This window comes from Nipponia nippon, unplaced genomic scaffold (genome assembly GCF_047370975.1).
Source record: "Nipponia nippon isolate SJK-2023a ecotype South Korea unplaced genomic scaffold, ASM4737097v1 scaffold_2, whole genome shotgun sequence".
Lineage (NCBI taxonomy): Eukaryota > Metazoa > Chordata > Aves > Pelecaniformes > Threskiornithidae > Nipponia > Nipponia nippon.
The window spans coordinates 127609766-127896900 of NW_028262336.1; the positions used below are offsets into that span (position 1 = coordinate 127609766).

At 46.6% G+C, this 287135-nt stretch overlaps 5 protein-coding genes across 10 annotated transcripts; 1 reads left to right on the forward strand and 4 right to left on the reverse strand.

Moving 5' to 3' along the window:
* Positions 1-1085: 1085 nt before the first annotated feature.
* Positions 1086-40177, forward strand: GDPD4 (glycerophosphodiester phosphodiesterase domain containing 4). 2 transcript variants are annotated; one of them, XM_009476487.2, is made up of 16 exons: positions 1087-1534; positions 15748-15956; positions 16856-16959; positions 18009-18102; positions 24803-24862; positions 26455-26553; positions 29314-29407; positions 30980-31125; positions 31479-31561; positions 32431-32581; positions 33138-33362; positions 34184-34341; positions 35701-35848; positions 36977-37059; positions 38256-38338; positions 39150-40177. In XM_009476487.2, the coding sequence occupies exons 2-16, from the start codon at positions 15774-15776 to the stop codon at positions 39179-39181; spliced, it is 1743 nt and encodes a 580-aa protein (XP_009474762.1). In that variant the 5' UTR covers positions 1087-1534; positions 15748-15773; the 3' UTR covers positions 39182-40177. The 2 variants fall into 2 exon arrangements, with proteins under 2 accessions (XP_087613706.1, XP_009474762.1); XM_087757580.1 differs by lacking the exon at positions 36977-37059 and having other exon boundaries at positions 1086-1534.
* A 3454-nt stretch (positions 40178-43631) lies between these two features.
* On the reverse strand, positions 43632-147143 carry MYO7A (myosin VIIA). 2 transcript variants are annotated; one of them, XM_087757783.1, is made up of 50 exons: positions 147041-147143; positions 128311-128368; positions 106769-106882; positions 105573-105725; positions 103184-103201; positions 99896-100080; positions 98267-98388; positions 96259-96401; positions 96044-96157; positions 94574-94727; positions 93832-93908; positions 92811-92930; positions 91387-91529; positions 90793-91003; positions 90175-90310; positions 89647-89753; positions 81008-81145; positions 77211-77369; positions 76772-76864; positions 75302-75396; positions 74066-74150; positions 72949-73167; positions 72674-72781; positions 71898-72107; positions 71141-71344; positions 70113-70289; positions 68253-68342; positions 66845-66972; positions 64272-64398; positions 60549-60668; positions 59650-59823; positions 58184-58411; positions 56725-56895; positions 55611-55728; positions 55018-55144; positions 54743-54912; positions 54449-54639; positions 53783-53907; positions 52830-52987; positions 52204-52357; positions 51934-52089; positions 51424-51529; positions 49618-49731; positions 48940-49027; positions 48246-48352; positions 47197-47382; positions 46310-46426; positions 45145-45228; positions 44484-44603; positions 43632-43735 (listed from the first exon to the last, which is right to left on the reverse strand). In XM_087757783.1, the coding sequence occupies exons 2-50, from the start codon at positions 128326-128328 to the stop codon at positions 43646-43648; spliced, it is 6552 nt and encodes a 2183-aa protein (XP_087613909.1). In that variant the 5' UTR covers positions 128329-128368; positions 147041-147143; the 3' UTR covers positions 43632-43645. The 2 variants fall into 2 exon arrangements, with proteins under 2 accessions (XP_087613909.1, XP_087613910.1); XM_087757784.1 differs by lacking the exon at positions 103184-103201.
* Positions 147144-150119: 2976 nt separating this feature from the next.
* On the reverse strand, positions 150120-210832 carry CAPN5 (calpain 5). Of its 2 annotated transcripts, none has more exons than XM_087758463.1 (13): positions 210341-210832; positions 191555-191731; positions 173511-173642; positions 162932-163140; positions 161702-161894; positions 160936-161129; positions 160126-160203; positions 159388-159583; positions 158250-158372; positions 157534-157730; positions 157044-157165; positions 153773-153909; positions 150120-153433 (listed from the first exon to the last, which is right to left on the reverse strand). In XM_087758463.1, exons 2-13 carry the CDS (start codon positions 191714-191716, stop codon positions 153251-153253), a joined length of 1926 nt encoding a protein of 641 aa, XP_087614589.1. In that variant the 5' UTR covers positions 191717-191731; positions 210341-210832; the 3' UTR covers positions 150120-153250. The 2 variants fall into 2 exon arrangements, with proteins under 2 accessions (XP_087614589.1, XP_009474760.1); XM_009476485.2 differs by lacking the exon at positions 210341-210832 and adding an exon at positions 207849-209256.
* Positions 168311-168977, reverse strand: OMP (olfactory marker protein). Its single transcript, XM_009476484.2, has one exon. The coding sequence runs from the start codon at positions 168856-168858 to the stop codon at positions 168379-168381; it is 480 nt and encodes a 159-aa protein (XP_009474759.1). The 5' UTR covers positions 168859-168977; the 3' UTR covers positions 168311-168378.
* An 11697-nt stretch (positions 210833-222529) lies between the features above and the next one.
* Positions 222530-286712, reverse strand: ACER3 (alkaline ceramidase 3). Of its 3 annotated transcripts, none has more exons than XM_009476482.2 (11): positions 286512-286712; positions 264473-264583; positions 256324-256376; positions 252049-252101; positions 249797-249878; positions 248620-248655; positions 238781-238839; positions 235378-235479; positions 231520-231624; positions 229247-229292; positions 222530-229018 (listed from the first exon to the last, which is right to left on the reverse strand). In XM_009476482.2, exons 1-11 carry the CDS (start codon positions 286612-286614, stop codon positions 228965-228967), a joined length of 804 nt encoding a protein of 267 aa, XP_009474757.1. In that variant the 5' UTR covers positions 286615-286712; the 3' UTR covers positions 222530-228964. The 3 variants fall into 3 exon arrangements, with proteins under 3 accessions (XP_009474757.1, XP_087614651.1, XP_087614652.1); XM_087758525.1 differs by lacking the exon at positions 286512-286712 and adding an exon at positions 285629-285639; XM_087758526.1 differs by having other exon boundaries at positions 222534-225212.
* Between the last annotated feature and the right edge of the window lie 423 nt (positions 286713-287135).

Below are 287135 nucleotides of genomic sequence, written 5' to 3' on the forward strand. Positions count from 1 at the left end.
GCTCCTTAAACTTGCCAGGCTGCCCCCATGCCATGCCTCCCCTGGCCATGGACCTTCAGGATCTTAGCATGGTCCCGTGATGAAGTTGGGCTCAACATGGCCACAGATATATAAGGAGGAAAATCCAGTGGATCAAGTCAGGAAATTAAAACTGCAAGGTGCCTGGAAAAGCTGCTGGTGCTGCTCCCTACATCTCATCAGTGCCATCAGCCTTTCCTGCCCTATTTATCAGGTTTCCAGGTTTCCATAAAGCAAGTAATATTTCTAGAGGCTCACACATGATCCCATGCCTCTTTACTCCAGCCAGCTGAGCATTAGCTGGAAGATGATCAGCAATAAAAACAGCTGCTTCTGCCTTCATACCTTGAGGTTCCCTAATTTATTTGATATTTCAGTTCCAAAGGGAGATGATGCTATTTTAGGATGTAGTGCTAAGTAAGGATTAGCAATACTGCTTTTAAAGTGGAACTTTCATATGCCTTCTACTTGTCATTAGGTTTCAGAGTGAACCAGGCTGTCATCTCTGTAGTTCATCTTCTAATTAGAAGTTTGTCTTTGTAATGTGAGCTGCCCAAAAACTGCTGGGCCACCATTTCTGTCCTGTTCTTCCCCTCTCTGTTTGCAAGGGCAGTTTGCTGATTTTGCTTTTGAGGGACCCTCTGATCCGTCTTTTCATCCAACAAGAAAAACCCCAACATCAGAGACGACAGGGGTGAAAAAACTATGGCAGTGGTGTTTCAGAGAGCCCTCCGGGGCTGGAGGGGGTGTTTCTTTTGCCCTTCATCCAGCGAAGAGCTTTTTAGGAGCAGGCAGAGCTCCACGAAGCCCGAGAAACTTCACAGATGCCTCTCTGAAAGTCCCGGGCACATGGGAGATTACAAAATACAACTGCACAAACTGCTTTTGCTGTGCTGACCTGCCCCCTCTCCCCCTCCAAAGGAAGTTATGTCTCTAATAGGATTTAGATATTAAAGCCCAAAACTGTGCAAAAAATAAGTAAAGTAAGCAGTTTTTGCATCCAGGGTTGCACAGAAATCTGGTGCAGTGGATTCCTGCCTGGGGCTTACAGCCGTGGGAAACATTTCCCTGGAGGAGGTTCGGGAGTTTTAATTCTGAGTGTCAGCGACAACACGTCTTGCCCAAATCTCCTTTGGGATATTTCCTCGGACCCCATCCTTTGGACACCTAATTCTGCCGAGGCGGGAGTTGAATACCAGCCTCTCCTGTTCTGGGTGGGCAAGGGAGGAATCAAACCCAGGTTCACCTGCGAGTCCCCGGCATCTCCCAGAGCCATGCGGTGAGCAGCTGCCCACGTCCCATGATGAGATTTTAATTTTTCCAGCCTTGGGGACCGAATTCATTAAGCCCCGTGTGGCCCCTCCTACCGTGGGAGGGACAGCTCCAGCAGCCTCGCTAATACTGGGTGTCACACAGCGGTGCCACCATTCAGGTCCTGGAGTGTCACAAGCAAAGGACACAGCAACCCAAGTGCGGCAGAAAGCAAAAATAACCCCTCCATGTGCGTCCCGGCGAGGTAAGTTACCTCCTCTCTCCTAACTCTTAAAGATGCTCCTGCCTGGTGAAATACATCCCTGTCTGCTCTTTCCTGCCTGCTCTAAAAGTTAGCACTGGGGGGGGGGGGGGGGGGGGGGATTTCTTTGACTTTTCCGTTTTTTTCTTCGGACTTTTGAGTTTGTTGGTTGGGATGCGACAGCGGGCGATTGACCCAGCTCCTGCCTGGGTTGCAGCGAGAAACAAAGCCCGAAAAGCCGGAGAATGGGGAGAACCGGTAACAAAAGGGGAGCGAAAGGGGTGATTTGCAAGCAGGGGGAGTCTCTGATGGCTGGTTGGGGAGGCAAAGGTGCTCAGCAGTCCAGCTTTGCTGTCGGGGTCCGTGCTGGATGAGTTGGCTGTGACCTGTTGAGGGGAGAAACAGGAGCTGGGATGAGACGTGAGCGGTGGGTGGCTGGTGGGGTTGCTGGGGTGGCGGTGGGAGGGAAACGGCGGCCGAGCATTTGCAATGCTTGGGATAAAGGGCTGTTTCCATAGTAAAAGGGAGAAAGGAGCCTCTCTCTTTCTTCCCCTGAGCTCGCTGAGCGTGTGAACGGGGAGGTTGACTCGGGAACAAATAACCCGTGAAAGAGTAACATCTGGGAACAGCTGTAAATAATCAGGACCTGGTTGGAAGGGCTGGAAGCAACCCTCTGGTCCAACGTTTGCCCCGCCGCTGCACATCACCCTGGGAGTTTTGATGGGCAACTGTTTGGAGAGCAGCTCGGTTCGCAGCTGAAAGCAGGATTTGACCCTGGCTTTAGTCTGTTACTGATACTTCCACATTATTTGTAGGCATAACCATAATCAGCAGTGAAACAGGGGAATTTTCACTTCTAGAAAAGAGTGAATTTTAATTTAGGGTCGGGCACTCAGCTGATACGAACCTGGGGACCGGCACCTGACCAGCTTTGGGTTGGATAGTGCAAACTTTGATTAGCTGGAGGTCCAGCCCGTGGTGTACATCACCTCCTCTTCACTTCTGTGCTTCCTTTGGGAATCCTGACCTTACAATATAGCGTCTCTCAGGACTTATCCTCCGGCACGTGATACCAGGTGGAAGGGCAAGAGAGAATGGAAATAATTTCCTACAGCTGCTCAAAGCTTTTAAGCTGCATTTAACAACAACCAAAAAAGCATAACGTACCATGGGACCAGCTGGATTTTAATTAAAAAAATGTTCTGAATGTGAAGGGAGCCAAAGCTGTTTCTTCCTTTCCAACTTTGCTATTGAAATGTTTAAAAGGTGTGCAAGATTTCCAGGGCAATTTGAAAACTGCAGAGAAATACAAAGCTGGCTTTCATGACTGGTCCTGTGACTTTCTTATACCATGATGTTGGACCGAGAAGGTGACCGAATGGTGTCTTTTGAGTTTTATGCGTCATTTCTGGGGACGAAAATGCAGTTCTTTAAATGTGGTGGTGGTAGCTTGTTGTGAGACTACCTGCGGCTTACAAAGTGCCTCTGTGCAAGTTGTTACGGTACAGTCGTGCTTAGTGTGACAAAGTATCAGCCAAAATATAAGAGAAAGCTTTTTTTTTTAAGTTTGTGGTCCTTTGACAATGTGCTCTTCATTTCCTTGCTGTGTGAGAGCCCAGAATTTTAATTTGGGCAAACATTTCTCGTTGCGTGCAAATGGCTTCAGAAGTCATCACCCACCAGCTGAGACACGTGTGCTCCTGCCTCCTCGCAGCGTGGAGCAGGTCCTGCCCAGTGGCAAAGTCCCAGCTCGGTGGCTTTGCGTGGGGGACAGGCTGGAGGGAGCTCCGCGATGGTCGCTCCCTGCAGACTACGACGCTGGGCATGCGTGCAGCAAGAGCCTGGCTTCGGTCCAAACCTAACTCCACATCTTGGGATATTTTGAAGGAAGAGGTCTGTACCTCATCTTGGAGTGACCACCTATGGTTTGGCATGTAGGACTGCCCCAGAAACCTCTGTGGGGTGAGATAAATGAGGGTCTTGGGCTACTTTTTAGAAGAGTAGATAGGATAAGAAGTTGGGAAGATCCTTTGGGCTCCAGATCTTACTGGAAGGAAAGGGAGCCGGCGTGGGTAAAGCAGCTTGGAGACACGACCTGTGATGCACCCTGGACTGTGCCTTCATGGCAGGATGAGCCCTGAGGGCAGCACAGGCTTGGCTCCACGTTGCAACCTCTACTCCAGCTACGGACACCTTGTGCAAGAGAGCTGAGCAAGCTGCCTGCAGGTGCTTGTCTCTTCAGCATCTTGTCCTCATCCTGTTCTTCATGTGCTGGATACTGCTCTCCCAGCTGCATTCAAGGAGGAGCCACAGATGGCTGCTTTTTTTGGTGGCTGAGGGGCTGCCATTTCACAAGATCCCAGTAAAAGGAGGGTGGCCTTGGCTCATGTTCCCTGTGACTCCCCACCAGCAGGACATTGGCATCTGCTGCGTTTCTTGTCTGCTCCAGGAAAAAGGAGGGAAGAAGAAGGAGAGATACTTTAGAGGGTTGAATAGGCTGAACATGCCCATGTCCTGATGTCATATTGGTCCTATTCTCCTGGCATTGTTTGCTTTGCAAGTCTTTGTGGTGTCCCCAGGGAAGATGCTGTGTTAAGCATGATGAGGGTCAGGATGGACTCTCCATGCTCCTGGCCCCGGTCCTTTCTGGTGATTGGGCAGCTGTAGTCTATGTGAGCGCACACGATGCTGTAGCAAGAGAGAGATGAGGAACCCTGTCTTGGGACTCATCCTCTGCAGTTCTGGTGCCAAGGGAAGGCTCTTGGGGCCACCACAGTGTGCCAGCTCTTTTCTGTAGTCAGCGCTTGCATGGAAGGGTGAGAGGGGCAAGAAGTTAACTGCGGTGGTGGTGCACTATAGCAGCAGGCAGCACTGTAATAGCAGCAGACAGGGAGATAGGGCAGGGTTGGGTGGGGGGAATGTATACACGTGTGATGAGGTTGTGGCTGCTGCCCATGGGGGCGGTTTTGATGTCAACTCCACTGTTGGGTGCAAGAAGAAGGAAGAACGTATCTGCAAGCAGGGCACAGCACGGGAGCAGGTCGAAGCATCACCGTATGCCTGCACACTCAGGCTGGAGTCTCATTGCTTGTGTAGAGATGCTTTGAAGTCGGTCCCTTCCTTACTCTCCCGCTTCATTTCCTTTGTTCTCCAATGCAACTGTGAGCAATTCCTTGTTTCTCCAGCCGCCACCTGCTCTAGCTAGGCTGGAAGCCCCTGGAAGGTTCTCAATCCCCAAGACGTTTGTACAGCACCGAGCCTCTGTGACAATAATGGGCCCAGTCCTCTCCGCTCCCGTGGCCCCGGCTGCCACCACTGATTCAGTCCGGTCCTTTCGCCAGCTGCTCTTCTTAATCACTGAACTTATTTTGGAAGGTCTCCAGAGCTGGAGAAATAAAAGACATTTTAGAAAAGGGGGAGAGGGGGGAAATTGGCAAGAGCAATTGCTTTTTAGAAGACTACTTATGTCTTAAAATGTACTTGCTACTGATTAACCTTTGCTCTGTGATTGCTTTAATTGATTCATGCCTTAAAGCGGTCAGAAAGGTTCTGTGGGGTCATGGTGGCTCTCTCCTAAGTGCTCTCTTTCCCTGCAAAGCTTTTAAGAATTTTTGGTTGCACAAAACCCAATTCTTGCAAGAAATGCAGGTGTACGACACCAGCCTTTACCTTCTCCATCCCCCAGATTATCCAGCCGCCATCTTAGTGCTTTACCACTGCGACCTCTTCCTTCCCCCCCATCTTAGTGCTTTGCCACTGCGACCTATTCCTTCCCTGCCTGCTGCCAGTTGGCAACCTGCTACCAAGCTGAGCCTGTCCCATATTCCTCTGCAATTCATGGTGAATGCTGCTTTTGGGGATGATTTTTTGGCCCTTCTGTGAGAATGAGGCACTGTAGGGTTGGGAACTACTGCCCTCAATAAGCCTGCTGGTGTCTTCCATGTGGTCCTACCAATGGGACCATCTGCGGTCCCCATGAGTGCTTCATGTAACCCTGCATGGAGAATTTCTGTGGCTGCCCTTTGGATGGCAGCAGGGATAGACCCACAGCCAAGGGGGAGACAACCCACAGGCATTGGGGTGTCCTTGGGCTCTCCATGCTGCTGGTTGGGTGACAACAGGGGGCCCTGTGCACCTCTGTCCCTGAGGAGCTGGGGGTGAGATGCAAATGGCAGAAACTGCTCTTTGGAAAGGGGTGCTTGGGTGGGCTGGAAGGAAGTGAAACATGATTTACAGGTGAGAAGGGCTTTAGCAAAGATCCAGAAAATGTTGTCACCTGGAAGTGCCACCAGGGCCGGTGCCAGGAGAGCCTGTATGGGATGTCAGAGGCTTCCCTGCTGGCTCCTGGCACCGAGCTGGTGCATGCTTGTCACTGCCAGCTGTAACCGCAGAGCCCTTGTGCCTTGACCCAGGCACAGACATCCAGGGCTGGCTCCCAGCACTGGAGGAACTAAACTGAGTACAGAAAAACTGAGCAGGGCAAGGTCCACCGTGTGCTTGGCGGTGCCTGGCTTTCCCAGATCCTGGCAAACACTTTCCTCATCCCAGTAGCTGATATCTGCCTGGTCTGAGCTTTTCTATAGGGGCGTCTTCCAGGAAGCTGTGGGCATTGGTGCTCATACCAAGGCAGCTTGGATGAGTTGAGTTGGATGAGTTGAGTTGTGCCCATTTCTTTTCACTGGCTATACCAGGAGCTCAGGGTGACTGCTCAAACACAGAGGAGATGAGTCCAGCCGCTCTTCGAGGAAGTCCAGGGGAGGAGTGAAAACACCCCCCCAAGCTCTGCAACCAAATAAATTGTTCCCTTCCTCCAGGCTGCTGGGATGTGAGTGCTGCTGGGCGCTGACCCGGCAGAGCTGACTGTGCTGGGTGTCCTGGGCCCTAAGGACGTCCATCAAGAGTCTGCCCACAGGTTGTCTGCATGGGATGATGTCCAGGCAATGAAGCCCACTGATCTTCCTGCCTTGCTAAGCATACTCCGTGGCTCACACCAGCAGATGGATGAAAATCAAATGAGCTGTACAGTCCTCTTCCGCTGCTGTTTGCGCAACCCTAAGTTGGGAAACTGAGGATCTGGGTGATGGCTCCACTGCATCTGTAGGTTGGTCTTAGGTCAGGGGATTTGAGCATGGGTCTTGTGTGTCGGATTATCCTTTTGCTCTGAAGTGTGTTCAAAAGTTTTCCGAGATGACTTATGCAGAAATGTGGTAGTGTTTAATTAGCTAGAAAGAATTTTCCTCTGGCAACAGCAGAAACACATTCTTATGGTGCAAAAGTGGGCCAGCCCTGATGCATTTGGATGCTGTAGATAACTAAACAGAGGAACCTCTGGCCAGTGGCACAGAAAGCATCCTTTCCTCCCTTTTCCTCCCCTCCTTGCAGGGATGTTTTGCTCCAAGGTCTGAACTTTAACACCCGCAGCTTGGGGGAGGGCCAGCGCTGGGGGCTTCGGCGCAGTGGCCGTCCAGGGCCCCCGTCCTTTGTTCGGGCTGAATAGCGCTCTGCAGAGCTGCTGGGCAGAGGTATGTGATCTGCAAACCTCTTTTCTTCCCTCCTCTTGGCCGACGGACAAAGTCTTCCCTCGGAGACGATGCTTGCGGCGGTGTGCTGCCCTCGGTTGGGCTGTGGGGCTGGAGAGGGTCCCCCACGCTGCGTCCCAATCGCCTCATCTCCCCTTAACAGCAGGGCACAAAGAGCCGCTTAGGCCTTCACAGGAGCAGAGAGGGACCCAAGCCAGGGCATGCCGAACTGCACAAAGTAGGATTTATCTTCAAAGAAATATTTTCCCCCCTTTCTGAGCTCCTTTTTTTTTCTTTTCCAAGGGATTTATTCCTCCTCCTCCTCCCCCCCCAGGCAGGCTTTGAGCTGTGGCAGCACTTTTTGCCTCCCCATGGTGGCTTTTCAATGGTGGGAGAGCGACTTCATAGAAAGCCGAAGGCCGCCCAGGGGCAAAGCCCGGGGCTGGGCCCCATGTGCTGCACGGGGATGAGCTGAGCACAGCTGCATCCATCACTGCTGGTGATGTTGCATGGCCACAAGTGCGGTGAGGACAAAACTCTTCCCTTCTCCTGTTGACCACATTGCAGTGTGGGGAGCAGCATTTCACCCCAATTTGGTCATGCTGAGTCTTCATTTTCAGGCTTGACCTGGAGGTATGAGCTCACCGATGCTCCTGATTCCCTCTTTAGGTGAGCAAAATGACACCTAGACATGGCCATCTCGCTGCTGCCAGCTGTGAGCGACATCTGGCTGGGTGGTGGAAGGTCTCCATGTGGTCACAGCTGGAAACTCGCTGTTCTTGACCTCCTTTAAGGCTAATTTTTGATGTATCAGAGTGTTTGGGGCCCTTCCAGGGCCAAACTGGGCCCTATCCACATTTTAGTACAGAGGAGAATATGGAAAACAGACATGAAAGTACAAAATTCTGCTGTGTTTGGGTCAGTATTTGATGCTGGATTTTGGGGCTTCTTTGCTGTCCTCAGCCAGAATCTCCTCTCCCTCATTACCATCAATAAAGCCATCAGCAACTGCTGCCACCTGGGGCTAAGAGAGCACCTTGGGTTGGACACAGGTCACCCTTTCCTCCCCTTGGGGCTGGAGCATCCCTTCCCCGGAGCAGCAAGGGCTGGCACGTCTCCTGCCCACTCATCACCTGGACCCACCATGATGGAGCAGCTGTAGCTTTAGTCCTTGGGACCACAGAGACCCCGGGGCTGGCATGGCCTGATGGCCACCAAGCCTGCTGGGCTGGTGGCTGCAGGTGGCCACCTTTGCTCGAGTGGTGCAGTGGAAGTTTCTAGAAGGACAGTTGGGACTGCTGGAACTTTCTAGAAGGAAGAGGGGGAGGTGCAGCTTTCTACAAGGAGGGTTGGGGTGGGCAAGACCTTCCAGAAGAAAAGCAGAGTGGGCTGGGAGGACCTCTCTAGAAGGTAGGTGCAGTGGACCTCTCTAGAAGGAAGCTCTCAGTCAAAAATAATTTAAACCTAGACCCCACTGAACAGCCGTGCTGGGAATAACCTCCCATTTCCCCTCAAAGGAAAGCTTCCCTAGCTGAAATCGTCCCCATCTATGCCAGACCCACATCTTTGCTCCTTGCAGTGGAGGGATGCCGGTGGCACACAAACCTCTGCAGAACCAAACCCACCAGGCCCTTTTGGGAAGTTTCTGACTGATAATAATGGATGGGAATGTGCTTGAGTCCAGCCAAAGCTGTGTCATTTGTGAAAAGTCTTTCTCCACCCCTTCTTTTTCTTCCCCTTTTTTTTTAAGCTACTATTCATCAGCTTTATTCAAAACACTCATTTTGCTCCTAGCAGGCAAGAGGGAAAATCTATTATAGCGCCGTGAGACCCTTTTACAAACACGATGATTTCCCCTTGCCTGTTTCCACACGAAGCTGAAAGCATTTCTATAAAATCCATTGTAAATGCTCTGAGGCTTAGCCAATAATGTCCTGGGCACGCATTTGTTAACATAGCCTGCAAAGTGCTTTGAAGATGAAGAAAACCAGCTGTAATTTCTAATGAAGATGATTATGATTAAACAAAGTTTCTGCAAGTGGTTGTGGATAATGAGTCATCCCGGGGACGAGACACTGGGGACAAACATGCTCCAAACATGAGAGACTATTGAGAGAGGTACCTTGAAGGAGTAGAGAGACACCAAACAGTTTTGGGGGAGGGTTGGGGGAGAGGAAAAAGTGATCTGTGCAAAAATGGGATTCAGCTTTGGAGCTTTATTTCCTATGATGGTCGCTCTGGAATAAAGCCAGGGATTAAGGTGCCTTTTCTACCCTAAATTCTCACGGCCAACGTCTGGCTTTGTTTTAAGGTGAATAGATCCTACCTTGGAGTGAGGCTTGCATCACCATGCAGGGCTATGTGTACAAGTTTGGGCCTGGTAGCAGCATTACCAAACCCGTATCACTCATCCCCAGCAATGGGAATTCCTCAAGGGCTTGTCAAACTGACCCCACAGAATCGATTGGTTGCCTCAGATCTTGCCTTAAAGCATTTGCATGCGACCACAGACGAGGGATTGCGGGTTGAGCAGGCCACACCACGCATTTCCAGCACAGCTCCTGCTGGGTGCCTGGCCTTTAGACCGCAGCGCAGAGAGTCCTCTGTGATGGGGATAACTCCTTGTGCGATCCTAACAGATGCAAGATTTCGGCTGTATTTGTAGGTTAATTTGTTTGAAATGGGCTTGATTATTTGTGTCTGTTCAGCGTGTGGTGGCATATTACAAAATACAGGGCATTAACCTTGGTGGAAACCTCCCTGTAGCCTTGAAAACCACAGCCATTGCATGTTGGAGGGGTACTACAACAAATGAAATGGAGAAATATTGTCCCTGCAGTCACAGAAGCAGTTATTCCTTGTTAACCCCTTCCACTTCCACATTTGTTCATTATTTCTTGTGTTAAACCCTGTTGTTTCTCTGTGCTAATGGCTGTGATCTTCCACCTCAAAGCCAACAGCTAATCAATTCATGAGACGTACTTTGCACGTGTTTGTCCCAGGCTGCACGTACTCCCTGGGATCCCACACAGAAGTAAGGTATAATTAGCGCCTATAAAGAAACTGTTGAAAGTCTTAGTGATAAATTATAATTATTATCTGCCAGGGAAAGGAAGGGATATAGAGTATATTTCCTATCATAGGGAGATTATGTCTAGCTTTATTTTATTTGATCCTTTTTCCTTTCCTGTGTGAAACCTCATTAATTCCCTGAAAAGAAACTGAAGGCAGATGATGGTGAAATAAAAAGGATCCTAGGCTGTGATCCAGATCCTTGGGCAGACTCCATAAAGTAGAAATGCAGGTTTAAGAGATGCTCTTTGCTGAGCTTTTCTGGCTGGTGGCAAGTTCTGTGTGCAGCTCGTGGTGATGGTGATCAACCAGCAGCTTGCCAGGAGGTTGATTTTACTCCTCTGCATCTGTTGGTGTGATGCTGTGCAAGGTTCCCAGGCGGAAGGGTGGGAAACGATGCTCCAGAGAGCGGTGGGATGGCACCAGAAGTCTCCACACAAGGGAGCTGCAGGTGCCGGGGAGGCTCAGCTCAGGCTCAAGGCACATCTTCTGCCTAGCATGAGGTTCGCTTTCTCTCCAAATCCCTTGGACATGGTGGCATGGACAAAGTGGACATCACTCCTGTATCCTGCCTGCATCATGCTTCATACGCCATCAAGATGCTCAGGGCAAGCTCACCGTGCTGAGAAATAACCATCTCCATGTCCCTCATCAGGCAGCTGGTACCCATATATTTTTCTTTCCAAATCTCTGCCTGCAGCTGAAGTGTGTTTGTAATACCTGGAAAGGGCCCTGCACCCACCTGCCCACACGTTGTAGGATATTGTGTTGGAGAAAGCTGAGTAAACGCAGGAGAAAGAAAGGAAAAGGAGCAAGCATAGACTTAAAAGGTCCGAAGAAAAAGCTATAGGGCAATGCCAGATTTGGCTGCTGTACCTGTTTACCCATTGAAAGATGAATGCCCCAGCTTTACAGCATGAAAAAAAGATGAGGGCACTCTCTCTTGCTCGTGCTCTGGCCTCTCAAGCAAGCTCCGCTTGCAGTACTTGCTGCATTCAGCCCGTGCAGCTGAATATGTTTCCTGCTATTTCTCCCCTGCTCCTTCCTCCATCATCCCCCCGGGGCTATTTCTCATGCTTTTCCTCACTCTCTGTCAAGCAGTGGGAAACGAGCAGCCCTGTCCAACTGCCTGCAGTGACGGGGACTCTTATCCGCGAGCAAACAAAGTCTCTGTTTGCAAGGGAAAGACCTGAGATCTCTTGGGTTTATGGAGCTGAAAAACATATGTTACCGCTTTCACAGCTCACTTGCTAAGGAGTCCTAAACTTCGCTCTCCTCCTGATGCATGTTTTCCTGCTTGCTGTTTGCTCCCATGGCTTTCCCAGTGAATGGATTCAGGTTTGCTCTTTTCCTCCTCTATCCATTTACCTTTGCCTGGCAGAGATGGGCAGGGATTGCAGGCGACCTCTAAATTTTAGGAGCACTCCGTTTCAAATCTAGATGCAAAGCAAGATGTAAGGCCTCTTGCTACTTCATGGCAGTGACTGAACTGCTCCAAACCCTAATGCAGACCTCCTGTCTTTTGGCCTCTGCATCTACGGTATGTTGTGGTGGTGTTTGTCCCTTAAGCGCTTGCTGGGTCCAGATGCTGGGATATTTGTTAGGGCCAGATTTTGTGAATTCAAATGCTTCAATGTTTGATGCAATCTGAGGCACGGCAGATTCAGCCCGACCTTGGGACAGACATTTTTATGGCTTTTGAATGCCTCACCGCAGCTGTAACAGCAGGCTGGTAATTTGTGAGCAAGGAGGAAACTGTGGGATGGAGGGTCAGGGGGGACCTGAAGAGCGGCTGAGGTGTAAGGAGGGAGTTTGCATTAAACTAAACACAATATATGAGCATATGGAGGTGCACCTGAACCTGGGAGAAAGTGTGGAGGTAAAAGGGAAGGAGTGATACTTCTCTGGAAGGACACCGATAAAGAGAAGAAAGGAGTGCCTGGAGATCTGAGTACATTTTAAGCTGAGAAGGACCTTTCTGGCTGCCCTTGTGTTTGCCTTTGCCTTCCTCATCCTCACATGGGACTTGTCACCACTAAGAGGGGTTTCTCCTGGAGTCGCCACTGGAGTGTTTGCTGATACCAGCAACAGCACGGTGTAAATGCATCGCAGATACTTGCATCCCACAGAGCTGCAGAGGGAGATGAGCTCCTGTTAGGAGTCACTGCCTTCAGAGTGAAGTAGCCCAAATATTTGGTGCGTTGGCTCTGGTTTTCCTTGTCCCTGTCAACTCTTTCCTTTGCATCTACACACAAGCATTGCCTTTTGTCTGGGGTCTCAAGCATCTCCCGTGCTTTGTTCCTCAGCAGAGACCCAGCAGGCCCCTACAGCTGCGGGGCAGAGTGGCTCCAAGTGTCCCATTTGGTTTTTCCTATGTGCGTCCCATATGCTCAGAGGGAGCAGGAGCAGCCCTGGGTCAAGTCACGACCTGGGGCTTGGCAGAGCGGTTTCTGCTTTGGATGAGAGCTTGCTGATCCCGCTAGATGTGATAGAACAGGTAGATTGACTTCCTTGGTCTCTAGCCTCTGTCGGTCTCTAGTTCTCTTTCTGGATGGGTCTGGCAGGTGACTGCAAGGTCTTTTGTGCATAGCCATTTCTCTTTTGAGCAGAGGAGGATTTCATCCACAGTAGCTCTCATCCCCTAGTAAGAACAGATGCTGGCAAAAGATGGGAGAGAGTCATGGAGTCCTTCTTATAAACAGTTCCAAATAATTGTTTTCCTGGACACAGAATTTGCAAACGCAAATGCCTAAACTTAAGCCTCATAAGCGCTGCTTCCCAAAATTTGGCAAGGGCTGGGTGCCACCATGCCCTGAGGACCTTGTTTGAGGTGCCCAGGCTCAGCTCTTTAAATCTCTTGATAGTGAAAGGTGTTACTGCTATAGTGGTACTGGTAAACATCTTGGACAACAGGGTCAATGAGGATTGAAGGGACATGAGACACAAAGGTTCTTGTTCTTCTTTGGCCAGCCTGATGTTTTTGGGAGGGCTAGGGACTGATGGAGGTGGTTGTGGAAAGGAGGCTGTGTTCCTCTCTTCCTCCTTCCCCAGCCTCCCCTGCGATGAAGGGGCCCTTCCCCAACAACCCTTGGGCTTGGAGAGGTCACTTACAGGAAAGACTAAGGCAGGAGTTCATTAAATTCTTAATTATAGAGATGTTCTTAAGTGCTCTGGTGCATAAAGCTGAAAACACCTTTCCCTTGCCACTGGGGGTGAGTTCAGGGTGAATTATTTAAGCATTCAGATGACCGAGGCCAGATGATGTGTTTGATATACACAAGAGAAACTGGATGCTGCCAGTGTTGAGTAGCCTGTGCTATGGGCACACAGGTCTGCCCTGGAGGGGCTGTGGGTTGTTCACTACGTCCTATTATGGCTACCATGTGCCAAAAACCATGGGAAATGCAAGAAGAATCCATACGAGGATGCTCTGAGGCAGAGAAAACATGAACTCTGAAGAAAGACTAGAAAACCTGGGGTTGTTCAGTCTAGAGTTGGCTTGGGGGAAGACATCCAAACAGTTGTGAGATGTGTAACAGAGGAAAAGTTTAAACTGTTCTTTATATCCACCATGAACAGGCCATGAAGTAGTGGGCTTAAACTGTACTGCAGGAGACTGGACTTTGGGCAAAAAAATCCGAAATAACCTTTTAATGCCTATCTTGGGAGCTGGTGGGATCTCCATCATTGGCAATTTTTATAAGGGGTAGACTAACACCTGACATGCTGCTGTAGCCAGCCAGATGGAGCTAACAGTGTTTTGAGCTCCCTGTTATCTCTGTTTTTCTGTCAAATCCTATGTGCTCATAGGTAAATATTGATGTATCAGCCTCGAGCCCACACCAGGAATGTGAGTAACAAACCTCATGGCCTCTGCCAGCAAAACTGTGGATTTTGATCCAGTGTCCTGAATTCCTTTTGCTGAAGGAGAAGGGCGGGGGAAGAACTGATGCTGTGGTTCAGCAATAGGGCAACTCATGGTTTAGGGATCCGCATAGGAGGTAACAAATACTGCAATCCCATGGCACGTGACGCCCTTCTGGTAAGAGCTCTGAAGGTTCAAATGTATTTGAAAGATGTGGCTGGGGTAACTTGGTAACTGCTGGGTTTATGCCAGCTGTACCTGAGGGTGGCTGATGAGGAGAGCAGGATCAGCTGTCGTCTGCACCACTCACCAGGGCCGTAACACCCGCACCCCCCCGTCTGTGCTCTGGGTAATTCAAGAGCAGGATCACCATCTTGCCACATGAGATTGGCATCAATTTTTTACTATGGGGTGACCTACTGGTGCCCAGATCTGATACTGCTGATCTTCTAGGGATGGCTTGACCCCACCACATCCACAAGTGTGTGATTCCCTGTGACTGTCCTGGATGGGCATCTGTCTCAGGAAAGCATTCAGGGCACGGCACGCTTGGGCACTGCTCGGTTAGTAGCGGTCCAAACTGAAACCCCTTTTGTTTCATTCCCATCCTCTCTCCTTGCACCCCAGCTGCCAACAGACTGGGACATTTGGAAAGGGTACCAGGGATGCATCATTTCAGTTTTAACTTGCATCTTGTGTCTCCATTTTATTTGTGCCTTCTGCAAACTGATTGGTGTCAATTTGCAAGGATTTATCCACTGATTTCTGCAAAGGCACACTGGGCTCTGAGTTATTTGCAAACAATTTACTTGTGCATTTCATCCATGTGTATAGTGCAGCAAATTGTTCACTCTTGTTATTGCATCAGATAAATCAGGGAAATTGGGGTTCTAGGCTGGGAATCTGCAGCAGACATGCCTGGATTTGGACATGGCACTTTTTAACGCAACAGAAAAACGTCTCTGTCTACCTCTGTATGCTAAGGAAGTGCTGGATAATGGTGCTTCTTTGTATGCCAATGCAAGACTTTTTTTTCTAAATCTTTCCTTGTAGTCTTGATAGTGCCGTGCCGGGTGAACCACTCTTTGCTGGCACAACCCCCGTGCTATCCGTTTCACTGGTAACTACATTGGTTGCAATTTACTGCCAAGTTTTTTGTTTAAAATATTGATTATGAACAGCTCTCCCATGTGTGCACCTTTACAGCTACTCTTTCTACCTTTGAAAAACTGTGCCAAGTAAAGTTATTTCAGTCAAGAAACAACATTTTCTTAAGGGATCAGTCTCTGCAGTGCTGCAGTTTTGCTAGGACAAGAGACCTGCGTACCTGGAGAGTTTTAGTCCCTTTCCTACAAAAGCAGCCAGGTCACGGTGATGTTGAATTAATTCCCATGGCTAAGCCTAGGCTCAGGTTCACCTGACATAAGCTGTGAATCTGCACAGAGTGCTTAAGTTAGTGATTTCATTTCCCAGAGCTCCCTGTGTGGTCAAAAGGAGGCAGAGGTTCCCTCAGAGGTGATTTGGAGCACCTCAGTTCCAACCAGGAGCACCACTGACTGCTGAGGGGACTTGCAATGACCATGCTTTTCTGTTAGACATCTCGCTTAGGTATATAAAATTAGGTGGGGTGTCTTCAGCACCCTTCCCTGCTGGTTGCAGCATCCTCTTGAGAAAACTTTCTCTTTTTTCTGATATGAAAAACTTACCCAGAAAGAAAAGAGAGTTACAGTCGCCCCGTAAAACTTGTGGTTTTGCTTCAGGAGGAAGATGAGATAAAGCCACTCAGATGGAGGCCAGTTCCACCAGCCTCAAGAGGCTCAAGTTTGGGAAGCTGAAGGTGGTACGACGGCACTTGCTACAGCGGTACGAGCATCAGCCCTTCATCTCCTGCCTGGCTGGTTTCTATAGCTGCCGGTGGAAGCGGTACCAGCGTGGAAGGACCGAGCCTGGGAAATGCTGCTGCAAGACGGTAAATTAGCTCAAAATCAGTACAGACATTGCTTTCTGCGTAGGGACAGGTCAGTCCAAGCTGACAAGTGGTTGATGCCATGGGCCAAAGGCATCCCTGCCCAGCATCATTTGGAGCCCACTGAGATCTGTTGGGTTGTTAGATTTTGGCTCTAAGAGATTGATGTATTGCTGTGTTTCCATGGCAGGGTCAGTTTGTCTGTGCCACCACGCAGCTAACCAATGTGTGGTGGTAGGAAAGAACCTTAGAACCTGAGGAAATGGCAGGAAGATCTTCCAGGGGAGGTTTAGGTTGGACATTAGGAAAAGGTTCTTCACCCAGAGGGTGGTGGAGCACTGGAACAGGCTACCAGGATGTAGTCACGGCGCCAAGCCTGACAATATTCAAGAAGCATTTGGACAACGCCCTCAGACATATGGTGTGAATTTTGGGGTTGTCCTATGCAGGGAGAGGAGTTGGACTCGATGATCCTTGTGGGTCCCTTCCAACTCAGGACATTCTATGATTCTAAGAACCTTGCACCAAACCCTCCAGGCCAGTGAAACATCTCAAAGCCATAGGATCAAATTAAAGGAGGAAAATTTGGGCTGGGTGTGCAGTAAATACTGTAGAGGGCTGCAGCATAGTGCAATTCCCTCTCACAGGAGGTGGTTAAAATCCTGTTCATTTGCAAAGTCATGAGATCTGTTTTCTCTGCAAATAAATACTGCAGAATACGCTTTTGAGGCCACCCCCCTGGTCACAGAGGACAGGGGAGGGAAGTCATCTCCATCTCTGCTTCTTGGATGTCCAGCACCAAGCCACATGTTCTATGGACATCCTAAAAGTGTCTGCCGTTTGCTCTGATTGCTTTAGGGTAGATAAGGCTCTGACCACTTGTCCTTCCTCTCCCTCTCCAGCGGGAATGCGTGTTTTTCCCATTGCTTGTTGGAGCTTTCTGCTTTTCTCTGGTCTTTCTGTACATGTGGGGTGAAGCGAAAAATGACTACAATAACTTTGACTGGTAAGTACCATCTTTTTCTCCTCTCCCACTCCTTGGGCAGGTCCCCAGGGTGGCTGGGAAGAGACAAGCATCCTTCCCAGCAGCTGTGCTGCAGCAGGGCACTTCAGCCATGAGCCAAAGATTTGGCTCCTTAAATTCTTGGTTACAGCATCCAAATTGAATGTCCAGTGACTTCAGAGGTGCTGAGACTCCGCACTTTGCTTAGCTACAGTTTTTAAGTGTGAATTTGGGAGAAAGGGGAGAACCAGCATCACAAAAATTGTGAGTGAAGGGGACTACATAGCTCTTCCCTTTCCTTCTCTGAGTCTTTCCCCCCTCCCCGTTCCCTCTGAAGGAATGTAGTGGCTGGCATCAGAGGCATTGCACCAGCTATCTCACTGCAAAGAGAATTGCATGTTCCCAGGCTTGAAAGTAAGAAATAACTGGCAGGGATTTATGCAAATCCTTTCCTTCTGCAGTACGTAGGTAACAGTTATGCAAATCTGGCCCCTAAAATTAAATTAAAACAGCTCAGATATTATGGGGAGGAAAGCTGTAATAATATTACTCATCCTTATTGAGCCTTTGGGTAAAAAGTAAAGCTTCCCCCTCTCTCTCTCTCCTTGGGCAATCCCTCTGCAGCTCCTCCAGCTTTCTGGTGTTTTCTCCTTCAAAACCTGATTCAAATCCCCTTTTTGCTGCAGTGCCCTGCACAACCACAAGCAGACAAGGTGGGCTGTTGGCCTGGGTCATGTCATCTTACTGTTTCCCCAGGCTGCCTTATCTGTTGTGTCTTACAGTCAGGCTAGGAGCTCTCTGGAGCAAGGCCATCAATTTGGTCCTGTATTTTACCACCCCAGCACATTGGGGTATTGGTCTGGTGGGTAATGAAATCATGGATTTGGGGCAGGAGGCTCTGAACCACTTTGCGTGTTACAGGGTAGGTTATTCATCCGTCCCTCTTTGTTTTATTGCTTTGAAAATTTCAAAATTTCAAGGAACAGGGCTGTTTTCGCCTCCAAGCCATGTGCTAAACACAAACAGTACCATAATATTTTATTGCTTTTTAGGTATAACTATGGGAATCTGGGCTTCTGGTTTCTCTGGTCTCTCGTTCTCCTGATTGTGGCTTCAATCTTGTTCATATACATCACGCTGTTATTGGTAAGTAAAGCTCCTTGTAAGCTGGCCATGATTTATAGTCCTAAAAAGTAAACATAGGGATGGCTTTAATGGGTCAGATAAAAACTCAGCCTAGCCTTGCGGATGATCCCTAGACAGTGGATACCAGGGGAAGACTGGGAACACACCAAGTGTTTACGGTACTTTCTCCCCATGTCCACCTGCAGATGACCAATTTCAGCTCTCAGGGTCTCTGAGCCAGATGTAGTTTCTGTGATTTCTCTCGATGATTTCCCTTTGATAAATGTGTTCAGTCTCTCCTTGAACCCAAGGAAAGCCAAGCCAGCAGTGGCTGGATTTAGATGTAGGGGAAGCTAAAGATTGTTGCTTTGACAGCAGGGAAGTATGGGGCTCCAAGTCATGTGGCGGTGGTGATAAGTTGTCAAAGCTGTGTTATTCCTCTAATCCTGAATAAAAATGCTGATTAGAAGAAGGGGAACTTTGTCACTGAAGCTGCCTTGACTCTGTCTGCTTTGCTGGAGGGTTTCTCTCCAGGTAGATACTGCAGACGTGGTCACAAAATGCTCCTGAACTTTATGCCCAAAGAGGTAATCTTCCTGAAATCTTCACTTTTCCAAATCATGTGAAATTTTCTCTAGAATTCTGATCTGTTGTCTGCTTTGGTTACTGGAAACACACCAAAAGCAAGCATTTCCTAAAATTTCTACCTAGTCATCCTTTTTCCCTGTCCTTTCTCTCATAGGGACCCCCCAAATAAAGACAGATCTGCATCTGTGTTTCCACCCTCTGCATCCAGAGCTATAGACTAAGAAATCACTTTAACTCCAGGAACTGGAGTCTGTGATCAGTCTCATGGCTGCTCCAACGTTCATTTTGAAATGCCAGGTGCTGACAATGAGGTTATAGCTTTGACTCACCTCTGTGACCAAGACAACCAGCTTTTATCATCAATTCCTGCTGTTCTTACCCGTTCCCTGATGTGTCATCATATAGTCAGTCTGTAAATTGCTCATGGCAGGGAATCTCTTTTTGCTTTGTTCATGCAGTGCCTAACGCAACAGGTTTCTGGGGTCCTTTGTCCCTGCTGAAGTGCAAATAAATACTGACTTTATTCTAGTGCTAGCAATAAAATACCAAAATGATAAATAGGGCAACTGCTTGGCCATACCCACAGTGATCAATAGCATCATAAATGCTGCGGACTGAGCTCTGAGTAGGACAAATAACAATATTTAATTTCGAGGGTTTTGTGACACCCTGGTGGCTCAAGGCTAAACGTCTGTTATTCAGCAAAGCCTACCTGGCTTCCCCAGTGGTTATGGGACAGTGTGGGTGGTTTGGCATTTGCAATGCTACTTTGGGCAAATCAGAGCTTTGCCAGAGATGCCCGTGTGACATGCATGCCTCTGAGACCATAACTCAGCAGGCTGTGGATCTGGAGTCAAGCTCAGGATCAGACTCACCCATCATAGCACATGCTAGAAATGGACTTTAGATGATTTCCTGGGCTCGAGGAGCCTGAAGACCCCTGGGGCTGGTGTGTCAGCTCAGTCATGCTCTGTCTGGATCCAAACATGAGCCAGTTTCCAAGCAGTGGAGTTTCTTAAAGGAGTTTCATGTCTTTGGCAGCATGGATGTGATGGCTGCAAGCTATCAGGGCAGATGGTGGGCAAAGTGAAGCCAGATATGTAGATGGAAAACAGGAGGCGAAATTGGTGTCCTACATGGTTCAGTTCAGTCTTGGTCAGACTCTTTGTTGTGTAGACACATCCTCCTCCTCTCAGCATCTCAGTTCTATCTAATGAGGCTAACAGCACTTGCCTTCCTCAGGAGGGTGAAACAGATAAACCTGAAAGAATACAAGGCGTTTGGATCAGACAAGTCCTATAAGAGAAACACTTCAGAGGTTCTTCTGCTCTGGGGACAGCCCCTGCAGTGAGGGTCCATTTGCTCATTGCTTTCATGAAGCTGTTAAGCGACCCACCCAAAGCTACTGGGTATTTTTAAGGGCACTTGCCCTGCTTGATTGCATCACCATGTCATCGTGTCTCATTTGGCAAGATTGCTGCACGTATCTATGTTGAGCAGTGAGCGTTGGGAGTCATGAGGCCCCAAACCATCAGAGCTGTTACCTACATAGGATTAGGTCTTGAAGGAGAGGGGAGTGAGGAAAGCAATCACCACCACCATTCATGCTCCCACTATCTCAAAGCATGCAGGGTCATACGATGGTCGCACACCTGCATGCAGGGTCTTGTGATGACAACTGTGGCTTGGCCATGCTCATCCCAGCAGGGCTCCTTTCAGAGAAGGACTCATAGAATCATGGAATCGTTAAGGCTGGAAAAGACCCTTAAGATCATTGAGTCCAACCGTTAACCTATCACTGCCAAGCCCACCACTAAACCATGTCCTCAAGCACCACGTCTACCCATCTTTTAAATACCTCCAGGGATGGAGACTCAACCACTTCCCTGGGCAGCCTGTTCCAATGCCTGACAGCCCTTTTGGTGAAGAAGTTTTTCCTAATATCCAACCTAAACTTCCCCTGGTGCAGCTTGAGGCCATTTCCCCTTGTCCTATCGCTTGTTACTAGGGAGAAGAGACCGACCCCCACCTCGCTACAGCCTCCTTGCAGGGAGTTGTAGAGAGCAATAAGGTCTCCCCTCAGCCTCCTCTTCTCCAGGCTGAGCACCCCCAGCTCCCCCAGCCGCTCCTCCCCAGCCTTGTGCTCCAGCCCCTGCCCCAGCCTCGCTGCCTTGCTCTGGCCATGCTCCAGCCCCTCCATGGCCTTCTTTTGGGGTGAGGGGCCCAGCGCTGAGCACAGCATTCGAGGGGCGGCCTCACCACTGCCCAGCACAGGGGCACTGTCACCTCCCTGCTCCTGCTGGCCACACCATTCCTGATACAAGCCAGGATGCCATTGGCCCTCTTGGCCACCTGGGCACACTGCTGGCTCATGTTCAGGCAGCTGTCGACCAACACCCCCAGGTCCTTTCCCGCTGGGCAGCTCTCCAGCCGCTCCTCCCCCAGCCTGTAGTGTTGCCTGGGGTTGTTATGACCCAAGTGCAGGACCCGGCACTGGGCGTTGTTGAACCTCATACAGTTGGCCTGGGCCCATCGACCCAGCCTGGCCAGGTCCCTCTGTAGGGCCTTCCTGCCCTCCAGCAGATCGACACTTCCACCCCACTTGGTGTCATCTGCAAACTTACTAAGGGTGCACTCAATCCCCTCATCCAGATCATCAATGAAGATATTGAACAGGACCTGCTAGGAATCACCCTTCCGTCTCTTGTTTGCAGAGCTTCCCCATCACAGTGTCTGGCCTTTCACTGTAGCTGTTGATGAACCACCCAGAAAAACACTGACAGCCTCACAGGCTAGTAAGTGCCACTCAGCCCTTCCATAACTAAATAAATCTATCATTGTGGGTATGATATGAGAGCTGGATCGCTCTAATACATTTCAGACAACTGATGGCTGAAAAGGCCCCCACGATGAATTACATTGCATGTTCTGGTTGAACAGTGTTGGATGGAGACTATCCCTGCACGTGTTGCAGGAAGGACTGGAGACCTTCTCCCAGGCAATGCTTCCTTGCGATGTTTTGCATCAACAGCCCATTGCATCAGAAAACTGAGCACACTGATGACCTCGTTGGAGCAGAGAGATTTTATAGCAACCAGTGGCAGATCTGCTTTTGTTTGTGAGCACCATACCTTCTTCCTTAATGCTGGCACCCCACTGGAGCCTGCAAGCCTGCTTCCATGACCTTATTGTGAACCACTGAAGCAAACACTCTTCTGCCCACTGGCCACCAGCAGCTGAATAAAACGCTGCACAACAAAGCGCTTGCTGTCTGTGCAAAGACACTCTCTGTCCGTATGCATCATTGTAATTTTTTTCAGACAATCAGTTTCAATTAATTCAATTGTTATCACTCTGCAAGACAATTTTCTCATCCCCATTAGAGCTAAAAGGTTAAGCTGAGGGGTCTAATTGAAGAACAGTTCATGCTCAGTGGAGAAGAAAGAACTTTTCTTGTTCAGTCTTTCAAACACCAACATAATATTTTCCTCTCTGCAGTTCAACCATGTTTGTTCCAAAGGTTTTGAGGAGGTGACTTGTGACTGTACAATATAAAGAGGTTCAGGTGTGTTGTGGCCTCTGCAGTTGTAGGCTAAGAACTCAAAATGGCACTGAAGTCCAAAAAGTGATCTCAAACCTCCATCCCCAAGAGACTGGGGTAGCAGAGATGTTCTAAGTTGCTGCATTTTTGCCAGAAAGTGAATGTAGGGACCTGAATTCTGCTGCTGTGAACATCTAAGTGAGCAGATGTTTTAGGTGAGCTGAGTGTCTGGGTGCCTGCCTCCATGTCCTTGTGGTGGTAGGTTCAGAGCCTGCCTAAGCCTCACCAGACGTATTGAAATAAACATAAGGTCATTCCCATGCTGAAGTAGAGAGGGGTTAAAGGTCTATTGTCCATCCTTTTGCAGTATAACTTTGTGGTCAATGCACCCACTTAAAAAAAGGGAGACAGAGGTGCAATCCCCCTTGCAGCGAATCCATCTCTCTTGCCACTGGAAAGCATCCCTTAATGACCACTTTGCACATAGATGGTGGAGGGGAGATGCTTCCACACCTCATACTAAAGAAGAGAAGAATGCAAGTGTTGGAGGCAGTAAGATTCAGGGAGATGATGGGGCTGGCAAGAGGGACCTTGGCTCTAGCCTCAGAAGTAATAGTCAGACACATATCGGTCACCTAAACCCACACGTTTGTTTACTTGTATTAGACAATCCCAGGATATGTATGGAAGCAGTTTGGAAAAGCCAGACCTGGTGCTGCTGGTTTTCCCTTTCCCTGAGGAAGTCCTGCTCCAGGTGCAAGCCTGCGGGACATTGCTAAAGGCAGCTGCTCTCCATGGAAGAGCATATTGGACAGGTCCTGAAGCAGCTTTTGAGGAGCAGGATGAAAGTAGGTTATTGTGGCTTGAGATGTTAAGCTTCAGGGGTACATGGAAAGCATAGACAACTCAAGCTGACTGTGCCAGAGGATAAACCTTGTTCACATCACATCAGCTCACTGGTCCATCAAGATGTGTTCTCCTACAGTGACCAGCGGTGCAACTGCAAGAGTTCCTTCTTCACTCTCTGAGCATGAAACCTGGTGATCATTCTTCTTGTAAGCTGATAATGAGATGTTGTTTCCATCCATAAAAATGAGCTCACCCTCTGATGGCATTCCCAGATGTGGTGCATCGTTCATACAGAAATTATACTGCAGTAGCAGGGGAGAGTCCTGTTGCGAATGGCCTGTGAAATAAGTGTTTGGCTGTACCTTAAGGCAAGGACCAGGTCTTTGTAACATGGCTTGCAGAAAAGGGGCAATTTTGAAAGTGTCCTTTTTTCTTCCTTTTTCTGAAATGGCTTATTGAAATGGGGCTGGCTTAAGATCTTTAGCAGTAATTAAATTCTCTCTGAGCTGCTCCCATGGTTACTCATCATGTACTGGGTGTAGGATTCAATTAAAGGAGGCTAACGTGTCAAGAAGTGCTTAAAAGCTGATCTGTATTCTCTGCTGAGTTTATATCTTGCTTCAAATCAGCATGATCCTGGAAAGAGAGCTTGTTTGTAGTTGGATGGGAAACAGCTTACATTCCTTTGTAGTTGTGTTTTGGAAGAGCAGAGACCCTTCCGCTAAATCTGTATGTCCTGCTTTCACACAATCCCACTGTGTTACAGTCTGGAGGGACCTGGATCATAAATGATCCTTCTCAGTGGAGCACTGATGTCTACTAACAGACACTTTTCTTTAAACTCTGATATCTGGTGATACTGGTCCCCAAACTGTCCCTTACAGAGGTCAGGCAGCTTGCCCCAGGTTACTCAGATTCCTGAGCGTAGACCTGTGCGTTTTCATGGCAGCAAGGTACTTCTCCTGGTGAAATTCATCACCAGGTTCATCAGATGCTTAGGTCTGGGTCAACTTGAAAAAGCTCTCCATCAGAGCCATGGACTGGCTTTCCTCATCCTTTGCTTCTTGGCGTTCAAGGCTTCTTGGGTTGTCCCCTGCCCTGGCTGGTGTTTGCGCCATGCCTCACAGGAACCCTCCCCAAGTGCTCCAACTTGCCATCAGAGGGGAGGAACATCCCAGCCACCAAAAACTAGGGTCTTTTCGTCTCCAAGGCAGTTTTCCCTCTTCTGAGATGTGCCTGTCTCTTGTGTTTCCTGTGATTACTGTGGAAGCATTGCCTCCTTTGCTGTCTGCTCTGTATTTTTCTGGTGCTTTGGAGGCATTTTTTAGTCCCTGACCACTCTCCCGTGGTTGATATGGCTCTAATCACAACAAATACACAGAAAATAGGCAAGGTTAGTGCTGTATTGGTTCATACCATAGCAGTTGATCCTGGCCATCATTTCTCTTTCAGAATTTGTACTTACAAAGAAAAGTCATTAAAAGTGTGTACCCCAAAGTGCCCAATTATTTGTTACCCATGAAAGGGCTTTGACCCTGCAGGGCGGCCTTGATATGTGCTTGGCCATTTCAGAAGCATTTTTACTGTAGCAATAAATACTTCTCTCCATACACCTGTCCTAACAGCCTTGACATTGTGCAGGAAGACCTAGTGTAAAGTGCAAGAATAATTCCAGAAATACCTCACTGAACACACTTCACCATCTTCTACCGGGATGCAAACAATCTTTTCTTGATTTCCCAGGTCCTAGCGATGTGTTTGCTTGCAGAAGGTCAGCAGCTGTACCTACACTGGAGTCACAAGGTGGGGAGAATCCGGGCTTTCTGGTAACTCTAATCCATGCTTTAAACCAATCGAGTCTGTGGTGTTTCTCTGCATGAAAAACATCTTAGATTACAGGAGAGAAGGAAGAGAGGGAAGAGGTTAATCTTAGGAGACTTTAGATACCCATAAGAACGATATCTCCACCTGAGCTGATCACCTAAACTCCCCTTCAGTCAGTGGAGGGAAATGAATCCTCTGAGGATGCAATTCATCCAGCTGGTCATAGATATCTAAATTAAGATGAGATGACTCACACCTAAAGTACCTTTTTCTCCCACTGACTCCAAAAGGAGCTCGTGATGACTCATTCAGGTGAAGATGTCTATATTTGACACGTCTACATGTGGTAACATGAATACAAAAGCAAAGTTTCCATGAGAAGCAGTGTAATTTTCTGTAGCAGACTCCATCAGCAGTGAAACAAATGGCTGCTATCTCTGCAGAAGAGAAATCTGGCTTTTCCAAGGCATCTCAGTGCCTTATGCCTTTTGGTCTTTGGGTGGTTTGGGAAATGCCACCTGGAGTTTTGAAGCTGCAGAAACAAATCCTCAGAGAGCTGTTGCTGCGAAAGGATGCATTAGAATCACCCTCCTTAAGAAATCCTTGAGGTTATGTAAGGCATTTAAAAAGGAGCCTCTAGCCATGCAGTCTAGGGAAGAATATAATGTGATTGCAAATCTTGCAGTGGAAGGGAATAGCTGAATGTGCAGATACTTGATCCTGTGTTTCATCATTTAAGTAATAGAAACACAGTCATCTTTGCTATTGAAAATTGGCTTCCAGAAGAACCAGAAAAATGTAGAACAATTGGTAAAAAAAAATGAGACTGCATCCTTGGGTGGAAGAGATTAGGGGTGGATTATTAAGGTGTTGATCTGTGGGATCCCCTTGAAGAATGGTTAGGGCCTTGGTCCAATTTCTACTCGCACTCAGTTCTCAGCAGATAGATGATGTACCGAGAAGATCCTGCCATCACAGCTGTGCTGGGACCAAACTGTGCAAGAAGCCAAAGAATAGACTGAGCTACCTCCTCGCTTTTTTGGTTAAAAAGTGAACTCTCATCTCTTAATTATGGTGGTGTTTGCTGTTGCTGAAGCCTGTTGCAAAGCAGCTCACAGCATAAGGAAGCTGTGTTGCTGTCTCTTTTGGGTGGCATTAATCACTTCTCAATGTAGCCATCTGCAGGTTAGGGATTTAATGTAAGATGATCATATAGGCTCCATCTACACCAACAGAGAGAGAGAGGTATCTCCCATCATAAAGCAGGTGGAAATGGATCACGTCTAGAAACTCCTCTCTTTCTCCAATAATTGTAGAGGCAGTCTTGAGGGCTTGCCTTAGTTGGGTACCCAACTCTTAAGATCAGTCTTGCCATACGGAAAAGCCAATCGATAGCTCTGTTGGTCTGGTTTTAGTCCCATTAGATCTCTCTGTCTCTGAACTGGCATAGTCAAGCTCATGCATCCCAAACCTATCAAGTCCAAGCTGCTGAAATAAGCCTATGAGTCAAATGAATGGCACACCCAGTGCAGAAATGCTGAAACTGATTTATGTCTTCTTTGTCTCCTCAGATTGGGACTTTTCTTGTCCTGGGCTTCTCTATCACAGCCCTCTTCATATTATCCGTACTCTGGGGAGATCAATGGAAAACTGTCCGCCTGTCATTCCAGGTAAGAGGGGCTGAGAGGTCTGTTTGAAAGAACAACTTGTTTATAGAAGTATTTTGTGGTAATTGGTAGAAAGTATTCCATATAGTGAGTGCTTTTCACATGGGTTTTCCTGGCAGGGTATGTGGTTTTCAGTGAACTTTTATTATGACTTAACATTTCCTGTTGGGAGAAAGGAAGCCAAGACCTGAGGTTGAGTTTCAAGCTATCTGATGTAACATGTCTCAATTTGGGAAGTTACATCCTTTTTTTTTTTTTTTTTTGGCAAAAATGTTGTAGGTGTACAGTTAATTTCCAGGTGCCCAGGGCAGGTAAATCAGACCCCGTTGGCTGGCAGGGTGGCTGAAGCAAGAACTTTCTCCCTTATCAGCTTCTGCCAGTTCAGCAGCTTTAGCATTAGCACAATCTCAGTCTTCTGTGACCCAGAAGAGCTTCATGTCCTGAGGGCAGGACAGCACTGAGTTTTTTCGGGAGCAGGTGGGGAACGCTGGTGTCAGGTGGGACAACCTGTGGGATACTGTGTTCAGTTTTGGGCCCCTCACTGCAAGAAAGACATTAAGGTGCTGGAGCATGTCCAAAGAAGGGCAACGAGGCTGGTGAAGGGTCTAGAGCACAAGTCTTATGAGGAGCAGCTGAGGGAGCTGGGGTTGTTTAGTCTGGAGAAGAGGAGGCTGAGGGGAGACCTTATTGCTCTCTACAACTGCCTAAAAGGAGGTTGTAGCGAGGTGGGGGTCGGTCTCTGCTCCCAAGTAACAAGCGATAGGATGAGAGGAAATGGCTCGAGCTGTGCCAGGGGAGGTTTAGACTGGATATTAGGAAAAACTTCCTCACTGAAAGGGTAGTCAGGCATTGGCACAGGCTGCCCAGGGAAGTGGTTGAGTCTCCATCCCTGGAGGTATTTAAAAGACGGATAGATGTGGTGCTTAGGGACATGGTGGACTTGGCAGTGATAGGTTAACGGTTGGACTCAATGATCTTAAAAGTCTTTTCCAACTTAAACGATTCTATGATTCTATGCAGGAGGTCAGAGTGCATGGTCTGCTGGCCCCCTCAACTCTCAGCAGGTCTGAAGATGGAGGCTAGAGCTGCCCAGTGCTGTTTAGTGTCTGAGCATCCAGGTCCCCACATGTATTAGGAAGGAAGTATGAAGCCTTTGACTACATAGCTGCCTTGCAGATGTTATTTGGGCATACCACCTCTCCCCCATGTGGCTTACTGCTTGTGAATATTGGGAGCGCAATGCATATGGATGGGAAGAGGAATCAATTGGTAGCTCCAGAGTTACGGAAGTCTCTTTGAGATGTGGTGTTTCCAGGGGAGGTGGATGAGGAGAAGGAGACACAAGAGCCTTTGGGTTCCCCACAGGTGCTGTTCATTTTAGGTGTTCATGCCCCTTGAGATGCTTCACACGGCCTCCTGCTGCTGTTCCCAAAGGACATGAATCTCTTGTAGATCCTGTGTCATGTCCATTAGCCTTGCAAAGCTATCTCAAATATCCTGGACATCTCAGATGGCACCTCTGTTTACACAACTGAATCCTGCTTCTAATTGAAAGATGTTGGTATCAAGTGTTCGGGGCAGACAGTATCACAGGCAATAACATCTCTCAGTGACTGCTGCTTTCTTCAGCCCTTCCAGCTTAGAGACTCAGGCATGGACTAAGCAATAGGACAGGCTTGCATCTGAATAAATTTTTTCCCTAGCACATGCCTTTATAACTCATTTCTAGCTGGAACAGAAACCACGGGGCACTGATGAGCATGAGAAAACGATGGATTAGTTTCTTTGACAGGTTTGCCTAGTTTTATGAAAGGTGTGTCATATCAACCCTACTTGAGTGAAGAGCATCCATTCAGTGTCAAACTATTTCTGCTTTGTTTTCTGCTCTGCTCATGCATTCATGATAAGCAGAGAAGTGATTCTTAGCTTCTGATCTTCCTGTTTAATCTTTAGGACCAAAGAAATCAAGTCAAATTACTTTATCTGTCCAGCAATAGGTATTATCTAATATAGTATAAGCACTGAATGAATATATTGGTTTGTGTTACTAAATCAACAAAAATATCTACACTTTAAGTTAAAAGTAAAAAAAAAAAAAAAAAAAAGAGAAACAATGCAATTAGCTCTCATGCAAGTGAATTAAATGCTTTGAAATAAATGAAAATGAATTATTTTTCTGGAATATATTGATAATATGTGAAACTAGGTGCTGCATGGAGTCCAATTATGTCCATGATCAGACACATACCAAATTAACTACTTCTCTTATACCACAATAGTTAGTTCCATACAGGTGTAAATACCACATTTTATCACTCAGGCTTGTCAACATCAGTTTAATGATTTAGCTGCAGTGTGGTGTGGAGATGACTATTACCTGGATGGGATTGGATTGGGTTAGATTGAATTAAACTGTCTGCTGTCTGGAAGATGCTCATGAATTATGGCATAGCAGTAATGGTGATTGCGTTCTCATGGATGAGGACAGCCTTGTCCCCTTCAGCTGACTCAGGAGAAAGGAGAGCTGCATGCTGCAGTGAGGAGCACTCCTTAGCCCGAGGAGCTGGCCTGACTGGGGGCACATATCTCTCCCCCAACTGCAGAGGTGTTTGGTGGATCCAAACTGGGTGCAGGGGAGAGGTTGAACTGCTGGTATGTGCAGCAGGAGCCCATCCACATGGAAGGATGTAGTTGTGTTGGGGTTTGTTTCCACATGTCTCCACACTTCATCCTTTGACTAAAATCCTTTTCTCTCCTTGCCAGATCACAGCTCCCTATCTCCACATAGGGGCAATAACCATCATGGTCCTCCTGTCCTGGCCTGTGGCTCTTCATGCCATCAGAGCAGATAAGAAAGGTACAGTAGCTCTGCTTCCTGCTCCTTACATGACAAAAGACATATATTAGTGTGGGAAAACAGGGTTGCAGGAGCCCTTTCCTCCCATACCTGCACTCCAGCTGGAGGTGACTTTTAGCCTCTGTGTATCCCAGGGAAATTAGTGGGGGGCTGAAGCTTGGGCTGCACACTGTCCTGTGGCTGTCCAGATGTGCTACTGGTTTGCATGCTCCCTTGCACAGTTTTGGCCTATACCAAGGCAATGACCTGCCTTGAGATGGAGGAGGTTAGCAGAAGTACCCACGTTCTGAGTCATGCATGGAAATTTGGTCAGCCCTCTGCAGGAGAAAGCAGCCAGTAGCAGCTCTCTTAGCTGACCTTTGCTTGCTGTACTCAGCTTTGCTCTCTCAGAAGGGATCCCCAGTCCAGTCAATCCACTTCAGACTAGTGCATCTCAGAAGAAGCCAGCTGAGATAGGGGAAAGAGCATTTTGATCAGTTCCTAGTGTTATCCCATGGCAAGTTCTGTCTGCTTCTGAGAAGTGTGACCAAGTAGTGGGCCAGATGCCAGGAACAACTGCAGAAGAGCCTGGCTCTGGGACTGGCTGTTTATCTCTGACCTAGTCTCTCCATATAGCCAAAATTATCTACATGACACCCATCTGCAGATGTTGATTTGTAATCAAAATCAAAATCAAAGACAGAATGGGCTGGTGAAAGCATTTTTTTTTCCCTGCCCAGGATTTTTCTTATTAAACTACAGCTGGGGAGGTTGTGTGGGGAATATGCTGGGACCCTAGATGTTACAGTCCACCGTGCCTAGTGGACTCTCAGATCAATACACCAGCTTGGTGTAAGTCCACTGGTACAACGCACAGAGGGGTGGTGGTACCCATTCAAGAAAGAGATGTTGGTGCATAGGTGCTCATTTCTCAGAGGAGCTGTTTTGTTCCCTGAGGTGAAGGCTCACTGGGGCTCTGGGGCAATGTGTCAACAGACTCCAGAGAAAACCCTAGGTAATGAGTTGACAGGTTTCTGAGAGGCAATACCTGTGCAGTCAGAGTCTGTAAGGTTCTGTAGGTCACACACAGAAGGTCACTGACAGCAACCTGAACGAACTAGGGAAGTATTCACCTTAAGGGGATGTAACATAGTTGAAGGAGAAAGGTTCCTCCTCTTCTTCACTGTGAATGAAACTTCAAAATGTTGCTTGTTCTTATCTGAGTAAGAAAAAAATTAGCATCCTCCTGTTGAGGATCGGTTTTGTACACATGGAGGATATTTCATTGCATCACCTCTCAAGAAAAAGAAATTAAGGCCATGTCTTGCTGGGAGGCATAGTGAGATGTAATTAAAGCACAAAACCTGCAGTCCTGACTCAGACAGCCCACATCCTTGCTTTGACCAGCTTGTTTTCCTGGGTTGCATTGTTTGGAGAGAAAGTGAAAATTAGGGGGACAAGGGATGGATAAAGGGATGGGACAAAGCCCAACAGCTACTTAGCTGGAGGGCTGTATTAAAAGTCAAGCCGCAAGGCAAACCCGTACATTACCACATGGATTAACTCTAGCCTTCCTCCTTCAAATTCTTTCAGTTGTTCAGGTGATAATTGTTGGTCCATACCTGGCTATCCTTCTCTTTCTTTTCTTGATACCTCTGGGGATGTACTCTCCTTGCATCAGAGAGATGGGGACACTTGGACCAAAGCCAGCCCTCATTGGACACCGTGGAGCACCAATGGTAGGTCTGGAAAAGTTACTGTACATCATTTCTTCATCCTGTGTCTTGCTACCTTCATCATCATCTTCTGTTTTTTTCCATTAAATCTGTGGAGGGTGGAAGGGGAGACATTTCTGTTTGGGACTGTGTGCCAAAGGCATCACTGCATGGGTTTGCTAACAAGGATAACACTGTTTCTGATGGACAAGATCGGTTTGGTGGCTAAAGTGGAAGAAAACAAACTGTAGACTTTAAGAAGATAATGATGGTCCCTTAATAAAAAACAGAAGTGTTACAAAGAGACAGAAAGTACTTACAGAGTCCCCCAGAGTGTGTTTGAAAATGATCTGCTCATGTGCTTTTTTTTTTTTCAGCTGGCACCAGAAAACACTGAGATGTCATTTCAGAAGACAATTGAACATGGTGGGGATGGTCTTGAAACAGATGTCACCATTAGGTGAGGGGAAAACATCGCATCTCACAGAATATACGCTGCTGCTTCTAAGAGTTGGCTTTGGAGATGTGTCACTCCAGGCAATGAGGTTTTACTGAAGGCTGGGACAGGGTCCCTCAGTTGGTGCGTGATGATAGGGGCTGTAGGGCATGGTTGTTCTCAGGCAAGTCAGTGAGCTGTAGCTATTGATTTAACAATCACTATTTCTACAGTATATTTTAAATGCTTTGCAGAGTATAAAGACAAGTCCCTACCCTAGTCTGACTTCCAGGCCACGGTGCGGGTTGTATCAGGCCTACAAACCAACAGAAGGTTGTGTTCAGACTTGTGACAGCATTGTCCTAATTATTAGATCTTTAATTGCCTTTGTTTGGGGGACCCATTGCCATGAATTGCTAACATGCTGTGCAGGATGAGCAGTTTCCAGGCACTGAATGAGAAAAATTCTAATGCTTAGGTGGTCTGGTAATGTAGACCTTTCTGTAAGAGACCTTTCCATCACTGTGCATTTACACTTCAGTCTTCTGAAAGCCATAGAAACACTTTGGTATCAGAAAAAAGACATTTCAACCATAAGTTACTATCCATTTTGGGGGGGGCTAGCAGGCATAAATGCCACCATCTCCACTTTGCCCCTGAGGAAACTGAGGCACAGACAGGCATGATTTCTCCAAGGTCACCCAGCAGTATTTAAGCTGGAAATAACCTGGTGTCTTGAGCCGCAGCCTTCCTCCCTATCCCACCCTCTTCACTGAGGGAGCCTGTACTGCTGCATTCACGATGGCCCACATATTCTTTTGACCTGCCGTGAGTCTGCTCATGCCATGAATGAACCTGCACCCCAGGTGACCTGAACTCTTGCTCTCCAACAGCTATGATGGGGTTCCTTTCCTCATGCATGACAGTACCTTGAGGAGGACAACTAATATCAAGGAAGTCTACCCCAATGACACTGCTCAAAATGCTGCGTTATTCTCCTGGGATACCCTGCAGGAGTTGAATGCTGGAACATGGTTCCTTAAGGTAAGCGCCGTAAAGGACTATCATCAACTGGATGTAGAAAAGACACCAGCTGGCTGCTACTTAATAGCATGCATGTTAGGAGAGGAACTACCGGTTGAGCCAAAACTCAGAGAAGTCAGTAGAAATCCTTTAGTTGGGGTCTCCTTGCTTTGTCCAGTTGGCTTTTAGGCTTAGGAGACCTATAACAATTGGTGGGTGGGTGTTCTTCTGGCTCCTTGTCATGGCAGCAGCAGAACACATGGTATAGGGGAAGAAGACAACAGCTACTTGTGCAAGGTGCTGTGGGTAACAGTCACAGCTAACACGGTGGGACAGAGAAACACAGCAGAGCTAGCTGTGAACTGCACAATTTAGGTCCCAGAAGCAGTGTCGTCACAGCCTGGGTTAATGTCCCTTGTTTCTCAGGTAGAGGAGCTAAGCAAAATAAAATATCCTCGCCTTACTGAGGGCTGATGTCAAGCTTTTTCCTTTTTAGAGATATGAGGTTTTTGCATGCAGCTGACTCCCAGAGGCAACCGCCTGATTGATTTCCTTTCTTATATCTGTTTATTTCTAGGACAAACCATTTTCATGCATGGGCTCACTGTCAAGGGCAGATCAAAACCAGGCAATGAATCAGTCAATTTACAAGCTAAGTAATTTCTTGCGCCTCGCAGACAGTCAGAATAAAGTTGTGATATTTGATCTCTACCGCCCTCCAGAGAAACATCCTTACAGGAACTCCTGGATCAACAGAACCCTGGAAGTCATCCTCAACGAGTCGGGGATTAGACCCCATCTGGTAGTGTGGCCTCACTCCTCTGTAGCCTTTTTTCTTGCTCTCTGAATTTGGACTTTGGGGTCATACCCTGCATGATTTCACCTGCATAAATTCCAGTCCCTTTCATTTCACTTAAGAGGTAACATGTGGAGTATATTCCTACTATCGGTTCCTCAGCAGGTACAAAATGGTGTAACCCTACAGCAGGTCAGGGAAATAAGCCAGTGTATATACCAGCTGATGCCTTAGCCCCCAGACGGCATCCTTTCGTCACTGTAATGACTGGCAGCCTACTCCCTCCCGCCCATGCTTATTTTATATATTGTATAGAAACTCCTGGCTTAAACTAAAATACAGGGAGCTGGGAGCCTTCATTGCCTTCCTCCTTCCCCAGGGAATTCCTTGCTTGGGATGGATGCTAAATCCATGTGGATCAGGTTATGTATCCATTGATTTCTGGGGAGTTACACTGATTTGTATCTGCTGAAGTTCTCTTCTCCCATGCTGGGAGAATGGGAGAACAGAATATTTTCTGTTGGCTTTCCCATAAACCAAAGCTGTCTTTTCATCCATTTCAAACACCGCATCTTTTGTTGGGCTGTGTGAAATGTACCCGCTGATTTCAAGTTGATAAGCAAGGAACAGTGACTACTTATTTCTTGATGAAAGTGACTTGCAAGTTTTAACCCTGCATCCAGATGTTCTTCGATCATTGAAAGAAATACATCATTTGGCAGGCTGGGTTAAGCTCCTCAAGACCTTATCTTTACTGGGTTTGTGCGAAGGGCAGGGCATATTAGTAAGTCCTCTGGGAATTCACTGGGTCCTCTTGTTGCCTGCAGGTCTTATGGCTGGAGAACGACATGAGGTCCTTTGTTCAGTCTGTTGCTCCTGGGTTTCAGCAGACAATGGGCAGTAAGGCCCCCGTTGAAGACCTATTGATGGACAATATTGTCAAACTCAATCTGGCCTACACTGAAATGTCCAGTGAAGATATCCGGTAGGTTGCAGTTTCAGCCCCAAGTACAGTCGGTGGACTGCGTCTGGTGTACATTTGCCTCATGTGTGTGGCAATGTCTCCCTCCAGTGACCAGCTCCAGCATCTATAGCATTTTAGGAAGAGCTCCTTTAGATCAAGCAGCCATGTCTGTTGCATTTTGGAGGTGAAGAACAGCAGTTCACTCCTACTGTTGACCCTGTGTGTGGCCAAGAGGTGGCATATGTAATTACACTCCCCTGCTTCCAAGTCTGTATTTACTTGACCAGGATCTGAGGATCTTCTGGGCAGAATAACACAGTTGTCTCCTGATTTCTTGTCTTTCTCTTCATGCCGTCCCCAGTCCCACCAACACTGAATCATGGAGAATGAACAACTATTTAACGTCCCGTGGTTCTTCCACAAACACCAGTGTGAGTGTGAAATGCCGTGGTGAGAGACCATCACCCTCTTGTAGCTGGTGTTTTGGAAACTTCATTTCTTGTCTCTGTTGCTACCAGTACTCTGTTGCTTGTGACGCACTGAAAATATCTTTCCAATGAAAGGCTCCACATTCATTGCAGGAGTTTCCAAAATGTTTCTCATATGAAAAAAAAAAGAAAAAAAAAAAAAAGGGGGGGGAAAAAAAGGAAAACAAAAAGGAAAAACAAAAAGGAAAAAAAAAGAAAAAAATGAAAGGAAAAAAACCCGAAGTCTTACCCATCCAGCTCTCCTTTTGTAAATACAATTTTTTTTGCTCTTTCCTGTGTGCAAAAATATTGAACTCTAATTTTTAAAAAGGAAGAAAAAAAAAAGTTTAATTCTTTGGATGAGAGTAATGTTCATGTTTTCTCAATGGTAATTTTCACAGAATTTAAAATCCTAGGTAGATCCATGTGGGTAAATCCTGGGTAGATCCTAGGTAGATTTACAAATGCTGATACTGAGGATACAGTCCTTTAGCATTGTACAGAGAATGGTCTCTCTTCATATTAAGTTTTAATAGCTTATAAGAACTTGACAAGTGACCAGCTGATGCTGCAAACATAACGAACATGAGTAGCCATCTTCAAGGTGGTTTCAAACACACTATTGGGAGATGACAAGCGCATCATTGCATCATTCCATATGGCAGAGGGGCAAGCAAAGTTTTGACCTGTTGGACATTTTAACTGCATTTGTCTCCAGCAGATCAGGTATTCTGTATTGGCCAATTGTGAATGAGTAATTATTGGCTGCTTGGACGCCTTTTCTATTCTTTATTTAGGTCCTAAAGCAAGCCTTTCCTATAGAGAATTGTCATTTCTCCTTGATTCAGCTCAAAGGGAGTACTGTCCTCCTTGCTTTTCTTAAGGAAGTCTATTGCCTTTTGGTCTTTTAAAGGAAATACGCTGAAGCAAACATCACCACCAACCTCTATGTGGTCAATGAGCCATGGCTTTTCTCCCTGGCGTGGTGCTCTGGGGCACATTCTGTGACCACCAATGCCGTCCACACCCTGAAGAATCTCAGCCAGCCACTCTTCCTCATGGTAAGTGAAAACCCTCCCCCTCCCAGGGATAGGAAGTAGGGTTGGGATGTTCATGGTTACCTTTGGAGACCACAGGCCAGTTCATGCATGGATAAGGGAGATGACTCTTTGCGTGAAAAGGACCTGAGTTGAAACCTGGCTTAGCTGGCACCTGTGAGCCACTCCAGGTATCACCATACCCTTCTCCTCTTTTCTCTTGGCCCAGGTAGAAGCAACCTACTTGTTAGGATTTGCAACTTAGACCTTGAGATGAGGGAAAAGAAGTCATATCGAGACCTGTGTGGGGAGAAAGGAAGAGCCTTTGAGAGCACATGTAGCTAATGCAAGAGGATTTCCATTTCTAAGCTTTTGAAGCACCTTATTGATATCAGAAGTCCCTCATTTCCCAGGGCCTCCCACCACCCTTCTCAGACTTGGTCTGGTGCCACAAGCCCAAGGGAAACAACCATAGAAATAACCCTTCCTTGCTGGGAGGAATTTTTTTCCACATAATTTGTCTATTCCCTATTCTGCCTTGGACAACTTGTAGGGCTAAGGAGCACCTGGAGCACTGGTCCCACCAGAGTCCCTGCAGCCTAAAGTTTACTACTTTGAATACCTGGCTTCACACTCTTGAAGCAGATTTTTATGATGCACGCATCCAGAAAACTGCAGTGTTTCAGTCCATTCTGAGGGTGGGTGGAGGTCCAGTCTCAAGATTAATCTTCAGATGCTTTTAGACTTAAAGCAGGAGCCACCCCAGACCCTCTGTGGTGTTCACTAAAGGACAATTTTGCCAGGGAAAATGAGATGCCACCAGTTGACGTTAATTTTGGAGGGGAGCAGAGAGAACTAAAGGGCCTGCCTGTACAAACAATAGGTCCCTCTTAAATTCACTGTGATGTGGTCCAATCTTCTTGGCCACCCAGCAGATCTGCTTTTATGAGAGATGATGATTTGGCACCAACACCTACTAGGGGGTGGCCACTTTGAAATGCCACCAAATGCTTTAAGCACCCGAGAGATGTTACTGCACATGCACACCAGGCTGCAGAATTGCTATAGTCAAGCAGCAAGAAAGTTTGAGGAACTTTCTTGCATAGCTCGGGCTCCTTGGTGGTGGACACATCCTCCGTTGTTCTTTTCCAGACTCCGCAGCAGTACAACATCATGTGGATCCTGACTGATCTGACCTCTGTGCTCCTCATCTCACTCATCTTTGCTCTGCACTGGTAACTACTGAGTTGCTAATGGCCATGCTAACCTGATCTTTTGCACCAGGTGGAGGGAAGGAGGGATGCTTTCAGGTGATCTGAAGGGTTAAAACTACTTTTGAGAACATTTCTTTTCCCTTCAGGAACCAGAAGAAAGCCCTAAAAGTCTCCAAAAACCTCTCTGCTACTCCTTGCTCTCATTTTCCGTTTCCATTTTGGCAGCTCAGGCATCACCTACCCTCAGGATCCAGTGGAGACCTGGTGGATTTACAGTAGCAACACAAACCAGTTACCAAAGCTGATGGGCTGAGAAAGGAACTGATTTTTCTATTCTTACTATTTATATATACAGTGTTGCATTGGATTGACTTAGGAGGAAAGCCCTCAGTGTTAATATTTGAGGACCCTGTGCGGTGTCTGCGTATGCCAGAGCCCCTGAGGAAATCCATCCTCCCAGATGAAAATGTCTGAGTGTGTCTCAGACACCACATGTTGTTTCCTCCCATGCCATCAAAGACATTGCCTCTGTTTAATAATTGAGGAAACTGGGGTTCATGGGACAGGCACAGTTTCCCCTCTTACCCTGCCCTGCTCTCAGCAGTCTTTCCCCAGGTCCTGCTTTAGAAGCTTCCTTTCAAGGCTGCAGGTTGCAGGGTGGTTCGCAATCACCCCTGCAATGCATCACCACCGCGGTCAGACCCTCCCATGCCTGTGTCCTCCAGGCTCCTGTTCATGTTGTGTGTGCATTTCCCAGGGCCCTGCAGCTGCTTCTGATCCAGCCAAATAACAGCCTCTTCTGGGCTGGCATTGCAGCAGGGGCATTCCCAGCCCTGCCATCAGCAGCACCTGAAAGCCCTGCATGGTCTTGTTTGTCAGGTTTATGAATGCACCAAAATTACAATTTTTAATTTCTCTGGCTGCCTAGAAACCAGTGGCTGCAAACATTTCTGGGACTTTTGAGCTCTTAACTATTTCTTAGAAAACAGGGCTTAGTCACAAGGTTGCCTTCAAAATGCTGTTGCACACGTGAAGTGTGGATGCTTAGACATCAATCATGCACTGGAGTCCCTTCTCGGTAAGGAGCTGAGCAAATCCCAAAATACCAGGGCAGTTCCTGCCCTGACAAAGTAGAAAAAAGGTGTCCAGGGCACCAGGGAGCTGTGAGGGGAACCACAGCAAGCGATGGCCTGACCCAGGTGCTTTGCCCCACGCAGGTGGCGAGAGCGGAGTTTCTCCTGCTGTGTCCATGATGGTGGCCCGATGCTGGAGAGCGGCACTTACAACAAATTCAGGACAGGTGAGCAGGGCAAGGAGAGCTGGGAGCATCCTGCTCCGGGTCCTGATGGATGGGTTGGTGATGGATGCCTATGCTGTGGTGAAGGATGGAGGCATCCAGGGTTGTCTCGGTAAGGGTGCAGGTGGGTGTTGAGCACTGGTGAGGCCATGTCTAGGCACTGGGTCCAGTTCAGGCTCCCAGTACCAGATGGTGGCAGATGGGAGTGAGCTCAGTGGGGCCACTAAACTGGAGGACGGGGCATTTGAGATCTGGGTTTGCATAGTGGGAGGGAAGGTTAGGGGGCATCTTATCACTGCCTGCAACCATCTAATGGGAGGGTGTAGGGAAGATGGAGCCAGATATGCAGTGACAACAGCACAAGCTGCAACCTTGGAAATTTTGACTAGGTATAAAGAGGGAAAAAAAGAAACCTTCCCCATGAGGGTGGTCAGATACTGGAACAGGGGCTCAGACAGGTGGGGAATATCCACCCTCAGAGATGTTCAAAGCCCTTAGCAGCCCGATCTAATTGGCACTGCTTCAAGCAGAGGTTGGGGCAGAAACCTCCAGACGTCCCCTCCAACATGCATTACTCTGTGATGCTGTGAAAAGAGAGCCCAGAGGTGCTGAGCGCTCTTGGGTCTGCAAGGCAGGGTGGGATCAGCTGGGGACCCTCCCATGCACCAGGCTTCTGCACCCATGGAGCTCTATCATCCAGACAAAATGACCCCACCTGGGCTGCGCACATTTTCAGCCAGGTTCTGTTTGCTCACAACAGCTGGCAAAACAACTGCAGGCATTTTGGTAACTCAGTGTGTGTCCCCTTTTCCAGAGCTCAGCGACATGCCCGCTGTCATGGCCTGATGGGCAAGGAGGGGATGCAGACCTGCCATCTTGATGAGGACTGGAGAGCAGACCCTCCCCTGTTGCACTTTCCTGCAATGCAAACACCAGCCTGCCAAGGGGGCTGACTGGGGGGGCTCAGATCCACCTGGTGAAGAGGAGCCATTTGCCTCCATGACCCTGCTGGAGATGAGCACTGAGCTTCCTCTCCTACAGTTTTCCTCGCAATCCCATGTCTGGCAGGGATCCCTGGGGTGTAGGGGAGCACGGATGGAGTTGCAGCCATGAAGAAGCTGTGCACCATGATGGGAGCCACCATTTCCCTCTGAGACCACTGGCATCCCACAGGGCAATCATCCTGTGATCCCTCCTGCCGTGTGTAAGCCCTCTGTTTCCACAGCTGTGTTTTACACAGGCTGCAAACATCTGAGCATCCTCCAGTCCTCCTCATTCTCAGCTTTCTCCCATCAGACCAGCCTCTTCTTCACACACTCCCTCCCTCCCTCCCTCCTTGCAGGCCTCCTCCACCCCCGAGAGCACACCAGCCCCACCACGATGGTGAAGTGCTGCTGGCTGGGTCACTAGGGTCTGTACCTTTCTGTAACGCAAGCAGGGGCAGCTTAGGTTTTCCTTTTCTCCGCTCTTGCCCTGCCATAGACCCTAAGAGGACAGTCTTCTCCGCTTGGCTGTGGGCAAGGACATATCTTCCCATGGGTGCTGAAGGACTTTTTGGTGCCTTGGCCATGGAGCTACTGGGACTATGACCAGGAGCACAACACTCTTCTTCAAAAAGATTGAGCTGCATGTGAATTGGTCCCACCAAGTGTACTGCTTGCTTTTCCCTTGGGAAGGTCTGTATACCTGCTCTGCACCCTGGGATTTATTCTGATTTTCATTTCTCCCAGTGGCTGCTGGCACACAGGGGGAAGGGGATCTATGCCTTGCTCTGCAAGGGAGATGTGAGCATCTCCCAGGTTTAAGCCATAAATTTGTACTTGAACACATAATAAGAACACATTTTTTGTAAATTGCAAGTTTTGTTTTAAATACATTTTAGCTCTCCTATCCTGTTTTGTTCTTATTTCGGCAAACTGGGAAAGGGGAAGAAAATAGTCTTTACCTAAATCATGCTATAGACATTTTCTCATACATGAGCCTCATGCAGCTTGATGTTTTTGCTAAATAAAGCTATATCACAAGTGAATTGTGACAGGGAAACATTAAGTTTCAGAGTTAGCTATGCTGAGAGGCACTCAAACCTTTCCAAGTTGCAATTTTGGGGTATTTGGGAGGCTAGAAATGCAAAAAGGCAGCATCCTCCTTTGGAAAAGGGCTAAAGGGCTGGTGGATTGGTGCAGAGCAGCTCCAGGTCTATGAAGCATGGGGGGAGAATGCTACTGATAGTGTTAAACCCTTTCCCCATGCCCCACCTCCAGAGCTCTTTCATAACTTTTTGTGGGTACCACTTGCGTGGAAGTATGAGAGCAGCAAAAATAGGTGGTGGAGAGTATATGGGCTGAGTGGTGGTGTGCACCATGGGGTCCTAGGCCTGTCCCCTGGTGTCCGAGTGAGGGACTTGACTGGGACATGCTGTGGTCCTCCGATAATGGCTTTTAATATGTGTTAGGGAAAAGCCACCTCAATGCACCTTCATCCATGTATCTAGCTGCTGCCTGGCCATTACGCAGTGGTATCTCCCCATAATCACCTTCCTCATCCTCAGGAGCCTTGTCCAGGCAGAGCCTGGCTAATTAGACCTGTGGTCTCCTGCAATGCTTTACGCCCGGTCACATCTCAGCTACTATTTTTGGTGCTTGACAGCTGGCAGGGTCTGACAATGCCGTTAAGCACGTGGCTGGCAGTCTCACTCCCACACACAAACTTTTCACGCTGTACTTCCTACATCCAGTGATTCAGCTCAAAACTGGCCTTTGTGGAGGAATCAGCCCTTGTCTTAGAGGATGAGCGATGGAGACTTGCTGGGCTTCAGTGGTTTTTATGCAAAAAGAAAAAAGATTTCACTCAGTTTCCAGTCCGGGCACACTGGTGATTTGCTCCCTGTTGCTGGGTTGCTGCATACTCTCACCAGGACTCCCACTCTGCAAGGAGAAGTCTTGTCCCCAACGAGGACCTGGGAGCCCTGAGCCCACCCTTCCCCGTGGAGACACCACCATAACCACGCAGTGCAGAACAGCCTCCCACAAACCACTTGATGCTTTTTAATTAGAGTATTTTGCTTGGACATATGCTTTTCATGTTACATCGCTTGGTGTGAATACAAAGAGGCCAGCAGACGCGAATACATATGACACACAGGCACACACAAACAGAGTCCCAGCACCCCCCAAAACCGTGGGGTGCATGGGAGGCTGACAGAGCTGTGAGTGGAGGGACGAGGGTGGTGGCAGGGGAAAGCTGGCCCAGGGCAGCGCTGGAAAACATCATTGCTATGCTGCATCATCTACTGAGCATGCTGTGGGAGGCAGGGATGGCTGGAGACTCACGAAAGCAGTGGTGGTGGGGATGATGGGAATGTGTCTAAGGACAGGCAGGATCCCTGGGACAGCTGGATCATGGCAGCTGGGGAGTGGAGAGAAGCATCAGAGATGGATGGTGAGAAGGCAGCTTGGCTCCCAATGTAGCCTTGGCTGGTGTAACCGTGCTCCCATCACCAGAGTGCCTTGGGTAGGGGGACAGTAGAGGAAGGGGATCTCCTAGCAGCCCTATCTGGCCAGTGGATGTCTCCGTGTAGCATCTCATTCACCTTGGTGGAGCAACCGAGGTCCAAAGTCACTGCTGCATCCCAGTCAGATGTCACAGTCCTTGAGGTCTGGTAGGCAGTGCTGCTGACTCTGCCTGGCACACCATAGTGTTGGGCGACTGAGCCCAGCTGAGCTTAACAGAACAACACACAACACCCTACAATATGGACTTTTATGAAAGCAGCCAAACCCAGCCCAATGCACAGGACCAAGAGAGGTCTCCCACATCTGCTGAGGCCCACTTGGTGTTAGTGACGCGAGCACCAGGTCTTGGTGGACAATTCTCACCCCTCTTGTTGCCACACACCCAGGCACGTGCTCCTTCGAAGCCTGGATTTTGGAAAGGCACCCCAGGCTCCTTCCCTTGCATCCCCCCAGACACAACATGGCTTCAGCCTCCTATCTGCTGGCAGGTTCCCTTTCTGCTCCGAAGAAGGCTGGTTAGCACTATGTGGTGTTGGGTGGAAGATGGGACAACCAGCCAACAGATTAGTACAGCTGAACAAAGACGGAGAAACGCCCACTGAAATCAAGGGCCTGCCCTCATTGTGAGTGGTTCAGGTCCAGCTGGGACTCATAAAGAGCCATTTTATACAGCAACACACACAAAAGCACAATAAAATCATAGCTGTTTCCAACCCTGGTGGCCAAGTCCGTGTTTGAACCACAGCTCAACACAGGCTTGGCCTCAGTCTTCCAAGCATGGGGACTTCAAAACCCCTACATCCATATTGAAGCTTGCAGTAAAGATCCTCCCAGAGTTAATTTGTGTGGACACAAGGGGCAAAAGGAGATAATTCATCTTCCAAGCTTCACTTCCAGCTGAGCCCATAAGTTGGGAAAGCTGTGCCTTACTCTGCCTCCGGCAATCACGTCTCTGGGGAATCCCTGGGCGAAGGATTGTCCTGCAGGTCGCCCTCAGCCCCGAATCAGCGTCCCAATACCGGCACGAAATGCAGGATTTTTTTTTTCCTTTTTAATATTTTAAAAAATAAATAGAAGAAGAAACAAAACTTTAAAATTTGTTCTTTAAATAGTTCCAGCATTGCACAGACAGCACTTTAGTACTCTAGCCTGTTCGATCAGTAGTTTGTTTATTCTGATTCCTAGTTAAAATGTGCTCCTCCCAGCCTGCTTTTTCTTTCTGTCCTTAAGAACACAACGTATTCTTTTGTAATGTCAAAAAAACAAGCACTGCAGTGTTCAGTGGATAGCTTTCCAGCATGGGCCAGGGCTCTGTTACGCCTCTTCAAACCTGAAATGCCCATAACTTCACCAAAAGCTGTTAGCATCCCAATATTCTCTCTTACTTAAGAAAAAACCAAAACAAACCAAAACAAGCCACACGCACACGCACACACACACAATTCCTCTTCCAAGAGCCTTTGCGATGCCAACCATTGGGTTCAGGCAAGCCTCCTGTTGGAATGTCTTTGCTCAGTCACTGTCTGAGAGCGGTGGTGTCCCCTGGAAATCTTTGAGGTGTAAGATGGAGTCGGGGTGCAGGGCGGGGAAGGAGAATGGGAGGTCAGAGATAGTCGTCTTCGCTGGAAGGGGAAGTGGGGTTTGAGCCCTCAAGGTCAGAGTCCAGCGAACTCCCTGATGGTGTTCGGCTCATCTTCCACATCTGGGAGGCAAAGGTTCTCCCCCAGCTGCACGGGTATCCCACAGGCCTCAGCTGGTGAATTAGCCCCATGGCCACCTGCCAGTGGCTTCTTGCAGTTCACTTGCTACCCTTTGCACTCCTCTGTTTGCTCATGGCTGTTAGCATCTGGCTGATGTACGAGGTCAAAAGGTCATCCATCTTGTACCCCTGAGGAGGACAGAGAAGATGTTAACTGCCTTTAGAGCACAGTTTATAGTCTCTGGCTCATGCCTCCTGAACACACTGGCTACTTGTTGTTGACTTCCAAGTTTTCAGGTATATTTTGACCTGTTCCACCATTCTCCTTGGGTGAAATGACACCACCACAAGGAACACAGCCCAAACATAATTTGCAGTGCTGAGATGGAGGAACTCACTGTCCCAGGATGCTGTTGAGGCTAAGGATGTAGGGAGCTTTGGATGGGACCTGGATTTTCAACCGGCCAACAAAATCCTGAATGCCTCAAATTAATAACAATTAATCCAGCAGGAATTTTTATGCTTCATGCTTTGGGTTTAAGATAGTCTAGAAGGAGGTTTGTTGCTGTGACTGTTACTGGGGACAAGCTGGGCAAAGGATCTTGGTAAAAGGGCTCAAGAGTACCCCCTGAGCCCACGTCTGCTTTAATATGCTTTTCAGTCCAGTGACAGGGAGCAGTGCCTCATGCTCCTGAGATGAAAATGTCCCAAGCACCTCAGGCTTGCTCATAAGTTGGATGATGGACCAAGTGAAAGCCCTGATCCATTGAGCAGAGCCATGGGAAATCCAGAAGGGAAAAGCACATCAGGGCCTCTTCTAAGAGACCACTTTCAGCCCAGAGAATCCCTGAGACACAATTTGCTGGAAGCATTCAATTTTGCCTGCCAAAGTCAGGATTTGGTTTAACTGTGCCCAATAATCTTTAACACTCCTTACCAGGGAGGTCTCACAGAGCAGCTTGCTTCCTCTCACCAGGTTGCCAATGGTTATATGGAAGTACGTGTTGCCACTGCTCCAGTTGGAGATCTTGGTGAAGGGGTGAGTGATGAGAATATCCTGGTGGGAACACAAGACTGACACTCAACATGTGAGAGCCTCAACTTTCACGAAGGGCTGCGAGGATCTCATGTTCTTGTTCACTTTCCATCAAAGCAGACCAAGGACATCTACTGAAATGAGAGTGTACCATGGCCTCATGGGAATGGCAGTGAGATGCAAGACTCTGGATCCTCCAGTGCTTGTGGAAGACTGCTGTACTAGAATGACCATGTGGCTGGTGGAAGTAACTAGTAGGAGCTCATTTACTCCAGCTCCTGTCCTAATGTCTGTGAAAGGATTAAGGAAGGAGCATGTGTATCCTCCAGTTACAGGGCCCTAACAATTGATGCTCCCTGTCCAGCTCCTGTTGAAAAAGGCTGGGCTGGCTCTGTGCAACAGTGAGTTTCTGCTTCCAGAAACTTTTCTGGCTATCCGGCCCTTCTAACTAGGTTTAATGAGAACTCCTGAAGTTCTGAACAACACAGTCTTTGGGGTGACCTCTGTGAGGGGTTGGGAGGTGGGCTCAGGAGCATCTGGTGAACACCTCAGTTTTGCTTACCTTGGTTTTGGGATCGATGAGGCTGACTCCATGCTTATTGATGGCTATTAGAAGGATTTCTGGATAATTTGGCTCTGTAGTTTGCTGTTGGAGATGAGATGAACTGGTTAGGGGATGTGTCATGCAAAATCAGACCCCCTTCCTATTTCCTCTCTCCCTGTCTTCTCCTGCCAGCATTTGGTGGCCCATTAACTGCTACCCAGTTATCCTTTAAAGATAAACATAGAGCTCATTAGGGTATCAGCAATAGCCAGGGCTGTCTAGTTAAGTATGCTGACAGCATTGAGTTCCTTGCCATTGGCAAGGAAGAGCTGTGAAAGGCTGGCAACCCCCAGACATCTTCTTTCCCCTCCAGTCCCTCTGCTCCTCCTCCTGCCTGCTGCTTTGGACCTCTAGGCCAAGACTACACTGCTCTGTCTCCTTCTGATATTTACATTCAGTTTTGTTCCTGCTGGTAAACCCTTCTTCCAGCCCTGTGCCATGAAGACCTTCAGTTTGTTCCATTGACGAGGTAGGGCACAGCAGATGGGGGTCATTTCTTGGCCCTGCCACAGATTTCTTGGCTACCAAGTCACTTTTGGTGGTAAAATCACAGGATATAATCACATCCCTCATGCCATCTAAGAAGGACGTGAAAGAAAATGGAGTGCCCAAGTTCAAGGAACTGATGAGTAATTTCAGGAACTTGTTTCCAGCCCAGGCTCACTGTGTGGTCATTCAGAAGATGGAGTTCCAATAAGGTGTCCAGAGTACTTGGACAGACTTCATGACTACTGGCCTCTACTTTCTTTGATGGTGGGTGGTGTGGATTTTGTTCACGGTGCATGTGGACATGTCCCTTGGAAAACTGCACATTCTTCTTTGCCTTGGCAAAACAGAGAATGGCTCTTGGCTCTTCAGCAGCACAGCTAGGAGTATAGAGCCAATGACTGAGATATGCTGAAGCTCTACAACACCTCTGTCTGTGTAAAGATGCAAGGCAGCAATAAACGAGCGTATTGGCCCTTTACTGATGAAGGGTTTCACACTCTTTCCCTGCTTCATCAGGGTTGTCCCAGTCTGGTCCAGACACTGGGACAGCCCTGTGTACCTGGAGCCCCTTTGTGATACAGAGCTCCTGACCTTGGCTCAAATCTGCCAGAGAACCCCCAAGCAGGGCAGGTACCTTCACTTCAAAGAATGCTGATCCAAACGTAGGCCACTTGAAGATAATCTTTAGGAAGGCAAGTTTGGCTTCTTCTCTTGTTTTGCCCGCATGCTTATTGTAGTATGCCACGATGGACTGCAACAGAGAACACAACAGAGACGGAGGGTTTGTACTGCCTAGCACCAGGGATGTTTGCAGGGAAGGAGCATCAGTCCCACAAAGATGGTCAGTTCTCGTCTCTGCTCCAATGAACACTTCACAAAAGTGCTGGCTGGTCACTGGAGCAGGGCCTGGAACCGAGGCAGGTCCTTCTTTCTTAGATGAGCTGTGCTGGTGACTCCATTAAAGGGATTATAAATTTTAATCCTCCAATTTATGCAGCAGAGGAGACTGAGAGACCTTCAACTCAGAGAAGCTGATAGCTCACTGGTGAGGCACATGGCTGAGTTCAAGTCCCAGGAAACAGAAAGGACTTACAAGACTATTTCTTGACAGTGAGGCACCTATGTTATATTATGGCTCTAGACCTGTCTGTACCTGATCCACAGCTCTCCCTGTGTAAAGCAGGGAGAATTACCCCCGCACTCAGTAGCCTGCCTTAAACAACACACCTTTACATGAGACTGTCTCCCAGCATGTGTCCTTATGGCGCTGCACCCACCACTACAGCCACAGCCACGTGCAGCACAAACAAAACCCACTGCAAGGCATGTGTGTATGAACATGCAGGTACAATTCCTCCTCTTGGTGATGCTGGGGAGGCTGCAGCTCTGCTAAGGCTCAAGAAGGACCATGGGTCACTCATTCTGGCAGCCCCACTTCAATGCTGCATGTCAGACAAGTCACCCGAGAGGCTGGGCTTCCCCCAGCCAGGCCTGGCATATGACTCAAGCTGCTGTTTTTACCCTTTTCCAGTCATCTGGAGAGAGCTGCCGGATGAGGTCCTGAGGCACCAGCTCCTTCAGGAGTTTGGGGATGCTGGGGAAATAGGACTTGTCGTCCTCAAACTTCACCCGGTAGATGAGAGCTGCCAGCTGAAGGACCTCTTCCCGTGTGCACTTGTGGTAGCCGCGCAGGTACTTTGGTAACTCCTGCATGGAGGAAAGAATAATTCAGAGATTGAGGGGATGACCACAGACCTTCATCCTCAGATGTTAAATGGTGTCTGTGGAGGTCTCCAGCCCCTGGTTAAGAGGCTGTGCCCTGGTAACACTCGTAGTAGTTGTGTTGAGTGTGGTGGAGAGTCAGTTGCTCAGCTGAGACCACACTAGATGTGTAAAGATCGTCTCTGGTCTAAAACAGTCTCCTGTTACATGGAACAGGGAGGTCCCTATGTTAGCTATCATCAGGTGTGTGAGCCTACAGTCTTGTTCATCCTCCCTCATCCCAGGAAATCCACCCCTAGTAATGGCCACTTGGAATCTCTTTTTTTTTGCAATTTTAAGTCTATTCAGTCATTGTGTCAAGTGACTAACTAACTCAAGCATTAAGGAATACAGTCATATTGGGATAATCACTTTATCCAGGCAAGAAAACACAGACTGTGTGTGTGCATGAGAGCAAGCTTTGGGACATGACGGTGTCTCTTCCATCCCAAAAGAAACAAGAGCAGAAGAACTGTAATTCCTTACCTGACTGCTGGGACCATCACAGCTCATCTCCATGAATAGAGGTGGCTGAAAACCCTCAAGATGCTTCTGAATTCAGCTTCTCCCATTTCTTGCTGCTCACCCAAGAACAGCTGGCCCAAATCCCAGCTGAGCTGGTTACCCTAAAGTGCATGAAGGCTGCTCCTTGCCATGCAACCCAACAGCGCTCTTTGTAGTGCTCTGTTTAAGGCAGGACTTCTTTTCATTTAATGCAAGATTTCGTCTATCTCCAGATGGATGAAGTCTTTCTAACCCATTCCTAATTCCTCCCAAGTGTCCACTGCTATTGCAGGCTCCCGGAGTACCTGGTAATAGTGGAAGATTGAGTCTGCCATCGAGTCCTTTCCAGGTGTTGTGTTGGTCCACAGCTTCTTCATGAAGAACACTTGGTAGGTGAGGGAAGGCACTATACCTGTGCAGAGGAAGCAGGGAGCGGATATTTCAAAGCAATGCCGTGAGCAGCAGCTGGCAACCAGTGTCCCTGCAAGCCAGTGGTGCTCATGTGCCATCACAACCTTCAGGGACAAGGAAAGCGGCAAGGCCAAACGAGCTCTGACCTTGCAGAGAAAACCACATCTTTCCATTGCAAAGCTTTAATAAAATGGAAAGAGTGTCTGGATTCATTTGCACAGCGGTACTTCAATGATAATGCTCATGTCTAATGCGGGACAGAGGAATTGCACCCTGGAGGCACCTGTGTCTTGCAGCCATCGATGCATTCGGCAGCAAGGTGAGATGAATCCCACCACTGAAACCTTCCCACGGGCTGGCCTGGAGAACTGCCCACCAGCAGGTGCCAGGTCTAGCCCTGGAGCAGAGGTCTTGCTGCTCCTGGACAGGTCGCCTCCCAGATGCTGTCCCCAGGGCTGGTGCAGACAGCACAACCACAGCAGTGTGGCCCAACAGACGGGACACAGTGTGTGGTCAATCTTGTTTGAAAGGGCTGGAGAGCTCTAGGAGAGCTCTGTGTGCCCCACAATGGAGAAAAGTCACTGTTACCATCTTTTGCCGGTCTTGCTTTCTTGATCCAGTCTGTCAGGTGTCTCACAAAGTCAAAGAAGAAATCTCCCTCGGGCACACTGATTACCTGGGGGACACAGCATGTGGTTACAAAGGCTGAGCAAGTGGCAGGAGGCCACAGGCAGGGTCGGCCATTGCCCCATCTCCCGTAGTTGTTGCTCACTGCTTTGTCCCGGTGACACTGATGTGTTACAAACTGCTGACGTGAGAAAGCCACTGCCAGCACCTTGCTGCAGGCTCTGTCTCTAATATTTCACCCATTATTCCTTAGTGCAGCTTCCTGTTTCACCAGAGCAATTAATTTCTCTTCATGATGACTATCTCCATAGATTTCTCCCAGTTGCCTGAGGCAGCTCTAAGCTGCACGTTTTTCTTACTTAGTGTTTTCTTAGAAACCTGACTCAGCAACAGGCTAGGAGAGCTTTGCCTGTCTGTGTTTTAAGCCCTTTGGGATGATTGCTCTAAGTCAGGGCTGTGGGACTGCAAATCTCACCCGCAGCAGGCTGGATCTGACTTAGAAACACCACACTGCTTGCAGAGAAATGCATCTCACCTGTGAGGGTACAGATAGTTCTGGCTCCACCAATGTGTAGCCACTGGCAAGTGGGTTACCCCGAGTGCCTCGGGCCTACCCCAGCCTCTGGGTGAGTCACTCACCTTGTCGGAGATTTTGACAAAAAGGCTGAAGCCCTCAGAGGACTTTAGGAGCAGTCTGTTGGAGATGTTCTGGCAGAAGTCCTTGGCTTTCGTGCTGGACTCCACCTCAAATGCCTACAAAGAAAGGAAGATCCTCACCACTGCTACCTCAAGGTTAATTTCCACTTTATGCTCTCTTTGAGGAACTCTAGGCTCAGACACATGAAGGGATTTAGGTGCCCACCACCAACGAAATCAGTGACATTGTGGATTGTGGCTCTGGGCATGGGAAGAGACATTTGCAGAAGCTCAGCCGTGCTACTGCTGTACTGTTATGCTTTGTGATGCTCTACCTATATCCTGTGCTGGCTTACCCAGGGCTCCCCAGGCAATGCAAGAGATTTTTCTGATCAACAGTTCGGTCTCAGAGCTATTTGTCTAGAGGGAGATATATACCTCCAGGCTGACTTGTCCCAGCTGTCACTCCACTGATGATGGGGAAATCAGATGCCTGGCTTAGACCAAATGCCTGACTTCTGGATAGCTGAAGAGAGATGACTCCTGCTTTACGTGTCAATGGGATATCTAAAGGACTGTCCCATCTGCATGCAGGTCCCAGCCCCTATTTTGCCTTTTGAGCTGTGCTCGGCATTTACGTCACCTCAGTTTTGCTCTGCTCACTTAAAGAGATTCAGTTCATAGCAGTTTAAGGAATTTAAGCTTCTGACCACCACATGCCTGACTGTGTTAGCCTGAACCAACAAACCACCAGGACCCATATTCCATATTCCACAAGAGACTGGCCTGGAGCTCAGTGCTGCTGGTGTTCAGCAGCCCTTTGGTGTAGATGCATGTTGTACTGGGGTGATGCTCCTCTGCCAGTCCACCTGTGGGACTGCCATGGCCAAAAGGATCATAGCAGACCCATCCAAGTGCAGAAGTCCCCACTGCCTCCTTCTGCTGGCTTTCACACGGATGCATGTGTATAAAGCAGTGTCATACTTCTTGCTGGTCACATATTAAAAATACTGAAAGTGATGAGAAATCCCAGCAGTTGTCTCAACTCTCCATTACAGATAAACAAGGGCAGGTACAGCTGCAGGAGAGGAAGCATCCTTTTCCTTCCATGGATGTGCACTGCTTTACACAAAAACCCACTTGGAAATACAGGAATTCAGTTGTGCCCAAGGGCATGAGGGACGAGAGGGATGGATGTGAGCCTCACAGGGAGACTAATCAGTAGCATGAGACAGCAGTATCTGCAAGGACATGCATATCTGCTCTGGCATCAATATAACTAGCTGCTTTATTAGCACATAAGATGCTTAATTAGAGGTTCCTGACTGCAGGTATGATTTCTGTGTCATCTCAGGTCAGAAGGTATAATTTCAGTTACCTACTTGCTAGTGCTGCCGTAGCCTGCCCAGTCCCCACGGAGCCCCATCACGGTACCCTGCCGGGTATAGTTGGGTGGACAATATCTGTTGGTCTAGGCTGCAAATAGCTGATATCCAAGGATTGTGAGCCACCGAGAGCGAATGGAGATGAACCCACCCGGTTTCCTTCTTTCTGGTGTTATACGATAAAGCCTTCACTGAATACCAGCACAGCACCCATGTCTTGAAAAAGGTGAATTGCAGTAAATCAACCCCCTGAGCTGGTCGGGGTAGATAAGGATGGGTTTTCCTTACACTGCTCTTGTCCAGAGCCTTCTGCAAAGGCTGAGTTTTTCTGACTCAGAAGCAATATTAGCCTCTTCTGAGATTTTCATAAGAAAATTGACATCCATCCTGACAGAAAAGAAGAATTTCCTTCTCCCCTGTTTACCTCATCGGTGTCATCAGGGAAGTAAACCTTGTGGAAAATTTGGGTGGTTTTGTGTTGAATGGCTTCCACTTCTACCAGATGAGGCGGGTACTTCCTGGATCCATTCCTGCAAGAGAGGAGGTGGCAAGTGCCACAGCATCAAAGCAAGACTCCTTTGTTTAAATCTTCCATTTTTATACATATTCTTTTATGAGTAACTCCGGCTACTTTCTTAATATTAGGTTCCCCCTCACCCCCTAAAAAGAAAAAAGAAAAATTGTAATGGGCAATGTGTATTTGCTTAGGTTGTAGGTGACTTAAATGGAGCTGACAGGACAAAGTTGAGTTAATGAATCTCTATTTTTCCCCAGATATTTTCCATATGATGTCCCTTTCGTTTGGTTGAATGCAGAGACAAGCTGTGAGCTTTCACTGTCCCCTCAACCACCCTAATATCTCCTACTTGTATTTTTTCATGCATATTTGGATGCTGTGGCACGGTCAGGACTAGGAGGTCTTTTGGTGCCATACCTCAGGGCTTTCTGTAGTCTCTGGATGCAGTCTGCCGCCAAGGGGTGATGTTTCCGGGACTGCAGGAACCTCTGGACATGGGGCAGGAGGATGTTACTTGGAGGGAAAAGGCCTGTACACAACCACAACAGCTCCCAGCCTTTCTCTTCACTGTACCTACACAAGAAGAGGCCCAAGAGGAAAAAAATCACTCACGGCATGGACACATCAGATCTGCTTTGCCCAACACAGGCTAGTGCATTTGGGCCAAGGAGAATGAACGATTCTCACTTGATGTGGTTGTCCGTGAGCTGCTTGAGGGTCTGGCAGTAGATTTCATCCTTCAGGGGTTCGGCTTTCAAGGCACCTTCAAATATTTGGTCTGTCAGCTCATTGACTGAGCGAGTCCTTTTGGATGGGTAGTCACCCATATACTTCAGCACTGGTGGGAGGCAGGAGTCAAGGATCAGCTAACCGGGATGTTTGGAGAAGCCCTTCTGTTGATGATGTGATTAAAGACATCCTACATGTCACTACAGAAGTGGCTGCAATTTGGTGAAGTGGGCACAGTGTATGGTAAAGGCTTTAAATTGATTTAGGAGATATCCAGTGAGCTCTCTTCTTTTATAATGCATCATCGCAGGTTGAAAGAATTGCTTTGGGGTCAGGATGTGTAGACGTAAGAAAGCTGCATGTGATCGTGTGTTACATGATCACACATACAGGCAGCACTGTAAAAGACCAGATTTTTAGCTGGTATCAGACACCAGTCAAACTTCAGTGACATAAACCAAATGATAGCCTTCACCATCATGTCATATTGCAACTATTCCACATGAGAACAAGCCACAGTTTTCTGAATTAACATGTATGACACAGCAAAAGGAAAAGGGCTTCCCCAGACAATGAAAGGATATCAATGAAGGCCATGCAGGCTTCCTGGGACAGCTCCTCGCTGCCCAGGATCTTCTTCAGCAATGGCTGTTTGATGGGTTCACGGGTGTAACACCACAGCTTGTCCTTCCCACGGCTCTTGGTGATCATCACCCGGCTCAGGGTGTGCTTGGGAGGTGGCCTGGTGGCAAAGGCAAAGCAAAAGGAAAGGTGGAAAGGTTACAAAGATAAAAGGGACAGCTTGCAGACAATGTTTCACCTGGGAAAGTTGTTCACAGCACCTGGCTAACGAACTCCTACACGAAATGGAAATTCACAGTTTAGCAAGTATCCAGCTCCAGTTCTCCCCAAAGATAACCATTTGTACTTTCCTAGGGCTCAGAAAAGTCCCTTATGAACCCTACCCAAGTACTGACACCAAACCAACTTTCTCTACCCTAAAAAAATCACAAAAAGAAGGATGATGGTGATGGATGGTCAGGGCAGCAACGCTGAAAGAACAAGCCTAGCAGAACAAGCCTACCAGCGTGAAGACATCCCAGAGGAGCTGGTATGCCTGTTTGGATTGCCAGCCCGTCTGAACAGGAGTGAGAGTTTTGGGATCAGTCTGGTCAGCAGTGGTGCACATTTAAATATTTGGAGCTGAGATGAAAATGCCCACACTTAATTAAGTTGCTGCCTATATGGTGTGATGCTGTGTACGGGATCACAGAAAAGGAATATCAGACCACTAAGCACAGCCTCCCACATAATACTGAATTTCATGTTGTTACACCTATGCTGAGCCAGCCTGAAGAAATCCTTCGTAAAACCTACAGCTCAAATGCCATGACCTAAACTGGAAGTTGCAGTTGTACAAGGTCACACAAAGGGACATTCAGAGTCTTTTCCAGTAGCCAAAAAATTCCTGATTCCGAAGCTACCTGGAGATGTATTCCTACTCCTATAATTTTTGTAGATGGTTTAAAAAAATCACCTAAAATAATCATAGGAAAATTCCTCCAAGGTGTATGGCTTCACCCTCTCTTCACTGTCTGAAATTGCCAGCTGAGACGTTCTGATAACATCTTGTCGTTGGTCAGGGGTCATCGTGACCAGTGCCTGTGGGATGAAAAGGTCTCTGTCACCCAATATATTTGATATAATATCTATATGATGTATTCAGAGAGAGGAAGCAGATACAAAATGAATAGAACAGTGAGTGAGTAAGAATAACCCATTAATTCCAGTTAATAGTCAGTAAGAACTGTGCAGTTGTCATTTCTCTGTGCCATTCTCAGTCACTAATGCAAGGATAACAAACGTTTCCACAGTGTGGATCATTTCCTAATGAAGATAACATGCTTTCGGTCCTACAGCTCCATATGTGAATGTGCCCACCAACCCCAAATACACCTACAAGTAACCAGGCCAGCTAGAGAGATGTAGCAGGATTCATGGATATTCCAAGTCACAAGCTTGTGGTGTTCAAAGACCAGAGAAAAGGCAGAGATCACTTCTGCCTTGGACAACTTGTCACCTCTCAGCCACTCTGACATCCACCTTATTGTCACGGAGGCTCTGGCCAGATCTAAGCTTTTCAGAAAGGCTTTGACCTCCTCGGGCTTTATAGCAGGTTGTGCCATTCTGTAAGACAACTTACCACTATTTCCAGTGGAGGCATGGTGACTGTAGGCAAGACGTAGACGGAATCAGTTGGGAAATCCCCTCTCTGCTTGGTCCGTTCATTGAACCCATTGGCCCACCCCGAGTTCATCACATGTTCTCCCGTGTCCTGGTCCAGAACTATGAGGTCTCCTTTGAGGAAGCTGAGGAACCCAGATTCTTCTCCCACTGCAAAAAGAACAACCATTAGTTTGATTTTATTTTTTTCCAAATCCCTTTGGAGTAATTAATCTATCTTTATGTTTGCCACTGGGCTGGGCCATTTACTTACCAGGGTTTGGATTATCTTGGAGAGTGACCACATACTTGGATCTTTTCCTCAGTCCTTCAAGGAAGGTCACCACCAGGTCCCGGATATCCTCTGCATTGTTGGAGGTGAAAGTGTATTCATCGCCTTTGATGGTGGCCAAGGTGAAACTCTGCCCTTGCAGCTTTCCCCCTCTGGGATATATTTTTATAGGAGACATAAACAGGAAAGATAATGCCATCAAGAAGCAAAGCCTGGAAAAAGACTGTTTTAGGGTGACATCACGAGCTAAGTCTTACCTGCTGCTTGACACAGCTGTGATCTCTGGGAAAGAGAGCTCTAAGAGAACCTGTTCCTGTTCATCCACAAAGTACACCCCTGTCCAGTTGACAGCTACAATCACATCATTTTTAGGTAGGCTTGGCCCTGGATTGATGACAAGACATACAATCAGTTCAAGAAGGGTCTTAGGATATAGAAAATGTGTGCATTTCAAAGGAGGATGCAATGACCGAAAAACTCAGTGTTATTTTTAGTAAGACGAATAGTGGCAGACTCATAGCTTAAATCATAGAATCATGGAATCATAGAATCATTAAGGTTGGAAAAGACCCTTAAGATCATCGAGTCCAACCGTTAACCTATCACTGCCAAGTCCACCACTAAACCATGTCCTCAAGCACCATGTCTACCCTTCTTTTAAATACCTCCAGGGACGGAGACTCAACCACAAAGCTATTAAGCCATTGATAATCAGGATGCACCAAAAATAACGTATCTAAAAAAGACCAGCTGGATGGTCCATTGAGTCTTTTTGTCTGTGGAGTCCCTATCTCTCCTTCCTTTTGCTTTGGAGCATCCTGTGCTCTGGGGATGTGCTCTACTGACTCACCTGAGAATTTGAAGGCTTCATAAAAACGAGAAAACAGCAAAGGCCACTTGAAACGTGCAAAATCCACTACCTCTTCCTTGACTTTTTTGGGGTCTGCCCTCTTCTGAGTATAAATTCCCTACAGGCAAAGCAAATTACAACCAACATGAAGCACAAACCCAGTTATAGCCAAGCAGAAAGCAAACAAAACCAATTCATGTCAGCTGAAGATCTTAGAACTGATATTTAGGTCTCAATGAGGCTAAAGGCCAAAGTCCTACAGGAACAAGTGATAGGTTGGACAAAGTCCTGCCAAAATTTTGGTTCCCACTTCAGGGAACAATTCAATTCTGAGAAGGCTGGGCAAGCATCTAGACTGACCAGTTTGGGTGGGATTCAGCTCAGCTAACTTTGGGTTTCCCTAAGGTAGATGTCTACCTTTCAGCTTGACAGTCCTTTAGCTGGAAACAGACACTCAACAGCCCTTAAGCACAGACATCTGGCTTCATTTAGGAAATCCTCAGATACCCGAGACTTCTGTATGTAGCTGACAGGCTGATGGAGGACCTGCAAGATGTAACTGAATTGCATCCCTGCGTCTCTATTGATGGTAATCGGAGGTGAGACTCCTAACACACATGGAGATGCTTACATTTTAGGGGTCTTAATTTGAAGCTGGCTCCTGCTGTGATATGAATGCCAATTCTCATGCCTGGATGAATTATGGTAATGAGTTATGGAAGGTGTTGCTGTGGGAGGGTGTCATAAATGTTTTTATGAAAGTCAGGAAGGTTTTATACAATGCCTGGCACAATAAGGTCCTGACATTGTCTGGAGACATGAACCACCACTGTAATACAACCAATAACACCACAATCCTGTGTACCAGGAATAAGACCCCAGAGGTGGCATTTTGCTTCTCATAGTGAGTCTCTGCAGGTTGTCTTCTTCTGTCAGGTCTTGCCTCAAAACCAGTGGTAAAGCTGAATATGGCTAGTACAAAACCTGCCCTTTCTCTTTGATTTAGCTTCAGGCCAGGCTAAGAGCTGAGCTATGATGCCTCATGTATGTTTAAAGGGAACACGAAGCTGCTGAAGCACACCTTGGTCTTTGCCAGATGATCTACTGTCCTCACCTTTTTATGTGCAGCTATAATGAGCTGAGCCCATTTTTCCACTGTTTTCGAAGCTGTGATCTCTCTGTCCGGGATGTAGGATGGAATTAGATTCAGCAGCCTTTCCAGTACCATCTCTGACCCGTAATCCACATAGTACTGCTGGGAAGCCAGTTCTGCCAGATCTTCTTCCTGTGGGAGCCAAACAAGCCAAGTTAATGCTGTTACCAGGCCATCACCTCAACATCCATCCTCCATCACTCAAGGAGCTCTTTCTGGAAGCTGGATGTGCTGCTGCTTCAGATTGGTGTGGGGATGCTTCCTTTCAGCAGAACTTCACCAGTGCTTTTTGCACATCTAAAGTTCAGGAGATTGACCACTAAAAGCTATGATTAAGCCTTAACATGTTCAGTGACCAGCATTATGCAACCTTGTACTGTGTGTGAACATAGCATCATTTAGGTTGGAAAAGACCTTTAAGATCATTGAGTCCAACTGTAAAAACAAGTTTGTCACAGTCTTTGCTTGCAGTTCAGTCTGCTTCTGTTGCCTGCAGCCAGCAGTAGGTGGTTTTGCTATGGTAGACAGAGTTTAATGACTGAAAACTGCATGTATCCATCATTTCTCATACTTGAGAAACCCAGCAACTGAAGCACCTGTGCATAACACAAAACTGTAAAATGTCCTTTGGTGCAGCTACATTCCAAGTGCTTTGGGGTGAAATAATAGAGCTACTGAGATGATAATAGCACAAGGAGACCAGGAGCAAGAGAAGGGGAGGAAGAAAGGGCAGGACTTCTGATGATAGGATAAAAGAGCTTCAGTTAATGCAATATAGATGGGAAAAGATGATTTAGTTTCCAAGGTGAATGGACTCTGCTGGACCACAGGAAAATGATTAGGTGTTGGGGAAGAGAGATATCTTCAATTTGACACCTGGATGATTTTAAATACAAGCAAAACAAAATGTGATGGACATTGTCAGAGATTTTGCTGTCTCTTGAGATGCTCATTTCAATGGCACTGGAATAATTCTGTAAGCTCACAGAGACTCCAGAGGCATCGGTTTCTGCTGCCAATGTGCCTTCAGCATACGGCAGCATTATTAGGTTTGTATTGCATGGCAGAGGTCTGGGTACCCTGAAAAGCATCTCTAATGTTTAAGGCTTAGCAGGATTCACCAAACAGGATCCTGCTGTATACTCCTGATCTGGTGATCTAGTTACAGTGTGCTTGTGGCCCTCCAAACTGAGGCTGATGGATGAAGTGGCTGTTCACTCTCACATCCAACATTCACCAGGAGAGAATGTTCTTGCAGCACATGGGAGTGGGTGGTCTCTCCCCAGCCAAGAGGATCAGATTCCTGTAGCTCCTGTTTCTGAAGTGAACACCATAATCCCCAGGCTAGCAGGTGTTCAGGAAGATTTCTTATCCCCTTTGATGAAACCTGGTGAGACCACTAGTTGCTGAGGACACTTACCTTGTCGCACCGGTACTCCCCAAACTTCACCCCTCGCACGATCTGTTGGTAAATGAGATTGGTGGCCACATTGTCCTCACTTGGGTTGTGCCAAGGAGTGAAGATCTCCTTCCTGAAGAAGAGCCGCCACGGCGCGTTGCGCTCCTGTGCTCCCTGCTCTTTGGCGTACTGCTCACACTGAGACACAGCATCCATCACATGGTCATTGCCGCTCCCCAGCGAGGAGACCTAGTAAAGGTAGAGACAAATGTGGCATTCACCTTACTAAATGCTGACCTCTCTAGGTAGAGATATCTATCTCTGAGTCACTCATCCAGGCTTTCTTTCTAATCAAAATAAATCAAAATATCTATCTCTACTAGCCAGCCAAGATTGAATAGGTCTACAGCATAGCTGGGTGAGCTATTTTATTTTGAGCCCCAGTTTCCCATCCAGAATGAAAAGAGGGCATCAATGTGAATTAGCCAAGCCAACAGTCCCATTATAAAGTATTGTGCATTCATACTGTGCTTTGAAACATCCTGTTTCAAAGTCATGGACTTGGATCCAACCATGCTAAGCATCAGACAAACCCAGAATAAACAGCCTGTCCTGTTACAGAAGATGTATCACCACCTCTGTCTTCTCACTGTGGTCTGGCACAAGGCCCTAAAGCACTATGTCTCCTCAGAGTGAACATCCCTGTACGAATGTCTCCTCAAAAAAGAGCAAGAAGACAGAGTGTAAACCATTTTTTTCTCCACCCTCAGACAGAGGTTGCTGCATGCAGAGGTGAGAACATACTCCATCTTCTTACACAGCAGCTGTAGGAATAATTCTGTTTCATTGGCTTGCCGCTGTTGTCTCACCTGATGAAGTTTTACCCTATTTTCTCTTCTCATTTACACTTACCTTTATTTGTATGGAATTTCTGAAAAAGGGACGTTTTTAGGTTAAATAAATCAGGTTAAATGCCAATGCAGGTATGGCAGTTCAGATTTTAGCTCATTTTGGAAGCTTAATTTCAATCATCAGCTTTCTAATTAAATGTAGTCGCTCCCTTGCATAAAAATCCAGGCTGTTTTTTTTACTGGAAATTCAGGTCAAAGTGGCTTGACTGAGAGTAAGAGCATAGCATCACAGAATAATGTAGGTGGAAAGGCACTTTGGAGGTTTCTGGTCCAGCCCACTGGTCAGAGCAGATCCATCTTTGATCAGGTTGTGTTTTCTGTGCCTTCTGCTGTTAAATTCTGAATATCTCCAAGGAGGGAGATTTCATAGTGTCTCTGCAACCCCGCTCCGATGTTTGACTACTCTTATTATGAAAATCATGCTGGCATCTGCACATTTCTATGTCCCTTCCTGACCTTGAAGCTGGTTGTTTACTCAGAGCACAGGGTCCTTCTGCCCTCTGGAAGGTATGTGACAGCAAGGAGAACCTCCTTCTTCTTTTATAGTGCTAGTCAGGAACATAATTTAAGACATACCTTGTCAAAAAGTGCAATGTAAAGTGAAAAGCCAAATCGGTCCTTCAGGCTGATTTTGTCGGCCAAAGAATTACAGAGCTCTTTAGCAGTTGTTGCAGAGTCGGTCAATAGGGTTTTTGTTGTCCCATCCATAAATGTGACAGGCAGCATGATCGGTTTCTTGGATTTGGTTGCCTAGTGGATTAAAGTCAAACTTTATAAAGGCATGTGTGTTTCAATCCCGTCAAGACTATTTACCTACATAGTCTTCCACCCAACTGTGGTAACCGTTTTCTAATTCCTGATTCCACTGACTGGCTGCTTTTCAATATTACCATAACATACTTCTCAACAGGATAATGTACAGTCAGCCCCTGGAAGCACCTGGAAGTCCCAGATTTTGTATTTAATACATACAGTCATCAAAGTACCTAATCCAATAAATCCAAGCATGCCTGGGAATGCTCCTGGGCACTGGAGCACAGCTGTCTATGCTAGTAAATGAGCATAGAAAATGAGCAATTATTGCACAAACTGTGCCTGTTCCAGCTATGCCTATCCCCAAACAAGTCCCAGGGACCATTCTCAGCAGGCATTTTGCCTGCAGCCACCTTCATCTGGAAGACAGTTTCCTAGCATACATGGGGGCTTGGTCCGTGCCAGCTGGCCTCAATGCTCGAGACCACTCTCAAGCACATTTAATTTACAAGTATTGATGTAGCCAAAGGGACTGAACTTCACCATACTCTGGAGCAAAGCCAGGATGCACAGGGAGTGCAATGAAATACATGAAAGTTCTTGAGATAAATAGGCATTTTGTCATGTTACTTTCTGTCCTGTCAGAGATGCGGTTCCTGGGATAGTGAAAGGCTCAAACCCTGAGCCCCAGCTGCCTGGGGAGGGGATGGAGGGGCTCATACCTGCAGTTCCAGCCAGCTGGGTGGCTGTGTCCTTGTCCCATTGACAAACGTCCGCCTCAGCCTCTCTTCACAATAGGGAGCATAACCCGGCGGGCCTCCGTTGATAAAGTTCCTTAAATACTGTTGACAGCAGGGAACGCATTGGTTAGACCATCGACTCTAGAGGCCAAGCATTTGCAAAGGTTAAAAAGCAATGTTTTACTGGAGAAAAGCCCTCTGGCAGTAACGACAGTGATACTACTCAGGCTCAGGATGTTCCTACATCACATTGCTGAAAGCTGAGAGAGAGTAGGACAGTCTGCACCCTTGCCTTGTTCTTATACTGTGCATTTCTGGCCTCGGTGGAGATAAGATACCAGCCTAGACAGACCTTTGATCGAAGCCAGCGCAGCAGCTTTTCTGTTCCTGCCACTGATTTCTATCTCTGTATTTTAAAGATGTATTATAAAATGTTATTGAGTGTTGGCCAAAAAGATGGGAGTGAATGAAAAAGACGTATAAGTAATGATCCAGGGGAATTGTAACTCAGAACACTTAGCTGCCATACAAAAGATCTTTCACAATTACATTAAACAGACGTTTCTTTAGTCAGATTTTAAATTGCATTTTAGAAGATCCTAAACCAGAACATGGCACTTCACCATATGTTAAAAATACAACCACATTAATGTAGAGAAAATTAAATCCAGTGACTTCCACAATATGAAAGATAATACACTTAAAAATATTACATAAATATCTTGGCCAAAAAGGTAGCTAAGACTAATAGTTCTGTAAATCATATTTTTCAGAGAGACTTTATAGATAGATAAAGAGTCCTCTGAACGATAACACATTGTTGCTCCTTCAGTAACACAGACTGCTCTATAACGCTGTCAGTCCATAAATAACATGGGTAGAGAGACAGATATCATCTCTGTCAATCGTAACCCATAGAGATACTCTGAAATAACTAGGTAATACAGCTAGGTTATATGGATGGGAGCTGTTGCAAATGATTGCAAGCAGCTGGTGCTGTGTAAAAGTGTAGTTTTAATTATGCTGTTAATAATGCACTATGTAATTACATATTTTTTGTATTTCTCCTTCCTTGTGACTGAACCTTCCCACCAAAGCCCGTTATTAGTTGAAAGAAAGGTACAAAGAACAGGAGTGCTAATGTGCCTTGACCCATGCTTAGCACATGATGTGATAAAGGTGTCTAATGGGATCTAAAGCGTGACCTTCATGTTTGGGAGCCGGAAAACATATTGAAGACTGCCTCTTTATCAGCTAAATCCTTCTCAAAATGTTCAGTTCTAATTGACACATTTGAAGGCTGTGAAACAACTTCCAGGCACAACAGTTTCCTGAAATGCCTCATCTTTTTTCCATAATATTGCTGCTATTAAAGTTAGAGCCTAGAGGTTTCAGGAGAAAAGTAACCAGGAGTCTGATACAACATTCACTGCATGGAAGAGTATAGGAAAGAAATGCTAAGAGATATTTACCCGTATATGCTTTTCCTTTTATTAAAATGGTGGATAACTAATGCTAAATGAGAAGTTAGGACATCAGTTGAAGAAGTCATCTAGCTAACTGGCTGACAGCCAACGTGTGGCTGTCATACACTCAATGGTAGCTATTGCATGGTTAAGGCAGTAGTCAGTGAACTCATAGTAAATCACATTTAGGCTGACTACTAACTCCTGAAAACACGGTGCTACTAGATTACTGAGAGTGAGGTCTGGCACTGACATGGAGTTCGTCTCCCAGCCCAGAACAGACTGGACGAGGTGGCCTGGGTTAACGTAGCTTCGAAACAGAAAAGTTCACTGAATTTCAACAAACTTTGAATATTCCTCTGCTTTTCACAAAACAAAAAAGTGAGTCTGGATGGGAGCGTATGTGGCTCGGGGGCAGAGTTAACACTTCGTCATGAGAATGCTTTACCTCAAAACATAACATTTTAAGCTGGAAGGCGTCAGTGATGTCCCCATGGATAACTACAGTGGCTTCAGAGGAGCTCTGAGACATTGCCCAAGTCACTGCCTATGTGTGGCTGTTTGCAAGACTGGGGCCTTGAAAGGTAACCACAGCGTGGGCTGCTGCAAGTGTTGTTTGCACTCATACTCGAGGAGCTTCAGTCACCACAGGCTGCCTATCATCTCCAACAGCCCAAGGTGCAAAAGGGTGATGAATAAGGGCAGAATTAGTATAAAACCTCTCCAAAGCTGTTGGGAATATTGTGACATATTTCAGCATGGACCAGAACATGTGAAACACTGGCCCAGGCTGCCCAGAGAGCTGGTAGATACCCCATCCCTGGAAACACTCAAGGTCAGGTTGGATGGGGTTCTGAGCAACCTGATCTAGTGGAAGATGCAGGGGGTTAGACTAGGTGACCTTTAAAGTCCCTTCCAACCCAAACTATTCTATGATTCTATGTCTGAGTCCCCAGAGCTACCCATAAATTATTTCTGAGAAGTGCTTCACTCACCTAAAATAATCTTCCACTATTAAAGATTTAAACCCACACAACCTCCTGTGGCATACTTTCTCAGATCTCATTTCCAGGCATAATTTAATTTTCTGCCACTTGGCCAGTGATTTATCTGCTTTATTAGATTTCATACTGGCAAGGCCTAGGGATGAAGGAGGGATTTCTATTCTTGGCTTCAGCCCTTTCAGTGCTGAGGACCCAGTACCTGATCTGATATCTATGGAAATTAATGGTACATCTTTCTCTCCAGCAGGCTTGGGAGCAGTTCCAGGCTCCAACATTCAAAGATCTGAGAGGGACAAAGGAGATCTTATATTATGGCAAAGCAAAGACACAGTGCTTAGCCCTTTGCCCTGAGCCAGCCAAACTCTTAGGCATGGGATTAACTTGAGCAGTTCAGTGGGTGTTAGTCAGACTCTAGGTGTGGAACTCATTTGGAAGGCAGACTGATCAAATCTAGGCAACAAAAACTTTTCCCAGAAAAAAAGAAAATCCTTAAGAATAACCTAATTTTCAAAAGTGTCAGCCACTTAGCATCTCCCGTTGACTTCAGTCCTGCTGATCCACAGTGCTTCTGAAGGTACACTACACGTCATCTCTCGTATGGCTGTTTGGAGTTGGATATTTTCAGTGTGACACATGGTAGGGCAAGTTGTAGCATGCAGAGAGCAACTATGCAAACATACTTCCAGGTAAATTAAACCCTTCCCTTTCTATGTGCAATTTTTTATATTAAGTTATATTTATAGTTAGCTGTGTAGTACTATTCCTTGCCAATTTTGTTAGAGTACATGCCTGAGGTCATAATGTCAAGGCAGTAGATGCTTGAATGAATGCATAGACCTTTGCATGTGAGAAATAGGGGAGAAATGCGGGCTATTCTGTGTGTGCAAATTCCACTTGCAGCCTTCCACAATCAGCTTTCCTGCCAGGAGTCACTTAATCACATCTTCACACCTCTACAGTGCAGGAAGCATCATCTGAACTGGTTGTCTATGCTACCTTTAGAGTCACAGGAAAGAGAGAGTCGCTTCTCAGGAGTGGCTCATCTGATCCACTTTAGACATTGAACTTGGGATCACGCACACTTTTTTTAGGAACTTTATGTCATTTTCATTCCTGGCAAAGATAAAGACCAGAATTCCCTCTACTGTGAAACCCAAGAGAAAAGCTGGTCCCATGGATGGAAAAGAAAATGTATTGGCAGATAATTCATCAGACAAATATCATCTACAATTTACCTTCACAAACTTCTCAGAAGGAGCAAAACATCCCACACATAGGGACATCAGGATCCAGCCCCTGGCGTGGCTGCTTTTGGATGGGTTCTGGGTCAGCTGCTTGCAGATTTGACAATAGATTTCATCCCTGCAATAGGAATGAAAAAAGCATTAGAGTTAACAAGGCGGTGGCTTTCAACATGAACAGAGAGAGAGACAGACCCTGTCTGCATGCGATTGATAGTTAAAAGTTCATTTTAGCATCACAAGGATATTAATTTAGCTGCCCTAATGATGGTCACCCCGATTGTTGCAGTGTCTCTAAAATGCCATCCATCACCAGTCCTGTAACATCTGCTGAGTCTTCCCTGTGATTCAGCTGGGATTTCCCACAGCTGACTGACACAGCTTTGAGAAGGAGGCGAATAAAAGGGAGTCTCAAGGTTCAAGGAAGCTCAATGTCACTTCTGGATGGTGGATTTTATTCTGGCTTCCCAGATTTCCCAGTAATACCAAGAGAGTCTCCTAAACTAACTTTCACAGAGGGCCATCAGCTGGGAGTCTTCATTTGCTGGCTGTTCCTCTTGAGACACCTGAATTTGCTTTGTGGAAGTGTTGGGAACTATCAGCTCCAGAGGAGGTCAAGGTTTGTCCAGCTCTTACATCCAAACAGACATGTACATTGCCAGGTACCTTAATTTGGGATTTAATGTCCACTTTTGACTTTAACCTTAGTTCTCTACATGAAAAATGAGGGATAACAGTACTTCCTCATTGTGCTGGTTTTGGCTGGGATAGAGTTAATTTTCTTCATAGTAGCTAGTATGGGGCTACGTTTTGGATTTGTGCTGGAAACAGTGTTGATAACACAGGGATGTTTTCATTACTGCTGAGCAGTGCTTACACTGAGTCAAGGCCTTTTCTGATGCTCATCCCACCGCACCAGCGAACAGGCTGGGGGTGCGCAAGAAGTTGGGAGGGGACACAGCTGGGACAGCTGACCCTAGCCAACCAAAGGGCTATTCCATGCCATATGATGTCATGCTCAGCCTATAAAGCTGGGGGAAGAAGAAGGAAGGGGGGGACGTTTGGAGTGATGACGTTTGTCTTCCCAAGTAACCGTTATGGGTGATGGAGCCCTGCTTTCCTGGAGATGGCTGAGCACCTGCAGGCCGATGGGAAGTAGTGAATGAATTCCTTGTTCTCCTTTGCTTGTGTGCTTGGCTTTTGCTTTACTTATTAAACTGTCTTTATCTCAACCCATGAGTTTTCTCACTTTTACCCTTCTGATTCTCTCCCCCATCCCACCACGGGGGAGTGAGCAAGCAGCTGTGTGGTGCTTAGTTGCTGGCTGGGGTTAAACCATGACAGTCTTTTTGGTGCCTAATGTGGGGCTCAAAGGGTTCGAGATAATGACAGGTTTGATTGGAATGTGCTAGATCGAATTTATAGCTATTATTGCTGTTTAGCTATTAACTGACAAGCTTCTGTGCTTGCCACGGGGCTTGCTTGCCTTCCTGTATATTAGAGTCTAGTGCTCGTTAGTGGCTGCTTTTTGCTTTCGCTGCTTGCTGTACTGCTGTACTGCTGATCATCTTCCTCTGCTGTGCCTGGGAACGTTTTGAGAACAGCAATGGCCATGCGCCTGGGCTGGCAGGTGGCCAGGGCATCGCTGCTGTTTCTGCGTTGCTGTACTGGACAGGCTGGAACTCCAGCATGAACTCGAATTGAAGGGACTGTGACCTGTGGATGAGTCACATCCACCTGTGGATGAGACACCCTGAAGCGCCTGTGGCCGTGGATAAGTCCATGTCAGAGCAGGTATATCTCGAAGCGTCTCTGGCTGTGGTCATGTCTGGTCTAAAGGGACCAGAGGTGGGGACTGGGAGGCAACAATAACGTTAGCCAGCCTGTTACGCTGACAAACCCCATGGGAAAGCCCATGGGGACACTACCAGGTCTGCCTTCAGAGCAGACTTTGTGCACAAAAATAAGGCTAAGGGTTTAATGGTGAACTGGGAGGATAAAGTGAAAATTAGAGAAGCTGGTCATCAGATGAGGATGCCCACCCTGTTCCTGGAGTGAGCAGATAAGAGTGAGTGAAAAAATCGTGAGATTACATAAACAAGGCCTGTATTTTAACACACACGCACACAAATGAGCTAAACCAAAGACGTGCAGTTGGCCTTAATTTGGCACTTTCCAATTTTTGAATGCTTAATTTAGCAACTGAAATGAGTTTGAGTTTTCCATTAGTATACCGTTAAAAATATTCACACAAACAAGAGATCTAAATGGTCAAACAGAAAACAAAGGGTAGTGAACAACAAGAGTGAGCATTAAAAAAGCAATCCAGTAGCCACTAGCACTTTCAGAAGCATTTGAGTCCCTCTGCATGGTCTTTTCATCAGGCCTGATATGGACAGTAAGGAACATGATCCAGCCCAGCCTATATAATACAACACAACCAGAAAAATGATATAATGAGAGCTTTGTAAAGCTGCACACAATAGCAAAATCGTTTGGACAAGAATAGCTCAAGGAAGAAGGAATGAAAAGAATGGCACGTTTATGCCTTTGTTTTGATTTCTAACCTTAAGGCTGGCCTGAGGATGCCATTACCAATAATGAAATGGAGCTTCTCCAGGTTGGAGGTGGGTCGGTCTTCGAGCATGCTATTACCCTGGAGCGTGGACTCACCATCGTGAAGTCTCTTTGTCACCTGCCAACCAGACACATTGCTCTCTTTCAGTACAGCCAGTTACTGTGTCCCCCCCACCCCCATCCCAAATGTGGGGTGCTCCCCCAGGGGGACTCCTCCGCCAGCCAGGAGGGGTCTCAGAAGTTCCTCAATCTAGCACTTTATCATCGATGGGAGGGTGTGAGTTTCTTGGCTTTAATCACATATGAGTGAAGCTGAAAATGGTCCTGTCTAGTCACACTCCCACCTGCTTGGTCTTTGCCTAGGGTTTCTACAATTGCATCCTTGCATCCCAGCTCTGAGCTGGTCCTGCAGCTGGGAAAGGGCCACCAAGGAACTTTGGAATAACCCCAGCCTATTGCCAAGGGAGGCCTGTCCCTTTAACTCAGTTATATTAAAAAAATTTATTAAAACACTGACGGAATGGACCCGCTGCCCATGCTAATGATGCAGCCAAAAGCACATAAGCATGGTGGTGTTTGTGAAAACAGGGATGGCATTCATCCACCTACCAGCTCTCTGTCTCAGCTAGTCAACCCAGCCTCCATTTAGAGCCACTGGAGAAAGACAGGCATTTCTAGAGTGCATTCAGAGCCACATTAGTGTAAGCTGGATTGGGTCCTATTTCTCCCCACTGACCCTAAAGGGAAAGAGGGCGACTATCTTAGAGAGCAATCTTCATGCTCTCAAGCAGCTACAGCCAGGTGAGATGGTGCCTGCTCTGGAAGTGGACCAGGCAGTGTGTAAAAGATGACTGAATCCACGTCTTTGCATTGCTTTCATCCCCCTCACCCAAAAGATTTATTGCTCCTCACTCTTTTGGGATGGGATGTTCAAAAGCTCTCAGCTTGGGCTAACTGCTCCCATGGGGAGTTTTGCTCCTGGCACTGGAGAGGAGCAGAAGACAGGTGAGTGCTTTTGGAGACCCCACCTCTGCTACCTATGCCACAGTGGAGGGCAGGAAGCTAAAAGCAGGGATAACATTCAGACCATCACAGAGTGGTGGGAGGTATCGGCAGCTGGATGGAGGGCTGTGAAAGAGGGGAGGGAAGATGCTGGATGGATGGAGAACGGGAGCCGAGGGGAGGCCGGCGCGAGGTGCAGAATGACTCAAGGAGACACGGGAAGCCAACCTTTCCCCTTAAACACTCCTTAAATCTTTCAGGCAGAGAGACAGGTAGCGCCAAACCCAGAGGAGGGCTGGTTCTATGTTGTCTAGGGAAAAGCAGAAGAGAGTCAGAGAGGGCTGCAGACAATCCAACGGCACTTGTGCTGCCAGGCGGCCAAGCGTCTCCTCTCACCTCCTCCGTCAATTTGGATTTCTTCTTGAGTGTTAAGGAGACCAGTTTGTGCCGCACACTGTTCTTCTTGTGCCCATCAATGTGAGTACTCTGCAAAGCAAGAGGCGTGGATGCAACGCGGTGAGACACACAGCCCTGCCGAGTACGTGCTCTCCCTGCCTCCCCTGGGCTCCTGCAAAAGACCATTAATCCTGGGCAGAAAGTGAGATATTTCAGAGGCTGGTGGGAACCAGAAGTGAGGACCCATGTTCCCGTGCCCCCCTTATCACCCAGGTCTGGCTCCAGATTTTGCAGATACTCTCTAATAAACAAGCCTCCCTCAGATCAAAATTACACATTGGGGACACCTGAGAAAAGTTATGTTGAATACGTGGCTGACTCCCGGTCAACCTAGGTCCACCCAGTTCTGCTGTATGCCATTCAAGCTTGCTCCTACATTGCAAATGAGATGAGCAAGACCACTCTCTGAGATGAGCCATTTGCACGGCAGGTTTGTGAGCTGGAAGTCATCTAGCCGGGGATTCATGGACAGGTAGTTACCCATTGCGGTTTCATCACCATCAACCAGCTCTGTGCTCTAGCAGATTTCCCAGAAGAATAAATTTGATGTGGGATAGACCCAGGCACTGACTACATTTCATCAATTTACTGTTGGCTTTCTACTTTTGTACCAACTTTATGACAACTGTGGGATTAAAATGACATGGATAATCACTTCACTTTTTGACCCAGTTAACCTCTCCCCATTTAAACAGCTTTGAAAAGGCTGTGATTCTACACCAGACCAACACTTTGAGTCCTGCAGCTGTGGTGGTTTATATCCATTGTAAAGCCAAGTTGGTACTGTAAACCTGGATTTTCATATCATCACGCTCAGGGTCAGCTCAGACATCTCTCTGCACTGTTGTGCACTCTGCAGAGCAGATGTAACCACAGAAAAAAAATGACAGCTTAAATTTTCCCTCTCTTCTGTACTATTTGATGTCTCAATTGCCCCAAATATGCCTTTTTGTAATAAACAAGCAAGAAATGAGAGGTAGAAGGAATGAAAGGTTATTCTTGGTGTATATTTTTACAGAATTACAATCCAGATGAGGCTACTCTCCTTCTCAGGTAATTCCCTGAAAATGCTGAATGATATCATCGTCTCTAAAAACTGGGAAATTTGTTAATTTACATCTGCAAATGATGCAGGGGCTTGTCCAGACAATACCACAGAAAACTTGAAAATGCAACAGTGTCACCTAGAAAATCCCAATACCAGGTAATATTTTGTCCTATTGAATAAGGTGATTGTCAAAGATGAGAGCGTATCAGTGCTATGGACAGCAATTTATCCAGAACAACATCTTATCTGGGAGGGGTCCTAAGACTAAGTCCTCCAGTGACATCCCAGAATGTCCTGAGGATGCAATAGGGATTTTTTTTTTTTATTTCCACAGCTTAATCCCCTGGTAACTCTTTACTTCCTGCTCCAAGATTAAGGGCACATTTTTAATTTAGTCTCTTTTGACCCAGAACAGATCAAAAAGAAATCCCTAAATGAGAGACCGATGACACAGGACATTGCACTCCCCCCATGTACTTCTGCCCTACAAGGTGGAGGAGAGAGATCAAAGCCCCATGAGAGATATCAGGGCACTTCCCTTACTGCATTGCTGGGGGACATTCAGTTATCCCTGTGAAGAAGAAGGGACAGGATCAACACCTGGCACATGGGCAATTCTCCCTTTGTAGCATAATTGCGAATAAAATCAAGAAACTGATTGCCTGCAGCAAACCCCACAAGTCGTTTCTTTCCAACAGATATCAATATCCAACACCTACTAATAGCGTCTCTTTCACAGCCGCAGCAGTTACCTCTCCTTCTCCCTGCAGAGCCTGCAGTTCTTTCTTATAGGTCTTTTTCCCAAGAGTCTCATAGATTTTTGTCATCACTGGTATCTTCTCGCCGCCATCACTCATGGCTGTATGATATTTCGGCTCAGGGAGGTCTCCCATGAAACGGAGGACAGTGATCCACACAGCAAGTGCTGCCTATTTGAAAGGAAAGATTAACTCCATTAGCTCACACCAGGGCAGTGGAGGGGCTGGTCAAGCCATGCTGAATCCATCAGGATCACCACTGTGGTCTCTCTGTACATCTGCAGGAGATAAAACACTTTGCTGCGTCACACATAACAGTTTGCCTGCAGCATACATCCCACCTGAGCAAGCTGGGCAGGCTGGTGGCTGGGACCACAAAGTCAGGCTCTGTGTTCATGCCATCATGAGTGTGTTTGTACACCCTACAAGGGGTTTACTTCTTGGCTAGGAGATGCCAGCCTTATAGAGGGGCAGTGGCTGGCAGCTCCTAACTCACTGCAGAGGGGAAGGAGAACCACAGTGAAGGCAAGTTCATGGCCAATGTAATGTTCGTTACAGCCAAGCAGGTTGAATACAGTTCTGCTCTTGTACTGCTGGCTATAGGACAAGCATCTCTTCTCTGCTAGCTCTGCACTGGTGCATATGACAAGGTAAGAAACAACTTCTCCAGATGCTGAGTAGCAGCTTTACAAGTGGTATTCGCTCAACAATTTCCGTCATCCATGCCCTGAGCCCACAGCACTTCATTAATTGTCTTAACACAAATATCAAAGTACAGAGATGGACTCACCCCTCTAATGCTACATCCCTCTAATGCTCGTTGCCTTGTCAGTGCTCAAAGCATGCTGGTGGGACAGCGTCTACTGAAATGTGTGCAGCAGATGAGGGCTGTGCTCTCCACTGAACCACGAGCACACCAGTGTATCCCAAAGGGAAACTGCTGGTGCCCTTTGGCTGAAGGGTTCCCCAGGCTTGCTCCAACCCTCCCTGCCCTGGTCAAGCTTTTTCATCCCCTGCCTCACCAACTGGTCTCCTTCATCTTCATGGTACAAGAGAGGCTGCTTGAGAGGCCGGCGTATGTAGGTGTGTGTCGTCGTGCCCTGGAAATATGTGGCGGCAAACTTGGCAAATTTGTACTCCGAGAGATCTTCCTCCTCTTCCTCAGGGAGAGGCAATGCTGCGTCCAGGTCCTCTTCCTCCAGCTCCTTCTGCGCTTGCTCAAGATCCTGGTGGGGAAGGACATGTCAGGCACTCAGCATGACTTTGGATACTGAACTACCCTTTCCCTTTGGGCCTGGTTTTTCTGTCCATCTGATTTCCATCTCAAAAGGAAAGGCCAGCTGGGGGGAAACCATGAAATATAACTCTGGAGCCCATGCAAAGCCCAAGTCCTAAAGGACATGCCTGTGCCCAGGAAAGTCCCCAGAGCAGTAGGAGAAGCAACAAGCATAGCCTCACTCCTAACATGGGGAAACGTGTCCAAGAGCTAAATGCCATGAGCTGTGAGGAACCATGAAGGAAAAGACCTCAAAGGCCACCGGTCCTCAATGATCTTATAGTGATAATGTTCTCCTCCATTTGGTAGCTCCAGAGAAAGCCTGCAGACTGCTTGCGTGTCCTCAGCCACAGCATGGTAACCCTCTGGGGCCACACAGAAGAGCCTGGTCTTGAAGAAAGTCTTCAGAGACCCACTTTTGTATTGCCGTACTCTCCCCTGATTCATTAATGTGTTGCTAAAGCCTTTCATGTGATAGCCAGGCTTGTGTATGTCTCCAGTACCTCGAAGCCATTGGGTGCCTGTCCTTCCTGGCCAGGCAGGGAGGAGGTTGTCCCCAGGAATCCAAACATTTTATCCACCATTTCTGAGTCATTCACTGGCTCGTTGCGAGCTTTCTCCATTTTTTCTAAGAGCTCTTTCTTCCGACGTGCTTCCTCCTTCTCCTTTACTTCTCTCTCTGCATCTTCCCGTGCCAGCTGGGCCAGGCGTACCTGCAAGAGGAGAAATACAATAACTCAACTGCTTCCTCCAAAGAGCTGGCACTAAATTCTGCAGGGCCTGGCTTTAGAAAGGCAGACTGTCCAGCGCTTGGGGCACTATACCAGCATCATGACTTGAAGAAAATCACTGACATGTCCGTGCCTCAGCTTCCTAACTGCAGAAGGACAAAGCAAGAGCATTTTTCTCCTTCCTTAGAGCCTGTTTAGGGGGTTTGGTCCATGCACAGAGTATCTCACTGACCTTATTTTTTTCCTCTTATACAACAACCATGTACATGCACACACACACGGAGTGTCCCAGTTCCCCCTTCAGCCTTTATACAATAGCAAAAGCAAGTGAATAACAACAATAATCTCTGGTATTCCTGTGCAGCAGATCAGAAATTCTGGAGCAGCTTCAAACTACTTAGAGCACAGCGTACTTTAGTGAATTAAATACAAACTGCTCAAGCAGGGCAGAAATCCCTTAGATATTTTTGGCATTCCCCTTCAAAAGAGCAAAACCAGTCCCTGGAAAACAGAGACAGAACCCCAGAAAGAGATCAGTCCCCGCGTACTTGGTGCTTCTTTTCTGCTTCCTCTTTGGCTTTCTTGGCACTCATCTCCTTTCGGAGTCGTTCCTCTTCCGCCAGCCGAAGTTTCTCTGCTTCCAGGCGTCGATGATACTGAGGGATTAAACACAAGAGCCCTTCTGAAGAGGCATCTACTTAATTTTTAAATTCTTTTTTGCTCTTTAAAAAACGATCCCACAAGCATGTGATGCAGAAGCATGTTTATTTCCCCTCTCCCCACCTCCTTTTCCCATGACCAACCTCTCCTCCATGGTACTTACTTCCCCCCGGAGGCGTTTATACAGTCTTCGGGCGATCATGCCCCGGGCATATGCCTGGATGGTGAGGACAGCCCAGAGGCGGTGGCGGAAAGCCCTGCGGACCAGGTAGCCCCGGCATCGTGCCTGAAACTCGATGATCCGCCGGCGAGCCATGTGGTACTGCTTGTGGAGCTTGCGGGATCGGTAGAGGGCCTGCAGTCTCAGGAAGCCAATCCGCATCTGCAAGAGGGAGCCGATTGAAACCACCCCACCACCCAGGGGCTCGCCCACCTTAAGCAGATTTCCATTGCTAATCTCTTTCTTGCATGGCTGTAAATAAAAGCCACTGAAATCAGCCCCCACCAGGACAAGCCTTCGGGAGGAGGTTCTCCAAGAGGGTAGAGAAATGAATCCTTCCGGCTGCTGCACTGATTCAAAGCCCAGGAAGGATAAAGGCAGTTTCTTCCCCTCTGAGTCCTACAGAGTTTCTGCCCTTGAGAGGCCTCAGGAGGTCTCATTGGCCATCTCAAGGTAGCCACAAGTCATGAGGGTTGCTCTCATGGAGGTCCAGCATCTGCAGACCTCCTGCCTGACAGCCAAGGTGCTGTTTCACGGCAGGAGGCAGGATCCTGACCATCCTGGAAGTGGCTATTCCTATTAAGTTGCAGGCTTGAAGGATGATATTGAGACACTTTAGACCCCAACACGCTTCCCAAATGGCCTGCTGCCTGCTGTTGGGTCAGAGCCAGCTGGAACAGGGAGAGAAGAGGGCCATGGACTGGGTTGGGGAGAAACTCAGATACCGTCCCATCTGCAAATGGAGTCTGTTTTTCAGAGGAAGCTGCTTTTGAGTTTTCAGTCACCTGGAAACTAGGGGAAGACTTTTAAACCCCCAAGTGACCAGCTGGTGCAATGGACATCTAACTCACAGGGAAAAGGACAGCTAGAAGGTGGTCAGGTGCTGTCTTCAATGAGAAGGCAAAGCAGCAAGAGCAAACCTCCATTCATTGCTCCAACTGATAGAAGCCAACCCCACCCCCTCCAACACTCAGTGGGGCATTTTGAGCCAGGAAACTCTTACGTATGTCCCAGCTGAAAGAGCTAGGAAGGCAGTGTGAGGAAGCACCCCCGTACTTACAGCACCGTAGTTCTTCCTGCAGTTATGTCCACGCCAGTATCTCTGAATCATCAGGACTGAATTTCTCACTTTCAGAAAATTGGACCTGCAAAGTCATTTCAATCATTTGCCTCTGCAGTTTGGCCACAAGTTGTCATCAACCCCTGGGCCTCATTCTTTGGAGATTTGAAACTGAGCAGCCAGGTGGAGTAAACACTGCATTTTTGGCCTGAAAAAGTCTCCTCTCCCAGCTGTCCTTGCTTCGTAAAAAGATCTGTAGGGGCTCTCTCTGATAGGTCTCTGCAGGCAGATTCTGCCAGGTTATGGGAATGGGTAGATCAGGAGATGCTGAGAATGGTTCCCTCTTTCCCCCTGCCCTGCACCCTCCTCTCACATCTGAAATCTCTTCCCTGCCTGCTCTCCCCACTTCAATCCTAGCACCTGAGAATGGATTCAATCTCACCCAAATGATCAAGAGCAAACTTCAGCAACACCACCCTGCTCCCATCTGCTCCTCCAATCCTTCTTAGCCTGACCTGATTCTACTTGTAGACACCTTGGAGACAATTGTGTTGGAAGGTCTTGGGGGTCTCGCTAGGGTTACTGTGGGAAAGATTGCTGAGTTATTTATCATGTGCCATTTCTGCAAAGCCTAAGGCACAACCTGAGTCAGGGCCATGGCTCGGACAGTCAAAGAGCACAAAGCCCCAAGAACTGTCCCTCCTCCATGGGTGAAGTTTTTCCTTGGCTGTGGCTCCCCGTCTTCTTCCACAACTGTGCCATGAGCTCCCCATGGGCTACCTGCCCTCCTCAACTGGGTTGCAAAAGGAAGAGTCCCGAACCCCTCGGGCTTTGGGGAGAGCCACGTTAGTCACAGTGGAAGACCCAGTGTCCCATTGCAGTCTTGCAGGGGATCCCCATAGACTGGAGGCTTAGCATTGCCTTCTGCAGGCTCAGAGTCCCACTGGTGCATTGTCATAGCAAACATCAGCTCCCCTGAAGACAGCACTGAGCAGGGACAGAAGGTCATATTCTGTCCATGTTTGAGGCAGATAACACAGTTTTCCTCTTGTTTTCTCTACTGTTTTCCTCAAATACATGCTGTACCTGAGTGCCAACACATCAGGGCTCCCCTCTCCCCAGCTGCAGGCAGGACAGGTCAGATGAGCACTAGGTTATGCATCCCCCAGGAGCAGCTTGCTGGGTGAAGCATCCCACATAGCCCACCTCCCATTTGGCAGTGAGGCTCACACCCACCTGTCTTTAAACCCGCGGACCACCTTCTGGATGAGGATGACTTTGTCTGTGATGGCCTTGTCTCTCTCAATCTCCAGCAGCATGTCATGGTGGTCCTGTGGGAGGAAGCGACACAGCACCCATGTCTCAAGCTCTCCATCTGCCTGACATGTGGCAGGAGGGGTGGTACGAGGCCCTTCCCCAGAGGAGATGTCCATCATAAACCCTTGGGACATTTTAAGTATCACCCCACCTACTCATTGGGGAAATCCTAACATAAACCCTAGTGATCTACTGCCTTCATTCCCAAATGAACCCGAGCATCCGGAAGCTGCATATGCAATACTTTATAGTCTGAAAACAACCAAATTACATTGCCCTTCCATGCAGAGCTCCCTGCTAGTGCTGTCAGCCATGGGAACAGCTCCCAGAAGCACTGGAGGGGTTTGGGAGCAAACTCCAGGCTGCCTGGGTCCCATCCCTCCCTCCAGCCAAGACTGCAACGCCTCCATACCCTAAAGACAAAACAGCTCCCCAAAACACTGAATTTCCTTGCCATGAGGCTTTCAGATGCACCAGTCCAAGCTTTCTATTGATTCTTCCCATGCCGTTTGTATCTCGGCTTTCTTTCCCGGTTGCGGCACGCTGAGCCCTGCTGCGCTGGGTGCAGCAGAGGCAGCTCCGCACGTTTCCTGCTTTGCTCGACCTCACGCGGCTCCTCGGGGCCTCCCAATTTCTCTGTTTCCTGCCCTGACAGCTGCGAGATCTTGATAACAGGCTCTGGAAAGAGTCACTAGTGGGAACAGCTTCTAGGGAAGAGATGGGGGTGTTCATGCTGGTGATGGAGTTGGGGGTAAATTTAGATATAAGTGGTCAGGGTTTACGGCTGAGATTTTTGCTCAAGAGAAGCCTTTGCTTCCAGCCTGGTTCCTGGCCAGCTCAGCCTCATCTTCCCAGAGCAACAGAGGAACGGGTTTGTCAGGAGACATGAGTGTGAATGGGGCTGAAGGGGACCTGCAACGTTGGGCTGCTCTGTGTCAGCTGGACCGGTGCAGAAAGGGAGGCTGTAGGCACCTCTTGGTTTGCGCAAGGCCGTGCTGAAAGCAAAGCGAGCCTGTTGTACTCTCAGTCCCTCTTTCTGCAGAGCTCTGCGTTGACATCCCTCCTGCTGCTGTGCTTTTTAGGTGAAGGCAGGAGATGAGGCTGAACGGCTCAGCCCAGGAGGGAAAAGGCTGTGCACTGTATATGACTATTTCTGCGTCCGTACGGGTATGTGCATGCATCAGTGCTGGCAGAATGTCAGGACTTCCTCCTGTCCGCCGCTTCCTAAACCAGCCCCAAATATCCTGCCTTAGCCCAGGTTCTACCCACTGCCACGCCAGCCCAGAGACCATGGGAAAGGGTCACCCCTTGTGATGGAAAGGGAATGGTAGGAGACCACTTCACAGGCAAGGGTTGCAGATGGCAGGGGGGCTGTGGAGAACCACCTACCTTCAGGAATATCTTTGTCTTGCCGATCTGCCAGTCATCATCCTTCCCGAGCACTGCTTCAGCAATGCGCTGGCATGTCCCACGCAGGTCACCCTTGTAGGAGAGGAGGTGGGATTCACCAGGACCAGCCTCACCCATGACTCCTCCCAAGCCCAGTGGGGACCTTTTCTGGTCCCAATTCCAGGAGTTTTCTGCTAATGACGTTCCCAGGGCTTTACTGTCACCACATTTAAGGTGAGTGAGAGGGACAGTCTGAATATGGCTACCTGTCCCTGCCAGCCCCATAACCATTTTTCCTCCACTTGGAAAGCCCAGAGCACGACTGTAACATCTGGGGATCAAATGTTGCATAATTGCTTTTGGGGAGGATGCACACCCCATAAATATCTCTGGAGAGCCCAGCAGAGAGCAATCATTACCCATGGAAGAAGATGCTCACCTGCTTGTATGCTGGCTTCACCCCTGGCATAAGCACCCGGTACCGGTCCACGAACTCCACAAATGTGTAGCGGATGGGGTAGCCGGCTCGGCGGATCCGGATGGTCTCCATCATCCCTGAGTACCTCAACTGACGGACGCACAGCTCCCGGTCAAACAGCTGGGGAGGTTAAAGGACATGGTGGTTTGATTGCACATCTTGGCCTAGATTGGCCATAAGAGAGTGGAGACTCTGAAGATGTGTGGGACAAGCAAGTCAGGCATCCACCCAAATCCTTCACTTGGTGGACCCAAGCCTGTAGGATTGTTGGCTGTCATGGGCCTGATCCTATGAACTGCTGAGTGTGTTCGACTCACTCCATTTCTTTAATTCCTGCTGACAAGACTTGATGTGTGCTACGCATTACACAAAGCACTGAGAGGAGAACTGGAGAGCACAATGCAACGGTGAACATCACCTTGGGAAAATGGGCAGTGATGCTGCACCTACAAGGGTCAAACCATACAGTAACCCTCACAATGACCACTCATGGTCATTAACTTCTGGCATGATCACAGCACTCCTGCATGGGCAGGGCAGTACCATTTTGCAGGCAGAGGAAGCAGCGGACCATATCAGCAAAGGCTCAGACACTCAAAGGTCTTAGGGTGCCTACACCAGCTGACCTTAGAGTAGATGGCACCCTGAAGTCATATAAAGGAAGAGTGCAGCCTTGGAGATGCTGAGGCCCTGAGATAAGCCTGTTATCATTAAACCACCCTGTAACCAACAGGACATCCGAGGAGCTTGAAATGAACAGGTCAGAACTGAGACCAGCTGAGGGTTTCAGGGAAAGGACAAATCTCCAGCATCCGTGGCTGCTCCTGACAAGCAACAGGCAGTTTCAAGACCAGAAAGCAGACTTAGGTAATCCAGTCCTTGCAGATGTTTGCTAATAAACCTGGCAGCTCTCCCTTGCTCTGGGTGCCTCAGGGTGGATAATGAGCGGTGCTGCTAGATGGGCAGATCTGCTGAAGGAAAGGGAGGTTCAGGAAAATCTCTGCTATGCTTTAGTGCATTGAGGAGGATCCTGGAGCCCCTGAGAGCACCCTCTTGCAGCCTGATGTTGTCTGCTGGGAGCATCCAAACAGTATTCAACCCAAGTGTAAAATAAAGGCAGACGTGGTGTGGTGCTGGCACACCACAGAAAGCTGGGACAGTAAATCCCAGCCTGGACCAAAGAGTTACTGCCAGGCTGTTGTTCATTCAGCTGTCTAAAATGTGAGCATCTGTGCACGTACAGATATGAGCATCTAAAATGTGAGTCATCTAGGCTCTCCCTGAAGTGAGTGAGGAGATGTGGGTATGTGCCTGTATCTCAGATGCATCTCCTGGGACAGGAGGATCTGCCCTATGGATGCACCCATCTCCCCATCCCTGGAGGGAGCTTTTTGACTAGCTCATAGCAGCTACTTAACCATCAAAGGGCTGCAGTGAAGTGAGAGAGATCCTGATCCCAGGAGAAGACAGTGGATGAGTGAGAAAAAGGCAGAAAGTAGCATCATCCAGACTTGGCGTCAAGCTATCTCTATCTAAAGTAGGTATTGGGGACAAGAAAGGTGCAGAGAAAAGAGGTGTGTGTTCCTCTGTCTCTCCCTGCCATGAAGCAGAGGGGTATGGGAGCAGTTGTGGGCTTGCAAATAACCCTCCAGACTTTGTAGGGCTGGTTCATTGCACATATGGGCAACTATGCACTCCTGGCATCAGGACCTGATGAGGCACAGGCTGCTGGAGACAGTTTTGACATTCTTTGCATGGTTTGTTACCTAATTCATCCCACGCATTTCTCTTGGACTAACCTGAACAACAGAGCAATGCTCAGAAACAGCAGCATAGGACGATGTACAGACCCAGAGAACTCCAGCCACAATCCTGACGCAAACAATTTTTTTTACCTCAAAGCACATTTTAGAAGGAAGCAAAAGTTTTAAAATAACATAAAGTAACAAACAGTCAGGACTTTCCACTGACCTTTCACTTCCCACTATCCCATTTCCTATCACTATCAGTACACTTTCCTTCAAAGCCAGGGACAGAAAATGAACTCCCAGAAAATGGTCTCTTTTGCAGTCACCCTGCACAGCTCTGTGTACCATTATCTGGGATTTTTTTTTCCTTTGTATTATTAAACCAAGGCCAAAAATAAATTTAGCAAGAAATCACATTTCATATCATATAGCACTACAGTCTCTGATTCAGTGTTAGCTCATCCACTCATTACTTTAATGGGGAGATGAATTTCTCTTTGTCCGATCATTTCAAACTTATAGCTCTTTTTATGTCCCACTGAAAGCTTTGTAGATAAATGGGTAAAACAGAAACTTCTGGCTTAGCGCTTGCAAGAGCTGATGAAATACAGACTTCCTACGCAGGACACAAAATGCCAGACTGAATCCCAGACATCCAGGTGTAAAAGCAGCTCGAAGTCAGGGCACTGGGAATAGTTTGTTAACATCGGTTCACGATGTACATCTATTTCTCAACATCACCCATGTTTTTAAAGAAGTTCTTGTTCTGGTCTCAGCTCAGATCATTATCTCAGATCAGACATATTGTTAAATATTAACCCAAAGTATTCCATTAACATGCTCTTAGGTGCCTTTTTATGCTCACCAAAACCAGGATAAGGGCACAGTAAAGTGCTCTGAGAGAGTCACTAAACCTTCTGCCCTGCATCATATTAGGTTCACTGAACAGCAAAAATAAGTTTCAAACAAACACTGCTTGTACATAGCAGCTCTGAAATTCAGTATTTTATGCTTTTTTTCACTCAGTTGAGCTTTGCTAGCAGACACTGACTTTAGGTAAAGCTCCAGCTCTGGCTAGATTAACTGCTACTGAAGTCCAAAGGCATGGGCAAAATGATTCACAGAAACAAATACCTGAAACTATTATTAAATAAAGCTCTTCCTCCCCAGGCACCTCCACTATTAAGAGTGGTGAGTAGCTAACAGTGATTGCTAACAGCACCAGGGTCCAATCCTGCAAGGTGCTAAGAGTGGGATCAGGGCTTTGAGAACCCGCCTTATTGCTGCAAAACTCAGAGTCCCCTCCGTGAGCAGTTTGTGGTCAGGGGGATTTACAGCCATCTCCTTCCCTTTCATTTGCTCCTTAATGTTTGTCCCCAGAGTGTTCGTCACTTTTGAAACAACTTTCTGGGAGTCAGAGCCAAATAATTCCTCTCACCTTTCCTCTGCGCTATTTTGCCTCTTTATTCTCGGCTTTTAGAATTGTGTTTTTGCCATTGGTGCAAAAAAAGCAGTTGAAAGGATCTAACGGGGGTGAAACTGAGTGAGATCCCTCAGAAGTAAAGATTTTGTACAAAACCTCGTGGGAAGGGGATCCCTTTTAGGAAACACTGAACCCTGCCATAGGACTGAACCCAGGGACCTACAGCTCAGCCTAAGTCTCTGGTAGGAAGGCGCCTACCCCCTATGGAAGTTCAGAGGCATTTCCTATAGCAGAAAAGGCTGCAGGGTGAATTCCTCGAGGTCGTCCTTAGGAAGAAAGGCAGGGGCAGGAGCTCCCTCTGCAAAAAGTTTCGGGGTGCTGTTGGATCGCAAAGCAAGTGCCTGATTTTGCCAGCCCTTTGGTGACTCCCTTGCTTGCAGAACAGGGTGTGTGTTGGTTTTCTAAGTACCCAGGCTCAATCCTGACTCCACTGACACCCGAGGGGGTTTTGCCGTTAGCTCCAGGGCAGAGTGACCCTGCCGGCAGTCCTGTACCAAAAGCAACAAAGGGAGAAAAGCAGGACTTACCATGGGCTTCTTGTACTCATTGGGCTTGATGCAGCGGACAAAAAAGGGCTGGCACACGCTGAGAGTCCTCATCAACAGCTCCAGGGACCGCTTGAACTGGCTGCTGAGCGTTGGTGAGCGCTTCCTTGTCTCCGCTCCCTGCAAAACCGCAGTGGAGCAGGCTCAGGAAATGAAAGGATAACAGTGCCTTTCCCCTCCGGCCACATCCCTGGGAACCTCCTGTGACAGCCGGGGCTGGAGGAGGGAACGGGGCCAGAGGTGGTTGAGCATTGCAGCAGGAGAGGGGCAGGGCAGAGCCAGCGAGCTTGCAATGGCCAGACTCTGGCAAGCTGCTCCATATGCCTCTACCCAGGGAGGAAAAGTGCCATAATTTAATTTCTCCTGCTAAAACCTCCCCGTGTGACTGGCAATCCCAACTGCCCTATGCAGAGCCATGAGGAAGATCTGCCTGCGAGAGCAAACAGCCCTTTCTGGGACATCAAATGTCTCTGTATTGCAGTTTGGGGCAATGCATTTGCTCAGGGATGCTCCTCGGGAATGGCTTGGGCTTCCCTGTCCCCACGCATCGCAGCATGGTCATGCCAACCCGCTGTTGTGGTTTCTCATGACAGGCTGAGCTTCTCCTGCTCCCTGGGATGTAGGACCAGAGACCCTTGTAGGGTGAAAAACAAGCCAGGGGCACATTCGCTGTAAGGTGACTCTGCAACAGCTCCAGAAACTGCTGGTAAGGTCTATATTCCTCAGCCTGTTCTACAGGGAAGATTTGAGTTGTTTGGAAAAGAATATTAACTAGACCAAATGAGGTGGGTATTTAGGGTGAATCAGGATGATTTTGATTATTTTGCTTGTTTTAGCTCACTTGGTTAAATTAATAATCCAATCTCTGGTTTGGGGCAAGTGTTTCTAAAGCAGAATGGAGTGGTTTCCCTTAATAGCCCCTTCTCCCTGCCCTGGAAGAACCTCATTATACCAGCTCCAAACTTAATTAAGCCCCCAGCTCATTTTATGTGTCAGTCACTGTTACCTGAGCTCATTACACATCAGCCACAGTGGTGCTGTGTGTCTTGTAGGGTCTGGTGTTCAGGGAGCCCTTGTGGGGCAGCAGGTGCTGCGGGTGGGTTGGAAGAAGAGTCAGGCACCAGGATGCAGCTCCCTCTGAATTGAAAATGGGGCAAACCGTGACATGACCTGATGGCCAGGGATTTCCCAAAGGGAGGATTCCAGCAGGGTTTTAATGCACTTTTCCTCCAAACATCCTCTTCTTTGCAGGTGGTAAAGGCATGTGTAGAGTCACAAAGTCCCCATTTGCACTGGCCTTGCTGCTATGTTTTGCAAGGTGGTGAGTTTTATTTCTACTTTTGCTAAAACATTTACATGAGCTTCATTGTATAGTGCTAATAACCTGTCAGATACATCCCCACCCCACAAAACCGAGGAATTTCATAGAATCACAGAATGGTTTGGGTTGGAAGGGACTATAAATATCATCTAGTCCAACCCCCCTACCATGGGCAGGGAATTTGCACAGCTCAGGTTGGATATGATGATGAGACAAACCCAATCAACACAAACACAAAGCAATCATGGAATTCCAACAAGAGAAAACCCGGCTCATGCACACACCAGAAAAACCTGGCCCGCTTATCCAGGAGAGCTTGGCAGGGGGCTATTAGTGACCTCTCCCAGCAAAATCCTCCCCCAAAGGACAAACTTAACAAATCTAGAGCAACTAATGGATGCAGCTGCTACCTGCAGAGCATTGTAGAGTCTGGTGCTCACATTCTGTAACGGATTTGATGAGGAATAGGCTGTTTCAGCAAGCATCCTGGTTTGGATAGCTTTGATTAATGTATTCTTATCACTTTGCTAATTATGTGCAAAGGGTCACCTCTGTGCAATGTGAAAGGATAGCCACAGGGGTTAGAAGCAGCAACAGATGCAGGAGCACGGCTGGAAGTTGGAAGCAACTGCATGTTAGTCAGAGTTGTCAATTTGGGCTTGGCTGGGAGAGGTCTTTTTCAGCCATGGTGGTAGGAAGGGTGCAAGACTTTCTACAAGGGTCTACAAGGAAACACGAGCGGTTTGCTCCTAGACAGCAGATCCTGCCTCTCTCGGTTGCTGATGCCTTGCATTTCTTCCGTGCATGCATCCAGATCTGGTAAAAGGCAGGGGTGCCATCTCCATCCTTACACCTGAGAGCTTTTTGCTGGGAGGGGCTGGAGGGAAGGGACAGCAGCCAGAAAGCAGCTTGTCTTCCTATCCAAATTGTCAGAGCGGTCTGGGCTCCTCCTGTCAAGACTACACCATCCCATCCATTCACGTGCTTCCTGGACCTGACATTTGTGCACAGACCCCTCTCAATGGTGGGCACCAGCCACATGGACACTAACCAGGCTCTCAGCTGCACAACAAAACCTCAGGCGTGTGCTTCACATCAACATCCTCCTGCAGGGACAGGGTGACACCACTGAAGTCATCGTGGTTCCTCCCGCCTCCCCTCAGCACCAGCGTGGGGAGAATCACACCACTTCCCTTTTTCTAACAAAATGGCCCCAAAAAAATGAGTGGAGCAGCCTGCCAACACAGCCTAGCCAGGCACTGAAAATACAGGTTTTACTGCAGAGGAGGAGCATCTTTTAGCTCAAAACAGACCCAGTCTCCATAGCCTGAAGAAGACAGAGCTGAATATATTCTGTTTTTCTCCGGGCCAGACATGTCTTAGCTTTCAAACTGGGACTGTAGCAACTTTGGGACACAGATGCTCTCTTCACTGGTGTCCATACAGAGTCTAGCACACAGGAGGACCTGACCTGCGTGTCATGGGGAAGGTCGAGCAGGATTCACAGGTGCTGTAGCCCAGATTGGGGCACTCAGCCTGTGCTCAGCATTAAAGCAAAAAAAGCAGAAGAGAAAAACAAGAAAAAGAAGAGAATTACATGATTACAGAGAAGCACCATTGCAAAAGAGAAGTTCAGAAAGATATGCAGACCAGAATAACATTCAGACATGCTTCAATGCCACCTCTTTCTGCCATCTCAAGCCAGTCTGGCTTTACAGGTGCAGAGACGTGCGTGGCTGCTTGTGGTAACATAAAGACAAAAGTCAAGGCAGAATATCAACATCAGGACACAAGGGGATGTTCTGCCAGCATGGGGTGCCCAAGATTCCCAGTGGCACAGGTGGAGCATCAGGATATTTCCCAGCATCTCTGTGAAGCTGTAAAGTCTCTAGGGACCTATTCAGACTCCTTTTGGTGTCTTGGACACATTTAGGTACTTATCATGTGGCCAGGGCTGAGAAAGCAATAACCAGTTCTGCCCATCTGCACCCTGTGGGTTCAGTGGGTTAAGGCAGACACAAAGTTATGTTAAGTAGTATGGTCTTAATACAGACCCAGAGTTCCAGCTAGGGCAATCACCAGGTTTTTTTTCTTTGTAACATTCAAACCAAGTACACAGAAGCAATGAGAAAGGCAAGTAAAAGGAGAAATGTCACTGAGAAATGGTAGGAGCTACTCCTGCTGTCCCTCTGCACCTTCTCCTCCCACTTTAAGGAGAAGGCTGCATGGTGCACCAGGATCTCCGTGCTCAGCACTAGGTCTGCTGGGGAGATCGCGACCTGCTTCAGTGGAAGTGCAGAAAGATTAATTACTTAAGGTGAGTTAGGGAAGGAGAGAGAAGCATATACAACCAGAAATACTTTGGGGAAAGGTTCTGGACAAAGGACTGTCCTCCTGTTTCTTTACGATTATAAGGTCACTAAAACGGGCCATGCCAATATGACATGCTGTTTCTCAGCCTTTTTTCTGAAGTCTGAGGAAAATGATGCTTTTTGTTTGTTATTTGGTTATATGAAATGTCACTGGGGTGGCCTCCAGCTGACGACTGAAAGTTGAGGCCCCCTCACATCTGGTTCTGCAGTGACACATAATGAAGAGACAGTCTCTCTCCTAAAGGCTGTGCAGTCTGGAAAGTACTTTCAGATGCAAAGTTGACACGGGCTACATAACAGTGCTGAGTATCACTATTTTGACCTACACCCCCATTTTATAAAATTTACTGATGTGGATATATTTGGAAAATCTTTTTTGGCTTGGCTGTTCCACTCTTGCCTCAGTGCTTAACAAATATGATCAATTATTATTCATTAGAAAACCTACAAAACATGAGGCTATATTATGAGAACAACTATGACAACAATAAAACTCATAGAAATCATCAGTATTAAGAAAGTCTCCCATTTCCCTGTATGTCCTGTCATTGTTTTCAGAGAAAAAGACTGACCTGGGCATTTCTGATAGATTTTGCACAACAATTCTCTCCTGGATTTAATCCCACCATATCTTAACTCAGGAAGGGTTTTTTTCTTGGTGTGTGGCATTGCTACAACTCTAGAGCAGGGCCCAATGAGATGTTGCAATCCAAACAATTTGCAATCATAATATGGAGGGGAAGGAGTGCAGCTCTGGAATGAATGACTTTGGGTTATTTTGGGTCAGATCCCCCTCATTGGAATTCCAAGTCCAAACACCCCAAGACATTGCAGAGGTAAGAAGGGTTGAAATTCAGCCCCATGCAAGGATTTGAATTTTGAAAGTCAGGTCCATCTTTAACATAATCCTCTGGCTATCAAAAGATTGTCACGGAAATGTGAGCAGAGTCGCAAAGCTAACGTCATAAAATCTTTAGCACACAGTACGCTACCCTATGACCAAATATCTAGCAAGATAGGTTTGGGAAGCCATCAGAACCAGTCAGGAGATGAGATGCAACAGAAAAGACCTAAGAAAGGTGCCAAGAGCCTGTCTGGATGATAATGGCAAAGTAAGTTCAATATTAACTGTGTCACTGAAGGCTTGGATTTGAGCTCTTACCTGAACAAGACCTAACCCCGCCCCCACCAAGAATGATGGCATTTCCGAGCAACCCAGAAATGCAGTCAAGGAGTCTCTCTTCAGACAAAGATTGTCAGCTTCCTGCCCCAAAAAGGGCAAAACAGGGCCAGATTTGCAGTTGCCTGAAGCAATGATGTCCCACTGAAGCCAATGGTGGCACCATGACAAACAACCACCGAATCCCACAGATGGTCCATCTGAAGTTAATTAAAATGATTCAGATATCAGGACAAAATGTGAAAACTTTGGTTTGGGCTGGTTCTGATTTTATCCAAACCGAATTCCCATCATTACAAAGCTCTTCTGAGTTGAATCCTAGAAATAAACGACACAGTCATACACCTGCATCTATTCCACAAGCTGTAAAAATGGTCTCTGTCACATTGGTCGCTTGAAATGGATCCTTTACAGATAGTGCAGGAAGAGTAATAAACTGACAAGAGCAAAGCACAGTCCTTGCCAAGGAGAGGTGAATAGACAACAGAGGAACTCATGTATTCAGTTTACCTTTGGTGTGGGTGTGGGCGACTGGCCAAATGTGCTGGATGCATAGCCACAGAGAAACTACATGAAGCACAGGTGAAAACAAAACAAAACAAAACAAAACAAAACAAAACAAAACAAAACAAAACAAAACAAAGACAGAGAAGAGCAAATAGTGAAAAGAAGGAATAACCAAAATGGGAGCCTGACATTGTTAGTCTTGGACGTCCAGCTGTTAAAATATCTCACGAACAAAATGCATTAATTCTTAGATTTTTGTCTATCCCCCTCCTGGCTTTTCCCCTTCATCTCCATGTTCATGTTCACATCCCTGAAGCTGAGGGAACCGCCACTGTCCAGCTCTTCCCTCTCAGAAACAGCTCTTCTACATCTTTTAACCTCATTCATTATCCATCCAGTTTCAGCCACCCCCACTCCTCTCCCTCATACATCCTTGCTCTCCTGTGACCAGTACTCTCAATACACGGCAGTTTGGAAGACGCCAGGGAAAAAAAAAAATTCACAAAAATTCTAAAGAAATCCCTCCTTTCCTCCCTAATTTTAATCCGGCTAATCAGATAGTTTCTATAGAATTGAAATTTTTGCGAAGGGGAAAGCCCCCTATTTGTTTTTCCCTTCATTGCTTTCCATCCCCCACTGCTCCTTCTACCTGTTCCTTGAGCAACCAGTGCTGTCAGTCCATAGCAGCTGATTCCTCAGAGGAACGGTCTACAGTTCCCACTGAATCCCTCATTTCACCTGGCACCGCTCAAAGCAATGTTCCGATTCAGCAAACACATGCAGATAGACCTCCTCCATGACGGGCATGCATAAATCAGGCTGCACAGCCCCATGTGCTCCAGCAATACCCAGTTCAACACACAAGTTTCATTGTGCACAAATATTAGGTCTTTCACGGACCAAAGAGTTACTACAATATTCAAATATACGCTCTTGACTAGTTTTCAAACTTCTCTGATCTGTGGCTTTCTCAAGTTTCTGGCATATAAAGATCCCATTTGAAAGACTGAATGTAAAGCAGATATAGACTTGCTTTTCACTGACTCACAAAATCCCACAAACTCTTTGATAAGCTCCTGAGGACCAAAAGGTGGAAGCTGTTGAGCAAAATGCCTCATGATTTGATTTAGCCCTTAGAAAAGCAGCCACTTGTCTCTTTTAAAGGGTAGATGTTAGATTTGATTGACCTGGCCTGAGTATCTCTGGAAGATTTCTCCACGAATTCTCACTGATGGTCAGGGAAGGTGTGCACACTTCCGAGAAGAGCCTTTGCCCCAGCTCTTTGTTACATGCAGTCAATTCCCATGACTCATGCTCATCTGCTCCTTCTTTTGGGGGAAGTGTTTTAAGAAACGAGTTGCAAAGGTTATTGAATTTTGGTGGAAAGCAATGGCAAAATTGTCTCAGCCTCGTGTTGGATCCAGTTTTGTTTTTGTGGTGTTTAGGGGATTTGTGCTCTCCCAGTTCATACTAACATTGTTCATGATTAGGGGAGCTGGTACACAACGTTTGCTCCTCTTCCAGTTCCATGCCAGTCTCTCATTCAAATAAGAAAAGCAGAGATCATGAAAGTATCAAAGCACAAGGACCACCACTCAGGACAGATTCTGAAGGTGTTTAATGGAACTATAAAAGAAAAGGTTTATTTCAAAAAAAGTGCTCTGATGCTTTAAAAGGTCTCAGCTCTCAAGTCCTAGACAATGCCTAGGTGGACATCTCAATTTTGCTGTCATATATTTCCAGATCTTTTAAAGATGCTTGGTAGGTGTTCCCATGAAGAAGTCTGCATGAGTGTGTAAACCTGAGAGTTCCCTCTCATCGATTCCCCAGAGTGCATCTCTGCTCTGCCCAAGCAAGCAAGAAATCACTTCCAAGGTGAACTGCAAAACTTGCACAGAAAATAAAAAGCAGTGAGGAACAAGGAATAAAAAGCAAAGTAAATGGCAGCACTGATGCTAAGGGAGTTAGTGTCTAGTTCAGAAGGAGTATCCACATCTGGGGATAGCTCAGAACCCACTGGGAACATCATGCCAATTGGTAGCTGAATTGGGGCTGATAAACGCTGTCTTGTTCCTAATGAAGTCAAGAGGATATTGATCATTCATTTCAGCAGGAGCAAAACTGAATGGCTAGGGGTTATGAACAAGGCTTGCAAAAATGTCTGTAGCCCATTTAAAGAAATTTTTTGGGAATTTAAATGTTTATTTCTTTCCCTTGGCAGGCAACGGAATTCAGCACTTTTATCTCTGGCACTCCTGAAAGTCCCTAAGTTCCTTGGACCATCAGTGGCATTGGCTGGCATTTGGAAACAGGACCCCAACTTCTAAAAAATTTGGGTGCTTTGGAAAATTTTATCCTTACCCTCTGCAGTCCCATAGCTTTGCCTAGGGAAAGACTGGGGGATTTGGCCACAGTGACCTATCTGTGCAGACTTTCAGGTTCTGCAAGGCTGATATTTTAAAACAGTTTCTCCTTTAATTTTGGGAACAGGGCTGATAATGTCTTAGTAGGGAGATGCAGATGTTCAACTTACTCAAGAAAACATCATATATTTGTGTTATTAATGGTGAAATAGTCACCAATATCAACATTTAAGCTAGTGTCCCAGTGATAAATGCTCACATGTGGTGGCAAGAGTTAAGGCTGCAACAGTGCCTTTCTCCAAAGCTTCAGTGCACACGGTCTTATCCCACACTGAGCATGGAGCAAGCACATACCCTGCTGGAGGACTGGGATCTGGAAAGAGGAGCTTTAAAGTTCAGCCTTTGTAACTGGTGTCCCCTCTCTCTGCTGTCGTAACAGTAAAACACAGCTCTTGGCTTGTCCCTCCCAGTCCTGCCACGGTGGTTAAGGGACAGCCAGATTGTCCCTTCATTCTGCTCTGGTCTGCGAGTATTTGCTGTTCACTTCTCACTCTGTTGTGCACAGATCTGGACTACTCAGCTGGGGAGGCTAGTCCTTTCTCTCTCAGATTTCTACAATCACAAACCTTATTGTTCCCTACACAATTAGGAGAGGAGCAATCACAGCACAAAATAATGTTTGATGAACTGAATGTAGTGAACTGGGGGTGTGAGTGTGGATGTACCCGTGACACTGCATGGACACTTTCTGATGGTTGGCTCACACTAACAGGTTTGAAACACCCCAAACAGCATCAGAACAAAATGACTCTTTGCAAATCTTCTGCCCCTTCCAGGAATATCTCCCATGAATAAAGATCATCTCACGCCTGCATTACCATTGCCACATCTGCTTGGAAGATCTGCTTGATGAATTTGTTTTTTGAGGAATGCACCAGCTGAATGATGTCTCCATGCAGCGTGTCCCTGTTTTTCTCCAAGAAACCTAGAGGAAAAATGGGACAACACATAGACAGATGACACAGTGCAACATGGCCAGGATGTGCCCTGCAAGCAGCCTCTGGGTTGCTGGACTACTGGCTGTTCTTGGGGAGGTAATGGGGGTAATGAGTGGGCAGAGAGAGGAGGACCAAGAGAAGGAAGACAGAGGTGCACCTTGAGACTGGATCAAGGATGCATATGGTGCAAAGTACTGCAATTGGGCACATGTCATGGGCATGCACAAGTGAAAGAGTGCCAACATCTGCAGCTCATGGGCACCACTGAAGGGCCAAGTCATCGCAGACAGAAAAGGATTATGCTGACACTGCTATGGGCTACCATCCTGCTCTGCTCCAACGCAGCAGCAGCTCACCTTCCCCCAAGCATCCCCTCACACCTGCAGTGCCCCAGGAGACACCTCATACCTTTTGTTTCGTAGTAAACAATTCCAGCAAAGTGGTTAATACCAAACTGGGTTTCATAGTTATTCTTCGGAGGAATATAGTTGGTGTTAAGCTTGTGCTGGGAGTTCAGCTTGTGTAACATGGTGGCATCTGTACCCTGTGCACGCAGGAAAAGATATGATGTTTAACCAGGGTTTGTCCCATTAAAATAATTTTCCAATCAGTAGTGCATTTCTTTTTTGTCTCAGGTGACAATGTGTATTTATTTTGAGAAGAGATGTGTTGGAGGGGATATCTCAAATGCAGAAATTAAAGAAATGGATTAAATATCACTGGTGTGTTGTGCTATATTCAAGATAGTGCTCCAAAGGAAGTATATTTAATATTATTTTCTCCTAAACTTTGTCAAAGGCTATTCTTGAGCCTCTTGCAGGCATATTCTTCCACCAGAAACAGTAACTTTTTTAAGCATAGTTGTGACACTTATGGAAGAAAATGTGACAGAGCATAAAAGCTATGAATAGGTAACCCACCGGTGAATGTGTGTTTGGGGCTAATCAGCCCTCTCATAGGGTGCCAGCATGCAAAGTGCAAAGGGAGTAAAAACAGGAGAGTAGCAGGGCTGAGCCCAAAACACACCTTGGGGAACTTGCTCTCCTCATCAATGAGGGAGATGATGTTCATGGGTTTGATGGCAATCATGTCCAAGGCATCCTGGTTATCAGTGAACTCGATGTGCTGCCAGTTGATGTTCTCCAGGTTGTACTCCTCCTGCTCTAGTTTGAAGACGTGGCGCACGAAGAACTGCTGCAGGTTTTCATTTGCAAAGTTAATGCAAAGCTGCTCAAAACTGTGGAGGGAAGGTCAAGGAAAGGCCACTTTAAATCCACCACGGTCTATCTTTCTCCATCTCTCCCCATGCTTGAAGCAATACTCTCAGACCACGTCAACCATTGAGTAAGGTTGCTGTTGGCTGAGAATTTCCTTAAAGGTTCAGATAATCAGTTTTTTCCCCCCCCCCGAATGTTATAGCCATTATACGTGTGTAGCCTAAACCAGTCAGTTTAGGAAATACGTTGCCTGCTGCAACATAAAAGTGATTAGCTCTGATAGAAAAAGGCTTGGTCCAGCCCAGTCCTGTTCATCTCAGGAGAGGTGAAAGGACTGCAAGACCTTAAGCCTGGGGTGGTGAAGGAAGGTTAAGACCTGGTTCTCCTTTTGTAGGGTCCATACCTGTTCACAGTGAAGTTCTCAAAGCCAAAGATGTCAAGGAGGCCAATGGATCTCCTGACACTTTTGAGTTCCTGGGAAGGAGGTCTGTAAATTGCAGCATTGATCTTTTCCACGATCCAAACGAAAAGCCGCCCATAAATTCCCTGCAATATCCCAAAGATGGAGATCACTGAGACAGGTTAGCAGTTCACCCTGCTAGTCTGCGGCACCACTTCACTCGTGATGGCACAGGCTCCCCTAAAGCATGGCCAGCAACTGGACAGTCCCTGAGGACATGCTTACCAGCATTTATGCCAGACTCTTGGCATGGTTTAAGCTTCAAGAGCCATTATGTAGATCAAGAAAAATGGACCTGAAAGCCCAGATAAAAGACAACCGAAAGCAAAATCCCAGATTTGGATAGTCCTAAATTTTGGATCTATGGGCTCACTGTAAAGCCAGACAGTCCTTTCCTTGGTTTCTAAACATCTCTCTCTACAGATCAGCAGAGTCATGTTACACTGCTAGACAAGCCAAGGACATCTCACCTGGACAAGTTGCTGACTTAAATGTTGCAGCACTGTCTGGACAGTGTGCTGATTTAATGAAGCAGCTGTTGCAGCTTCAGTAATCCCAGAATTGCATGCTTTACAGTGTTATTCATTTCTTTTGTATGAGCTACAGCAGTACTACCAGGAGGGGAGCCTGATTCAAAGGCCCATCGCCACTGAGAAGTCACTGTCTGGATCTGCATACCAGTTAGCTGTCAAATCAGTTAGCCTTATCTACCAGTCCCCCAGGCGTAGAGTGGAGAGCCCAAGCTGGTCAGAGTGCCCACCAAAAATCAGAGCCACATTTGCAGCGGGCCACCAATGCTTGCTTTGCAACCTTACATGGGGCTACAAACAGCACAGCAGCGATGCACACCCACCTCATCAACCTTCACCACTGCAAAGCCTCAGGTGACGCTCTCTGTAAGCGCTCTGGTGGCTGCTGAATTGTTCTATCCCTATTCCTGTGACATTCAGCTTTATTTACTGCTGCAGACATGCCTAAATCCTGAAATTCAGGTGTGGGTGTTACAGGTGTTGATAGAGCTGCTCTGATTTAGAGCAGCTGAGGATCTAACCCTGGAGCTCAAGCTGGGGCATTTTCCTGAAGTTGAGGTGAAGTCATTTCAGGATGCTGGTTCCTTCCACAGGTCACCTTTGAGTGTAGACAGTCTCAAGTCCAGATTGCAAATCCCCTGAAGACCAGGCTATCTAGACTCCTTCCATCTGAACTCTTTGTGCATCCCAGTAAGAACAGTTTCAAGGCCATCTGCTGATCTGAGCACATATGGGCACCAAGTGTAAAACTTTTCCCGTGTAGTGGATGCTCTGGTCTCAAAACCGGCAGATTTCTTCAGTTTATCAATGGAGGCAGAAAGGAATGCCCTGATTTACCTTTACAAAAGCGTCTCTCACATCCAGTGCTTGTTCCATGCTGAGAGGAGTGGAGACGGTCTCACCCCTGGTGATTATAGTCCGGCTGGTAAGGCAGTTCATCACATCCTGAGGGTCAACCTGGCAAAGACACCACCAAACACAGCTATTGACTTTACAACACAAGGTGTCCTTACAACGGCCTGGGCTACTGGCCTGAATGTGCATGTCCAGAGGGGGACACTGCAGCCCCCTACGGCTGGAGATAATTGACTTTTCTTAGTTGTACGGGGCAAATATCTCAAATGATGTCACAAGCATTTTCAGAGAGAGTAATTAACACATTTATAGAGTGTTTCACTGTGGAAACTGTTCTTGTGACTTAGTGTGAGATGTTAATGAGGCATGGGGAGCAAAGATGAAAAAGCAAAGCCCGCAAAGCTGTATCCTACCAGCATGAATGTAGCTTTGCATCCCCTTGACCTCTTTTCATACTTCTGAGATCAAGCCAGGGAAATGTCCACCCCCTAAAGCACATGAAAACAGCCTGCAGACAACTGTGTATCACTCCCTGGGACCAGCGGTGCCTATGGAGATGAGATGGTGTCTCTGAGGGAGCCCTGTTACCGGCTGGGGAGGCCACTGAAGAATGCTCTAACCACTGCATGGATGGTTTGGGTGAGGGTCATCTCACCTCACTTCAGATACACACAATATAGGTGACATCTCTGTCTCAGCTACAGCAATGAGGAAAACAGTCTATTTTAGAGACTGAACTATTTTGGATGTCCTTTTTAGGATGACGTGCCACCAAAGTCTCTGTTTCTCTCCACTGGTGTGAAGGGGAGCTCAGATACCCAGCTCAGATGGAGACACCCACCTTCACGCTGCCAGTGCAGGGCAAAGTATGGCTTACTATGGTCTCGTCAGCCTTCTAGAGCTGGTGGTGCAAGCAGAACCTGGCTCAGATGAAGCTTTGCCACAGTACTAGAAATATGGGAACAAGCCAGAAAGGGGACAGCAGCACCGCAGAGCCACTGACCTCCAGCAACGATGCTGCAGTGATTAGTGACGCCGACTGAACAACCTCACAGGCATCCAGGTTGTCATAGGTCCGAGCTGGGGGAAGAAAGGCAGAGAGAAAGCCATCAGCAAGGGACGTGGCTCTGCAGAAGGTGGATGGGGTGAGGGAAAGGGTCTTTCTCCACTGCCTTCACGTCATGGCCAGGCAAAATCTGGCCATCAGAAGGGAGAGAAAAGTTCATGCAGCTGCTGGAGCCCTGCTGCTGGCTGCAAAGGATCTGTACTCTGCTCTGCCAGCCACCTTAAATGACTGATGGAGTAAAAATGTTTCTAGCATTTAAGTGCTTTAGGCTTCTGCCTTCTAAAGAGGAAAGAGGCTTTTTAAACCGCTGTGTCATTTCTGACAGCAGGGCGGTTTGGTACCTTTACAAAGGCATATCCAATCACACAGGCACGTGTCAAACACTCCATTAGTCTCTCCTTGCAAAACCTGAGCCTACTGAATGGCCTGTGGCCATATTCAACCTCCCTACATTCAGAAAAGGTGGATGTCACTGAGCATACTGGGGTCTGGCAGCCCTGCAGAGTGGGCAGGTGGACTTATTCCTCCTTTCTTGTCCTTACACGCCGCAATAAGCACCCGAGTCCCTGGCATGGCACCGTGGCAGGTGGTCTGGATACCCTGAGCTTGGTTCCCTCTCACCACACAGAATAAAGAGTAGAAGCGCGTTGGACCACGTCCCTGTATTTTGTCCTTTTACCTTCATACTGCAGGTTCCCCATGTGGAGGATGGCAGCCAGCAGCTTGGAGATCTCCCAGTTCTCCGTGTCGGTGAACATAAGGACCTTCATTGCGGAGCGGATGTTGGCGTACTCCTTGCTATCATCTCTGCCGTCGCAGGTTGTGCAGTTACCCTGGGGAGGTGAAGACATCGCACAGTGTATGGGGTAAAGCAGAGAGGTAAGGCAGTTCATCTGGGTGTAACCCTAAGCTATCCAGGGCTTCCCCGTAAATCAGTAGACATTTTGTTTAAAGGATGAATAAGCAAAAGATGATGTTGAACCAGTGGATCTGGCTCTGCCCTTTGATGCATACTACGATTTGGTGCTCAGGCTTGTGACCTGCACTTACCCTGCTGTCCCCAGCTACCCTGTGCCTGTCTGCAATCAGCAGAGGAGAAAAGGTTCCCTGGTATGGAGATAAAGAGCGAGAAGGAAATGCGCTGCAGGGTCCCACTGATCCAGCTAGAAAGCTGGGTCCTGGGTCCCAGCCTTGTTGATCATGGGCCAGCCTTAATTACACCTGCTTCTACCAGCCCCTCTGGACTGTGACACTGGTGCATAGGGAGTAGAGCTGGAGATTGCTGGCTCAGTCGGAAATGTGGAGCAGAGACAGCTCAGCACTGTATGTTGCTGAGAATGCACCATCCAGCCATGCACTCTTCCCCATCCATCGCTGCTGCAAGACCATCGGGTCATATCACAGAATCATAGAATCATAGAATGGTTTGGGTTGGAAGGGACCTTTTAAAGATCATCTGGTTCCAACCCCCCTGCCGCAGGCAGGGACACCTTCCACTAGACCAGGTTGCTCAAAGCCCCATCCAGCCTGGCCTTGAACACTTCCAGGGATGGGGCATCCACAGCTTCTCTGGGCAACCTGTGCCAGTGCCTCACCACCCTCACAGTAAAGAATTTCTTCCTTATATCTAATCTAAATGTACCCTCCTTCAGTTTAAAGCCATTACCCTTTGTCCTGTCACTACGTGCCCTTGTAAAAAGTCCCTCTCCAGCTCTCTTGTAGGCCTCCTTCAGGTACTGGAAGGCTGCTATAAGGTCTCCCTGGAGTCTTCTCTTCTCCAGGCTGAACAACCCCAACTGTCTCATCCTGTCCTCATAGGAGAGGTGCTCCAGCCCACTGATCTAACACCCTGGTTATTTCCAAACAAGTGAACTGGGCACCGAACACCAAAACCATCCAAGCTTGTGTCCTGCTCCACAGGAAGAGTGGAAATAACCTGCTCTGTACACAGGGGTTAAGGGTTTGCACTAAGACTGTGAGCCTTGCGGTGGTGGGACAAAGAAGTCCCACAAACCCTGTGGCTAAGACTTGGGAAGGTCATAACCAGCAAAGCAGCTCTTGGCTGCGGAGGAAGCACCTCTCTCTTCTTTCTCCCTTACAAGCTCTCACCACATCACCCCATCAAAACTCTGCTTCGCTGCGCTCTCACCATTGCAAGGTAGTTGTAGTCCGTGGCTTTCCCAAGACCCAGCTTCTTCTTCTGCTCCATCGTCATTCCTCTCAGCATGCAGTAAAACACGTGGTAATTCCTCTCGTCCTGGGCCTGCAGTAGAAGAGCATGCGTCAGCTCTGCAAGGAGAACGGCACTGCAAAGGTTGACTGACTGAGTGCTTGCTCCCACGCCTTGCAGATAGATCGCCTTACCTGCCTGCAGACCCGGGACTTCTCCAGCAGGTACTGCTCAATCTTCGCCCCCTCGATGGCTCCTCTTTTATTGAAGTGGATGTCGATGTACTTCCCAAATCGGCTGGAGTTGTCGTTACGGATGGTCTTTGCATTCCCAAAAGCTGCGGGGAAGAATTGCAGGGAGTTAGAGAGGATCTGATGCAGGGAGGATCATGGATCTGGTCTCATGGGCAAAAAAAATAATCAAAAGAGCAAGGCTGAGAGGGTAAAAAGTAGCCCCAAAGCCTTTCCCTGTAAGTTTGGCTGGCTCGATTTCATCTCAGTGTGGGGAAACAGGATATATTGCAGATGACTGTCCTCGGAAATCCAGAGAGGAGCACAGAGAAGGAGGCATGGGAACAGGATGACCTTATCCAGGAAGAAGAGCTAGGACAGCAGGATTTTGGCAGCAGCTGATGAAATACAATAGAGTTGAGCAAGGCTAGCAGAGGATGCTGCAGCGTGCGAGGTGACGCTGTGCGGGAAATGACAGAGCTGCTGCTGAGTGATTTGGTGACTGAGAGGGAAAGTAAAGAGCTCTTCCTTTAGGGAAACAGAGAGGGACTTAGCCAGGAGACTTCTCCCTGCAAACAGACTGTGTGCGGAGAAAGGTACCCACGTCCATCCTTTGTGTGGGTGTGGACCACTGGCACGTGCGCCCTGGCCAGCATGGCCTGCCTCCAGGATCGCTGGCAGGTGATGGAGATTCATTTGAAATGCAGAGCCTCTCTTCCCCTCAGTCCTAGCAGCGATGAAATCCGTGTTCAAAAACACCCTGTGTGCGTGCCATGCACCATGATGGTTTACAACGCCAGTGGTCAGGCAGCCCTGCTGTGCCCTGAGAGCCTCGTTGCATCTTCATGCCATGGCTGAAGGAATCTCCAGCGGAGCACAGAGAAGGAAAACTCAGCCAGTGACTTTCTTGTCTGCTCTGCTAACATTATTCATGGAAAGCAGTCAGGATATTCACATTTCCCTTGATTCCTAGGGGGCTATTTACCAAGCAAAACACTGCTCTCAGTGAGTAGCAGGAGAGGTAAAAATAATGTTATTCTTTAAGGAAAATGCTGTTTTTCTGCAGAAGTATAACAGGTCCATCTGGCATCATGTTGGGACCAGAGGGTCAGATCATCTATTTAATTTACAGACATCCAATTAAAACAGTGGGGCTGATCACAGTAACAGCTTGCCAATGTACCTATTAAGGCCACGAGCTGATTCTCATTATCTGGTTCTTTCCTGAACTGCCTTTATTTCTTTTTCTGCATTCTGCTGCCATTCACTGATCTTGGAAGGAAAAGGTGGGGTTTGCTATTGTGTATTGCCAGCAAAAGGTGTTTAGTCTGTGAATCTCCGGTCAAATTAATCTGATGTTTTGCTGAACCAGAAAAGAATAGGAATAGGATTTTTGCAATTATGGTCAAATAAAACAAAAATGTAGTTAGTTGAATATGCAGCATTTACAGGCTGTTGGTGCTCTGCATACAGTTATAATTCCAGCATTGGAAGAGGTGGTGAGATTTTTCAAAAGAGCTTTGTGTATTTGGTGATCAGCATTTTGTAAATCCCAGACTATACAGAGAATTAGGTAAAATTCAGGTTTCTGTTTTGAAATTTGTGGGAAAAAAAAGTCCTGATTTAAGTGGAAAATCACATTTTTCAATTTTAAGTGAATCAAAAACTTGAAAAATATTTCAGGTCAGCTGAAATGTTTTGCTTTCAACAATAGTTGTCAAAAATATTACTGGAAAATTTGAGAGCCCAAATCAGAGAATATTTGTCTTGTGAAAAATATTTTCAAATGGAAAGAAACCGAATATGCTGTTTAACAAATGTTTACATCATTGCTTTTGATGTTTCTTAAAATTTTGTCACATTTTGAAACTCAAAATACAACAAAGTGATTTACATTTGGCCATATTTTGTGGTTCCTGAATCTGAAATTTTTTTCCAGGAAAAAAAATGCTTCCATCATCTGAGGTCTTACCTTCCAAGATGGGATTTGCCTCCAAGACCTGCTGCTCAATCCAGGAGTGCTGACCGCTGATGGCCGCCAGGAACTGCAGAATCAGTTTTGTGCTTTCTGTCTTCCCTGCTCCGGACTCACCGCTGCAAAGACAACAGGAATCGAGGTCAGTGAAAGCTCTGCTGCACCCCTGCTGTTGTTGCTCGCTCTGTCTCCAAAGGGACTGATGTCTCTGCCTGTTCTGCTAGCACAAGCAGGACGAGGCCACTAAGGATGGGTTTTCAGCATCCCAAGGACTGGTTGTAGGAGAAATGGTAGGACACAGTACCAGACAGCTTCCAGCCAAGATTCAGATTTGTTTTCCAGTTCATTTGGCCCAAGCTATTGCTTGGGTTTGGGTCTCTCCATCAAATACCGTCATTCAATCAGCACTAAGAAGGTCAGGAAGCACTTTCAGACTGTGCTTTTCCGGGTATGATCACCAAACCATGGGCCTGTGGTCCAGGGGCTGACTGGTCCCATGGGGCATCTTCATCACCAGTCTTGAGCTGCCAAAATGCACTGGAAGACAAACTGTGAAACACTGCCTTTTAATGGCAGGCACTTTCACAGGTCCCCTAGGCATGTCCTGTCAAGGGGTGAGTAGGAGAGGAGAAGATCATGGGGCAGGAAGCAAGAGTTACTCTCCCAAACTTTCTCTCCACTGAAAGATAACTTCTGTTATCTTGCAATGGCACAAGAGGAAGGGCTGGGCAGAAATCCCTTGGTGTGAGTCTATGGCCTGTCTGATATGTGGGGTAGCCAGTATACATGATTGATTGAAATGGACCTTCTGGGTGTTCAGTAGCCAGCCTTGCCCCCACGGCTGAATTGCCTCACTTCTCAGCGTTGGCTGGCCACTGGCACACTGCATCATGCCTGGCCTTGACTCTCCTCTGGGTTCCATATGATGCTTTTTTAGCCCTGCAAGGTAATCATTACCACATGGTCTTTTCAGTCCCACATATCCAAAATACTGTGCACTGGGTGCTCCAGAGAAATGGTTTTGTGCAATGAAACTTAGGCATGCCTGGGAGGGAGGTGGTGCCCTGAAAGCATGCAGGACTGTTTGAGGGTTCAAAACTCGATAGAACAGCATTGGAGGGCTGAGGGAACTAAATCTGGTTCATACCACCATTTGGGACAGACACTGGAGTGAACTACGCCCATAACTGTGATCGGGCATTTCTTGGAGCCGAAGGCTGACCAGCCTGGAGCACAGCTATGCAGGGAGACACCAGTTCAGCAGTGTGAACAACCACAGGTCCAGTGATCAAGCGTGTGCCTGGCCTTTCCTAGTGCAGAATGTATAGATCTTTGCATCTTTGATGTCTGTAGGAGTATTGGGTTTAAACTTAAAAGGGGACGTTAAAGTTAAATATGAGATTTTTTTCGGTTGTAGAATAAGTACCAAAGGATCAATAAAGCATCTTTACTAGGAACAGCGACTGCAAACAGAGACCACCTCTGCACTGGGAATATGTGGATGGAAGATCTAATAGGTCATTCAAATTTCTGATTCTATTTCATAAGCTGTTCCCTATCAACCACATTGCAGGTGCTCAGCATCTGTTTTCAGGATATGGGCCATTTGGAAGTTCACCAACTTACCTTATGATACAACACTGGTCCTTGTTGTTGCGCTGCATGTTGAAGTAGCAGTTGTCAGCAATTGCGAAGATGTGCGGTGGCATCTCACCAATCTTTTTGTTGGTGTACAGGCGTATCTGCTCAGGTGAGTAGATGGGTAGGAGCTGGTAGGGGTTTACTGCCACCAGTATTGAACCAGTGTATGTCTGGAGGAGAAGCACATGAAGGGTTATGGGGACAGCGAGATGTGGCTGAGAGGCTTTGGCAGTTTGGATGGATTGTGGAGGCCAGAAAAATCAAGGTTTTTCAAAAGCTGGATGAAAGATGATGTTCAAGTCAAAGATGCTTGCAGGGTGGAGCCTGGAGCAAAGTTGGAACAAAAGTCCCAAACTATCTAAATCAGTTCGTACTCAGCCTTGCTCATGCACAACATGGATTCAAGCCTTAATTCATATTTTGGATACTCCTCAGTTAAGATTCAGAATTTCAAGTCAAGCTCATACTTGCAAAAAAATTGCCGGAGCCAGCACATATCCATACATATTTATTGCATTGCACAAATTACGAGAAACTAGAGATGAAAGAGACCTGAAGACCATTGCTCTATCTTGAAGCAGGACCAGCTGGAGCCAAGCTATTCCTGACTGATGTCTTTCTAACCTGTTTTTAAAAATCCACAACAGAGCTGCTAAGCTTTCCTCTGTAATACCTTCTTCTCTACCATCTCTGTCTAACCAAACCTCTTCATGCTGCAATTTAAACCTTGTTCTGTGCACACGGATATGGCCCACAAAGTCCTGATGTATCCCTTCTCAGCTATTTCTGAGTAATTTTTGGAAATGGCCTTTTGTCCTTCCCATTCTCTCTGTGGCAGTCAAATGAGCAAAGCTGTCCTGGGCTTTGGGCAGCAAACCCCTTTGTGGTGTCTTGCTCTTTCATTTCTGCCCTTTCAGAAGCCATTTCTCTCAAGCCTCTCACCAAAGGTCTCATGACCTTTGTCATCTTGCTCAGATGCAGCTCTGAGGTTAGCAGGTTTGGCCACATCCCAAGCTCAGGGCAGAGAATAAGGATCTCCTTCCTCAACTTCAGCTGTCTAAAAGGTAGTGTCTAGAGCAAGCGAATCAACAGGGCTTCATCTTGGGCTAACCAAAGAGCATGAGATGAAGGCTAGTTTCACTCCATGACTTCAAAGGAGCCGAGTCACCTTCTCTAGGTTAACTTTTGGAAACTAAAGTCACAAGATTAATCTCACCTTTCTATCCTGGTGGGACCAGCTGTGAAAGTGCCCTCACTGCTGCATATATTCTTCTCAGAAAAAAAAAAAAAAGTAATTTCAATATAAAAATAATCCTTACGTGTTTTTATCCGCGTGGCCTAAAACCAACAGTAAGCATTTGGCAAAAAGCAGCAAAGTGGCACAGGCAAGGATGCTTGTGAACCGAGAAGAAAATCGCTCTGTGCTCTGCTGGCTGCTCCTCTTTTTGTGCATATTGCAAACTGGCTGATGAATAAAACAAGTCTGAGTTGTTCCTCATTTCTGAAGGCAGCAAAATAACTACCACTGCTGGGGAGAGGAGTGGAAATGGAGACCTGGAGACACAAGCTGGCAGCCCCAGGTCGAGTTTCTCCCATCAAGCCCAGTCTCCCTCAATCATGATGGAAAGGGCTTGAGTGCAGTGAGATGATAACTTGTTTGCCACCATCTACGCAACTCTTCCCACCAGCTCAGGCTTGCTGAAATGCAGCCAGTAGGTGGCAATTGTGTCCTATAGCAGGGCTGCTGAAAGCCCTTAGGGATTTATCGCTTTCTAGCCTCATGGCCAACACCAGAGAGGAACTTTCTGTTCAGTCCCAGGTGAGGTTTGAATTTACAGTGGTAACTGAGAAAGGAAAAAAGAGTCTTCCCTGTAATAGGGGGTTATGTGCCAGTAAAGGGAAAAAGCTCTTTAAGCTCAAGAACAAAGTTGTCACAAATCCAAAGGGTAGAAATATGCTGTGAAATCACGTAGACTGGATGTTAGAAGAAGGCGGCATTGAAACAGGGGAGCAAAGAATTCCCAGAACAGCCTTGCACAGGGACAGAGTAGGTAAGCTTGGTGCTCAGAGAAGGAGTGAGCTTAATTTCTGAATGGTATTATGTCACCAAGATCCCCAGTGAACCCCAAGTCTCCTTCCAGTCCTGGATAAGATACTTGGAAGACTGTTTTCCTCTTCATAATTTATTACTAGATTAATTTTAGGGACATTTCTAATCTTCCTTGAGCCTCTTTTCAAAAAGACTGACCCTCTGCAGCTGTCTGAAATCCCTGTATTTCAGCCACGCTGGCCTGCCCCAGCCCAAATGCAGCCAGTGAGACTTTTAAAGGAGTTAACCATTAGTTGCAGGAATGTTTTCTGGATGCTCTCACTGACCCTTCCCTTGTGATCCACAAAACACTTTGTCAGCATGAACTCTTGTACTAGTGCTTGTTTTTGTAGGTCATTCCTAGTTGATAAATACTTACAATTTGCCCAGTTCTCACAGTTGATGGCATGCAAAACTTTGTCCACTTTGCTGATGAGGGGCCAAAGGGCACCTCCAAGGAAATATTATCTCTCTGGTTTCTATTGCTGAGTGAAGGCAAAGCCCTCCTGTCTTGGGAAAATAAAGCTTTACCGATAGCCAGGGGCTCTGCTGTAGCTGACCACAGGAACCACATCTCAGAGCAAATTCATTACTGCCTGCATGACCTACATTTTAGTTAGCACCAAACAAATCCTTTCTGAGCCTGCTTCCCTCGCTACCCAGAACACCATGGCTGACTTCATCTGGATTTTTATGCACTAAAGCTCTACCAAACATTACTGCATTTTGGCAACCCTTAGAGAGCACCAGCAGGCATTGGTTTCATCTCCAGATAAAGAGATTTAACCTTACTCACGAGTCCAAACTCCCCACGAGACGCTCTTGCTATTCAGCATAGTTTCTCTTAATGCATGAAAGCCAAACCATGGGCAACAAGCCCTTGTTGAAGTTTTTCTCATTTTGCTGCAGAAGTTTCTTTCCTTGAAGTTGAGGTCATTACTAGAAGCACTTACAGCTTTAACCACATTCACAGGTTGGGGACCTTCCAGCTCTGGGAAGGTGTCACAACTTCACGATGAGGGTCAAGCTCTGCAGCAAAGGGGATGATGCTCTCAGTGCATTTGTGAAGCAGCAGCAATGGTGGTGCAAAGTAAATGCGAATGCCACAATGGTGAACAGAAACAAATGACCCAGTGGAAGGCATGACAGCGATTGCAAATGACAGGTCCAAGAGTCATACTTACCCTCCCGCCGCAGTTTGTCTTACGAGTAAAATGTGAGGGAGGAGAAAAAGGAAAATTATGTTTTATTAGAACAGAATTACACCCTCCACAAAGCTAAGGAGATGAAGAAACAAGAGTGACTGAAGTCCCATTGGAAATGTCACCCTTTACTCAGCAGGCTCAGAAATCCTTTCAAGCAGTGAAGGTAAAGTCACACTGAGCTTCACCGTCTTTAAAATAGCGCACATTATATCCCAGAAAAAACACCTCAGGGGACTGGGTATCCCCTATGTATGGCATCCATACAGTACCTTGGTTTTGCAAAACTGCCATCAATATTTACCACATTTGACACAAATCTACTTGTCCTAGTGCCACCACTCTTAAAAGATGAGACCTGAAGTTGGGTTCCTGAGCCTTCAGCAACACATGTGTAGACAGAGGTGGTTTATGTGCCCCTCTATTAAGCTATGCGGTCTACGTCATTTTGAGAGTGTCATTCTGATTTTGACATTGCACTAATTGCTGTCTTGTGCCCAGGATGGTGGGCTGGCACTCCAAAGCCATGAGTGGTGTGGAGTAATCAAGGCATAGTAACCTAGAACCTCTGTGATGCAAATCCCTTTGTGGGATGTGGCCATCCCTTACGCAGTAGCTCTGTAGGACGCATGGCACTGTCACCATCAGACCTGAAGAACTCATAGAGAAACCACATGGTTACTGAGTCACTTCAGCCCAAATCACTGCCCACGCGTACCTTTGCATTAGCACTTTATTAGTGCAATGCTGCAAAACAACGCTCTGCCCGGGGCCTGTTTGTGTTCATAATTTCCCTGGATGCTTCTGAATAGCTTGGTGAGGGAGCTCAGAGGCAGAGCTTTCGTGAAGGAGCTGGGTGTATTCACAGGCAATCTGATATTGCACACATGAAATCTTATCTGAGGACCTCTGTTCACTTAGTGAGGCAACAGGCTCTTGCCTGATGACATAGGGACCGCAGGAGACACACATGAACACCACTGAAAAAAATATCCAACATGATCCCAGTTGCAAGAGAGAACTGTGGGAATCCACTTGGTACCACTGCAGGGTGCCCACAAGCAGGAAAAAAAGAAGGGGCAATGATCAATTGCTAAATACATGTTCCCTGAATGAGCCAATCGGCTACAAATTATTGGCTATCTGTACTTCTTGGGTAGCATTCAGGTTGCTTGAATTTAGTTATCCACGTGAGTACTACCTCTAACCTTGAAGACGGACATTCTCTGAGCTGGAGGAGGTGGGACCGTAGACCTCCAACCTGAATTTTCCTTCCAACATAAACTCTTCTATGATACCCAAGCTCCAGCCAGCTCTAAAGCAGTCACCTCATCCAACAGGCACCTATGTTTGCACAGCTGAAAGGCAGTCTTGGCTCTGTTGGCTCTATTGATATCTCTGGTGACTGCCATGGGTGCTTAGTGCACATGGAGACATCACCTCAAGTATGAATTTGGCCTGCTAACTTTTGCTAGTTTATCATTATAAATGGTTGGGGCTCCCTGAAGAGAGCTGCAGGGTGTAACTCAGTTCATCTAACATGTGAATCATTTTCTGGTCATGCTTTTTTCTCTAAACTGACAATACAGGGGACCTAGACATCATGCACAACAAATAAGGTGCCTTGGTGAAAGATGAATTTGGGGTCTCTCTATTCTCCTCCAAGCTTTGAGGAATTAGGGGTGCCTTTTCAGCAGCCATATCTCTTTCCTCTAGGATTGAAATCCACCTCTGAAAGAAGAGATAGATATCTTCCAGAGTTGAGGGCAGGGGGCTGTCAATCGTGTGAACAGCCTATGTAAGAGTGGTGTGCTCTCCACCACTGCCCAGCTCTAATCCAAAACCATCCTTTCAAAAGGCACTGGACACCAAGCAGAACAAGCAGACTTGATAGATAAAATCCTGGATATGGTCTGCTAGCTTATGCTATCTGGGAAGTCAGACTGCACTGCAACTCCCTCTGGCCTAAAATCTAGTAGTCTCTAGAGGCTTTTAAAACGTAGATTCCGAGGTGGCTTTGAAAAGGCCTTCAAAGGCACAGCAGGCACTTACCTGAGTATCTGAAAACTGTAGGATTTGAGAGCAATACCAAATTTTCCATATTTGCATAGGCAGTTTGAGTACATTAGCTAGTGGCAAACACACACGCCCGCTCCTCACTTCTGCCCCAAGAACACGCACCAGACTACACAGCATATAGCACACTGATAAAACCAGCACAGAGACTTGAACGCTGACTCTTGTCCTGCTGGGAAGGTGGCTTTTGTGATGCTCGGTTCAACCAGGGTTTCCCACAGGTGGGTTCCCTAGAGCTAAGGAGAGCGGGGGGGTGCAGTGCAGAGCAAGAGGTGGAGGTGGGGAGGACACTCACATAGATGAGGTGCTCCCGATAGCGGATCAGCAGGTTCCTGAGGATTCCCGCCTCGTTCAGGTCCCCCAGGCGGATCATGTCCTCCACTCCATGGATGGAGGTGGGGTGCATGGGTTTGATGTGGCTGGCGTTCTGCGGGGAGATCCAGTGCTCCTGGGAAGAGAGCGAGGGCAGAGAAAGGCAAATGAAATTAGATACCACTGGGATGAGAGACAGAAACAGCCCACCCCAGACAGAAGGACCAGATGGAAGAACATGCACGGGAGAGCATTAGCACACAGGCCACAGCTTCTATTCCTGGTACATGGCAGTGATTAATTTGAAACATTCCTAGCAGAAGAGGGAAAACATCTTTCAGTTTATTGGAGCAGCAAGAGACATGAGACACGAGCCATCCTGGCACAAGCATCATCCAGGGCAGTACGGACATCCAGCACATCAGGGGTGTTTTTAACAAATAGCAGGTTTGTTCTTCCCTTCACACAACTACATTTTCACATCATTGGTTAACCCTCTGCCACAAAATACTGTTGAGCAGAGAAAAGATGATTTAGAAGAGGAGAGAGGGATGCACAGGGCTGGCAAAATCACACTTTTATTGGCAGAGTGTAATTTAGAGCGATCACTTCTAAAGGGCTTCAAAAGCCACTACAAATTGGACACAAGGACCCTGCTGAACCAAATCTCTTTCTGCCATCCTTGAAGGGAATGAGAGCATTCACAATTATCTCAGGCTGGAAAAAAAATTATAAAGGACAGAGAACATCCTCTGGTCACTCTCTGCTTGTGATACAGATGTTCCTCTAAAACAGCCACCAATGCACAGAAGCGGAGGTGGGAAATTGAAGGAGAACCAGTGTTTTGGCCATATCCTGTATTGGCAGGAGGCCAGGAAGGTCTGGATAACAGCAGAGGAAGAGCAGGTCAAGGTGGGTTTGCTCAAAGCACTATCTAAATCTGTTTTGGAGGCCTCTGTTATCATGGTACTCAAGAAGCTTCTCAACTTTTCACTCCCAGTACTGCCACAAAAGTAGGGACACAACATTATCTTGTCCTCACAAAGAAAACTATGGCACAGCTGATTCCCAAGGACACATGAGAAGCCTGTGACAAAGTCAGTCATCATGACCCTAGGACTCCTGGCCTAGCCAGGCCTATGTTGCGGAAAAAGGGTCATCACAACCTTTTGTACATACATTGCCTTCATCATCCACAACCTGGATCTGTCCAGAGTCACATAGTTTAACCACTGCTCCAATGGGGACATCGAATTCCCGTCCGGTTTTGAGGTCCATCCACACATAATCCCCCTGGAACCAAAGAGAAGAGAGTTACACCCAGGGCTGCAGAAGGTTCAGCATCCCTTGGGATACAAGATGCTGATGTTTTGGACCCAAATCATTGGTAAAAGTCAACCATCTCATTTTCACAGATGCTCAGCAAACCCCCTGCAAGGTAATAGCAGTAGGGCATGCTCCACACAGCATACACCCACTGCAGTGTCTCTCCATTTCATGAATTCATGAGTAGTTTGTTGGTCACAGACTGCATCCAGCAAGCAGGTTACAGAGCAGTGATACAGGCAGAAAAGCCCACCGAGGTAGAGGTTTCCCTTTGTGCAATGTATAAGCCTAGAAAGTTACGCTTAGGAGATGGTTTTGAGCTCTGGAAAGCCTTGCCTGGAGGCTTGAGGCACATTTTTTCCTTGCAGATAACCACTATCAAATATACATTCCCCTATCTTGGAGACTGGTGAAAAGGGGATGACCAAAGAAGGGTTAAGAACATACAGGAGAGGCAGATATATACACTTCTTCAGGAGGTCTCTCAGCTACAGCGATTTGTAGGTGGGCTCTTTGCATTTAATACTTCTCAGTGGATTTTCTCTACTGTGAGCATGTTGCTTCCTGAAGCTGTGCAAAGTTTTGGCATCCATAATCTCAGAGGAAGAGTTTAGCTACAAATAGCGTGAAAAGCTGTGTCCTTTTGCATGTTTCAAAAGTGTCACCTCTTTCATTTGAGACCTCTTTGTTTTCGTTTTGGAAGACACAGCAAGCAGTTGACCCCTATCCACTTGCTCCATGTCACTGGTGATCCTATAGACCTCTTGTCAGTCCTGCTGGGCAGGAACTGTCTGCTCATCAGCTCTGTGGATATTAAATTACTCGAATGCAAAAAGGCTTTTAAAGAAGCTGTTTTCCTCTATACAAGAGCAAACTCCAAAATAACCCAAAACTAAACTCCCAAGTGGGATCCACGCTCTTGGAAACAAGGCAGAATTATTTCCCGCCCCTAATCTCAGTGTGAAGAGGTGCTAAAATTGGGAGCAACCTAGTTAAATTATTGTCAGGCATGTTTGCATCAAGCAAGCAAATGTACTTTTTCATGCGTCTGAGTTTAATATTGTGAACTTGTAGCCCCACCTAATGCCACGTTCCTGGGGGCCAGCTCCACTTGTACCCATTAAGCACAATGCAAATGCAATATCTACCTTTTGAAGTCCTGAAAAACTGCTGGGAGAAGGGAAAGTGAAAAATAGGAGGGATCACTTTGTATGTGCTCTGATATAACCCCTTTCCTGAGCATCCACTATCGACAATTTCTGTGGACAGAGTATTTATAGATTTGGTTTGACCCAATGGGCTGATGAACAACCTTCAGCTCCACTCTGGGCAGTGGGAACTGGAGACATCCAGCAATATAAAACACGGTAAAATGTTCACCATCCAAGTCATCGCTCACCAGGACTTCTGAGAGATACTAACTTGTGAGTGCCACGACGATGTGAAGCTGTACCCAGGGACCCACACATGGAGAAACACTACACACGAGGAGTCCCCAGCCATTTCGTGGTAGACTCCACCCTTGGCAGCTGCTTGCTAGGTTTCGCCTAGGATATCAACGAAGTCATCCTGCTTACATGGAGCTGAGGATCCAGCCCTTAGTTTGGGTTTTCTTTTCCTCAGAGGGTTGTGCTACAGCACTGTTATAACTGTCTTTACCCAGCTCATAAAAATATAATATTCAGATCTTTTTCTCATTAACTGCCTTACCCTCACGTCTCATAACTCAGTTAAAAAGGAAAAAAAACACACTAATGAATGCAGTAAGTCATGCACAGATACATTATAAATCCACTTATATTAATATTTATTTCTTAGCTCCTTTGATCCAAGACTCTCAAAGCATTTCGGAGTGTTCAGCACTGTTATCCTCGCAGCATAGCTGGGCAAATTCATACACAGGGTGGGTAACTTGATCAAGGTGTCAGCAAGAGAAGAGCCAGGTTGCTCAGTGCCTGCTCAGCAGAAAGCCCTTCTGACACCTCAGCAGCTGTGTAAAAATTGCTCTCAATCAAGAAAGCAAGAATTATAATGCTGGGGTTTTTTTTAAATCTCTAATTTTGAATAGCTGTAAAAGCAGCCTGCTTCACATGTTCTGTTACCACACAGCTGAGATAAAAAGGCAGTCTGCTTTCCCCAAGGTAAACTGATACTGTACTACCACTAAGACAACTCCTGTGCTTTGCCTGCCTAATGCACAGAGTGCTCATCCCCTCAAAATGCTCTTTCTAAACACATTAAAGTGCAGTTCTTAATACTGGTGAAAAAAGCAAGTCTTATGGGATGGGCTAAGCTGGTAAGCTCAGAAAGGTCTGGGGGGGTTAAAACATAACATCACTTATTAAGAGTGCCGACCTGTTTCTTTCCCTGACTTTAATCAATTTGATACGAAACCCATGGAAGTCAGTTACACTCCTTCTGCTGATGCAGTCATGTTCGGATCAGCCCAAAAAGCAGCAGATATATTGGGGATTTCAGGGCAAATCGCGGTGATTCATGCATTTACCAGCTTGGGCAGACTGGCTTATAAATTGCATAACCTGCCTCATGCCTAGACTGATGCAGTTTATTTTCCAACACACACGACAGAGTACTGGAGAAGTGAGAATACCACCACTTTACAGTATCAACATGGTCCAACTCTTCCTCCTCAATGCAGCAGCTGGGCGCTAGTGCCCTTCCCAATGCTCTGGGGCAGACCCTCAGGACCTCACAAGCTATGGGCAGTGACAACCAAACGACAGTGCAAGAGGAGGAAACACCATGATGGGTGCACACACAGATCAACATAATTCATGAAGAGGATCTTTAGGAGAAGCTTCCAAATGAAAAGAGCAAGAAGGTTGCACCACAGGGGAGCTACAGCACTTGGGATGAACAAAGACTCAGGAGGAAGGTGAGAGAAGCTGGCACAAGCAGTACGAGGATCCCATCAAACAGTGAGACCGATTTCAAAGTAGCCTGAAGGCTCCCAGCCGTGCTCAGAGTTTGGGACCCCCTATCTTACCGCTAAAATGGTCGAGGGTTTCAGGGCCTGGTTGACGTTGCGGAGTAGTGTCCATTTGCCCTGGTCTCTCTCCTGATCTTCCACCACCTCAGGGCATGGCTGCATGAAAACGACTTTCTTCCTCTTCAACATCTCCAAAATATTGCGGTGGTATTTGTCCCTCTCTCTGCTTTCTACATGTATTCTGCCATGAATGCCAGAGAGCTGTGGCCAGTTTGCTTTAGACCTCCAGCGTGACCATGCCTGCTGCTTGCAGGACACCCTCTGACCTGATTCACAATATGGCTCTTGGTAAAGATCTTCTAGCAGAAAAATTTCTGTGCACCAGCCATGGTCCTTCACTGGCGAGCTAGCATGTTTGCTCCATAGAACTGGTGCCGTAGGAGTCTCAAAGCAAACTGAACACCTTTGCTTCTCTTCACTTAAATTCTTCTAGTCTCTCCAGTAAGGGGTGATACTTGGTCGGAGACGTGAAGGACACCGCAACCACTCATTCTGGAAAAACGACTGCAGGATTAGCAGGAAACCTCTTCATTTCCCTGTGACTTCTCTTCGTTACCTTCCTTTCTTCGTGAAATAACCATCTGCCAGCTTGAGGACTTTCAGCACAGAACACACTCAGGTGCTTATTAGTCCACAAATGCAGTCAGTCCCCATGCAACACATGGCATTTAATTAACCTAATACCTTTACATACCAAATTAACCAAAGCGCAGCGGGAACTCAAAACCAGAGGCCATCTGCATTTTCTTTAAACTGATCGCCTTGAGTAGATCCATAGCAACTGAATTTTAAATAATTGAGTGGAAGGTGTTCAGAGCAGCACAGCCTCTGTGCCTATAGGTGAGAGGAGCGCCTGGGCTGTGGATGAAAATGTGCCGAACATGAGGACCACGGAGATAACGAGGTCGCACTGACTCTACACCTGGCTGCTCTACAGCCCCACTTCTGCAATCTCTCCTTCTATGTAGGGACGACTATTCTTGTAAGGACTAATCAGGACTGCTGGCCCAACCAGAAGAGCACAAGACATTTTACAGTCACCTCAGATTTGCTTTTTCTTGTCCTATATTAGATTCACTTGAGATTTCTCATTTTCATCTAGGAAAGGCTATTCTGCTCATTTAAAGAATTTAAGACCACTCAGTCTCTTCCATGGAAATTTTGAATCTAATTCAGCAGCATTTGTACAAAACAGCAATGCATAACTAGATAGTAGTGCAGCTGCTAAGCTTTCCATGGCATTCTCATTTATCACTATTTTAATGCAAAACTCTACTGATGCCTTGATTCCACACGGTTTTGAATCAATTTGTCCATGATGAAGAGGACATATTCTTGGTGGAAAGATTTCTAGATGAAGGAAGGCTTTATAGGTCCCCTTGATGTCACCGAGGACAACAGCAGATGATGGGTACGTCAAACTCATATCGAGCTACTTTTGCTCATCAGTGAACAGCAGTGGCAAAAGTGAGGCAATCATAGAACCATAGAATTATTTAGTTTGGAAAGGACCTTTAAGATCATCAAGTTCAACTGTTAACCCAGCACTGCCAAGCCCACCACTAAACCGTGTCCCTAAGCACCACGTCTACCCGTCTTTTAAATACCTCCAGGGATGGGGACTCAACCACTTCCCTGGGCAGCCTGTTCCAATGCTTGACAAGCCTTTCGGTGAAGCATTTTTCCTAATATCCAACCTAAACCTCCCCTGGTGCAACCTGAGGCTTTGTAGGCTTAAGGTATTCTACAAGGCCCTGAAGCAATAAGGTGTCTAATTCTTATAGCTGTGCAGGTGATGTAACGAAGAGGTCGAGTCTCACGGATAAGAAGCCAGGTGAGAGATTAATGAGATGGATGTCTATCAAAGCAGTAGGCAAAAATGTACATGAGATGCAATAATAATGCAGGGAGAAGGAGACATAGATCGAATGTAGCGATCTCATGGGAGATGTCTACTTCCAGTGTGACCTGAACACACAGTGCTGTAAATGACTGCATTTTTTCTCCCCTAGAAAGTACAAGATAGATGTACTATCAAAGTTAATAATCAATGAGAGGATGCACGTGGAAGGAAGGACCGAATAAATGTACATAAAGGGGCCCACAGAATGGGCTCTTTGGATTTGAGCTGGGTCCTACAGATGCTCTCTGCTGATCAGCACACCTTTCCTCACCGCCGTGCCACTGTAACTGGAGCAGTGTGGGAGCAGCAGATCTGAGAATGAGCCGCCAATGTATTTATCTCACTTTGCACTGGAGCAGACATTACGATTGTTGCTCAGCTACACCCTCTACCATATTTCTGAGGCTGTGTATCTCTGTGTGCTGCCAAAGTGTAAACTAAGGAGCGGAGGAGTGGAATGATTTGCCCTAGGTTATCCTTGGAGCAAAGTAGAGATGGGAGCCCAGAGGGCTGAATCCAGTCTCTGCAGTCCTATCACAAGTGTGCTTACTTTTTCCCTTACACTGGGGCTGCTGAAGGTCTGTAATTTCACACATTTCCAGTGCATATTTTTTGTATTGCTCCTCTGCTAGCAGGAGATTTTCTGGGGACTCGTTAGACCGAGTTACGTGTGTCAGCCAGAGGCACTTGGTGTTTGCAGGGCTGTCTGTCTGAACGGCCCAAGCACGCTGCCTCCTGGAAACGGGAAATCCCATCCCTCTGAAGGGATGACCCAGCTTGGAAATCAGCCTCTCTTCTGTATGCATCAAGGGGCAGAGCAACAGCATTAAGCCTCCTATCAGCATGCTTTTTCTAAGGGAACGTGCTATGCCTTTTGCGGGAAACAAATAGACATGCTTAGGACAATAAGGGGAGGGACACGATGGAGGAAAACAAACCTTTAGCTGGCTGGCAGCCCGTCAGCAATGCCATCCGGTTTAGATTACAGCTCCCTGGGGTAACATTAGACTCTTCACTGCAGAGATAGAAGTATGAGCCCGAAGAGCCATGCTGGACCCCGATCTGATGATTTACTATACCTCTGCAGCAGCAGGCACAGCTGAGATCAGGGTCCTGCTGCAACACACTTCATGCACACGCATAGTAAGGGGCAAATGCTTATCCTAAGGAACTGATACGACCCAGGCAATAGGTTTATGCTGCTGCTGAGACCTGAGCTCCCATTAAGTGCTACCGTGGCGGTGTGGACCTCACTGCTGGAGAAAAAAGGGAAATACCACCTGCAGGAACCACCCTCACCTGATTTAATGAAAGCTTGGGTTTCTTTGCCCCAGTCTGTTTTTCAGACCCAAAGAAAATGCACCAGACACTCTCAGGGCTGAGGAGGTGTTCTTGAGCTGGTTGTTTTGCAGCTATAACTGAAAAGCTGAGTTATTCTGTGAAACAGGTCAGGTGAGATGCAACTAACCCACTGCATGTGTTCTTTGCTAGATGATCTTTGTAGGTGCCTTCCAACTGAAATACTCATTCTATTCTATTCTATTCTATTCTATTCTATTCTATTCTATTCTATTCTATTCTATTCTATCTATTCTATTCTATTCTATTCTATTCTACATTTAAGGGAATGAAAGAGGCACTTCTACAGTCACCTCTGCATAAAGCAGCTATTTAAACTAGGTCAGATGATACTGACCTAAAGGAGTGTGTGAAGAGGACAGTTTGGAGGTAGAAATCTACAGTACAGGTGTCCAAAGCTAGCTAAGGGGCTCCAGCCTCTAGCGTGGGGGGCCCTATGGGCTGATACTCAGGTAAATTGCTGAAAGGTCCCAAGCACAAATACAGGCTGGGTGGAGAATGGATTGAGAGCAGCCCTGAGGAGAAGGAGTTGGAGGTGTTGGTTGATGAGAAACTCAACATGACCCGGCAATGTGTGCTTGCAGCCCAGAAAGCCAGCCGTATCCTGGGCTGCATCAAAAGCAGCATGGCCAGCAGCATGAAGGAGGTGATTCTGCCCCTCTGCTCTGCTCTCGTGAGGTCCCACTTGGAGCACTGCATACAGCTCTGGGGCCTGTAACATAAGAAGGACATGGACCTGTTGGAGTGAGTCCAAAGGAGGGCCACGAAGATGACCAGTGGGCTGGAGCACCTCTCCTATGAGGACAGGATGAGACAGTTGGGGTTGTTCAGCCTGGAGAAGAGAAGACTCCAGGGAGACCTTAGAGCAGCTTTCCAGTACCTGAAGGAGGCCTACAAGAGAGCTGGAGAGGGACTTTTTGCAAGGGCCCATAGTGACAGGACAAAGGGTAATGGCTTTAAACTGAAGAAGGGTACATTTAGATTAGATATTAGGAAGAAATTCTTTACTGTGAGGGTGGTGAGGCACTGGCACAGGTTGCCCAGAGAAGCTGTGGATGCCCCATTCCTGGAAGTGTTCAAGGCCAGGCTGGATGGGGCTTTGAGCAACCTGGTCTAGTGGAAGGTGTCTCTGCCCATGGCAGGGGGGTTGGAACCAGATGATCTCTGAGGTCCTCTCCAAACCAAACCATTCTATCATTCTATGATTCTATGATACAGAAGATTAGTGGTTATCAGAGGCTGTCTGTGGCCTCAGGTCAGCAGTACTCCACTGATTACTCCCTGCAGCACTAAACTTACTTTTCTAAAACAGGAAAGATGATACCCTGCAGAATGTCTGTCGATGCACCGTGTGGGCCAGATGTGATTTGTGGGCCATACGTCTGACAACTATCATAAAACAAACTGCACACGCACGCTTTTTTTTTTTTCTAACCAGGCACAGTCACATACCCAGGTCTCCGGAGAGCTAGATCCAAGCCGAGTCCTTTACCTCCTTACTGCTCGTCTTTGAAGCAGAAAATCCTTAGTGCACACAGACACAAGTGCAAACATAGGCATTCCCCTCGCTCCAAATTTCAATGTCATTTGGAGAGCAGACTGAAATCTAAATGTATTGGTGCATCGCAGCACATTACGCCAGTGCAGACTTCCAACAGCTACCTGAATCCTTTGGGCAGTGTAATGTCTGTGGTCTCCTAAAAACACATATCACCTCTAGATATCAGCTACCTGATGCAATCCAGCTCTCGATTACATGGGTGTACCCTGGCCAGTTTAATGGAGCTCCTCCTGGATCCACAGCTGTGCAACCCAGGGGAGAATTAGGACTGCTCATTTCTATTCTTTGCACTCATCTTTAGCTGTGCAGTTGCCACCAGCATCAAGAAGAGGTGGGAAAGGAAGAAAAAGCTTGAATTTCTACTTAACAACAAACCGTAGTGCAAGAAACACACATGCTTGTAGTCAGTAATGCTAATAATTTTCCTGTTTCATAAATAAATAAGATTCTCTTCCCAATTTCTCATAGCACATCAGGCACCAGCTGTCAGCCAAGGTAACGTGCTACACACAAAAGCTTTCTGAAGCAAAGGCAGAGATGCAAGAGGAATCGTTAAATAATTCAATAATCAATGCACAGCTCGCTCATCCTGTAACTTCGATACTGACAGGAGGGAAAAAACAACCCACAAATGTGGCAACATTTTCCCATTTAGTGCTGAGGGATAGTCAAAGAGCAAAAATGATGAATTTAATCAGGTTTGCAGGAGCGCAATCCAGCACGGTGCAACAAGGCTCAGCTCCCAGTGATGTCTGACCTCATCCCCGGCTTTTGGCAAGGAGCTTGTTGTTGACTGTTTGGGATCTCTTGGCTCAGGAGTGGGTTTTAAGCATGCAGTCAAACATGGAGATAGAAGATTTAAACTGTGACTCCTACGGCATTACCGTCGTAGGCGAAGCAGAGAATCCGGCAATCCATTGACGTTACAAGCAGATTAGGCTGGGCCAGGGCGTCACCCACCCAAACGCCGTGCCAGAGCACTGCGTATCAGGTCTCACACAAAAAGCTGATGGCCACCGCTTGGGATGGGATTGAAAAATCTGCTAAGACGCAAAAGTGGAACAGGAAATGAAGACTGAGCCTTTTAGCCCCATGGCTGGGTCCTGTCCTAAATGCAAATGAAAGGAATCCAAAGGAAGACGACAGAGCAATCATTAAGACATACAAATCTGGAAAACCGGAGACGGGAAAAACAAAACCAGGAGGATGGAAACCGCTTGCCCTTAGCCACCCAAAAGCAGAGATTTTGGACATTTTCTTTTAAATGCATATTATTCTGTATGTCACGCTTTAGGAAGATGGGACTAAGGGAAGGCCATCTCCTTCTCTAAGCACAATTTGGGAGGGATGGTGGTTTCAGGAGGTCCCTAAGCTGCGTGCTCCCATCCCTTTCTTTGATTTGATCCCATGGTGAACCAGCTGCGGGAGTTAACCCAGCAGCAACATTTTCATGTGCTTTTGCAAAGTGTTTTGTTGGTTTAGCCCCTGAACTGGCTCATCAGGCAATCAGCAAAGCCCCAGTGAAGGAGCAGGGAGAGCAGCAGGAATGTGCAGCTGGCAGCATGGCCAGGGGAGCAGAGCTGCTGCCCGTGCAGGTATCTGTTGTGGCATCACCGGGCGGCGCTGATGGAGGCTCTGCCTCGCTCAAGGATAAGCTTTATTCCCCGGGTGAAGGCAGAGAGCTGTTTGATTTGATTACGGAAAGAAGAGTCCCAGCTGATGAGCACGAGAGCTACAGAACTATGCAACAGATGGAGGTAATCAGGTATTTCCACCCAACATTTTTCTGCCTCTGAGGCATACAGCCTTTGCAAGATCACAATGACTCACAAAAAGGACACAGTTTGAATTCCAACATACAGTACTGATGAAAGGGAAAAATAAAAAAAAAAAAAAGTCATACACAGAAATGTAAATTGGAAGAGATGTTTTTCATCCTGGCTCAGAAAAGCTGTTCAAAGAAGCCTAAAAGCAACCACATGAATTCAATTGTTTTACCTGATTTTATTCCTGGGGAAACAAAACAGGATTTTTCCACCACCTGTGATAAAGATCTCTTTTACTTTTCATATGCAATCTGTCAAATTCTCTTTCAGAGTTTCAGCTGGTGGAGGCAGCTACATCTTTCGTGCTCTGGGAAGATCCTTTCTCTTTCATTTCTTTACTTCAGGCTCCTCTTTCCCTTCTCCCTGCCTTTTTGTAACCTCACTGAGATTGAGACTGCAATTAGTTCCCGGCTACCAAATAGATGTGGGACTATTGTAATCTGCACAGCTAGTCCTGCATAAACAGAAATGTAGACATAGTGCAAAGTGCTTAATCCTAGTAAAAATGTATTCTTTTCCCATATAGGAGTAATCTATACTTGTGTAAATGCAGTTTTCCTAGCAGAAACGTGCTGTGCTAAGTGCCTGCATTAGCCAAAGTGGCACTGATATGTCTAGACAAGCCCTATCATTTAAAATATCATGTCTCATCTTTGGAACTATTGAATGAAAGGGGAGTAATGCTGCTTTTCCTTCACTGCCATGCCAGATCTAAGCAGCACTGCCCTTTTTACACACTCCCTTTGCTTATCCATGAGGGTTGTCTTGGTTACTGAGGAGAGTGAGGGGGTCTGGAGGAAAGTTAGTTTGCAGCTCAGTCAATAGCATCTTGCGGGAGTTTGTGATGTGACTGCTTAAGGGAGAAGTGGACTGCTCCAGGGGTGTCTTTGAAAAGCCAGTTCCCGAGAGGAATGACTGACAGGAGAAAGCATAATGGAAAACAAAAAAAATCATGCTGGCAATGCTTGTGATGCAATCCAAAACATCTTGATACTGGTTTTTGTTCCTTAGGTGCCAGCCGTAAAAGGAGAAAAGATACTCCCAGATGTCAAAAAAATCTTTAGAACATAAAGCACCTGGACTTTTTTTGTCATCAGGAAACAGATAACAAAAAGAATCCTACTAGTATTTATTAAAACCCAGCAAAATCATCCATATTTCATTGCTTGCTTCTTGAGTTTGGAGACTCCAGGGTTGGCTCCATGCAAGACCACCCCTGAGATGGAAACCCAAAGCAGGTTGGTAATTGCAGCCACTTGCCTGGATTTTTCAAGCCCCACTGCCTATCGTGTTTGGAAAACTTCCCAAATTGCTGGTGATGGGTCCCTCTGAGGGAGGAGGTGGACCAGCTGCAGAGCCCTGCCCTGGGCTCCCGGCGGCACAATACCAGCCCCATCTGCTGTAGCTCTCTGGAATTACCAAGTGCATCAGGAGGTTTGTTTCTGATGATTTCTCCATGGGTTTTAATTCAAGTTCCATGCTAACAGTACCCTAAGCAGAATGAGGAATGACAAAGTGTGCATTTTAATCCCAAGTTTCACACCATCACACCTGGGCTGTGGAAGCTGTGAAATTCCAGAAGGCTCTGGAAGAAGGTAGGGACCTCAGAGGCCGACCATGTTAATTAAGGGTCTGAAGGAACCAGTCAGCAAGTCCAGCTAGACAAACCCTAACCTAGAGGTTGCAAACAGAGAAAAAGTGGAGTTTTTAGGTTGCCACAAGATGACAGAGATAGGGACAATCATCACTATTCAAATCACAGTTGTAGCTGGCAGACCCAAGACGGTTGCCTTGTGGGATCAGGACATGTACAGATGTGCACTGTGGACACCTTCAAACTGTGAGCTTGGGAAAGTTCTACAGCTAATGGTTTATAGCTCATTGGGCACATATTGAAGAGGCTTGACTTTCAAAGAGCAATCAGAAGCCAGACCCTGAACATCAGTCCTTTATGAACACACAAACACAGAAACCTGCTTCAAAATCCAAGTCCCACCAAATAATCACCAGCCATTAAAAACAAAGCAGTAGCCACAGCTTGAAAAAGCAAGCTGGGCCTATTTCTTACATGAAATTATCAAGCTGGTAAGATTGCGAGTGGGATTAGACTTTCATATGGACGTCCTGAACTCTAGTAGCTAGAAGAATAAAACCATAAAAGAAATAAGCTCCGCATGCGTTTGGCACAGCAACTAATTCCTGTGTTCTTGGGACTTCTTATTTTCCTCATGGGTATTTTATTACATGAACAGTCCATTCTGCATACGCTGCACAGTCTGTGTAGGGGGGATGTGGCCTCCAAGGTGATTTTTGTCTCACATTTTATCTCCTTTACGATGAAGAGGGTTATGTTACAAACAGGTTTTGTTCAATGTTGCTCCTGGAACCAAACTTTCAGTTTTGTTGTGGGTTTGCCAGGTGCGTAGCATGGCAGAGATCCTGGTCCAGCAACAGGCAGCTGGTTGGTGCTCATGTGAAAACTTAAATCACGCAAAGGGAAATTAATTCATGTGAAGAATGCTCATCAGTTTTATACTTGTTTTGAGAAACTCAATAACTGACATATAGCCTTGACTTTGAGACTGCAAGAGTATTATCACATAGATTTATTAATTATAACTACATTTCTGTAAGGAATGGGCTGACAGTATCAGCATGGAAATATGGTTAATGCCTCCATTGCATTTTGCTGGATGCAGATGCTGTTTAACTTCAAGCATCTACTTAATGGGAAAGGGCTGCCTATCTGCCTTGCACTGAATCTAGCAATTTTATGGGGTTAAAGGGCAGTAAAACGCCTTTACAAAGTGATTTGCAGATCATGAAAGTGCACTGTGTGACCTTAAGAGTCATTTGCCAGCAATGGTGCTGGCAATAAAACGTCTGGCTGGGTGGTAGGAGATGCACATAAATTGCTCACATTGCATTCACACTGGCTGCACAAAAGGCTTCCGACTTGTAGTGTGCAAATCACTGGCAAGGCTCTGTCCCAGATAGGCATTTTTCCCAGTCTTAAAAACAAGCAGCATTTGGCTCTTTCTTCTTCAGCATGCAAAATAAGCCAACCTTTTTTTTCTTCTGAGTTCTGCTAAAGTGACTCTGGGGAAACGACGGAGGGCATCTGCTTCTTGGTAAGAGTGGGGAGGGAGCAACACTTTCAGCACGTAAATAGAATTGCCTCAGGCAGGACATGAAAACGGGTGTGCAAGGTTAAGGCACACCAAAGGACCATCTAGGGTAGCATCCTATCTTCACCAGTGGCCCATGTGGATGCCTAGGGCAGGGTGGACAAGTCTGTAGAGATACTTCTTCAAAATACTCTTCCAGTCCAAAAATAAGAGGACACCAACTGAAGTCAGTAGGGACTAGGTTCAACAAAAAGCAATGGAGGTGGACAGGACACCTGGAGGAGTAAGGAAGCTGGACAAATGCTTGGAATGGAGATGCATTGGGGACTACCAACCAAATAAATCACATCGGGCTTGGAAAATCCTGGAGCCGAATGTTCATAGGTGGAGGTCAGGAAATTAGCTGAAGGATAGGAAAGTATTGTGAGGAAATTACACTGTATGCTTACTTGTCCCTTGGTGTTCACCAACAGTCAGTTTGGATACAGAATGCCAGATGGGACACACCTGGGTCTGAACAAATATGTTCCCAACCTCAACACACTGTAACTGTTCAGAATTTTATAATAATTTCTGTTCAGGAACAGAAGTCCTCACAATTATTTATGGTGAAGTTCTCTCACAAAATTGCCTAACGGAGGATGAAATCCTTGTAAACTTTTAAAATTGACCTTTCCCCAGTGTGAGAAAGCAGCTGCATTCCTTGGCCAATGCCACCTCCCTTGTGCAGATAGCAGCAAGGGTGATTTGGGAAGGAGCGGAGGACTGATCCACCGTCTCACCTTCTCATGTTCGCAAAACTCAGGTCCCCGTAGATGTGGTCAAGAGGGAAAAGGCAATTCCCTTACATTGCAACAGTCTAATGCATAACTCCTGCACGAGCTGGTCAGTACTGCTGACCACTAGAGCAATATCTGTAAATATACACAGGAGCGGCAAAATGGAAATACAAAACCATCAACATACAAATTCCCAAGTCCCAGTCCACACTTATTCATCTCATTTCCCCACGGCTGAAAGCCTCAGTAGAGGTATCTAAAGTGTCTCAGGCTATTTCACTCACTGTATTGAATTTTCTCTGCTCTTAAACCGAGGTTTTTTTTTCAGAACAGTCTCCTTATGTGTATTCTAGCAAACATCCAAATCCTCCCTCTGTTTTGGTTACATTTACAAAACAACTAAAAGTAGAATTACTCCTCCAAAATTCTTACTAGAAATCTTCCTTAGAGAATGCCATTTCACCAAAACCTAAAATGCAACAGGAAAAACACAGAAAGAACTTTTCCATGAAAACAGTTGAGTTTGGCTAAAGACTGACATGGAGCATATTATTTTGATGTTCTCATTGGAATTCTGTCTTCAAAGTCAGCTTGTAATTCCAATAAAATTATTTTATTTATTGACCAGGCAATGACATCTCAGCAGATATTCTCGGTACTCCCAGCTCATCTTTCTCCTGAGAAAGAAATGCCATTTTTCAATTTGCGCTATTGAAAAGGTCTGTTATTGCTTTCTTTCCCCTGGGACCCAGGAGCTGTGCACAGCTCCTTGAACCTGATTGCAGCAAGCCAGAGCTAAGTTTTTTCTTTTTTTTTTTTTTAGGAAAACAGCTGTCAAATCTACTCTGTGCTAACAAATAATGCTGTGCCTTGAAAAAGGAATTCGTTTTATACCATAAGGGCCAAATCCTTCACTAATGTACATCAGGGTCATTCCACAGATGTGCCTGTGACCCCAAATCTATGAAATGTTGAGGGCTTCCTTTTTAATACCTTGCTGTTGAATGTTTTCCAATTTTGCAAAGGAATTTGATGAAGAGGAAGGTTACCTTGAACAGGGAGAGCCGCCTACCTGCTGCACAGCCATTCATACATGGAGCAGATTAAAAGCATGGTCCCACACTTCATTAAGGATATCATATCACAAACATTTCTTACAGCAGCCATGTTGGCTTAAATGTCCACCTTTTACCCAAATCCCTCCAATTGTCACTCCCTATATCCCATCTGAGAACTGATCTGAGTGAAAATAACAGCAATAAGTAAAGAAAAAATAAATTATGTTCAAGGTTTTTTGAAGTACTTGTGCGTCATATGATTTTGGTGAAATTATGGACAATGTTGTTTATATCACCACATGTGTGCTGTATCACACATCTGGGAGGGAGTGGAGGACAGATAGAGGGAGGTGAGTGTACGGGGATGGGGATGGGATGGGACAGGAGATCCTTTGCTCTTCTCTGTTTGCACAGCTGGGATGAAGATGTTTCTTCCCGTTATGAACAGTAATCAGAGGTTTCAGTGGCTGGAGTGAGGACGAAGGGAAATCAACCCTTGTGTTGATAGCTAGCAGCAGGATAAGATGTGGGGTGGGATGGAGAATGAAGGATTTCTGACCTTCCTCCCCAAACCTCACTCTTGCAAAGGAGTTGCTAGAAGGGCCAGGACCCCCCAGCTCCAGCAGCTGGTGCACAACGGCCATGTGAGGTTCAAGATTCATTACAAGCTTTTTCTTTACAGAAAGCATATACAAACAGCAAGACTTCTTCAGAGTCAGGTTATAGAATCATAGAATCATTTAGGTTGGAAAGGACCCTTAAGATCATTGAGTCCGACCGTTAACCCAGCACTGCCGAGGCCACCACTAAACCATGTCCCTAAGCACCACATCTACACAGCTATTAAATACCTCCAGGGATGGGGACTCAACCACTTCCCTGGGCAACCTGTTCCAATACTTGACAACCCTTTTGGTGAAGATATTTTTCCTTATATCCAACCTAAACCTGCCCTGGTGCAACTTGAGGCCATGATGAGTTGGAAGACTTAAGAGAAAGAGGTAGTTTGAAGGGCTGAATTTCTCTCTTCCTACTCCAGACTTCTGGTCTCAGCAAGTTAAATCCCATCTTTAAGGGCTCTGACAGATACAGAGAAGTTACCACCAAGAAGACAAGAAGATATGTGAGTTGCTGTGCAAGAGCTGTCCCCAGGGATGTAGATATTCCCTGGGGAAACCTAAGGTTCAAGATTAATTCAGGGTAAATTTTGTTATTGAGTCCTTCAGAGTTTCCTATAACCTCAAATGAATGTCCCATTGGCTGGGTATTTTGCTACTGCCTCTTAAAAAAGCAAACCTAAACTCACCCACACATATAACAACTCTCACTCCAAGCCTTCTCTATCTTGAGATCAAATAGATTAAGGTTTCAGTGCATATACTTTGGGGAAGATAGATCCTAAGAGCTTGTCTAAGGTATCAAAAATCAGGAAAGAGCGCATTTCAGACAGGCTCTCTAAGAGGCAGGGTATCTCCACACCAGGGCTGAGATTGCTCGCTCTACCTTTATTTGACATCCTGCAATTTATATTCCGCAGCCATAGCACTGCAAGAACATCTCCCTAGCCTGCAGCTTCATTTTCTGCACACAGCTACCCCAGCACTTTAATTGTCCCATAAATTTGATGGAAGGGATTTGATGCAGAGAGCTGTTAAAATGCCAAATGTCTTGAGCACTGCAACTAATGAATGGCTCCCAACGATTCATGTTTCAATCTATATGCAAATGTGCCCTTTGGTTGGCTTGTGCTGGACTTTTCATTGCTGCATTACAGCTATCCAGGGAAGCCTCAGACTCATAGATCAGACAGATACAAGACATAAATGGGAGAAGACTTAAATTATTCAGTGTTTATGAGAAACAGAATCCAAACAGTGGACTTACGCTTTGCTTTTTATAATAACATGATTACAGATCAGCCCTGAGAAGACCTACAATAATGCTGGTTTTCTTCCCCGCCCCTTCCTTCTTGCTAACAAAATATATAGCACAATGAATCACTTAGCAAAGCTGAATGCATATTATCCAATAACACTCAAAATAGTTTATGTCAGCTCCAGGTAAAACCACTGCTCATGGAGCCCAGCTGGGAGATGCCTGTGAATGGACTGAAAGATTTCAAAATCTGGTCTCTGCTATTCTTACTCCCACCAAGGGAAGACATCTCCTGGAGCATCAAACTGAGTCTCTGTAAATGCCGGCAGTTACAAAATCTATTCCTGCTCGTTAATGAACCGCACAAATCCCTTTCACCTGCAGTGCAACGTGCAATTCTGGTCTTAGCAAGAAGAAATTAAGCTGGAACAGGTGCAGAAAGAGATGCCACCGTCATGAGAGGGCTGCAGAGCTTGTTTTACAAGTAGAAAAAAAAAAGGGGGGTTGTAGGATTTTGGTCAATTCCAAGGCTAGGAAGGAAAGTGATTGCTCTCTATACAAGCACCTGAGAAATGGCAAGAAGGAGAAAGGAAAATTTTAGCTAAAAGCCAGTCCTGGGACAAGAAGCCAGAAATACCCTCAGAAAACACAGACATGAACATACTAGGGACAGTCTCGTTTGTGTAGGACTTGTTTTGTGGGGTTTAAAGCTGAAACAATATTGGGGGATTTATGCTCAAAGAAATGCCAGAAGTGAGACAGACTTTGCAGAATGGATGGTTGCAGAGAAACTGCGAGGTTTTGCCATTGCCCACAAGCGTCAGGCCACCAGGAGCACTGCCGAGCCAGGAGAGCAGAGCTGAGGTCTCTAACCAAGCCTTGGCTCCTGCAAAGCTTCAGACTACTTAGAGACACCTTCCTTGCCCTGGTGTCGAACTAGAAAGAGCTTTATAGCATGAGGCATCCACAGTGCTTGATCCCTCAGGACCCTCATTGCTGGCTGAGCTTTGGTCTCCTTTATCTGCTTAGCCTAGGTGTCTGCTGTTTCCTTTCACTCCTATTTCTATTTCTCTCCCTGTAATGCCAGGAGCAGGTTGGGAGGCCACTAAAACTGGGAGAAATCCATAATAGGAGCTCCTCACATGGTCTGGACGTGGTCAGGAGACCAGAGTGTTACGGGTACAATCTTCTGCCAAGTCTAGTCTAGTGGATGAACTTCGTGGGATGCTGAACTTGGTCCTACATGAAATACTTAAATTTTGTGAGCATGCTTTATTCCCCAGCAGATAAGTGGTTTTGACTTCTGCTGGTCTGGCCCAGCAGCAGGAAATTTGCAGCACTGGGAAACTTTGGCTTTAAGATCAGGTTATATGAGGGTTGCCTACACGAGCGAGAAGATGGAGTTGGCAAAAACAGCCATGTGGCAAGCAGTAAAATTTGCTATTTGCCACCAGGACAGTGGTGGCCTCAGCAAAGCCTTCTCCCAGGAGCAGTGATGTTCCCCTCGCCAGGCTGTGTGGTCATCTGGGGCCGGGGCCACCACACCCTCCTGGTCTCCACTCCGGCTCTAAAAGCATCCCTGCTTTAAATAAAAGACAGAACATGCGGGAACGAGCTGCCGCTGTGCTGTGGAGCCAAATGAACTTGTCAGGCTGCCAAGGCAGGCATTTAGGAAGCCCTTCTTTTTCTTCTTCCCTTTCTTTTGTGCATGGAAATGGACTTGCCATGAGTAATTTGCTAGTGACTAAAGCTGATAAGTTTGGCTCCCTGCAGGCTCCTGCTGGGGAACAATATTGGCTTTTCTTCTGAACTACTGGGTAGAAGACACAGGGCAGGAGCTCTATGCATTTTCTTCTCCTTCCTCGGAGCCATGCACTACCCTCCACGCTCAGCTGCCCAGAGCCAGCCTCTAAGGGAGATCCTAGTGGGAACCATTTTGATAGGAGAATGGAAGGGGTGCAATGCCACGGGCTCATCTTCAAAATTCCTGTATTTATAGCTGGGTAAAGACAGGAAAACCAAGCTGTAGGGGCCAGAAGCTCTGACCTGATCAAGCCTGAGAGACAGTTTGCTCTTTTGGTTGATGTCTTTGGAGAAAGTTTTCAGGGAAAAAAGGGTGGAAGGGGAGGACCTTAAGCATTCAAGAATGAAAAAAAGAAGAAAAGACAGAGGGAAAGCTCTCTGGAAAGTCATACCAATCAGGAACAGCATAGATGTATTTCTAAAATCTCTCAGCAAAACTGGAGGCAAAATACATATATTGCTGCTACTTGCTATTAAGCACCACCATAAACAGCCGCTCTTTGGACCACAGAGAGGAATGGGGTTCAAGAGTGACTCAAAATTGGACCTTTAGATGGGGTAAACTGGTACAAAATGACCTCAGAAAGAGTCTGTACCTGCTAACAACTGGGCAACCTCCCTCGTTTCATTGTGGAGGGGTCTTGCTCACCTTATCCATGCTTCAGAGAGATGTTTGCAGTAAGCAACAAGTTCTGCACAAACCTGTTTCCCTGATATTTGTCAGCACCTGCTCATCATCTGAACCCACAGGGAGTTAGTCTCAAAGCTATTGAGAACAGCAAGAAATGGAAGAGCTTTTTGAAAACTGCAGATTGTTTTAGGAGGCTAGGGTTTTTCTTGTTTAATAATAAGAAGCTTTAATCCCAAAGTAATGCATCAAATATTGTTGATAACTTCTGGGAGTCCACTTGGAGACTCCTTATACACTTTCAACACCCAGCCCTCACGAACTAAAAGATGTTTGTATGGAAAACAACTGAGTATCTTCTTTAAAAAACCCTATAGGAGACTGAACACGCACATCAAACATTAAGGCTTTGCTGCTAAGGGTTCTTGTAATACTTGCCTGGAAGTGATGGGCTTTGAACACTGGGGTGATACAAACACATCAATCACAAATGGCTCCAGGATTATTCTCCAGCATCCATCTTTCAGTACAGAAATACCACTACGTTTTTCCATCCATTGTAACATGCTAGAAATAACCCCTCATCTGCTAACATAGGGGCAGCATCTCTCCTGCTCTGCTCCAGCTTTACTGCTGTAACACTACAGACCCGAGAGGTAAAAGCCCAAGAATTCAGCCCCATTTTTCACACCAGACCAACCACGTCCTGAGGTTTTAACAAGGACCCAAACCCCATACTAGGTCCTGGGACTGGCTAATTAGTGTCTAGATGGATGGCATGAAGTGCCTTGATGATGTTATTGGAGCCATCTACTTGTCCTCTTTGCTGTAAGTTACTCTCATGATAGCAGAGGTGACAAAAAAAAAGAATGATGTCCTTGCTTCACACATCTCCATTCACAGTTGGGTCCATATAAATGTCAAGTGCCTAAGCTAGTCTTGCTTGGGGCTGAGGTAGACAAGGGAGACATCTCCAGAAAGGAGATCCATCCTACCCTAAGACAGGTGGGAAGGAAATGACTTCAGAAACACTCTGCTTCCCTGCCTAGATGAGACACCTTGGTTTTAGATAACTAGGAAGATGGTCTATTCAATTAAAGCTCTGCAAAGAGTGAATTCAGACCAATACAGAAGGCCATGAACTAGTACCTGAACCACAGAGGGGTAATCTCCATCAGAGAGACATTACAGAGAGCCTGGAGTGATACCATCCTAGATAGAGTTGTTACAGGGTATTTCTTAGAGCCACAACTGCTATTCTGAGCTTTCAAATTAGTATATGAACTTACTTTGTTTTACTTTGGACACTTTCAAGACTCAGCTGGACAGGGTGCTGGGCCATCTCATCTAGACTGTGCTCTTGCCTAGAAAGGTTGGACCAGATGATCCTTGAGGTCCCTTCCAACCTGGTATTCTATGATTCTATGATTCTATGATAATTTCCACACTTGTTTTCCTTGGCATCACAGGATGCATCAGTCAGAGCTTGCGACATGGGGCCAACGCCTCTGAGCCTTTTGGAAGGAGGACTGACCTCCTTATCTCCCCTAATGAACAGCAGCCTGTTTTTGTTGGGCCACAGCTCCCTATGGGGAGCTGTGTAAAGAGCATTTTGGTTGCTCCATGAGATCTTTGGCATTCCTTCCACCCCCAAAGGGATCCTCAGCTCTTCTTGTCACTGGTATAAACCGGTACCACGCAAGTTCCTGCATGCAGCTTCAAAGGTTCAGAGCTTTCTGCCCAGTTGCAGCTAAAAGCATATTTGCCAAGACAGACACAGAGTTGAATCAAAACTGTTGGGTAGATTTTCTCCATCGCCTCAATGCTTGCCTGTGTTGACATATTTAAGTCTCAATCTGCAGCCCCAACCCAGGACACGTGGCAGTACTGTCAGTCCTCCCCAGGTGAGACATGGCAATGAGACAACCCAGAAGCTGAGAGTGAGAGAGACGTGTTATGCCTAGACACAGGAGAACACTACAATTCAAAGCCCTAAATTATTTCAGAATCTACATGAGACCTGCCATACAACTTAATTCTTCAATTTCCTTTTAAACGTGCAAAAGGACTCCATTTTCACACAACCAAAGCAGCACTGCTCCTGGAAGCTGAATTGATGCAATCAATTCTTGACTAGATCATTCTTCAAGGCAGGCAATAAGCTGTTTTATTCTTCTGCATATCCAGGACTCACGTGCAGCTTCTGGGCCATCCCAGATGAGAAAACAGAAGTGGAACATTGCACGAGGTTAATCTGGACTACACACACAGAGCAATGATTGCCTCTAAGCCAATCAAGGATTAAGGCTAATGAGTATCTCTGCATCTTGTAGCAGTCCTTTTAGGGAAATCGAATAGGATAAAAATAGCCTGACTTGACTCTTCCCCCCTGCCAAAGACTTTTATTAGTCCTTGGGGTGATGGAGTAAAATTAGAAATGCTGAGGAGAGGAATGCTTCACTTACCTGTCGTAGAATGACCATGGTTCCTGTATAAACACATCAGCAATCACCAGAAATGGACCTAAACCAAAAGAAATCAGCAATTAATGAACTGACACCCTGACTCATAGACCCCAGCTCAGGGACTGTCCCAGCCCTAAAGGGACAGATGCAGCCCCAAGGTGTGGAAGAGGGCTAGGAGCACTTAAACTCCCAATGCTTTCGTAATATTAATTCCAGACAGTAAGAGACAATCCTCTAATACATCCAGATTAATGCCTGCACCGTGGTGAATGAGACCAGGACTGGAGGTTGCTTATGCAAGTAATATTTTGTAAACTGAGTCCTAGAAAGTTATCCAAGGATTAACCTAGCAAACAGACTGATGCTGATTTATTACATGTGTCATCGGATCCCGTGGTAGGAATTAAAGCACACGGAGAAGGGGAGCCCTGTCTTTACAGCCCACAAGACTGGATGAATTATCATCTTTCTATCAAAACTACTTTCAGGAGAGGAGAGAAAATACCAAACCCTCCACCACAGCCTGCAACTAATACCTGGGTTGGACTGAGTATCTCCACACTCCGGTCCTGCCTGTTGTGCAAATTGTACCCTTGTGTGATTTACAGATGTATTTCACATGGGAAAGTCCCATGCTGCTCCTGGGTTTGTGCTTGCTGATGTGTGGTGCTCCCAGCATTAAATGGATTTGGTGGGTATGAGTGAAAAAAGCTTTCAAAGAATTGAATTTCTGCAGCTTTTAATCTCCAAGTCATCCTTGCTACATGGCAATCAGTAATTGTTATATGTATGATGTAGAACATTTTCCAGTATGGTAAAAACTCTCACGCCTTAAAAAGCAGGCGAAAAGTTACTCTGAGAGATATAATCCCCATGAGACACTGAGGATGTGAAGGCTGATTAAAGATGATCTTGCAGGACACAAGACATTTCCCTTCACAGTGACAAAGTGGTCCAGACTCATCATACAAACCTAAATATTTTGTTCCAGGTTTTAGCCATAATTTTTATTTTTGTGCTTTCCCCACTAAAAGGAGAACATTTCCTTGGGGAACAGGAGGGAACAGTGAAGTCCTTCCACCCCCCCTCAATCATTTCCAGGTGAGATGTCCCAAAGAGACACAATATGGGACAGACTCAGTCTTGCAAAAAAAAAAAAAAAGGAATGATAATGCCCTGTGCCAGTGTACCAAAATGCTTTCCTCATGGCAAGGAGAGCAATCTCTCTTCCTCACCAGCAGCAACTGCAATCATCCCATTCAGTAATGTAGGACTTAGTCTTTGGTGCTGATCCTGCTGGCTGAATTTTCTGTAGCTTTTCAGCTGCATTTGAAAACACGGATGTTCTCATCGTAGCTAGAAAGGTGGGATTTATCTTTATTAACTCCTGCAGGGACTGCAAATGCTCAACAGCATTTCCAATTTTCCTCACCACGCTGCCTGCACCACCTCTACATTTTTACTGACCACATATTTGAAGGTGGACAACTACCCCACTGAAAGTTGTAGGGCTTTGTCATCTAAGTGCCTTCACCACCTTAATGAAAACATCCAGCTGTTGAAACGATCTTCATGGTCCTTCTGCATTGCCCGGAAAAGGAACGGGTGTCCTAAGAGCAGCCAAGGCATCACTGTTCATTAGGAAATACTCACGAGATAAATTTTGGCCACAGACCATATTTAATGAATTAATTTTATGTTCTCTAGAAGATAGATGACTGGTGGAAAATCATGTGCCCACTTTAATATCTGAAAGGCTGTGAGGCAATTTTCCTAATTCTCAGTTTGAATCTTCTCTGTAGCACATTAAATTATTCCCCTTCTCCTTAATTCATATGGCTTGAAAATAACTTTCTAACCCTGCCAACTAGTGAGCCCTGAGACAGACTGCCTAGGGATGCTGACGAGTGTCCTCCAATGGGAACAGTCAGTGAAACCTTGTCTTGGCTCAGAGCAGGCACTGGGTGAGATTTTCCAGAGGTCCTTCCCAGGACTGATGATCTTAGGGGCAGTGATGGACACTGGGTTGGGTAGCAGTCTGAGTTCCTTGGTTGAAGGACATCTGCAATGGACAAGTCGCCTTATAGTTCCTTGCCTCAGTTTCCCTCTCTGAAAAACAGAGATCTCACCCAACAGGGGAGCTCCTAAGTATCCCAGTCATTATTGATTCGCATGCTAATCAGTCAAATGGCCTAGATGAGCTTGTTCCATTGGTTGTCCGTGTTGCAAAAGCCATGCATGGGGCAATCTCTTCCCACGGACTGGGCTAGAGCACTACGTTCAGGTCTCAGAACTGCTCCTTCAGCCGTTCATCCTTCTGCTCCTGAAGCAAAGCACTGCCACATGGTTGGCCTGGCTCCCAGCATAAAAACTGCTCTGCACATGGGCATCCTACTCAGACTGGCCTGTGGTGATGCTGAATAGGTGTTGTGCCAGGCTTGGAAGAGTATTTACATACCCAGCACTGTCTGCTTTTAAACAGGACTTTGGTACCCAGAGCCTGTTGTGGGTTTTTTTAATTTTCTGAAGGTCTATCCTTTAGCCCAAACCACTGGGCTTGCTCTTGTTCAATGCTTTGTAAGTCTCCTTGCGATGCTGTTGCAAGGGAGGATGTACACAACAGGCAGCCAGCTTTCCCCACCGCTTGCTCAGCAGGGAAAACCCCAAAACAGAAGGGCAGGGGAAGCAGTAGACTGCTCTCTGTTCTTCCCACAGGGATCAGTAAGAAGGATTGGGCTTGTCTGAGCACCAGGGGGATCAGCTGCCCGCTAATTCATGGGAGCCCTGGTGGAACAAACCGGCCATCTGGACCCTCCAGTCCTCGCTGGCAGGTGAGCAAAGGGGACTTCTTTCCCACCTTCATCTCCTATGTGAAGCTCTACAGCTGCTTGTGCTATGGGAAACGAGCTGGGCTAAACAAAACACACCCAGCACCTCTCCCAGATCACTCACACGTAACACAAGCAAAAAGGCACCCCTCTGGAAAGAGTATTTTTTGTAAATTTGGTTCATTTTGCAGTTTTCTGAGCACCAATAGCTGAGCATCATCTGAACAGAGCATCTGAGGGAGGCAGTGGGGTAAGGCTGAAGGGGCTAAAAGTTCCTTTAAACTATTTGTGGATGCAAAGAGATGAGTGGCGTGGAACTATACATGCCACTTGCTTGCACGCAGTGGTCACCAGAAGTCAAGGCGTGCTTCAGTACAAGGTCTCCACCATGGAGATCTCCCCCATGGCTATTTTGCAGGTTCTGAAGAGACCCCAAATGCCAGAGGAACCCAACAGAGCTCAACTCTGGAGGGAGAAAACGTGAGGAGCCTGGATGAAGCCATTATCCAGCAATTGCAAAGAAGGGGGTTGCTACTCTAATCTGTTTAACTGGCATTTCTGTGCTCCTTGTTGGCACTTCAGGACCGGAGTTCAACCACATGACCACCCATACTGCCCGGGGGATCACTCCTCAGTGCTAATCCTTCAGAGCACATGCTCATTAAGCATTGGTTAAGAGAAATTCAGGTATTTAATTCTAAATGCAAATTCTGTTCCTTTCTCCTGAAGTTCCACGCCCCACGTGATTTTTCTGTCTGCAAATGCAGCGAAGAAAATGAATAATTAATTTACGGGGCATGTGCATTCACATTCAATGACAGCCTGTCCCCCCCTGCACCCAGCTTGGTGTTGAGCCTGTCTTTTGGAGAACACCCTGGGCACTTAACAGTGTGAAAAAACAAGAGAGGTGGCTGTTCATTCACTGCCTTATGTCTGCTTTACTTGCCTGGCAGACACATAATGTATCACCTTAGCTGAGCCAAGAGATTTAACACACCGATGCTCTCTGCACACTGCTGCTTTCACCTCCTGCCCTCCAGCAAGGGATCTGAGAAGAGCTAAAGATTTTGCAATGTATTTTACTGTTCATCTGAGGTGAATGGTGAATAAAAGGGTCAGACCCACACCCTTGGAGACAACTGTCTTTGTCCTTACCAAAACCAGGATTCAGATCAGGAAGAAAAACAATGGCTCTTGAATGAGGTTAAATTAACCTCCCATCTTTGGGATCTCTAAACGTTGAACGTGCATGACAGCAAGCAGAGAGGAAGAAGGCAATGTCACTACATACTGCTCCTTCTACTCTTTGTCCTGCTGGAATGCTTGGGAAGCTATGACAGTTTGCATTTTTGCATTCTTCCTAGAGCCCCAAATCAGAACCAGGGCTTTGAGGACAGAACATATTAGTCTGAATATGGCAGCATCCATCTTCTTCTTGGCTAGCAAACGTCTTCCCTGCTAGCTTGATCAACAAACAAGCTCTCAACAGAGACAATCCACTACTTCTCTAAGTAATTAGCTCCAAAGGTCAAATCATCCTTAGTGTTTAAAACGAAGTAAGTATCTTCTCCTCATCTGCATTTGCTTTCAGCTTCCCAGCTGAGGCCAGTCATATCTCACCAACCACAACTGACCCCACAGAGGAGCCCACACGACAGGGTTTTGCCCCACTGCTGACACTTCCCTCGTGCCAGGGTCTCAGGTACCACTTGGCTTGGAGCGGTGACCAGGGCATGGAGCAGAAGGAGACCAGGATGATATGCCATGTCTGGGAAACTCATGTTTTGATATCAGGCTGGGCCCTCTTCATGGTATCACCTGTGTCTACTGGTTTGTCAGAGCTTTAGCGTCTGGTATCTGCTCCCTGTGAAGGCACTTACAGCCTACTCCTGTCAGTTCTCTGCTTTTCAATGAACCGAACACTCAGGCTCTCACAGTAAGAATTCAGACCACCCACCATGGTTTCTGAGCCCATCTTCGATAAATGTTAGTTGTCTGACCTCCTGCCATCCACTGCTGCCTGGGACATCCCTGTCTCCTTGGGCTGTAGCCTCCTATTTTGCTTCCTTTTCTGCACTAAAGGTGAGTTCTCTCATCTGCTCAGGTTTGCTCTGAAAGCCTATATGAAGGTTGGCTGTCCAGGACTTGCTGAGAGGTAGGTAACTCGAGTTAAACCCCTGCCTTGGTGGAGGAGAGCCCAGACTTTGAGTCTCGCTAGATGAGTGCTTTAGCTACTGAGGTGTTGCTTAAAACATGAGCATTTCTCCTGTCTGAGCTTTGGCCTGCGACGTTCATGGTAAAGGCCATTCACTTATACCTTCCCTTCCTGTGGCATAAATATCTTCATCCTTGCAAGAAGAAATAATAATTTCTAACTCCTCCAGTGCAGATTACATGGAGAATAAAATCCAATCTTCTGATTTTGTTACCCATCATCTCTTTTATTGTGGGAAAAAGATGCTTTCCCATAAAAAGAAAGAGTATTGCCCTGAATGCAACGGCAACAGGAATTCACCCAGAATATTTGCTGATTTTTCCACACACAGGATGGCGCTCCCAGAGTTTTTACAAGTATGAGACTCTCATGATGGAGATGTGGGGACATGGCGAGCACCACGTGGCCAGCATGCTGCCTGCCACCGTGCTGAGAAAGTTCCCTTGTTTATATCTTAATTGCCACCTCCGCACAGAGGGATCAGCTTGAGGTCGTGCTGCCAGGTGATGTGAGGAATGCGGGGAAGCTGTCACCTCAGCAAAGCAGGTCACAACAGCAGTAAGCTGCAGAAAACATTGGAATTACCATTTCTCATGTGACCAGTGCATCCATGACACAGCCTGCCTGCAGGCTCTGCATGCCCTGGGAGGTGATCAGCATAGAGCGTGTTTTGCTGGAAAAACTCCGATCCAAGTTCACTGAAAGTCAAGAAAAGCCTTTCCCACAGCCTTTGGATCAGACCTTGAGTGGCCACCAGCTTTCCAGCGAATGCTGGTATCAGCAGACAGAGGAATAGCTGCTTTGAACAAGAGGTGCGTTTTGGTGTAAAGAATTACCTTCTCGTCAGCTGTGGGTCCAGCTGCTTGGACAACTGAGGGAAAAAGAGATTTGAGTGGAGCTGCAAGCTGACATGTAAAGGTATAGGTGATAGTGGGGGGTAAAAAGATCCATCATGAAGCCCTGGATCCTCAGAAAGGCTCCTTGGTGTCTAGTCACGGATGCCATACCGTGCAACTAAACAACAGCCTGCACGGGCTGTTTTAGGGAACGTGCAGATTTTTCTCTAGCTATTCCTGCAGCGTTCAGCCTTACGGTGATGAGAGCCACAGGATTAGGTACTAATTAGATTTGAGGGTACTCCTGTTGGGCTTCTCCTTCTGGTGGGTGGATGCTGTTCCCAGGGAAGACCTGGTAGTTTGTTGTTGGTTTTGTTCTGGTTTTTGTTTTGTTTTGTTTTGTTTTGTTTTTAACAAAAAGGGATGTTCCACTCATCCTGCAGATCTGGGATCTCCAAACCCAGAAACTTCCAGCTACTTGAAGTAAAAACAACCTTTCCTACACAGAAGAACACAGCCAAACTGCTAACCAATTAGCCAAATAACTATAGGGAGAAAAGACTGCAGGCACCAAGGTGGTTTACTGCAGTAAAACAGCCCAGGGTGGGAGTAGTCTTGATGCATTAGATACACAGGTACTTTGCCTTTCTGTACATTAGGGTTTTTTTCATAAAAATAGCTCAAGGAAGAAAGTGCAGTGCTAACGCACGCTGCAGTCTGTCATTCTGCAAGTGCAACTGAAACCCAGGGAAATGACGCTCGTAACTGAAACCACCAACAAATAGGGTGTAATCTACTCAAGACGAGCGACAGAGCGGTGTCAGGGGTTGTGCAGTAGGTAGAGTTTCCAGCCAAAGACTTCAGTACCCCAAATCAGGGGCTGATTTTCAACAGAATTCAGGTAGAACTGAAAGCTTCTGAAAAATCTAGCTTCTCCCTGAAAACTGAGCACTTAAACCATGTCCTGAGCTCTCCTCATTGGTCAGGTTGACTATGGATCAGCTAAAAACGTAAACACCGTTGTTTCTTTTGTCCCAGCTAAAACAACTCACTGGCCAGACCCCCAGCAGTATGAAATGATTGAGATACAACTGACTTCAGTGCAACCGCGCTGATTTCCACAAGCTGAGAATCGGGGCGCCATAAAATGCTGAGGTGGTGATCACTCCGGAGACTGGGTGTGAAGGGTTTTAAAAGACAGCAAGTGAAAGGAATGTGATCCTCTGTGCCTTCCTCCGCCAGGAGCTGCAGGCATTAATCACAGCCTGAAATGACAGCTCCGAGCCATGCCATCCTGTTCACCTTTGCTAAGCACCGCATCAGTGAATAAAAGGACCGTGGAGACTCAACTCCAGCTGCAGAACCTGAGAGCTTGTTTAGTCCTCTGCATGCCAGTACCAATCTCCTAACAAACAGAGTTACCCAAACTCCTTCATATTTCAGATTAGGACGAGACAGACGATTCCCCAGTGGGGCTGACACTGCATGTGTGTTTAGCTATACCGAGGGTGCAAGAGTGCAACACTCCAAGTTGGCACCATGTCTTCATAGGACATGTCTCACAGTATTAAAGGAAACAAAACTAACCCCAAAACACTGCAGACATCAGGATGTGATTTTAAACAGAGCTGAAGACACAAGCTAAAGCTTCCACAAAGCCAAGAGCCCATTGTGTGATGCATTTACTACCTAGGAATGGTGCAAAGCAATGCCTGAGCATTTCCTTGACTCCTCCTGGCCACGTGCACAGATCAGAAGAGAGCTGGGAGCTAGTATCAGTGTCACCAGTGTTTATCCACATAAGCTTGGCGACCATGGAGTGAGACAGAAGCATGCAAATCCTAGAATGGGAATTCATTATTACACATCTCTGTGTGGCTTTCTGTGCCAAATCGGCACACATTGTCCTCTCACCAGTGACAGTGTTATCATTTAGGTGACTTTGTGGTTCTTGATCTTGTTTTTGTGCTCTAAGTCCCACCTGACACCCAAACTGGGACTGAGCTGTTCAGATGCAGACACGGCATTTGATCAAGTCAACCGAGATCGCCTCCATGACTTTTGGGGACAAATAGCTGCTTCCAAGAACTGATTCACTCAGTCTGTTGGAGAAGTCAGCATTATTTCTCCCCATTGACCTCCAAGGAAGCCTGATATGACTGGTTTCATTTGGATGTCCTCTTCTCTCTCCCATCCCTGTGCTCCCTGAGCAGCTGGGAATGTGTTAAAAGACCACTTAGCTGACTCTGCGGGACTGGTTTGGCCCTCAAACCACCATTTGAAGGGTCTTGGTAGCACTGCCACTGAGAGAGACACCTCATCTGAATGAGTCCCAGCCAAAAAGGCTACATTAGAGCAAGAAATCATAGAAAACTCCCTCCTCTAGGAAGTCAGAGAATCAATACATAGCCTCTGTTCATCTGAGAATAGTCAGGAAATGGGCATCAATTTTTTAAGCCTCCAGCAGGAAGTTCAATAGATTTGCCCTGCATTCAATCCCTCCAAAAAGCCCGGCAGGTAGAGAAGCTGAACAAAAGACCTGACCTTTTCTCCCTCCCTGTGCTTTCACGTAGCCGGAGCAGAACAATGGACCACGGTGGCATCCGATCCCAGCTCGCCGCAGAGTGCTCGGCGCAGCCTCCCGAGGAGGGCGATTGCCCTTTGTGCACCAGCCTCTACCGGCGACTGAGTATTTTTCAACCGCCACAATAATTAATCAAATAAAGTATCCTTTTGCAAAGTGGTCAGGTGTAATTTCAGCATAATCCAGACCTAGCAGGCTGAGCTGATCTAGGCAAAATTCTGCACTTGCAGGTTGGCCAAACCGTGTTTGCAATCTGTTTTCATCTCTTCTTTATACATAGATGAACTCCCAGTCTTGCTAGCATCTACACATGGGGTCTGGCACATGACAAGAACGAATTAGAAATGAAGTCTATATTTGAAATTGAGGGTGATTTAGCACATGAACACGCTCTCAAGACTCTCCTCCTTGGAGCAGGGCTGTCCTGCACAGTGCTGGGCTGTACTGGAAGTCCCCTTGCTGGTCGTAAGCACACCAGGATGTCCGCACACCACTGTGCCAAGATCAGAGCTTAGATCCTGCCCACCCATGCTCAGGGAACCCCAATTAGCCTGGCCTGAGCAGACCAACAAGTGTCAGTGGGGTCACCATGGACCTGCTCCGCCATGGGCTGCTCAACCCCTGCCATTGACAGAGCAAAGTATACACACGGATGTGGTGGCTGAATTCAGGCTGCTGTGTTTTACAGTGAAGGCACGAATTTGGGAGGAGATTCATGTGTGGCATGTCCTGTTTTGGGCAAGGTTCAGGAGGCAGCAACCTTCTCAGCCATCCGGGCTCAGCCATTAGCCCTTAGCTCAGATGCAGGTTTAATCCTTTCATTGTGTTGCTCAGGCAGCTACAAAGACTGCATCTATAATCTGAGACCACCACCAGGAAGATCCAAGAGAAGGTATGTATACATGTATATATACCCTATATAGAATGATATATATCTATATCTCCTAGATATATACTCTGTCCAATCCTATATTACTGGCTCCAGTTAGGAATAACTGGGCCATGTTATGAAGGAGATTAGTCTGGATCATCTCCTTGGCCCTCCAAGCTTTCTATCTCATGAAGCTACAAGACCACAGGCCTTGCTCCAAGACAGAGGGCAGGAGAAGGAGCACTGCATCCATTGCAGGCTGGGACCGGGGCCCCAAAAAGAAATTTCTGGGGTGTCAAGTGATTTGTTCCATGGCACACTGGAGCTTGTTCCTGAAGTGATTTCCGAGGGATTTAGGTTCTTGGGCTCTTTCTAAGTCCCACGAGGTGCTCCCTTTTAAAACAGTCTCTAGATGATCTGCCATCACCCAGACAGCGTCTGGCAGAGGTAAGATCTGAACGCCGGACTAACCTCTGTCCAATAACTTAATTACTAACCCACTGCTGCTTTTTTTGCTATAGAAAGGTTCGTTAAAGAGAATCTTTACTGCAGCCACTGTTTTAGTAATCACTCCAGCAAGGTACTGTGCTGTGTTATTCCCTCACAAATCCCAGCCTATTTACAGAGGAGGGGCTAATGCTATCCTCATTTCACACAGAGGGAAACTGAGGCATGGAGGGAGGACGTGACTTTCCCCAAGGTCACGCAGGAGAACCAGGAAGGTGCGATGTGCCTCTTGCAGACACCCAAGTCTGCGCCTGTGACTCCAGATCAAAACACCTCTAATAAAGGCAGCTCCCTTGCTCTTCTCTGTCCTTAAATTGTCCTAATGAGTGGCTGTCTCACCCTATGCTCTTGCTGGTCCCTAATGGTCTGGCCTCGGCTGTGCAGTCTCTCTCCTTTCAGTGCTAATAGTGCTGGCTGGAGCAGGGCTTCTGCAAGCTGTTATAATCCTGCAAGGTTTTTTTCTCAGCAGGAACCCCTTTGCTGGGATTTTCGGTGAAATTCTCCCTCCGCCTGCCCCGATACTATCCTCTTATCTCTCGCGGCCCTGGAGAAATTCAGGACGGCCCTTCAGAGAGGCTGGGGTCAGCCTCCAAATGCAGGGACTAGTAGGATTAAGTGGGTTCAAATCAGAAGATACCAGCCCTGTTTTATCCTGCTGAGACTCCTGATGACTCCAGAGGGTGTTTTTCTTGAACAGGGACTGTAAAAATTAAGTAGAGACTCTGCTCTGCCCTTCCAGGGTGCTTTGGTGCAATCACCATCGCATCCCTCAGGGCAGCATGAGGCAGTGCTGGGAGACATCAGCCCTGTAATAGCACGGATGAAAGGGGCCCAGAAGCTCCCTGACTCATTGGCTGCAAATGCAAAATGTTATACTAATTTTGCAGCTGGGGAAACTGAGTCACGGGGGCTGTTTGCTGCTCCATCTACTGCTCTTCACATTTTGGTGGCATATTGAGTTGCTAAGTGTGCTTCAGCACATGGGGTGCTCCATGCTCTCAAAGGCATCATCTGGCTGAGATCAAGTCATGCTTATAGGTCTTTGCCAAAGCAGAGTTAGACTAAAGCGCATATGAAAGGGTCGATTTAAATTAGATATTAGGAAGAAATTATTTACAGTGAGGGTCGTGAGGCACTGGCACAGGTTGCCCAGAGAAGCTGTGGATGCCCCATCCCTGGCAGTGTTCAAAGCCAGGTTGGATGGGGCTTTGAGCAACCTGGTCTAGTGAAGGTAGCCCTGCCCATGGCAGGGGGTTGGAACCAGATGATCTTTAAGGTCCTTTCCAACTCAAATCATCCTATGATTCTATGATATGTTAGGTGTTGCACAGGCATAAACTAAAATTGAGTGCATCCCCAAGCAGCCTGAAGGGGCAAAAGAATTGAAAGCTCCAGGAGGTAAAGTGACTTTGCTCCATACCAAGTTCCCACCTGGTGAAGAGCAGAGCCAGAAATGACGACGGAAGTCCCTCTGCGAGCAGCAGAGCTAGCAAAAGCCTGGTTTACAACCACAAAACTCCAAACAGTAAGATTTCTTGACAGTCAATAGGGCATAGTCCCCCCAAGAAGCTTTTCCTGCAGGTAGGGAACCCAGGACAGCTTTCTCACCCTACCTGGGCAATCTGGTGCCCAACGGGAGCTGGCATCATGCTTCAGGGTGCTAGTTTTCTTCCATGCCTGCCTGCATATTTTTATGAAGTGCCTAGGAACTTCATTTCCTTGCTACAGCTCTGTCAAATTTGGAGTGAACTTGGTCAACCAACTACCGTGATTAGGTGACACATCAAAAGAGACAGGCAGTGTGACCACACAAGCCTTGCTTCCTATGGAAATCAGACTAGATGAGCAAGTCAACTTTAATCAGGTACTTAATTTATTCCAGTTTTAACAAGCTGCTCTGTTCCCACCCTTGTTTGCAGTATTTTGAGCTATTCCTCTGAGGAAAGGGGTGGCTGTTGCTATTTGTGATTCGCTTTCAGCTACAACATAAGAAATGGGTGTTTGCTGGAGACAAGTCTCACTCCCTGGGCTGAGTTCAACATCACAGCTGCACCTGAAAAGCTTGACTTTTGCTCCAGCCCTTTTTATTTAATATCTTCCTTGACTGCTGAGCTCACCGCTGGGAGGACAGGACCTGGTTTGCTACTCCGAACAGTAGTCTGCTGTGCGCAAAAACCAGGTACAACAGGGCACTGGGGGAGATCCAGAGGGTTATTTCTAAGAGCAATAAGGTTGCCCAAACAGCTTTCACCTTCTGTTACCCACCACCCTAATCTGTATTGGTACAATTAACCCGAATGAACAGCAGTCCTGATTTGCCCCATCAAGGTATCCCAAGCTGACATGGCTCTCTCAGTGATTTGGCCAAGACCACTGGGTGCTCTCTGGCCTCCCCCCTGATGCTTTGGGTGCAGGCATGACATTTAGCAGTGGAGAAAGCAGCATCTCAGTGCGTTGCTGGAGTAACACAGCTGCGCTCTCGGAAACTCTCCTCCCCACGGGACAAGGACCTGCTCCATCACCCACAAGCACTGGTGGCATCACCAGGCAAAGCTTCCCCTGTATTGTGCTGGAGAGGAGCAATTTCTTACTTGGGAAGGATGGTGTCCTTGCAGTATAGCTGCTCTGAGAGACCTCCCTGGCTTGACAGCAGATTGGGCTGACCTGCTCATTAATTGTTTATATGTCTCCGTGTACCGCTTTACTGAATTACATAAAAGGTCTAATAGTTCCTGCTATGGATCCTGATCCCTGGGTGGGCTGTGTCTCAGCACCCTGAGTGCTCTGAGATAGGTCATGCTCTGAAAGGTGCTCTGAAAGCCTGCAGAAATGAAAGGAAATCCTAAAGGAGTCTTGGAGAGTTTTGTCCATCTTTTTTTTGGCTCAAGGATGCTGTAGCACCACCAGCCTGGCATGGGGGCATGTTTGGGAAGTGTGTCAGTAACACTGTTGACAGTTCCCGGAGGCTTTCAGTAATTCCACCAATGCAATGTTTTCTCATGCCTGTGCCAAAGACCGCTCTGGACCCTTGTAGCTCTCCAGCATACAAAAAAACCCCTACATAAAGCCAGCTACACCTGACTTTTTCCTGGGCTTTACTTCTAAAGACAGACCACAGAAGTCTGGGTTATCCTGGCTCTGTTGTTCCACCAGGATTAAAGGCAGCCAAGAAGCTGAGCAGAGGGGATGCTGAAGAGCAAACGGGGATCATCTTGCTCACTCTGACAGCCCTCTGCGTGCAGCTTCTCAGTGGGCTTGAGGAAGGCTCTTGCACAGAGGTTACAGATGAAATAACCACCCCCTTTATTTCTCCAGGTCAAAACCTTCTGCAGGCTGTAGGAGGGACAAACCCAGCGTGTGTGGTTTCTAGAGTTCGTCTCAGCCCAAGGTAAATCTGCTGGCCTTGATGGCGCTGATCCAGCAAAGCTGAGGGATGAGAGGAAGCAGGACAGAAATACCTGGGCAAGCACAACATAATGGCAACCAACACTGATGCTGGAAAACACCTGAAGACTCAGACGTAGGAGGCAGAAGTTTGATGCATGCTAGCTAGGCTTGCAGGGCTCTTTCCAACTCACTACAACATGCACTTGCTTTTCCCCTCTGTCCTCATGCAGGAGGTTTGCATGTCCTCCTCCCGACAGCCTCAGCCAGGCAAGGGGACCTTCTCTCTGATGGGAGGTGTTATGGTTTGTGGGTGCTCCCCCCCTTTCCTTTCAGCCCCACTGTTATTGTGAAGCTCTTTAGTCCCACAGGAGCTCAGTGGGACCTTTGCCCAGACTGGGAGCTTGGTGCCACCAGGAGGCAAAGCATTTTCTTCTCCCAGCCTCTCCTGTCGGCATGAATTCAAACTCCCTCACACCAACACACATTGGGCACATGGAAAACCAGCTTGTTGACTTGCAAAGCAAACCTCAGCCTAACAGCAGCATGGGTCAGCTCTGGGATTCACGGGAAACCGCCCGCAAACCCTGGCCTTTCTAGCAGTGATCTAGCTGATCACCAGCTTTGTGGCAATTCCCTAATGGCCTACAAGAGATTTGATACAGAACCTGCAAGAAATCCCATTACGCTCCTCTCTGTATTTGCCAGCATGAAAGTATTTTCAATGAAAAAGGAAGAGACCAGGCTTTATTTTCCTTGACCCATACAACACTACTACTAAAGGGATGAGGCTGACACCTTATCTTCTCCAAGACAACTAGAAGAAGTGCAGCAAGGCATATAACTCAGAAGAATTATTTCAAGGAGGATCTCAGGGCACGAACAACTCTTGGTGAGTGGAAGCATGAGCTCACGAGCTCTACATAAAAAAGCTCATACTGGATCCAGCTTGTGGGCTTCCCATCTATTGTATTTCTCTGACAGTGGATAACAGAATGCCTAGGGAGCAGTATAAAAGCAGGGTGAAGATTTAGTGACTCCCCCAGACTCTAATAAATTTCAGCTCAAGAACTTTTAGATCCAAAGAAAGGTACCTTTTGTCTTTAATATATATATTTTATAGCTTTTGAGAGGCTTTTCATGAACAAATTTGTCCAACTGCTTTTTTAACCCATCAATACTTTTAGGATCCACAGGGTCCTGCAGTAAGGAGGACCACAGATACCAGGTTGTATGAACTCTTTTTTGCTTTGAACCTGGTCTCCATTAGCTTTATTTGATGCTCCCTAATTTTCACATTGCAAAGGAAAATTAAGGAAAATCTTCCTTTTGCCTTCACGACACAAGCATGATCTTCCAGGATCTATAACATATCTATCTTCTTCCCACCTCTTTTCCAGCCTGAAGTTTTTGTCTAAACAATCCTTCCTCAGGTGGAAGCTGTTCCAGATCCCTGACCATCCTTCCTTTCTCTGAATCCTCTCCAGTTGACATAATTTTGGGGATGGAGAGACCAGAACGCATATAACATTCCAGTTGCAGGCACACCAGGGACTCATAAAGGTGCAATGCTGTTTCACTCTTCATTCCTCTCCTGACATCTGTTTTGCCTTTTTTGTTTTGGATTACTTGAAATAAGTCAACAGAAGAGTGAAACGTGCTCTCTGGACAATGACAGATACTCTGGGGAACACAGGAGGCCTTGGTCCCAAGAGATGGGTCCTGGTCCCAAGTCTAGCACAGCCCAGGTAGGGTTCAGAGCACCTTTTCCCTATGCCTCAGTATGTTGGGCAGCAGAGTCCTGCTCAGCATTTGCTTCCACCCTCTCAGGTGGAAGGTGTTTCACAGCTGCAACTAGCAAGCACTATGAGGCTAAACTATAACATTCCTAAAAGTCTTTACATTTACATGGTGCTGTTGACAGCCACCTTCATCCAGGCACTGTAGATACCTGCCATTTTCTATTTATCCTCCTTTGCCAAGCTTCACGTCATCTCGCCAGCACTGTGATGATCCCAGATTTATCTTGCCATTTCCAAAGTCAGGAACTGCTGCAGTGAGTGGCTTTGTCTCCTGGGGTGAAGCCCCCTCCCACCACAGCTCCCACGATACAACCCAGTGCGAGACAGAAAGAGAGGACAAGCCCAGGATTCACAGAAGCTCAGCTCTCCTAACACTCAGCATAACCTCGGGCATATCCTCGTGCAAGGCTTCCTTCCTCCACACATCTTAAAGTTGGAGGCCAGGCTGCTTGTGCAACAACAACAGCAGTGGAAACCTCCACCCAAGGCAGCCTGTAAGTCTATAATCAACCTAAAGCACAAGTTTTAACTCCTTTCATGCATGTGGACGTTGTATTCAGGTCATCTGCGCCCTGGGCAAACACTGGGTTATTACACCAGGTTAAATGCAGGAAAGTTGTAGATGTCCCTGCCAATTGCAGGGGGGATGGACTAGATGACCTTTAAAGGTCCCTTCCATCTCAAAGCATTCTATGATTCTGTGATTAAAGGGGATGGCAGCAGCTGAACCAACATGCTGTGAAAGGAACATGCTAGGACTGAGGTCCAAGAAGAGCTCAATGCTTTTCTGCAATTGCTGTGAAACTGCCAATGGGCTCAAGCACTCACTTTTCAGATCCCAGCTGGGCTGAGGTGGGAGTTGGTACCTAGCTGCTTAGGCTGGGCAGGTCTGGGGAGGACTCAGCCAACAGTGCTGAGAAATGAAGGGCTTCCCAGAGATTTTTAGCTTTGGAATTTGAACTTTTGTGTATTTATTTAGCACCCAATCATCTACTTCAAATGCCTGTTTTTCCTTGGATTTTCACATGTTGCACTCCCCTTGTGAAGTGGGAACAACTGCACTCTGCTCTCTCCCACTATCCTGACTGCAAGACCTTTTCCGAGCAGGGACTCTGGGTGCAGCTCTGGGTGCAGTGGGGTTTGGGGGTGCTACCTGGGGATGGATGGACAGACTAAGCATGGAGACTGCTGGGCCAGTCCTCTCCTGAGAAGCTTTCTGCCTCTATGTAGCAGCTTGGCTGGGGGACCAGACAGCCACAAACAAACCGGCTCATCCCATATCAGGTTTTCTTTGCACGTTGCCTAGCAGAGAGGAGCGTTTCATGGTGCAAAGCTCCCGTACACACTGTCTCACATCCTGCCAGCCCCTTGGAACAGTGACACTCGTCCCACTCCGCTTCGGGAGCAAGAAAACTCTGGCTCTGCCCCAAGAGAACAATAAAAGTCCCCATTTCTCCTCTCACCCTCAAAAGGGACCGGCAGAGCTGATCTGGCAGTGAGGGGAGGCAGAAACTGCTACCTGACAGCATGGTGTTGGTGTGGACAACCAAAAATGTGCCCAGGACTGAGAGTGCCTGAAGCCGCCTCTCCCGTCAGCCCCTTTCTGCTGGGCTTGGAAGCTGTTCTCTGCAGCTCCAGGAAAGGCTTTGAAAAAAACTACGAGCTGACAATGCCTTCATTAATCACAGCGTAATCCTTTCCATGGCAACCCAAGGATTGCGAAGTCACAAGTTAGCAAGCATAAGACAGAAACACTGTACAGCAGCCCCTGGTCCATGGAAACTTAATAGTGAGCGAGATGAATCGACTGCTCTGAGGAGGGGAAATTAGTTACAACTAATATTGCCTTGGAAAAAAGGTTCATCCCTGGGCCGGATTCAGATCTCATGAATGTTGGTGTCAGTGGGAAGATACTGTAACTTCATGAAGTTACTCCAGGCTCACCCCCAAAAGCCCAAGAAGAGACTTTGGTCCTACATGTTGGTTTTACAGAAGCACAAAGCTTTCAATGAGGTCAGGTAGAAAAGAAAACCAGTTTGTCACCAGCCCATCACCACAACTTAAATGTTAAACAAGATTTGGACAAACGTATTTGGAAATTGGCAGAGCTCAGAGATTGCAAAGCCATGGGTGAAAACAATTTTGACTGTCAACCAACAGGAGGGAAGTGCTGTCCTGTTTTTTGCCCTTGTTTGTCCTTCTTCTGCTGTCCCTGCGACAGTTTAGACACAGGGCAAGGGGGAGACTTGCACAAGGTCTCACAGGGATGTAGGTTTTTTCTGAAGCTTTGACAAAGTTCAGTTCAAAGCTGCAAGACCATCCCACATCTTCACACCACCACTGTTGGGACCTTGCGGACCCTCACCTCATGGAAGAGAGAGAAGACTCGTAGCATCATGCAGTGGAGGAGGAGGAGAGAGGAATCAGCTTGCAGCACAAGCCACATGCTCAACATCTTGATGCAAAGCACAGGTTAACCCCATAGGGTTGAATCTTGAGCATCCTTTTGCCCGGACTATGGTGTGAGAGTGCTTCTCTCCAACAGAGCAGCCTGGGGCTGTGGGAAGACCACCTCCAGCTCCTGCCAGCTCTTTCTGCAGGGGGGATTTAGCAGTCAGGGGCAACCAGGCAATCTTAGTCCCACTGTTGCCTTTCAAACTTCCTCCATGTTGCCTACAAGACAGGTCCTTCGCTGTACACCCCCCGTCTTCCCAGAGATGCCAAGAGATGCCAGTTCTACCTTTGGTAGGATATCACAACTGTAACTATCGTAGGAAAGCCTGGGAGTGTTCTTTGGTATGGCGCTCAGCTGATCCAGCACAGCCCATGCACCTAACATTGTACTCCCAAAGCAGGCAGCAAAATGCAAACTGCTTTGTGGGAATTGCCTGTCCCTGCCCAGGGATGGTCCTAATAATTTAAACAGCCTGGGAAGGTCCTGGGCATCGCTTATCAGCACCGGTGTGACCCGGGGGACATGTCACCAAAACACAGCTTGGACACGAGCTGTGTTATGCTGCAACCAGGGGAAACTCTTGCTGCTCTCTGAAGAGCAGCACCAGCTGCCTGAGAGCAGATGGTGCTTTAACCACCTGGGTGGTGCGTTTGGGGCTGGATCAGAGCAGGGAGAGGTGGTCCTGGGACCCATGGGACTGGGGAGATACTTGGGGTCTTGTGCCACTGCCGGCGGGTCCGTGCAGCAGGCACATCCACAACAGCCTCTCTCCATCCCTAAGCACTTCCAGACATATGAAAGGGCTGTGGAGCAAAGGGGTGGGGGGCTGCATACCGCAGTACAGGAGGGAAATGACCCTCACCCCACACCCCAGCTCACTGCTAGGTGACCCAAGCTGAATTAAGCAGCAGATAGAAATTACCGAGGCACTAATCCCTGCTGCAGGAGCCGAGCTGCTGGGCATTCCTGGCAGGTCTGCAGTCGTGTCGTCTCCCCCCGCTTCCATCGAGCCCAGCCCCTTCCCCAGGTTTGATCCGGGCTCTGGAGCAGGCTCGCTGCCTGCAGACCCGGCGGGGGTACCCCGCTCCATCCCACCCCATCGCACCTCATCCCGCCCCATCGCAACCACCGCACCCCATTGCGACCCTATGGCACCCCACTGCACCCCCATTGCACTCATCCGGAGCATCCCCAGCCCTCAGCCCGGTCCCTCCCGGGTGCAGTTTGCCACCCTCCCCTCCGCCTTACCTTAGCGGGGCATGGCCGGGGCCGGGGAAGGGGTGCTGGTGCCCGGCGCGGAGCCGCGCTGCCTCCGGCACGGAGCGAGGGCAGCGCCTGCCCTGCCCGCCGCTGAGCCTCTTAGCGGGGGAGGAGCCGGGATACAGCCAGCCCCTGGTGTGTGGGTGGGTGGGTGGGAGTGCGTGAGTGGGTGTGTGACACCTCCAGCCCGGGGACACCGCAAGCACCGCGCTCCCCGAGCATCCCCACACCCCGAAAGATGCACCCTCCTGCATCCCTGCGGTCTGCCCCAAACCGTGGTACCCATGAAGGGGCTCTTCATGCTGCGAGCTAAGCTGCATTTTTCAAGTCCTCATTGTGCAGAGCCCTGATGGCTTCTTGGGTAAAGGGATGGCTGGGAGGATCCCTCTGCCTCATGCAAAGAGGTCTCAGGGGTGTGCAAGGGACCAAACTGAGGTCCCGTGGGATAGGGTCAGGACCTGACAGGCACTCTGTTTTGAATACAACAGCCTACGCTTGTAAATGTGGAAACTGAGAGAGAGAAACGCTTGAGGACCAGGAAACTCAGAGCTGAGGATTTGCCTAGAAGCTTAACTCTGACCTGGTGACTCCCTGCCCAAATCTGGGCAGTGTCTTTCCTCCTTCCTGCTGAGAAAGTTGGGGCTGGCTCTTAATTGTGCTGTGAACCATCACCGAGGTTTCTTACTTAGGTATAAAGCATGGCATTTTAGCTAGCGAATGGTGCAAAACGCACCTTTTTATTTGCAGTGTTATCCCACGAGGTGTTTCTAAGATCTGCTTTGGAATGAGGGGGCCTGAACCCCTCCTGAGGACTGAGATGGTTGAATTTTTTTGGTGATAATGCAGAAGTAAGGAGCAATAAAGAGTCTCCTTCCTCCAAAGCCACACCAGGAACTCTGCCTAAAATGTGGGAGAAGTCAGGGCGCAGCCACCCTGTCCCTTCCCCAGCACTTCGAAACTCCCTGCTGCTGCCCAGCCCTCTTGTGGGAACCAGCTATGGGCAGACTTCGTTGACTTTAAGCTTAAGAGAGATGATTTATGACCACCTGGGGCCATGCCCGGTTTCACTCAAGCCCTACTCACTGTGCCAATGTGGTTTGTGTGGATGCGAGGGCAGATATCGTCCGTGCCCAGGAATTGCTTTGCTCTGGACCACATCCGATGTGCCTGGAAAGCATCCAGCCTCGGGCAGCCTCTTCTTGTGCCCAGCATGTCCCATGGGTGTCTGGGAAGGCAGCCAGGGAGGCTCTGCCAGGGACACAGGGCCAGACATGCTCCTCTGCCTGCACCACTGGGTTTGGAGGTGGGATTTGAAAAGCACGAGGAGCCTTTGGACAACTGCTTGGCACCAACTCTCATGGCTGCGGGTCATGGGCTAATCCCTCTGTATTTAATACCTGGGACATATTGGCCAAAGATGTGGTAGCACCTGAGCAGCTCTGAGGGACAGGCAATGAACCCATCCCCTTGCTGAAAGCCCTGCTACCTCTGTAGCCCTTCTTGCTTGTAATCCCTGGTCCTTTTGAGCAGCGGGAGGCTTATATCCATATAGGGCGTAATGTGTATGGGAATTAGGGTGGAAAGCTGCAGGCTGTAGGGGACTCAACGCCAAGGAGAAATATTCCAGTGTCATCTTGCGACCATGGCAGGACGTCTCTTCCTCCATGAAGATGCTCTTGCAGGTCAAAAGGAGACTCTGGAGTGTCGGTTTAGTTAGTTAAACTTTAGTGAGCAGAAATCCCTGGCAGATGGCAGTGCTACAGGGATGAGGAGATGCTGCAGGACCCTTGGGGAGCCTGGGCTGGATCCTGCCTGGAGCTGTGCACCACTCTACAACCTGCTGCTGGTCTCCGAACATGCACAAGCTCCCCACATCTCCGCTCTGCTGTGCTGGGGTCCCACACCAGTTCCAGCGTCCCTGCCCATGTTGCCAGCCCACAAGTCTGTGTGCACCACCAGCACAGGGACAGGCAGGGCTGCAAAGCAACCACCACTTTCAAGACCACCGCCCCAGTACCAGCAAAAGGGAGATGTGGATGCTGGTGGGGAAACATGACCTACAGGATGATTTGTGGCTTATCCAGGCTTGCATAGACCTTTTTTTTTGAATGTGCACAAAGCAGGACTCAGTAAAGCCACCTGGTCTACACCAGAGCTTTTGTGCTGTATCCAGCAACAAGTATCACAGCCCCACAGGTGCTCAGCCATGTCTACGGCTCAGGACATCCTCCAGGAGAGTATTAGGATGTTTGTGAGGTTGAGATGTTTGTGAGGGTCCCCCCTGAAGAATAGTCCTTGCAAGCTGTTTCAGTGATGGAGGCAGAGGAGTAGGATGCTCCTTTCTCTGTCTAGGGTTTGGTGACACACTGTGTCCCAGGGGAAGATCCCAGCAGCAGGACAATCTGGATGGGTGCCCTCACTCCACAATAAAAAGGCTTTTTCCAGATGCCTGCTCCAGGCTCTTGAGGACAGGCTGCAGAAGGGCACAGCTCCTCCGTGCTACAAAGACCTGGAGTGCAGGCAGGTGATGGAGCTGGAACCTGAGATGGGAGCAAGACCCTTGGGCCAGCACTTTGGGGCAGTGTGTTACAGCAGCAAGACTGGAGACTCCCACGGGATGGGACAGGCTTTTTGCTTTTCAAATGCTCCCAAAAGGTAATCTGCAGGTTTGTTCTTTGAGGGAAAGCCATCCAAAAATCACATCGTCCTGCTGCTTTGCCCATTATTTTCTTTTTTTTTTTTAGCAATGTGCAGAGCTTTTTCCGAGCCAGGTGAGGCTCAAAAAACCAAATTCCCTGCATTGTGGTGACTCTGAGGCACAGGATGCAAAGGTTTTACAGTCGGAGGAGGTTACCCTTCCCCTCTGTGGCTTTTCCCAGTGAACGTGAGTGTAACCTTGCGTAAAACCTTCATGCAGATTGCCTTGCCTCAGCCTCAAAGTCCGCAGAGAAAACAACTGGAATGGAGTTTACTGAATTAAGCAAATTAAAAAGGCTCTGCAGAGCCACCTTGTGCCCATCAAAAGTATTCTGGAAGAACACAGCAGTTTAAAGGCTAGGAGTCTGAATAAAATATACACAATTTATTTATAGGAGGTTTACAGCTGTACAACGTTGGCTTTCTGTTTGGACCACTCTCTGATCTTGTGCAGCATGACACATCAGTGCCTTTGGAGATGAAGACAAGTCATAGCCTGTTTTAACACGCAGACATCAAGAAGAAAAGAATTTCACAGAGTGTCATGGCAGGCTACTTGCAACCATTGAAATGATTAACAAAAGAAATGGAAAATAAATCAGAGACATGTCGTACATGACCTGGAGGGGACTGGAAAGTGCTTAGCAGACCTGCCCTCCCCTCAGACAAAAAATACCCTGAATATTTCTGTTTACTTCATTCAAAGAGGAAAGGCACCAGCATTAGGAATGGCATTTCAATAACTGCCCTCCTCCATCTGCTCTACAAATAAGACAAGACCGAAAAAAAGCAACAAAGGTAATTTTTGTTATTCCATTGGAAATGTAGGGGGAAAAAGGCTTCACTAACTTTTCCAAAGTTTTCAGAAAAAAAGGACAAATATTACTGATATTAAGACATTTTGGTCCTGATATAGTATGATGATCTTTTTCTTTTTAAGAAGAAGCTGTTAAAGCTGCCTTTCCTCTCTTTATGGCTTGATTCTCTGTAGGAAGAAGGAGGCTGCCCATGGGTACCAGGGCACCGCTACTCCTTGGCAAGCTTCAGCACCATTTCTTGGGGATCATGGTGGGGTTTGGCACGTCTCAGGGCACTCTTGGCCAAATGGCTCTCATTTGCTGAAGCTATCAGTAGCCTGATTTCCTGAGAAAACAAGGCTAATGTAGGCAGGCTGGCTACCCCCATCTGATGATGATGATGCAAAGCTCCTGTGTTGTTCTCCCTTAGCTAAATAGCTCTTCTCCCTGCCAGGTGAGAGGTCTTTGGGCATCACAGTCCCTCTCACATACCACTCTGAACATGAGCCTGTGAGATCTTCTCCTAAGACCTAAATCTAGCCCCACAACGGTGCTTCCATTTATTTTCAGTGATGAGTCTCATGAACAAAACCTGAATAAAATCAAAATATCTCTGAATCGGTCTGCCCAAATGCAAGGATTTGCTTTGACCTTGGGGTGAAAATGTCACTTTACCAAACTAGGAGCATTTGAGCCAATTCTTCAAGATGCTGAATTAACCCAGGTCCCAATGATGGCACCAGGAGTTGGAGGGTGCTCAGCACAAGCCAGGAATAATTGGGACCTGGAAAGAGCATCCTGTGGGCCACCGCTTGCCTCTCAGTCCTGGAAAACGAGATCTAAGAAAACAAGCAATTTGGCCAGAAACCCAATTCATACCCACAGGAGGTAAACTCTGAAGATGAGGAAATGGGAACAACAGCCTACAAAAATCGATGAAGTTGTGCTGTATGCTTCTGAATGCAGCAGGAATTGAGCTGGCAGCTAATGTGACTTTGGGGAACACCTTATCATGTTACAGACTTAGCAGATCTTTAGGGACTTTTCAAAAAAAACACAGACTTGCAGCACAAACGTGGGCATTTTGTAGGATAAAGAGAAATCCTACTTGCTAGGGCAAAAGAAGGCTTTCCTCTTCACTTGTTCTTGCAAGCAGAGGATTCTGCTTGGGCCAGGATTACAAGATTACATCATATATATTCATTTCCACTTGCATGCAGGTACCTGCAAAGGATTTGCTTGTTAGAAAATCTGACAGAAAAATCCCTTAGCTTGCACCATTTTTAAAGGCACATGAATAAAAAAACCACAACCTAACAACAGGAGAAAAAAACATGCTTTGAAACCTGCCCTGATCATCTGCTGAAAGGCCAGACAAGGGTTTGTTGTTTGGCTTCTCTGGGATGGTCTATAAGAAACCGGATTCTGCCACCCAGTGGAATAAGGAAGAGAAACCCAGTGTTCATGGCAAACAGGAGCAGAGCATGGCCCTAGACAGGGCCCTGAGGATGCGTTTGGGTTGTGCTTGTGAGACTGGCTCTAGCACTGTGCAACTCATCCTCCAGGGCAGGAGACTGGAAATTAAAGGTGAGAGATGGACACTGGTATGAATTAAATATTCCCAGCATTTTCAGGCTGCACTGGGAGCAGTGCTCCTCTTCTCTCCTCTAGCACAAGCTAAAATCCCACTATTTTTTTAAAAGAATTTGGGAAAGCGAGGCACTGAGAAATGATGCACTCTATGCAGCAGCAAAGATGGCGCCCATTGAGCGAAGCTCCCCATCCCTTGGACCTGACGCTTTGGCCTTCAGAGGAACTGATCTCCTCTTATCTAAACACTGAAGGGCCCCAGCAGACAACCCACCCCAGCTACCGGGGTGAGCTCTTGGGATGGGGATGGCATGAAGACATGGAGACAGCAGGCACCACAGCAGTTTGAGAGGCACACGCAGGAGCTGAGTCCAGACCGATTCAAAAACTTGACCCCAGAGAACAGTTGTCCCACCATGGTTGTTAGCATCTTAGTATCCTTCCGAGTTGCATGGGGTTGAACAAGACTCAGGAAGAGACAGCTCGTCCCTAAAATGATGAAGCCATTAGTCTTGTTGCCCCTGTGGATTCGGGATTTGGGACTGCCTTGGTGCATGTTCCTTCCAGTTGCAGTATGCAAACCCATACCCAGAAAACATCCAAAAGGCCCCAATCTATTTTTCCACTTCTCCTTTGCTGAGGTGCCCCCACAGAGATGCGATTAAATGGCAGTTCACAGGAGATGGCTCCACGCACACTACTCTAAAACCAAGCAGACACATCGAAGATGCATTGAAGCGGCCGGTGGGACTGCGGTAGCCACACGTGTGCATGGTGGCACGTGCGTGCCAGCCTGTGTAAACAAACAGCATCAGGGCATCGTGCTCTGGCTGTCAGGACACACAGCGTGCTCGCAGTGATCCCACAGGGCACACGGCGGCGATGGGGGCTGCAGAGGACGCCAGCAGAAGGATTGTTGCGGTTCCCCGAAAAGGCACCATTTTTTAACATTGAAAACACAAGATTGGCTTCTTTGAGTGGAATGCATGCGTAGTTCATATACACTTTGCAGATGGTAGGTAGGCTCTGTGTGTGTGTGTGTATATATATATATGTATGTGTGCATGTTTATATACACATTTGTGGCACCAGAAGAAAAGTCCTTGAGTACTACTTAGACGTTGGTCAGGATGTTGCTGCTGAGCAGCCTCACAGCGATGGTTCCAGAGAGATCGTTTGATCTCCTGTTCCCCTTGTCCTGGAGGTGCAGTGTGTGCACTGACTGCCGGTCGCTGGGATCCCCCGTGAGCACCACTTGGCCCAAGAACTCGTCGCTTATTAAGTTGTGGTTCCAGATCTGGGGAAACAAAAGAGACATGAGGGCAGCTCCTTGAGGGATGCAGCCAACCTTCACACACCAGAGAAGAGAAGGGGTTATTGGGGACCTGCTTTGAGCTGGAGATGTGGAGGTGGTCGAGGTGTGGGGGGGTTCACTCTGTAACTGAGAGGGGTGAAGGACATGCATTCACCAGATGTCACGGCTCAGCCGTGGTGGTGAGAGGTTGAGCTGCATGAACTGATGATGCTCAGCCTGGGGGAACAGACTTGCTGTGAACAGTGTGAGGAGAGGGCAGTTGGGGGGGTCCAAGTGAGACAGGGTCTCCATCCCTCGGCTCACTGCTTGCCTGCTGAGTACCTGAACAATGATGGGTTGTCCTGGCTTCTTGCGGTAGAAGAGACCTTTCACATCAAATTCTGGAGACAACGTGCTCTTCTTCACCGGAGAACGAACCTTTTGCCCTTCGCACTTTATGATCACATAAGGGTCAGCTCCTGGGGAGAGAAAAGGTAATTTTTGTTTTGTTGTAGCTCCTGTAATTCCTCAGAACCCTTTTCCAGAGGTGTCATGCAGCAGTTTTTCTCCATACCCCACCAGAGGAGATGGATATCTGCCAGAGAGTTCATCACACCCCGAGGATGTCCAAGAAGCTCAGCTGATGGGCTCAGGCTTACTCCCGTTAGGTGACATTGTCCCTGGGTGGCAGGTGGTGATGGACTGCTACGAAATGGCCACCTCTTCCTTGACCACATATTCTATATAAACACTCCTTCATCACTCAAAATCCTCCTGGCCTTTGGGATAAATCTTTCATGGAAGACACTGACCTGCTTACCTCTCCCTTTCAGGATTTGCTCTGCTGAAGGCAGGCAGAAATAAAGCCATGCAGAAGAGAACCGAGCTCACAAAGCTTGTTTCCCACAAGGAAACCGAGAGGAACGGCAATGGCCTTCAAGCTGCAAAACCCCACTTGCTTCCACTGCAGCTTGTATACTTCCCAACCAGGCGAACCTTGGTTTTACTTTAAGGTGATAACTAGCTCTATCAGCAGGGAGTGTGGTTTTCACCCCTATGCACAAATCCTTGGCACATCTTAAATTCCTCCCAGACTGAGCAAGACTCAAATGCTGCAGGGGCTGTCAGTATAATGACTAATGCTGGGGTAAGAAAAATGCTGGGTCGGCAAGGCGATGAGAGATGGCACAATGCTGAGCCAAAATTAAGTGCCAAGATGTGCTAATTTATGAGATCCAAAAATAAGACTACTTGGGCACTGGGAAGGTTTGGTGAGCAACCAGTGAATGGGGAGCCTTAGGATGGAAATACATTTAAAAGGCTTTTAAAAAGGTGAAGATGATTCTTAAAGTATTATTTGCTTTGGGCAAGAATTCAGGGAGAAGATCAAAACATCAAAAAGGATCATTGGTGGCAGTGAGAGGCATGGGGAAGAGACAGACTGGGCATTGGGGGAGACCAGGGGAAGTGAGTGGGAACTGGAGGAGAAGAAAGCAGGCAAAACGGGTAAGTGGGAAGCCAGAGGAGAGGTTCATGAAGGGAAGTGCAACAGGTCAGTGGGAAAGGAAGGTTATCGCAATATCCCAGCTGGATCAAGACAGTCATGTGGAACAAGCAGCCACAAAGATGGAAAGTAAAGTTACCAAGTTCTGAGACTAGCAGCCCACGGCTGGATGGTACCTGAGCTTCCAGGAGAGGGAAAGAGTCCCTCATTAGGGAGGGAGAGTCCCCACATTTTCCCCTTATAAAACAAGTGCTCATTTGGGGAATTTCAGTAGAGGATAAGCTATTGCTATGGAAATTTAACTGCCAGAATGCATTTTCTCACCATGAGCTTTAGTGGCTATGATGGAAACACAGACCGGGTGGATGAGTTTTCTTGTCCAAGGGAAATGTTGAAATGAGGAGGAACAAACCACCCCCTTCTGAGGGCCAGGGATTTAAGAACCACATCTTTGATTGCCAGACCACCTTCTCACTAGCTTTCTGTTTGCAAGGACCTGGCTCCCGTGGTGAGACACAGCTGCTGGATTTCACAGCTGTTTTTCCAAACTAGCCTTTTCTTTTGGGATCTCCCACTAAATCCTCATATTCCATCAGCTGGAGCCAAATTCCTATCTGTAAATCACTATTTCCAAAGTAGTGTGAAAAGCCTGGGCTGGGAGATGCGAGAGATGTCATTGCACTGGAAAGCACCAAACATGCAGGCTGTTGGTGGTGGGAGCTGAACAGCTGGAAAACAGTTGGAAAAAAGTCATTCCCAAGGGCCTCTTGCTGAAAAAATGTTTTATGGCTCCAGAATCCACATGTACCCTTGTCTGAAGGAAAGATAAATCTCCTTGTTTCTGTGAATGGCTCAGAGACCTTTGGCTACAGATTTCCCTGCATTGGTACAGATACACTGAGCTATTGTGAGTAATCCAAGAAAAAACAACCTATCTAGGGTAGAATTCCCTCCCCAAACACCAGACAGGATAGAAGGATTTCCTTTGTGGCATGTGATAAATAAGCAAATTGGGCTAGTCCTTGCCCTACAGAAAGATCCTGCTCGTTACTGTCAGGGCTCAAGTGATACGCAGCCCTCACAAAAATGCTTGGGTGAAAAAAAAAATAATTTGAGTTTTTAATTTAGATTTTTTAAATTTTAAGTTTTCAATGTTTATACTTTAAATTTGGCTTGAAAGTGCCTGGCTAAACTTTGCCACATTCAACATATGTCCTTGACTCAGGAAATGGAAGAGAAAGGCTAGGATCTGGTCTGTTCCCATGGTGGAAAGGCATTTGCTTCTCTAATCACAACCTCTAGACCTTTCATCCCTATTTCAATGATCTCCCAGCCATCAGTATCCCTGCGTTCCTTGGTCCAGGTGCCCCAGGAGGACTGAACATGGGGCTCTTGCCATGAGCTTCTGCGTGGCTGCAGGACGTGGTGAGGCATGGTGCTGCTGCTGTCTTTCACGCAAGAGAAGTGTTGGATGTCAAAACTGCATTAGAGCATGGTAGGACCATGAAGATGAATATTTAGAGGATCAAGAAGGCAGAAACACAGTGTACTGTGCTGGTGATGGCTCAGGTCATCTCAGAGGGCTCCTAGGAGCCATGTGTGCACATAATAAAGGGAGAGGCTCTTGATCCACACCATCGCAAAATGAGCTAAATTTGACCTATCCTCCACTGACAGACATTTATCCAGCCTCCAGTGATGAACACTAGCCCAACACATCAGCCTGTTCTATTGCTTCTCTGTCCTTCTTACTAAAAAGCCTTTAAATACGATTCCTGACTTTTACAGCTGCTAATACTCAGGAGGAAAACCTGGGTTGTTACAGGACCACTGCTAAGGGCTTTGGGAAAGTTTTGGGAGGATCTCCCAAGGACCTTAGACAACAGCCTAAATATAACAGCTCCCAGATCATGTCCAGAGCAAGAGGTGAGTTTGAATCTCCATGGACTTTCCCCTCCTCTGGTGTCTGAATCAGGCATGTTCACTGAAAAAAAAATCTGAGGACATAACAAATCCCAGCAACCTCCCACCTCATGAAACCACCTCCCACTGAAACAACCACCTCCCATCTCCTGTGGTACTAGACAACAGGCAGGGAAAGACCAGTACCTCCTTGGGAGTCCTGATTCTTGAGCCCAGCTGCGGCAAGGACATGGATCTGGGATACCACTTGCGGGTAGCCACACATCCCACTCCAGCAGGTGTGTGGTGGCTCATCCAGCGTCAGCTCTCTGCAGGGAAAAACATGTGGCCTTTGAGAGGTGCCCAGCCTTACCCCATCGGCAGGCCAGAGAGTTTACTCTAGCAGGGTGGAAGGACTATGCACTGTCCACTGTCGGACTTTGCTCCCCACTCCGATCTCCTCAACCTGGGTTTGGGATGCTCTCCCACATTATGCTTAGAAGCAGAGTGGGAGCTTCTCTGCATGTCTGTGGCGAGACCTGTGAAGATGCCCTGTCTCTTGGCCACCCTTGAAAGGAAGCCAAACACCAGCTACAGGCAAGGCTATGACCAATTCCAACTAGGAAAACCACATGCCAAAAGCACAGGTCTGTCTCCAAATAGCCAGCTCCTCTCCATCACTGCTCGTGCTCCTTACCGGCAATCTGAAGGCACATCTGTGAAAATCCTGAGAAGGAACTCGCCTACATGACCAGGGTCAAAAGTGGTGGGGATGATCACGTAGCGGCCTTCCTTCAGATCCGTCCTCAGGAAGACACTGCGGGAGTTGATGTAAATGGAGCTGGCCACCTTCTGCTGCAGGGTGTGCATCCGGTAGTTCCTGTTCAGCTCCACCTGCGCCGAGACCACAGCGGGACTGTCAGCAGGACAGCACTGACTGACAATGTATTGGTATCCACCTTGGGGAGCCAGACTGCAAGGACTGACCCCACAGTGCTGGGAGAGCCGGAGTTAAGACAACCAGCAAAATGGTCCCAACTGGGCTGGATGGAAAAGAAGTGTGGACGTGGCTCTCCCAACCCTGTTGGCTCAGGGACTCGTTGTCTCTTGCATCCCAGCTTGACAGTGGGGGCCCAGCAAGCAACACATAAGGATCAGTCTAACGGATTTCAACATTTGGAGGTAATAGACTGACCATTGCTTTTAGCAAGGAGAACTTGTCCATGCTGCCACTGTCACCTGTGAAATCTCTTGCCATCTCTAGAGGGGGGCAGGCTGTGCTGAAGGCACCCCAGAGGCACCCAGATAATGCTTAAATAAACATTACCAATGGTCATGCAGGACTGACGTACCACTCTACCACTAACAAATTAATGGGGATATTCAGGCCAACATGCAGGAACCATGGTCTACCTTATGGATATCAAAGCCTATGGCCAAGTTCTCTCCTTTGCCCTCTTTGCGACTGGTCCTTTTTGGCTTCTGCTGGATGGAGATCAGCACTTCATCTTCTGCCTTCTTCACATCAAACACGTACTAGAAGCAAAAGGAGGAAGGTAAGGGAGGACTTCTACTAAAACAGGATCACTGGGAATGAGTCGGGGTGGACACGCAGTAGAGTTAACCTCAGCTTCTCCTCACCCACCTCACTGCAGGGACAGCCTGGCTTCAGTATCAGCATTGAGACCCCATACCCGCTCCTCTTGGGAGCTGGCATCATCTTGCCAAGCCAGAGATCTTTTTGGCTCATCTTAGAAAAAGACTGGGAAATCCAGTCTTTGAATTGCTCGGCAGAATCCAAGGAGTCTAGATACAATCTCATACCAGAGACTTTCACCCCTTGCAGTCTGGCACAAGTCCTCCTATGAGGCATGTAAGGAGGAGCTGATGTTCACAGAGATCCAAGATGAAGGCTAATACAGAGCTGGAAGCAGGAAACAACTCTCCCACATCCTTGATGACAAATCCTGCAAGGGACCAGGCCATCCTTCATCTGCTTGCTAGATGAAGGACTCACAAGAACTTGTCTCATGTTACTGAGAATCCCAGTTCAGAGCAGGACAGGACAGAAGAGCTTATTCCAGAAGATGAACCTCAGAGGAAGACCTTTTCTGAAGGCCAAGCTAGAAGGAAATGGCCCTATAGACTACACCTGTCCTGGTAAATTTAACAGTGCCAATGTTTGGGCAAAGGAACTGGAATTTGATCATTCAGATGTCCAAATTGTTGGAAATGGTTCCTGGCCCTGTTTGACTGGCACCAGCTAACACTGCTACCCTGTGGCACTGTTTGCCCTTTGCTTGTGCCAAGATGCTCTACACCAGGCACTTGGATGCAGCCTCCTGATAAGAGGGATAAGGTTAATAGAGTTGGAGAGTTGGCCTGGATGCTGGTCATGCTGTGCCAGGGGTCTCAGCCAGAGGATGGTCATGAGCACATTTAATCTACTAGAAGTCTGGTAGCCACTTTGGCCTTCTAGGTCCCTGTATGAGATTTAAACACTTGGAAGCACATGTGAAGGCTCCAGAAGGTCTTCTGCTCCTTGACTCACTTGGGGGTTCTGCAAAAAGGTGTCCTTGTGGTTGATACAGCCTCCACAGCGGTTCTTCAAGGGGTCATTGTCTCTGGTCCATGCCCCGTGTAGCACTGCCTCCTCCCAGGTCTTGTGGATGCTCAGGTAGGATGTGTTGATGAGACGGCACTTGATGATGTCCGTGAAGTATTTGCAGAAATCTTCAAAGGTCATCCTAAGTCAGGAAAGGACAGAGCTAGGTCATGCTGCTTCATACCCCTAAACAGTATGCTGCAGGGATTTTCTTGATCACCTGTTAGAGACTATGTGTGCGTAGCCTCTGATGGCTGATGAATAACAAAAGAGATGGAGATACCTTTCTCCATGCATGCAGCAAATACTTCTTCTTCAGTTTAAACAGTAGAGCTATGTGTTTTGGAGTGGGAGAAACAGAGTAGTGGCCCTTCCTCCACACATGGGTACATGTTATATCGAACAACTGGTGAGGCTGTTAAGTTCAGCACATTCATAACAGGTTCCCAGTACCCTGGTGAAATAGTTTGGACTCAGTGTGATAGAAAGCAGCTTGCAATCCTAGGGCCATGGCCATCCAAAGTTAATACCCATGGGTTCAAGGAGGAGGCTTCACTAAAGATCTGAGGGCTTGGAAGGCCGTTTGCTCTGGATAGCTGTATGCATGGAAATGACTCCCATGCTCCATGGGGTGGAAGCACTCTGTGGGCATGGCCCATGGCGACAACCCCAGGAGGGACTCACCAGAACTCTCCATCGTCTTCCACTGTCATCCCCATCTTCTCTCTCTCACTTTTACTCACTTTCTGCCACTCCTCAGAGCTGTGGGAAGAGTACAGGATCATTACTGTGAGGGCAAGGGGACACACAAGAATTCAAGAGGCTACTTGGCCTCGGCATGATCTGTCAAGGGCCCAAGGCCTCTGTAAAGCTTCAGCCATGCAACTAGTTCCCACACTGCTCTGGTTAGCTCATCTGCCAAACATGGGGGGAGTGCAGCATGGCTTGGAGCTTCAACTTCCTTCCTGACCAGCAGAGCTGAATCCAGCTTGGCAAGATTTTGTTTGGCCAGTACAATCACAACCCTATCAGTGAAGATAACAAAATGGACTCTGGCCAAAGGCTCTGGTTACATCAGCCCTTGGCTCTTCACCCCATCCACAGATACCACAGCAGTCAGTGGTGGCAGAGGTTGATTCTGTTTGGTGTCATTTTTGCTGGAACAAGACTGGGAACGGAAAGTTGAGCTATAATCATCGTTCACTAGTATGAATGTGCTGGTAATTTCACCACGACACCCACCAGAGCCTTAATGAGAAGGTCTGCCGAGCTCAGCCACCCTCCTGCTGACCTCCAGGGACCCCAGGGCAAGCAATGAATCCACCCCAATGAAATAGTAGGTTTAGGACATGGGTTGAAGCAGCGTCCCACAACTGCCCACACAATGTTATCCTATGGGTGTGGATGTCGTCAAATTGTCTCATGTCTCAAGGCTTCCTCCAACCCAGCTTTTCCCACCAAAAAAAGGTGCTGCTGCTGCCCGTCCTAACTCACGTGTCACTCCAAGGGCCATTCCACTCCCGCTCGCCCCATGGGTTGCGCATACGGATCATGTCCAGCTTCTCCGACTTGAAGAAGGACAGCAGGCCATGGCCCAGGCGGACCTTCCGCACGTCCGTCACTGCGTATGCGTGGCCCTTCACCAGTCCGCAGGCCAGTCGGGCCTCCATGTCAGCGGCTGACGTGGCCTGGGCAGGGGGACATAGACAGTGCTCGTACTGGGGGATGTGACCACCTTTGCAGGGACTGGGAAAAAAAGGAGCTCAGATTTCCCTGCAGGTTGCTCTGAGGTGAAAAGGAGAGCACCAGTGCTCAAGGGGAGAGCCAAGTGCCTTGGAAGATGTATCAGATGCTATTTTAGATGCTAGATCCTTCCTGGTCTTCATCTGTTGCATGAGGTCTCTGAGCTCCCATACTGTCAAACAATAAAGCTCATCCTACTGGTTATAATGGGAGGTCTGGCACCCAGTGCTTGTGGAGATATCCACATGCAGACACCAAAATGCCTTTCTCTGGAAGTGAATCCTCTCTTAACATTTAAAGGCTGGTGGGATGAATCTGAGCTGTTGGACATAGCAATGAGGAATAAAAAGGGCTGCCATCCAGGCTTGACTCCCTTTGCCATTCACAGAAAGAAGTAGGAACCCTTGGCCATAGTTTATCTGACCTAATTTACAAGTCTCCAACAGTGTAAGATGACTGCATCCTAAAATGCCTATTCCCATGACACCGTGACCATACAGGTAATGATGTTGCTTACTTTGATGGAGCAGCTGATGAGGCCTCCTCGGTTGTGCACCTTCAACACGCGCTCAAAGAGGAGGTTTCGCTTGGCTTCATCAGCGATGTAGTCCCCTTCAGTCAGGTCAATAGGTTCAGAGACTCCACCAGTAAAGTCTACCAGGGCATCAGCTGTGTTGCCTCCATCCAGGGCCTCATAACAGCCTGACAACCTGAAAGAGGGTGGCAGGGATGGCACAACAACACTGGCTTGACATTTTAGGGGGTCTGGGACAGTTCTTGGGGCAGCCTGGAGAATAGAGATTTGTAATAAAATTTCCAGTGGGTGAGCACAGAAAACTAGGGTGAAAAAATAAGACCCATGTTGCTCGCAGCCCTCTTGCTGTCATAGGACAAAGTAAAGGTGTGCTGGTTTTGGCTGGGATGGAGTTAATTTTCTTCATAGTAGCTAGTATGGGGCTGTGTTTTGGATTTGTGCTGAAAACAGTGTTGATAACACAGGGATGTTTTCATTATTGCTGAGCAGTGCTTACACAGAGTCAAGGCCTTTTCTGCTGCTCACCCCACCACACCAGTGAGGAGGCTGGGGCTGCACGAGAAGTTGGGAGGGGACACAGCCAGGACAGCTGACCCCAACTGACGAAAAGGCTACTCTGTACCATATGACGTCATGCTCAGCATATAAAGCTGGGGGAAGAAGAAGGAAGGGTTCGACGTTTGGAGTTATGGTGTGTTGGCTTCCCAAGTAACCGTTACGCATGATGGAGCCCTGCTTTCCTGGAGATGACTGAGCACCTGCCTGCCGATGGGAAGCAGTGATTGAATTCCTTGTTTTGCTTTGCTTGCGTGCGTGGCTTTTGCTTTCCCTATTAAACTGTCTTTATCTCAACCTACGAGTTTTCTTGCTTTTACTCTTCTGATTCTCTCCCCCATCCCACTGGGGTGGGGAGTGAGCGAGTGGCTGGGTGGGGCTTAGTTGCTGGCTGGGGTTAAACCATGACGAAAGGGAACTTCAAACCCCTAGGATAGGTGCTACTTAAACAAATGTGGAGTTAGAGTATATTTTGCTTTGAGAGTAAATTAAGGCTAGAGAAGGTTATTCTCTTACAGTTTCTGTCTGTTTGAGATCTGTCCTACTCCTCCCCACGAAAGCTGTTGTTTCCACTGGTGCAAACCAACTGATGAATGAACAGAGAGGAAAAACAGGTGCCCAGGTCCCAGTTTGTTCTGCAACTGCCCGAGTACCTACTTGGCATAAGCTTTCTCCACCAAGGCGCACCAGAACTCGTTCCTGGAGTTGGAGTGGCAGTAGATGAGCTGGTTGTGGAGTGTGGGCAGGCGGTCATCTATCACCACATCCAGCCACTGACCAAAACGCCAGAACTGGAAGTGGAAGATCCCCGCGTAGCTCTCGGGTTTCTCAGGATTCCACTCCTGCTCCTTCCAGTCTGGAATGACCTGCAAGAGAAGAGGCACGTGCACCTAAGTAATTCCCTTTTTTGCTGGGTTTGACTCTCATCCTGGAACTAATGCACATAATATCAAAGACAAGGAAGAATATGAGGGGGATGGACTTGCCTACAGCCCGTTGGGGACAGATTTTGGACCCGGTTCCTCCAATGCAGACTAGATTAACATGTACTGGAATAGCTTAGACTTCATCGTGCCTTGGAAGATGGAACTAAAGATCCTTGTCCTCTTTCTTATAATGCTACCCTTGACATCTGTTGCCATCTACTGCTGTAGACAGGCTATTGGAGCAGAAGAGTCCTTGGTCTAACCAGGGATGGTTATTTTTATGACCACATTTTTGTTCATTTTAGTGTCAGTAGGGTACCACTAAGAGAAGGCACCTTCTTGGATTCTCTTACTTCATTCAGGTGTGACTTGACTGGCCCAAGAGCAAGTATTGTATCCATCTACCTGGTGGCAATGAACAGGGACCAGATGCTCTGTGTACATCTACGCCGCTAAATAAAAGTGGGAAAAGCGAGATCCCCATGCCCACAAGGTCCCTGTTCTTCCCTGTCAAGAGCTACCATACTCATCCAAACAAGCACAGGGAGGTGAAAGAAGGAAAAGGGGGTCTGGGGTGAAAGAAACCCTAGAGCAGCTGAGGGGCTGAGGGAGCACAGGTTTGGTGTCACTGCCACCTGCACTGCCAGTGGGAGAAGGCACAAGCAAAGGGTAACTACCAAAGTCCACAGTCCTTCATGGCTGCGGGCACCACCGGCTTTGCTTTGGAGAGTGAAAATCCATCCAACAATTGGGCCAGAAATGGGTGTAGCCATGCACAGGTGCTACATCTAGGAGGATCGGCATTTTACTTAGAACCAGGATACAGAGGCACACTGCAAGGAACTGCCCCACCACAGCTTAGCTTTTGTTGAGGGTGAAGGCCACATGGTTTTACTTCAAGGCCAGGGTGGGCTGTGAGGCCATGTACAGTGAATGTAGTTGATAGCTGACAGACTGATTCAACTGCAGTAATGTGACCAACTGTCCACACCTTTGCTTCTCACCTGCTCCCAAAGCGTCATGACCTAAGTGAGGAAAAGTCCCAATGTGCCCACGGGGAAAATTATGTTCCAGTACTATAATCACTGTCCTGTGGAGACAGCTGCGAGTGTTGGGGTGGGATAGCACAAGACAGAGCTACATTGCATGGAAAGAGGATCTTCAGGAGGTCCCAGGCCATGGTGAGACCCCCTGCATCATGCCTTGGCCCTTGTCCAGCTGCCTGAGCCTTCTGCTTTTTTTTTTGGCTGCCGTCATGAAGCCATAACCCTGCAGAGAAACCTCTCTGGAGAGCCCCCCGACTCCTTAGCCACCAGCAATGATCCAGCCTAGGGCTTTTATTGCGCCTACACTGAAATATTAATGATGCCATCAGCCCTGTGAGCTCACTGGCACTCTTGAGTTCTCTGGATCAATAGAAGTAGAGCAGACAGAGCCATGAAAAAGAGTGGCTTTTGGAGGGTTTGGTGTTTTCCAGGAGTGCTAACAACGATGCCCCAGACTCCCTCTGGGAGAGTGCCAGGAAAGGTCAGACAGCCCTCCATCAGTCCCCATCGATTCCCTCCTGGCTGGAGCTCATCCTAATGAACTGTCATAGAGGACCATTGTGCTAATCAACTCGCTATTAATGTGGGCTTAGAAATGATTACAGCATTGATTACAGGCAGCTTGTCAGCCAGAGCTGGTAGCGACAGCTTCCAGCTGGCTGGTTCTGAGACTTGCCATTACTGTCAGTGGCAGCAGGAGATACTGGTGCCCACCATCCTCCTCCATCTCTTGATTTGGGGACAGCACTGAAAACACCCTCTGCTGCTGAAGGCAGCAAAAGCAGTCAGCCTTCATACAGAGCACAGTCCAGGAGCAAGGACTGGTCTTGTTTCAGCACCGACCCAAGGGGAAACAAGAGGAGCCTGATCTCCAGAGCCCAATCTGTCCTTAACCTGCCAAAGTGCAAGGTGCGAGCTCAAACATCAGGTTCCTCCTGGAAGCTCCTTCTAGAGCACAGCATCCCACCCAGGCCAAGGATCCCTCCAGTTGCTTCACCCCCTGGTCCAGGTGTCTGTGACCATGGACAGGCTGTAGGAGAGAGGTGGCAGCTCTGGATGCGGTGCCTATCAGGACACCACACTTCAAGGTGTACAGCACAACTCCTGCTTGTGACCTGATGCTGTAAAGGATTAGCCTGGGGCACATCTACAAACCCCAGCAGTAGCTGGAGCCCAGATCCCTCCAGGGGATCATCATGCGACTGAGGTCCACAGCTCCCACCCACTCCCAGGAGACCTCCCCAGACATCTCCATCCCTCCTCAGTGGATGCTGGAGAGCATGCCATGGACCACCCATCCCGGGATCCCACTGAGTCCTGGACTTAACTTGGTTGTGTGATGCCGAGGCAGTGGAGACCACATCTCCTCATTCACCCAACTGTGCTGCTTTTTGCTTAGGGGCTCCCAAAATCTGGAGCTGTAACACCCTTTAGTGGGACAAATTTAGAGTGAAAGCACTCAGAGACAGCTAAATTGGGAGCCCAGAAACACCAGATTCATTTACCTAAGCTGGTTTAGGGCTTTTCTCAATTTTCTTGAGAGGCTATTTAAGAGGAAAGGCACCTGTGACCCTGGAGAAATGTCTCTGATTAGAAGGAGGAATTGGTAGATGCTGATTCCTCCAAGCAGGGGCTCTTCTGCTGGGAACTTGCCAGCTCAGGAAGGGGAAGGAGGGACCCAGCTGTGCCAATCTGCTGAACCATGGTACAAACCAGGATGAAATTCCCCTGGGAGATAGGATAGAGCGGTGTATCTGAAAGCCTTTATGGGATGCTGAAATTGTATAGGGAGAGTTTCAGTGACTGGTATAAAGAGGCTCATCTTCCCTGCAGCAGAGAGAGATCACACTGCCCCACTCACCTCCCACCCCCAGCTCTGATGGATCCACCTGAGGATCCACCTGAGGATCATTTCCCCTCCTCTGCCCAGCTTCAAACCCCTCCCGAAACCACACAAACTGCTAAATGCTCCATTAAACCTTTCACACCAAGAGCAAAGAAGGTAAATGTTCATTTTACTTTTTACAGGAGATAAAAAGGTGCTCAAAAAATCCCAACAGTGACTTGAAAATTGGTGGGTGCTTTTTTATTGTCTGAAGGATTGGGGCAGCTTCCAAAAGGGCATGAAGAAGACACTCACAGCCTCAGTCCTTAAGGGGAACCCTGTTGACTAGACTTTTATTTACTGTGGTACATCAATACCCAGGGAGGTACCTGCAGCAAGAACTCTAACCCAACAACGTAGCAATGGCATATTGTGAGACCTGGCATGCAAAAACCCCTTTGGAAGTTAGTGCTGGCTCCTGTTGTTGGGTTTAATGTGATTTGTAGTCAGGAGCTCTGCGCTGGGATGTATATGGAGGGGTGTCCTATGGGAAAGTTTGCCAGGACCCTGGAAGTGGGTCTGGCTCACAGTGGGTCCATGCCATGGCCAAGCAGGGATGGATCCACTTTTATCTCTCTTCATTGAGTCCAGCGTTTCTTGGGGTCTAAGCAAAGACATCAACTTCTCCAGCAGCGCTCATGGCATGGCTGTATGATTCGGTGGTTGCTGAGCTTTGGCTGTGGGCAAGACTCAAAGCTCCCACCATCTCACCAGCCAGTAGCTGATCTTCCTGATTTCCTTCCCCTCTCTGCCTGCTATAGCTTGTGCAAATCATTTTACACACTGTTATTGGGCTGGGGCAGGCATGGAGGCTGCATCTCTGGAGGCTTTGAAGAAGACGTTAGACTCTTTTTGGGATGGTCCGCACAAGTCAGCAGGCCATGGGTACAAAGTCACCTTGTCTTGGCTTTCCCATCACTGCCCTCTCCTTACACGTCAGGAAAATCTCAGGCCATACCTTGAGAAGCGCTCACCCACATTTGAGTGCAATCTTACCAAAGGACCAATTGCAATAATACCTGACTCTTGGAAAGGACATTTCTATCTGTGAGTCCCAAGAAGCTTCACCAAAGTACCCTACGCTTTTTGGTGGAGGAAAAGGGAACGTCCAAACTTAGTAGTTTATTCACAGTCACGGGACAAGCCAGGCACAAAACACCCTCCTGCTCCTAAACTTGCAAAGGTACCATCTCCCCTCTCTGCTCCCATGGCCACCCAGACGCTGCTCCCTGCCTCAGCATTTGCACAGGGCAGGAGATACTGCTTTTTGGGGACAGCAGCAGCAGGTTCCTGCTCTGTGGTTTGCAAAGTGCTCTGCAGCCTCACGGCTCTCTATAGATGCTTCAGAATAAATATATTCATGGGTGCTTTAAGGCCACAACAATGCACAAATTGTTTTTGCCGCAGGGGATGCAATGCTGGCTCAGACCTACAGCCTGCTCTGAGCTGCTGGCTCGCTTGCCCAGCTCTGCACACACACGCACGCCTGCTCCAAACCATCGCAGGAGCAACAATCTCCAGGCAGCACAAGGTGAGTAATGTGCTGGAGTACACCTCCCCATAGTGACCCCCAGCAAGAAATGGTGACAGCTGTCAGGAATAGGGTATTCCAACCTCCCTGCACCAGTTTGTCCAGCGAGTTTGCAATCTGCAGAATACGGCATGTCCACATGTACTTCAGCTTCACAGCAAGGTGATCCTCCATGGCACTGGTCTTCACAGACACCAAGCAGCCCACAGTTGCAGCAAGGAGAAGCATTCCATTGCAAACAAGCCCTCCCTTTTTAATGGCTAGGATGGAAGCTGGAAGCCAGGACTCTCTCCAGGTTGTCTCTCCTGTTTCTAGTATGGCAATTTCTTATTTTTCCATCAAGCTTTTGGTATGCAGTTGCCACAGTTGGAGGGCTTAGGGCAGCCTCAGATTTCCAAGACAGCAAGACCCTGCACCAGTCAGACATGGTGAATCCCCGATGAATTCACAAGCATGCAGTCTCATGGTTTAGGCAAATACAGCAGCAAGTTCATGGCCCCCTCCTCCCCATCATTCAGACAGAGGACAGCAGGTATGGGGAGCATTTCGCAGGGCTGAGGGCCTCCAGAAGCACTGAGCTGTCCTCCATTTTTCTGCGATGCCGTCCCTCATAAAAAAAAAAAGAACCACATAAAAATGAACCAAGAACTGAACTGAGAGAAAGAAAAACAAAGGCAAAAGCACAGCTGGAGCAAGAAGGGCTGAGCAAGAGGGGATCAGGCTTTAAAAATGATGGAGCCCTTCAGCTGAGCTGGTTCAAGGCTGTCAGTGAAAGCGAGGAGGAAATACATCACCTTGCGGATCCGGGCTAACTCCGCTATCCGCTCCCCAAATTCCTGGGCATCTGCCTCGTTGCACTCCACCTCCTTGGCCCCTGGCTTCTTCCAGAAGATGCCCACCGGCTCCAGCAGCTGCCGGTTCATAAGGTGGGTGAGATCAGGAGTCCAGTGCTGGGAGGTGCCGGTCACCGTGACCTTCCCAGGTCTCTCCAGCTGCATGTCCCAGCGGAGGAAGCGCAGGTTGTGCTGCCGGATGAAATCCACTCGGTAGATGTGCTCATTGGGACGCAGCAGCTTCTCACCATCCTGGGGCCTCACATTTTTTTGCTGCAGGCTCTGGAATCGCAGCCGCATGCGCCGGGTGAGCTGGTCATCGTGGACGAAGGGCAGCTGGAGCATCCCTGCCTCGGCTGCCATCACCTCAGTTGCTCCTCTCTTCCTTCCTCAGCAACGTTTTGCTCTCAAACAAGACACAGAGGGGGAAAAAGCCTCCAAGCCCCTGGAGCTGGTGCACCCTCTCCGTGGTCCCAATAGTGTTAGGCAACCCAGGCCAGCGACGCAAAACACCCTTCCTCTGGGTGCCCTCCCTCCTCGTTTGCAGATCAGGAACTGATGATGCTCTGCACGATAATCTATAGGGAAGGGATGTCTGATGTCAGCCTCCCTGGCAACCTCCCTGACAACCGCAGCTCGTTATTCCGAAATGAAGGCTTGCAGCCAGGGATGCCACCCAACAGGTCTGGGTGGCAGTGGCTTTCTCTGAGGTAGGCTCATGGGATAATTCAGGTTGGAAGGAGACTCTGGAGGGGTCTGGTCCAACCTGCTGCTCAAAGCAGGACTTACTTCAAGGTTAAATCAGGTTGCTCGGGGCTTTGTCCAGTCCTTCTTTGAGTATCTCCATGGATGGAGATCCCACAGCCCCTGTTCCATTGTCTGACCACGCTAATGCTGAAGATAAGCTGGAGCTTGTGATGTTGTCTTTTGTCCTGTGACTGCGCATCCCCAGCAAGAGTCTGGGTCCATCTTGTCCACACCCTCCCTTTAGGTACCTGCAGACAGCAATAAACTCCCCCTTTGCCTTCCCTCCTCCTGGTCACACAAACCCAGCTCTCTCAGCCTCTCCTTGAATGTCCTGTGCTCCAGACCATCTTGGTGGCTTCCATCAGACTCGCTTCCATCTGCTTCTTCTGGTGACCCCAAAACAGTGCCCAGATGGGGATTAACAAACACCAGACAGAGGGAAAGAATAATTTCCCTCGCCCTGCTGGCTGCACTCATGTTAGTTTGGCCCCCATCTCTGCAATGGTACATGTTTGACTCATAGTCAACTTGTTCCTCAGGAACCCGTGTCTTTTTCTGGATGGCACAGCTGGCAGGAGTCAGGCTCCATACTGCTGCTGCAGCAGCAGGTGGATGCCAGCACCTCAGTGTGGGTCTGCCTGCCCTCGAACAAACTGGCCCGATGTTGGAGAGGGTGCTCACATGTGGCCTTCGCCTTAGAGCGCCTGGGAAAGGGGATCTCAGGCACAGTCTGCACCTTAATGCTTGTCTCTTTGGGCCAGGTGGAAAAGCAGGTCCAAGATGCAAGCAACCCAAACAACCTCTTTCCAGGCACTGTAGAGATGCTCTGAGACCACATGAGCACCAGCAAGAGCATCGTGTCCAACCTGGAACCGCTCATTCTCCAGCAACTGCTGTGCATGATTAAATCCGGAGCATTGGTGCTGTGCTGGTGGGTTGTCCAGACAGTGGATGGGATAAAGGGGGACAGTGGTGAACACGTGTCTCTTTGCAGGATGCGGGGTGGCTCCATGAGGCTGTGGATCCCATGCCCCCTTCTGCCAAGTGGCCCCATGACACAACAGCTAAACCACAGCTACAGTTTTAGGTGTACCATGGAAAAGGCCTGACTTCTACAAGCGCACTATGGTATCTTTGGGATGTAGTCACTGGTTTGGACACTTGGAGAATGCAGGGGTTTCAGCACAAAGCTTTAGACATTGGGTGGAGTCAAGTCGTTTGGGTTCTCTCCATCCTATCTGTGACTCAAGTTGGCTTCTGCCACATGCCATGTTTGCAGGGCACTCTGGGAGCTCAAACTGTGTTAAATGAACTCCAGGAAACAGTTTTTCTAAAATATTTTTACAAAAGGCTGTGCCGTCACCTGGACTGTGTCACACTTGACTCACAACCACCCATAATGATCCCTGGAGTCTATCGCTTTGACTTCCAGAAGAAGTCCCAAAAAAGACCATCAGAAGCTGGCCTTGGCCAGACAAACCACAGACACCAGGGGCCCAAGGTGGATCATTTTCCTGGGAATTGTCCTGCAGTCACCCGGCTGCTGTTACTCCTAAAGACCCTGAGGAGAGAGTCAAGAGCCACTTGGCTTCAGTTGTCTGAACCACTTGGCTTCAGAGTCTGGCCCCTGTCCTTCATTTGTTGAGCAATACCAATGCAACCTGTGGGAGCACAGGTTATAGATCCAGACAAAGCACTGCTCGTAATTATTTCAACACCCCCATTTCAATGCCTTGATTTCTTTTCATAAGAGCTAGACACCTCTGAAAGGTCATAGAAAGGATGTTATAGAGCCAGATCTCACACCTTAAGTCATGTAGGGCCAGCCATGAGTCAGGAAAATAGAAAACAGCTCTAAATTAACTTCCAGTCCCCCATTCCCACTCAGTGACTCAAACATCACAGGCTTAATGGGAAGGAGGGACATGGAGGGAGCCTTGGAACGAGGTGGAAGAAACCATGTGAATAAAACCATCTCTCTGGATACACAAGAATGTGGCTGGCATGTCCTCCTCCCTTGAAGGTATTCCCCCTCCCCACACTTGAGAGAGACAGTTTCATTGTATGAAGTGGAGCAAGGGACACGCAGAGCCTAAGTTACATCCTGGTGTAAATCAGGATTACATTTTCTAGCAGCAATGGGAGACCTGGGCCAAGATCCCTGTACTGATATTTCAGTGATACTAAAACCTGCATCAGCATCTTTCAGGTCCTCCTGGATGCTGCATCAGAAACATTCTTGTGTCTAATGACACTAAAACTAGGTTTTAAACTAGGTTTAAAAACCTAGTGTTCTGCTGCCTTTTCTGTCTTCTCAACTGTTGTTTACATCAGCATATTGACCAGTCAGGAGCAGAGGTTTGCCCTGCAGGCATTGGGCCCTATGTGTGGAGATGCTCAAGGGCCAAGAAGCAACAGGTACCTCCAGCAATGTTACCACAATTGCACGTGTGACTGTACCAAGGACCAAGCGGTCCATTATTTCTGGGCCAACAAAGGGGTCTGAGATCTTCGGCAAGAATGGTCTAATCCCAGCACATCCAGCAGAGCTGGTGTCTCTTTGGACCAAGGGGTTAATCTGTGCACTTGATGTCTCCCATTTTGCTTTAAAAATTGCTGCTGCAGTTTATAGCCACACTTCTTGCAATTCATCATAAGCCCTCAAAGCACCCTGCAAAGGCTGAGCAAAGGTCCCATCCAATTTAGAGGTGTCCAAAAGCAGGGGTGTGCTGAAGCATGTCTGACCAGAGCCCTGTAGTGAACACCACGGCAAACAACTGGGAAGGAAGACTTGGGGAGATGGCTGCAGCTTTTGTTTTTGCCAGAAAACAAACCTTTTTGAAAGAAAGAGTAGGGAGGTAAAGAGCCTCTGAGAGTTAAGGGCATGGAAAATGAGAAGTCACAAACACCCACAACCAAATTGCCAAGGGAGGAAAAGCAATGCCATTGGCAAACTGAAATAATGAGGTGTCCCTTTGGACCCAGCTTCTGTTCGGTTGGCATTTCCCAGGGCAGGGCTGGAAGTGAATGGTGAGGAGGGAAGACAACTCGCCTCCTTGCCCTTGGGAGACGTTGATGCAGAGGAACAAGCTAAACAACCCCTTGCACCACACCTGTAACGAGAGCCACAACAGTCACCAAAGCCACGATGGGAGGAAACCTGAGTGCTTATCCAGAAGCCAACAACAGCTACCCTGTTCCCATATGAAGAAAAACCTTGATTTTAACAGAAAATGGGGATGCTGCAACAAACACAAATTCCTGAGCTTAGTGTTCGTGATCACAAAAAGCACATGCAGCAGAAACTAGAAGTACCACAGCACACAGAGCAGATGCAAAGTCGTAGGGTGGAGGGACCCCTTTTGGGTCCATTGCAGTAGGAGGCTGTGGGTGAAGCGGGTGATGCTGTCTGCACACACTGTAGGACTTTGGTGGCTGCCTTTTGCAGTAAAATCTAGGAAAAGGTGCTTGCAACTTGCTGGTCTCTTGTGCTACAATGAGGCACACCTGTACCAGGGTCTGAAGCCCCCCTGCCTTGGCCTTCACAGGACTGACTTCTTCTGTAGCTGAGGACATGGTGGAGATGGGCACGGGCTGTCCAAGGATGTGGCACTGAGCACCTCCTTCCCCCCTGTACCTCTGTGGTTGCTCCCTGGGTCTGCAGCCCCTCGCTCTAGTCCAATTTCTTGGCGGCTTTCTGGCCCACAACACAGTCCCTTTGGACCCCACACTCGAAGGAACACTGCTACATGGTGCAATCAAGCCACTGGACATGCCAGGGATGGACGCTTTGGGGAAACAGTGGCTTGGGAGAGATACTAACACCCTCAAATCCCCCTATCTCTCCCAGTGCAAGGTGTCTCATTGCCAAGGTGGGCACACACTGAGCAGCCAAAGAGAGGTAACACTATAGGAACTAGGGAAACAGGGCCAAACACTGCAGCTGAGCATCCTGAATTTGGTTCTTCTTGTTGTTTTTTAGGTTATTTTGGAGTGGGGAGGGTCAGATTCAGGATCTGGAGGACAGGATGGGACTTGATCCACTTGGTTAAGGAGAAACTGGCCAAGGGTTTGGCTTGAGTGTGATGTGACTGCAGTCACGATGACTAATTCCCCTTGAAAAATAGTCCTTTAAGGGAGGTTTTTGCACATGAACAGTTTTTCAGGACCTGAGGCATCCCTGAAGAACCAGTTTGTGAGCCAGACAAACACAATGCAAAGCCAAGGTGTTGAAGACAGGCTTCCCCTTGGCATGGGGAACCACTTACCTTCTGCCACAGAGACTCCCGGGACGCCAGGGAGGAGCAGGCAGCCACGAACCAGCAGTTCCCAACCTGGCCCTGGTGTAAGTCATGGGAGCTGATCCCGTCCACAAAGAGATGTGGATCGTCGCAGATTTCCTGTGGGATAGGAGAAAAACAGACACACTGGGTAAGCGAGGAGACAAGGAAATCAGGAGCAAGGCTTCTGGGCAAGGGAAAATCTCTTCCTCTCTTCCTCAGGCTCCATTTAAATCCCATCTGCAGCTTTCTGCTGGCCTTGCTCATCACACCGGTGGCATGAGGACCCTGTCCTGCCTTCTGCTCTCACCAGGACATGGGCAGCATCACTGCCGAAGTGACACCAGACCTATTGTGTTCCAGCATCAGCACAGCTTTGCTATAATTATCCCTGGTGATAACGGTGTGTTTTCACACCATTACAGCCCTAGTGACCCATCCCCTCTTCTAAGTCCACTCTTTGTTATTTCTCATAAGGCCTTCAGCTCTCTCTACTCCGTGACTGCTTTACAAGCTTCTCCCTCTCTTATTTTGCTCTGGAGAGCATGAGAGCATCACCCAAACCCACTGTCTCCCATAGAGGAACTTGTGGGTCCATCCGAAAATAAAACTTTGCAGGAGCAGGGCAGAGCCAGGCATTTAGATGAGGAATCGCAGTGCCTAAATCAGACAGTTCACCCAGGAAAACTTAACACAGATGGAGGGCTCAGCCATGGTTGCAAGAAGCAAAGTGTCCTCCCCTAGGAGGTCTGTCCTTCCCGATCTTAGCACAGCAGATGGAGAAAATTCGGTGAGCCAAAAGCTTTGCAGCTGGGACAGGATTAAATGCTCATTCTGTCACCAAAACCAGCATGGTGGATTGTGCATGGGCACCATGAATGGAAAAATTTGGGTAGGAGCCAGCTAGGAGGTGAGCTCGTCCCTCCAACCACTCGGGCACCAACCACATCGCCTTTCCTCTGTCCGGCTCCTGCCAGGCTGCCCTCCCTTCTTCCCACTCCCACTTACAGCCTGGCCAAGAAAGCACTTTAATAACAGAAGGTGTTGAACGAGCTTCATGTGAAACACTGCTTTCTTTTTTTTTTTATCTTTTCTCCTGATCAATCCAGTTTGGAAGGTCTTGTCCAGCTGGAGGCTAGGACAGACAAAGAGCTGAAAGAATCTTTTCCCCTTTGTTATTATGTTTAATTTGAAGGGGAGAAAGGAAAAGCAGATTTTCCTTCTTCCCCCACACCTCCCAGTTTTTCAGGCTGGCTGCACCCAGAATAACATGTGCCCCCCAAACTTTGCACATGAGGACTTGCATTGCCTCTGCCCATCACGGGGAGGAAAAGGAATCGCTGCTTCGTAAGCACCTCCTGCTATTCCCATCTAACCCAGCCAGCACTGTACACCTGAAAAATAACCTTAGCATCAACCAGACACAAACTGGGCAGGGATCAAACGCAACGGAGAGGACTAATCCCTTCCCAGCCGCAGGCATTGCAGGAGGTTGGGATAAGCGCTAGAGGGAGGCAAGCTGACAGCCACCAAAGCAAGAGCCACCTGCGCTTCTCAGCATCGCTGAGTGCAGACGGGGATGGGAAAGGAGCAGTGGGATTTAACTCCTGTTTCATCCCACCGAGGAAGCACCCAGCAGCAGGGGATGAGTCCGTCCTGTCTGTTGGTGATGTCTGCAAGATCAGCTCTTAGTAATCCTGCTCTAGGGGGTAGAGGCACAATGTTTGCCCCATTTGAGGACCACAGCTGCCCTTTCTACCCTTAGGTGAATCTGCAGTGTACAAAAAAGGAGTTGCTTGGGATTACATAGACAGGGGAGAACATGAAAGCATGAAAAACATATCCTGCTTGGCAGAAATTAGCAAAGGGTAGAGGGTGTCAGACGCTCAGGGACCTTTCCTACTAGCAGAGCTGCCAGTTAGCTGTGATTTCCCCATCACCAGGAAAGAGTTTGCAAATAAAACCCCCATGGTTTCTCATTTTTAGAGGGAAGCCCTATGTACTCATCAAAGGAGCAGCCTGCCCTGGCACAGATGAGGGTTGCAGCTCATTAGACCCTACTCTTTTGGACCCAAGGCAGCAACAAAGGTGCCACAGCTGGAAACGCTCATGCCAGGGCAGGCTCCCTCTGCAAAACACAGTTCTCATTTGACTCAGCTTCTCTACCCACTAATGCAGATAGGTCCCTAAGGGCATATCGTTCTTGAAGGATTCATTCAGGCAGCTCTTCAGATGCTGCAGCAGGCGTTTCCCATTCAGGTGTACACTTGGATGTGGCCTTTCAAGGTGCTTTTGGTCCAGCATGGTAGTGGCTGAAAGCACGCACTTGCTCTACAACTTAGCAGCCCATGGACTTTTTAACTTCCTTCCCTCATAATGTGCAAAACCCTATGGCAGTTTGCAGCTGAATTGGAAGTTCCCTAAGAGCACGAAGGGTGCTAAATGCCACAATCCTCTGCTGGGGCAGGGGGTGACAGCCTCTCCCTTGACCAAGGATCTTGCACGCCTGGTGCCTGGAGATGCATCAGGCCTTGGAGAAGGAGTGATGCTTTGCACAAGGATCAGCCCAGCACGATATACAGGCCTGGCTGGAAGGAAACGCCACGTGAGCTCTGCATAAAACTTGTGCAAATCCCAAAGTGCTCAGTGAGTCTTCCCAGGAGTCAACCCTGAAGGGCAGAGAGGGGCTGCCACACTTCCACGCAGCACCCTCAAGCTCTAGGACTGAGCTTGGTCCCAGGGGACTTCCAGTGATCCTAAGCACAGAATCACCAAATCAATGCAGTTAGAAGGAACTTCTGGAGATCATCCAGTCCATCCCACCTACTCAAAGCAGGGTCAGCTAGAGCAGGTTGCCCAGGACCATGTTCAGTCAGGTTTTGAATATCTCCAGGGTCTCCACAACCTCTCTGGGCAACCTGTGCCAGTGTTTGGATCACCCTCACAGTAAAAAAGTATTTTCTCATGTTTAAATGGAATTTCCTGTTTTTCAATTTGTGCTCACTGTCTCTTGTCCTGTCATTGGGCACCACTGAGAAATCTGTCTCTGTCTCCTTCATTCCCTGCCATCAGGTATTTATGCGCATCGTTAAGATCCCCCTTGAGCTTTCTCTTCTCCAGACTGAAGAGTCTCAGCTCTCTCAGCCTCTCCTTATGTCAGATGCTCCAGTCCCTTAATGATCTTCATGGCCCTTCACTGCACTCACACAGGAGAAGGCAGTGTTGCCTTCTTGCTCTAACGCTGCGGAGCTGCTCCCATCAGGGTAAGACTCATCCGTGGGTCAGTCTCCCCAGCAAAACCTCCCAAGAAGGTTTCCCAAATCCCTTAGACTGGAGCTTCCCAATATTAAATTACTTGGATTCTTCAGTCCCCACTGAAGCTGCTGAGCTCCCACTCACATTTTGGCCCTGGTCTAGACTGCGTGGCCTTCAGTCCGCAGGGATGACATTCCCTGGGTGTTCTGCCTGTACTGAGGTGGGAGCTAGGGACCAAGGCACTGTTTCAGCAAGGCTGCAATGCCCCCAGGATTGCACGGAGCACAGTGGGGCCCCGGTGTGTGATGCAGCTCCTTCAGGGCTCAAAGCACACTCAGAGCCATGAAGCACCATGTCCCCATGCAGAGGTGGGTGATGAACTAGAGACCAGTGGGAACGAGGTCAAAAAGAGCCAAGAAAAGCATTGAACTTGGTTTTCCTTTTCCTGTGGACAGAGTTGGAAGAGATAAAGAGCTTGTTCTGCAGCCAGACTGAATGACAGGGCCTGGGGTCTGTATGTGCAAGGGGAGGAGAGAAGCAGAGATGCTCTGATCATAGAAGGTCATCACCTTGGTTTCCTCCCCTCCCTCCCATGCAGCAGACAGAAACCAGGTGAGGAGTAACATTTACCCAGGCGGGCGCTTCTCCAAAAAGCAAACACCACGTCACCCTCCCAGCACCACAACCCCGAGAGAAGAGGGCAGCACACAAACACGCACACCCACACACACCCTGGGGGCCTTCTGGGTTCAGGCATCAGCCACCACAGAACCAGCTGAAACTGCCCCGAGGCTTCAGCAAACAGTGAGTCCATCCTGTCCTTCGTCTCACCACAGCCAGCTCCTGGGTCATGGCTGCTCCTAGTCTGGACATAGACAGTGAACGGCAAGGAATAAGGGGGGGACAGCCAAAAGCTACGGCTGTAGGGAAGCTATGGCTTCAATGTGTTGCTCTTGACTCTACCTTGGCCAAGGGAGCCATGTATGCCTCTTCACCTGCAAGGAGAACCTGTCTTAGAGTATCCCAAAGATCCTAAGCACCATCAGAGCTGATTTGCCCTCCCTAAAAGTGGCTGCTGAAATGGCTGCTGAGCTCCAGGCTACAAAATACAACTTAGAGAAAGCCTGTATGGATTGTCCTATAGACAGTTATAGCCTAATAGCACAGGGATGGCCAAACTAGTGATTCAAAGTTCTGGTGATTCATATACTCCTTCCCACATCCTTCCTCCTGCAAGGGATGTGGGACAGAAGTGGAAATCAGAGCCGGGACTGGGAGAGGACTTTGAGATCCCTGTCGATGAGAGGCTGATTGCAGAGGTACCAGGTCTGGCTTATGGGAGCCCAGAACAAGTCAGTTTGCTGGGAGCTTTGGGTTATTGAAGTCCACTATGGAAAAAAAGACCCAGTCAGTGCACTTATCTTGCACTTGATGGTGTAATTTTGCTTCCCACCAAAAAGCATGCAGGCTTCTCCTCTGCTCTCCCCTTTGGTACTCTCTTCCCCAACACACACAATTTCCTTCCAAATGCATTTAAACCAGAAAATATCACCCTTGTCTTCTCCAGCTAGTCCAATTCCACACAGGGTAGTAATGAGCAAATCACTCTCTAATTGGCTTTATAATTGGTGACAGATTTCCCAGTGCAGATTTCTGAGCTTTAGATTCACTGGGGATCTGGATCATGTCAAGCCAGCTGTGGGGAGGGAAAAAGCTAACGGGGAGAAAATAAGCATGTCAGATACAACATCTGCTGCATGCCAGGACCACTTTTCACTAACAAGATTTTGCAAGGAGCAGACTAGTCTAATTGCATTGCAGAGCCTGGCTGTTTCAGGAACAATGCTTTTACTCAGACTTGCAAAATCAGCAAGATAATCTATTAGCGTGGCTGTGCTTCCCCCCCCCCCCCCCCCCCCCCCCCCCCGGGCAATGGGGAACCAAAAGGATCCTGTGTATTAAATGTCACTCACAAGGCCAAGAGAGCAAGAGGCATCCAAGCACAGTGAGCAATGCTGACACAGCTGACACAAAGGTCCCTGCTGCAGGTACCTGCACTGGGATGCGATTTTGCAAAAAAGGGCAATTAAAAAATTTGCACCAGGGTGACATAGGGAAGAGAAATAGGGTGAGTTTAGAAAACCAGGGGTCCATGTTTTCAGAGGGATTATTATAGAATCATAGAATCATAGAATGGTTTGGGTTGTAAGGGATCTTTAAAGGTTATCTAATCCAACCCCCTGCAACGAGCATCTTCCACTAGATCAGGTTGCTCAGAGCCCCGTCCAACCTGACCTTGAATGTTTCCAGGGATGGGGCATCTCCCACCTCTCTGGGCAACCTGTGCCAGTGTTTCATCACCCTCAGCATAAAACATTTCTTTCTTCCTTATATCTAGTCTGAGTCTACCCTCTTTTAGCTTAAAACCATTACCCCTTGTCCTATTGCTACAGGCCCTACTAAAAATTATACCCTCAGCAGCTTGGCTTCACACACATCAAAGGGTAGGTTGGGTTGGTAATATCTACACCCCATAAAATTGTTTGTGGTGCTTTGTATTGCCTCAGTCAGGCATCCCTAATGCTAATCCACCCGGGGTATCTCAATGTATACACATGTGTCTCTCTTATCAGCTTCCACGCCATGCAAAGGGTGTGGGACACTCCACCCACAGCAAACAGGACTTGCTTGTAAAGGCAGGCATCAAAAAATACACTCCCAACCAACCCTGTGACTCTGCTCGTGTACCTCAGCACCATGCTGTGCCGTTTGTTTTGGCACCAGAAAGAGCGGGGACGGTGGCAAACAAGATCTAAAGGTCAATTTGCAGGCTTAGCAGCCTTGACAGGTCCCTCTGTGGTTTTATCTTCGGGGTATCCAAAGTACAAAGGCACCAAAGAGGCCTCTGTTAAAGCAATGAGATGTGGAGAGATGCAACATGCTGTGCGAGCATTGCACCTCCCCGGGAGCAAACGGAGCGGGACAAGGACGGGAAGGAGACTGGAACAAGTGCAGAGACCTCGGACCCACCATTCCTGTTCCTCCCACCCACGCTCTCCAGTGATGCACTCTTGGAAAGCCTCACCATTACTCAGCCCAGGACTTCATCAGTCTCTACGCAGCCAAGACTGAAGCAGAGGCCATCACAGCCTGGCTTTTAGCATCTCCACACATTCAGATGCAGCCCTCCCCAGACTGCCTCTCCCACAGCGAGTTGTTTTGATGCATCTGGTTGCAGAGCTGCTAAGAAAAAACACTCCCTGGATCCAGACAGCCCTGAGATCTGCAGATCTCAATGCCGAAGCAGGAAAGTCTTCACATGCTTCACTGACAAACTGGGGGGTGGGATGCTCAGAGCAGTGAGATGATGTGCCTCAGGTTACCCCATCCAGAGGCAGAAGTGGTCCCTCTTGGTTTCAAGTCCCAGCACAGTCTGGTCACCCCATGAGCCATCATTCCTTTATGGAAACGATGTCACCTGGCTCCTTTCCATGCTGCATTGCCTGGGGCAGCCTGACCCTTACAAGTGCACTTCTCGAGAAGCGAAGGAGAGGACACTGAGCAAGTGCAGGACTCTCAGGGATGGCTCCACCTGGATCTCCTTCCCTTAAATCTTAGTACATGCAGGCATGGGCTCTAGGGAGCTACACTAGAGAGGTGGAGGAGGTAAAACAAAAATAAGCTCCCATGGCTGTTTTAACTTTAACACCCTGTGACAGATATACCCCTCTGATTCACCACAGTGCTTCTGGCCACCTTCTCCCAAGTCCCCCCATCCTCCATCATATCCCAGCCTTGAGCTCTCCTACGGATCTCCCTTGACCAAGCTCCTTTGGGATGGTGCTAAGGACTTGCAGGGTGAGGAACAACCCTGGTTTGGCAGCATCGTGGGTTTAAAATACACCCACCCTCCAAAGCCCATCCTCTCACCGTGACACACTGCTCCCTCAATTGTGCCAGCACTTCTAGTTGTGGGGTCTAACCTCAACAGGAGGAACTGCTTTGGCTTGAAACTATTTGCATCAGGCCCCAAACTGGTTCTTAGGGAGGTTCACAGTCACGTTGGTACAAGTGAGGGACCATGAACCGCAGGCACGAGCCATGAGGATGTCCACAGCTTGCACCACTTTTGAGCCATCAGTCCCCACCCTGGAGGACATGGTGGTGGGGGTGTGTTGGTGGGAAGGGAGGAACCTATTCAAGTAAGTCCTGCTGTGAGAAACCACAGTATTTTGGGAGGAATGGTCCAAAACCACCCACTCACACAGAGCTATTGTGAAATCCTGGAGCGAGCTGCTGTAGCCACGAGTTCAGCTGCACCGTTTCTGCCTCCAGGCGACATAATTCAGGTCTGCCTGCTGAATGCTGCCCTGCCTGAATCCCAATTCCTGTGTCTCACCAAAAGCCAGTCTTCTAAAAGAGGATTTAGGAATCTAAATCATGCAGGGTGTTTTTTTGTTTTGTTTTGTCTTTTTTTTTTTAATTATCCTAAGAGCCAAGTTATTGATGGGAAAAGAAAGAACCCGAAACTGCAAAGGAAAATTACCTCCACCCTCCACTGTGCATATCTCAGATCAAAACCTCCTAACTACTTTTCCACGGGGATACCTCCCACACCCCCTCGAGCCATACTGTCCAAGGGCGAGGAACTGCCCTTCGGTTTGTGATTGCGTCATGTTTATAGCACAGCAGCACCTCGATCCAAGACCAGGACTTGACCCCACCACAGTCCAAATTAATCCCTGACTATGCAATGACGATGAAGAGGTTATTGCAAGTTTAAGCCATTTAAAGAAATGACTTCCAGCCCACACCTATTCTGGTTATTCATACTCTGGGTGTAGCTTTACAAACAGAGAAACCTGCTTTATGAGAAAACCACCCTCTAGAAATGAGGACTCGTGAGTTTGTTAGCTGGGAGAAGGGACAAAAAGGGGCATTATTTAGAGTAAATGATTCAATATTCAGCCACCAGGAAAAGGCTGAGCTCCTGCCACTGTTGAGAGAAGGAAGTGGAGAGGAACTTGGCAGCAGTGTTGGTCATAAGCATCCAGCGTTCGCTGGCGCTGGCTGGCACCTCCAAGGCGGGGGGTTCACCAAAAAAGATGAAGTCTGTACTTAACAACCAGCAGGGATCTTCCTGGGCTCAAGCCATGAAACTGCAGGAGTTCACAGAGACGTCAAACTCAAGCAAGCTTCATCTCTCCTTGGTAACATCACTTTCCCCTATGGCGATTTCCTCCTGACCTGCTCGACTTTCCCAGCAACACAGGCAATACGCAGAATTTCCAGACGACTTTGAAGCCTTCAACTCATGCTCTGTTGGCTGCCAGTTTACTGAGAGACACAACAATGCAAGTACAGCAGCAGCAGCTCCAAGACAAGAACATGCACAAGCTCTCCCAGCAATAGGTAGCACAGGGTCTTCGCATAAACTCACTACATGGTTTACATGAGCTATATACAAGCTAAATGTGTATGGTTAGACTTTTAGCCAGTTTCTTCAGTTATTATGCACTCTGTTTATGTTTTCCATCATTAATTCTTACATAACTCTATCCATGACCACTCTCCATTGAAGATGGTTTGTGCACCCTTTTCCTTCTTGGAGGGGAACTGGGAGGAATGCATCACTGAGCAGTGGTTTCTTCCCAAAGATCCAGAAATATCAAAGATGTGGGATGCTTTGTTTCACCTCTACGTGGACACACAGGTCACCCTTCTCAAGCTGCAGTCTTTTGCCTTGTTGGTCAAGACAGCTCCTGCTGGCCCCAGCTATCACCTGAAGGGGACAGATGTTCCATCTCACCCTTGCTGACCTGATTTCTTCTTGTGAGATCTGAGCGAGATACCACCGGCCTCAAGGGGTGGGGAAGTGATGCCAGCTCATCCCAGCCCCACAGGGACTGGGAAGAGTGGCTGAAGCACTGATCTCATTTAGGGCACCTGGGAAGCCAGGGCCAAAAAGAAGGTGAAGCCAGAGCATCTAGCAAACTCCCGTGAGAGCATCACCCTGGGGTGCTGCTTTTGACTGTGCTTTCTATGCCAAAGGATAGTCTAAAAGGGACCTGTTGGTGGGTTTTCACAGAGATGAGAATCCAGATGAGGATGTGAAGGGGTCAACAGATCACACAGGTTGGCACTCTGCTGTGCAGGCTTGCTCCTGGCAAGCTAAACTACTGAGAGCCTGTGCTCTGCTCCAGGGGACTGCCAACACCTAAAGCCTTTGTCCTTTCTCAAGGATGCTTTTCATCCTCCTCCACCCCCCTGAGTGTCCCAGTTCAAGACTGGTTTGTCAATAGGGTTGCCTGGAACATAGCAGGGAGCCAGGCACTGGGTCCCTGCAACCATATGTGGCAGCGAGACAGCGTGTGGGGTGGGGATGGATGGCCACAAGCATGGGCAGAATGGTCAAGCAGGGCAGCACCATCCCAAGGAATTCACCCCCCCGTTGCACAGTGTTTCAGCACACACAGGTCTAAATGATTGCATTGGGCTAAGTGCCTTTGCTTAGGGCAAAAATCCTACCCTACCACACTTCCCTGCACTACACACATCAGTCTGCTTCATAAACAGGTTTTTAATCTTTGCAGGGCTTTGGGGCAGTACTGGCACAATCTCTGTGTTAAATTGTATGTACCAGAGGAGAAACAGTGCTATTTCACTTACTGTCAAATTGTGTTGGGGTTTTATTTTAAAAAGGGATGACTTGGAGAATTTAATGCTCCCTACAAATAATTCAGACGGCATCAGTAGTTTGGCAGCAAGGAAAGGACAAGCCCTTGCCCTGGGGTGTTTACAAAGACAGACGCGAGCTACATTTATTCATTCCTGGTCAATCCATCGATGCTCCTGGACTGGACAGGAGTCCAGGCTCTGCTGAACAAGGCAAGAAGGAAAGATGATGGAGAGATGCTTCTTTACAGGTGTAGGTATCCGTCTGCCCCAACCACATGTGCACTACAGGGTTACCATATATTTAAAGGGAACAGAAATGCAGGAGAAAGTAAGCGTGCACACAAGATCCAAGGGGTGTACGCTGAAGCTAAGCCAATTCACACCAAAAAAAAAAAAAAAGAGCAAATCCTGAAGTGGGGACTGGTCTTTAGAGCAAATGATCCAGAGCCACGGTGGATTTTCATCTCCCAGAAAAATAAAACTGGATGATGTTTAGAGGAAGCAGGTCAAATTTAGTTCAATGGGGAATTAATTCAAGGAAGTGCCGTGACCTCTCATTATGCAGAAATCAGCCAATGCATCAACAACAGTTCCCTCTGGCTTTGAATCCGCCAGACCAAGGAAACGGATCCTTTTCTGCTCCAACCACAAGGCCACTGTGGCTCCAGCTCTCATCCTCCCATCAACGTTTCCTCCTATCAGTGTTTCCTCCTATTTGTTTCTTTCTTTAACCACTTCTTGCAGCAGCCGGAGTCAACCCTTGGTCTTACCACACCTCATGTTTCATTTTCCTTCTGCAAGAGGCAGCACCTTGCCTGATGGAGTCTTTGCAAGGGGACTTTCCAAGGGCTTTGGTGAAAGGCACTTGTTCCAGCAGGGCTGAGCCTGCCCTTAACACAGGCAAATCGCCCCAAAATCCCAGCCTCTCTGAGGGCTCAAAAATTAGAGCTCATAGGTGGTGCAGCACCTCCCAGCTTGCACCAAGATTAAAAGCCAGGGCTGATCCAGGGCATAACTAGCTCTGTACCTACTCCGCAGGCTGAATGTGTCCCTTTAGTACCCCAGAGCCAAATCCAGGAGGATTTGCACCATTCCCTCCTGTGGAGCTCAGAAAGGGCAGCAGATGCCCAGGGCTCCTTTCTGCGGCACCCTCTGCTACCGTTATGCTCTTCGCCATTACCAATACAATAATTTCCAGACACTGATGCGCAGCTGCATTAAGAAGCAGGCAATGAGTCTAATCCACTGATTTTACTGTTGGCTTTGCATTTAAGGCCGTGTTCTTCTGATGCCGAGGACAGAACAGACTGCCTGGCTAATTTCTTATCAAAGGCTGCCACACTCACGCCAGGCAGCTTATCACCCCTCATCCTCATTGGGGCTAAGGGGGAGAGCGTGTTTGCCTGGCACCATGGGGCTGTGGCCCTGGGAGGATCCGGCGAGATCTGCTGGAACGCAGCCAGGGTCAGCATCATGTTTAATGAGAGGAGAGACCTTTTAAAATAAGCATAAATAATAACAAAAATTATCTTGTCCATCCTTGAGGGGAAGGAAGCGGGGGAAAGCCTACAAATGGCTTTAAAATGTAAAAACAAGGTCAATTCAGAGATTGCATTGAATGGTGACCAAATCCTTTCCTGGCAAGGAGCGACCAGACTGGCAATCAGCTCCAGGCTTTACTGAAAACGGCAGATAAATTAACAGGCAAGCAGCTCATAAATTCCTAAGCTGAGAAACGCAAAGGTCTGGAAGGACTCCGACTCCCGTGATGGATCACAGACAGATGACAGACTCTGCTCGGAGGAGACGATCCCTCAGTCCATCCAGCAGCACAGAAGAGCCACAGCATCAATGCTAACCACAAGCATCCTTCGGGCAGGACCAAAACTGAGTGGACAGGCCAAAAAGCTGAGCAAAGACATCCCTGGAGCGCAGGTGCCAGAGGTTAGTATTTCTGGCAGAAGAAGGTCCAGGTAGGGTACTAGAAGGCTATTACTCCCAATGACCATTACCATTTTTAACTGCCTCCATGTGCCTGCTTCGGGTGAGCTCTCAGAGCAAAGAACTGCAAGAACTTAACCTCTGTCTTCCCCATTATCTTCACCCTTGTGTGTTTGCCAGCTTCCCAGACTGTGCTGTACACTGGGAAAAAGACCTTTTAATGCAGAAACTTGCGGGCAGGCAAGTGCCGATCCTGCTTTTAGTGAATTAGTTCATTGACTCCTTTCCCCTTCCAGGAAAACCCCATGGGGACTGATTGTATAACCCTCACTCAGCAAGCAAAAGGAGCTAAGTGCTTTATAACACAAGGAAAAAGGGGATCTGAAAGATGCTCTCCCATCCTGCAACATCTCCTCATCCTCCAAACACAATAGCGTCAAATTCAGGAGACAACGGGTATACGGGACAAAACCCCTATACACAAGTCAGGCTAGATATATGTCAGGCTGACAGAGAAGTGGCTACTGGAAAATGGTATTTTCTCAGTTTCTAAAACAAGATTCCTCTTGTCTGGCTGGAAAAAAAAAAAAAAAATCCAGGGCTGTGAATGAGAGCATCTCTCCCCAGTGCCACAGTAGGGCTGAAAATGCCATGGCCCCGTTTCCGTAAGACCTCCCGCTTCCCCCAACCCTTCCCAAAACACCTGGCCTCTCCATCTCCCCCAAAACTACTCTGACTCTCAGACTTTCCCCTCCAAATGACATATTGCCTCTGCACCCAGGTAAAATAATATTGCCATTTAGCAGGAATCTACCTTCGTGCTGTTTAATCAGTGACAACCTCCCTTGACAATTCCTGCAGAGATAACTCGGCTCTTGCAAGCAAATGCTGTAGAGATATAAAAATACTGAGAAACAGGGTTGGAGGGCAAAACTCTTCCCCTGAAGACAGGAGGGTGTAGACTTCATCCAAGAGATTTTCTCTGGTGGTTGCAACCAGCCAGGCTTGAACTCACAGTGCAGAGGTGCAGCTCAGGTTCAGCCATCACTGCACGTCTCCTTGAGCCACCCAGTCACTGTGACAACAGCCTGCTTGGAAACCCTCGTGCCTCGTCACAGCTTCTCATTACACCACCTTTGGTGCAGCTCAGCACTGAGTTGCCACCTGATCCCCTCCAAGCATCTTTGGGATCTCTTGTCCCAACCACTCTGCATGTTAGGAAAGACCATGAGGTGCTTCTGCAAGGTCCTGCGACACACTGCTATGGACAGGGAAACACTCAGCACACAGCAGCCTGGTCTGCCTCCCAGGACAGGGAGGAAAAAACCTTCTCCAGGCTCAACCTTGCTCCCTGGGAAGAGTTGAAGGACTAGAGCATGCAGTTCATGTGGTTCAACATCACATCTGTGCATGGCCTAAGCCTCCCACCAGGCTTAATTTGCTTCCCACAGGAGCTTAGCGATGCCCAAATTTGTCCTGGCTGGTGACCACTCTCAGCAGCAGGTCATCGCTTGGTGGGTTGAACCTGAACCACATGGCCCTCCTTGCTGCAGAGCGAAAGCAAGCCCTTGCTAAGGCCCAGGGGTACTAACAACCTTAATTTAACCCTGTACCAATCCCATGGCATCACTGGAAGTGGCCTGTACCCGAGAAGAGAGTTTGGGACAGTGATGATTAGAAGAGATGAACTGTTTTCCCACAGGGTAGATGAGCCTCTTCCATCCTGGGCCATCACTGGTTTTTTTTCCAGGGGATCAACAGACACAGCCAGCTGCCCCAGATCCCGCCTTATTTCTGCCTCCCAGCCTGCATCTCATCCATCCCCTTCCCTTCTTCTCAGTACCACCCTTCCCCATTTCCCCAGCTCCCAACAGCCCAGACCAGCTCACCAACGCACAGACTAAAACTCCTGCTCCCGTGCTACACTGCCAGTGTTCCTGCCTCAAACAGGGAGGGAGAAACCCAGAGCTTGAGGATCAGACTAAGACTTTCTCTACGGGTGGTACTGAATACAGAGATCACCCTCTCCTTCATATGGTAGCAGGCAGAGCACAAGAGAAAGGAGTTTCAAGCAAGGTACTGGGATTTGGGCTTAGTCCAAAAAGCTAGGTTTAATTTCTAATGCAATAGCCAAGTGCTGCTGCCAGAAAGAGCCGCTGATGCTGCTATAGCCAGCCCTAAAACCTGCTTTGGCTCAGCAATGAGCAGCCAGTCTCGTTTTTAAGTGGATGCGCTAAAACAACGCTCTTCAGGACCCCCTTCCCAGCTCAGGCTGATGCTACGGCTTCCCTCCCTCCGATACACTGGAGCAATTAGCCTTCTGGCTTCGTCGTGTCGCATCATGAAGACGTCCGGCAAACAACCACCCAAGCCAAAGCGCGATTAGAGGGCTCAAACAGCTGCTCCCTCTGCAAAGATCTGGCAGCCAGAGCAGGGCTCAAGGCCAGGGGAAAGCAGGGAGGAAGGGAGGGAGGGAGGACACCCCGCTGGAAAGAATAAGGCTCAGCCCGTTCCAGGAAAGTCTGCAACGCCAGATGCAGGAGGAAGTTGAAACAAAACAGCCTGACCCGGGAAGGGTTATTCACGAGCTGTTCCAGCAAAGCCCTTCAGCCTCCCCTTTTCCCCCCTGCCCAGAAAAACCTCAAGCAAGAGGCAGAGCACTGCAGAGATTGCCGTTTTTGGTTGTTTTTTTTTTTCCCCAAAGCAACCTCGGGCTTTGGGAGCACGTGGAGGAGCAGAAAGGATGAGGGCAGGTCCTGGTTGGGAAGGAAGGGATGCACATACAACAGACCGGCTGTTCAGATTTGTACTAGTGCCATGTAAATGTATGGGAATGAGGTCCTGCCTCTGCCAAAGCTCCTTCCCACCACCCCAGTGAGTTCACTACAGTTACTTTTCACATGCAAGCACTCTGCCTGAAACAGTTAACTCCTACATATCACTTCTCTGCGTAGATCACAAGCGGCAGCTTTTCTGAGAAAGCAAACAGTTGTTTTTAATAGCTGATGCCTTTTCTTTCCACTCCCCACCCACTCTGCTCTCACAGCAAAGCTTGAGGCATGATGAGCTCTTGCGTTTTATCATGCAGTTACAGCTGAAACTCTCCAAAACAAACCATGGCCCTGAGAGATAACAGAGGTGTGTACACACCATCCCCTCCCTGCAGACGGTGTCCCGGGGACTGGCAGACTTCATTTCTGGGTCAGGGATTCCCCAAAACTGCAGTTGCCAAAAGCTGGGGTTATCCCTCTGTTTGTTTTTTCTAAACGAGAATAAAATGTGATTGCCTAAGGAAAGATTTGCTGGTTGTAATAGAAAAAGGATGCTGTAGGGACTTAGTGTGGCTTAATAACCATACTGTGCAACTACCACACAAGCAGAGCAGCTGATTTGAACTTCGTGGACATTTTGGACCTTACTTAACACTTCATTAAATTGGAGAAGCCGATGATGTTTCTCTCTGAAGACTCTACCTAGTTTCTCCCATGCAACCTCCAACAGTTGCTTCCAGCCCTTCCTCCACAACCTCCGAGTGCTGCCACTACGTCCCGTGCAGAGACCAGACCAAGGAGATTACAGATGTAGGAAAGAGCAGGGTTAATTCTGCAGCAGACCTCAGGCTGGACACAGAGCAAGACCCGCTACGGTGGGTGTAAAATTGTTTCACACCAACGTGGGCTTTTACAACTGCATTCATGCAGTTTCTTACACCCTCTCCCAGATCTCTTGCAAGCAGCAAAGTGGTGAGATAGATATCAAGATCCCTAACATCCAGATTCACTGCGTTTGCTTTCTTGCAGAAGACGCTGGAGCCTTTTGCTGGGCTCTCTCCCTTTGAGAGCCAGTCTGAATTCAGGCAGAATTGGGTCCAGCAACTAAAAATGTCGCTTGGCATTGGCTGGCTGGCACAAAGCAGTTTTTCTCCCCATGAAATTCAGTCACTTTTGCGAACCTGGAGAAGTCCTTTAGATAAAGATGCCTCTGGAAGCTTCGGCAGTAACCAGGGCACATGTGAGCTCAAATTCCTTTTTTTATGGTGATTTTGTGGTCAGGGCAGCTAGACAGGTCTGATCAGACGATCCTACCAGACAGCGGCATCAAGGAGACTGCTATTGCTGAGCATGGACTGCTGGTTATGAAATGGCTGGCAAAGTTCCCTTCGTCTGGTGCAGAAGCAGGTCCACCTCCAGTTAAGCGCACAGGACCTTGCTTACGTGGGACCCACTTCCAGCACCCATTCCCACTGCCAGCCCATGCCAGAAGGAGCCTCTGTTCAAACTGCAGAGCTGGCTGGTTGGAAAGAGCTTGAATTCACCCCCATGCTTCAGCAGGGATGGGCTTGGACCTAGCTGAGCATGCCACCATGCAGGTGAAGACCAGGAGATCCAGAAACCTTTCTTAGAAAGACCTGATGCTCTCTGGAGGAAGGCAGCAACAGGATGATGTCTTGCTGGCTGACCTCATGTCTTCCTAAGCAAGAGCTGATGCTACATGCCTGAACACCTAGGGCTGCAAGTGAGCTGAAAGCCAGAAAAGCAGATGGAGAGGAGGTGGGTCACCCATTCAGAAAAGGTCTCCCTCCTCCTTAAAAAGAAGCACCGACAAGTCTATGCATGATAAAGTCTGAATAACCAGAGTTATTCGTGACCCACGCAGCAAGCTCTGAGACACAGATGCTCAGCAGAAGACGAGCAGACTTCACCCCTCTACAACTGCATCCAACCCTCTGTCTGCCATTAGACGTGGGGCTGAATTAAAGTGTCTCTGAATACAAAACAGCAAGGGGGTGTCAAATACATCCTTACCCTTTAGCCCCAAAGAAAGTTGTTTAGAAAGTCTCGGGCATCACCTATATGTGGGATGCGCAAGGGCTTTTCATGTTGTCCTCCACGAGCCCAAACCGTGGTGAGCCCTGTCTTCAGAAGGCAGCTGTGCACGGAGCATCTTTCCACTCCAGCAGACAAGGGGAATAAGCCAAAACGCATGCAGAGCCTTGCACAAACCCCATGTCCAGGCAGAGCTGGCATGGAAGAGCCCAACGCAGGGCAGAGGGAAGTCAGACCTCCTCCCGCGAGGAGCCCCGTGGGATGCTGGGGGGCTCAGCCCCTCCTGCCACACAGAAAGTCAGTTCAGCTCCATCCCTCCCTTCACACAAAGCCTTTTTGTCCACCCCTCCTGAGACTGCCCTCACCCAGACAGATGCAGCACTGTCTTGCGAAAGGCCAGCTGATTTTCCGGGCTGCCGGCGGGGGTGAGGAGGACAACGGCAGCTCAGGAGACCCTGCCACGCTGAAATGCCACCAAGCTGTGTGCGAAACAGCACAGGCTTGGCAGCAAGGGCTGCTCCTCCCCACAGGCAAGGAAGGTGTGCTAGATGCTGTGCCATTGCCTCTCCCCAGTCGCAATTATTGTTGCTCCCTGGGACGCCTTGTATTTCACAGCAGTCAGAGAAGTGGCTGCATGGTCAACCCCGAGCAGATGGCCATACCAGAGCATACAAATTCCCCAAGACATGGTGCCCTCAGGTCCTGATGTGCATCTTTTGGGCAGGCATTGAGGACAGCAGAAGGGGAGCAAGCAGCACTGGGGACAGGCAACGTTACCCCCAGCCTCCCACAACCTGGCTCCATGTCAGGCACAGCAGTGACACAGAGTGGTTTTTGCAGAGGACATGCAGAGGACACCGGTTTTGCATAGGAGAGGAAGGATGGATTAGACCACCCACCTCCCAAAGACCCCAAAACCACCTCACCCACATATAGCTTATCTTCTTTTCCCTTTCCAAATGGACCACCAAGAGTACGCAGAGATAACCCTTTGGCCTGCTGGACCCACCAGGCTTAACAAGAGTACCCAACACCAACCTGGCTGCAAACCATCTCTCTGTTCTATGCATGGGGAAACTGAGTCACAGAGAAGCCTCCTTTGCTCCTTGGCCTCACTGGGGGCAGAACAGCCTGGACCTGGGTGCAGCAGGTCTCCCTGGCATCCCAGAGGCTCATGATGCTGAGCTCAGGAAAATAAACCCTGCTGGGGAGAAGAGATGTTGGCCGGGGCTTGGCATCCTTGGTGAAGGATGTGCTGTTCATTTTCAGGGACGCCTGAGAGCAGAGATGGTGTAAAGCAGCGTAGAGGTGCAAGGGGACAGGCGCACTTACTTTTGGCCGCTTCCACTGGATGCCCTGGATCCTTGACTTGTAGAAGAGCGAGTCATCGTTGGCGGGGAAAAGCGGGTCCTCAAAGAGCTGCTTCCGCCTCTGACACTCCTTCTTCAGGGAGGCGTAGCGCTGGTTCTCATATGGCTTCACCGAGGAAAACATCCTTCCCCACCGGCCCTGGGAGGGAGAGCGGGAGTGAGATGGGGAAGGGTCTGGCCTGGGACACCCAATCCTCCTTCACAGCACCTGGGTGGAAGGACCAAGACATTGTGGCTGGAGACAACCACCCAGCCTCTGTCTCTGCCTTCCCCCAGATCTGGCTGTCCTACATCGCTAGACCCCACATTTATAGTCCCATGAAGCACATCTGGCTCGCTCCAGGAGGTATCAGCGTGCTCCATCACCAATTTAAACAGGCAGGGAAAATCCTGCATCCAAACGAGGAGAGATGGATAACTCCTCAAAGCTCAAGCATACCTTGCAGATCCCCTGGACATGGGACTCCCATTTACCCCAGAGCTGGCCAAACATCACCAAAACAGGCACAGTAGGAGATGATAACTGGTGTCCCGCCTTTTAGTGAATTTGTAACTCATTTGGGAAAAACACAGCCCTTGGAGTCAAAGGAGGAGGAGACATCCTCTGCAAGCTGGGTGTGCACAGGTTTTATGGAGGCTGAGCCCTACCCAGAGCACCCCCACCATGCAGCCTCGAATCACAGACATACATTTCATGATTTCATCAGAGACACCAGTTGCTCAGTAGACTTTATCGGATCTGTTTTTAATTAAAAAAAAGGCCTCCTGGCAGAACGCCACATGTTTCTGGATTAATTATTCTGTCTTGACAAGCTGCTAGCTTCCAGGGCAGAGGCATGAATTTAGAAATCCAGAAGACAGCAGGAAACCGTTGCCCAAATGCCCCCCAGAGAGAGCGCAGCACCTCTCCATCAGCCCTGCCGTTTGGTCACTGGGTACCAACCACTTTGATCGGGTCCTCATCCCTCCACCCTGCAGGTCGAGTCACCTTGGTCCCACAGCAGGCGCAAGGCAAGGGGATGCTCTACATTGTTCCCCTTTATTAAATAACAGACTTTCTTCCAAAGCTCCTTCCCTAAAGTTTCTCTGTCTTTATTTATAACAGCCATGTACAATCCTTCTCTCCCCAAAATGGGATGTCCCGTTCAAACCCTTGACCATTAGTGACCCTAGTCTGGAAACATCTAGTCTGGTTTCCTAAAGAAATGGGGATTTGTGTGCCACATAATCCCAGCTGCAGTCTCCGACATCACCCATGGTAAAACGAAGGGTGCCCCATCCAGCGGGCAGATGCATCCAACAAGCTGGCCTAAACCATCACTCCCAGTGAGACATATAGAAACTAATGCTTATTGTGGTGAACATCCATAGACACTTAAAATCATCACATGTGGAGGGACAAGGAAATTGCCATAAAGGTTAATTGGAAGCAGCTAATCTGTAAACATCCAAAACTTCAGGGATTATATGATCATTTACAGCTGGACATCTAAACTGGAGCAGTGTCACATCCCCTGTTAATAAATCACTAGGATTAGCTGAAGGAAAGTAGGTGCTTGAGAGCTAAACCAATGCCCATGCTGGTCAGAGCAATCCTCCAAGAGCATCACCCACCCAGCCAGCCTCCTCTCATCTGGGAGAAATGAAAACACTTCACTTCTGCAAAGCAGAAGAGCAAAGCATAGGTTTTAATTGACGATATTTATCAGCCTGATTAGCAGCACAAGTGCTCATCACTCAGAGCTTAAGTGAACCCAAAATAACGCCCTTGTTGGCTGCTCCACAGGTCTCTGCTGCTGAGGATCAGTTGCTAAAGCAGCTTGCAGGGTGCTTTGTGCCAGCCACCCACCTTTCTCCAAATCACCTAGCAGGTCCCAGCCCCGTGCCTTGGGACGCAGCGACTGCAAATAACTGTGCAAAGGGGCAATTAGGCCTTTAATTACATGTGATCTGAACTGCAAGAGAGGCACCACCCTGGGTGGACTACATGGGATGGACTAACGCAACAGGTAAATACATCTCCCACGAGGACACCGCTGGTACTGGATGGCCAACACCCCACCTACCCCGATGTCTCTCTACTCCCATGTCCCTGCGGTGGAGGAAGAACATAAGTGAGCATTCAGCGATGATCCTCCAGGATTGTGGATTTGAGATTTTATAGCTTATAACTATAAAAACGTTCCTGCTTATTGCAAGGGGTTGGACTAGATGACCTTTAAATGTCCCTTCCAACCCAAACTATTCTATGATTCTATAACATCTTAACTTGCAGGCCAAAGACAGGGAGAGCAGCTCTGCCTTTGGTGTGCTGTATGACCCGCTAGGACCTTGCCTGCATGGGACTGGTTAAAAAAGTATTAATTCACACAGCAGCGTTTGAAGGCAGCTCAGCAGTGCGTTGAGGTGCTGCATATAAAGGGCTTATAGTGATGCTCACAGGATTTTCTCCTTGGCATCAGGACCAGTTCCCACATGCTACAAAGAGGCCTAAATGCATCACCTGCCCTCAGAAAAACCTTAAAAATAAATGGCCCGATATCAAAACCTGAATAATATACCAGATTTACTCCTTGTAGAAAAGCAGACAGCCTCACTGAGCGGTCAGGGAATGCACCCAGCAGTCAAAACATGCAGCCACCCTGCTAAGAGAGCCAGAGACCCAGCTAGCCTCCAGATCTCCAGCAGAGGAAGAGGGTGAAGGACAGGGGAGATGTCCCCAGGGAGGTCGTGGGGACATCTCAGCAGTGAATGAGCTCCTTTCAAGTCCCCATCAGGCAGGACTTTCACAGTGACAGCACCCACTGCTACAGAGCGACACAGGCAAGGCAGCAGAGCTGCAGAAGGGTGGTTGGCAGCTGCCTTCTGCATGAATACAACAAGCTGAGAGAGAAGGATGCTGCTGTGAACTGAGACACAAGATGAATTGCTTGGACTGGTGCATGAGCTGGGCTGACAAACGGGAAAGGACATTTCCATGGGAGGTTGTGCAGAAAGAACCAGTGAGATTTAGGAAGAGAGCCTAGCGAGGAGGGGAGGGAGGTCTGGTACCTTTCTAAAAGCCACACTCGAGTTAAGGCAGGAGTTATGGGTTTGACGCAGGAGATGCTGGACGCTGCTCCGCAGCCTGTCCCGTGGCTGAGGGCTGGCACTTGGCTGCTCATTCATAAAATTACTGCTCCTCCCCAGGGCAGCTCTGCAACGGCTGCGTTTTCCAACAACCCTTGCAACACCGGCTTCCACGAGACACCCTGGGCCATGTCCATCCCTATGAGAACAGGACCACAGTCTTCTTGGCCAAGGAGCTCCAGCCTTTCTGCCACCCAAATTTGCCTGGGGTTAAAGTGCCACCTCCTTGCCCTGCTATCCCACCCCGCGGTGACTGTCACCTTGACAGCCATCTGTCCTCACTGCGGGGATGCTCTCACATGAGAGGGTGGAGATGGATTTGAGTTGCAAAGGAAACACCAAGCAGAACGAGAAGGAATACTGCTCAGGATCATTTAAAAAAAAATCTTGCAAAATAATTAAAAGGAAGGGGCGGAGGGAATGTTCTTAGGGCAGTGTTAAAATTCATTACTCCCTCTAATTTCCAGCATTTCATGCTTACCAGGCTGAACTTCAGATCTGCCACATTAAAATCCTCAAGGGCTGCCTAATTACTCTTTGCCTTCTCTCACCAAACTAGGATGCTCCAGGAGCATAAGAACTGGGCGTTTTCATGCCTGGTCCGAATTAACAACCCTACACTTGCACACGTAGCTCTTTGTGTGTGAGCAGGGAGGGGTATCCAAACTCACAACCCTCTTAGCAGAGCTGAATTTTTTGGAAACAGAGGTCTGAGCACAACCTCAGACCAGCCACGAAGGAGTTAAACAAGAAACTATTTTATTTGAGGAAGGAGCCAGATGTATGACTCAGGGGTGTTGTGGACTCCCCCTTTTCGCATCCAGGCGTTTGAGCTCCTGCCAGCTGGTAACGATCACAAGCGCTGAAATGGGGAGAAGGATTGGAAGTGCTTGCACTGGCCACGACCAAGTACTTGCTGAAAAGCTCTTCCTTCCTCCCCGAGAAACTGCTTTCTCTCCTTCCCTTCCAGCTCGGAGGCTCCTGCACCACGGACTGGCTGGCACGGGCTCACCACGCTTGCGTTATCGCAAGGCTGCACCCCAGCCAGGAGCAAGGGGCTCCTTGCTTGTAGATCCTACAGCTGTCTGCCTCTAGGTCAGGCAAAACACTTTGTCCTTAGAGGACAGGATCTGCTGGCCTGCATTCTCCAGCTCTGTTCTCACTGAACACAAGGTATCTTTGACATTGCATTGCAAAGGCATAGGATCAGCCAAGGAGAAGAACGTAGGAACCAGGAATGTGGTCGCTCAAGCCCCAGCCAGGTGCAGTCTTATAGGGGCAACCTGCAACACTGCAGCCTAATAGCAGGGTGTTCAAAACAGCCAGGCTCTTTCCAAAAATGATTTAAATCATTTTTTCCAGCCTCCTTGGCTATATCTGTTGACAGGAATGGGACAACCCTGGGGTTGCCCTCCCACCTACCAACACAAAAGTCTGGCTCTCTGGAGGAAACGCTGCCAAGGCAAGGACAGCTTTATACACCCATTCTCCAGGACCCAGGGAAGTTGAACCATGAATCACTCTCTACACCAAACATGAGATAAGCAGTCCACACCTCCTAGCCAACACCTCTATGAAAGCTTCAAGTCACGGGCTACAAAGTGACAGTCCCATTGAAAGGCCATCAGGACCAGCAGCATATGGTCCATAGCAGGTCTGAGCTGCATACCCAAAGCCCTTTCCTGCTCCCAGCTGTGCATCTACCATAGCTTTGCTCTGGACTTGAAGCAGTGTGGCCCGGAGCCAGCGGGACCGCATAGCATCCTGCATTAGCAACGTCCGCAAGGACTGGAAGGTGAAGCCACGCTGATGAAAATGAGAAAACAAGACATCATTTCTTTTCAAATTGACTGCGGTTAACCAGGGGAGCTAATTCCTGTGGGAAGTCATAGGTACTTCACCTCCAGATGTTTCTGAGCAGAGTTGGACATCTTTCCAGAGCAGCTGCTTTAGCCAAAATGCAATTACTGAGCATTTACAGCAGTCACTTGCTGAAACAAAACTGCTGAAGAACGGAAGAGTGAATGTCCCCTTCCTGGCCTTTATCTCTTCCCTTCATCCGGTGATATCTCTGTTCTCATCTAAGAGCTAAAAACTCCACTAGGCTAAAGGTGAAACAACCATTTTTACACTTAATTATAATGATATCAAGCTCTGATTTCTGTCAGTGATTTGCTGAGGCACAACTGGGGTCTGAATCCAGACACCTGAACACAGCGCCTTTCAGCCAGAGGGTTAATCTTATGTGCATGCACGTGGGGACAAGACGTGTCCCCCCTCAAAAACTCAGTGTAGTGGATTTAGTCTCAAAAAAATCCTGATGAGGTTAGGGGCTGTTTGTTCTGAGTGAGTAAACCCACTGCATCGATACAGCTTTTTGCAACCACGTAAGTATGGCAAATGCTCCCTGCTGATACCTCCTCATCTACGGAGGTAGAAAAAGCATCGCTCTCCATCTGCAGGGATCCTGGTCCCTTCTGCAAAGCACTCCAAGACTTACAGAGGAAGGTACTGTCTCACAGCTGGCTATTACTGCAAAAACCTCAAGGAAAAAAGTAATCTTTCATTAAAAAGTGCATTTGCAGCACAGCCAGGGAAGGCGCCAGGGTCACTCATCCTAGCAGAAAACCTAGCAAGTGACCCTGTTTCACCAAAGCAAGCCTGGCTGGCAACATCTGCACAAAATCAACCGAAGAGAAGATGTCACATTTGGAGGCTGTTTCCAGCAACGCACAGCGATTTTTATCATGCTTGCTTATTTCCTCTGTTTTTTTTTTTTTCATCCAGAACATTGCTCCTTCATTGCTTAATGACAACAAGACGGCGCAGGGAGAGACACAGCCAGCCAGCGGGTTTGCGTGGCGGTGCAGCTTTCAAATATATTTTTTCCTGGGAAGGTTGGGGTGAATGGGAGGGTCTGGGCATCGCTGGATGCCCGTCTTCTGCAGGAGCCAGCTGGGTGTGATGTCCAGGAGCTCCCTTTCGCTTGGATAACTCACACTGGGACGCCTTTGGCCTCGGGAGTTCCTCATTCCTTGCAGATATGAGTCACCATTTGCAAACAGCGTTGTTGGAGCTGCAGGAAGAAAGGGCAGCCCTGCACCGTAAACACCCTAATAACTCTGCGTTGGCGGCAAGCTCTGCCTGGCACGAGCATTGCAAACAAAATGCGTTTGTGGCACCAGCCAGACTGGCCCTTCTGCTCAACGCAGACGTTAAGGTCAGATGGGACTAGGACATATGTCTCAAGTTATCCTGGCACAGGCAGGAGTAACAAGCTCAAAGCCAAGCTGGTGGCAGCACCCCCACCGGACCGGCAAATGCAGAAGGCTGGAGAGATGCAGGACTGGCAGGGACAGGGGTGGAAGAACAGCAAAAGGAGATGGCAGAAGGACAGACCCAAAAGCAGTGGGAAGAGGAAGGCTGTAACATGCCACCCAGCAGCCAGCCTTGGCCGAGGGGTGCAGACAGGAGCTGAAGATACTCACTGCTCTGGGTCCAGCTCACCCCAGCCCACTCGTGGTTTGGGGAGAACACAGAAGCTCAGTTTTGGGTACCCCCAACATGTCCCCAAGTGCTGTTCAAGCACTGAGCCAGCCTTACCACGGCAGATATGCATTACATTAGGCTTATTCCCCAGGCCACAGCAGGGTTAAAAACCCTTGTAGATCAACCGAGGTTGCAGGACAAGCACTGAAAAGTGAATTAATGGGCTTTGCCGATGCCCAGCCCCTGACGACAGCCATCTCTTTGCTAACCCTCCACGCCCCAGCACACCGACCATGACCCTGGTTAATAATTGCAGGGAGCAGCACAGAGCACCAGCAACAATAAAGATCTCCTGAGCTCACTCAGGAGCCCTGGGGCTTCCCAACAAAACCTTGCTGACAGCAGGAACGTTCTCCAGGGCTCCCCGGGGTTTATATTCAGCAGCCCGAACCAGGATGGAAAGGCACAGGTATCATCTAGCAAGGTCTATGTTCAAACGTGTCACGGCTCACACAGAGCAGGGTTTCAGGCATCGGAGAAACACAGCCTAGGAAGAGCAGAGTCGCACACGCAGAATCGAGCCGCCTCCATCTGTGGCTGTCCAGCCACATGGGCCTTCCCTATCCCACACGTGCATTGCGTTGAACAAGACCACCCACCCCACGAGGTTACAGGAGTGCTGTGCCCTTCTCAGCATCCATTTCCATCACCATTGGTTAAAAAAAAAAAAAGAAAACAAAAGGATGCTATCTTGGTAGGAGTGGACTGAACATGTATTTCTATTATTTATTCAGGGCTTCTAAGTGAATGTCTGGACCAGCTTCTTTTAAATCTGGTCACACTGACTCCACTGGAAGCCTCGCACCACATCAATACACTCTTGCCAGCTGGGCGAAAACATTATGGTCTAAAGACAGACCTGTACCTCTGCGACGTGGCTAGAGGGAAGGACAGAAGAGTCACAGGGCACTGCTTGAGACAGCCTAGAGAGCCGTTTTCTTGGGCATTATGGGTCACAGAGATGCTTCGTTAAGAGGTTTGGGTAACCGGAAAATTCATTCAGGAAACTTGTCATTAGCACAGATAAAATGCTGCACATCTCCATGCAAATGCTGTGCCTTCAATAGCTTCTGCAGCCTCTGGGATAATTAAAGCAATTGAACTTCAAAAGATGCAGAGGCACGTGCCCAAGGAGCAGAAGAGATAATGGGGCTGCAGCTACTCCGTAGGAGACTGAATCGAGGCAGCTGGGTCCTACAAGATCGTCCCTGACAGACTAGCTGTGCTGTTTATCCCTCCGGCTCATCCAAAGCATCCCTCCTGCAGCTTCAGCCCAGATCACATCCTAACACCAACACCGGCCCCAGGGCTACGGGGTTCTTCTCTCTCTCTCACCTTCACCCCTTGGTGCAGGCAGAGCCCAAAACTCTATCCCCTTGGAGGCCTGGAGATACCACCAAATCCCTCAGGTCTCCTCTTGAGAGACTCCTGGCCACACCAGAAATGTGTCCCTTGACCTGCTCCAGTTCAAACGGAGCGGGATCCAAACATCACCTGCAATTTCAGCCACCGAGGGCTCCCCGCTGCCTCTGACATCGGGCTCCACACCTCAGGCTTTGCCCCAGCCCTACAGCTCCTGGCACCAAGTCAGGACTCAAACCTCTGCCAAGACATTATCTCCCAGCTTTGGCTAATAAACAGTTTTAGTATTTTCTCTTTGCCTGACCTAGACCTGAATAAAAGCACCGAGGCACTCTGCGCCTTGTCCTCCTCCAAACTGGCACCTCCATTTTCAGTCTTCCCCTTTCATAGGCTCTTAACCCCCTTGCCAGCCCCTTCCTGACCCCCACGTCCTATAAATCCCATAGCCACAACAGCAAATATCCAGACCACACCTGGGTACTGCCTGACTTCCAAGAGCGTTCCCCTTGTCTGCAAAACCTTCAGGCTGGGCCAGCAAGATCTGCCATTTTTTGATTATACCTCCTTTTCCCTCCATGTCTTTCATGAGCTTTTCTTTCTGTGACTCTTCTAAAGCATCACGAGTACAAAAGTCATATTTAAAGGCCTGTAGCAACTCAAGTTGCTGGTGCTTTTGAAGAGGGAAGCCTCTCTCAGGTAGGTTGAATCACCTCGAATTTGTGAGGTTTATTAGAAATCTCTGTTACTGGATCCACCTGCCTCTTGCAAGCTGAAAGGTCTGAACTTAAGTTCCCGCTGTCCCAGTTTGAGCTCTCCAAGTCGTGTTTCTGCCTTGGATGCTGCAACTCCCCCACCCTCCCAGCCAACTTTTTCCCCTTATTCCTTCATTTCAGCAGCGCTGATCTTCTCCAGTAGAGAGGCAAGAGTTTGCCACACTGCCCCTGGAGCAGAAAAGCTGCAGACTTTTACCAGGCAGGGACTAGACACCAGCCTTCCTCCCCCAGGGAGATGGAGGAGATGGATACAGGTCACGATGCTGAGCACCGCAGGTCACCTCCATTCAGTCTCATCTCCCTATCAAGCATCTTCCCTGTCAAGTAGCAGGAGGTTGGATGGACACCTCCCATGGGCCACAGCTGGTCCATGACCTACAGCTGGATGATCAAAGCCAACCAGCACCACAAGAGCTGCTGCTACGCGCTGTGGCTGATGCACTGCAGCATTGCGATGTTTGCTGGGGTAGGGATGGTTTATCTCCTGCCGTGGAGATGCTTTCAGCTCTTTGTGCATAGCAGAAATACTCATGGAGGGACTGATCCATTTTACAAAGGACAGTGGCCTCCAGAAAGCACAGGAGGTCTCCATGCACCAATACATGACCTTTGGTAGGGGGTCATAGAATCATAGAATCGTTTAGGTTGGAAAAGACCTTTAAGATCTTCAAGTCCAACCGTTAACCCAGCACTGCCAAGTCCACCACTAAACCATGTCCCTGAGCACCACAAATACACGTCATGCTCTGGTGCAGCACCCATCTTTATTTGCTTTTGCTTCCCAGCACTTCTGTAACAGGATCGGCTATCAGGATGTGATGCATCCCCATGCCATCCTGTTCTGTGCAATCCAGAGGGCAAGGTAGGACCGCTGCACCATGGGGCTCCACGTGGTCCTCTGGAGTCCTTCCTGTGGTAGCCGAGAAGAAGACCCTGCCCTTTTCTAGCCCTTCCTTAACACCCTGAGCTGTGCCCTTGGGCAGGCTTCCCTGGCCAAACTAACCCATCAAGCCGCAAGCAGAGTGAGACCAAAACCCTGTTCCTCATGCTGCCACTCCAGCCTCATGGCTGGGGACAAAAATCCCAAATCTTCACTCCTCTGAGAGCATCCACTGGCTTGTGGCACTCACCCTCCTGGGGCTGCCCCTAAGGGACATCTCCCAGACTCCGGGATTACAGGCAGCGTCATCGGGAGAGACCCTACTCAGACAGGATAAAAAAGCACCCAGGTCAAAAGATTTCCTTCAGGAGAGGATTTCTCCTCTTTTGAAGACCTCTTGCTCTACTGCAGCCCAGCACGGCTGGTGCTTGCTCGGATCCATCACCCCTGCTCTCATCCCAGCAAAAATATCTGTCCGATGTCTATCCGGAAACTCGTCCTGAAGCTGGAGTGGGCACCAGCTTGTCTACAGGCTCAGGGCATGTTATTACCACACGGTTAACAGCAAGCAGGAGAGCATGGGCTGAGCACAGGGCTCTGGGATGGGGATTAAGCCCCTGCCTCCTCTCCCAGCAGGTATCCTGCTGGAAGTCCTTGCTCCATATCTCTTTAGAGCAGCCCTGAGCTGGAGCAGCAAGCCACAGGGAACGTACAAGATGTGCTCTGTGACACGAGGAAGAGTTTCACTTCCCCACATGGGACAGAAAGCTGCTGCAGCCCCAGCCACAGCCCCGCATCGGACGCAATAAATCACCGCTCTCCTGCTCCTGCATGAAGACCTGCCAGGCAGCTGAAGGCAAGGCTTGCCGGGCAAGCAGCCAACGGACACCGTCCCCATCAAACGCCCCCGCAGCAGCGGGTGGCCTGGCTCCTTGCAAAAGCAGAGTTTGCAGCTGCATCTTTTACCAATGCAAGACTTCCCTTTGCTCGGCAGAGAAATCACCTCCCTTAATCATCCCGCAGCAATCCTTACAGTATTAACACATGCTCAGACGACTGGTAGGACCAGCTCTGCAAGGCTTTCAGAGCAGCAAGTGTGCAAATACTTTGTAGGAATCTCTTGCTTACCAGGGTGTGGCTCGCAAAAAATACAACAAACCAACCTCAAACTCTGAGCACCAAACAGGCGTGCTTCCTTCTTCTTTATAAGGGGACTGGGTGCAATGGTGGAACAACTCAGGACGGGATGGAGTCAACCAGAGCCATCTGCATCCTGCACCAGTGAGCCAGGGAACCTCAAACAAGTAGAAATGCAATGTAAACTGGGACAGAGGGTGCTCACTGCAAGGGAGGGATGTGTTTTCTCACCCAGGGAATTCACTGTATGAATTATCTGGAGCTATAACAAAAAAAAAAAACCAGCAACAACAAAAAACATAGTGGGGAAAAAGCATCTTGGTTGAAGGTAAGGCCAGGCAGAAGCAGAGCTGGAGCCTTGCCCTTTTCACTCTGTGATCAGAGACCTGCTGCCTGTCATGTTGTAACTCCGTAGAAAGCAATATTACATCTCCCTTTCCCTGGTGGTAAAAGCGTAGCCCTGCCCTGGGCTGCTGCAGTCACATTTGATTAGTTCTGGCTAGATTACAGGATAAACCTCGAAGCAATAAAGCAGGGCTGCAGCCTCCCTCATCCGAGGACGAGCTCCAGCCAGCCAGGGTGACGATTTGCCCAGTAAGCTAAGGAGGTACCTGCATGGTGGGGAGAAGAAACCCTCTCCCACGTACTATTTCAGAGCTCCCCATTAAGGTTTTCCAGCTTCCCAGCATTAAGGTGGTTGGGATGCTTTATAGTCCTCTCTCTCCTTAACCTACATTGACAACCGATTGAAATCGCAGGACACAAGAGAGCAGAGATGATGCTCAGATGGATGGTGGGAGGACTAAAACTGGTCATTTTTGCACAAGGGCAAACCAAGGGGCAGGGAGCGCTTTTCTGCGCCGGCAGAGTATTTTAAGGTAAAGTCCATCAAAACGTTATTGAATTGGGACATACCCCCTAGAGCACATGAAAGCTGCCTACGGGACACGCAAGCTGATGGGGGGTGAGGCGCTCAGTCCAGCCCCCTCTGAAGGGCTGGATCAGGCCCAAAGGAGCCGGTTCTCTGACCTACATGCTGCAAACCCCGCGGGCTCCCAGCATGGCTTTGCAGGGGTATCATCTGTCACGTCTCCAGCGCAGAAGGATCCCCAAAGCATGAAGATCTGCAATATTGGCTGAAAACTAATGCCTCGTGCAGAAAAGCAAAAGTTGTTGAAGCCTCCACAGTTCCAGAGTGCAGCAGAAAGGATTTTTTCCCAGAGGGGGTGAAAAACTCAATGGTAAACATTCCCGTTTCCACCATAACCTCAAGAAGTTACCCCTATATTGAGGCACCAGAATGGGTGTCTCTGCTACAGTGTAAGCCAATTTAGCAGGAATAACCCCTGGATTTGAAAAGGCTCCGTGGTGTGAAGGGGAGAGCTAAGAGGAGGGGAAGGGTTAATGTTGCAGCCAGACAGATGCTCGACTGGTGAAAAAAGGAGCCCCCATGAAGCCAATGGGTCTGTGTCCATTTTCTGCACTGCCCAGAGCCTGGCTCTTTCTCCCTGGGTAATCAACTGGAAGTGAGCAGAGCCAGAGTAATCACAGCACCTCATTCCCCATCCACGATGCTGCCCACAGGGGCAGGAGACAGAGGAGCACTGCCTGGCCCGAAACAGGTCAACACAAGCCCATCGTTGAGCCTTTGTGCTCCACAAGCAGCTCAGAAGAGCAGATGAAGGCTCAGGCATGAAGATATCAGCAAGTAACCGGTACCCGAGTGTGCCCCACGACACCACGGCACGAGCAAAGGATGATGGATGCCTCTCTATGGGCTGAAACCCTCCTGCAAGTATGGAAGAGGTTTCACCTCTGGACATCTGCAGAGAAAGGAGTTGAGACTAGTGAGGAGGACTAGAGACTAGTGAGGAGGAGGAGGGAGGGTGCCTGATCCCAGCCTTCAAGGCATCGCTGCATCCTTCTCATTCTCCACGTATTAACCTGCTACTGCCCTGCTTGGAGTAAGCATTAGGAGGGGGGTCTTGGCACCTCTGGGCTGGCCAAAATTATCCAGTAATGAATGCAGAAGCATGAGCAGATTTAGAGGACGCACCCGTTCTTAGCATCATCATACCCCAGCACAAACGTGTCTAAATCTCCTCGTGGGATCAGATCCAAAGCCTTCTTAAAGCATCGATGCTTTGTTATTAATCTGTGCTGCAACCAGGAAAGGGAGAGCTGGATTTTTTTTTTTTTTGAGGCATAATCAAAGACAAAAAATTATCTTGATGGCATTGCTGGGCTTCATCTGCTTCATGCCTGGTCTGATGGAGAGACCTACTCGGCTAACACAGCCCTTCCCAAAGGAGATACCAGGACAGGGTGGCTGGACCAGAGAGCCCTGGCCTCCTACCTCAACAAGCCCCAAATCCTCTCTATATCACAGTCAAGCACCTTAGAAGAGAGGTGATGTGCGCTAATTAACACTCTTTTACCCTCCTCTGATGGGATGCAGTTGCAGAGGCTCTAAATAAGCCTCCCAAGCTAAACTGAATGAATTCACACCCATTTATACCCACACCAACACTGTCCTCCAGTTTAAACAGCTCTTCTGCCTCCCTGGTGTTCACCCCTTGGATGTATTTATAGGCAGCAAGCACATCTCCTCTCCGCCTTTGTTTCGCTGGGCTTTTATAGCCTCTGTAGAACAGCTCTCCATCCCTCTGATCAGCCTCGCAGCCCTGTTTCCCTGCACCTGCTCCAGGCTGAGTTAATCCCTCTCAAGCACCAGATCTCACAGCCTGGTCCTTCCACGTTAACTCTTCCATACCCTTGCCCCACCAACACCCTTTGCCTGATTCCCCTCGCCTTTTCCCAACCCTCACAGAAGCACCTGGGGACCAAACCAGCCCTGAACCCCCAGTCTCTGCCATCCCAAGGTGATTCAACCTCCAAACATAGTACAAAGCCCAGCCATACAGCACCTCACTCTATGGCCTACATATGTCCTAGGAGACATCCCCACACCCTGAAACTCCTCCTCGAGGTCAGCCGGTTCCCTCCGGCCGAGCATCTCATCTGCCCTGTACGGATGGTGCCTCTCAGCTTGGTTTCCCAGGAAAATCTTGGCATGAAAAGTGATAAAAATGAGAGCAAAGCTACAGATCGGTCCAGCACAGCCCCCTTCGGTTACAGTCCTGGGTTTCCACCTCCCTCTGCCCCGAGGGCTTGAGGATGCCCATGGTAGCTCTCCATGGGCATCCATCACCAGCTGAAAGAGCTCCCTTGAACAGACAACACTGCGGGGGAGACGGCAGCCAAGCAGGGATTTTCCTGGGCTCGTGGCCACATCAAAGCCCCACCTAAATAATTTCTTACCAGAAGAGGCAAGGACAGGGGGCTGGTGGTAGAGAGCAGCGTTGGTCGTGACTCTGCCACGGACCTCCCGGGCGCCTTGGTCATGTCACTTTGCCCTTTTTTTATGTGTCACCGCTTTGCAGACAGGATTATTGCTTCTGCGTGTCACACAGTGTGTCCCAAGGACGTGGCAAAGGGGCTTGATTTCTGTTCTGAGCAGGGCCGGCGACAGCAAGCCCCGCTGCCTTCCTCAAAACCTGCTTTGCCTTTCACTAATGCCTTGATCCTCAACTCTGCTGCCAACGAGAAAGTTTTTTACCGACCAATTCTGGCGCACGGCTCCTGGCAAGCGCCAGACACTGAGCAAGCCAGCCCCCACGCACGCAGCAGCGTTTGTACACACGCAGCCGTTGCGGGGGGGATTTGGACCTCACATCCAGCTCCCAAGGGTGAAGGGTTTCTCAAAGAGCATCCTTCAGTCCCTCTTGGGTTTTACAACCCTGCTGCCTGGCTCACGGGCTTGAGCTGGACCCCAGGTGATTCACATTAAAGTATTACTTAAATAAGTAGGAGGCAGCCTATGTTCCTGGGGAGGGCAGGGGGGAAATGGATTGCACCAGGACAGATGTGCCTGTAGCAAGATGTTGCACCGAGCGGGAGCTACGTGGTGAGCACCTGGATCAGGCCCCAGCTCCTCCATCCATGCCTGGCTCTGTTGCTTTTCCCCCTCCCCGGTTTCTGCATCCCCAAGGATGCTCCCAACAGGTGAGACCTGCTCTCACCTGCATCCGTAAGCTTGTCCCTCCTCATTTCACTGCTACCCCGAGCAGCACGGCTAGCCAGGCTCTCTGCATCTGCGTTGGGCTACCCACCATCCACGTGCAGTGTAGAAGATGCAGCTGCAGGGACCCTGTGTTGCCCTGACCCCAGTATAAGACCAGTTCAGCACACCCGGACACCAGTCTGAGCCTGGGAAAGGGATCCGAGCCCCCTAAGATGTGAGAGTGGATGGAGATAAAAGATGCCCTGGGGAAAGTCTGCAGCATGGACTTTGCTGGATGCAGCAAGAGAAGCAGCTGAGGATTTAACAGCATCCTCCGCTACCCGCCGCGCTCGCTGCCCTGCTTTCGTCTCCATTTGCCACGTCTGCCCACGCTCCCCACCAAGCTCAGAGCTAACGCAGCATCCAGGCAGAAACGTCACGGTAATTGGTAATAAATAATTGGTAATAAATCCAAGCATCGCACATGGGTGGATCTGCGGGGCCAGGCGAGCAGCCCGGGCTCACCTGGCAGCGACCGGAGTGGGAGGCGAGGGACAGAGGACCAGAGCCACTTCTGATGGGACATCCTCCACTAGAAAGCACCAGGTTGGTTTCTCAGGTCCAAAATAACATTTTTCAGGGCAGGAAGAAAGGGATGGTGCCTCCCACCCCCCGGATACTGGAAATCCAGATTCATATCTCTGCCTAGAAACCCGAAAAGACATCAGTCTCCTGCACCCCAGCAGCAGCCTGGCCTGCCCCGGCGCCAGGAGCTCTCTCTCGCCTTAACTTTCCATGCAACTTAGTAAAAGCCCTTGGGTTTGTCCCCAGAAAACGGAACAAAGAACAATACTGAAACCTCGGGATTTTTTCCCGGCGCAGAAATCCTGCTGCTCTCCAGCCAGCGGCGGTCTCTGGGAGGCCTCGCTGCTCAAAGTTTCTGTCCAGCTTGGCTCCGCCAGCCGAAACAACCCGGACGGGGAGCAGCTGTGGGGTTTTAACCATCCAGGGCGCAACTTTCAGCTGCACCGGCCCCGAGCACCCCAACTTCTAGCATCCCCAAAACCTGAACCTCACCCCAGCTAAAGGCAAAGGCAGCAACGTGCTCCAGGCAAGGCAGTGCAGGGGAGGAGGCGGGTGCCTGCTTTTGGGGTTTTTTTGCCCCAAAATAATCTAACGCCCATGCAATGCAGCTCCCCCCCGATTCCCAAAGCCACAGGTGCCCTGAGCATCCCCCGAGGGGGAGGCTGGACCCCCGGGGCAGGGCGCGGAGCCGCATCCCCACGGAGGGAGCAGCAGCGGCGAGGGGGGTGCAGGGCCAAACCGGTCCCCCCCGTTCCCCGGGGCCGGGGCTCAGCCTTACCTGCCCGTTGCCGGTGCTGTCGGCCGATGCCGGTGACCGGTACCGCCGCTCCCCGCTGCGCTTCGCCTTCCCCAAGCACCGCCCCGACGGGGCGGGCAGCGGCCGCCGCCGCCGCGCCTGCGCTGGGATCGCACCGGGCACCGGCACCGGGAATGGGAAACGGCACTGGGAATCGGTACTTCCCAGCGCTGGGAACTGGAATCGTCACTGGGAGCTGTGATCGGCACCTCCCGGGAGTTGAAATGGGAGCGGCGCCGGCTGGCACTGGTCCAGGGTCTTCGCCCGGGCCTGGGGACCAGTCTGGTGAACTGGGACCGGGCACCGGGACCTGGGATCATCTGGGAAATGGGTCCATCCCCGGGAACGGGGGCTGGCACCACCCAGATGGGGAACTGGGACGGGGAACTGGGGCTGCCCAGGCACCAGCCCCACCAGCTGGGTCTGGAGAACTGGGACCAGCACCTGGGCACTGGCAGCAGCCACTGGGACCTCCCAGGCACTGGCACTTGGACCAGCACTGGGACCAGCATTGCCCTGGCACTGGATACTGGGACAAGGTCCCACTGGCTCTGCCTGGGACCTGGCACCAGGACTGAGAACTGGGCAAACTGGAGCACCACGCACCAGCTGGGCACTGCACACCAGAGCCACCCAGGCACCAGGCAGCCGGGGTACGGTAGGACATCACCCATAAAGGGTGCAGGGGGGAGTCATCAGGGGTCGCAGGATTTGGGTGCAAAGGAGACATTCCCCGGTCAGGAATGATGTGAGGCAGGATCACTGGGGTTGAAGGAGACGTGTTTTCCAGCCCAAAACCAAAGTTATTCCCCTTTTCTGTCTTGCAACAGGGAAACTGAGGCACTGGGGAGGGAATTCAGAGGCTGGGCGGGTGCTTGGCCCCCTGCATACCCATGGAGGTGGGCACGCAATGGGTGTCACAGGGCTGGCGATGGGGCCGAGGTGGCCAGACCGGCTGTGCCCCCATGGTGCAAAATGTACATTCCCAGCCTACAAATATACATCCAAGAGGGGAAAAATAAGCAGAACCCACCCAAAAGTGCATCTCCCACGGCGGGAAGGAGCCGGTGGGGTTTTACAGACCCTCTGTCATGGGCAGCTCTGATCTGATGCTCTGACTTGACACACAAGCTTCATTGGCAGTATTCAGGGTTTGTCATAAATTAGGCCAAAAAGAGATGGCAAGGGAAGAACAATTAAAGAAAACGGTTGTAAATGACAGGAATAAACTTTTCACATTCAGAATTACGGGTGATCAGACTCTTTCAGACAACAAAAAAACAGGGCGAAGGGTTAGCTGCTGCCTGCCAGCAACCGAGTGAACGCTTAAGGACATCTGCTTGCCATGTTTGCGGTAATGCAGTGAAATTTCAGTGATAAAATTAGAAAGGAGGCTGTGCCTAGAGCAGTGCTGGCCTGGCACGAGCTCCTGTTCCCACCGAGGTGTCACCTGCAGCTGTACATGGTCACCACGAATCACCTCTAGGGCCAGCCATTTCCTCAAGTTTCTTATTATCTGAAACCCTTCTGGACTTTTCATATTAAGGTTCTTGGTATTTTCCTGGTAATTTTATGGTAATTTCATTACTTATTCAATTTGTGCAATGTTTGTGTTACAATTCTTTTAATTCAATTATTAGTTAAAGGAATAGAAAAGCCAAAAATCTGTAGTTCCACGAATGCTTTCTTTGGCAGCAAAAGCCATTTTCTAACGTTTTCCTTCTCTTTGCTTGTTTTCCCCTCTCCCCCATGGATCTCGGGGCTGCCGTGATCTAGTTGTGCTCGAAACCAGGCCAGTGCAAGGGTCCCGTTTCACGCACCCCTTTTCTCTCCCCTCATCAAAAATCACCTATGAGAACAACCCTAAAACCCACAGCATTTTAGGACCCCATATTTAGAACCCCATATTAGGTCCTAAGGCCAGCTGTGTGCAGTGCTGAACCATCAACCCCACCACGGTGGCAAATTCCAGCAGCAAAAGGCAAAGACAAAAAAAAAAAAAAAAAAAAAAGACAAACCCTCAGTCTCTGAAGGTTTGTAAGGGGGGGGAGTAGACCCTGAACAGATCTCCAACCCCAAGCCCAAAATCATCCGTAATGGCCCTAAACCAGAGGGCAGGGAGAGCGTAGAGCCCATTTTGAGTTGCGATGTGCTTAAACAGGGAGACACTCCATCAGTGTTAATTAATTAATATCATCATCCGTCATTCCTCCCACCAGTATGGACACCTCCTGCCCAGTTAGCTGTTGTGGGCTTGCTTTAACAGCAATGGAAGTAAATAGGTAAATTCCTATTGCACTGTTTCACCTATTTGACCCCAAAGCTGCTAAGGGGGAGCATCTCGCTGGTGGGGACGTGGGGACTGGGGGGCACACGGAAGAGTTTGTCACCCATGGGGGTGATGCTGTGCAGCACCGGACGAAGGGATGAAAAAGAAGAGGAAGGGAAAATGAAAAATGAGAAAATGGGCTCACCCTTGAGACGAATCAGCAGTGGGAGCCTGGCTTTTATATTGTTAACAGGCTGGAAAGCATTAGGGAAAAGCTCCTCCACTGAATTAAGGCAGCGAGCGGGTCCCCAGCCGCTCCCAGCTCCCCGCGGGGATGTGGAGCCCGAGCCCGCTCTCATCGCAGGCCCAGATCTCGCCGATTAACTTAGTTGCATTTTCGATTTCAGCCTCAGCAGGGGAAGGAAAATTATGTAAATACGATTTATAACGACGCTTCGTTGCTCCTCAGCGTGATGCAAATGAGGCCGCGGTGACGGGGGTGACGCGAGGGCCGTGCACGGGGGAAGGAAGAAATAGCGATGCTTTAAAACGGGACCCTGCAAATAAGTAGGAATAAGGTAAAAGGCAAAGTGGAGCAGGAAAATTACAGCCGGTGATTCCTCCAACAAATGGCATTTCATTATTCCTTCTGGGATTTCAAAGCAGATGACTTCGCGAGGTTTTCCTCGCTCCTGGGTATAATTTGTTGTTCTTGCTCACGCAGGGGACCCCCAAGGTGAGGTTTGGTCCTGGAGTGGTTCAAGGTGAGGGTCTGCCTGCCTGGGGCGGTGGGAGGTGGCAAACTGCCCACTCCTGCCACCCCTGCTCCTACGAGGCCAGCTCTCCCCCTCCGAGGGCATGTTTGGGGGAGAAAAGTAAGAAAATGCCTGCAGGTGGGCAGCTGGTGCCCATATCCTCATTTTCACGGCGTGGAGATGCAGGGAGCAACCTCTGACAGCCCCATCCCCAGTGCAGGAGCTGCCTGGTGAGAGCGATCTGAGCCCTGTTGATCCCACCAGGTTGCAGTCTTCTGCTACTCTTTGAAGATTCCAAGAAACGAGCCTACTGCAATTCCTCCGGTGGACCATCTCCACTTGAATTAAACAGCGTTCTTCTGAATTTTACAAAGTTGCTTGCCCTGGTTGCAGCCTCTGGAATACCAATAACGTATTCGCTTCTTTCCCTTTCCACATGATTGCAGCATAATCTTCTACTCACTTGATTTATTTAAGCAGGCCTTCAGATACTCCAGTAATGGGAGTCATTTAGGTCCCTCTGCAGATATGTATTTATTTATTGCTGTTCATTTAAACTGCAGAGCCAGTTGGCAGGAGAGAGACAAGACTGGGGTCACAAGGATGTTAAATTATTCGCTGTCAAAAATAGCTAGTTGAGAAAGTTAAATTAAGCAAGGTCGTTCAAGGTCATAGTCAATCACTGGTGGGAGGAGAAGGGCGTTAATTAGCTGTTTTATTTATGGGGGTCATCGTGACCAAAAGACCAGCAGTTGGTAACGAAAAGGGAAACTATAGCAACTCCTCTTGTTTTTTGGCAGAAACGGCTCTTGGATGAGAAGCCAAATTGCTGTCCTTGACCACGATGGAGAAGTTGAGGCTGTTGAAAGGCAGCGTTGTGATGCTCACAGAGACCCTGTGGAGCCCTGTGAGGCAGGGCCTAGGGAGTGCCCACTTGCAAAGTCCATCTGGGGGCTGAACTTAGTCATGCTCCTTCCACAAAAACACTTGGGCAGCGGCTGGAGAGGTGCAGGTCTCAGAGGGCATCGGAGATACTTTGGTCACTCATGTACACAGGTCCTTGCCTGAGATTTTGCCACCTCTCTTGGCAGATGGACCAGTAGCTGCATATCCTTCCTGTTAATACTTGTGTTTCATCTCCCATTTGAACATCACCAGCATCTTCTTGCGGCTATTAGACCTTGCAATATCCTTTTCCTCCTAGTTTAAGAGCTCCCTAAGATCAGGCATCCCCTCCTTTTCCATTCTCCTCCACCATGCACTACCACAGACCAGCTAAAGTAGGAAAATCAGTTACTAAACTGGGCAGGTATGACCTGGAGTCATTAGGAGCCAACAAATCCACACCTTGTAGCTTACTGCATAGGAGGACATTCCATAGGAGAGCAGCATGATCATGGCAGCCAGGTCTTTAATGACAGCAGTACCTGGCCAGAAGAGACCTTTCCATTCAAAGGCCCATATCAGAACCTTTCATCATCAAAAGGCCCATTTCTTCCCTATTTCTTCATAAAATGAGAGGTGGAAATCATAAGCCCTGATGAAACCCACCCTCTGCCTTGCTGCCCTGGCGAATGCATCAGCCACGGTTCGGGATGCGCCCGTGCCACGATCCGCACAGCGGCCGGCTGGCAAAGAGCTCGCGCTAATTGATAACTCTGCTGGGAAATCCATACCATTAAATTCTCCACTTAATTGTCTGTATCAGCCCTTTCTTCTGCACAGTCACAAATCAGGCAGCTTTTTAATGGAGCGGCTGCTATTAAGCAAGACAAAAGTCAACCAGCAAGAAGCTTGCTTGAAGAGGAATGAAAACATGAGATCAGGGTTTATACTGGAGGAGAGAGCTGATGTTACAGCTGAGATCAGAGTGAGAGCTGTGGTCCGGAGAGATGCTGAGAGATTGGCCTTCCCCTGAAAAGCTAGCAAGGTAAATCGGCAGAGGAAAGGTTATCCATGATTATATCTACAGAAGGTAACTCGGGTATCACAAATCAAGCTCTGGCAGCATGGGGCTGCTTGAGCATTTACTCTTCTCTACCCTGAATCCTCCTTGAATCCTCTTCTTTGGGGGTGACACCAGGTGACACAAGTGTGGGAAACAGGGCTCAGGTCCCCAGTCCCTTGGCCATCGGAGCAGCATAATTAGAGGAGAACTGGGCTTACTCTAACGGCTTTCCTACCCCACATTGATCTGCTCTCCTATGCAAGTATTGGCCTGCTTATGAATAAGCCACTTGAGAAGAAAATGCCCAAGTGCTGTAAAAAAGATGGTGTTGCAAAGCCTGGTCTAGGGATATGCTGCAATATTAAACTCAAACGTGCCAGCCCATCCCTGCAGCACTTGGGGGTAATCTGCACTGAAGGAGATGAGGTTGGGGCAAGCGTCCTGGCTAAACCCCAGCTGGGTTTGCAGCCGGGTGGCTGAACGGCTGAACTGCTGGGCAGAATGGGGAGATAGCACCTAAAGGGCAGCTTGGAGGATGCAGATGCAAGCATTTCCCACCCTCTTAACCCACTATAATTCCTTCTGGGCTCCAGGAGCTGAGCGTGACACGGCCCCTCTATTCCTGGGCTTTCAAGGAGCCTGAACCCATCTTCCCAATAGAACAGAGAAACCCTCAAATTTTCAAGGCTTCCAGACATAAACTGATGGACTGAGGAATAGCAGATAACTGAGTAACAGCCAATGGCGCACCTCCATCTTACCTGCCACCCATCCTTTTGCAGGACTAATATAGAAAACAAGGAGATAACAACTCCCAGCACCATGTCCCTTATGTTTCTCCTCAACTGAAAAGAACAAAATCTTTCCTGAACCCCCAACAGGATGCCAGGACCAAGTGGGGGTTGGTCAGCAACAACCTATGGGTGCTTCCCTCTGCCAAAGCCCTGAGACATCAGCAGATAAAAGCAGTGGCCAAGAGCTCCCACCTTGCCAGGGTTTCGCACGGCACAAGCAGCACTGGAATGCTTGGAAGTCAATACCGCCTCCTGGCCACAAACCCTCCAGGACTTTGGTCATCATTCAGCCATGACCACCCAGCTGGAGAGGACCAGGGCTCAGCTGCTTTGGCAGGGATGCACCTCTGCTTGGGAGCAGACAGCGTTATAGGAGTTCAGTTGATGACCTTGATTTTTCCATGGGGTTTTCCACAGGGAGAAGCAAGATGGTTTGGAAAACAAGCAGGTTGCCAGCAATCCCACGTTCCTTGGAGCAGAGAGGAAGGAAAGGAGCAAACGGCACCGCTGTCCTCTCAGCTGCTTTTTATTTACGACAGGTCAGAAGCTGCCCTAACAAATGCTGACTCCAAACTGTCCTGCCAAGAGCTTTTTAGGCAATTTTCTTGCTGATTCTCTTCTTCGCTCCAGAGACAAAAAAATTACAGGTTTTTTTTCCCCCTCTGTCACCATCTCTGCCTTCAGCGCCCAGCAGACAGACATCTGAAGCTCCCGTTTCCAGCAGCTCCCAAGAGCATACAGAGAGCTGGGCAAGGCACAGCTGCACATCAAGGCTCTTCCACGCAACTCTTCCTGCAGATAAGCAGCTTGTTGTGATATTAGGACAACTTCTGATCTTGGCTTCACAAGCCTAAATCAACGCTGGGATTGGTGGATGACTTTGGATTTACATCGGTGTAACTGAGACAGAGTTTTGCTTGATAACAGCTTCCATCTGCTTCCAGTCATGCTCGCTGTGCAAACGGGTGGCTTGTTTCTGACATCAGGACTCACAGAAAGGCAGGATTTGCTTTTCCTAAGCAAATCTTAGAAAATTTGCTGTTTTGAGTTTCTCCTTGTTCCCCACTCACCTAACAATACTGCCCGTTTATAATGTGTAGATACATCAAAGCACCACCTGGTTCCTGTGTCAGAAGAGACTTTGTCCTTCCAGACCGTGATCCTCAGGTGTCACTTTTGGACTGCCCTCCTTGGCTTTTGGAGTGGCCAGCTGTAGGGAGGAGGAGCAGGAGAACGTTGGACCTCATGGGAATACCCTTGACCAAGCCCTTGCTACCACATATGTAGAGCAAAGCTCCCAGAAGAAGACAGGGCCAAAGATGACTCAGATGATTCCCTACAAGACAAGACAGTAAGATGCGTAGCCAGTGGATGTGAAAGGACAAATTTCCCCAGGGATTTACTCATTTTGTGCAATATATTTCTGACTGAGCTACCTCCAACACCCACCATGACCTGCGGGTTGGCCACTCACATCCATTGCATTTCAGGGAAATGGAGGTTTCAGAGGGGCTGAGGATAATTTGCCGTGTTGGCCATGTGTCCCAACAGTCCCTTCACCCCTGATGCAGGGGCACCAGGAACCATGCACCCATGTTTCCATCACTCTCACCCCATGAGAACTTGTCATCTGGGAATTTCCCCACTGTTTCCAAGGCAGATATTTTCACTCTACAACCTACTCTCCTTCAGCAAGGAACATCTCTAGGACAGGTACTGGAGGCTCCTAGGGTATTTCCTTCTACATATTGCATATCAACTTAACCTTGACCCCAACATCAGGGTGCAGCAACTCCAGCACTTGTGCTGACTCCTGCACTTGGTGAGGAAGCCAACTCCAACCTCTGCTCCCGGACTGTCTCCGATTACAGAGCTCGGGAAAGTTGCTTGAGTATTAATTAGAGAGGTCACCTCTACATCTCAGCTTCATCCGGGCTTAGCTTCAAACACTAGGCAAGCATAAAACCATTAGCACAATCAAGATTTATTTGCTGCAGTACAGACTGGCTGGAAAGGTGGAGCCGAGGGGGGGAAACAACAGCGATGTAATTCTTCATGTAAACCCCAGCAGCAAGGCGCTGCTCAGCATCCTCCTCTAACCCCTGAACCGTAATTCAGCTGCTGTGTTTGGGAGTCCACAAGAGCCTTGACTTGGGTACAGCCCCTCAATGCATGCTCAGAAATCATCCTCTTTTCTTGCAGCATCTAGCGATTGGCTTCTGCCCCTTCCTCCTCTGCAAGTTTTATGTTTTAGGGGAAAATACTGTACTGTAGCCAAAACGAGCGTATAGGAGAAGACGATGTTCCCAAATGTACTTTTTTCAAAGAGATCTTTGACACCAGTAGTTTTTCATTGCTGCCAGTTTGTGAAACGGACTCAACCATAATTTTAAAAGCTCTGGGTACACCTTTTTATCATATACTGGGAAAAGCAGCGATTATCCAGCACTGCTGGTGAGACTGCTGGTTACCATCTGCGTTGTGCACATACTCCCCTCATGCACCTCTTTTCAAGGTGATTCCCCTCCCCTCGAGAGAGACTCCCCTCTTTTTCGAAGTTTTAGAGAACAGGGATGTCTCAATCAGAAACCTTGAGCAGAACGTGACAGTAATTTTAAACGGTTTCTGTAGCCAGTGCAGGCTCGGGCACTGCATACATCGTATTGAGGCCCCTTAAATCTTCAGAGGGTTCCTGGGAAGGCTTCTCCACCAACCCCAAAACTACGGTATGCCCAAGGCCCACCTAAGCTTCAGCAAACCCTGCTGGTTAGCTATGTTTTTTTCTTAAAACCTCATTTACTTAGCCCTCCAGATAGCTTTCCCCCCTCTTTTGCACAACACAACTGCATTAGTCAAGTCAATGAATAAGGACACAGTTTTTGAGCAGGCCTGTGGTGCTGCCAAGAAGCTGTTGCCTCATTAAATCTGTGTCATATCTACTTTCACTCACACGAGGATGCATGTCTTGGCTGCTGGGCAGTGTACATGAGTTGAGAATTTGGTCTTTTTTTGTGTTTCAGATTCTCGGTGTTCTTTTTAAAAGAGTTGTGTTGTGCAGTCTGTGGGAAGAGCAAAGGAGAAAGAACCAGGAACCCTCTGATCCTGCAAAAAAACAAATGTTAATTTGTCTTTTGGAGAAAAATATATCCAGCTCTCAGTTAGCACTTTCTATTTTGCAATGCAGAAGGAAGAGCAGTTACTCCAATTCTCTCCTGACTCTGCAACCCTACCCGCTCATGCTGTAATTACGCCTGATATCATTAACGAAGCGCTGCCAGACCTGGCTGGGATTTGGAGAGGAGATCTAGGGAAAAGACAGGTGTTGCAAGAAGTGGCAGGGCTGATTCACAGCTTGGCTATCTTCCCTCTGAATCAGCAGGAAAATAATTAATATCCCAGGCTAGCAATAGGGGACAGCAGCCAGCTAGATAATTATACGGTCCTCCTTACGATCTGAGGTCCTCCTTGTTTTTTAATAACTCAAGTAATCTCACTTACTTGCCGTTGCGAAGAAAGGACTGTATTAATTAGCACACAAGTGCATTGTGCGAAGTGTTTGGTAAGGGAAAGTGAAGACAAAATGATGAGCCTTGTCTTAAATTCTCAGCAGAGCCTCTTGTTTCATCTGGACGGGTGTTTGCAGCCTAAATCCAGTCCCTGGACTTGCCATGGTGCTTTTGGTGGACCTCAGCTGGTCTGGGCTGTGGAAGGGGATATTTGCTGCTGCATGGAGCCAGTGGGATGGGCTTGGGATGCCTGACCTGGGTGCTGCATCCTTCAGGAGCCTTTGGTCTTCCTCAAAGGGTTCCCAAAGGGATGGCACTCTCACATGGGCATCCCTGTGTGTTAAAGGGGAAAAAGAGAGAAAAACCAGACCCAGCAGAGGTCATATAGCACAAAAAGATCAATCACCATGTATGAGGCTGGGAAATCATATTGCCCAAGGATATAAATCTATAAATCCATCCCAAAGCATCCAGATTGTTTCCTCTTTGCACATGGTGTTCTAGTAAGTCTAATGATATACACAACCAATTAAATGTTTTTTCATTGCTACATGTCTTTGCCAAAAAGAGAGCATTGATGCCAAAAAGAGATAGAGGAAAAAAGAGTTTCAGAATTGAGAAGTTTTTGTTTCAACTCTGAAGGCAGGAAAAAAAATATATAATCCAGTTCAGTGATATTAAAAAAATCCAGTTCAGTGACATCAATAGTTTAGAGAAAAAAAGGAAGACGGAAATCCCCTTCTCATTCAGCTTCTTACAAGGAGAGAAGCCCAAAGGAGGGACGAGGCTTGTATCTAATTGAGATATTAGAGAAAACTTCCCAAGTCTGGCTTTGGAGCGGGCAGGCAGGGGAGTCTGGGGCATCCCTGTCCCTGGAGGTTTCAAACATCATCTTGGAAGGGCTTGGAAAGGGGATGGAGCATCGTGCTGGCCCTAAGTTCCCCCCATGAGCAGGGGAAAACAGGGTGACTCCCAGGCACAAGCAGCCCTGCGCTTTTGGGTACGGCTCCCACAGCATCGCTGCGTGCCAGTTTTTATCTGGGGGGGGGGGTGTGAGTTAATCAGTGAAACAGCTCAGCCAGGGACATATGGCATCGTCCCTTCTTCCAGGCACCTGAAACGACAACGAGTTGCTCACCATACCCACTGACTGATCTTGTCAAACCGGGCTCTGCCAGGGGAAATCCCACAGCCTGGTATCAGGGTCAGCGCAGGTAATGGCAGAAATCATGTCGGCCACTTGTGAAGAACCGGGTGGGCTACTTCTCATCAGCCAAGCCAAGAAAAAAAAAAAGAAACAAGGCCTTTAATGCAAGTGCAGTAGGGTTTTACTCTTCACATGGACATGGACCATACCCTCACAGCTCATATAGATATATGTGTCCTTCTGGGACCGATGTATGAGACTTACAGCTACTGTCACACCTTAATGAATAACACTGGAGACTCCTCCGGCTCACCCTAATTGCTGACTTCTGAATTCAAGCTGCAAGGAGCCATCTCTGATATTATCAGACTGTATATATATATATATATATATATATATATATATAAAATTAAAATATATCTTAGCTGTCAGTGAATGTTTCTCCCATTTTGCTCTTTCTCCCTGATCCAGGATCTCTAAGCAGAAATAGCCAAGGTGGGCATGGATTCAGGCAGGAAAACACCAGGGTTTCATTTGAAATTGGAGACTGTAAAGGGATGTTCTCCTCCACCTCCAGCCTTCCCACCTGATGATGTTTCTGCTCCAGATACTCATCACTACCCTTGCTGGAGGCAATTGCCTCCACCACTCTGTCTAGCACTGTTAAATCTACTTAGGGCAAGAATGACCAGGTTTTTATGTTGATTTGGGGTTCTGTCTTTAAAAAGATATGTCCCGAGTGGTGTTTAAACACTGATTTCCCCTAAAGCCTGATCCACGCCAAGATCTCATCGTGGATTTGGGCTGGGGTTGTTGCTGTGATGGTTGTACAAACCTGATGTGGAGCTGCTGATGTGTCCCATGATGCTTACTGGAGAGGAAGGGGTCTGCTGGGATGTAACACGGATCACGCCATGGGAAAAGGGGCTTTTACTCCATCCTGAACATGAACACCACATGATGTGAGTGCATGGACAAACCCACCGAGTATCAGATGTCCTGGGGCGTTACTGAAGAGCCACAACTGCTCTGGAGGGGCATACGTGAGCGCATCGGCTGCAAAGCAAATTGATAGTGAACTGTTAAATTCGGGGGGATGTGGCCCAGAGATCTTCAGCAGAAACAACTCCACAATGTTAATCAGCCCTCCTGCTTCAATTAATGCCAGCAGCAAGAAAACACAGCTGGAGTTTGTCTGCTTTTCAGATAACCTGCATAAAAATATCCCTTCTGTAACGGCTCTGCTTTGACGCTGTTGCTTGCAGGTTCGTTGCTAGTTTTCATCTCGTAACTAGCACTTAATCTTGTTTACATTCCAGCTAAGGGGTGATGTTAAGAAGATTAAAGAAAAAACCAAACAAATAGAAGGGGGAAAAAAAAAAGAAAAAAAAAAAACCCTTGGAGGACTCCAAAGGAACAAAATCCTGTTAAGCAATGACTCACAAGCGCCTGGACAGGTTTGCCTGGGTGCAGAGTGGATTTGGCCGTTCCTGTTCATCACTTCTCTTACCTGAGGAGAGGAAGTTGGATTTGTCCCCAGGCTTCTAAAATGCTGTAATATTTTAACAAATTTACTCTGTTCCGCTGTTCGGCAGTGAGTCAACACGCCAGCTATGAAGAAAAAGCAGTGCTAAGGTTAGGCAGCCACATAAATCACTGCAGCTCTGCTGCTCGGCCAGCCTATAAATATTAGGGGTTGGACGTTTACATCAGGAGAGTAATTCAATTAATTCAATTTCTGTGGGCTCATGCGAGCTGCTATTCATTAGCATTCACCTACCTGATCTCAGTGATGAGAAACCACTGAGTCAAAGCCCTGATGTCTCAAGGTGCCACTGGGTGCTGTGCTGTGGGCGTGCGGTCCACGGGTGCTGCACACACCAAGCTCTGCCTGGTCCCCGTGCTGGCTCTATGTGTGTGTCGGTGCCATTAATTACTGCTAATTTCATTACGTTGGCGTGTGCCTCTTGCATGCAAATTACAAAGTCAGGCTCGGTGAAGGAGATCAATGAGGTTGGACGTTTTTCAGTGGCTATTTGGATTGCCGTAGCAGCTGGAAAGCGTCATGCACCGAGACCCTTGGGTGTTGCGTGGGAGCAAGGTGAGACATCCAGCTTCGGGGTATCTCAGCTTGGTGAGGAATTCAGGAGACAGGACGCTGAATTAACTACATTGATTGCGAAATAGGTCTAAAGTAAGTCCGTGCAGTTTCTGCTTGTAGGTTGGGATGTTTTATCCATCATACCTGGTGCTCCACACAACGTTAGTGTTGGCAGACACAGGGTCCCTCACATGCACAAGGTGAACGAGGACATCCCAGCTCTGTTCCTGCTCAGGGTGCGGGGGGGGAACCTCCCTGAGCTCCAGGTCTCACCACATTATCCCCTCTTGGGCTCTCAGGCGACTGAGTCTGAATCCAGACATTTGTCCTTGTCCTGCCTCTGTTGATCCCCCCTCCCATGCCAGCACAACCGTGGTGGAGTTGTCTGCCTGTCCTGTCCCCGTGGGGACCCATCCGAGGACCCCTGCTGAACCCCAGTCTGGTGTTGGACCTGTCCCTTCAGGCAACCCAAGTTAGCCCTGTCTTAGCTGTTGGAGAAGGGGCTGTTTGCGGAGGCAGAGACAAGGCAGACGGCCGTGAAGATGTTCTCTGAGGACACAGAGCTCTCCTGGGTAGTGCCATATCACTGGTCTCACCTCCAGCCAGTTCATGTCATGTTTTCCATAAGGCCAGGAGATAACAGAAGCACGTTGAGTCCTTGGTCCCTCTAGGTAAGAGCCAAGCCAAGATCACTTGAGCTGCTTGAGGTATATTCGCAGCAAAAAGGGTCACGCACTGACCCAGAGAAGAGACAGATCCATCACAGCTTCATTAGTGACTCCATTATCTCCAATATCTCCATCCACGTAGCACCAAGGTCCAGGCTGGATCATCAGCTCCTCTGCCAAACTGGCAGCAACTGTCTCCATCGTGGGTACAGCACCGAGCACAGACAGGTCTCTGGTTAGAGCCACTGGGATTAAAGTGTTGCAAATATATACCTTCTGTTTTAGCCTTGGAACGCGCTGAATAAATAAAAAACAAGGGGGGGAGTCGGGGTGGGGGAAGGGAAGAGGGAATGGGAAATTAATAAAGCTGCAAGTAAACTGGAAGTCTTGAAAGGGAATTGTCAAGCTCAAAATTGAATTTTCTGGTTGGGAGGAGGTCTTTGACAGAACCACAATGTTTTTATCCCCAGGGAAATTTCAAAGTATTACTCAGTTCTAGGCTAGCCGCAAGCTCAAAATGCAAAGCTGGATTTCACCCAGCATTTGGGCATCACTTGTCTGCGGACTTTGGATGTGCCTCTGTGCGCAGCACCACCAAGCAAGCACCGAAGGGAGGTGGCGGCGTTCCCCCAGACATTTACACCACTGGCTATGAGCTTTCCTGCCCTGCGGTTTGGCCCCCGAATATTTCGTCCAAGGTTGTCCCTGCAGAGACACAGCTGCAACAGATATGAGCAGGAGAAAATGGGGTCTCTGAGTAGGAGCAGGGAGAGGTGCCAGCAGCAGGGGAAACACCCGATGGTCACTACCTGAGCCTGACTGCTGGGGTGTGATGAGACTTGCTGGGTAACTGCCTACTGGTCCACGATTTCTGCCTGGAGAGGTTCTGCTTTGCAGAGATTATCCTCCTCTCTCACTGAAAGAAACAGAAAAAGGATGAGGCAACGGATGTGCAAACCGCACGCTCCAAGCTGATGGCACGTTCACCCGACTCTTGCCTTTTCTTCTCCCACCCATGTCAGGCACCTGAATTCCCTTCTAACTGGTGTGCGCTGGGGAAGGCCTTTGAAGGTGAGAAAATCCTGCACTACCTGCAGTCAGCACTACACCTCCGAGCAAGGTCCAGTGCTCAAAGGGCCCCAGCACAGGGCAGTGAAGACCGGGGAACCCCAGAACCTTGCACTGGAGTTCAAAATGAACGCAATCACATCTCCCTTCGTTTGACAACATTTCTGTGCTTGTTGGATGGCTGCAGGCAAGAAGCCAAGATGACCAAGCTTTGTGCTACTACCACGGGGGCTCAGACTGTCGTAGCTGCAGGCTTCCCCATCACTGAAGGTCGTACAAATCCTGCTGTCCTACCTGAGCACCCACTAGCCGAGACAGGCACCCACGCATCTTCTGATCAGCATCAAGAAGAACTGACCAGCCCCGTGCAACACAAAAGCCAAGAAACACCTGGGAAAAGTTGTATTTAAAACAAAATTCTTTAATAATTTGAACTATAAAGACACAAATTAGTGCTTGACTGCAGCATGAATAACAAATAAAATACATTAAATATTTCAAAGCTACTGTGCTTTGCAAAACAAGATATGCTGATACATATAAGCTTAATGCTAGTTACCATCGGTTTGGTACAAAGGATCAGCTCAGTATATCAAAATTGTCAATAAACATTGCTCAACGCAGCTGCGTTTTACAGGTCAACTGCTATTCATCTGTCACAGTGTAGTTATCTATCTGCAACAATATACTGAATTTCAGGAAAAAAAACCCATTACGTTAGAACTAATAGTGTCAACGTTAGAAAGTTTGGTCATGTAACGTGCGGGGTATTTCATGTCCGTTACAGGTGGACAGATGTTATTTGCTAAGACAGTAAACATCATCAGTGCATTAAGCTGAGTTCAATAGTCAACATCAAATAGTCAACATCAATTTGGAAGATCAAGAGAAAAATCAGTTCCTGTTCAGTCTAAGGAGTAACTACTGTTTATGCTGCTTGAAACCTTCTCTTCCAAAATCCAGGGAGCAATAGTATACACAACCAAAATTCTCCCGCAGCGACTGACGAGGGCTTTAATTTAGAAAATATTTTGGTACACAACTTGCTATGAGCATGTGTGAAAGCCCATCTCTATTCAGCACCGGCTTTGGAAGAACATATATATGTTCCATGGTTTTGAGGAAAGAAGAATCTGAGATTGTGCTTACAGCTATTCATGTCTTTTGGTGATGAAGGACAAATAATCGGAAGACCCTTTATCTCTGCATTCGTAAAATCTCAACAATCTGCTCTAAACATCAGGCAGATTCAACTTGTGTGAAATATGTGCAAAAAAAGATTTCCAGGCACTGGTTTAGGGTCTTGCGTTAGCTGGATTCTGAACTTGGTTCTTCTTAAATCTGCAATTATGTGCTTCATCAAATCTAAACACTTTCAACAAGTAGAGAGTTCTGAAGTAAAGTAAGAGGTTCAGGCATCAACCCTGCCCCTAAAATTGTACATCTGAAGCCCCATAGCCCCAGTCCTGTTTGAGGCATCTGGCTGGGAGCTCCAGTAATGGGGCCCTGCGTAAGGCGCTTGCTTGACTGTTGTGCCCTCAGAGTGCCTGTCGCTGGACTACACACGCTGCGCTGAACACCAGCTGTGGGGCTACGTCCCTCAACCAGCCTTCAAAATCTGAGAAGACAGGACAGCATCAGGGACGTGGGGTAGTCAGGCACAAGTTTGAGCCAAGCAGAGGCAGTCATGTACTGGATAACTACATTTCTGGAAAGCGACTAAAGAGAGTGCTGTGACTCCTGCGGTAGGAGAATTTTTAACAAAAACCAAGCTGACCTCCCACCTACCGAGGACCTTGTCTTATGGACCCCAGGAGAAAACACAGCCTCAGCTCTCAGAAAAGACTTGCGACAAAGAGATCAGGCACTTGGCAGCCGTCGGCAGTCATGAGCGAGAAACTGAACGAAGAAATCCAAAACCAGTCTTAATAGTTATACAGTATATTCTCTGTAGTTACGTTACGGACTCTCAAAGCTGGCAGAGGACGTTCCAGATGGATAAGAAATGAATTCATTCACGTACGAAACAATCTGTGTCACGTTCCATCCTCATAAAAAAAACCAAACCAGCTGAATAATCTACAATGGACCGAATGTAACAGAGTCTACATCACTTCTATGGTAAAGAGTGAAGAGTCAGCATGGAAAATTAAATGTATAAATAGCAAAACATTCAAGCTTGTTACATAAGCATCTAAAGTGCAGTTCTCAGAAGGGTGGCTGACGTAATACTACGGGATTCTGCGCTTAATCTTTTGTTATTCTTAATCTCCTTCTGGCTTTTGCTTCTCATGGGTAATAAAGACTCCGTCCTTTATCCCTCTTCATACTAAAGTCTCACAGTTAAACAGTACTTTGCAGTTAAAGCCTCCCACCGTCTACTTATAAAGTGCAGATAGGGTTTCTTTACAGTAAACTGTTTTACCTGAATATGTTAATTTAAATTACGGGGCACACGTTCTGCCAAAATTAAGGTGTGTTCCTGGATTCTGGGGTCTACTGAAGAAAACAGCAGCGCTGCTTTGCTAGAGCTCGTCTTCCACCGAGAAGAGTTATACTGAATTGTTTCACCACCTGCTATCAAATGCGAAAAACATATCCACAGAGAGAAACAGATTTAAAAAAAAAAACCAAACAGTATTACCAAAATTCTTGAATGCGAACTAAACAAGGTGGTAGTGACTGTGGGAAACACTCGTGATACCGGGAGGATTTTCTGTTCCTAAGAGTTTCACATGGAGGAGTTAGCTGAAAAACTCATTCAGCTGTTTGAAACCAGGTGTTGGAAGCCAATGCACTACAGCCAAAAGAATCAGCCGCATTTCAAATCATACGATCTCCCTTCAGCCAAACGAGACGGCACAATATTAGATTAAGAGAGAATTAAAGATAATTAAAAAACAGTATTTTCCATCGCGTCTCTTCCAAAATCATGTAAAACAAGTTACACTGTTTGCATCCTAGCTTTAAATGTAACTTCACTGCCCAAAAGGTTTCACTTCACCTGTCTGAATTAAAGTCCCCCTACTCGTATCTCTTTCTAAAGCAGCCAGACTTCTGCACGCAGATGAAGGGCAGACTGAGCACAACCTAAAAGCGGCAGACACCGAACAAGTCAGGATGCTTACGCAGAGCGAGCAGAGCCAGCCGCGGATCAGTACAATGCTGCTGCAACCCTCAGGGGCTGCAGGGTCTAAGTCAGGCTGCGCTAACGCCTGCGCATTCAGGCAGCTATAATTAAGGGCACAGGTATTGTACAATACATGACAGAGGTAGATCGGCAAGTGACAGACTGCATATTCCAATTCTGACTATGGGGTAGTCTCCCAAACACTGGCGGGTAGCACATCTTCCTTGTGCTAGAAGAAAAAAAAAACATTAAAATGAAGTCTGGAGATGACTAATACTGCTAGCTAACACCACTGCCTTCAAAACACAGATGAGATTCGTCCTGATGGCAGATTTCTGTTTATCATGTCTTATTTTCACTTCTGGATAATGCATGTCTTGAGCTGTATCCAGAAAATCTAGATTCCTGGCATAAAGTATGGTGTTGATCTGTACTGGGAGAGTAATTTTGAGGTTTTTCTTTTATTTCCAAGGAAGAATTTTTCAGCTTACGGTCTGCAGAGCTACTTGCTGCTGATCTGTGCCAAGCCGATGGTTGTAAGGTAGCAGATTTCCTGGTTCTTCATGGATGTTAAAGACGAGTTCATTGCTATCAAGCCTGTCCAACACATCCTGTAGGATTCATATTAAACGACACCTGCTACTTCTCTAATTCCCTTTAAAGTAGCTGCTGTCTGAATCCTACTCAAAAAATAGGATCAAAGATGACCCACCTTATAAGATGTAGTGCAAGAAAAATTTGGAATATGCTGCTCTTAAGGTTTGTAGAAAAAAATCAGCTTGTCCTACAAATGATATAAATAAAAAGCAATTTAACAGACATTTAACACATTACAGGAGTAAGGATGTATGTCTTTCCAGGCACTAGAAAAGGCAGTCTGAATTTCGGTGACATGCAGTTAAAACTGGCTTGCCATTTTCAATATCACTCACAAGATCAGTAAGGCAGTGAAACCAAAGCACCCATAATTTTAGATTATTTATGCTTAGAAGGATACACACATAAATTACATTCTTCAGGGTCTAACATAACCTGAAAGAAAGGCTGCTGGAAGGGTGGTAGAGGTGTGCACTTTTTTGGTCATTTGGAATGAAGGAAGAAGCCAATTTGCATAATTTTTTTAAAGATAAAAACATCAGTGACAAATGATATGTGAATGGAAAGCTAACGGCAGCATAAAATTAAAACAAGGGCTTTTCCAACTTTTTTCTTAAATCCTGACAATTTAATTCAACAAGATTTGAAAAGAAACGTATACTTCCTACTTGCAAATGTGTAGGAGAACCAACAAATTTCTTTAAAATTTACCATTGTAGAGATGCCTTATGAATAAGAAAGTGGCTTTTCAGCACGCTCTGGTTCCTGCAATTACAGGGAAACCAAACAGAGCCCCCAGGATCCTCCAGTAACAAAACTAAGGCCACTAAAATAAAGGGTTTGTTCGTTTTCTTAAAAATTATACCATACCTAGCAGATGTCACAAGTGACTGTTGATAGGTCTCGTTGCTGCACTGCTCCTGTTACGGGACTCGTTCCCTAACTTATGAAAACATGTAAACATACTAATAAGAAAATCGGATACAGGGTACAGAAGCATGCTTGAGAGAGCCTGGAGGTGAACAGGCAGGCACTTATTTTTAAGCTACATTTTTAAAACAGTTCTCAAATCCCTTTACAAAAAAATAAGCCTTCTGGATAATTAAAGACACTTGATCCAAGACAGCATGTTCCTACCTCTATGCTCATTATTCCAACGTCTTTCAGACTGAAGATCACTCAAATTTCCCAACACAGATGCTGACCTTGTCTATGGAACCAGAGCCTACTAACAACAAATCTGTTTCAAAATTTTCATTCGAGAATCTTTATAGTGGTTTGCTGATTACAGGTTGAAATGCACCGCTATCAGCATGTGCTTAAACCTCACTGAAGTCACTCACGGTTAAGTATCTTTTTCTAACCCTGAGTTTGGGTCTATTTGATCCCAAGAGTCCAGGGTCAGTCACATAACAAAAGCCACGATTTGATTTGGAGATTCACATCAGCAGGAGTGCTACTGATGGACACGGAGGATGCAGCTAAGCTCCAAACAGGAGAAAAGAAAAAAGATATTAAAGGGAGGAGACCATTTTAGTCAGCGTTGATTGTACAATACAGATTTCAGTCCGACTTTTTCAGCAGTCGGAGCAAGGAAGCTTACACTGGCCAGGACTTTGTGATCTGGGAGACAGCTTTATAGCTACATGAGTGTGCCTTGCTGCTGTGGGAACATTTTAAATCAATACAGAATGAGATTTCCAATCAGTCTGACCATTTCCCTTTTTTCCTTCATGGCAAGAAGGATAAATCCCTCAGAGCATCAAAAGCAGAAAAAAATTGCATAGCATGGCAGCTAGGAGGCCCAGAGACAGACTCCATTAGTTGCCCCAAGATCTGAAGAGTCAAAACCACAGCCTCCGATATGAGGTATATTTTGAAACACTGTATTAGTTCAATGTTTTCTTCATGCTTGCTTATTAACTTTCATCAGCTGGGTAGATAAAAATTGCAGAAACCAGAGAGTTTGTCCCTCCCATTAATCCCCAAAGTTTCGTTTTAAAATGGTGGTCAACTTTCCATAGAGTAACCATGTGATGGACAGATTAAGAGCAAGCAAAGTGCTGCCAATGATATTTTGGGATATCCTGAACATCAGTCTTGTTCTTTACTCTTTCTTCAATATTCCTGAATAAGAAGATGCTTCTAAAAGTCAGACCAATATTTAAGACTTGTAAAATAAGGGAAAGAGATGAATTCAAAGCTGAACTAGCACACATCAAAGGTGTTTGTCAATCTGTAGTATGAATGGGACATGGGGAGTAAAAAGTAGGGATAGAAAAGGGAGGCATGTAAATAATAATTATAAAAAATAAAAAAAGTGTTTCTTGTGTTTATACAGTCACTCTGCAGTCTCCTGACGGATCACTGGTCAAACAAATTAGGAATTCAGTTTCCACACACAAACGAGAACCCCTATAATGCTTCACCATCTTGCATGTCTTCTGCCGGTCACACCCTGGAACATCCTCCACGATGTACCTCAGCTGGACTAAAGAGAAAATGGAAGCTTGGTACAAAATTAACTAAATGGCACAGGTATCCCAACCATTTTGCTTAAAATATAGATTGCAAAGGAGGCTGTGGAAAAGCAAGACAGAATAAAGCCCTAAATCAACCACTACATACTTCATTAATTGTATAAAAGTGCAAGATTAAAGTAGTTCAGGTTAAGCATTCAGCTCACTATAGGCCACACAAATCCTTAGCTTGGCCATCAATGGCCTGTTTTTGTCATTCAGTTACTAACAGTAGTTTAAACCACAGAAAGAACAACAACTGAATGAAAACTGTATGCAATCCACTTCAAAAATGGTTAGTTTTCTGTGACCAGCACGAAATATTAGCTCAGTATCATCAGCTATACAATATATACATAAAAATATTGTGTCTTAATCTTTGTTTTAACAACTTAGAATAAAGCTGTACTAAACATTATTTCCCTAGTGCGCCAACTCTTTGCTCTGTTCTGGCCGGCTGGCCTAGTAACACAGAGAAGTCCTTTTATAGCAACGGTACTTGAATTGATCCATAATTTTGACACTTCAGCCATAGTAATTGTTGAATCGCTTTATTCAGCTGGCTAGGTGATCGCATGTGACCGCCTGCGTCTCAGTCAAAGCTTCTTGGGCGGCTCCACAAGAAGAACAGGCCATATTCCAAAAAGAAACTGTTAAAAGAAAAATAGGAAGAGGGGAAAGATTTCTTGGAATATTATGTCTCTTGGAACAGAAACCAAACACTGTTAACCATCATTTCAACTGCATTTCTTGGGATGTAAGTAGAAATCAAAGACAGTACCCTAACAGGCATAATCAGTGAGCCCCAATGCAAGTTCCAAGCACAAAATATCCAAATGCTGCAGGGCATTAATGGACACAAAATATTGCTTGCTTACCTTCACCTTTGGCCTGTGTTTCAGGAAAAGTGTCCTTGTGTATAAACTGAGGAAAAGGAGAAAAGTGTGCTTAAAATTTCATGTATAAGACAGCATATAAAATAATAATGATGTACTAATCCCAGTTTTATTTTCCAACTAGAAAAGAACTGCTTCTGTGATTGCAGAGCTACCCATTCTGCCTAGATTTATGCAAAACAGGAGACATTAGCTTACAGTATATCCCTCTGTGCTAGACTATGATTAGCAAACTAATCTACCCTTATCACCTATGTGGGGAGAAAGAGAAACCCAGAGAAGCAGATTCTCTCTCCACTATGGAGAAGACTAAACAGGGACTAAAGCCTGTCATTTTAGAAGGATGAAATTAAATCAGCGTACCACAAAATACAGCAGATATTAAGGGCGGGGGGAAGCAGCATAGCTTGATTCTGTGTCTCATTTTTGTTCTTATACACCCTCTCCCCTCAGTAGATCTTTTCCTGTGTATGACCTCACTTTTTTAGGTGGACATAGGCGATGCCACTGTGTGGCTGAGAAAGTACTAAGGAAACTACTGCAGGGAAAGCATGTAGTTCATTGGGGTAGGACAGACAAATCAGACATCTGTACGTTCCCCAAGGGCCAGAGGATGCAAACCTGTCCTGGTTTCAGCTGGGATAGAGTTAGTTTTCTTCTTAGTAGCTGGTAGAGCGCTGTGTTTTGGATTTAGGATGAGAATAATGTTGATAATGCACTGATGTTTTGGTTCTTGCTGAGCAGAGTTTACACTAGTCAAGGACTTTTCAGCTTCTTGTGCTCTGCCAGGTGCATAAGAAGCTGGGAGGGAGCATAGCTAGGACAGCTGACCCAGACTGGCCAAAGGGCTATTCCATACCATATGACATCATGCTCAGTATATAAGCTGGGGGAAGAAGAAGGAAGGGGGGGATGTTCGGCGTGATGGCGTTTGTCTTCCCAAGTAACCGTTATGGGTGATGGAGCCCTGCTTTCCTGGGGATGGCTGAGCACCTGCCTGCCGATGGGAAGTAGTGAATGAATTCCTTGCTTTGCTTTGCTTGCGCGCGCGGCTTTTGCTTTACCCATTAAACTGTCTTTATCTCAACCCATGAGTTTTCTCACTTTTACTCTTCCGATTCTCTCCCCCATCCCACCGGGGGGGAGTGAGCGAGCGGCTGTGTGGTGCCTAGTTGCTGGCTGGGGCAACAAAACCCAAATTATTTTCTCTGTGCAGCATGCGGTAAAAACCTTGCTTATGCTATCCAAACTCTCTGCACCAGCTTGCTTTCTGTAAGGAATTTTCTTCAAAAGATTATCTCAAGCTGTTTAGGGCAGCAGACAACCTGTCAGTGAAAATGGAGCAGCCGATTTCCACATACCATGACATATTTTATATATACAGGTACATATAGATACACATCCATATATATATGTATATATAAAAAGAGTATCAGAATAGCTACTGGAAATGTACTTATTTTCCTTGCATTTTCCTTTTATTAGCTATTTTAACATCTGACAAAAAAGGAGAATACTATGTTAGATGCAGAAAAACTGATATGCAATCAAGTTTTCTCAACTACATAGAACGTATCTGTTAAACAGACATTCTCTTATGGTTAAGTGGTAAAATATTATTTCATGACACGATGAACAAGCTACAGAAATTCTTCAGATTCCCGCTTAAATTCTATTTTTCTTCCTGGTTCCACTAGATGGTAGTATAGAGCAAAAAGAGAGACAAAAATCTGCTGGCTGCAAACTTGCTAACTTAGGCTCTCATTTAAGTCTCCTAAAACTAATATCCTGCACTTCTGGGAACAGCTCTGCTCCAACCACTTCAGCCATCACCCTTCTGCTCTATAGCATGATGCCTGCTAGTTTTCAGGAGCGACAGGGCCTATCAAAAAGATTAGTTATGCTTCTAAAATGGAACATGTTTAAGTACTTCAGGATTGCTGCTCAAGAACAGAAAGCTTACATTCTGCAATTAATGTACTGTCAAATAGTTTTTCAGTTTAACTGCTACAGGGTTCCCATTTCTGAATTGCATTTTCGTGAAGAACGATGACTCTTTAAAGATTAATGATTACATTTTGAAGATTATAATTTACTTTTACAGAGTTTTTAGACCAGCAGCAAAGACAAAAGAAAAACTCCCACCAGAAGTCATTTTCCTGCTCTTCTGACTGATACATTTTGAAGTAAATCCGAACCAGGGAAAACTCCTAAGACTGCTTTATGAACCATCCAGTTTAGAAAACATTTCCTACCTTAGCAGGATATGAAGGTAAGAGCCCAGGCCTGTGAGAATATGCCACCACGCATGAAACTGTGTCACAGCTCCCACAACAGGAGGCATCTTCTCTCGTAGTGCTCTGTAAGAAACACCATGCAATGTTTTGTTTGGTTTTTTTTTCAAGCTAAGCAATCTCAAATCGCAGTGCTTCATTGTCAGATCACACATTACTGTTTCCCTGTCTCAGGTGTGTGCTTCACGAGTGAGGCTTCACGTAGTCAGGCTTTCAGCAGGTGAGGAACAGCAGTTACACCTTATACTGCCAGCACAGAAAGATATTACCAAACTGGCTTTCTTTCATGTTTAAAGAAAGCACACACTTCTTCATACAATGAGCGATCAGTTACTTCTGGACTCAAATTTCAGGTAATATAGAATCATAGAATCGTTAAGGTTGGAAAAGACCCTTAAGATCATCGAGTCCAAATGTTAGCCTATCACTGCCAAGCCCACCACTAAACCATGTCCTCGAGCACCACGTCTACCCTTCTTTTAAATACCTCCAGAGATGGGGACTCAACCACTTCCCTGGGCAGCCTGGGCCAGGGCCTGACAGCCCTTTTGGTGAAGAAGTTTTTCCCAATACCCAACCCAAACCTGCCCTGGCGCAGCTTGAGGCCGTTCCCTCTCGTCCCATCGCTTGTTCCTGGGGAGAAGAGACCGACCCCCCCCCGGCTCCAGCCTCCTTTCAGGCAGTTGCAGAGAGCGATGAGGGCTCCCCTCAGCCTCCTCTTCTCCAGGCTGAGCACCCCCAGCTCCCCCAGCCGCTCCTCCCCAGCCTTGGGCTCCAGCCCCTGCCCCAGCCTCGCTGCCCTGCTCTGGCCACGCTCCAGCCCCTCCATGGCCGCCTTGGGGTGAGGGGCCCAGCGCTGAGCACAGCATTCGAGGGGCGGCCTCACCAGTGCCCAGCGCAGGGGGACCATCCCTGCCCTGCTCCTGCTGGCCACATTATTCTTGATACAAGCCAGGGTGCCATTGGCCCTCTTGGCCACCTGGGGACACTGCTGGCTCACGTTCAGGTGGCTGTTGACCAACACCCCCAGGCCCTTTCCCACCAGACAGCTCTCCAGCCGCTCCTCCCCACGCCTGCAGCGGTGCCTGGGGTTGTTGTGCCCCAAGTGCAGGACCCGGCACTGAGCCGTGTTGAACCTCACACAGTTGGCCTGGGCCCAACGACCCAGCCTGGCCAGGTCCCTCTGTAGGGCCTTCCTGCCCTCCAGCAGATCGACACTTCCACCCCACTTGGTGCCATCTGCAAACTGACTGAGGGTGCACTCGATCCCCTCATCCAGATCATCAATGAAGATATTGAACAGGACCGGCCCCAACACTGAGCCCTGGGGAACACCACTCGTGACCGACTGCCAACTGGATTTGACTCTGTTAACATATATTTATGGCATCCCACTGTCCCAAATGAGTTCTACCATTCTCCTCCCCAAAACATGGTGAACTACTGTCTATAGGATGCAACGCTGAGTTTAAGGTCTGAGAGAGGAAATGGGACCCATCAGACATCACCACTTCACATTTGGCAATCACGCCACCTATTCTCCAGCTCCGTGGAAGGTTAGCTTGCCTTTCCCTGTTGTACTCTAACACAGGGACAAAATGGGTGTTTAGTGAGGAAGCAATGAAAGCAGAGGGGCTGAAATACTCTGCCAAGGTGCCTTGTATTTTGCACAGTAAGGGGTGTGAAGTACGTGGGAAGAGGCTAAGGGGTGGGGTTAGAGAAAGAAAGGGAAGGAACCATATTGCCCCGATTTCTGCTCTCACTAGGCTTCTGCAGATAACGCCTATTTTGGTTGATGGTGGAGCAAATGTTTGCATCTGCCTGTCTTCTTTTTTGACTTCCATTTCACATTCAGTCAAAACAAAAAAAGAAAAACAATGATCCCAGGTGTTAAGGAAGAAAAATCTGCAGCTTCTGTAATACTTACTGCTTGATGTTCTAGTGTTCAGTCCCCCTGACAAAATGCTAATCCCTGAGCTACTGCTTAGTTTCCAGAGCTGCTCAGTCACAAATAAGAACACAGAGCTTTGATTCAGTCAGCCAGGGAATGACATAGTGGAAAACACAGACTGTCACCCCGGCACAGCCTCTGGACGGCAGGAAACCTCAAAGCTCAAGTTCAAAAGTACATGGATTCAACCAGGGAAGCTGAGTGCTACAGATGTGTATTTGGTTTGGTTTTTTGTTTGGTTTTTTTTTTTTTTTTTTTTAAATAAGCTCCAAATTTAATGAAATATGGAAAAACAAAAACTGAACCAAAATACAATTTTGAACATTAAAACCAAAAAGAGCAGGGAGGTGGATGATTCACACGTTAGACCTTTAGAGAATAAAAAATTACAAGGAACTGGAATATATTTTCTCCAAAGGTTCTAGTTATAATACCACCTGGAGAAATTCAACACTCTGCAGACATCTGATTAAAGCTAGTAAACAAGCGTATTTATTTTTTTCCAGCACCATAACCAAACAAGTATTACAGGAAATATGCTAACTTTTTTTTTCCCTTTGCAAAATGAGGATGGAAAAAAAGCGCTCCAGCAGCTGGTGTAATCTTTGAGTCTAGGAACAAGTTCAAAAGCCCCACGGACCTGCAGCAGCTCAGCAGGCTTGGTGAATTGGGGGTTATGATCTCACCAGTGATGTGATGCAGCTGCAAAAATCGACCCTGATGCCAATACTTGCAAAGTCGCTGTATACCTACCCGCTTGTGTTGGCAAATAACTTTTCTATACCATCTGTATCAAGTGTTTCTAGGGATGAGGCACCATGTATTACATTCAGTACAGCTATATTTTTTAAAAAAGTTTCAAGAAAACTCTGTGAGAGTTAACCTTCAGCTGGCCTAACCTAGTGCAAGGAATACAGAGCCAAAAGGGGCAGATGGGAAACACTGTACTTCTTTACAGCACACTATGATCCGACCCTGACAAAGCAACCTACTAGAACAATCCTGTACACCACAGATTCAGCAGCATAACATTATATCAGACAGTCAAGAATGGATTTTCTGGATGCTGGCATCAACCTTTCCATCTCTTCCAGGTTGTGGCAGAACACAAGCATCACAACTAAGCAAAAGAAAGGTGCAGTTGTCCAGTTCCAAAGGAACACGCATGAAGAGAACAACCTCTTGGACTGGTGGTCTTTCTTGCACAGACAGGATATTTAGCCATACGAGGAGCTGGTGGGTTCCTACAAGCTTTGTCTGGAAGCCTTTTTTACCTCGTTTGGCAACACACTAAACAGAGGAAGTCCTTCCTGGCCTCCTCTACAAGTGCTAAGCCAGAAGACTTCAGGCTAATAATGACAGCCAAGCACGGTGTATTGGCTCCCAGAGTTACTCTTCTTTCTGAGACGCTCGAACAGCTGTTGTTTATTGGTGACAGATATATTGCAATAGATATTTCTTTAACCTGCAGAACTATTGCTTTTTATATTTTCCTGGGAAATGGCAAGAGCAGAAGCCCAAAAAAAAAGCAGGATAAAAAACTAATTCAGATGAAATCAAGTGTGAATAGCAGGCTTTAGTAAGCCACAGATCCTCAAAATTACTTCCTCTCGATTTAAATTGAAGTTAAAGAGAAGTATCAATTATTTAAAAAAATAAATCTGTTCATGGATTAAAAAAACCCCAACATTAAAAAACTGTTGAGTGCTGAATCTAGTCATGAGCAAACTGGATAAAACCCTTCTGAATGTTTCGTAGGCAGCGTACCATACATACCATGAGATGGACTTGAATATACACCACAGAAAAAACAAAGCTTTATGCTAAAAGACTATTAAGAGCTATCCGGACAAAGTGAAAGAACTCACCTCAATTTATCACAGAAAATGTTGTCCACATTCCAGAGAAAAAATCCCATTAAAAATACAGTTAAAGATGTGTAGCCTAGACCTCTAAGCCATGGGTATACCCTAGAGAGACGAGAGAGAGAAATAATGCAAAGTTTAGTTCAAGATTCTTTATGCAACATACATAAAGATTATTACTTGCAAATAAACTGCTTTATTATTTTTTTTCCCAAAAGCAAGAACATCGACTTCAAATCTCATCTATTTAAGTATTGTATTTTACCTCCTCCCCTCTCTCCTGAATTCACACTCTCCGAGACTGGTCTTTTAAATGTTTTACTTCGATATTTCTAATTGTTCCGCTAAATACTGTGCTCTCCTGACAAAAAAAAATTAAGTGGGAAAACTGAAGTTGGCTAAAAGGTACTAATTCTTCAGTCCCATGCATAATTTTTCAGTTAAAAAATAGCCATGTTACAAGTTAGGACTCTCCCAAAAGAAGAGGCTCTTTTCCAATACACGATATCCCTATACAAGGGGACTTGTTTAAATAATGTCTTTCAAAATGACTGTAGTCTTTTGTGAATATAGACCACCATGACCAACAACTAACCAAATGAAGGGTTTTAGAAAGCAGTCATTTCATGTTGTATTTTCTCGTTGAGTGCTATTGGGGATGGAAAATTGTCAATTTCATTTTGGGAGGAAAAAAAATCCTCTTTAGGATATAGGAACCACACTGAAGAATCAGATGCAATAAAGCACATCATTAATAAATTTACCCTCACTATCTGCGTTCAGGTCGGACCATGGAATTGTAAACTTCCTACGTGGAAGTCTGTAGCATTTGCTCCTTTCCCACTAATAAGACAAGTCCAAAAGCAAACCCAATTCCAACCCTAAAAGGCTGCCATGAAATACCGTTCAAGTTATTTTTATGCATTGTGAATGCAGTTTAGATTTTAGGTTAAAACACATTCCTGAGCTGTTTTTTCTCCACTGCGTTATACACTGTGCACATTTCAGAGCTGTGAGCATTGGCAACCAAATGTGCAAAACGCGACAGGTAGAGCTTCTTCCACAGGGCAAACTAACCAGATACAAGTTGTATATATTCACAAGTGTACTGCCAATATAAACTAGCAAAATTATTATTTGTTTAGTCTAATAAAAGCATGGAGCACCATGCGGTACATGGCAGAGACTACACTGTAATATTCCCAACTCAGTGCTCCAGAGACATAAGCAAGCCCAGGACATGAAAGAGCACTAAATGGTATGTTATACATGCTGGTAATTAGGTAATTATAGCTAGAATTGTTCAGAGAATAAATGGTGTTGTTTTGTGAAGGAATGAGAGGGAGGCTGGCATCACTCATTAATGGGGAACACTCTTTGTGAACAGAGAACAACACTTGCCAAGTTATAATCTTGGGAAGGAAGCAGCCCCAAGAACGAGATGAAAAGTGTGGGGGAAACAGGCAGGAACAGCAACAAATGCTGAGGACAGGAGGAGGCAGCTGCCTGGCAGGAATAACGTGCTCTTCTTTGAGATTGTTACTCAAAAGCTCAGAGCGGCTTCAAGCCCTGCACTAAGAAATATGAGTGATAGGAAGCTAATATACATTAAGGAAGTAAGAAACAAAACAAGCAGAAATCAGGGTTGATATGTAAGTTGAAACAGGCTTGGAGAAGTGCTACCGCTATCAATGGAAAGACAGGAATATGTTTTAGCAATGCAGAGGGAGTAAATTCAAAAGTGTACTTGGGGATGACTTTTAGAGAAAAGAAAGGGTACCTTCGGGTTGGCACAGCTTCTCTAGCAGAACTAATTTAAAATTAGTAGTAGTTTAGTTAAAATTTAGAAGTACTTTAAACCTACTTCTCTCCCCATCCCAACTTTCTAACCAGTTTGCATAATATAACCAAAAGGGGAAGCAAGTCTTTGTGGGGCCATGTTGCAATGAAGTGATCTAGCTAATTAAGAAAATACACTCCAAACCCCTAAAAGAGAAGTGAAAACGTAGGTGAAACTTCAGAGACAGGCTTTGCAGGAGGAAAAAAAATGAATGATACCCTGGGAGAGAGGACGGCTGCATTACTGATAGTGACAGACGACAACGAAATGCTTCAGAAATAATGAGAGTGCCCAAGTGCGTGCAATTTGCAGAACTGGAAAGATAGCAGGCCCCAGGGTTTGTCTAGAGACAGAAAGAAATTTAATCTAAGTGACTGGAATGGTGCTAAATCCTTGTATAAGAACAAAATTAGAAAGACCTGAACTTGATTCAACTTAGCTTCCCTTGGAAGTGAATTAAGGTAATATCACTTAAGATCTCTAGGTTAGGATTAAAATTTCCATGTTGATGGGTTTGAAAAGCGCCTTTACACTGATGATTGTTTCTAAAGCTGCAAGCAAAGCACTATCAGTTTTAAGTTCTTCTTGATTAATAAAAGTCTGTGAACGTTTACGCTTGGTCTGCGGGGATTTCTTGGGGAAAGGCGAACCAAATTAACTGAAGTTGCAACTGGAAGGTGATTCAATGAATCTGCTTTAAATTCACGCTTTTTGTTAAATTCTTCCTTGTGTTCCTCAACAGATACGTGTGTAACTCGAAACGAAGTTTAACAAAAAGCACGCGTGGAATGAAGACAGTAGAGAGAAATCAGCGATTTTCAGGGGTAATCCCCAGACCCATGAGAACACCAACTATTCCCACGGGAGAGATGGGAAGGGGCAACCAGCCAAGCCCCTTTGAGTTAAAGGTATGCGTTTACTCCAATCCTGATTCAATTCCTTTTTCTTCACTTTTACCCACCAAGTCTGTGCTCTGACGATTCTAATGCTTCTCAATGTCTCCTAACATTTCTACTACCATTTTGTTTCTTATAAATAGTTTTTATTTCAAGTTCCATAGCGTACCCAGTCAAAACTGTAAGGAAAACTATCATTTAACCTTCTGTGTTATTACCTTTTACATTTGAATTTTAGACACTTGAGTAGGGAAGAGGAAAGGAAAATATTAACCGATGGTTCAGCTCTGCAGTCTTACTCTCACCTCTGTCCAAGTATCATCATTAGATTTTGGACACCGGCAATAGATTTCACGTTACCCAGCAATATGAAGACAGAAACTCCATTCCCCTTGAAGTCCCAGGCTAACAGCTGAAGCCACTAGCAGAACACTCGGCAGCGAACACTGATCATAAGCGTAGAGATCTCAGTTTTGTTCAATGTTATCCCAGTAGCTTCGAAAAAAATGCGAGATGAGCCATTCCCTTTCGACCAAGCAGAGCACGCGAGCTAGCATTATGTACCTAGTTAAAGAAATTTTGCCACTGCCAATTTCTCATGTTAAGCCCACCAAAAAAAGATGCAAATGCTAAGTTATATCTTATAATGCTGAACTAAACAGTTACTTACCATAATACTATATAAACAGATCGTAGAACTATAATGGAAACTAGCGTTCCATACATGATCTGGAAATAAAAAGAGATACAAAATTCAGCAGTTGGATTCAAGAGACTTAATAAAACACTACAGGAGTAAAAAATTTTTGAAGCCTCTGTTGATTTTTATTTCTTAGTCAGTATCCCCTCTAACTTCCTCTCCAGAAAGTCTTCCGTAAAAGTTTCAAATAAAAGTATGATTATAAACCATGCCCTTTATGCAATTACAGGAAAAGTCAGTTGTGTAGAACCACTGTTTCACTTTTTTGAATTAGAAGGCAAACGCTAGATGGCACTCAGTAAGCACCCTGAAATCAAAATGGTAAATAACTCCTATCATCTCTTCTGCATCTGTGCATTTTAGCCCAGGATTGCGTAAGCATCAGCTAAAACTGTTTCTGAAAGCTATACTACCTTCACTGATATTTGATTAATATTTTTTCCTGAAAGCAAACACCTAAATAGACTACGCACTATGCCCACACTGAGCACCAGTATGGAAGGAACTTTCCAGGAAGCATTTAAAACCAACTATTACAGATTGTTGGGATTCAATCTAATTGTATTATCTCTGAAAAGATCTGTGAGCAAAATCTGGCTCACTGTAGGCTTGATGAATTTGAATGTAATCGCCTGACTTATATAAAAAGTCAAAGCAATCATTGATTTTCTGCCTCGTGATCTTTAAGTCACTCTCCCTTTCTATATTCACAAGCTTCGGATCCACATAACACCATCTCCAAGACGTATAGGCTAAAGAAGAGAAGAAAGGTGGTCAGTCATGCCTGAAAAGTGACACAGAAGCCACTGCAGAAGGGAGGATTTTCGGACCCCAGTGACATTAAATTACTCTCCATGCTTTTTATTCTGAACACTGTCTTCCTCCTGCCAAAAGGCAGTTTGTTTCAAGCAGTTGTGCTTTGCTCTTTGCCTTTCTCCAGTGGCCCACAAGCCCCTCGCTATTTTTCGCTTCCTTGTTCACTGTTCACCGACTCACATTTTGCTTTTCGTTAACTCCTATCTAATGCTGCCGTGTTGACATGACACAGAAAAATGATCAACCTTTGCTGCCTATTTTTAAAAGCCACTAAACCTCACAGAGGTGCGTTTACAAACGTCCTTACCATGTTCTACTGACCTCCTCATACCTTTCCTTCTCTTAGACTACGTTGTCTTCAAGGCACGGACTACCTCTCCCTCTGCTGTAACTGGGGCATTCAGCTATTACTGTCCTGCAAGCATATGCACCTGTCTACTCATCTGACATAAAATAGATTGCTGTAATAGTGCACAGTGAAGCCTACCTTTCAAAAGTCCATAAAGGCAAATTTTCAAACTCCTTTTAGCTTTAAGGATGAGGTTAGTAGCGCACACCATATTATCAGCACGTATATACAGAACAAGACAGACAACGGAGCCCTTATGTTTGACAACAGGTAAAAGTAAGCTCCAATATTGACTATGCAAAGTCATTCAGCACAACAGCTCTTTATTTGCATTCAGAGTGAGATCAAATAACTTCAGTAACTAAACTGCTACTACTGTGTGTTCTGCTCTGTAGAGCTAAACAAAGCAAAACTATTTGAAAGGCTAATTGGTTCTGGCTTGTACTTTATACAAAACTGTTAGCTAATTCCAGTCGCCTTGCTGGGGTACAGCACATAAATTGGGGAAAAAAAAAAGCAAACCAACAAAACCCACTAGACACAGCCTGAGTATCAAGTGCTAATCAGTCCCGAGCTAAAGGTAGAAAGGGGACTGCTCAGGTGTGCTAGGTGCTGCATGCTGGTGTAATTCTTCATCACTGACATTTTGCCTAGAAAGACCCCACCATGTAACAAATACAGCCTAATTTAAAAGCTAAATGCCATTTTACTTCATCAGTCTCATTTAAAACAGCCTGTTTCATTTTCCTAATCAAATTCAGTAATTTATTCTAAGAGAGGGATGACACAGAGGAAGAAACTCATAGAAAGGCTCCTCTGGAACCCAAATCACAGTTTGATGGCCTTTCCTTGCCGATCTCCTCCTTCCTACAATTTCCATTGCTAAAATGCTCTTCTGCAGCAGGGACACAGGAAAAACCTACCCACGAAGAGAAATTTCTATCATACTCATTCGGGCTGTGACCACCTTCATGCTTTTATCCGATTTGCTCTTGGGTTCTTTGTACAAGGAGTTAAATAGTGTCAGACTATGCCTAGAGAAAGCCGGCTTATAGGCAGCCCAAAGCCCAGGTAAAACACAGGCTAAAAATGCAATTTTTTGCAGCAGCTGCTGAAAGCAGGAAAGAGCAAAAGCCAAGAAAAGCTTTCTTTGTAGAGCCTCTGGCTTGGTATCTCCTAGTGAGTTGCTTAATGGCTTGCAGAAGAGGACAGTCGTAATGGAGGGAGGAAGGAAAAAAATAAAAAGAACCTTGCAGTGACTGAAGAAAAATATGCCCACAGTTGACACTTCAATTTCTTGCCTTTTCCGTTCCCCCACACAAACAGGTTGTTAGCAGTAAAACACATTCGTGTTTAAAAGCCTGTGAAAGACTGGAACAACAAACTGTTCTGCTCTGCATGCTCCAGTCCTCCTCCTCACACCGAAGGCAAGCATCGAGGAGGTGTTGCTGCGATATGCAGAGACTGTAGCTGCACGTCTCGCTACAGCTGTTTCTTACTAGAGGCCTATAAACCGAGCTACACAACTGCGTTTATACTTCTGGGAGCGGTGCTTACTTTTACTCCTTTACCACCCATGGATTTACTATTTTCATCATGCCAAAAATTTGTTAGGTGTTATCCAGCCACCCAAAGAAGGATAAAGTGTAAAATAAAAAAAAAAAAGTCTGCCTTTTTCAAGCTGACTCAAATTGTTCAATTCCTTTTGCTCCTCTTTAACTAACACATCGCTTCAGTGACAGAAGAAAACCCAAGCAAGTTTTGTGCTATTTTGTCTCACAGTGCCTTTCAATTGTAAGCCAAAGAACACCCTTGGACTACAACCGAAACAAAAGGAAACAGCAGAATCTCATAATCTTTTGTTACCACTAGACAGTTCCCTCTTTGCTATTTAAGACGTAAATAAAACTGCATGTATTTCAGCTTTGAAGCCCGTATCTTTGCAATAGGGAAAACCCCAAAGTCTTATTAATATACAGGGGATTACCTGATAAGAAGGCCAAATAGGAAGAACATCCTTCTAATTCACAAATGGGAAGTGAGCATTGCAGGGCTCAGTGTTTGGCAGCATTTTTGATGTGGAGGCAGTTAAGCAAATCATATAGATTCACTTCTTATGCAAGCTGGAGGCAAGGTTGGTACTCCACACTGGGGGGAGCATACAAAACTGGTTCTTCATCTACCCTTCCAGTACAGAAAGCAGCAGCAGCCTGTTATTTCCACTTCTCTGTGTCCTCTGCTCCTGGCCTTCTGCCCACCCTTGGTTAATAAAGTCAATTTATCAGCCTTAAATATTAGTGTAGACATTGGGAACCGCACTGAGAGATTTTTGGCTTCTTGGCAACCACTGCTTGTCTATTAATATACCAACCAGCTATCAAAAGATAGTTAGGCTAAGTACTTGAAGTTGGGAACTGTATTTGCAATTTACAACAAAGAAAACGGGACTTCTACATGTTCTTCGATTTCTGGAAAAGAAATTTGAGCAGAGAGAAAAAGGAAGGACAATGCCCACGACGACACTGAAACACCGAGTAACTCAGCATAGTTATGGCTGTTTAATACTACATGCTGCCTTGACAGCTCCTGAATGAGCTCATTCAGGTTCACTTGGTTTGGTCCTGTTTAGATGCACGTACGTGATGGCAAAGCGACAGACAAGCCACTGCTGCTGCATGGCTCAGAGCAGCTCTCCACAGCCTCTGGGACACTGTCTGCAGCAGTAAATGGAGCTGCTTCTTCAATGTCTTGTAGAGCTGATCCTTTGGAGAGTCCGAACGTCCTTCCACATTCCCTAAGCTATTGTGCAGGTAGAAGTACTAGCCAGAATGAAAGCTGTGCTCGCTTTCTGGAAGACATCCCCAAATGAGCTGTGTAACAGAGTGAAATGTCACTCAAATTAGTCTTCAGCAGGATAATGCCCAAGTAGAAAAAGCTCTGTGGTGAAGACAAGCCCCGAAAAGGTCATTTTTGACAGACTGCTTGGCAACCTGAACATGTAGAAATTAAGACAACATGTTTCACTAAAAGGCATGATATATTAAGGCACAAGCCTACAACTAACTGTTGCCTTAGCAGCAGGAGGCACTCTGGAGAGCTGTAGGACCTCAAGTGGGTCCACACCGATTCCCCAAATGGGGAGTCCTGTAAGTCTGAACAGGTTGTACCCTGACATGACATCTTTTTCATGCAGTTTCAGGCTCTCATATGTACTTCTACATACACATTTCATAGTGATTTCACTTCTTTCTTTGCATTTGTATATTTAAAACACCCATGGAGAACAATTTACTTAATTTTTCCATGGAGGCAAATCAAATACCTTTTTCTCCCACACTCACTCTCTCCTTTTTACCCAAAGTCACTTCAATTGGTAAATCCAATACTTATATTTTCTTCTATCACTGTTGCAGAAAATTCACTGGTCATATTATTATGTTGTGATTAGCGAACACACCCAGGCACTCCCTCCCTCCTTTGGTGATCTGTCCGCAGTTTAGAACAAGAACAGTTGGTATTTGCCCATCAGTGCATGCTCTTCCATTTTGAATCATTTGCCATCCTAGTCCTCGAGGTCTCCCATTTCTCTCTTCGTCTCCTCCTCCGTACTCAGGGATGCCTCTGAACTTTGTATCATCACAAATATCAGCAGTACACGACTCTGTTTTTCCTGCTACAGGTCATTAAATAAAAACAGTCCCACTACTGATCCTGAGAAAGTCCAGACTGAGACTAACTTTCACCATCTCCTTTAGTCATTTTAGTCACTCCCTTACCCTATTTGCAGTTCACATACGATCTACTTCTCCAGCTTGCTTAGTTTCTCATGGGACACCATAACAACATTTCTGGAATGTCTATACAAAAGACTTTTTTTTAACTCGTATTTCCTAATGCAGAAGAAACAGCTGCAAAAGGTTCAGGTTAGGCCTGAACATTTAATCTAATTTTCTATTGACCTTATAATTATTTGTTTGCTTAAAATTTGCTTCAAACTCTTGCAGCAGATGACTATGCAAATGAAACAGGTTTTTAGATCTATTTCATTATTCACATGACTTGGCCCACTAGCTGAACGAGGTTTTCGATCACTACAAGTGTATAGCCAGCATATGGTACGTAGCAAGTAAACAAATCAGGATGGAAAACAATGTTTTGTAGGTGACAGCTTTCTAGGCTGTATCATATTAGAAAGAAGGCTACTTGTGAGGCCTGAGTCTAAAAATTTAACTGCCATTGTAATTTCTTCTATTTCCAGTGCCACCTTATATTTGTCTGTCTATGGATCACTCCACACCAGCAGCCAATCTTCCCCCACCCCCTTCCTTGTATAAGCACAAATATACATGCGGTAAACAGGGATGAGCAACTAATCTGACTTAAAACTAATTCTGAGGAGAGTTTTAACCTGTTCAGTTCCCCAATCAAATTCACATCAGAGAGTAAATTTGTGTGCCAGGTGGGAAAGAGGAGAGAGGCATAGCTGTTTTCTTTGACAATGATGCTGGCTTAAAAACAACGAGGAAACTGGGATGTAGGCTTGTTTAGCACCATGGAAATTAGGTAATAATAGTGCTCTAGCCTGAGAGATTTTGACATAAACAAGACAATACATGCTTGTAAAGGCCACTGCCATCTTTCATTTAATTGATGAAGCTGCAAAAAATACCACATCAGTCGTCAGGCAGGGAAATGTTTTTTTCCTTCTAATGATGTGTAGCCTCCAACTGACCAAAACGTGCATCTCATCCCTCCTATGGTTAAAGCACTCCGTAAAGATCCCTTAAAGATCTCCAATATATGGATGGAGAAAAAGAAGCTGGTCTCTGTTACCACTGTGCCATGAATAACAAACTGAAATCCCCTTCATGCCCTGCTGGCAGTAAGCAATTTATGAGCCTAACTTGGGAAGGAAAGTAGAAAGTAATTCACTGAAAAATGAGGTTTGGATCTTGGCAACTAAATATAATAGGATCCTTTTCCATTCTTATTGCTCTCCTTTCAGGGAAAAAACCACACTGAAACAATGAACAATATAAAACTGTCCATATAGTTATTCCCCTTTTTGCAAGGCTGACAAATGATGATGATCACAGACAAATACCTAGAGGAATCAAATGCTGCTTCATGTCCTGACGCTGCTTTCCAATACAGTTAGGGACTCGGACTGTGATTTAAACTATGATTGCATGAGCATATTTAACTTTACTTCAAGTCTATGCAACCCATTCAATTGGAAAACACTTACTGAAATTATATGGAGATTTTTTTTTTTTTTTGGTGCACTCTAACGTAAAGAACAAGTATTAAGAAAATAACCTTGCTTAGCTGTGCAGTCAGAGAAATGTCTCCTCTGGATTTACAATATATTTGGCAAACATTGTGAAAAAACGAGTTCACTACTTGAACGTTTGGAATTTGGCCATAACTGTATGTTCTCCATAAAAATCAATTTGGAAAGAGTTGTTGTAAAAAGTCCAGCACTTTTATGGGCCTAAATCTTTTCTACATTGATTCCTCATGTATAAATTATAACAGGGAATTCATATTCTGAACCTAAGAGAAACCAGATGCAGAAAATTAAAGGTCTGGGGCAACAGTTTAAAGTTCCCCTATTTCCCTCTTCCCGACAAGTCCTAATATCTGTCATCTTAGTATCTGTGGCCTGGGACAATTCCTATGCCAATGCATCGAACTGGAATATAGTGAAGCTGTGAGGTATTTATTGCAATGAATGTAGGTTGAGTAGGTAATTGATTAAAGAAATAAAAGTCCAATATCAGTAGTAAATTCTGCCACTGTTGTTAACAAAATTACTTTAAGTCACTTCATTCAAAACCAGTTATAGCCAGCTCAGTAAAAGAATCAGAATTGCTGCTTTCACCCCAGCCAGTATCTTCCTGCCAGAAATATAAGTAGGTGGAAAAAAGAAAGGATTTAATTAATGTTATCAAAAAAACACTGAAAGTTTCTCTTTTTATCTACAGGTAGAGCAAATTCACGTTTCTAGGAGAGATTATTTGGAGCAGCTGGGAATTTATTTTATTCATCAGTGCTTCACTAATCCACCAACAGGAATCACGTATCATTTTTACAGCTGCTGATGCAGCAGGCACATTTTCATAGAATCATACAATCGTTAAGGTTGGAAAAGACCCTTAAGATCATCGAGTCCAAACGTTAACCCAGCACTGCCAAGCCCACCACTAAACCATGTCCTCGAACACCACGTCTACACAGCTTTTAAATCCCTCCAGGGATGGGGACTCAACCACTTCCCTGGGCAGCCTGGGCCAGGGCCTGACAGCCCTTTGGGGAAGAAGTTTTTCCCAATACCCAACCCAAACCTGCCCTGGTGCAGCTTGAGGCCGTTCCCTCTCGTCCCATCGCTTGTTCCTGGGGAGAAGAGACCGACCCCCCCCGGCTCCAGCCTCCTTTCAGGCAGTTGCAGAGAGCGATGAGGGCTCCCCTCAGCCTCCTCTTCTCCAGGCTGAGCCCCCCCAGCTCCCCCAGCCGCTCCTCCCCAGCCTTGGGCTCCAGCCCCTGCCCCAGCCTCGCTGCCCTGCTCTGGCCACGCTCCAGCCCCTCCATGGCCGCCTTGGGGTGAGGGGCCCAGCGCTGAGCACAGCATTCGAGGGGCGGCCTCACCAGTGCCCAGCGCAGGGGGACCATCCCTGCCCTTCTCCTGCTGGCCACACCATTCCTGATACAAGCCAGGGTGCCATTGGCCCTCTTGGCCACCTGGGCACACTGCTGGCTCACGTTCAGGTGGCTGTTGACCAACATCCCCAGGCCCTTTCCCACCAGACAGCTCTCCAGCCGCTCCTCCCCACGCCTGCAGCGGTGCCTGGGGTTGTTGTGCCCCAAGTGCAGGACCCGGCACTCAGCCTTGTTGAACCTCATACAGTTGGCCTGGGCCCAACGACCCAGCCTGGCCAGGTCCCTCTGTAGGGCCTTCCTGCCCTCCAGCAGATCGACACTTCCACCCCACTTGGTGCCATCTGCAAACTGACTGAAGGTGCACTCGATCCCCTCATCCAGATCATCAATGAAGATATTGAACAGGACCGGCCCCAACACTGAGCCCTGGGGAACACCACTCGTGCCCAGCCGCCAACTGGATTTGACTCCATTCACCACCACTCTCTGGGCTCGGCCGTCCAGCCAGTTTTTAACCCAGAGCAGAGTGCTCTTATCCAAGCCATCAGCAGCCCACTTCTCCAGAAGAATGCTGTGGGAGACTGTGTCAAAGGCCTTACTAAAGTCCAAGTAGACAACATCCACAGCCTTCCCCTCATCCACTAAGCGGGTCACCTTGTCATAGAAGGAGGCCAGGTTAGTGAAACAGGATCTCCCTTTCATAAACCCATGCTGGCTGGGCCCGATCCCCTGGTTGTCCTGCACGTGCCACGTAATGGATGATCTGCTCCATGACCTTTTCTGGCACCGAGGTCAGGCTGACAGGCTTGTAGTTCCCCGGATCCTCCTTCCGACCCTTCTTGTAGAAGGGTGTTACATTTGCTAACTTCCAGTCATCTGGGACCTCCCCAGTTGACCAGGACTGCTGATAAATGATGGAGAGTGGCTTGGCAAGCTCCTCTGCCAGCTCCCTCAGTATCCTCAGGTGGATCCCATCTGGCCCCATGGACTTGTGGGCATTCAGGTGGAGGAGCAGGTTGGTGACTGCCACCTCTTCGACAACTGGGGCTTCACTCTGCATCTTATCTCCATCTCCCAGCTCAGGGGCCTGAAAACCCCGAGGATGACCCATCTGACTATTAAAGACTGAGGCAAAGAAGGCATTAAGTACCTCAGCCTTCTCCTCATCCTCCTTTTGACAAGCAATGGCACTACCAGTTTCAGAAATTAAGGCTGTAAAGCTCTGTCCTGCAAAGAGCTCGGTGCTTTTGCTTGGCAATTTTTCAGCTGTTATCCCTAATCAAAAAATCATAAATGAGGGAAAACTACTTGTGGCATACATAAATGAGCATGATTTCTAACCTTCTGTGAAGAGACAAGTGATACAAGTCCTGTCCCCACAGGCAGTGGATGCATATTAATACTCTTCAGCTGCCACAAAAGGAAGCTGTACCAAATGTGCCATTAAGCCTGTAAGACCATAACAACCAGTTTGCTACATAACCCTAGAAGACATTCTCTGTTTAAATTCAGCTTGAATTTACACAAAGTAAAATGGAGTAGTTAAAAAACCTCAGAACTAATATGTTAAAGTGGAGAGAAGAACATGGTGCTAAGTCGCCCAAGCCATGCTACGATGTCAGGTCATAGTTGCACAGCAGCCGCTAATGGAAAGAAGCGGACAAGGACTCCTTAAGCCCTCCCTCTCACACACACCTTAGCCCGTAGCGAGGGTCACCTCCTTACACTTGCCGCTGATAGAAAAAAACCTGTAAAATAGTAGGTCAAATGCTAAAACACAACACACATTAAACTATTCTAGTTTTTCGGGTCACCAAGTTATAGGATGGCAACATGACAGGCAGCAATACTCCTTCAAGAAAAAGCAAAAGGCAAATTGTGCTTGCCTTCCATCTTCCTGGCAGCTATAAAACCCCATAAAACATTTCAATAAAACAGCATAGTTTAAAAACAAGATTAGCTTCTCCAACAGAGCAAGATTTACCTGATGGAATACAGGCTCTTTCAAATTTAAGTAAATCTGGAAAGATTAAAAAAAGAGAAGTAATTTGCAACAGAGAACAATCATAACATTATTCATCTAAATATTGCTAAGACTTTTCTGTTAGAATCAAGACATGAGTGCCTATCCAGGCACCATTAAAGTTGATTAAACATTTGAAGTTTCCCCTGGCAAAACCTGAGGTTTTAACTGTGGAATTATTTTAAATTAAGAAGCACAAATAGAGACATTAACATCTAAAATCTCCTCATTTAATAGAGTTGCAACACATACAAAAACAATTAAGATGCAGAAATTACCAGTAACATTCTTGATGTGCATTGCAAGAAGAAAATGTACTCTACTTCGATTTGCTATTATTAATGTTTTTGACAATGCTTTAACGTTTCAACTCATTTTACAAAAAGTTAGTAGTTCTTCCCGTTATTAATGCAGTTTGTTTAATTTCTGCTTTTGAAGAGAGAAGGGCCCTAGACTTTAGGCATAATGTGTCACAAGTGTAAAAAATCTTAGGAGGCAAAGAAGAGAACAGGCAAGTGTTCCGAAGGCAGAAGATGACCTATAACACTTTTTTTTTTTTTTTTAAGAAATGGTTATCGATAAAAATAATGTAGGAGATTCCATCTGTGGTTGACACCAGCAAAAAACTCTTTTAAAGGGGGCACATGGCACTGAGAAAGGGAATCAAGTTAGCCACGACACAGTTAAAATTCTTCCTTTTTTTTAACAGCTAAGTTCCTTTCTTATTCTGGCTGTTGTTTTTAAAACACCAGTCAATATCCCGGACTGTGTATCACAGTTCACTTTTTGCAGTCTGTTGAGCACGATTATTCTCATTTCTGTAGATGAATTAAAGTGAGGGAAGATAAAGAATGCAGCTTGTCCAAGGTCTCATAACAAGTCAACAGCAACTGTTTTTCTCACATTCCTATTCTAGCAACAGTATAACTGCTTTTCTTCTTCATTTATGCTATACAGTGGTTTAGATAGAAAGGTTTCAGGTATCTCTGGCCAGCACATAATTTTCCCAACAAAAGAATAATTTGTCCTTGTTGACTGGAAGTGAGAGAGATTCAGTAGTGCCTGTGTAACGCTCCTTCACAGGCAGGAAAACCGTCAACCTACAGGTCAAAATGCCGTATTAGAAAAAGTTACTTACTATGCTGACTACGAAGCTGTATGTTATTAATAAGAAAAGGAGTGGATAATTGACTGTGTTCTTGTACTTGAAACATTCATACCTGGAACAGAACATAAAGGACAGTGATAACATTCATCACTTACCGTATAAAGAACACATTTTTCAAGGTATGTTATCACAAAATTTGTGAGAAAATTGATCCAAATGAGTCTTAGGCCCTTCAAGGAATTGTAGCTCCTCCAATAAAGATGTGTCATTTTAATACAAAAATTCACACTTTTATCAATAAATGTTTTTTAAAAAAATCTAGTGCAAAAAACCACAATAGCTCATGCATATACAAAATTAACCCAGCCAGTGGAAAAAGTTTGGGAAGCAGAAGCGTTTTCAGAAGGTGCTTAAGGGGTGATAATGGATGGCAAATTAGAAATGAGTTTAAAGTGCAATACAGCTGCCAAAAAACATTACATCTGTGAGCTAAAGGCAGCGTGGGAAAGGGCCTGCCTTACAAAACAGTGAACTCTAGAGATCTGTTAAAATGCAGATTGTTTATGGCTTTGCTACAGCCACAGTGCAGTAAATTTGCTAGATTGGGTACGAGTAGAAGTGGAAGGTAAAAACAGCTAATAGCTCCCAGTATGTAAAACAACTAATTAAAATTAGCTTCGCAATCTCTACGCAACACTTCAGTCACAGCTGTGATGAAATTACATACGCACGCATCCCAGACCACATCTACATCAGAAAAAAGGTCAAAAAAAACCAACAAAAAATGAACTTTGAGAAGCACAAAATCATTAGGGCTAAAGGAAGTTGTCTATAGAACTCCAAGTTACATCTGCCTACTTTATTTGTTTATAAACTTTTGGAAACAGACACCATCATGGATGAATAAAAGGAAACAAAGAAAAAACACGTAGGAATATCTGACAGCACAATGTGCTAGATTGCAAAATGGCTTGCCCAAGGCGTTACACAGCTTGAGAGTCAGTAGGACTGAATGATGTATAAGGGAATGTCCTGTGCAGAACCACCCCGCCACTCACCTTCAAGAAAACCAAAAAGATTATTAAAGGCCTCCTAAACTAAGCATTAGCTCATTCTTCAGAACATTTTAATTACTACCAATCATACATACACAGAATCTTATTAGAGCTATAAATGCAGTAACAGACTTCAGTGCTTTTGAAGATAATAGAGTAACCATTGCACAAAATAAGCACGATTATTTTTTCAAACAGATTTTTATAGCCACTTCTCATCCTTTTCCCCAATCACATTCAAATCAGACAAAATAAATGCAAAGGCAATTTCAAAGAGATAGGGAGCTATAATGAAAATATTTCCACTAACAGAGGCATTATAATTCTGGTCCTGAGTTTCCACAAATCATACTAATGTATGATTCACAAACTGATGGTAATTTCCACAGATGTCGGTTTGGTCCTGTAGCATCTCATCTCCAATGCCAGCTACCAGTAACCTTCACCGAAGATATTCCAATTTTCAACGGCTGACTATTTGACGTGTTCAAAAGCAAAAAGACAACTTTTTTGTCTTTTTTTTCTGCAACAAGTTGATTTATCATTTGGATTTTCCAAGTGACAGAACAAATCATGTTAAATCCAGGCCTTGCAGCAACAGGCAAGAAAAAGCCAACTTACGGTATCTTTACCGTCGCCAAATGCTACATTGCTCCTGCAATTAATTGGGAGAAAACATCCTGGCATGGCATTAAGCTGCCATGCATGTTCCAAGACACTCTCCACAAAATACGCACTCAACTCTTCATAAAATCTTTTTTCTTTAATTTTCCAGATGAGTGGAAAGCAGGTTTAACCAGAAATTTGAAATTTGCATTTGGAGTCAGACTACATCATAGAAATACAGCTCAAAGAAATTACAATGTTGATAATTTTGTAGTTACTGAAGTTGATTTTATTATGTCTGCTGTTTACATACCAAGTGACACTGAGCTCTGGTTGTATACTATACAAAGTCTTCAACAAGAGGGTTGTTTTTTTTTTTTTCTGCTAAACAAACATCGGTAAAACATCTCTGAATTAGCAAAAAGTATGACTAAAGCCAGCCTGGTGCTCTAATGGCCAAGTCATAATGCTGTACTACTAGCAAAACTGAGCCCACTAAGATCAGTAAAAGCTTCAGTGTCAGCCTCGCTATACACTAGATTGGGCTTCACAGATTCTACATTTCCAAAGTTAATATTTCTTAAATATTCAGGAAAAAAAAAACATTTAACAAATACTTACAGGCAGTAGACAAACACACAACAACTGTATATCATTGGCAGTTCATCCAACAGCTACAAAAAGCAGAGACATCAAAACATGAAAACTATTTTTAACTCACACGCTTGTGTAAGTTAATTAAGGAGAAATAAGTCTCAAGAAAACAGGGGGTTTTAAGTCATTTGGTTATCTATTTTCTCGACTGTACTTCAGTATGCAGCTGTGTCAAATCCTACTCAACTACCGAAAGCTTGCTGCATTAATAAGCTTATTACTCTCGATCTTTTGAATATTATGTTTCATAAAAAGCCCATGCCTTCAAAGAATCATGCCATTTTCACTGTTCATAACCTCTCGAAACATTTATAAGAATTAGTTTCGTAAAGTCAGATTGAATAAGACCACCCCATTTTTAGCCTGCTCAATACAGCCAGTAGCATTTTCTTACTTCTGTACAAACCTCACAGAGAAACTGAAATACGTTTTTTCCATAACATAAACCAGAACTTCAGCCCATTAGGAAGCACCTTGCAATGCGCTTCCATGTTCACTTCCTAATTGTGGAAATCTCTTACATTGTTTTCATCCAGAGACAGGGGTGGTTTTGTTTGTTTATTTGTTGTGGGGTTCTTGGGTTTTTTTCCCCAAATTATGAATGCCATATAATGTTTTATTGTCTTAAAGTAATTTTTATACTCTGGGAGAAGACTGGCATCTTACAACTAAAACAGTTATTTCTCCAGGAACTTGCCACCTTAATGGAGATGGAATTAAAATAGTAATCACAAGAGGGGTGATTTCTCAAGAACAGGTACACTCAAAATTGCCATTTATTTATCATGGGGGGGAGGAAAATCATAGCATCATTTTCTTCTAAAACTTTTCTCATCAAAGAACATTAACAAATTTTGGCTCATAAATATATAGTTAAACTTACCTCCTCTTATGAAGGACTGAAAATCGTGAAAATGCAAAAGCATACAAATGGATCAGTGAAGATCCCCTGCCTCTGATTTCTAACATGGTAAGCAAACGTTAATAGTTAGGCATCTTAGAATTGTTACACCAGGTTTGACTCATTCCTAAGGAAAACAAGAACTGGATGCAAACAAGATTTTGATCTTTTTCCATCATCACTCTGACAGTTGTTGATGACCGTGCCTGTACAGAAATTACCTTCCTACTACTGGTACAAGGTACTTAACAAGTTCACAACCGTGTTTTTCTGAACAATGAGACACATTAAGAGCAATAGCAACTTACACAAACCCTTTTATAAAGCCAGCCTGATTCTGCTTGGTCTGGGAGAATTTTTCTAACTGCACAGGCAAAAACTTTCTTTTAGTTTTGAAATTTCATATTGGGGAAAAAAAGTGATCTAGTTCTTTACAGAAGGAGAGAGATGTATTATTCTGAGTGTGAACTACCAGCTTTTCGTGGTTTTAGCCATAGTAACTTAAGGAAATGTTTCACAGTCCTGCTGAACAGATCCGCGGACTCGCTGCCACTGAAAAGGCAGGTCTTGCTTCTTCACCCACCCTCCCACTGCTTCTCCCGAGTGAGGCGGTCATGCTCGTCTGACCCACGGCGAACCCGCTCCAACAGCCGACCCAGCACACGACTAACCTTGCAGAAAAAGGTTTAAATTCCTGAATCCGTGCATTATAGGGTCAGAGGCCGCAACAGGGAGCACAAAGAAAGTATCGGGAACAGAGATGGCAGCTGCAGCTAACAGGAGGATTAGGTGGCACCTTGCCATCACATTAGTTTATCTTTGCTGTGATGCCTTAGAGAGGAAAAAATAGAAGCAATAGCTGAATTCGGCTTTATACTAATAGTTATCATTTATAAGTTCAGTGATATGCTTTACCAGGTCTGACAGGAATTAGCTGCAGGATTAATTCACGCAGCTCTAAGAGCATGAGTCATTTAAGGCCTCATAAATGAAAAAGGGGGGGAAAAAAAGAGTAAGAAATACAATAAAGCAAAAATTTTCAGATTTGGACAGCTGATTACACTAAGTTCATATGCTGGCAGCATCTCAGGGACATAACGGTAACATCAAAGAGCCTCTCAAAAGATCCGAGTTAGAATTTGCTTGCAGAAGACAATGGCTTCTGTATCCAAAGGGCTTAATGCTTCCAGAAATACTGTCAACAGCATGACTGAACATGCCAATGAAGAAACATGGATAGAAGGGAACTCCGTGAGCTGATTTTGCTGGTTAAATAAGCATTTTGGATTCTTGAGGAATGCACAATCAAGCACATTCCCAAAAAATAAGAGAAAGAGAGACGTGATTGCTTCAGAAGTATTTTAAGTAATTGCTTTCAAGAACAGAAGCTTTCTCATTTCTCTTAATTAAGTAATCTGAATTGACCATTTACAGAATTAAGATGTGAAACGAAAGTAAAAAAAAAAACAAACAAAAAAAAACCCTCTTCAAACAGCTATCAATGCTGACTTTTAATCATAACAAGAGATAAAGTGAACAAGAAAAGATTATTTACGGGTTGAAATGTTTCCTCTGTGGTGATTCGTGAGCTAGCAATCAGAGTAACTATGGGCCACTGGCGGATTTCACTTGGCTGCCAAAATAATAAATGTACTTTCTCTGCCTCGCACGAAGCCTTTTACATTGGTTGCAAAGATGATGCAAGACATTCCTGCTCCCCTCTCATCTGCTCTTGCCCACCCTTTACTTACCACAGTTCACAGCCCCCTTAGTTGTTCTGTACCAGAACTACGTGGTAAGTAGCATCAAAGTGACTTGGATTAAAATAGCCTCTACACACACACAAAAAAAAACCCCACCAAACCAAGAAAAAAAACCCACATAATGTTTTAAGTCTGGATGACTTTAACGATCTGGGTTTCAGGGTGGCCTTGCTCACCTCTGCATCAGTGTCGAAAAGAGGATTTGAAACACTGGCAGCGTTAGGAACAAGCAGCTGAGGGAAGAGAGATGAAATGGTGGAAATTCAAGGCCGTTTCACCACTGAAGAGAATATAGGTAAATCACACCTATATATGGGAGGGAGTGGTGAAACGGATCTAGAAACCACCTTTTTCGCACCAAGAAAAGCAGCAAATATTCTTACGTGGTGGCAACAGTATGCTTCATGGAGGCTGCCAGCCTCCAGCACGTGCCAGAGTTATAAAGCAGAGCATTATGGAGGCAAACATCACTACAGATTGTAATTCAGTTCAAGTTTATGACACCTCACTTTTGGTGTCCACATGTGCAGTGTCTCAGGTCCTATTGTGATCAGTAGAAATGCAGGACTCAATTCCATTGCCATGACGTAGGCGCCTAATGCCACCTGAGATGCTCCGTCATCTCTAACACACCCACCCAAGACCCGCAGATGTGACCGGGGTGTCTGAGAGACCTGCGCCTTTGTGGGATGGCAGCTGGAGGCCAGACAGAACTCTTGCAGGGTCTAAAAATGACACTAAACACCTCTATTCAGACAAATGAATATTATTCAAGTTAAGGCTGCCAACGGAGTCCGGAGAATGATTCAGCCCAGCTGACTGGCTCTCTAAACTCCACTGATGTAAATGTATTTCCATTGACGACGGTGGGAGCACAGACTTCCAGCACACACTTTTAAACGTAGGTTTCTTAATTTTGAACTGAATCCCACTTCACCCTGACTTTAATTCAAAGATGAATTTCCTTAATCTTCTCAGACCTGAAACAGGACAACAGGACAAGACTCCTTGCGTCCCTTTAGAAAACGGGCAATACCAGGACCAAATCCTTATGCCCAGTGATTTATTACAGAACACCACCTACTTGAGAATAAAAGAGAGAGAGGAAGACTCAAGTATTGCTACTCAGAAGATACTGACTTCAGTATTAATGCTACAGGTACACCTAGATAAATAGAAAACATAACAGAAAACACTAAGATGAAAAAAAGGATACAATAAATAAAAATAACTCTAGTCTATAGTGCTTGCTGTTAAGCCAAAGCTGTATGAATTATAAAATAACAACTTGAGTAAAAAGATGATTTCCCAAAGGATAAAGTGTCTTCTACCAACGTAAGCAATTGATTATAGTTCGTATTTTACATGCAAGTATATATTCCTGTATATTTATCGGTGGGAAATATCTAATGAAACAAGACCCTCGCTACTCTTTCCTTGAGAGCAGGAGTCACGTACAATGATACTTAAGGTAGATTAACTCATGTTATCCGAGTTTCATCTAGTCAAGAAATGGCAATATGACTATATAGCGAGATACACACATAAAATGATTCACAGCTACTTCTCAATACTCACCTGCATTTCATACTTCAGGGTCATGTGGAAGCACCAAGATCCCAATCCCACAGCTGAAAACAAATCAAAACTACGGTTAGCATAAAAGTCTACATGTAAAACTTTCAGGTACATTAACTTAAATGCATGAACTTTACTGGGGAAAAAATGAGAACATCAGCATCCCATTTCAGGGACAAAACTCCAGTTTTCCACCGCCTTCTACTTTACACTTTAGTCATCAGTGACGTCCTTGAATTTTTTTGGTTTTGGAGGGGTGATGGGGGAGGTATCCTCTTTCCCTCCTCTCAATACTGTCTCCTATGAACTGGTGAAATCTCAATGAGGATAGGAGTGGAGGGAGCCTGGAACGAATAGAACATTACCATTCTAGTTCTCTTTTCTTTTTTTTTTTTTATTTTAAGTACATTAAGATTTATCTGTCTCAATCCTTCCATAAGGCAAAGCATCATTCAACTGCTAGTACTCCTGAAAGCCTGTGATATTTCTGCTCATTGTCCAGTTTTAAAAGGTAAATTTTGTAAGGAGCTTTTTGTCAGCTCTAGAAGCAGAAATGAATTGCTGCTAGAACTCAGAACTAGAAATTCAGGGTAAACAAACAAACAAAACCCACGCAGTATGGATTCGTTTTGTGAAGCGGGATCACCATTTCTGAGCATTCTTCTTGGAAGCTCATCCTTCTGTGCCATGATTTTTATTTATTTGAAATACTTTCTTTTTAAACTCTGAATTTACTTCTGAAATTAATTTATGAGATATATACTTTGCCTATACACAGCTTTTTCAGTTAGACAAGGACAACGTTTCTTGGAAGTTAGATTTCACCATTTAGAGCAAAGCTGGTAGAATATTTAATGTCTCATTCATTACTTTGAAATGTTATCAGTTAAACACTCTCATTAAGCACCAGTTCATTTTTATTTTGCAAGAACAAGGACATTAATGTGATGTCTTGTCTTTCCTTCCAGGAAATTATGTTTTACCTCAGACTCTAGTTTCAGAGAAATCCAAGTAATTTGCACTCAAGCCTTGATCACTGGGTAGGGCTGCTGTGCTTTGCTGCAAGAGCATAACCTTTGCTATACGCAACAGCTCGATTCCACTGACGCACAAACAGACCTCTATCTAACAAACTGCACGTTTTGTAAAGGATTCCCGAGACAGTTGATAGACATGTCTGGAGATGTTTGTTTAGATGCTATTAGACTAGAATTGTGACTATTACACACACTCAATGAAATGAAATACCTAAGCATGTAACATTACTAAAACATAAAACTGTAATGCAGCTACATGTAAAAACGTATTGGCAAATACTTTAATGTCTTTAATTCTCTGGGAAAATTAAGCATGGCTGTCTACCAGAACATAAACAACCATATGCACTTCTGTAAGTTCTGATTAAATTGTTTTGCTTCTAAAAAATCTTCCCAAACAATAAGCACCAACTGTTTTTCACCTTCATTGAGATTTTAATGAGAAATTCTCATAGCCATTTTTCTGTGTATACAGAATATATTACAACTACTGTTCATTCTGAAGAAAAAAACCCATTAAGATCATCATTAAAACAGTACCATCCGTTACCCTGGCTGTCACAGCGATTTCAGTATCTTCATGATACAAACTCTTATAATTTGTAACAAGTGTAATTTTCAAATATGGGCAAAATCATTGCATAAGAAATTTCAACTGATTTTAAATTAACAAAATATGTTGTTATGGGGTTTTTTTGTTTGGTTTGGTTGGTTTTGGTGGGGTTTTTTATTAATGTTACTGGGGTTAATAAATCTCAACAATCAGCTACTGAACTCCTCCCCTTCCTCCTATATGATTAGAAGCAGTCATTTCTGAATTATTTTCCCTTTCCAGTCTTAGCAAAAATCAAGAATGCTGCAGATATTAGTGTTTCAGGTCATTAATCCCACAACTACAATTAATTTCTAAAAATAATAAAAAACCCTCTTGCTTCTGTGCAATGATCGCACTTGGAGTTTCTTTGATTATGAACTTTCACTATGCATTGCAGAACGATGCTTTAGCTATATTGCGTAGCAAGAAAATAGTTATCCAAAACAGGAAAAGTTTACAGGGACTCATCACACTGTCCTTCCTAAAATAGAAACCTCTGCTGGAAATGGCTGTAATACTGCTTGCTGCAATCTTGACAGAGCTCATGAACACGGTCAAGTCTGCTTGGTATTTAAGTGCACTCAGCAGATAACCCAGGATGTTACACGACTAGAAATAATATGACTAGATTAGTCATCAGATGACACTCTCCCTCTCAAGACTGCACAGACAACATTTCCTCAAACACTACTGTCGTAACTATGCACAACAGCATCTTTTTGAAGAGACGGTTTAAATGAAGACTGAAGAATAGAACTATGATTCTTTATGTATCCCATTTATACCTGCTTATTGCAGAGGCCTACATTAAAAAGGTATGTTTTATATTGCAGAGGGATAGCTTAAAAATGTTTTACATCTAGACATCGACTGAGCTAAGAACCAAGTTTCTCATTGCTACCTTTGGCATACGTTAGATCTTAACACAGAATTGTGCAAAAAGCTTCATGAACCAAAAAGGAGGAAGAAGGAAACTGCAGTAAGAGATGAAGAACTGAACAGTAGCAGCTGAAGCATCTGTCATACTCTGCTTCACCAACATCACTATATACCCGTTAAACTTCAGCAGAAGGGAACTAATACCTACTACCGCACCCACTGGGCCAAGAGCTGAGCTAGTCAGAGCTGCTGTCTCGTGGCTTAATGCAGGGTTAGTGTTCGGTGCTGAAAACTTGCAAAATAAAGAGAGGGAACACCTCTTGCCAAGGATCTTGGCAAGGATTTCCTTGCCAAGGATCGCAAGGAAATCTTTAATTCCTCTGCTATGCCCACAGCACACTACCTTCTTGTCACACTTGAAGTCTACCCCGTAAACTTACAAGGGGCTTGACATGTCTTTGTCTCCAGTAAATAGTCGTTTAATACTTAAGCTCAAATGTCTTCACATGTAGCTTCTACCTGCAGTTCTTCAGGAATGCAGCTATCTTTAGATACACTTCTCATCACATAACTTCAGGATCAAGACATTTCTAAGGAATATTTGCTTCAAAAAAAACCCATCGCTGCAATGAGACATTCTACCAGCATTGCACTTTTCAAAATATGAGTGAACACGATCACCGCAATTACACCAATTTTCAATAGAAGCAACTTTCCCATACAGCCATTGACAAACTGAGGAATAGATTTGCTCCTTTTCTCGTACACAGGGGTTACAGTTTTCATTCTAGGTGTTTCCTCTGGCAAAGAAGCTTAACTCACTAAAAGCTGCACATCGGCTGGGAAGTTTTAACACCATCTGAAGCAATACCATTTCCTTTTTAACTACTGTAACTCACTTTTCAGAGATACTACACGTCACTCAGCATTTTTACATCAACAAACCTCTCGAGTTACAGGGGATATACATAATTTATGTATTAAGCACAGAATACACATTAAGTCACAATATTATGAGATCAGAACAGCACTTAAGAAGACTGGAAATGCAAAGTCAGGTTCACTGCTATATGTAGACTAACGTGGTCTTTTTTGTCCTGCAGCAAACACTATGTGTGGCTACTGCCAGTTGATAAAATAGTTGTGTTAGTGATGATGTAAAAGCAATGCATCTGCAGACTTTACTTCATACTGAAGTCAAAGACTTCAAGGCAATATCCATGCTAGAAATAATCTGACATTATACACAAGACCCAGCTCCATATATGAATCATATAAACTCTCGGGACTTGAACCCTAGAGGGACACAAATATCCCCCACGAATTTTTCAATACTTTTAGGAGGAATCGGGAGTATCACAGAATCAGTGATAATTCATTTCGATGCAAGACTATCCATCAGCATTCAAAATTCTTATCATAAGCCTAAAACCTTTACAGAAAAAGCAGTTTATTAGGATTTCATAGACATGGTTTGAATTTAAACTGTATAGGCACTGTATGAAAACATTCTGAAGGAATGATGCTCCAGATGCAAACACCTTTATTTAGGTGTCTACACAGGAACTAGGTGTCAAAGCTTCCACTAAAGAGAATGGCATTATAAAGAGTAATTCAGCTGGCCAAATATAAAGGGATATTTTAGGATGGGTCAAATGATTCCCTAGGCTTTACTGCCTGCAATGGGAGACAGACCCCTCTGCACAGGCAGACACACATGTTTAGGTGTTGAATCCAGAGCTGAATTCCACCTGGGGTTTCTTACAACGATAGAACTGAACTAAAGATAAACAACAACATACTGCATCACAAACAGTCAAAGAATGAAACAAGATGAAAAAGTAGAATTAAATGAACAATTTGTACTGAATTATTTTGTTTTGTAATGGTTTCCTTCCACAGCGTAAGAGACAGGAGAGACCTTGGTTGGTCCAAGGGTACAGCTCTACAAGGAAACTCGAGCATGGCTGGGACTGCTCCCAGACACTGTAACGCAACCGTCTGCGCTAGTGAATTCTTAGGACAGTCTGCGGCGTGAACTTGGCCTGCTCCAATGAGCGCTTTCCCCGAGCAGCTCCCAGGCACAGCCCAGCAGCCAGAAGAGTCCAGGGCCCATGCCCAGCAGGGAGTTCGTATGCGGTCACCTTGGTTTGGAGGCTGAGACGAACAGACACGGGCTGTTCCACGCTACTTGGCTTCAGCACTCAGGAATGTTCCCAAGCACGTTTGATTTACTAACAGCGACATGGCCCAAGCACCTTCTCTACAGCTGTTAGGTAAGAATAAGGGAATTAACTTTGACTTCTAACAACTATTTTCACAGATACAGAGTTTCACTGGAAATGAAGTTTAGTGAGTTCTTTACGAGTTCCTATGGCTATGTATAACGTAGAAAACTCTGTGTGTCCTTTTTTTTCTCCACTTTGGCACAGCTTGAATGACTGAGCCCTATTAAACAGGCCAAAGAAATACAAAACAGAACAATCCTTCCAAATTTCAAGTAAAGCATCTAATAAAGTATGTAACTCCATCGACTGCTTTTTCTTAATTCTTAGGTCCAAAAAAAAGTTACACTATCTTTTTTTTTTTTAAATATACATATAACATTTTTTTAAAATTGAGACCCTTCTAGAATATGAACCATTTGGGAATCATAGCTTCCCAGGACACACGAGGAAATCACACATGGTAGAACCTGATACAATACCACAGCATCATAAGGAACCATCCCAACACAACTGCTTATTCTTCGAGGCAGTGACAGGCTGGTGATTTGTTCCTCCTACTTCATGAGATGCAACGTGCTAAAGTAATTGCTTAAGATTATTCTTCATAATTTATAGGTTGATTAAATAGTTCTCTAAAGCTTAAAAATCGTATCCAGTTCCTGGTGAGTTCATTGACAACATGCCCTTTGAGCTGAAAGGCAGCAGAATTAAGGGCTGAGAACAGTGTGCTGTATCTCAAAGAACTTGCTGAAAAGTGCAACTCAGTCTCAGCACCAGTATGAACATGAAATGTGTTTGAACTGTTATTTAGAAATCCCCCTTTTTGTCCTGCCAACTTTGGATTTTAGCATGTATGTGAAATGAACAGTGCTTCCCTAATTCAAAATGCATTTGGTTCAAAGAGGAAATAAATGCCAACAAAAGAAATTGTGGGGTATAAAGTGAAGCACTGAACACGCCATGGTAGAACACAAAGGAACTGACAATCAGCTAAATGTCTGGAAGCATCCAAAAGAAACAGCTGATTTGGATCAAAATAATGTCTCGAAACAACACTTCTTATGTTCTCAAATGCTAACAGATTTAATTTTAATGTCCGCTTTGACAGCTGTCTTTTAACATCTTGTAAAATCTCAGTAATGATTCAAAGTTGTTAAAACCTAACTAAAGTGCCCCCCTTCCACCCCCATCTCCATAGCGGAATTGTTAAAGAATTTCTACTTTAACAAAACAACCCTTAGACACTTCTAGCTAGCGAGAAGCTCTGCTATATGGTCTGTAATGATTCATGGTGCCTGAAATGAAATCAGAAGTTTGCATTAAATTCCCTATCCCTTTACAGATTAAGTCTATACTTGTTTGTTACAAATTAAATAAGTAAAGTGAAATCTGTTAATAAATAGAATTACTGTAAGGGCAAGAATTCTCTCTGGTACTTTCTTACAAAAAGAAATTTCTGTATGCTTCGTCTATCTCCGCTTCACTATGCATCCCATTCAGTCACATGCACAGAAAGAATGCCAATGTTCCTGGCACATTTCAACAATATTTAAAATTCTGTTTATCCTCTCATTTGCTGCTTTTATTCTGTAGTAGAACAAATGTTAAGAGGTTTGTGATTCCAAACCATCCTGTTGCTGTTTTTCACTGAGAAAACACAAAGCCTTCTATATTCCTTTACACCTTTTGACTGCTGTAAAACAGTCCAGCACTACGAATACTGAAGCAGAGACAAAAGAGAAGAGAAACAGCTTTGGAAGTGACCTTTAATGTCAGGTTCCAACATAGGAGATAAAAATCAAGCTATGCAAGCATTTATCACTTCAGACAGGAGTCAAAGGCATCCCAGTCACAGATGAGCAGGGCCCAGCTGGACCTGAGGACTGCCCTCCAGCTCTGCTGTCAGATGCGCAGGCTGAGCTCTCCTTCGTGAACACCAAGAACAGTATAAAACTGAAGGTATTTTTGGTGATCAAAAGACAGACTTTTTAAAAAAAAAAAAAAAACAACAAACAAAAAAACATTTTAAACATTAAACAGTACGTGAGAAATGCCCACTCAGGGCAGTCTTGGTGTGATAGCCTGGCAGTCTGGTCAGATAGTGGCACACTTTGTCCATCATGAAATGTCACTGACAGAGGTACCACAAGTTACAGTGAAGCCTGAGTCTCAAACACAGAGGTTTAAATTTCTTTTTTTAGTTTAGAAGGAATGGCAGTATAGAATACTTTGATTCAAGAAAATGCCAAGAGTCAACTTCAGCAAATGCTTACGCACTGTTTCTTTCCCTGTCTTTTTAAAAGGAAACACTGACCTTCAAGAATTCCTTCTGCCAAACTATTTTATACCGAGACAAAAATGAATAATTACTCAAAACCATAAAAAGCCTACAAATGGCTATGTGGAAAGTGTTCAGACAACATCCAAAGCTGTTGCTGCTTGTTGCTGCTTATCTTTCACACATATCAGCAAAGCTGACGCAACTGAAAAGCCATGAAGATGTACCTAGTATGTGTTACAGTTTAATTGGCATCGAGAATACATTTAGCATATGGATATGTGGTTTTCGACAGTGTTTGTCTAAATACAAAAGTATGCCAATCTTAGAAGTAACATTTACAATAAACCAATCTCTTACCACTGAGAAGCCTGGGAAAGATAGCCTCCACAGAGATAGGTGCTATAGCAAACATAGAAATTCTGTGAAACACAGAAATCCTGTGAAATCTACTTCGAGACCCAACTGCCAAATCTGAACCAGCTTCAAACATCATCTTTTCTCATAAGGAACATGACTTCTAGTTGCATAATTACTGTTTTAAAGGAAGTTGGTTCTTTTCTGGATTTTGCTATTTTAGAAAAAACAGTCTGCCCTTTAGTTCACCTATGCACGAATGTCACATTGTTCCTCCATCCTTGCAAAACTTCCCAGACACGATGACAGCTAGGTTGTTGGGTGATATATGCCAAAGAGGAACTGGAAACAAATTCAAACTCATGAAAGAATGCTTTTCCAGTTCCTTTGAGATCCTGGCCATTTCTTTTATTACTGATCCATACAAATGTCACAAAAATATTAATATAGCGTGGAACTGTTTGGAAGTAGAATGCACAAGGTATCTTCTGTAAATCATCATAAAAAGACACAGTAAGCTAAGATGCACTGAGCAGGACTTAAAGCCAGAAAAGGATCACTTTAAAATCTCATAAAGTTATTTAGTGGATTCTAACTTCAAGTCCTTCCAACAAATACCAATTTTCTGTAAACATTAACAAGTGTAACAAATTGAGGTTTACGTTTCACACATAGTATTTGGATTTAACTACTTGGTTTATTAATATTTGGATATTGCTCACTGCACATCTGAGCTCTCTTTATAATCAAAGAGCAAATCAAGTTTTACACCTACCTGTAAGACACAAATATGCAGCTAAATACCGTTTTTCAAGGCCATCTTTATAGGTCTGAATCGCACCATAGACTGGAGGTAGAATGAAAATCAGGTTACTCACTGTGTTCCCTGTAGGACAGGAAAACAAAAAAAAAAAAAAAAAGCAGAGATTTAGAATTGGGTACTTTAAATAAAGCTTTAAATAAAGCTGCACTCACAGGTTCAACAGTTTTCATCCAGAAAGCTACACTTTTTCAGAAGTTGTCTTCTGCTTTCACACATAATACAAAGTTAAATTTTGGTACAACACAGTTGTACTTGAAGGCTAAGAACATATGAACTCTTTCGTCTTTTTTCACATGTATGGATAGTATTAAAATACTAATTTATCTAAAAAGTTTGACTTAGATGGTGCTTACTTTCTTGGCAGGCGGCAGGAAAATAGGGTTACCTTGATTGCACAGCTTATGAATTAAAACCCAATTCCTCAAGGAGATACAGGCCCCAAATAGTTCAAGCTTGGTATTTTAAGAGCTGTTTGTTTGGTTTTTTTTCTTTTCTTAAGCCTATTCTTGGAACTCTCTCCTCCACACTCCCTTCAGATACTTTAAGGTCACCGAGTGACTCGTTCCCAAATGAAGCCAGTTCAATGTTTACTGTTAGTGTGCTAGTCACCGTGCACACCCAGAATGCGCTGGATGGGATGCTACATCACAGATCACCACGTAAGACCAAAGACTGTAAGAGGGTACGAGATAAGGAACAGCAAAAAGCCAGAAGCCACTACTGATCGGCACGATAGGCAACTGCCACAGCTTATCAAGAGCCTGAACTTCAGCAAGACGCCACTGCTCTCCGTCCCTCCTGCTGAAGCTGGGATGCAACGCAAAAAACTGACACGTGTTGCAGAGATCAAAGAAAGCAAGACCAAGCCAAGAGCCCAGCTCTCCTACCAGGGGGCATGACGACTCTTCCAGCACCGGGGAAGATGAAGGAACCTTTCTTTTTCTTTTCTTTAAGACTACTCTCCTGGTCCGATTTAGATGTTTTTTTCAAACTGTCCTGGCCTATGCAAAAGTACAATGAAATACTGAGAAGTTTAAGTGAAGTATAAGGAAATGGTACATTTCTCAGCAGAAGGAATGCAGATTCAGCTTTTTAGCCTAACCACAAATCATAATTTTGAGAATAAAGGTTATGTAATGAGAATAAAATGACATGAAATTTGGGAGAAAGAGCAAATCTATTGAAGAAGGCAGAATGTTGCTTACATAAATTAAACTGCACACTTTCACACACCATCAGTTATATCTTCATTGATGATCTGGATGAGGGGATCGAGTGCACCCTCAGTCAGTTTGCAGATGGCACCAAGTGGGGTGGAAGTGTCGATCTGCTGGAGGGCAGGAAGGCCCTACAGAGGGACCTGGCCAGGCTGGGTCGTTGGGCCCAGGCCAACTGTATGAGGTTCAACAAGGCTGAGTGCCAGGTCCTGCATTTGGGGCACAACAACCCCATGCAATGCTGCAGGCGTGGGGAGGAGCGGCTGGAGAGCTGTCTGGTGGGAAAGGGCCTGGGGGTGTTGGTTGACAGGCGCCTGAACATGAGCCAGCAGTGTGCCCAGGTGGCCAAGAGGGCCAATGGCACCCTGGCCTGTATCAAGAATAATGTGGCCAGCAGGACCAGGGAGGTGATAGTGCCCCTGTACTCAGCACTGGTGAGGCCGCACCTCGAGTACTGTGTTCAGTGTTGGGCCCCTCCCTACAAGAAGGACATCGAGGGGCTGGAGCGTGTCCAAAGAAGGGCAACGAAACTGGTGAAGGGTCTAGAGCACAAGTCTTATGAGGAACGGCTGAGGGAGCTGGGGTTGTTTAGCCTGGAGAAGAGGAGGCTGAGGGGAGACCTTATGGCTCTCTACAACTGCCTGAAAGGAGGCTGTAGCGAGGTGGGGGTCGGTCTCTTCTCCCTAGTAATGAGTGATAGGACGAGAGGAAACGGCCTCAAGCTGCGCCACGGGAAGTTTAGGTTGGATATTAGGAAAAACTGCTTCACCGAAAGGGTGGTCAAGCATTGGAACAGGCTGCCCAGGGAAGTGGTTGAGTCTCCATCCCTGGAGGTATTTAAAGAACGGATAGATACGGTGCTTGAAGACATGGTATAGTGATGGACTTGGCAGTGTTAGGTTGACGGTTGGACTCGATGATCTTAAGGGTCTTTTTCCAACCCTGACGATTCTATGATTCTATGAAATATATACAAAATTGAAACTCTAATTTCCAAATATCTCAGTGAAAAGTACAATGTATGACGCTACGGAGATGCCGAAAAAAACCCTTATTTTTGTCTTTTTTGCTCAACAAAAAATCTCAGAAGAGTTTCACTTTCTAAAACAAAGAACAAGAGTGAGCAAGCCATATCTGAATCACTCCCCTACTTCAAGCATCATTTTTCAGGAGTCCTACGTCCCAAGATCCCCCTCAACAAAAAGTGAAAACTACCCAACTATGAACACCCAAAGTGTTACAGCACCTCTGGGAACAAAGATCCGTACTTTACAGGTTTATAGAAAATTCAAACCTAAACAGAAAAAAGGTTATTTCAGAACACATGAAGCAGAAGCGTGACTAGTTAACTAACAAGCACTCCTAAATTCTCACGAAGTAGATTCAGATCTCAGTTTGAGACAGTCTTCTTGGCCAGATAAAAATTACATTTGATTTTTATCAGACCTTTTAAATCACTTCCTTATTGATTTAACATCATCCCCTGCAGAACCATGAATTTCACCAAGTTATAACAATCAAAACAGAGATGTGCCAGAGATGTTACTCTTCTAGTCAGCTCCGTAGTAAGCTCCTCCATGTAAAAGAAGCCCAGCTGAAATCAAAACAGCTCTGCAAAAACATACAAGTTTATACCAATACAGAAGCCTCTTTTCATGCTTAAATTCTTCAGGGAATCATTAACCTTTAACCACATTCCCCCAGTGTTGCAATAGGCAGTGATTCACTTTCAGTGGAGACCAGGTTTGGAAGAAATCCACTACAACTCAGTATTGTGTGGTATAGTGACCATCACCACGTCCTCCCGCAAATCATGCAAAGACGTCATCCGGTCTCGAAAAGCAGAGTAAAGGCTATGGAGTCTGGATAGCGAATCTTCTGCTTTCTAACGCAGTTCTCAACTACGCTGGTTTCCGAGAGAAGTTATTAGACATTTATATATACCACTGTTCAAAGTCACTTCATTATGAAACTGGTAAAAACCTGGCAAAAATTCAAATATGAAAATGCTGAACAAAAGTACCATGATGTTTATCTGCAACTAGGAAGGCACATGACTTTAGAAGAGAGTTGCAGTAGGATAACAAACTTCAGATGGACATAAGAATGCAGAAAAGAGATTCTTCTGTAGGAAAGCAAAGGTTTCAACACTTTCTGCAGAGCTATAATTATGTTAAATTACGGAAAATTTATGAGCGTTTAATCTAGGATCATCTTGCTGAAAGAGGAAATACCGTAGACCTAATCTGGCTGTAAATTCCTGCCACTCCTTCTCTGCACTTTTTGGCCCATATTATTCAGAACATTTATAGCATGGATTAGGCAAGCCTACTTGCAGAACATACTTATTGAAAGTTGTTCAAATTTTTTAAGAAGGGAAATGGAGGCAGAGGAACAATGAAGTCCTCTGGCATGCTGCTAGCAAAATTACTTCTTTCAAGAACAAAAACTACAAGGCGCCTTTCAAACCCACGGACCCTAGGAGTGCGTATTTCACAAAAGTCTAACTAGTCTTTACAGGATTACCCTCACATGGAATAACTTATAAAAACTTAAAAAAAAAGGGATTTTTACTAATTCTGTCAAAAAAACAGCAGTGGGATAAGCACAGAGATTAGCGAACAATACCAGGAAAGAAGAAAAAGGTGACAAAACTACAGACCCATAACTCTCAAGTTAATTAACAAACAAGGAAGTGAAACAAGTTTTGAAGGAAACAGATATGGAAGTTGGAAATGGGAAAAAAGTTAAACTGTCAAGAAACCTATTCTTTTTCACCAGATGTTCTTTTTTTTTTTAAAAAAAAAAGGAAAAAAATAATGCAGCAGACCTCCTTGGGAAAACCAGAGATTGGCGAATTTGCAACTAAGGCACGAGGCAGAGGGTATGCAAAATAATTAAAGAAGAGATTATTGGTTATGCCTGGAAGAAATATAATGTATCAGAAATTAGATGAATGCACGTGGATGGACCTGGACTTAACTCTGTACAGCATTCTTCTATTTCAGTACTGGATTCCTTGAACACTGGTCCAGGGAGCGATCTAATTTTAATTTAGTCACCAAAGACTGCTTCTCAGCATTTTATCTTCAGCATGTCTGCCAACAGAAAGGAGGACTAGATTATCAGAGGAAGAAATGAATGAACTCACAGACTGAAGTGACAGGAATGGGATTAAATATGATGGCCAACAACATTGCCTTTCAATGTGAATATGAATCTTTTTTCCAAATGTAGGATTAATCTATTTGAAGAGGCAGAAAAGTGAATTAAGATTGCATGGTGACTGACCATAAGGCATCGCTGTAGGCACCAAACCCCCAAAATTTATTTCCAGTAGAGGCAGGGATAATAGTAATGTCTTCATGGAAGCCAGTAGAACACACTGTCCTCTAGTTATCAATAAAAGAAAAGAGAAAGCACATCAGGTGCAGAGAAGCATCACTCAGATGGGAGTGATGAATGGGAGCTTACAGCACCAGAAGGGACCAAAATAGCTTAGCTCACCTAGCCTAACAAAACAACGGCTGGATGGAATAAAACCGCGCTCTGTGAATACACCATGGGTAAATGCCAAGGATGAAAGAGAGCTGTTTGAACTAAAGGATAATACTGACAAAAAGAATAAATAGATATAAACTAACCCTAAATAAATGTGGGCTAGAATAAAGAGGAAAGCTTCCCACTGAAAAGGAGATACTTACAACTGCTTCCCAACAGAAATGGGCAGCGTGATGAACGTACCTGCTTTCAGGGTGAAGCTCAGTAAGCTCAAAAGCCAGATTACGTGATGTGGTGGCCTATCACAGTAGTAAAGCAGACCATGTCCACAAATATTATACAAGGTACTAGGTAAAGTGCTAAATTAACATCTAATCATGATAAATGCAGACTGTGTGACTGACCTTACAAATTCTCATAAAAGTCTTTCAAGACTGTTTTCATGCAAACCATTGTTTCAAAATACTGTTTTATTCATTGAGAGAATGCCATATGGTACCAGAACAAAATCAAATTTATGCAAAACATCATTTCAACAGGCCTCTGTCTACGGGAAGGACAGCTGTATGAGTGTTAAACCACATCTGCACCCTGTTCTATAAGCACAGCAGCAAAACCTGACAAGTCTTTTTTACGATGCATGCACATTCAGTGTCATCCTCAGGTCCTAAAAAATACGTGTATTATCATAAATGCACAAAGACCTGTACAAAGACTGACCACCTCAAAATCAAGAAATACAAACTTAAAGAGGAAATAGTATTTACAGGCAAACACGGGCACAATATACTGCTTACTGTTATACAGACAGCTTGGTACAGCTGGAGAGTACCTTACTTTCCTAAAGTTTCCATTTCCCCAAGTATGCAGTTAATTCTTCAGGAGAAAGTCATTTCTACAATCAATTTGGATGAGGAGTCAAAAGGATAAAACAAGTAAAGCTGTAAATAAGTCAAGCTGTAACAGAACATGGTCACAAAGAAATAATATGCAGGATGTAAAAACATCAGGACCACAACACTGGGAGTCAGAATACAGGTGGTGTTTTCAGAGAGGGAGGAAAAGGGCTATTATGAAAACAAAGCAAAAATTATCAGCTTCAACTTTTGACAAGGTGACCACTGTGATTGACACAGTGTTAAGAGATCCTTTCTCCTATGTTTGTACACAGAAGGATGGCAAGATTTACCAACTGCAAGGATCTTTTCAAATGTTAAAATGCTCTTTCTGTCTCTGTCAAACAAATGAAGATTCTTCACTCTGCTATGGTTTCTACAAGACTCAAACCCAACAGAAATAGATGTTACTCTCAGAGAGCAAAGAAGAAAATTTTTGCAGGGGAAGAAGTTGACTATCCATAAAAAGCTCATTTAAAATCAGGACTAACAAACATGACATTAACTACAGGCTTTCAGCCTCCCCTTAAGGACAACTGCACCTCACTGTGAAACAGGAGAAAGGAAAGTGGCTGCTATTTTTTAAAATAGATACCTAGGTTGCAATAAAGTCAAAGTGTCCCTTTAAATAAAACAAACAAGCAAGCAAGCAAACAAACAAGATTTTGAGGCTGAAAACATCCATTTAATTGCCTGGATATCGTGGTGCTCTACACAGTCAGTTTTAGTGCATTTCCTGGATCATGTAGCTTTTTCTTTTTCCATCGCTGCATGAAGAAAATAAAAATAATTATAAAAACCAAAGCCTGTCGGATGGCATCATGCAGAACTTGAATCATCCTTCTAGCTGCTTTCAGATATAAGGAATTCTACCTTATGGCTTTTGTTTCTGGAATCATCTCAAGCAGCTCTGGTGCAAACTACAGCTCATTATCAGAGGGTTTACCAAATTTAAAGAAATTGTGAGGCAATGCAATTCAGGCACATTTGAGAGCATAACCATCTACCATTAGGTACCTTCTCTTTTAAATAGAGTCTTCTCTTGGAAGGATCTCTAGGGATATGAAACCAAAGATGAACACAGAGAGAGAATAACAGCGAAAGAAAGGCGTAAGAAGGGTAGTCCTGTGGCCCAGCAGCACCAGATAAGGTGAAACAATGAAAGACAAAAAGGTGTTTGGAAATTAGATTTGAACTGGAGGAGTAGGTAGCCTACCAGCTTAAAGACTGAGGAAGAATTTCCTTATACGAATAAGAAACTCATTCAAATCTAATATGGGAGTCCTTGCTAAGATGTAAGTACTTCGTAGCTCACCTATCACGGCCATGTAAGTGTCAGCAGAGGAATTAATTTGATTAAATCCAACAAGTTTCCATACAGTATATGCTACATATTATCAGTCAATAATAACTAAGCCAGAGCCCAGAGGAGGTTTGTAGCACTGACGTTTCAAAATACGGGCATTTCATGACTGTTCAGAAGGCCCAACTACACAGATTCAGCTGTTTTGGCCACTAACTCCAATCTTGCGCTGTTTTCGCTTACAGCTTATCACCAGGAGGGCAGGATTGCAATTAGATTTTCACTTCCACCAGCCATTTTTAATATCTTCCACTTCAAAGTCTACAATAACTGCACTTCAGAGTGTCAGGAAATGAAAACTCCTCTCTCCATTTGATATTTCAGAAGGACCTCAAGGGGAGAAAACCGAGTCATCCTGACGGGAATTTTGCCAATATGTAATTACTGAACTCCCTACTTGCTAATGTGCGTGAAGGATCAATATAAACTTCCTGTTACTCAGGGAAACACAACACAGCCTTGCTCCAGGCTGGAGCACAGGACCAACCCCGACTTAAAAAAAAAATTAAAAAATTAAAAAAATGGGGGCGGGCGGTGTTCAGAGTGTTCATTTTTAAGCAACAAGATTCATTTCTTACCTCCTGTAATTCTGCTTTCCAAATACTAAGCAAGCCTTGATTTTGTTTACCTGGACATTAACTGAAGTTGCAACTTCAGCAGTTCACCTGTGAGTTGTATTAGCCACCACATTTCTAATAAAAACATTGGAAAAATACTGAAGGAAACAAATAGTGAAGCAATTACTGAACTGTATAAGCTATGTATGCAAGCTTCCTGAAGAACTATAAAAATGGGTACAGATAAATAACACTTCAAACTAATGGGTTATTAGAGGGACTATTAGATCTCCCTAGGTATTTAAAATAAAATCAGAAATCTAAAGAGAAAGTTCATATAGATCATAGGAATCATAAAACTAAAAGGTAGATAAAACACCATAAAAAACGTGATAAAGTGAGCAAATTACAAAGGAATGCTGCATTAATGTAGCTCTGTATAGATGCTGGCATACTATTATGAGAAAAACTGTAAGGGATAGATGAGAGGGAGGGGTCAGATACAGCAACCAGAAGTACCACAAAGGAAAAGAAATATATTAAAAAAAGAAGAACAGCTACCTAAATGTTGGCCAGGCAGCAGCTACATGAAAGCAACGTAAAAGCCAACAGATTTACATAGGGGAAGGATTGGGGGAAAAAAAAAAAAAAATTATTTGTATTACTAAGGAGCAGCATTCTGATCAGCACTAACAGACTGAAACAAGGAAAAGGGAAGTTTAGGTGGAACATCTAGAAATCATGTTTATTTGGCAGCAGCAGCATTTCCCAAAAGCAGCCACGAATCCTGGGACAGTTTCAAACGAGAGCGGGCAACACGCTGCAAGAGACACGAAGAAAACATTCCACCATGGGCAAAGCAAGGAAGCAAAGGAGGCAGGAACGCAGCCTCCTCCTCAACGCTAGCACCAACACGGATGCATACCACCAGTGTGAGCACACCGCGTTCCCGTCGCACGCGTCTCAGCCCCAGCTGCACCAGAGCGCTGCTTCCAGTAAGTCAAAGTGCTGGGACGAGGCCAAAAAAACTAAAGGCAGCACTGCTGCTGCAGAGCTGGTGACCAACTGGGAGGTTTTAGTGTTTAAAGTCAGCGTGCAGGGCAGTGCTGCTACGTCTTCTAGGCTGCTTCTCCCTTGCTGGGCCTCCATTTCTCCAGGATATGTAAATGTACGCCGTTATCTTTCTGAAGAGGTAAACCATTTCAGTGATTTACTGGATTGGGGAGGGGTAATGAGGTAATTTTAGAAAAAAAAAATAATTATTAACAACACAATTTGATTTTTATTCCCAGTGCTCATTTATGAGCGGTTCCAACATGCTGTGTCAAGTGATACGTTCCGATTTATGACCTTACACACTTTATATTCCAGCTGCAGAATTCATTCCCTTGGCATTCATCATACTAGTTCAGCTAATATTTTTGTAGCTGTTTTTACTCTGATTACAGTATTTTGTGTTACATTTGTGTTCTTCAAAACAATCAAAAGGTAATTAGAAGAAAAAACTCTCGACACTCCTGACTAACAAAGTACACACAGAAAAGCTCAGTTCAAACGTGTAAAGCATGGGTGTATTTTCTAACGCACAAGGTTCTCTTTGGTATGCACGTCTTACTAAAGCACTTATTATTAAACTGCTTCTGAATTGCCCTAGGTTACAATTAAGCTATCCTTTTCTTTAGCCTCACCTCTCTGCAAAGTGCTTGGCTACTGTGTAGTGAAGACACTAGAAAATTAGAACCTAACAGGAGATTGTACTAACGCTGACCTTGCTTCTTATGTATAGTATACTAAAAATAAATGAGTGAAAGCTAATACTACACAAATCCACATTTTAAAGCTCCACATGTTTCTTCATAGGAAACTGATACCCTTGCAATCCCAGAAATCCAACATTTGTGTTCATAATGCAGATTTAAACTCAGACGGTGAAACATTCATTGCTGGGCTAAGAAGTTTTTGCTCTTCCCCCTCAAATCTAAAACATATTGGTTACCTATTTAGTCTCCATTACTGCAGTGTCTGAGCAACCCCAGTCTTCTGCATACTTATCCTCAATATCCTCGGAAGAAGAGGACAGGCTAGAAGAGGGTGCCCGAGTCACAAAAAAACCTGCATAAAACTGAAGCCAGGACTTTCAAACACCAAAGTGTCCCTCTAGCCACTAGACCATCCTTACCTGCCACAATAAAAATGAATGGGTTCATTCCACAACACGTCTTGTAAACAAAGCTTCAAAGTAGAAAGTACATCAGAGTAAGAATGGGGTACTTTCCAGAAACAACATTTTTGTTACCAATTCTTATAACGTTTAGCGTAATGGAGTCCTCCTCCTCCTGGAATTCTTAAAGACTATCACAAATGAAGAAAAAGTGTCTAAAGACCTAGAACTTGGATTGATTTTTTTTTTTTTTTGAGGAAGGATGACTGATTTTTTTTATTTTTCAGAGGGATCTGTCTTCCAGCCTTTCATGAGTCAAGTCCAAGGTCTGCACGAGATGCTGTTCCTCAGAAGAGGGTTAATAGGTCAGATTACAAAATGTGGAGGACTGACTGTGAAGTTTAGTAGATAATTATGAAAGCAATTGCAAGGGAAATATTCTGAGGTGACAGGCCAGAATAAAGATAGCTACAACAGCTAAATCAAAAAGCTGCGTTCCTCACTTCTGAAGCCAGTTTTGCTCATTATCTTACTGTGGCTCTAACTATGTCTACCACACCTAGGCCTGGCACAAGTGCAGGGCATTCTGAAGTATTAATAAATGGTTTTGGGGTTTTGAAGGGACTATTACACAAAAAACAGTATTTAAAGATGTAACAAAAGTGCTAGAATCTATCCTTGGCCATTTTTTGAGGCTGCAGGAAGCAGCCTGGACAAATATGACAGTACGCAGCTCCTTTACAGGACATTTTATTCCCAATCCAAGATATTCACAATTAACTGGACTACAAGGGAAAAACACACATTACAATTAGCTGATAAGCCATCTTGTCAGATTTTAATGTTGCTTTCCTAGAGTATGGGAAGCCTCACGAAAAAGAAAGCATCATTTCCCTGATAACTATGCATCTAAGATGATAGCAAGCAGACCAATTACTTTGAAATACACCTTGAAGGATTTTGCAAGTAAATTAAAAGTAAAAACAGTTGTCGTAGTCAGATCATTTGAAATATCAATCTAGAAAGCTCACCGAAAGCAAGTGCTTACAGCTGGAAAATGCAATCAAAGTCTAAAGAGATTAGGCTGAGATGATGTAAAGTTAGAATATTACATGCAATAAGCTCGTTGCTGAAGGGCAGATTTGCTGCTGTTATACCCTTTACGGGAAAACAAAATAAAACGTATTTTAAATGTTATTTTAAGACATGCTGATGATGCCAAACTGGAAGGAAACAATCAAGGTGGGGAAGCTTACTCTTCAGCCGCTGCTAAAACTAAGCAGTGACCAATATGATGTTATAGCAATAGTCCATTTAATTTTCATCATACTTAACTCCTTCCAGCTCACCTTTCTTCTTCTATGCGGGTGTCAGCATCCTGGCTTCGTGTTCAGTGCCTGCACCAACTCCTCTAAACCTAAGGGTCTGTCCAGAAGAGAAAGCACAGCTTTTGGCAGCTGACAGTTTTGAGCTACCGGAGTACATCCAGCCCAGCATCTGTCGGCTCTCAGCACAAATGGAGATACCAACACGAGGCACAATATGCTGCGTATTATCCCAGAGGCTCTGTAGGACTCTTGCAGGCACTGTGCAGTGAGATATGAGCGCTAAGCATTTGGGGAGCTCAATATGCTCACTGGATGGTGGATGGCAGAGAATAATGTGTGTCAGTGCTTTTTTCCAGATATTTGGAGCTTTAGTTTGAGTAGCCTTTCTTTGAAATCCAAATCCCCTTGCTTTCCTCCTTTTCTTGCTATCAGTGTGGATTTCCCCCGGGTGTCCAGAACAATTAATGTCTCTCCTACTAATGACTCATGCCATTCTTTTGCATTTTGCCCTACTTGAATGGTAGGAAATTAAAGGTGAGATGCTATGCGACAAATGTAAAACAGAGCACGTGGAGATAATTAAACTAGTCAGCAACCACAGCCTGATTCAGATATACAGCAACCATTCAAACACTGATGGTGACATTCCCTCTCTTACCAGCAGTACTAACAGAAAATCCCATCTGTAACTAAGTACCTTTTTTTGCAGGACTGCCATAAATGAAAAATCCTAATTTTACCTGGAACATGGGATAAAAGAAAGGCACCTGATCTCAGAAATGACTCAGACTCTTCTTTTTCACTCCTAAATACCCAACTTTATCTCTTTTAGGTAGCCACTTCTTTTCTCTAAAGTCTTCATAACCTTTTCCAGTTAAGATGACAACCTCTGGCAAGAACTTTCAACAGTACCCCATCAATTCACTAACCCAAGACTCGAAGGTTGTCACTCCTGGTCCACAACTTCTAACTCCAACTCTAGTCATTGCCCAATTGTCATTTCAAGACAACTTTCTTGTTCGTGCTTGAAAAATGAAAAGAAAAAAATTGGCAGTTGCCTGTCCACCCACAAACCTTGGCAAAAGCCATTTATCTAGAGGGAAAATGAAGCTGCTTCTCCACAAAGACAGCAAGATCAAATCTCACAATCTAAATCAAATACAGGAAGAGACATACAACGCATTGAAGGTTCAAGCTTTGAACACTGTCTTTTTGTTATAAATATAACTCGATATAGTACCTACACAATAACAGTTCATAAGGTGGGTGGCAAGCACTCAGGCAGAAGCCAGTTTTACCGAATAATGATACGAAACAGTCGAAAACTGTACACAAAATCAACCAAGTTCCCAGCACAAATGGTGGGCCAAAGACTGGCAGAGGAAAACTTTCAGAGGACAGGTTTGAGAGAAATGTAGAAAAAGTACAATAAAAGCAGAAAGAAAAAAATTAATACAAAAGCCATGTGGAAATCAGCATGCAAGAGTTTAAAGGCAGGAAAAAGAACTGAAGAGCTTGGAAGGGAATGTGTTTAAGAAAAGGAAATAGCTTTTAAATATTTCTCTGCAGCCTAGAACAGAGAAAGAAAAAAAAGACAAGAAAAATTAAATTGGGATGGGGTCAAGAGTTTTAGCATTTGAGTACTGTGCTGATGTTAGACAGCTGAAGACTATACTCTGAGGGCCCTCACGGGAAGATAAAACTTGGGCCTTGAAAAATTTAACAGCCACCAAACCTCAGACCTCTGAGTGAAAAGCGACTGTGATATCACAGATCACAAAGCCATAGCAGTTTGCTTAAGTGAACGAAAACAACATCTGCTGTATGATTTCACTACCACCGTGCACTTCTCTGCTGCTTTCCAAGGCATCTCCACCATTCAATTGAGCTGATTCTTTATTAGAGACTGCACTCACCAGCTCGGAAGAGGCACAAGCGATACAAACCAGCAACGCTCATCTGCTTTTCACTCTGCTACTTGTAAAGAAAACCATGAACTTCCACACTGCTGCTGCTAGCTGCAGCTTTATGGAGATGGCATTAAACTGTATCTATTTGCAGAAGCCAGATCTGCAGGTACAGGGCGCTATGAACAAAAGTGCATTGCCAAGCTTCTTTCTAAATTTCTGGTATTAAATTGAAAAAATAAAGAAAAATGTTTGGCTTCTCCAATTTTCTCTGTTTACTCATGCACTGGACAGCACGCTGCATACAGTTAGTTCTCTGCTTATATGGGCCATTTCGACAACTGTGAAAAGGACTTGGAGAAAAAAAGAAAAACCTGAAGGGGAAAAAAAAAAAAGATAAAGGCATCAGTTTTCATTCATGAGCAAAGTATCACCTGGAGCAACTCTGAGTTTATATATTTTGTATTATTTTTTTTTCTTAAGTCTACAAGATTTAAAACCTGAAAAAAAAAATCTGTATCCTGCGGGAGGAATGCAGGGATTATCTGTAGAAATACACCTTGCAGCTCTCCTGAGCGTAACAACCCCCAGAGCAGGCTCTGCAGCTTGCCTTCTGCAGTCCGGGGCCAGCGCTGGAGCTGGCAGGCTCTGGCAGGAGAGCAGCACTGGAAACTCCCTCCAAGAGCAATCAAGTCTACAATGAGAATCACACAGACATACCCTTTCTTACACAGCAAACCTTGTTAAATACTTGTAGAGGAAAAACACACCCATTTTACCTAGAAGAAATGTGAATTCCGCTCTGTGACAATAAAATCAGTTCTTCGGGTCATTTTAGCTCCCTGTTGTAGGTGACCCATTTGATTTCAGAGAAAGCCAGACCTGCAGATCCTGTTTCTCAAAGACATGTAAGTAATTTTTCAGGTATCCCTGGGTTTCCTCACTGTAAGGTCAAAACACCCATTAGAAGGGATCACAGCAGCGTGCTTCCCAGTTGGGAAGCAGATCTCTGCCTGAACAAACAAACAGTGTTGACCAGGGAAGATGAAGAAAACCTGATGAACAAATGACAGACCCGATACAGAAATACTCTGTCCCAAGATTGTCAGTGTCCAGACTATTTTTAATGCTCAACTATGCTACACAGCTCTACAGGACTTCTTCTTTGATCTAACACTGCATCTGATTCCTAGATGCTGGATCTTCTCCAAACAAAAATCCTTATCCAACTGGAATTAGCAATTACTAAAAATCCAGCCTACGGGGCCATAGCATCTTGAGCTACCGCTGCAAATAATGAGCTCATTAAAGCACTGTATAAATCAGAGAGCTTCCAGGGTCATGTTTTATGACCATAAAGTTGATACCTTGAAATCCTACTAGTTGGAATTTGTGCAAAACATACTCCAGCGTCCTGTGCCATACACCCATGGCTCACAGAAAAGCAGATGTAAAGGAAGAAACGGAGGGAGAGGCATGGCTACTGTGAGTTACGGACACTGTCCTGGCTTCACTCACCTCGTGCTGTTAGGTAGAGGCAGATATTCAGCTCTCCCCCAATACCATGTTTTTCTAATTCTGCTTGTCTGCTTTCCCGCCTAAAGAAGACCGAGCCTTGCCTTCTCCTCAAACCTAAAAGTCAAGTCTCAAACTAACGTCCTGAACCTTGTCCAGCTGAACCAGCCCATACTCTTGTCCCCTTCTGCAGCTCCTCTGGTTAGAGAGGAGAATTAGGGCAACATTGCCTGGACTAGGCCGCAAGGGAGAATACCCTCTTGGTCACAAAGCCAGCTGGAGATCCTTTAAGAGACATGCACCCTGCACACATCATTCCTGGTTCACTCCAAGGACGCTGGATTCTGAAAACAAGTCCAAAGGAACCAAGGAATAATGCAAAACCAAATAAAATAAAATAAAGCCCCAGGACACAGCTGGGAAACGGATACGCTGCTGCACACTAATCTCAATTTTGAAATAAAGGCTGGAATTTCCCTCAGGAAAGCTCTGCAATGTGGAGGCAGGCTGAGTCACCAGTTGCTGGAAAGGCAAAGAACTGGAGAGGAACCTCGTAAGGCTGGGAGGGGGCATCTCCCCGCCAGGACGGACAGAGAGGGCTACTTCGGCCTCCCAAACCCCAGACACGCTGAAGTACCTGCTCTTCCCGAGGTGAACGGACCTTGCTGTAAAGGAGATAATGATCCTGCAGATGCTGACTGCGCTGATCACATAGAAAATGTCAGTTTTTCAGTCACTGGTCACAGTGCATATGCAGCATATTTCTTCAAGGAAATTAATTTTTAAAAACAAATAGAAAAAAAAATCCTGGTCAGACACTTCGGGTTTTTGAGCTAGCACAAAAACCCCAAGTATTTTACAGTTGCATTTCCAAGTGCACAAAAGGGTCTGTGCCTGAAACCTTAAATCTAAACCGTGCCCAGCAAAATCACTGGGACTCTACCCAGACCTTGCCTATATGGGGATATTCAGATCAATTAATGGTAAAAGATCGACACCGAAACAGTGCTGCTCTGGGTTTTTTTGAGTTGTAACATCCTCTAGAAATTCCTCTCTTCCTGACACCTTCCTTCCTTGTAGTACTTCCACAGGCACAGAATAACCAGGCACCTTTAATTCATGCAGCAGCTCAGCTTCTCTGCTAATGGACTGAGAAATGGCTGTCATTAACGAGGCAGGTGTAAAGAGCCCCACACCTAGAAAACTCAAAGCTATCAAAGGTAGGTAGCTTTTCCCTGATAACCACTTGTAAGCGGGTTCCCTTCTGTCATTATACATTTCATTTTTTGATTCATATTTTGAATTAAAAGAACTCTCCCCATTTTCTTAACCTTTCACGATCCATGCACCTTTCTGTGGCCCTCTTCAGCCTTTTGAGATAGTCAGAGAAACAGTCAAGTGTGCTAGCACTTGCGTGCGTTGCAAGATAGAATCACCATATACTGCTGAGCTGTTGGGACTGGAGACAACTCCCAGAGTTCCTTCGAACATTTTTGCAGCAATTATTAAATCTTTCTTTTGTCTAAAAGACATCTTCCCCACTGATCTGTGAAAGGCTCCAGCAAATATGGAAAATGCATTACATGAATAGCAGTTTCACGCACACAGACAAAAACACACAACAAACCCCAGACTAAAGACATTTTTGTCTTTCAATTATGACAACAGTCATTTGTATTTGTGACTAAAGGCTCATTTAAAGGCATTTAAAAGTCAGCAGCGTTCCTTTATTGTAATTTATTTTACATTAATCTTCCTATTTCTAGCTCCAAATATATATTCTGCAAATTTGTATCATGCAGTTCATAAACCTGTCTGCCTTAGTTTGCACATAAGCAAAATTAAATTGTACAAATGCCACTGCTCTGTTACCATTTGGAGTGGCAGATGTCCAATTGCCAGCTGTACAAATACTGAATATGAAGCACTAATTACAGAATAACCAAACGCTTTGTTAAACCATATTTAAGAGTTTTATTGTCACTTAATAACTACAGAAGTATTAGTAGAAAAACACACATGTGGTCCATTACCACAGCATCCATCAAGTTTTAAGCATATCCATAATGTGATGGGTAAATGAGAACGGTTGATTGGACAAATGTAGACTTTCCGAAAGCCTTTGACCCTGTCTCTTCAATGAAAGCCCTTGGGAAAACAGAAAATTAAGCTGTCATGAGATGAAAGGTAGAGTTGCCTCATGGATTAGAAAGAAGTGGAGACACAAAAAAAGAGGAAGAATTTAAAAAAATATATAAATCATTAATTGTGGAAAAAATGCAACAAAACAGTGCCACAAGATTATCTTCAGGCTTAAGTCAAGTATATACACTGACAGCCTCGGAAGGGAAATAAATTAATGCAACAGCACTTGCCACAGACTCAAAATCACTTAAAATCATTAAAGAAATAAGAAAGCAGGACAGCAGAGACCATCCGTCTGGCTTAGGAGTTTACTTCCACGATATTATTCTTTGAAGGAAGGAACCCCTCTTGCAACTTTTTTTTGTCCACAGCACAAAAAGCAAGCTAGAAGAGTTCAGCATAAAAAGCATCCCACACCTGAGCACTGTTCTGTACGCTCCACTTAACTTTATAGCCACCATCAATTAGTTTAATGTTCCCTTTACCTTTTTGTCAGTACTACCCCCTAAGTTGAGCCAGCTCCCACAAGGAGCCTGATAAATTCAAAGAGGAAACCTGTGATGTGGCTTCCTGCAATTAGGTCATTAAAGTTACACACTCAAATCCCTTTCAGTCTTAGAGCCTGTGACATCGTCTTCTCTTAAATCGCACTTTAGAACTCATCTGTGGCATAACGTCTTTAAATAATTCAGCCGCAGCCAGGCAGTTGGGCTGATCATACCCAATTAATCCTGATGATTCTTCCTTCACCTGCCACTTTACTACTGAAAGAACAGACAGAGCTCTTGAAGCCACAGTTGGCTTTATTTTATTTTTTAACTCACATGGATAGTACCCAGCTCTGTTGGGCCTCTGGCTGCTTTCCGATGCCTCTGGCAAAAGGCAAAATACAGCAGGACGCCCAGGAGGAACAGGTGACAGTACATATGTGGCAGTCAAAATTCAATATTAATGACATTATTCTAACTTTAAGTAAATTTTGCAAGTTGTTATGTTCCAAAGTAACGATCCCTATGCAAAACAGAGATCTGTACATCTTTGCCAGCTGTCTTTTTTGAGCAAAACTTAAAAAACCACAGTATTTTTGTGTCACTGCTCACAATGAAGAGAATGCTTGGATGGCAGTCTACGTGTTAATAAGATATCTCACATCTAATGACACAGGTAACAAGTCATCTTATCTCAATCTCTTATCTGTTGTCTGAAGCAAAAATAGGAAGGATTTAAGGAAGAGCAGCAAAAGTGGCTAGAACCATAGGCAGATTCTCGTTATTTTTTTCCCTAAATAAGGGTCTCATAAGGAAAGCACAGTTACAAATATTTGTTTACCAGTTCTCCAATGAAAACAAAAAGCAATAGATTTAACTCTGCTAATAAAAAAAAAAAAAATCTTTTTGTATATGAAGGTAGCAGAACATACTGAGACAGGATCAGAACCCAAAAAAGAAACAATTTCACCAGTTCCTTGAGAAGCCCGAAGCTATATTCCAGATGCTTGCTGCTGTAAATGCCAACATAAGGACATACTATCGCAAAAGCAGTCATGTTGTAGGTGATGCACATTACTCATGGACAGCGATAGCTCAAGGCAATATTTCACATACCTGGAAACATCACTAAGTTTGATCCAAACTGAAACACAGCGCTGAGTTGATAACAACAACAAATTCACACCCATGATTCTTCTGACTGAGAATTATAAACCCTCGGGTACCACACACGGCTCCTTTGACTTTTAAGTATTTTTTAAAATTGATACTACTCTCCATGTTTTCAACAAAGGAAATCTACAAAGATTAGTTATATCCGCTCTTCATATTCTACAAGATAAACCCTTCTTACAGGGATAATAGTGCATGCAGGAAGGGTAAGGCACTTGTCATCCAGACATTCACATCAAAACAGACCCCCAAAACTGAACACTATGGAGGCTAAACTGGCCTGAACATCAACCCTGCTAAAATAAGGAGTAAGCTGTAATGTTTAAGCACTTAGTGTTAAACAATAGCACTTACATTTGACCTCGTTCCGTTTGCTTGGGTGGGAGGATGCTGGTTTTTTCCTTTATTATTATTATTTTGCCTAAGTTGGTGTACAAAAGGTTGGATAATTCAGCATACAAGCACTGGGAGCCAGAAAAGATTAGTTAAAAAAAAAAAAAACAAAAAAACCCCCAAAAACACGCATCTCTACTGCTTGCCCTCTAGCATACAAGAGTCAAGCCAAAACTCCTGAGAAACCCTGAAGAAGGAATTACTACACCATACAATATATTTGATCAGTGAGGGATATGAGAGTCATTGTAGGGCTTAACATAGTTAAGCTGGCAAAATAAATCTTTTCAACTGTTTTTCCATTTCAATTGGTTTAATACTCCACAGAATGACGTAGAGCAGTTAGTCATCCACCTCCGCAAGGGAGGAAAACTGGCTAGGTGCAAACTCCGAAAGGCAAGAAAAAGCATTTTTCATTATTAAAAAAATGAATCTTTGAATACAGGTCATTGTGTTCGGGGTACATCAAAAGAATGCAAATATGAAGTGCTACAAAAACACCTTACCTCACCTTCACATCTCTGAATATGTACAGCTGATTAGCTGCCGTAATTTACACTAGTTCTTTAAGGAGTGAATGGCAAAGAACTGCATGTGGGCTTCTGGAACACAATGTAGCAATTTGTACTAAAATTAGCATATTAAAAACAAATTGCTAAATGGCACAAAGAGGTAATTTGCACAACAAACTTTCAGTTTGGCTCTTCATCCTGCAACCTAAGGAAAACATAATATTTGATTTGGACCTGCCAGTATCTTTCAAGCTTTGGGCCTCCAACAGTTTCTTATAAATTATTTACAACTAGCACTTAATGCAAAATTTTTAACTATACCATCAGCTTAACTGAGTGGCACCAAAACAGCGAGAAATCAGAAACCGATTTTCACTCTTCTGTAAGGTAACGCTTAAAATAATACAGGCTATACGTGAGTTTTAAAAACAGTATCAGCAACGTCACAAATTACCACAATGAGGACTCAGAGAGAGAGATGAGAAAGATATTTCTGTACTTTCTGGTTTGTTTGCTCTCTGAATTTGAATTTTTGATAGAGTAAGGAGGCCATAAAGGCACAGCAACTGACGGAAGACCGCTGGGCCACACAGACCCCGAATACACTCTCAGCTGAAGCAACTAGCTTTCAGGGTAACATCTCTCTGATATTCCAAAGTAATTAGCGTCACATTAAGTATTTTAGAGAAAGTTGGGAAAGACCCCTTAGTTGTTTTATTAAAGATACGTTGCCAACCAGCTTTTGCTTGCTAAGAGTTAAATGCAGTGGGTTCATATCCTCAAAAAAAAAAAAAGAAAGATTTTTTCCTCTGGCCCTTAAAGTGCAGTTACAGAATTATTGCTAAAGAAAATCTAAACCATCTTGAATCTCTACTGAAATTATCTACTGTTAAGCTAACCCTAAAATAAAGTGGGCTTATTCACTGTGTTGCTTTTTAAACTTGGACCATTTACATGTTTTAATTTACAGCACAGCCCTTATGCATGTTTTTTTCAGCGCAACTGACAGACCAACAAACTGCGGTCCCAAACACTTAAAATCATAAGAAGGGACCAGACCTTCTATAATTAGTCCCTTTTTCTTCAGAACACACACGTTTCCACCTACCACCATTAATTTCATCCTCATCTGCCTTCTCCTGCAAAATCTAGAAGTGATGAAAAGCATCGGTCCACAAGACCAACAATATGGGGATTATTTCAAAAATTTACATGCTAGTCAAATTTATTTTTACATGGGTGAAGCAACAGAGCTTCCTCTTCCCTATGAGGATTATCTCACAAATTACTTTTACCACGAGGAAAACACAAAAATACATGCTCTGCAATGGTATCGTTCTATTTAAAAACTCTCAAGTTTGTCCCGTTTTAAGAGTACTTTATTTTGTTCCCTCTTCAGCCGGCCTGCCTCTTCTCAGCCATAAATCTACACACCAACTTCCTTTTTCCTCTGAGTTTCTCTGCTGCCTATGCTACTGTTATTCAGATCCTGTACTCCTTCCCATTCCCACACTCTGAAACCTCTTTCACAACTATTCATTTTGGTCCTTCACCCATGTCAGTGTTTGTAACCAGGACTCACAGCCTGGCATGGACGCCCAGAACCTTCCATCTCCTGCGTGCCAAGCTCTTCCCAAGCGCTGCTGAAGCATCCCAGCTATGCAAAAAGCCTCCTCAGATTGCCCACTCCAAGCACTTCAGGGTAGGTGAGCCTGTTCACTTTAGTATTATTTTCCTAGGGTCTTAACACTTCAAAAGCAGACGCCTATCTTATACGTGTGAAAGCTTTTTGTAGGACAGGGCGTCTCTCAGATGGCAGCACGTAACTACAACTACTACACCCTTTAAAGTCACTGCCCAGGACACAACAATATTTGATTTTTCAGCAAAACATCAGTGACAGAGGGCATGATCCTTTACCAGCTATCACAGTATACTCCCTTCTCAAGCACCTGCTGCATGACCCTGTAGTTGAAGCACCTTCTTCTTTCCGTAAAATGCTGCTGAATGTATCTAAATTCCTGGCTGCCTCTGAATAGCAGAGTTTTGAGGTCAAAACAACGGCCTGCTCTCTTGCTGTTGCTCCAAGCTATCCTAAAAGACAACCACCTGCAACAGAATGAGCCATTGAGCTATTGTAACTCCCACCACCTGCAACAGAGCAACCTGATGATGGTCAAGACCCACCAAAGCCCAGCTGGGCGAAGGCATCTCTCCTGGACGAAGATGTCTCTTCCATACAAAGATACCTTCTCTCTCCCTGAACAGTTCCACATGGTTTGACCATCCGTGGCTGAGCAGATGCTCCCGTCTCCTCTCAAGGGGAGCAGAGCTGCAGACCCACACGGCTTTACAGCATGGCACCCAGAGCACGATTTCAGTGAAAACTCCCCTCTTCACCCACACAACCACCCCTGCTCCAGCGCCGAGCCCCTTGAGACCCATCTCACCCGGCCACCCCACCTCAGCCGTCCCTTTGATGCCTCCCCAAGCCCCTGGACACCCACCTCCTGCCCCACCATCGCTTAAAGGGACAGACTTGGGAGCGGGGGGCCCAAATAACAGCCTGGGGCACAGGGAGAGAGGGGGCTACACCACCTTAAGACAGGGATTTGGAGGGAAAGGGGACAGGGAAACAGCCGTTTCCACCCGCCGGAGCTGGCTGAGGGGCAGGGGCCCCGTCACCCCGCCATTTGCCCCCCTCAGGAAAGAGGGGCCGTGGAGGAGGGGGGATTCCCCTGCCCTGGGGCCTAGTCACTGGGGTGAAGGCACGGAGGGCTGGGAGGGGGGTGACCGAGGCGGCGGCGGGACGCCGGGGCCGGGGCGGCCACTCACAGAACTCGGCGATGTAGTAGGAGACGGCGTAGTTCTCCTCGCACCACTCCAAGGTGGAGGTCGGCGGGCCCCAGTAGCCCTCCCGGTCGGCGGCCGGAGCCATCGCGGAACCCCGCTTCAGGCCAGAGCGGAGAAGGGTGAAGAGGGAGGAGGGAGAAGGGAGAAGGGCGCCGGGCCCGGAGCGCGGCGGCGGCAGCGGCGGGCGGGGGCCGGCGCTGGGCCCGCCCGGCCGGGGGAGGAGCCGCCATGGCGGGAGCAGGGCCCGCGGGTTGCCATGGCGACGGGCTGCGGCCTGCGGGCGCGGGAGGGCCGGGCCAGGCCAGGCCAGGCCGAGCGGCGTCGCGCTCGTCTGAGGGGGGAAACTCGGAGGGGAGAAAAATGTTGAGGTGAAAAAGGCGGATTTAGGGAAAGTCGGGGGGGGGGAAGACCGGCTGGGGGCACGTTTGGCTCAGAGGGTCCGCGGGACGCCCCTGTGGAGAGGAGGCACCGTCTCGGCCTCGCTGCGGCGGCTCTCTCCTCAGCCGCTCTCCGGGCAAAACGCGCTGCCCCGGGTCGGGTTGGTGGCGCTGAGGGGGTTTCCCCTCTCTGGTTTTCCTTGTAGACTGCAGGGAGGGTTTGTAACCT

Excerpts from the sequence above, each read along its gene's own strand:
- GDPD4 (XM_009476487.2), top strand. The coding sequence starts at position 15,774 with ATGGAGGCCAGTTCCACCAGCCTCAAGAGGCTCAAGTTTGGGAAGCTG. Across the intron at positions 32,582-33,137 it reads CTGGAACATGGTTCCTTAAG|GACAAACCATTTTCATGCAT; the intron begins GTAAGCGCCGTA and ends GTTTATTTCTAG. Across the intron at positions 37,060-38,255 it reads CTCATCTTTGCTCTGCACTG|GTGGCGAGAGCGGAGTTTCT; the intron begins GTAACTACTGAG and ends TGCCCCACGCAG.
- MYO7A (XM_087757783.1), bottom strand. Across the intron at positions 91,004-91,386 it reads GAGAACTTCACTGTGAACAG|TTTTGAGCAGCTTTGCATTA; the intron begins GTATGGACCCTA and ends TTCCCTCCACAG. Across the intron at positions 60,669-64,271 it reads CTTCTGAGAAGTTTGTGAAG|TATTTAAGGAACTTTATCAA; the intron begins GTAAATTGTAGA and ends TGCTGTCAACAG.
- OMP (XM_009476484.2), bottom strand. The coding sequence starts at position 168,858 with ATGGCAGCCGAGGCAGGGATGCTCCAGCTGCCCTTCGTCCACGATGAC.
- CAPN5 (XM_087758463.1), bottom strand. The coding sequence starts at position 191,716 with ATGTTTTCCTCGGTGAAGCCATATGAGAACCAGCGCTACGCCTCCCTG. Across the intron at positions 163,141-173,510 it reads GGGAGTCTCTGTGGCAGAAG|GTCATTCCAGACTGGAAGGA; the intron begins GTAAGTGGTTCC and ends CTTCTCTTGCAG. Across the intron at positions 157,731-158,249 it reads TAGGCTTTGATATCCATAAG|GTGGAGCTGAACAGGAACTA; the intron begins GTAGACCATGGT and ends GTCTCGGCGCAG.
- ACER3 (XM_087758526.1), bottom strand. The coding sequence starts at position 286,614 with ATGGCTCCGGCCGCCGACCGGGAGGGCTACTGGGGCCCGCCGACCTCC. Across the intron at positions 252,102-256,323 it reads CCCTGAAGTATGAAATGCAG|CTGTTGGATGAACTGCCAAT; the intron begins GTGAGTATTGAG and ends TGCTTTTTGTAG. Across the intron at positions 235,480-238,780 it reads TCTGTTTATATAGTATTATG|GGTATACCCATGGCTTAGAG; the intron begins GTAAGTAACTGT and ends TCGTCTCTCTAG.